Raw genomic sequence first — 288,358 nt, forward strand, 5'->3', positions numbered from 1 at the left:
TTTGTCTCCAGTTTTCTAGGGCATTACTGGGATCAAAATTGGGCTGGTACTGTTTTGTGGAATTGAAGAGAAAGGAAACCAGGGAGAACTGTTTTTTGCAGGAGAAGGAGAATCTGTCTCTGTAGGAGCAGGGGTTGTGCTGTTTATAGAATCATAGAATGATACAATGGTTTGAGTTTGAAGGGATCTTAAAGATTATCTATTTCCAACCCACCTCCCATAGACAAGGACATATTCCAATACACCAGGTTGCTCAAAGCCCCATCCAACCTGGCCCTGAACACTTCCAAGGATGGGGCATCCACAGCCGCTCTGGGAAACCTGTTCCAGTGCCTCACCACCCTCAGAGTAAAGAATTTCTTCCTAATATCTAACCTAAACCTACTCACTTTCAGGTTAAAACCACTTCCCCTTGTCCTATCACTATGGGTCCTTGTAAAAAGTCCCTCTCCACCTCTCTTGTAGCTGTCTTCAGGTACTGGAAATCTGCTCTAAGGTCTCCTCGGAGTCTTCTCCAGGCTGAACAACCCCAACTCTCTCAGTTGAACTTCACAGGAGAGGTATTCCAGCCTCTGAGCATCTTCGTGGTCCTCCTTGCTCCAAAAAGTCCATGTCCTTATCATGCTGGGGGCCCCAGGCTGGATTCAGTACTCCAAGTGGGGTGTCACAAGAAGGGAGCAGAGGAGGAGAATCACATTCCTTGCCCTGCTGATTTCTTGGCTTCTCTCCTTCCCGGAGGGACATTTTGGCTAATTAGAAACAGAACTGCCTTGGCTCCCCATCTGCCAACACTGAAGCTTGTCTTAGTGGCACGTGGCCTTCCTTATGATGCATAAAGAAACCCCCAAAACAGATTTTTCTTTTATCACTAGAAATTCAAGTGTTGTTTGGCTTGGAAATCTTCCTGTCAAGGCGAAACAATGACATTACAAGAGGTAAGATAGTGAAAAGACAAGCAACTGAGAACCATTAGCAAATTTGCCAGTTCTAATGGTTTTCTACATAGGCTGGAGGATTTCAGACCCTCTTAAGGGTCTTGGAAGGAAAATATACTGGTCTGTAGGAGCAGTTCCATGATTGATCATTTTTTTTTTCCTACCTGCCACCCAAAAGTGCTCCAGCTTCATCTCTTTAATGGAGCAGGTACACAGGGTTTTGTTTCTGGCTGCCCTATGCTTCTGCTCACCACTTCACATGAGGGCACAAAACGATAGGAGGCATAAGTTAAAGAAGAGTTCAAGAAAAGTTAAAGAAATAGCAGCAGCTAAGATAGCTGCTCAGTTAATGAATGCAGTTAGGATAAATTTTGTTTGGAGGAAGAAGAGGTGGATAATTAATTTTGGAGGCTGCAGGGATGGAGAGATTTTGCTCATGAAAATTGACCCATATTTATACAAAAGGGGAGTCTATAATTATGCTTTGGTGTAGGGGATGGAAGAGTTCCTGGGGATGTAATGGGAATAACTGAAATCCATCATAACAGTGTCTGAGTTTTCAGCTCGCTCTGTCACTGCTGTAGGTAAAGTCAGGAGATAGAACTGTGACTGTAGGACACGGTAACTGAGGTAGAAAGGCATTATCCTTCCCCAAGGTTGTGGGACTGTGTACAGCAGCACTGTCCTGGGATTTGGGGCAAGTAAGGGTGGAAGAAAAGCAGCAAGTGGTATCTCTGTGGTAAAGCACAGTTTGGTAATTACTTCTTATAACAGTGCTGTGAAGAACTTTTTTTAAATAAGTAAACACAATTCTGATGTTATTATTCCAGGGTCTTCATTTTAAGTTGTAGATACCAGGCCTGATCACCACCCGGTCCTTCTATTACCTGGAGTTAGTTCTTCCAATTTGCTTCATGTCATGTAACAGCTGTTTCTATGTTTTGCTGATTAAAGAAATATTTGCGTAATGGCAATGAATTAAATATGGAAGCAAAGTCTATGTGCTAACTCTGTGGCACAGACCATATCAATGGAATTGTAAGTTAGTTCTGAAAAATCTCCCCTTGCTTTTTACTAGCTATTTCACAGTTGCTCTGTATGTTAACATGTTCCACACAGGGGTCAGCAGTAGTTAACCATAATGAGGTAATTACAAGGTACATTGAGTACAGATGTATGTTAAGAGACATACATTAAGGATGTCAACTAATGATGCTGTGGTGACAGCACGTTCAAGACTTGTAGTAGTAACGTTCTGTACATTGAACGCCCTTAATATCATTACTTTTTTAAAGTAAGTTTTATCAGCTCTTTTTTCCCCAACTACTGTATGTATTACCATGTGTATATTTATACCTGTGTGTGGAAACTAATGACAGAAATCAAGGATGCCAGTCTAATGATGCAAAACAGGTAACAGGTGTGTTTGTAATTTTTTAGTCCAAGCTTTCTTTACAGGTTTAAAATGACCCCATTTCTATTAAAATGGGAAAATATGGTTTTATTTGTGTGTGTGATTTTGAAAAACATAGCTGCAGAATAGGTGAAGAGGAAGCAATAGGAAAGTTGCTCCAGTGAAATAACTGCATTGACTGCAGAAAAGAGTAATAATGTGTGAAAGGAATCGAGAATGAAGGCAAAATATGTTTACAACAGAAGCACCGCTCTTGTAGATGTCTGAGCTACCTCATGAAGTACTGTGACTCCTGTAAGGAGGAACACAGAAGCAAGCTGCTCAGCATGGTCTGTAAAACTTGCTTCAGCTTTGCTAAGGCTCTACCTGGGTGGTTGTCCTGTGTCGAAAAGGGTGCTACTGTGCTATTACTACAAGCAACACCTGGATTTAACACCAGTCCCCAAGCTACAGTGACATACACCTCACACCTCTGCAACCAAAGGCACCAAGGGCACATTCTCAATCTTCTCTTGAAGAGATTGAGGAACCCCACTGAGGGTGAAGGATCTCAATTTTTGAGCACTGAGGTGAAGTAGTTGCACTCTGGGTCTTGGGATGGTTCAGTATTGATCCAAAATCTCATTCCATGAGGATGGTGCATAATTTTATTAATATGTGTCTAACAATAGGATATTATGATAAAATAATAACAGAAAAATCTCACAAAAATATACTGTATTCAATGTGAGGTTTGAATAGTATGTAAACAATACAGGAAGCCCCAAGCTTGAGAAGGATAGAAAAACTACTGAAGAGTTTAACAAAAAATATCTTATGCATTGAAAGAAGATACAGTAGGAAAAAAAAAGTATGTTAATGTTTAATTAAAAGACCACCACCAAGATGGAAGATGCATTTTGACTAAGCTGGCACCATTGACCTGTGTTTTTTCCAAATTGTACGCTTGTATTTTAGAACTTGATTTAACTGCGGTATTTTTATCTTCAGTAATGTCTGTATATAATATACATTGTATATTATACATACTTATATATTATCATATATATATTATACACTGTATATCTTACAATTAAAACACCATAGAGAGAACATATCTTCACCCAAACCAACACAACAGAATGAATTTTGTGCATGACTTAGTTACCTGTTGTGACATATGCACAGATGTACAAGTGTACTCACATACCATGGAGGTATGTTTATATAAATGCACACATTTAAAGTGGGACTCTTATTTACCTTGCTAATGTAATTATCAACATGAAAGACTGGTTTTAGTAATACTTAAAGACATTATGAAATAAAAGCTGCCTTAACATTTCATATGTTGAAACAGTCAACAACAAAAAAAAAAACAAACCCAAAAAGCGAGCAGGTGATTTCCCACCATGTAAGTAGAGGATTTTTACAATCAGAAGGAACAGAAGTAGATTCTTTTTAAAGAGCAGCTTTTTTTTTTCCTCAGGCCAACACCAAGCGCTCCAAAGGCCTGAGTAGCAGCACCTCGGGCAGCGGGGAGAGAGAAGGGAGAGCCGCTTCCTGCCAGACCGGTGCCCGGCGGGGCGGGTCTCGGTTGCTCGCTTAAGCAGCGGGAAGCGGCAACCGAGGCGTTTGCAGGACGGCAGCGTTCCGAGAAGCAGCGGCACTAACACGGCTTCTTACGGATTTACTTCCCCGTCGCCCCCAACCCGCTTCCATTCACGGAAGACCTCAGGCGCTGCCGCGCTTCTGGTGCCGGCGCCTCCTTCGGTCAGACGCGCCGGGTGGCCCGGCGGGCCCGGGGCGGCAGCGACCCGCACGGCCCGGGCAGCCCCCAGGGCTTCTCCGAGCAGCCGGGCGGCGAGGGACGGGCGGGGCAGCCGCGGGGCGGGGGCGCTGAGTCAGCGCTCTCTGTGTCACCCACGGCCGGGGGAAGGGGCGCGGCGGCCTTAGTCACTGCCCGGGGGCCAGGGGCGCGGGTGACTCCCGAGGCAGCTCCGCGCCCCAGCCAGGGGCCGCGGGCGGAGGAGCGACCTCCCCATGTCCCCTCGGCGCGGGCCCGGTCCTCCCCTAGGGTAGTTCTGTGTGTGACACGGCGGCCTCCCGGCCCCGCCACCTCCGTCCCGTCCCCTGAGCGGGACGGAATTCGCCGACCCGGGGGTGGAGGAGAAGAGGAAGGGTGGGCGAGCCCCCCGTGGCTGTGCGGCGGCGGGAGGCCATCGATCTTCTTTAGGAGCTGGTGCGCAGCTAACACTTCCTGCGGTAATTTGTGACCGTGGCTATTCATTGTCCGCGTCCCGCACGCCCGCCGCCCCGACGCCGCGCAGTCTGGGGAGGAGGAGCCTGGCTGGGCGGAAGGGGGAAGAAATCCCCCGCCCCAACCGCCTTCTTTGGGGGTCCCTGCGCCCAGCCTCCGCTTCCCTTCCCCCCCCCCCCCTTTTTTAATGAATGGACTGGATGCCCGCTTTTTTCTTGTTCTTGGAAAAAGCCAGGCGGTGTGCTGTGGGTTCAAACTGAGTTTAAGCAACAAGTCTCCCCAGTCCGTGCGGGCCGGGGAGGGAAAAGATGTCCTTGCCTCCGGTCCCCGTCGCCCCCCGCGGGCCGGGCCGGGCTGCAGGTCCTGTGTGGCAGGGGCGGTGAGCGATCTCCTGAGGATGGCCGGGGTGGGCGAAGCGGTGGGTCTCGGTGGCCGGGAGGCTCCTGACCCGGCGGGTGGCAGGCAGAGGGGAAAAGCGCCACCAGGGCCTCGGGGCCAGCTGGAGATTTGGGGCTCCTCAAGGCATCCGGGGAGGGGCATCCCCGCAGGCTACGGCAAGGTCTAGGACCTCCGGCCGTGGGCTGGATTTAGCCGTCTCCGCTCGCCGATGGTAAGGCATTTACCATCTTTGCTTTGTCCTTAATAACTCTCCCGGTGCCGCCGCCCTCCTTCCTCTCCCGCTTTATAGACTGTCCCAGCGGTAGTGACACACAAAAACGCGCGCACGCACACGCACGTTTATCAGTCACAAAGCTAAAGGATTTGCCCCGCTCCCCAGCCCTCTCCCCAGCGCAGCCGCCTTCCTCGGGGCGCGCTGTCGGGCTCCATAGCCGGTGGTCGCCTGCCCGCGCCGAGCACCCAACGCCGCAGCAAAGGGAGGAGGTGCTTGCTTTGCCTCTCGCTAAACTTTGCCACTTACCCATCTTTTTGAATTTATCTGAGCCTTAAATGCGCCCCTCCCCCCCAATACTCAGCACCGATTTTATTTTCTTTTGCTGTTTCTTTTCAAAGACCGACACCGTGCCACCGTGTGCCGTAGTTACTTCGTTCTTAACATGATTCAGTTTTGAAACCTCCCCCCCAGCTTTCCTAAGCGAAGCGGGGGGGGCTGCCTTTTTTCAGAATGGTGGCAAGGAGGAGCACAGGGACAGCAGTGATCTCTTGCTGCTGTCAAGCTGGCTGCCCCGATCGTGGGAAAGTGGCTGCACGTAAAGCAGCAGATTCTTTGTCCCTGTTGTTCTTCTGTAATCGATCTCACTTCAAGTCGAGGGGTGGAAAACTTCAAAGGCAGATCAGGCTGTTGGAGGTCGGGGCAAGACCACAATCGGCTCGTAATGCACCCACTTTGCCTCCTCCCCCTCTTACTCCTGCTGGAGCCAGGGGGTTGGATGGGGTGGGTGTGAGGGGAAGAGCCCTCCGATCTGTAAAGTACGTCCAATCAATAAATAAAATGCAGACTTTGTGGAAGAAGTGAGAGGGAGAGAGGGAGGGAAAAGAGTTGGGAGCGTTAATGCTCCCAAGTCAAACACACAGGCTCCTGACTGCGCTTTTTCTGCCTATCCTCTCTTGTCTAAATAGCTGCATTCTAGTTATACATGGAATAGTGGCTCGCCTTTTTGTTTATTTTTTTCCCTCTCTAGGTCAATTTTAGGACTGTACAGTTTGCTGTGTAAGTTACTATAGAAGAAAAAAAACAGCTGCTTGGCACCAGCTGAGGGTTGTAGTACAAAGCAATCTACTATGGCACGAAGTTTTAGCAGTGGAGGGAGGGGGGAGCCCAGCTGGTGCCAAGACAATACATAACCGCTCTACGGGCATCTGCCATTCAGAGCCAGCTGTGGCTGGGACTTTGGTCATATCTGCCAAGATGTGTAAATGACATCTAGGAAGGGATATCTGAAGTCATGGAAACATGCGCTTGCACTGAAGTGTGTTGGATTAGAACACCATTTTGATAGACTAGAGCAGAAAAAATGTGTAACTATTTTTGCCACGTGATTTAAGACATTTCCTAAAAAAAATTTGGCATGTCAGAAAAATGCACACAATCAGATCTACATCTACCCTCCCCACACCTGCCTATCACAATACCTTTAACTTTTTAGTACTGTGAGAAAGTTGAATTTAACCTTTTGTGATGTTGTTACGTTATATGGCTTTCTGACAGGCCTTGATTAAACACTTAAATATGCTTTGTATAATTTTTTTTCTATCCTAGCTAACTGTGCAAAATTGGAAATTACAGAATTTGATGGGTAACTGTTTAGTAGAATTTAGGTTCTTCCTCCTGCTCCAGTTTGTGCCCATATAGCAGTAGAAAAATGCATAAAGAAGCTGCTACCCAGGGCTCTCTCTGACCCTATTTTGGGATTCCCTGATAGCACATAGCAGGCATGTAGCTGAAGCAAGCTATTTTGAACGCTGGGTTGTGCCAGCATCAGTAATTTCAGGTAAGCCTGGGGCTGCTGTAACTTGTGACAGGAACTTGATTAGCCTCAGACAGAGGAGAAGTGAAAACTGCAACTCAGTTTGGCATCTTCAATATGTTAGGTGTCAACTCATGCCAAGGACATGGGTTTAGTAATTCTCTGAGTTTTTGAGGTAAGTAATAGTATTTTTTTTTAATAAGTAATACTATTTTAGCACCTTTCACAGACATAATAACCCTTCAAATATGTTTCCACTCATATAGTCAGCTTCAAGTGTTGCAGTATAAGTGTGGTCACATAGTACAGGTGAAGCTTATGGCAACACCCTGTGCTTGTGCTGGGACATTACAAAGCCCATTTCCACTCAGTTGATCGCAACCTTTCAGTTATTCACCCTTTACATCATAATTTTCTGTCTGGCTTCTTTCCCAGAGTGAATTTTTCAGGAGCTATTTCAGAAAAAAATATTCAGCTCTGTTTAAATACAAAGAAAATTTGAAAATGGTAAAAGAACTAATGTTTTTACAGTGTAACTATTGTTCTCAACAGGGTTGGTTTTTCAGTGTTGTGGGGTAGAGAGTCAAAAGTAGGAAGAAATCTCAATCAATTAGAAACAAGCCTTTTTAGTGAAATAGTTGTAGTTGATGTGATCACTTTTTATCAAATTGATTTATCAAATTAATGGGTTATTTAAAGAAACCAATTCCTTACATCCAATTAACTCAGCTCATGCTGGCTTAGAGAACTATTGTTGCATTGTACATTTGCACATGGAATAGGAATCATATTATAGGAATAAGGCTATCATACATATGATTTTTTTCCCCTTGGATGACAGCTCTCCTTCCCCTCACCCATCCTCTGGGTCCCATCTGGATAACCTTTTCATAATTGCACTCTGTGTTTTAAAATCTCGGCCAGAGTGGCAACTGGGGCTTTTTGTTTTGTTTTCTCTCCCTTTTTTTTGATTCTTTCTGCTTTGTTTTGCTACAGGAAGAATTAGGCAAGGGGTGGGCCTGGCCCTGTGTATTATGTAGTGAGAGAGTGGTAACAGAGGACAGGAGGAGAGGCAAGCATTGCAATAGCGGCAACATGGAGGCACTAAGAGAAACAGCTTGATGCAGTTCCAAACCTCTGAAGGGAGTTTGGAGGTTCATGCTTAGAAGAGAAGATGACCTAGGCTAGCATGATAAGGAGAACAGTGCTAGTGTTTGAAGGGGCTTTAGGCACAGGGGAAGTTTGGAGTAGTGTTCCACTAGTCTGGGAAGTGTCTGGGGAAAGGTACAAGAGGTTGGGGTTTGACAGCCCTCTCAGACTTGCAGTTAGAGGATTTCTGAGTCCAGAACATTTAGGATTATCTCCCTGGCACTTCTAATAAGGACTTCAGGTTCTGGTAAGGAACGCATTCAGGGCTGTTGAACATCATCTCCCACCACAGAAGCAGCAGTGATGGGTATACCATATGGACCTTCTACTAATATGCTGCAGAAACAAGTCACAACACTACCACTACTGTGATACTATTAAACCTTTAGACATGGTCAGTAAGGTTGGGAGGGCTGTAAATGGGAATTATGCTCCATCACTACTTCTCTTTCTCCCTCCTTCCATTCTTTGTTTTTTAGACAGTTGCTTAACAGTTAATCTTGCTGGAAGAGTAGGATTTATCCCTGCGAGTCTCCTATGGCAAAGGCTGCAGGACATGGTATGCTGAAGGTTCTGGGAATTAATCTGTGTACCCCTCCTACCTCCATTCTTATGCCTAGCATTCCTGCTCTAGCACTTTGCACAGTCCAGCACAACTCGTGTATTATGGATATTTTAAGATTCCAATAAGATCATCCACCTTTTTCAGCTAAGAATTTTAAAGTTTTACTGTAACTTTAATGTTCGGATACATTCTGAATTATAATTCTATTAACATCTGTGCTTTGTCCATTTGTCAAGGTACACATAAATCTGAGGCTGAAGTTCCATCAGTGTATGTTTCCCCCCCCCCCTTTTTCATGTTGCTGTTGAGTTTGGACATATTCTACCCCAATGCATCCTTACCACACTATTGGTAGAGAGAAACTAGTATTCCCATTTTGCAGATGAGAAACCAAGGTGAAGAGAGACTCCAGGTAAATACTGATGAATGTGCACATGTTGAAATGAAACTTCAGGGTCCCCCAGCTGTAAAATTCCTTCCTACCTCCCTCTCTTGTCTAGACTGAGTGCAGATGTACTGTGGGATCTGAGCTCTCCATTACAGTGGTGTGATACAGCATGATCTCCTGTCACACAATAGAGGAGAAGCTACATTGCAGAGCATCATTCCTGAGTTCCATTCACGCAGCGTTGCACCAAAGTTATTCCATGCATGTGTCTTGTGGATCTTCTCAAGACAGTAGTGTCCTTCTTTCTAGATACATCCCTGTTGTAGGTAATGAGGGCTAAAAGGCACTTCTGACCTCAGCTTCTATGACTGCTTGCAGGCAAAACTGGTTGGTTCTCAGGGAATAAACTAAACATATTTACTATAGGTGGTTAAAGAAGCTCAATGGTGACCTTGAAAGTGACTTTAATAGACTAGTGTTGGCATTAAAAAGTCTTTGGCACAGCTGGGAAGTGAAGACAGACCTCCCTAGTGCTCCTTCAGTTTGCTACACATGAGCTCTGCTTCACACTTAGCAATGCCACCCATTCTGTTTCTTTTTTTTTTTTAATCTCTCCCTTTAGCACTTTTCTACTCCTTTTACTCTTCATATTCCGTTTTGTTTCACTTTTCAACTTCAACTTAAAATGCTCTGTTTAAAAATGTAGGGGCTAGATCCTCGGAGCCAGCCAAACCACACATGGTGCAGGCCCAGGGTATACAGAGGGGGAAAGTGGCTCTAAGCCATTTTTCATCTCCCTGGATTCTAGGTTGACTAGATGCCAAAGTGGCCCCTGGCATAACTGAGAGTAGGAATGCTCTAAATTACACTAGTTAGAACAGTTCCCAAGGGCCTATCCTATGCCACTTGCTCCTTTCCGCCTTGGCCACCTATGAAGGCCTCCTACACTGCCTTATTTTGTGCAGGGATTTCCTATATCAGGGAATGCCCAGCTGCCTTGTTATGTTACAAACGTGATGGAGAATAATTCCCTAAGAATTTCCAGAAAAAATAAAGCATTTTTGTTGAAGAAAATTACAGAAATAACACAGTATTAGAATTTGTCATCTTAATGACTTTGCATGAACATTACATTTTTCCTTCCTAACTTCCATGTGTGTTTGACAGGGAAAGGACTTGTTTTGAATTAGGCTGTAAATTCTTCAAGAAGGGGGCTTTGTAGGTTGAGTAAAGAATGGTCTGGAGAACAATACAGAAAATGTTTTATACCATTAGAAAAATCAACAGCTTTTTTTTTCCTTTGATGAAAATATTGCATGTGGTTCTAGTCATGCAATTCCCAAAAGGAAATGGAATGACTGTTATGGAGATGTGTCAATGGGAAGTCTGAAGTGAGACTGGAAGGATTGGAATATACCCACTCAGAAAACAAGTAACAGAGGTTATCATTAAAAAAACCCAAACAATCCTAAATATAATCTTATATTTGACTGGGAACCTCTTTTACAAGGGGTGTTTTCAGTGAAAGATGGCAAACGGAGAATCAGCCAAGAAACTATTTTCTTATACAAGGAGGTATTGCGCAAAATATTCCAAGTGAGATAAATATGATAACCAAAATATGTCCTGGCTTAAAAGATGACTAATTTGAGTAGGGTATAAAACCTGATACTTCATAGTTTCTTATCGCTTAGAGTTTAAGACAACTTTTTAGGTGTTAGAATGCAATTTCATGAGGACAGACTATCCCACAGCTACACAGAAAGGATTTCTAGCATCTAAGTCTGAGGTGTGACAGAAGGAGTTGACACAACTTCTTGGACTAGGAAGGTCTCACATTTGAATCTGTATCACTTTGTATAAGCAGAAAGAGGGAAACTTGGCTTTGTACTTGGAATCCAAATCCTTCTTTGAGACCACTGAGTGCCCTCACATTATAAACAACTATAATTCTGATCACAACAAACAGAGTCAGAAGTCAACACTGGCACACGGTGGAATGCCAGTTGAAAAAAAGAAGACAGTGTTAGAGCTGAGCAGGTTATCTTCAAAATGTGTGGGAGAGTTCAGTTTCTGAAGTGATCGAAGGCCTGAAGCAACCTTTGAATTTTAATTACCACCCAGCAATATCTTACCTTCCTCTTGAAAGCATTGTTCATCATACTCACATCTTCAACTTTTATGATAGTAAGTTTCCAAAAGTATTGTGGTTTGGTCTAAATTTGGCAATTTTAACAGAAAGCTTTAGTACATGCTATTGTCCAAAGCAACTAGAATTAGAACTAAAAAGTTTGAATTGACTGTGGAAGGACTAATGTATATTTCTGAGCTGCCTCAGCTGTAGCCAGTAGGTCCTTGTCCTGCTACCTATGCTGTTACATATATCTTCCACTTGTATTTTGAGCACTGAGTACCAAAGCTGGGTGAATCAGGAAGCATATAGCCTCTTCACATGGAAAGATCACTCAAAAAGATGAGGAGAAAAGATAGTGAAATTCTCCTCCATGTTTTCAAGGGACTATTTGTTTTGGAGAGATGGATTTATGGGTGGAGATGTGAATTTTGAATTCCCTTTGCTTTCTAACCTTGTCTAACAATTGTGAAGATTTACTGGGTAGGATGCTCCTCTTGGATGTAAGAGCTGTTTGTAGGAATGACTGTCAATTCTGCCTTTCTGTGCGTTACTGCTTTAGTTAAACAGTGTTTGCTGGAAGTCCTAGGAACAGATGGAGCAATAGCACATGTGAAGGAACATCTGTGCAGTGAAATTGCCACAGCAGACATCTCCTTTTGAGCAAGGAGAGAAAGATTTGTCCGTCTGAAGGGATCCACTCCTATACTTCTTCGCTCAGAACAAATTACTCAAATCAATTGAGAAATAAAAGATTTTTTTTCCCTTGTCAAATACAAGAGATCTTGCTCTTTGATTTTGAGTTCTTGAGCTTCCAGAACTGTTGTGTATTAACAAATGCAGAATGGCAACTGTATGACCAGACTCCTAAAGGGGTGTCGTTTGACAGACAGATCAGAAGTCCTTTGAAGAAATATGAGGTAGTTCACATCCATAGGACAATTTTTTCTTTGGTTTCAATTTGCAGGAGTGGTTTTGGGACCTGAGGCTATGTTGCATTGCATTTTGCTTTACATTGTCAACTTTGAGAAACTGGATTTTCTAGCTATTAAGCTATAGACAGCACCAGATAGGTAGTGTGCCAACTTCTTGTAGGTCAGTTTGTGTTCAGTTTTAATTCAGTGAGATTTTACTGGCCTGACAAGCTACCCTAGAACATGCACATGCTGAAAGTTTAGCAAAATCACACCTACTAAAATTGCCTTCTTTTACAGGGCAATTTGCAAAGCACTGGAAGCACTCAGGTGGCATGTTACAGTTTCAAGAGAGGCTTTCTGAACTTGCCACTGACCAATAAGAGCACTAAGAAAGACTTGAATAGCTTCTATTTTTCACAGATAAATAATCAGGTGATAGCACTTTCAAGTAGTGAAGTCATTCTGTCAAGCTTTAGTGAAACTTTAAGAAAATTAATGTTTTATGACATCTGTGCCAAGCTATCTGTGCGCAGTATGTCAAATCTGCAGTAAGACACTGTCTTACTGGAAATCTCAGCCCCCATATCTGAAAAACAGATATGATTCTGATTTTATAGGGGCAGAAACTGAGTTTGTACAATTTGAGCAAAGTCTCCCGGGCTGTCAACCCAGAAAGAATCTAGATATATTTTTAACTAAAGGTTCATAAAAATGGATGAGGTCTAACTTTCTTGAGAAAAACTGATTTAGATGAAAATAATCAAAGGATCTGAACTAGAGTTCACTAAAGTCAGGCTGATGCCTTTTTGGATGTCTGCTTCAGCTGTGGATATGCAGATGAGGACTAAGAAGAAGAGTACAACCTAACAACCAGTACACCACCCAGGTTTATTGCATGTCTCAGAGGAGATGGAAAAGTGTTGAATGAATAGTCTTTAATGTACCCATTCAAATTCACAAAATGGAATAAAATCCTTTGCATTCCGAAATGGAAAGGAGTCATAGATTGGAGAAGGAAAAATTAATTAAAACAACTCCAATATTTTGATGTGTGTTTACAACTAGAGCGATGATGTTAAAACCTTTACTGAATAGAATTTTCCCTGAAAACTGTTATTTACAGTATCAGAATACTCTATTGCAACATTTTTTTATCAACTCCAGACACAGTCACATGATTTGTAAGTGTAAAAATAATGAGGGACATAACTAGGTTTTATAGGTGCCAGCATTTACAGGATGTTGAATTTGTTTTTCAGTGCCAGTTCAGAATGTTGGTATTTGCATCACTTCTGATTAACTGCAGAACGTGAGTCTGGGAGCAGTTCTTCTGAGAACCATTTATTTACATGTGACAGCTGTGTAATGTTGTCTGTTAGGTTTGTGATTTAGACTCTAGGTTTCATTAACTGAGATGTCTTAATGATGCCCGAGAAGCCCTAAGAAGACTACGGAGCTGGCTACAGAGGGATCTTCCCATTAGTGATAGTATCCGCTTGTGGCAGGGTCAGAATGCTGCAAACCGTTATGTTTTTCCTGGAGGATCAGAGCTACTGCCTGGTCTCAAAAACTCAAATCTTAACAGCACAGTAGTACAATCTATAGTCTAGCTAAGTGCATATTGTGACATGTAAGAAGGATAATGCAAAATACTAGGAAGAACTGGGCACATTGATAATAGTTCATGCCAACTGCTAACTTTGCCGTCCTAAGTATAAATTTTAATTGCATTAAAATTTATTCTGTGTCCTAGTGATTGTTCACCTGCTGGTAGCTACATCACTGTGATGTGGGCATAGCTACCTAGACAGAGGGGTAGGTGTTTACCACAACTGACTGGGTGAAACAACTGAGATGAGGAATAGTTGGCAAAAATCTTCTAGAATTGTAATAAAAATTAAGTAAATGACATTGCTTAGTTCAGAGTACCCATGCTTTTCACAGCTCTAGTAGCTGACATTTTCGGATTATGTCTCAGAGGAAGAAATGACTTTATTCTTTTGACTCTTATGACTGTGAACAGCCCAGATGGACTGACTGATACCAGCAACAATACTCATGGGAGGAGAAAGAGTTGGGATCAGAACCATGCAGAGTTGTTCCCATTTTCAAGGACTTTGCCCAAGCCTCACATTGAAGTTTTGCAGATAAAAACTTGGATGCACTGATAACTGTATGTGAAAGTTTGAACTGCTTGCAGTTCTTGACTCATGCCGGAGTAGTTTGTCCTTTGCCTTTATATGCACCAAATTCACCCACAACATTTTTTAGATATGAAAATATTACCTGTGTTTAGTAGTCAATTTACAAATATTAAAGTTCTCAATTATTATTACAAAAATGGTTTTAGAAGAGGCTAATCACCATTATGGACTGGTTTTATAAAATACAAACCAGCTAGCTTTCAGCTACAAAACAGCTCCCACACTACAACTGGCTTCCAACTTTTCAAATGGCCAAACAAATGTTCTTGAAATGTGTTGAGATCAATTTGTACTTACTTGGAAGTCTGTTGTAGAATCATATGCAGTCTGACAGGCATTTAAACCTCTGTGGGATGGGAAAAAATCCTATATTTTAATGGAATTGCTTGAAAGTATCCTATAGCACTGCTCTATTCAGTTTTCATACAGCTTTGCAATGCCTGTTCCTGTGCCTCACCACCATCTACAGTAATGAATTTCTTCCTAATATCTAATCTAAACCTTCTCACTTTCAGTTTAAAGCCATTCCCCTGTCACTACATGCCCTTGTAAAAAGATCTGGTGACAGTGCTTTAAACTTCCATCTAAGAGTGAAAAATGCCACTAGCCTTACTCAATTTTAGTAACTGTATCAAAAAGACAAGCTTACATGAGTGCTATTGCAAAAAGAAAACTCATCATTTAAACCCTTCACTGTTGCTCTCTGTTTATTGTGTTTGGGATTCATCTCACCTAATTTGGTATGTCTGTAGTGGAGCCCTCTACAACTGAGAGAGTTACCCCAGGCTGCTTTTTAGGAGAGAAAGAAATACTTTTAGAGCAAAATTCATCAGCATTATTTGTGCTGTTTACTTTAGAAGCAGAATATTTACACTTTCTTCCTTTCTGTTGACTAATAAAATTAGTTAGGCTTCCACACTGTAGGTGTCTGCAGTTGGTTAGGTGAGTCATAATGTTATGGAGTAATTCCTTAATGTTCATCCTTGTGGCTGATGCAGAAAACTACAGCATCAGAAGGAAAATGTTGGTTCCCATGTTCTGAAGACTTAGCAGTCTTTAGCAAAATGTATGCAGAGAATCCCGAGAGGTCCAACTCATGGAGGAATGGACTGTCACTGAGAACAAGTAGAAAATATTTAAGCTCAAGATCTGTAGAACACAAACCTTAACCAAATCAAGCCCTTCTTCACTGGACACCATGGATTTAATGTATGCTTATTTGAATTTCTCCTTCAACTCAGGTGCAATCATGAAGTAGAGATAATACTTGTCTCCTTGGCATCCTCGGGAAAGTCCATGGGCTACTCCATGGCCTACTGGTCTTAGCTGGGCTTCTTCCTTTTCTTCAAAGCCAGTGGACCTCAAAATCCATAGTAAGTTTATGTGGAGTCTTCAGAGAGAGTTCTTGACAGTTACTACACATCATTTTTTTCTATCTTGGAAAAAATTATTGGTCTCTTATTAAAAAGGTTCCAGGAGTTTGGCATCTGTGGCACACCAAACTCACTTTTAAAGGATGTGCCAAGGGATTGAGGCTTTATCTGTTTGTATCCTCCCAGTTGTTTACAGTTGGTATTTTTTGCAAAAATATTTGTGTGTGTCATGCATTCAGTAGTGCCTGCCTGAGTCAGCAAGTAGACATTAATAATAGCAATCAGAGAAGTAAACTACTATGCTCATCTTCTCCATAGAGTTCTGCAGAACATGTTGTTTGCTCAGAACACCATGACATTCAATCTTTGGCTGCATCCAGGTATCTAGAATTGAGTTTTCAGTCCTACTATACTGGAATTTCGTGCCAGCCTTTTACTTTCTCGCAATGATGACTGATTTTATTGTGTGCTTCAGGTATTGTACTGTGGAACAAGGGAGTTGGGATTCATGGACCCATCTTGCAGGAGTCATAAAATCATGCTAGAGAGCTAGACAGTGTGGAGAGCACTGTGAGATGGAGGTGGTAGCAGTTGTGAAGTTTATGTTCTACTGGTACTGCTATCAAGACTCACCAGTACAAAATTTTGTTCTGTATACTAGAAAGTATGGAAGGCAGTGTCTGAGTTTGTTTTGCCCTGCCCTCCTCTTGTGCCTTCTGGTATAGAACAGCATCTGGACCACCATTTTTAAAGGGAAGTCACTCTTTCATGTTTCTGTATCTGTTAGCACAATCCTCAGGCATTTGACTCTTTCAAACCTTCTAACCATGTAGTAAAACGTTTTAAAAGAATATATCTAGACAAATAGGCGACTGACTCTCAAAAGTGTTTGTTCTTTTCTAGCAATGGCTTCTGGTTCAAAAATCCCAGCCATCTGCTTTCCATCTTATGTATATTGATGTTATTTTTTATTTAGTCAGCATTTTATGGGGCCATTATAATAAAGGGAAGCCTGGGTAATTAAAAATGTGTCATGGTTGCATGATCATTAGTGGTAAAACACATCTGTTGACACAAATTTATCTCCATTTTTTTCTCTTTTTTTTTTTACTACTTCAGCTGCTTCAGAGATGCTGACACTTTTCTTCTACAACATCACTGTAGTAGTCTACTGTAGTCTGTTAATGCTAACAAGTGTTGGCTGCAAAAGTGTCAGGTACTTACAATAAAAACGGACAGGGCCATCTGAAACCACAAACTGCTGCCTGCCTTTCCTGCTGCTTGGCCCTTTTTTGGGAATATAGAAATTCTCAACTATTTCATGTTCCAAAATATTTCAGTTACAGCACAGGAGCAACTGTAATTTGCTGTGCTGAAATTAGAAGTTATTATTTCAATATTAATACAGAATAATGCAGCATGAAAATCTAAAAAGTAATCTTCATATTAAGCTGGCTAGTGATAATCACCTTGGACCGCTAAGTTTGGAAAGAGTACTCTCTTCTCCACTGGCTGGTAACCTGTGATCACTACCTTTTTCTCTGTAGCGGCTGCTATGTGAAAAGAGAGTGTTTTCAACCATTCAAAAATGGGAATGTCTTATTATATGGGCATACCTACTACACTATCTTCTGACCAAATGTTCTGGATAATTTATATTTCTATTGGGGAAACATTTCTGGACTAACCCTTTTCTTTAAAACTCTGTGAACTACACTAGTACAAGATTACAAAGCTCATATTGGTTAAATGATGGGCTTGTTGATGTTTCTGCGGTTTGCTGGCAGGGCTATTCCTTAAAAGCAGATCACAACAGAAAGTTGTTTTTTTCTGTGTTATTGCACCTATTACAGGCTTTGGAGTCTTGATTTTTATGTTTCACATTCTCTAATCAACATTATATTCCTGGCAGCAAATTAGCCTGACTAGATTCTTGGGACACATATGTGATGCTGTTGAAAGAACAGGATGAGCTGGCTGTCAAACTCTGACCCACCAACTATGATCATTCTGGCCCCTCATGTCTGCCTGTAAAGGTCACTTCATCAGAAGTACCTATGCCCTCTGGAGTCTGTAAGCACTTATATTGTCTAATTTCAGTTCATATAGTCTAGTTTCTGTGCATGGGGCTGAGCATGCTATAGCCCAGATAGGCAATAGATCCCCACTCTTTGAATTCTTTGAGCTGCAGGATAATACCTGAGAGGATAACATCTGGCAGTGTAGGCTGATGCCGTGTGGATAACAGAATTTTTAATACTTGGTTTGGGGCCTCCTTTTTACCCTATATCATAAGCATAAGGTGGGTATTTTCACCTTAGTCAGCAGGTAATAGAGCAACCTCATTGTACCATACACCCAGACAGGAAGGGTAACAATTTGACAGTGCTGAAAAGAGAAAGGGACTGAATGAAGGGAATGAATTTTGGCTGTGACCATCCCTTTCACACAAAGCTGGTAAATGTTAAAAAAATGATCCAGACTCAGGGAAGAAACTCAAAACATGCTGTAACACAGGTCTTCTGACAGCTCACCATATGCCGCAACCAGTGACTTCACATGACAAATAGAAAATAGACAAATACGAATAGACCTGTTTCTAGAAACTATTTGGGATTGAATTAGAATTGATTAGTGCAGTAGTGGATGTTATCCTGCATAAACAGAATGTCCCTTTTTAGCCCTTGCATGTTAATGCTCAAGCTGGTCACTAAGTAGGATGCAAGTGCCCCACTGACTTCAGAGAAAGGGAGATGGAAAAAAATAATGCAGCAGGAGGAAACCCCATTTTATGAACTTAAAATTAGGGTTTTAAGTTCAAGGCTAGTCTGTGGGGATTTTTTTCCACTGGGCATAACCTAATGGCAGGTGTCTTTCTCTAGGCTCTTGAAAGCACATAAATTTTCTGTTCTCTCATCCCTCAGAGAGTGTTTTCTGTGGCTTTAGTGGATTTAATTATTTAAGCCTTATTTATGTCCTGTTACTTTATAGACAACTGTACCTAAATCTCTGACAGTAATATAATGTGTATTGGGATTCTCAACAGAAGAAATATGCAGACAATATGGTCACTGCTGTAACACCCCTTATTTAAGCTGTGATTGCAATTCATGAAATCATTGCAAAATAATAAAAAAATGGTTGGAAGATAAATACCGTAAATACAGTCCCTAGAAACCACCTCTCACTTTAATTGAGAGCAGCTGCAATGTTGCAGGAACCCAGGGAACATTGCAGCTCATATTCTCCCTCCCTGGCTCCTTCTAGGGGAGCACAATACATTTCGACTAACATACATACTGGCAAGTTTGTATGCAAATTTTTTACTTAAATATAAACCAAAATTAACTTAAAAGGTCCTTGCACTCAGGAACGTTGATCCATAGATGCTATTTTCCCATTTTCTTTGTTCATGAAACGTTTCCCATACATTGGGTTGTGTCTTTAAGATTTCCAATTGAATAGGGCATCTGGGAACTCAAGGGAGCACTTCTTTGCCAAAAACTGCAACACAAATATCAATGAATTGGAAAATGTATATCTGTTATCTGGTTCATCTTCTAGTTCAAAGAGTTTGTTTGGGCTAGTCTTTCATGTTTTCTTTATCATTACTACTGGAAAAAAAAAACATTAAGTCATACAGTGCTCCCAGAACTCATATCTCCATTGAAACAGGCATTAGAGCAAAGAAACAGTGAGAACCTGGTATTTTTCAGTCCCACTTGTATAACTGATGTGAGACTGTAACATATGCTTAGTCTGAAAATACTCCTGTGTGCATTTTTGGAGACAAAAACCAGGTATTAAGAAACACAGAGACAAACAGCTTAATAGTCTCGATGCATAACTTGCACTAAGTCATTCTCTCCCCCACACCTATATAAACCATTTTATTTTCCTGAAAGCCGAGTCAGATGCACAAGCCAATATAACCATTTTCACAGCATCAAATATGTCTTTTGTGTAGATCTCCTCTTGATAGCTTTAAGGACTGACTAGAGTGAACACAACTCTCTGGGGGAACTACCAAGGTATAGAAACCTTCAAAACAATTGCCAATCTAACACATTCGATTCCTGCCAATGAGTAGCTCAGTCAGCTGATCTGAGATAGATTTTATGTCTGACATAGATTTTATAGTGTAACTATTTTGAAGAAAAGATGCAGACAAGAAGATAGCATCTCAGAGTGGAACACTCCCCATTATACCAAATAATGTTAAAGATTACGCTTACAGGTTAATCCTTGTCCTGTGTATTACACTAGCCATTTGGAGTGTGTGCCACACTTACTTTATTTGTTTAAAAAATACATTGCTCTTCCTTACAAGACTTTTATAAACACTAGTAAATAATCTCTCAATGGTTCTGGGAGGCATATCAGTAGCATTAATTAATTTTTATTTTCTTCGGAGAAAATGAGGCACAGCAGCTGTGTCTCTCACCCAAGATCTGCTAGACAGTCTGAAAAAGAGAAAGCAAATGAAGTCAGATCCCACTTACTTGAAGTCTCTCTGCTTTCCCCACTAATATTCTGTCTTCCTCTTTAATATTTCAGATGAGCCATACAGTGTGTAAAGAAAGAGTTCATAATGAGATATTCTTCTGTGGAATTTTTCCAGGGTTCCACCTAGACATGGCATTTTTATTTTTATTTTCACAGAAGGACTCTCCCTTCCCGAGGCCTCACAAAAGTTTTTCTGATGGAGAGATGGGACAACTTGGGAGGTCCGTGTGAAGAACTACATTTTGCTGGATACTCTCCTGCTGTTAGCAAATTGCTCCAATGGGACGACCAGCCAACTAACTCGCTCAACCTGCTAAAATGAATTTCCTATCTTATAGAGTTAGATCTCCTCAGTTAACTCATCTGTTAGATTGCAAAAAATGAGAGAAGACAGAGCACACACTACATGGGAAGAGTAAACAAAGGCTAATAGGTAAGGTTTTGTTTAGTACCAGCAAAGGTTGGTACTTCCCTCTTTGCTCTTTGCTCTTCGTAACTTTTCATGCTTTCCCTGTCTCTCCTCACTGATTCTGATTTTGATTCTGTAAATATAAACCAGTCAAAAATTTCCACAGGGAGCGAAGAACTCCTTGCAGATTATTGCCAGTATTGTCAAAAGAAAAAAAAGGTATATGCAAACCCTACAAAGCATTCTCAGGAGACTCTCATCAATATTTGGATTTAACCTGAGCTCTGTGAAATATGAATCCACTGCTCTTTACTGCTACGTGTACAAGTCAGAAACTGCCCAAGCAATTGGAAAACTGGTCCTAAGTTATGGGCTTTGACTGGATGTTTCCTTCAGTCAGCTTTGGCAGTCTATGAAAGAATACTGGCTTTTGGAACAGCTAGTTCATCACATGAAAACCATACTACAGAATTGTATTATTTCTGAGGCTGTCTTTGAAGATGGGTTTCTGGTTCTCTCTCTTAAAGTTCATTAATATTTTCAGTTGGCAGATTTTGCTCCTGGTAGTTTTCTGGTAGCCATACTGTTACATCAGTGAGTTTCTGACAGTGTTGGATAGCTTTTGAAAGCTGGTCACATTTTTTGAAAGAGCAATATGTAGTTATAGCTGCGTGGCTTTTTTTTCCCCCTTTATTGTAGCTAGTCAAAGCAACTGATATGACAATCAAATCTGAACTCTGGGCTGTAAAGGCAAGAAAGCAGGGCATAGATGGGTAGGTAATATGTTAGAGTGTCTGTCAGATGGGAGATCCAGCTAAGGCAAATGACAAGATAGGAACTGTTTATTGTGTGTCTTTTTACAGGCTGCATGCAATAGTGAACAATGCAGGGAGGACAAATAAGTTGCTTATGCTTACTCAGTGTAACTGAAGGTCACTCAACTGTGAAGAGATTTTGCAGTATGATTTAAAGTGGTAAACAGCTAGCTAAAGGAACTGATTGCTGCAAGTTTCAGACCATGAACTTAGCAAGCACAAACAAAGCAACTAGATTGTTATAACCATATATATTCAGTTTAAAACAGTGAACAAAGAATGAGAGCTGTAGAGAGACAAACCCTCAGCTTGTGAACTTATTGTGAACTTATTCTAATGCAAGTTATTAGTGGCTGATCTAAAGAGTTGAGCACAAGAAGCATTATATGTCAGTAAAATGACCTCTAGTTTCCTTCTGTTTGGGTTTGTGATCCTTCATCAGCTGCTGACCTTGGAGATGGGATTGTACTCCGCATCAATATGCATGCTCCTTAGTTACATCCTGCTATTTTCAAAGCCATGATATGGCAGTTTTTGTCAGTGTTTCTGGCAATATCATTACACAATGGCAGCCAAGATGCTAGCATATTATGGCTAGCTCTGTAATAAGTTCAGCTACCCCGGGCTGGAATGGGTATAGGAGAAACTAGTCAATGTTTCATCTCAAAAGCAAAATAAGAAAAAAGGAGAAAACCCCCATAATTCACAGACTCTTTGTCACAACTCTGTGGGAAATGCATATCCTTGCATCTCTAAGTCATGGGGGCATTTTTATTGAGTTGTTTTTTGTTGTCATGCTATATTAACTGATCATTGTTTTAATTGTATAAACTCTGCCAGATTGCAAATAAGCTGTAAAATCATACCATCTATGACAAACAGATATTACACAACATTATTTCAATTAGTCTTGATTGTGTTTTGAGTCACTCTCTGAAGCCACTGAGTCCCAGTCTTGTAAATCTATCAGAAAAGACATCTGTTCTTACACAATTTTTGTGTGCCTAGCAGTCTCCTCTCTTGATTTGGTTTCTCAAGTTAAAGACTCACTCTGTTGTGTAGGAAAACACTGTCATCTCCTTGTTTACCATGCGTTGATGCTTATTACGAGATGAAAACATTCTGCTGTTCTAGAGGTGGGTGGGTATATTATATTTTATTGAAGAGAAAGGTTGATGCAGACTGAGCATTGCATAATGGAGTATTATTTTAAAACATACAGTAGGACCTTTGGATCAAAAGATTGATACTAACTTGCAGTATAGCAGCTAAGCATTTTTAGCTCCTATTTGGACCAAAAAATAGTATTTATATAAAGGCATGTCATTGGCTTGTAACTCAGAAGAAAAATCCCCATTACAGACCTGTGTAATTTCAGACCTTGCATGGAAAAAAGCAAACCAAATAAAATTTAAAATCTGCCTATTTGTATCACAGGTTCCTTGGGTGGACAAAGGACGATGACTAGACCTTCAACTTGCAGCCAAGTGCAGCTAAGCCAGCACACCTTTGTAAATGCAAGCTAAATGACCTAGATCCTTTCAGTTATGCAGGCACCACTCTGCCCAGCAAGACCTAAAGAATTTAGACTAGTGGTTCGGTGTTCAAAATGGTTCACAGACATATAAGGTCAGATCCAGTGAGGACTTAGGTGCCTAAAAGTTAATTCTTGCAACACCAACCTGCTCCTCAGGCTCTTTTCTAGATGCATAGACTCCCTCTGCAGTAGGGGAAGCTGGCTTCCAAAAGAGCTGACAAGTTGAGCTGCTCTAAAAGCCTGGAATTTCTCCAGTTAAGAAATTTTAAGGACATAGGTAAATCTGTACACCTTGTTCCCAGTGGACCTCATAAAGGCTGCAGGAGCTGTTTCTATTCACTCTGCATCTGCAGCCTGCAGCTTCTTGAATGAGGTTAGCAGCATCCTTTCTTTTAGGAATTCAACACAGCTCATTTTTCTTCTGAAATGAGTCTCCATTTCTGGTAGCCTTGCCATTTTGCCTTTGATATAACAGTTTGAGCACACTCCTCTGACACAAGAGACCTGGGACAATCCCCGGCTCTGCTGCCAGGGATTTACACCCAAGAGAATTGCCATCCAGCAGGGTGATCCAGCTGCCAGATTAAAGGCTACTGGAATGAGGGAGAAAATGGGCTGTCTCTATTTCTTCTGTTAGGGTTGTGCCATTGCAAAATGTAAATAAGAGTCTAAGGCCAAGCAGGACTTCGTTCTAGTGGCTGAGAAAGTTCTACTTGCTGTTTTCAATGTAGTTGCTGTAGTTTAGCTGAGGACTATTTGACGTTAAGTTAGAAATATGAATGGTACTGACAGACAGGATGAGAACTCAGGATTTCTCTCTTTGTGCTTGTTTTGAAAGATTTACTTCATTTGTAGCCCTGACAAAGGACAACCCTGCTCATGTGGAAAATGAGAAGTTTCAGGATTTTTCATGGCACAGAAAAAGGTGATTATTTTTTTCAGTTAGATGCAGCTGAGCTTTCCAGGGCTACATGTCTGTATAGACAGTCTCTATCTGGATTTGGTCCGTGTTCTTTTCCAAACATAGGCTAGTATCATGGAACACTGGAATGAGCGAGGCTCCTCAGCATAGCAAGTTCATGCCTCTTTGGCAGGCTGCAGGCTACCTATGGTACTGAAAAATGGCTAGATCTGAAAGCAGATCACATGTCAACCTGATCCATATGTGCAAACTTGAACTGTTGTGTGTATATCGATGTGTACCAAATATTAATCAGCAAAATTAGACAAAGTTCAAATCTAGATAATTGAACAATAGGATTGCCATCCAGCTTACCATCTGCTATAATATTCATGCATGTTAGTGAATTGTCTTTTCTATTCATACATCTGGATCTAACTGTCCTAGTATAAATCCAAATGGTCTAGAAAGAACTACAGTTAAAGGAGCCTGTGGTTGTCACAGCACACTCACTTTATGTCCCATCAAGGTGCATGTCTAGTGTTCTCTTGGAAACAAAATTTGAATAACCATGTCCTTTGAGACCAGGCTCAAGTATCTTCATAAGAGACTTCTACAGGACTGTTCTATTTGGTATTTCATGCAAATATGCAGAAACAGTTATCTCAGAGTTTGGATTTCTTAGACTTACACACTCTGCTGGTTTGACATTGCTCATCAGATACTAAATGATGACAGACAATCATTACAATCAGAAGGACAGCACTGCTCCTCCATTGCATATAAATCTGAAGCAAACCCATTGGTGTCAGAAGTTTTAGCCTAGGTTCGGTTTTGTGTACATGAGAACAGAATTTGGACCATACCTCTTATTTTTCTTTTGATATAATCCAGTGTGTCTGGAAACAAGAAAGCCATATCAAGCCCCAAATCACAGAACGCAAGTTTTTAAAGATATCAACTTTCTTTTACGATCTGGGTGGCCTTCACCATGTCTGGGAAAACATGAACCCAGCGGCCCTGGTAATGCATCACCTGCTTTTTCCAGACTGCTGTAATCAATTTGTCTTTATTCACCACATTACCAAAAGACACTATTAAAATTCATATTTGTGTGTTCTCCCCAGAGGGTAAACCATCAGAGATCTCCAGGGTTTTAGAGGGTTTTTTGTGGAGATGCAGAAGGCTTTAATTAGGTTTAAAATAAGATCAAATTTCTTCCCTACAGTAATATCAGATACTTCCACCAGATTCCTGTAGGACTATTTTGCTCTCTGAAAACTTGATCAATTCTCAACCTCACAAATTACATCTTTTGTTTACATTTTTCTAGAACATCAAAGCAGAGAAGTGTTTCCCTTAACCAGTGTTTCCAGGCTTAAATAATGATGTTTCCATTTTTTGCTTGAAGGCTTATGATGATCTCTCCTTTAGACCCTGGAATGCTGTGGGCCTGAAGGATCTTAGTTGCACTTAGGATTGTCTTTAAGATACTTGGTATTTTCTAAGAGGTGAATCCTGAGGTTATTCCTCAGGTAAAGCTGTTGAAAAAAATGGAGTTCTGCCCAAAGGATGAAAGAATAAGAACCAAGTAAAACTTTAAATGTTGGCCTCAAAATATTAATATCTTCTAAACTGTCAGGAGAGATGCAGTATTGTTTTATTTAAGGAATTTGTGCCACTATTTTGCTAAAACCATTGGCATTATAAATGAAGGAAGGAGTCTCAGTTCTTCTTCTAGATGCCTCTCTCTGCAAAACATGACCCCAGAGAAGTCGAATATCCAAAAGAACATGTCTTTGGGCTACCATTCCCCTGCTTGTATTTGACGCATCATCTTTCAAAAGAGCATCTCATGAACATTAGCAGAATTCCAGAAATAAATAAAAATGGAAAACTGATTGGAAAAGGGGAATATGTGGTAATAATAATCCCACAACAAGACCTGTCATGAAGAACCTACTGGACCTTCATGGCAGAGCCACCAGTAACTGCACCTGTGTCTGTCTACTCACTTACTATGTTCTACTTGTCCATCATGTCCCAGAGTGTTGTTCTCTGGAAATCCACTAGAACACTTGATTGCTGTTTCTAAAAGACAAATCTTAGTTTTCAAACACTGTAAAATTTCTTAGAGGAAATTAGCACATAAATGTGGGTTGGCTTCTCTAATATTCCATTTTAATAACTCCCTATATCTCCTTTTTATACAAGAAATACATTGTACTTTTTGTATCCAATAAATGTTTCTTTGGTGTGTACTGTTCTATTGTTTCCAGTGTGGAAAAAAAAAGTACTTTCTATAACTGGAGTTCCTACCCATAAACACTGATCACTTGAATCCCATTTTGCTTCATTTATACTGTTTTCCACACACTGCTGCTCTGTTTACTGCTGGATTCTATATCTATCCACTTACACTCCAGAGTCTTAAATGACAGCTAAATCTGGAGCAACCATGCACACTGTTCTGTGGTTATCTAATGAAGTCTGAACACACTCCCTGTGGGTGTTGGTTGTCCTCTGGTTTCTCTCCTCCCTTTTGCTATGAACAATCCCACATTTGACTTTCCCTACCAGTCAAAAAGAGGAGTTTTGCAGCAAGTTTGGAACAGTAAATGTTCTGAATGACCAGTCAATCATCTCTACTGAATGGATGAAGAGCTACTGTCAAATTTAACATATTACACCTGAATTTTGCCTAACTTTCCCTCTGTCAGAGCAGTCATTCAGATCCCCCTTATTTATTTGTAGGAGCTTAATTATTTTTGAGACTTTGACTGGTCTTTCAAGTATGGTTGAAATTAATGGATTTTTTCTTTAGAAGGACAGGCTTAACATGATTGCTGGTGGAGTGCCATCCATTTTGCTGACTGTACAGGAGTTCTTTAGAAAGCATACAATTCTGAGAAGCTTGTTATTCCCACGGAACAAAATAAATTATCAAATCATGACATCAAAAGCAAGTTGTGTTTCCAAAATATTCCACTACTCTGCAGTCTTCCCCACACCATCTCTGTATTGAGACTCTCAAGTCCCTGCAAACTTAGTAGTGCCTTGCAGTTTGCAGTAAATGTTAATGTAATGCAATATAAATAGCACTTCAAAACTAAAATGGTTGCAGTTGATTTCTCTGATGACTGCAGCAGTGGCAGAATCTTGCAAAAGCAGTTTTGTGGTCACTTTTGGATCAAAATTGAGACCAATTTCAATTCTTTGTTCCTAGTCTTATGAGTTTCCCTCTTGATTCTACCTTTTCTATGCAGCCCTATACAACAAAACAAAATTCTTACTGTCAATATATGCAGCCTTCAGATGAGACTCTGGAAAGAACTGGAGTACTCTGCATTCTGTCCAGTAAAGCATATAATCTCTTAATTTTAGGCATGAGAGTAACTCCACTGAAAAGAACAGAATTACGTAGTCAACTGGTTCCTGGCCAAAGTACTGAGCCTATAAAGTATCGAATTCTCAGGGAAAATAAGCTGTCTTGGTATGAGTGAGAGAAACTTCTGGAAATAGGAGAGTACTATATATCACTCAGGTCTATTATTCCATTATTTAGTTATGCCAGTTATTGTATGAATGTTCCATCAATTTTTAATTTATTTTTTTTCTTTACACAAAGTTCTCACATTTAGAAATGTGTTCAATCTGTCAAACAGTATAATTCCAGATAATTATATTCTATTTTAAAGGACATACACACTTGCAATATACCAACATTTGAACATCTGGCATCTAGATTTTTGGGATTTCCTTAGAATTTACATTCCAAGTATCCTGCTCAACTCAGTGGAAGCATCTGTACTGATGTTACCACACAAATGTTACCTAATACCTTCTCAGATCTTACTGCACAAATATTACCTAATACATTGTCAGAAATCAAAATACAGTTACTACTTTTCCAGTTCTAATATGGATGTAGCACCTACTCTAGCCTTTAGTAAATATAAGATACTCTGTTGTAAAAAAATTCTGTATGAAACTGTGACTTATATGCTTCTATTTAAAACATTTGTTACTAGACTCACAGAAGTTTAAACATTTGGTTTTGAGGACAAAGAAGAAAAACTGTAACTTTCTGTTTCTTAAACTCAGAGTTCATATTTTCATTGAGATATGTATTTCTATAGACTATACCTGTAGACACTAGGGGCACATTGTGTATGTTGCATATAGTTTACCCGCACTTATTTGGAGTGGCTTGCTTTTCGCTATTCTGTACTGAAAGTGGTCCGAACTCAGGTATATACAATCTCTTCTCACACTAAAACATTTCTCTTTTTCCATAAATATGGAATATCATCCTTTAATGGGTAGGATAAATAATACTCTGCCACAATCTATGTTAAATTTCTGGTGTCCATTTTAGCCTATCAGGTAATGTAGAATTTTATTCTACAGGTGAGCTGAGAATCTCTAAGGCATTAGTTATACATAGCCAAAGAGAAGTATAACCTAGAACTGCAACTGGACTGCTGTGTATTAAACTGCTGTATGGAAAAACTATTTTTGGATAATATTAAGAGGGTTCTACTATGTTAATATGTGTTTTTTTCCTTCCATCAGTTAAGTAAAGTAGTTAGGTACTTAGACCTCTCGTACAAAAACACAAGAAAAAAGTACATGAAAAATACTGTCATTAAATCCCAAGTAGTCTCGTAAGTGGGATAAATGGCACAATTTTCTCCATTATGCTTGATATGCCCTTTTCAGCATCCGTGACTGCAGATGTAGTCCCTTCCCTCTTCTGTTCCCTCTCCCTCAATATCGTCTGTCCCTTACATGAGTGTGGTTGGCCCTGACAATCAAATGGACAAGAGAGTATATATGTATGCTGTGATTCTATGCTATATGTATGTTTACTGCCTGACCAGCCTGAGAATACTCTAAGGGGTGGTGACAGACCTTCCTCTATTTTAAGAAGAGGACTGCTGAGATCCCACTGCAGCTTTTCTGCCAGTGGAGGCATCTTCATCTTTTCCTGTTAAGCTCAGATAGCGTTTTAATTTTTTTTTCTTCTGAGGAATGTGGGTGATTCTGCTGCTTATATTTGATGAGAAGAAGTATAGAGACAGACAGGCTTCATGAACTGCTAGCATTTTTGTCTTTCGCTCTTGCTAGGTCTTGCACATTGACTGGTCAGGCAGAGACTAAACTCTGAAAGACTTCTCAGGTAAGCACTGAAGGTGCTGAAGGTGCTACTGGACTTCATAGTTCCCTGAATTTAGTCTGAAGGTATGGTCCTGACTCATTTTGGAGCATTCATATTTGCTACTGCAGCTTTTTAGAAATCAGTCGGGGCTCCCAGGTGATCCATACTATGAAACACTACAGAAAAGTCTGACAGGGCTGGTATTAAAGGTTAAGTTTCTTTGCCAAAACATACGAATATCAATTGTTCATGATGCAGATATATATCTTAGATATGTAAGGTGTAAATTTGTCCTACCCTAACACACAGTTAATAGAACGTGATAACTAAAAAATTGTGATAGAGATTGACTTTGAATAAACAGCTTACAAAGAAAAGCTCACTAGTAGGTGGCATTTTTCTTCATCAAAGTTCTTGCATGGAAGAAACTACATTTGTTTTTCCTCACTGGCCAAGTGAATTGCTCAGGATCTTCTGGAAATAACCCATATGCTTAGAGTGGGACTTCATTCCATGCAGATCCTGGTCAAGATGATTTTTTTGTGAAAGCTTTTCTGTGAAAGATTTCTTCAAAGCCAGCCCTGGAGCTAGTCTAGGAGGGTAGTCTGTCCAGGAAAGCAAACCTAAAGATGACAGAATTAAGAAGCATATAACTGGTGCACCATCTCTTGCCATTTCTGCCCATCTGTTTGAGTCAATACTGAATCAAAGAAAAAAAATCACAAGGACAGTAAATAACTGCTTTTGCTTTGTGAAGCTCTGGAGATTTTAGTGCCATTTGCTGTTGAAAGCAGAGGAGGGAATGATGCTCTAAGGACAGACTACAAAGTTTGGTCTAATAAATATGAATGAATATACAGGCTTGATTGTTCTTTCACACCAATGAAACTCTATGGACTGAAATTAGGCACACTAATTACACATATACTTCTGTAAATGATTCTAACTCTGGAGTGAATGAACTGTAATATAACCTAAAGCGCAAAGTGAATGTGCAGCCCTGGCCCCTCAGGCATGTTTAAATAGTAACACAGATTGTCATCATGTGTTTTTAAATTTTTAAAACTAAATAAAATATAACACTGCATGTAATACATACTTTAAATGACCGATGTGTAATAAATATCTCCATTTATGACAGACTTAGGCAGAAAAACACAATGAGGTGTGGTTATGGAATAAATTTTGCTTCAGGTTCACTTTGTACTTTTAACCACCTCTGTTAATTACACAGCTAAGATTATGCCCTGGAGAGTTTTAATTTTCTTGTGATTATATAATGGACTCTTGCTAATGTCATTATTCAAAAAAAAAAAAAAAAGTCCAGGAATGTTTTCAGACAGACTTTTAAGTATTAAGATTTGTTAAACCTCTTTTTACCAATTCTGAGCCACAACTTAAAACATCTAAGAATGTTTCTTTGCCATGCAGCTTTTCTTCAGTGTTTGCACTACCCTCTCATATATATGATTTTTGAATGTCTGCCATCACCCTAGGTTTTTTTTAGACCAGAAATATCTTCATAATGGCCCTGGAAGATAGGGATTACTCACATCTGCATTTTCCTGGTAGGGCACAGACTTGCTCGGCTCAGTGTGAGGGAGACATCCAAACACCTCCAAGGAGCTGTGTGTATGCGGTTTGCCCAAGGTCAGTCAGGAATGAACAGGAGTTGTCTCTGTTTCCTGAACTCCCAACTGATGCTATAAGACCTGGACCCTCCTTTGCACTCCATATATGCACACAGGGAAAATGGTCAAAAAGCAACCTAATTATCAAAGAAACGCAACAGTTTGAGACATGATGACTGTACACTGTAGGAAACACATGCTCACCGTATGGAATGCCAGCTTTCATGGCAGGTGGGACAATTTATCAGGCTCACAGCCTGTTCCCATAGCCTTCTTCCCTGGGTACAGCGCTGGAGCATGTAAGGAGCGGGCTGTGTGTCAGATGAATTGTTTTGGCAGCAGCCACAGCTCCCACCCAGCCTTTCCTGACGGCTGCTTGGCTGCTCTCCCATCACATGGGGGCTAAATGTCTGGGATGTGACAAGCAAATGACCCCTGGGCAAAATGGTGGCTGGGAGCAGCTGCCATTGCTGGGAACGCTCGTCCAGTGTGCAGCCAGCTCTCCTGGTTCCCAAGACGTCCAGGGAAAGTGAGGTAGCGAGGCACAGGCTGAAGGGCTCTGCTGCTGTGGCCACAGCTTGCTCCCGGCAGCCCTGTTTGCTAAGGCAGCTCAACCTGCTGAAGCAGGGACTGACTGAATTGTGCAGGGGTGTGGGGAAGCCAGTGCAGCTGGGGAGCCTGGGCATGGAGTTCCTGCACTGTTCTGCTCCCACTGCCACTGCAATCAGTGATGCACCATGCCTGGTTGGAAAACATAGGCACCTCTGGGTTTGTGCAAAGTTTTGATTAGAAAGACTATGCACAATGACTAGCATACACTGTGCCTCTGGAAGGGGATGGGTGTCAAAACAGATAGCAGACCCAAATCTTCAGCTGCTTAAACTGTTGTCACTCCATTGACCAGTCTGTGTCTTTCTGCTCCATACTAGTTTCTTTTCCTTCCGAGTTCATTTTTTCAACAAATTTGTTTTGTTCTATCCATATTACAGTGGTTTTAAGGCTTCAGCAGGCAACACAAGATCTTAAGGGTCTTAGCTTTAATGCTCATTCACAAAATATCCATTAATTTGAGCGAGAATGCCAATTTTACCACCTTTTGGAATATGTACTAAGAATTTACTGTAATGTAAATAATTTACTCCATACTTTGTGAAAGTAAGTATAGTGGAAAATTATAATTAGCCACTAACTTCTAAACTGAAACAGCAATATACTTCTCTGGTGTAATATATTTTCCAGTCGTGATGAAGAGAAGCATTTTTTTCAGCTGAGCTCACTTAAAGTTCAAAAGATAAATATATCACAATGACAAATTGCAAAATGCTGTTCATACATTTAGGTAAAAATCGTTCCCTCATTTGTTTGTATTTCACATAAACTGTATTACTGTTATTTCCAAAGAAAATATAGTACAAAATAATTCTGATTAAAAATACAAGTATTGTTAATGGACCAAAGCAGAAATTTATCTTAGCTTGTGGGGCAAAAAAAAAATATAGAAACTAAGTATACTCTTTTTGGGTGAAATTCATTCCACAAAATGATATCCACTCAGCCCTCTAACTGCCTAATCTCCAACTCAGGGCCCTACAGAGTGGGACATGAGTGGAGTAGCTAGTGCAGGGGGTTTTGCATCTTTCCTGTTCTGGGTAGTTGAGAACTTCTCCACATGGGAAAGAGGTCTGAATTTATAGCACCGGCAGACTGTCTTAGCACTTGTCCACAATGAGAAATTGAAAGAAATTTGGGAGCAAATTTGCCATGCTCTTGTGACTCCATACATGCAACTGTGAGGACGCCCAACCTGCTGTGAGTGTGAACTGGTTTATCTGGAAGGCTAAGGCACACATGCTGGGCACAAAGTCAGTCCATGTAGGGAATAAACATGCAGTAGATTGATGCTGTCCGTTTGCCACTTAAATGCATCCTCTATGTGTGGAGTCACAGGCAAGAGTCAAAGGTGCCCACGGCAACAGGGCTACTAATTTCATTTTGTCCTGGGAGTAGAGAGGCACTTCTCAGTTACATTTTCATGAGCTCTGTCCATACATTATGATACTGTGAGTTGAGTTTTTTTTTGTTTTGGTTAAAGCTTATGATTTGTCAAATGAAGCATCAAATTCTGCTTTCCCCCTGTATCGCTAATTTACCCTACATGTGTATGTTCTCTGTCTTCAGCACGTAATGAGCTTTTGGTATAATGAGTAAGGACTTTCCACTGCTCCCTTAGTTTCATCTTCATGTAGCTTAGCATTGACTAACGTGTACAACTCAGGTCAAAGGATCTACATTTAGAATACAAGTAAAAATAAGGACATGTGGCAACAATAAATCTGATCGTTAAAATTATATAGCATCAAAAGGTGAATGAGTAATTTTATTGTTAGAATATATATAGTAGAGTAACATGTTGGGATCAGAAGTATTATTTATCACATATACAAGGCAATGAAGTGGAGGTCTATCATTTCAGTGCTCACTATTTTTATCACTTTCATGTTATCAGTTCAGAAATCCCTTATGGAATTGATATACCCTGATTTCTCTCTCCAAACAATTATATGCACTCTGCCTTGCTTCCAACACATATGCATGTTCTCTCGTTCTCACACACACACACAGGATTCTATAACAACAGGACTATTATAGAGAATGATCTAAAACATGTGGACTGCAGCCAATACTTAGATATGGTATAGTAAATTCTGGAAGGTATAAAAAGGAAATAACTGAATTCATTGCAGAGAAAAATGAGCCAGTCTTAAGTACTTTTAATCACTGAATTTCATATAAAACCATGTGCAAGATACTGAGCCTAATATTGAAGGGAAAAGGAAAGGGGCTATAGGAGAGGAGAAATCTAGTTCCACTGGGATTTTGGATGGGAGTTGCTTAGCATTTTTATAAGAACCTTTCAGGAATTAATGAAAACCATTTAAGCAAACATATAAATATGTTTACCAAGTTGTATGACAACTGTGACCTGTGAATCTTATCATGCATCCCCACAGCTCAATATGAGCTAAAGGGGTAGTCAATATGTTGCTGTTCTTTCCCTCCACAGACAGCTGTCACACCTGCTTTGCAGGCTACTCAGTTACTGTGCCCAGTCCCTTTGCCCAAAGGGATCTCTGGGAGAGAAAAACAAGTCACCACAGCAGTATCAGGGATGAAGGAAGAGTGAGCCACTTCCGTTCCCCTTTCTCAAAATATCCAGCTGTATCCAAGTTTCTGCCAAATCCGTTTTTGCTCAACATCCCCATGCCCTGAGCTGAGCTGTATTGCTTACTTTCACAGCTGGGAGCCTGTGGATTACATCTCCTCTGTGTCTGCCCCTTTGCCATTTCCCTGGGCAGATATGTTGAGCCTCTGTAGATATTCACAGGCATAGGCAGTTGCCCAGAATTCTGCAAATAGCTGTGTTCTATATTTGCATAAAATGCTGTGCATGAACTGAAACCTGCTTGTCATTTATCAACGGTTTTAGTGAGCTAGAGTTTTTCACTGAGATTTTTGCTGAGCCTGGACTTCAAAATTTTCACACTTGCAGATTGCACTTAAAAAACCTGACTGCCAGCATCTGTCTGATAAATAGTTGTTCAAAAGTGTAACAAATGCCAAACAACACTTTCTTGTTTAATTAGTGTTAGACATGGATGTGGAAGAAGGATAGTGAAGGCCTTTTTAGAAGTATTAGTCTTACTCAGCAGAAGGTGAAATACCCACTTCAGCAGCCTGTTTCACAACTGCTTCCTAAAGCACATGAAAACACTTGGGACTGATTCTGCCAACTCTGCTCATTCAAAATAGAACTTTATCAGAAATCAGCTAGAGTGCTATTCTGCATAAATCAGGTTTTACTTGTTAACAATAAAAAAAGCAAAATTGCTAGTGAACAAGAAGCTACAGCCATAAATTAAAGAACTGAATCTGCATTAAGAAATTAAAACCAAAAACAAATTCAAATATTCCGTGAGTGAAAGGGCAAATTTTGAATTAATGAATGTATGAATCAATGAAAAGACACTACCAGAAAATTGGCTCTTCCAACACACATCTTCAAGCCCAGAGCTAGTGAGAACTAATGAGCAGGGACAGTTCTATGGAGGGGACAGGAACACTGATTTGCTGAGATGAAATACTGAGTATTTCATATAGAAATGCAAAAAGTAACTCCTGGACTGAAAGAAATCCCATTATGAATGGTGACTGCCTACATGTATAGCTGTTGAGGTGCAGTGGAAGCATGTTTTGGCCCATAAGGTGGCTGTGTTGCATTTTGAAGTAGCTTTTAAGTTGGAGAATTGTTAACAAATAATCCCATGTGGGCCTATTCCACTGCAGCTGCACCAGAGTTAGCAACAATGGGAACCTTAGTATAAACAGCTTTCAGCTCCAGCAGCCGTTTTCAGCACTGTATCAGTTAACCCTGCTCTGAGGAGGGTTAATTGACACAGTGCTGCAAATGTCTGACTAGATGAAAACTCATATATTATGCCTCCCAACATCTCTAACAATTGTGCAGCTGCATTCATATTGGCAATGGTGGGAATTTGGAGGAGGGAAGAAAATTCCCCAGTGCAGGCAAGGCCTGAGAGTGAGCCTTAATGTTCTTCTCTGGGTCTTGTTCGTCAGTCACAGTCATGCTTCCCTAAAGCATTCTCCCAGCCATCTCCAGGTTGCTGATTATGAAGCAGACTGCTGTTGGTCCTACCAGCTAGATGAAAAGAGTGGAAGAGTGGTGATTCACCTTGGCCCATCTGATAGGTGCACTCAAGTTTCCTCTCTCTTCTGTCTTGCATCCCCAAAGACCAGAGGGAGCCAATTCAAAAAGAACAAGGGAAAACAAAAGTTAACTTTTCCCAGAAATATAGACAATGTTTGCAAAATGTACTTCTCCTGCGAGGACTGTTTCTCTAGAAGCAGAGTATTAGGATTCCCAGTTCATTGAGTACCCAGTGTAGCCTTTGAGTACACAAATATCTTTGGCAACAAAAGTGAAATACCCAACCGACATACAACCCTTCTAGACGTGGCAATCTCTAGCAGTGGTAGACCAAGGCTGTTCCTCTAAGGAGCTTTCTGAGGCAGTGTAGAGCTGTAAGCTCCTTGAAGAACTGAGGAAATGAGCAGAAAAATCCTTGTAAATTTTACCATCTGCTCTCCCACCCTGGCCAGAGACCTTTCAAAGTTAAAATATTGCTGCTCTCCCTGAGCTAAAGTCTTAAACTTACTATCGCTACCACTTTTGAGTAGCTTACACTCCATGAGAACTAGGGTGGAGAAAACATGACCTCCTTGAGCATGACAGAGAGGTGCCGTGGCTCTTTGCACTCTTACACACATGGTGAGCAAGCACTGTAAAGCTGGTGACAAACTTTCTGTCACACAGTCTGCATCACAGACCTTCAGAGAAATGTTATAACTTGGAAGAAAAATGTTCTTTCCTTGTGTAAAGAACTGCCAGTTGAGACCATCTGAGCCCACAGACTTCCACTGGTGGAAGTTAGTTATACTTATGTATGGGTTATGTTAGGTTGCTATCTATAGGTGACATCTCCCCATGACCATGCACACCATGAGCCTATTGATTTATAGGCTGTGGTTCTTCGGCATCCGTGGACTTTTGAGAAAGGAGGTGATGAAGAAGTGAGCAAGGAAAGCCATTTATTGGTGCTATTTATAAGCTCCAAGGCCTATTTAACCTGTAATTTTCTGTCTTCCTAAAAGATACTTTCCTGCAATGTTGGGTTCTTTGTTCTGATGCAAAATATTAATGTTGCTGTTAGAATGCACAATTGAAAAAAAGTCTCAGAACAGAGACAATTAACCCTCTACAAGCCACCACACTGACTACAGAATAACAAATGGCCTCCAAGTGTTCTGGGCTAGGTAACAAAATCTGCACCTTATTTTTCACTGTCTTCTTCTTAATCTTCTAGGAAGTTCCTCTAATTTCTTTGGAAATTTCCTGAGTTTTTAAACTTATGGAGAGTGAAACCAGGCCTTATTTTATGCCTATAAATTTCCTACCTTATTATGAATGCTTTTGGGGTGGAAAAGAAAAAAAAAGCACTGACAATTAATACTTTTGTTGATAGACCAAAACTTAAATCGCAGACCAAAGCTGGTGGAAAGTAGGTCATCTCTACTCCAGTGACTTTGCAGGATTCCCTCAAATTAATTATACAGTTGTATTCACTCGTGTTTGCACTGAATATTGTGCAAATATAGTTATACTGTCAGAAAATAGATTGGAACAGTGGAAGGAACAGCTACCACATCTCTTTTAGAAAGGAACCTGGGATAAAACCAAGAGCTGGTTTTGGCTCCTCAGCTTCTACCAGCCACTTGAGGAAGCCAGGCTTTCTGGGTTCTGGATATCATGTTGTTTACCTCTGTTAAGATACTCAGAATATACATGACATAAAACCAAGTTTTTTTATTAGTCTAGAAAGCTTTGTATCTCCAAAGCTGCCATCAGGAATATCACATTGGTCTATAATCTAAGGACTTTTGGTTAAGGAGATAATCAGGACAATTTCAAATAAATGAAAGACCCATAGTGGTTTAGATCTTGGATACTAATTCTTATGATGGTGCATCTGCTGGCAGATTGTAGAAAGATCCAAACTCTTGTGCTGGGCACAGTGCAAGCATCAAGACCTTTTTTGTCTGGAGCAGCTTTCAAACAGTGAGTTTAGGAACACTGCTTCCATATGAAGATTATTTGCTTATAACTGTATGTAAAAAATCTTTGGACTACAGTATAGTTACTAAAACTACTGAAAGGAAGACTAGTAGAACTATTAATAGCCCATATAGGATGACTGTGTGGAGATGGCCATTTTGGAGCTACAGACTTTTACCAATTTAATGTACCACTTTTTTCCAGAGAAATGAATACATGAATATGCTTTTAAAGAGATTAATGGATGTTATAGAAGTTATGTGCTGCTACACTTTAAACTATAGATTTCACAGCCTCTGCTTGGAATCCTGATCTCATACAGCAGTTTATCATTTGATATCCAGAATAGATGTAGGGCCCTGTGGATTGCTTCATGGTGTGATGGTAACTGAGTATTGTACGAAGTGTAGTTGAGACTACAAGACTTTTCTTATAGCTATTACATTTAACAGATGGACTGTGTCTATCTTCCATAGCTGGTTGCTTTTGGGGATGGGAGGGAAGCAGGCTTTGGGAGCCTTATGATTGGATTAAGAACACTTTGGAAATATTTTCAGCTTTAAGAAGTATTCTAGGATTACTTTTTCTTTAACCCATCTGTCTGTAGCGTACTTTTTCTATTCCTCAGAAATAGCTGTTTCCTCAGCGCAGCCCTTGATGGTCAATGACTGTGTATGTTTTACTGTAATAACATTTTGCCTGAGTATGTTATTTATCTATAGACTTAAGAATTTATAAGGTATCAAGACAACTGGTTGTATTTCGATAGCCAGTACAAGGAGCATTGCAGCAGTATCTCTGCCCTCTTCAGTATTATATACGATAATGCAACTTTTTATTTCCTTCTGAGGACTCTCCTGTGCTCGTCCACCTCTGAGTAGGGGAGGAAGGATGCGATCTGACCTTGAGGGAGGTGTGGGACTGGAGGAAATGCCCAAGGTGCCCATGAAGCCCAGGTCCGACCGTTTTCTTTGGGGGACGCACAGACAGCGTGGTCCTCCCTGGCCTTTGTGGCCGTCTCCTTATGCCACAGAGAAGGGGCGCCTACGCATGGCTTGCACGGGAGAGGACCTAACACCGGCGGAGAGAGAGGGCTGCTGGACACCCTGCTTGCCGCGTCTGTGAAGAGGTACCGCCTGCAGCCCCGCCGTGCTTATGGAAAAAACTACTTATGGAGCAGGGCTCTCCGCAAGAGGTCATTCCCCGTGCCGTTACCCTCCCGACAGGACAGGTCCGACCCGCTGTCGGGGTACACCGCCCACATATTACCCCGGCGCGGCCGTCTCGGGAGGCGCCGAGCCCGTGCCGCAATAGCAGCGCCTTCCCGGCAGCCGCACCGGCGGGAGGGGGGCCCGTCCCCGGGCCGGCCCCGGCGCGGCCGCCTTTGTTCCGCGGGGCCCCACGTGGAGCGGCGGCGGCGGTGTGTGCGGTGTGTGCGGTGTGTGCGGGGCGGCAGAACCCCCCCGCGCCGGGACCCTGGGCTGGCCCTTTAAACCTGCCGTGGCGGCGCGGCCAGGCCGGTGCGGGACACGTGAGGCGGCGGCGCGTTCTGCCGCCGCTGCCCCGGCTGCCGTGCTGCTCGTGTTTTATCTGGCCGGCCGCCAGGCCCCCATCGCCGGGTTTTCACCCTGCCTCCTCCTTTTTTTTTTTTTTTTTTTTCCCCCCGCACAGCCCCCTCCTGGTTTTTCCACCCACGGGTAAAAGTGGCTTTTCTTTTCCTCCTTTTTTTTTTTCTTAACCCCCATCCTAGTTCAGTCCGTGGGCAGGACTCGCATAATAATATTTCCAGTCTCAGCAACTCGCATCACAGACACGAACGCAGGACCGCCCCCCCCCCTTTTTTTTTTTCCCAATCTCCCAAATCGTTTTATTATTATTTTTTAAGTGATCGCTCCTTTTGCGCGCTGCTCCTGCTGCTGCCGAAATCCCCATCTTCCCAGGGTGCATGCTTTTGGCAAGATTGTGCAGTGTTCTCAGTCCATTTTCAGTGTGTCTTATCTTAATTTGTCCTGATCCGATCTAAGCGCGATAGCCACCACTTGCTTTCAATTTGTAGGATTTTCCCCCCCTTCTTGGTTTGCTCCCGACTACCCTCGGAGTATTTTCCTCTCTCCTTCTATTTCCAGGGTTGTAACTTACTCTGCCTTTTCTTCTTCTTCTTTTTTTTTTGCCTCCCCTCTTTTGAATTGCTTCATGTTACTAATCATTCCTAAATTGTAAGAGAGATTAATTCCCCCTCCTCTTCCACCACCACCAGCACCACTACCACCATCACCTCCTCCTCCTCCTCCTTCTCCCCTTCTCTTCTCCTTTTTGGCAGCACCAGGACGTCCGGTGTGGTGGTGGCAGCGAGCAGCAAAAGCAGCAAGAGCTCGTTTTGATTCCTCCCCTTCCAAGGTGCTTTGGAGAGACTGGTTTCAGGCTGAGCAGCAGAAATCACGATGAGTGCACAAGGTGAGGGACCCGGTCAGCCTTCCACTGCTGCCCAGGATCAACCTGCAACCGCAGAGCTTCAGAAGAGAGGACGAGGCAGACCCAGGAAACAAACAGAAGTCAGTATCGCATAAATACGTAGAGACGTAGATCTGTAGTGTTGTAGGCATGTACGTGTACGTATTGTGCTGCAAATGAAGCAGTCCTAGCGACGGGGTGGGGGGCTTTGTTGTGTGCTGCTTCCCGGCGAGGTGGTGCAGAGGCGTAGCGAGGGGCTCCGCCGGGCGCTCTGGCGGGGAGACCCTGGGGCCCGAAGCGGCGAGGCGCTGCCTGCTCGTGGCTGAGCCTCGGAGCCTCCTCGGGACTTTCACTATTGTGCAGGGAGCGAGCTGGGGCTTTTCAATGTAAATGGGGAACATGGAGCAGCGCGGCTCCGACCAACCAGCGTTCGCTGGGTCATTTCGAGCTGATTTTGAAATTGCGAAAGCGAGGAGCAAGGAACGGGGCTCTCCTGTCCCTTCTCTCTCAGCCCTCGCAATAGCTCAGTCTGTGCGTGTGTGTGTGTGCGTGCATGTGCATGTGCCGGGTCCCACCGGGCGCTGCTGCCGCCTCCGATCTTGACCAGCCCAGCCCCTGACTGCCCCTAGATCCTGGGGCTGGGGGGAGAGGAGGGTGTCTAGAAAGTCGCATAGGTTTTTTCGCCTCCCCCCCCCCCCGCCCCCCGGCTTTCCCCCCTTCCTCACCTCCCTCCCTCGCCCCGTCATCGTATGCAGAGAGGTGCCCCCGTTGTCGATGGAGGTGGGGGAGGTAGCCGGAGGAGGCTTGCCCTGCCTTTGCAACACCTTTTGCCTTTGCTTCGGCGCTTTTGCAGGCAGGTCAAGGCGACGGGAACGCTTGTCGGGTGTCTGAGTGCGGGGAGCTCCTTCCCACCCGCACCCACAGCCTCCTCCCGGGCCCCGAAAGGGACGCGCTGGGCTTCTCTTTTTGACTTGCAAGACCTGAATCCACGCTAAGGATGCTAGATCCGTGCATTATTCCCACACCCCTCTCCCCCCCACCACCTTCCCTTCCTTTCCCGAAGTGCCATTGTCGCATCGTTTGGAGCTGCCGGGCCGCGCTCAGCCCCCGCCGCGGGGTGAGGGGCCTGGCAGGACCCTCCGCGCTCTGCAGCCCCTCCGGCGGCGCCGCCGAAGGGGGATTTTGCCTGCGGATGCAACCAATTAGTTCCCGCAGCTCGGCGGGAGCAGCGCGAAGCCGCCTGCAGCCTTTTCCCTGCCTCTCTCGGAAGTCACGATTGAGGAGTAGGGCGCATTTTAAAGCGAGCTTCCGCGGGCTTTAAACATGTTTACTCCCATTCATTTGGCATCAGCCCCACTGCCACGAGAACCTTCGAGGAGCTCGAAACACGGAGGGAGCTGAGGAGCAGAGCCGGTAGCCGGGGGAAACCGTCTGCTTTACTTCCCCCCCCATCCCCCATCCCCCGCTCCTATATGGTCCTGTAAATTGCACAGAAAGTACTATTTGGAAAGCCATAAAAGCGGAGACCCCAGTTTTCTCGCTCTGCCGTCGGTGACACTCCACCGGACCGGCTGCGGGCTCTGTCCCCGTTCCCGCTTCACCCTCTGGCTGCCCTCGCCCAGCCCCGGCAGCCGGCACCCTCTGGCCCTGCGGACTTGCGTCAGGGGTCCCTTTTATTTTTTTTTTTTTATTTTGTATTCTTCATTTTATTTTTTTTCCTCCCATAGCATTTGAATGCATGGAAGTGAAAGAAAAGCGCGTCTCCTTCAATGTGCTCAGCCCAGATGTGCAGTGCTTGCAAGGCTCACCACTGAGCTGGAGCACTTGGGGAGTCCTCTCGCCAGCCTCCCCTTAACCTACCTGGGAATTGTAAAAGCTGAAGGGATTTAAACTGGTTTAAGTTAGCAAACTGCATTTAATTACTTTTACCACATCCTGTAACCTGAATGAAATGTATAATATTTAAGACTGGAAGAGTTTTATAGTGTTTATGATTCGCTGAATAAATATTTGGAATCTGAACTCTTAGTAATTCATACCCAGTTTTAAGAACTGGATATTTAATGTCGGGCAAAGGAACTAGTTAAGAAAATAGCTAAAATAATGAGTGTTCCTGTCAACTCATCTTAGAGTTGGGATTTTGTTTCAGATTTTTCTTTGGTCAAGTTTTTTTGGCTTACTATTTTCATATTTGAAGAAACTTTTACATTTGCATTTTAATACAAATGAATTATTTTTAGAATAGGTGTGAATATAATGCCGACTGCAGAACAACAGAAAAAAAATTCCCCCTCCCCAATATTTGTGGCCTTGAGAGAGAAATAGTCTCAGCTTACTTTACAGTAATCCGGTATTTAACTTTTTTCCCAAAGAAAGTTTGTGCTACAAGCTACATGTTATAATTTTATCTTGCTATAATGAAATACAATTGCAATTAAATGGGTAACTATTATTTGGTGAATAATCATTCTTATATGAGGGAAATCATAGCTATCTTTAAAAAATGTGTTTCCTCCTATAACTTCCGTTAGAATATACAAACTTTTCAAAGTTTTTTTATGCAATTATAAGGGAAGTTAAACTCTTTTATTGTGCAAAAGTGGGGTTTTTTTAACCTGGAGTTGTTTAATTTTTCATGTTGCATTTTTAATATTATGTTATTTATACTATTAATTCATATGTTTTAAGCAACTTCTGTTATAGTTTATCCTTCAGATCTTCTGGGTTAGTTGTTGCCTTTTGCCACAATAGCATGTTTTCCTGTGTTTAGGAACCAACTGGTGAACCATCTCCTAAAAGACCAAGAGGAAGACCCAAAGGAAGCAAAAATAAGAGTCCCTCTAAAGCAGCTCAGAAGGTGAGACTATTAAAGGGAAAGAGTTACTAATGCTGTTTTTTCATCAGCTGGTAGGAAAAAATCCAGTCATTTAGGCTGTGAACTGTGAGGTTGGAACCCTTTTAATAATGGAAGCTACATAAAGCATGAATTTTGCATTTTAAAACTAGAATTAACAAGAAGACCATAAGTACAGAACCTATAAGGGCATCTTGCTTTTTGAGTAGTGTACAGGTTAGTGAAATAACATAATGTATATGATGAGAAACCATTGAGATATCCTGTATCTAGTAAGGAAATCAATATTAAAGATATTATTTTCTTCATTAAAATTTTTATAAGAGGAAGATTAATTTCTTGCCCACTTACAGTTGTTACTACTACAGACCAAATCTGTATATTAAAGCTGAGTGCTTTGTCAAACATAGGTTAATTAGAGGTAAATCCAATTATGTGTTGATGGAAATAAGTGCATATATTGAAATTTACAGCTTTAAAATGTGATGCTAAAGTAAACTGTGAGTTACAGTAAAAGCCTGCTATATCTTGTTTAGTAATCAGTTTCAAAGAGACTTTTACTGGAAGTACTATTAGTCCTCTGAACCACAACTTCTGCTTGATGATGGGAGTAAACTTTTATTCTGGTGCTTCTGAATGCATTTAGCTATAGGAGAAGGTCTCTGAAGTCACTGTATTTAGTGCATGGACTTTACATCACAAATACAGTGACTTAATATTATTTGAATTGGGGAAAGCACAGCGTTAAAAAACTATACTGTCAAGGCAAGTAGTACCATTCTCTAGGAAATATTTTAGGGAAGGCAAATAGTTGTGTATAGGCTTGAAAACAAATATGGAAAATTTGTTTATGTTGATGGTTATACAGCAGTTAGCACTAATTTACAGGTACTAAATTGGAAACAAAAGCTTACAAAATCTGGTAGTGAACTGTAGAGCTTAAGTGTATCAGTATCTTTTAAGGAAGTCTGTGACAAAACCTATGTCAAAGGTATTTGTGTCCTCATCTAATTATGGTTCATTTGCCGTTGGTACTGACCAGAATTAAGTTCATAGTTTTCAGTGTTATAAATTACTATAGCAACTACTGATAAATATCTAATCATTAGGAGGTGACTATGGTTTCACGTCTGTTTTGTTTAAAATGTTTTCAGCATTTGTGTGAATTTTCCAACTCTTTAAATTCAGATTTTAAAATTTTTTTTTAGTTTCTGGGCTGGAAAAAACCCCAGTATATTCTATCAAGAAATTAACGAATTACTAAAAAATACTTTACAGGTTAAGTATTTAAAGTATGTCAAAGTCATTCTTCAAGGTAACGTGCTTAAAATGTTGAGGTTTTTTTTCTTTATACTGTAAAAGTGTTCCTCAGATGTACTTTGAAATAGTTTAAATGTCACTCTTGAGAAGAGAGAGAGCATTTTTTATTAGTCTAGCAAATCCAAATGTGAGCTTTAATATTTTAAATATTACTCCTAGGAGTGTTGACTTTCCTAGGAGAAATATTTGTAATAAGATTAGATTTTAAGTAATTCATAGAAATGTGTTTTTAAAAGATTCTTCTAAAAGAAATATTAACATTGTTTCATTTACATGAGTGATTTGGAAATCAGTATAAATGGAAAATAACTTTAAACATTCATATATGTGTAGGTTTATCAAGTCAAAAGTTTTCCAGATGATTCTGGTACATAGTTGTGTTTTCTTAATCTAATTTACAAACTGAGCAATTTCCTTATAACATTTTGATTTTCAGAATGCATCAAGTTACTGCTGTAATTAAAGCAAACCCTTTTGGGTGTTGCTAATGTAAAAAATGGACCAAAGACCACGTCTTTTTTTATAATTAAAAAAACCTTTGAGGAGTATGTAATTACAAGTCTTACTGGTTTCTGGGTTTGTAGATAAAGTATATAAATGTTTGTTAAATCCTCTAAAACATAAAACGCTTATAAAGCCTAACTAGAAGAAAGCGACTGGGATCCCATTTCAAATAAATATTTTAACTCTTTTTCCAAATTGATAATTGACCCTCTCTAAAATGGTTTGGCTTCTCACCAGGCATCTCAAAGTATCTTTTAATGTAATATTAATTCCAATAGTTTTTCTAACAGTAATATGCATGGGAATGTTTTGGCGCTGTAAAAAAGCTTCATTTGGTGGTGAGGGTCTCACCTCTAAAAAGAGTGAGCTGTATGTTTGATTTTGTGGTAAACATATTTACACATACGTATGCATACATAGATTTATTAAGATTTTCTCCAGCCTGTCTCAACTCTGAGAAGGAGGACTGTCTATCTTAGCTTAAGCCCCTCTACATTTGAACCTTGGTGTACTATACACCCAACTGGAATTTGCTGGAATTTCTAAAGAATACTGTGTGTTTCAAAGGGAGCTCATTGAAATGCTTTAGAGTGTTCACAACATGTTAGATAAACGTTGACCAGGAGAACCCACCGAGCAGCCATAAGAAGGCACTCATGATTAATTGATTGGGTGTTCTCTTGCAAAGCATTACACATCACAATTAAAAATGTATTGCACATTGGCAGTGAGTTAAAAATACTCCAGAACTGGAACTGGGGCTTTGTTTTGCTATACTTCAGAAAGGAAATACCCTTAAATCAGGTGATGGACAATTTACCCTGAAATCATGGTAGTGTTGTGTATTTAAAATTTCTTGGTTGACAGGATTTTTCTTGTGGTTTTTTTGTGTGTTTTTTTTTTGTTTTGTTTTGTTTTGTTTTGTTTTGTTTTTTTAAGCTTTCAGAGCTTATGTTTGGTCTTAGTACTGGCCTTAGGGCATCTGAAAACCAAGTGCTTGGTAGGAAATTAGCAATGTGAAACTTGACAATGCATACAGAATGTTGCAAAACTAACTGAACAGCTAATAATGTGGCAATTACTCTAATTTTAGGTAATATGTCTTTTTTTTTTTAAGCATTGCATATCACAGATGCCTAAGTTGTTATAAATTGGACACAGGAGGTGAACTGCATTTTATAGAAGACCAAACCATTTCTCAGTTGTTTAATTTTTCACAAACAGAAGGAACAGAATGTGTTAGCAGATGAGAAGAGAGAGATACAAAAAGATTCCTGATCACCTTGCACTTGAGTCCCCACAATTGGGTTGTTATTGCAGTCTGCGTCTTTAAAGAAGTTGTTCTGTTGTTAATTTAAAATATTTGTAAAAAAATAGCAAAATGTGAAGTGAGTTTTTTTTTCCCCTAAAGCACAACTAGTTTTCCAGGAAGATGCTAGTGGGGATCTTCCTTTTTAATTTCCAGGGCGTTCTGTATTTGAGTTTTATGTATTATACTAAGCTGGGTTCCCAGCCCATCACATTTCCCTTTCAAGGGCTTTTCTTTCTTTAGCTAGTGTAGTTTGGCTTGGCAAAAATACTGTATAGGCATAAATACTCTCCTACTTGGAAGCAGGAAATACATTTGTGAGGTTAAAAAAGAAGAAGTGATAGATACCATGTTTTTGTCTTTCAAGAAATTGTCAAGGGATATCCCAGGAATATCTAATGGTAAGAGCTCTTTGGTAAAATTTACTTTCAGTTAAAATAGGTTGAGTTTTGTTGTAGTTATTAATGTATTGAGATTCACTGAAAATATCTACAGATATAGATATAGATGATAGATCATCTTCTGAAAATCAGAACTTATAATCCTGTGTGTGACTACACTTGCTACTGTCTCTACATTAGTCTCTACATAACATGGCCAGAGTTTGGTATGTAGAAGTGCATGTCCCTGGGTTAAGCAGTCCAAAGGTAAAAAAACAAAACAAAACAACAAACAGAAAACCACCAAATCAGAGAAGTGCATGTGACCAGGACTCTGCCCTAAATCCATTCACAAAAATCTAGTTGGCTTCTTTGTGCTTCATTCATTTTCACCAAACTAATCATTACAAGTTTAGAGGGAAAACACGATCAGATTTATCAAGTGATTGTAGCATGGTTATTGCACTGAAAGAGATCTCAAAATCAGGTATTCTGAGCAAGATGGTGAAAGCAAAAGACTCTTGCTTAAAGTGGATAGAACAGCACATGGAAAGTGTGATATTTTTGCATTTAGCCAATACCTAAGGTTTTTTTAAGAGTTTTTTTTTTTACTAAATGACTGGGGTTTTTTGAGAGGGACATGTTTCTGTGCAAGTCTTTTGACACAGTTTAACGGTGATCTTCCTCCCAAACTCTTGTTTATTTCACCTGACTTACAGCTCTGACACATTTTGTTTGAGATCCCAGCAGATCAGTTTGCAAAGTGGATAGAGTTCTTCCGATTTGGATTCTGTTGCACTTAAGGTCTTCCTTGAGAATGTATAGATGCCCAAAAAGCACTTTATAGCCATTCAGTTATTTATACTTGTCTTGTCTTGTTGATTGCTTTCAGTAGTATAGCCTCAGTTTCTACCTGGGCACAGCACATTTTTGCAACAAGGAGGCAGAGATGATGGGCAGTCAAGTCCAAGGGTTGACTGGAGCTATTTGTAATCAGGGTTTGATAGACCTGTGGTACGGGGCTTAGGTGGATTGCAAATCTGCCTGGGAACTGTTAGCTCACTTCCGGACAGCAGTAACTGGAATGGCAATCTTTCTCACCTGGGACAAATAAAAAACATTTCCCATATAGATTATGCTCTTAAAAGTGGATATAAAAAATAAATTTAATTCTGTTCCTAAAATGGGACATACCAAAATTGTTGTATTCATATTATTGTTTATAAGAAATTTCATATTTTTTCATGGAATATGTTTTGTGTTTGATAACATACCCAACCCTTCTTTAAGTTTGGTGATTTCACGTCTTAGCTGTATGAAGCAAGGTCATGCCTCATAGCGTGGCACCAAATGTTAAAAAAAACCCTGACTAAACACCACCTTTGAGTGGCCTGGCACTCTCTCTGGATTTGCCCCTAGCTTCAGAGGCAACACTTAATTAAAGCAAAGAGCCAACAGACTGGTATGTTTCTAATGATGCAAATACCTGTGCAGAGGAATAGCAATGTTTTGGCACTTGTGTTCCTTCTCTTAATTGAAAATTATATAGAGAAACACTGTATTATTGATCTGATTTGCAGTAAAACGTTTCTTCAAGTGCTTAAATTAAAAGACAGTCTTGTGCTGTTGGAGAAAATAGAGGCTGTGTTTGCAAAATGCAAACTAAAAAACAATCCAGAGGGAAAGAGTTGGAATATTTTCCTAAACTTCATGACTTTATCATTACCACTGTACTGGCACTACTCCTTTTGGTTGTTCCAGAAGTGTTTTGTCTTTCTCTTCTCTTGGAAAGGAGATACAAACATCCACTTTGGAGGTTCTTGTCATTCATTTTCTGCAGTTTAGTCTGTGAAAACCTTGCTTTTTGCTTACAGAATTGCTCTGTACCAAAACATCATCTCTGGCATGCCTGACGACTGTTTGCTCAGCTCACCTCTGGGAAAGATTTAATTTTGATAAAAACTATGGAAATGTTTTTCTTCTAGCATGAGGTAGAAGTGATATACAGCAGGAATTTAGTGCCTTTCAATTGAAAGGTCCCCAAGCATTTGACAAACTGATACCCAAACTAGCCAGCAGGAACACTAGCCACTTCTGACATGGACCTTCCTCAGTGGTAAAGCGCAGCACTGCTCATGGCAAGTGGCCACACTGTGTGACAGTTTATGGCAGGAAGCAAAGTTTAGTTATTCAGAGAAATCTCTCATCTTCTCTTTCTAGAGACTAGATAACTAGATTGTGTGCTGTAGTTGAAGTTACAATTTGTGTCAGGTTTGTAGGAATTTTAATTGTGAGACAAAGTAGTTTTTGTTTCCAAAAAGTTAATTATTTTTTAATAATTTGGTTTTAATAGAGTTTTGGAAAAGGATCTTTCCTTCAGATGTGGTACTACACAGAAGAAAATAAATGCATTAGTGCTTTGATCACATGTCAGGTGTTGATTTGTTAAGAACAATTTTAACAAATATTTTCTTTTAAGATTTATGTCCAGTGTTTCATGAAGTAAACATAGAAGCAGGGGGCTAAAGCTTATCAAAACTAAATCACATCTTTTTTTTTGCATCCATCGTGTTACAAGGTATAAAGAAACGAACACTTAAAGGAAACAAAACTCTGAAATAGACAGCTACAGGATATAGTAAATGCACTTTAACAAGTATTCTCATAAGAGGGTTTCACCTTACATGTAACACTGGTATAAACGATTAAAGCTCAAGTTTACTCTTTTAACAAGTCTGAGTGATAATTTTGCCCTTTAGGAGTGTGAATTTTATTTTTCACAGTTTTCTTATTGGCAAGGTATTTATTTCAAAGTAATTGTGTTTAACTCACAGGGCAATTTTTTTGTAGAGATTCCTCCACTGGTTCCTCAGCTCAGGTTCTCTTTTAGAGAGATCCAATTTACACAGCATTAGGTTACAGTATATGTTACAGAGATTGACCAGCAAGTGATTTATTTAATGGCACAGTTGATTTCTAAGGGCAAATCAAATACACATACAGTTAACTGGAGAAAAAGAAAAGCAATTCACGTGTACTAGAAGTCTTCATTCTTGAGGACTTCGTACGTGGCAAATTCTGCCCTGACTAAAGGTAGTGGCAAAATCCTCATCACTCTCAGTGGAACAGGATTATTTACCTGGTGGAGTGCATGGATGGGCATTGCTTATCCAGAGAAAATAACCTGAATTTTTCATTTTAAACTCTGTATGCATTTTAGTGTAGTGCATAAGTACTAGTATTAGTAGTACTATTCTCAATGCCAGACAGTAAATTAATGGAAGAGACTGTAAGAGGACTTTTTTCTTTACGCTGAGCTCTAGGAACAAGCGCTGGGCTTCCATAAATACAGCTGTCACTTTTAGGGCCCCTTGCATGCCGTTTCCTTAAACCTGGAAAGGAAAGATGTGTTTTGGACGGTAAAAGTTTTACTTACAGCTTAAGGATGTGCTTTTACCTGGAAAACTTCAAGTGAAAAGTAGAGAAGTTATTCCCCACTAATAACACAGACATGTTCATGGTGATATTCTGTCCTAATCCATTTCATGCGTGAACATAATGAGACTAAAAAAGGAATTATAGCTGCTATAAACTGCTTTGACCAGGCTTGAAACAGGCAGTATTTTTAATTTAGTAACTTCAAGTACTTTTGGATAGCCTGTGAAAGATTAGATTTGATGTTTCTGGAGTTTCTCAGGTTTCCAGACTGCCCTGCGTCCCCATCCTCAGCCTGCACATTCCATGGCTGGCCTAGGCCCAGGCACCCCAGGCTCTACTGTGGGCACTGAGCAGCTGTGTGTGTGTGGCCACACTCCTCCATGCCCTTCCACACGGTGTGGATTAGGGCTGGGGGAAGGAACCCTTGGGCGCTGGTGAGGCATCACCTGGTCACACTGGCTAAGAAATGTCAGAAAAACCAACATAATCACATTCTACCAGAAAACACATAGATTAGGCAGGAGACCTGGTGCCACCCAAGAGATATAATTGTAGCTAATGTTACAGGAAAGGAATTCCTAGTTACCAAGGCTGTTAAGTAATGCTGAGGTATAAAATATGCTGTGTTTCTTTTCCCTTTACAGGGAGCAGAAGCCGCTGGTGAAAAGCGACCCAGAGGCCGACCCAGAAAATGGGTAAGTATTTCACTTCCAGATTTATTTGCTGTATTATAAACCATGTTATTAAGTCCATTCTTTTAGAGAACAATAATTTCTGTTTCATTTGTAAAAAAAGAGCATCCATCTTCTGTGTCTGTTCTGGTGGATTGACTAAAGGGTTAAGATAGCAGAGAAGTTAACCACAACTTCCTACCTTTAGACTCTAGTAGTTTGCTCAAGACACTTTACAATTAAATGTTTGCTGGGAGTGAATGTTTATGTGTCTCTTATCAGCATGAAAAGAGGCACAACTCTTCCTTCAAAAGAGAGTAACAATGAGATAACTTGTTCAGTAATTGAGTAACAAAGGTTAAAGGAGCACTATCAGACATCAGAAGGTGATAAGATTCAGATGTAGTGTGCACAAGATAATGTTTAAACCCAAAATATCTTTGTCCTACCTTGCCTGGAAACATGCATATTTTCCTTAAATCCAGCAAGAACGAGTACAGATGAACAACAGGATACTTGCACTTAGAATTTATTTTTTCCATTCAGAGCTGTTTTCATGCCTCATATATTTGTAGTGACTGGTAATACATTTCATTAAAAGTTTCCACTTTCCCTGGCCCCATTTAGTCTGTAGATGTGTCTATCAGAGACATGTGTTTTTATTCTTTGACCGTGGAAATATTTCTGTCTTGGAAACTTGAAATTCTGTGTTTTCACTGATGTTTACAGCTAATGAGAGTCTGCTTAGCGCAGCTCTCATCTCCACGTCTTTTACTTATGCATGGGCTTTCATAAGAAAAGTGATTGGGATGTCACTTGGAAAACATGATTGGGTATTAGAAGATACAAAGGTATGGCTGTGTGCTCCATCACAAGTTAACATTTCTGATTTCCTTTTTCCAGTCCCCTTTCCCTTTAGCTGGTCAACATTCTTTTTTAAACTTCTTTTTCAAATCCACTCCCACCCTCTCAATTTTAATCCCTTATTTCACTCTGCATTCTCTTTCCTCTCTGCAGTCCTGTCATTTCCCCCTCATTTTGTTCAGTCCTTTTGCATAGCTTTTACAGAGCTGTAAAAGTATATGCTTGGAAAAGCTCAAACGACACCAGAAGGTACTGAAAACTACAGCTGAGGTTCTCAATAGTATCAGCAGCTGAACACAGGAAAGTTGGCTTTAACAGTCACTTTAAGACCTAGTGTTGTCCAATGATAACGTACCCCAGGATATTTCTTTGGAGAAAACAGACCACTGCATACTAAATGAGTTGCTTATACCTGTAGTTTTCAAGTCAGGCAGTTTTCAGGTATATGAAGAAGCTCACTGGCATTAGAAAAAATGATGGTGTATCGAAACATACCTGTGCTGGTGATCCTCTCGTAAGCAGCTTGCAGAAGGCAAATGCCAAGTGCAGTAAAACAGGGATCAGTTCCTGTCCGCTTCCTCCTGTCTGGCTCAAACCTTGCACATGTGGATGCTGAGTGTTGCTTGCTTGATCTTCACCTTGGGTGCAATCCCAGGGAAAACAGACTCTGGTCTATAAGAGTAAATAATTTATAACAGGCAGGCCATCCCCACTGAATTAGGAATGTGTGACAGGTGAATAGGAATGGTTAAATGGTTTGGGGAAGAGGGAAAAGGCAGCAGTCTAAAGTGTTAAAAAGATTTTTCTCTTCCAAGCACTCATAGTCAGAAACTAAGGTGAGTTTTCAGTGAAAAGGGCTAAATATAGCGCTTGTAGCATCTTGTAGGCTAGAATGTTTCCCTTTTATGTTTGTATCTTCATGGGGAAGAAAGAATGGGCAGTGTCAGTGGAGCATTCAGTATGGAATGGGCTGTTTGTCAGGTTAGGAATCTGATTTGCAGAAATGGGAATTACTAGTTATCTAGTAGATGTGTGCATTACTTTACTGTGAGACCAATACCTACAACAATTTTGTTCATTTTTTTGAAACTAATGTGTATTTTAAAACTCGGTATTACTTTGCTGTTGTGCCTGTTGAAAGTGTAGTCTTTTTATTTTCTTATTCCAACTATATGATTGCTTCTTGTGATTTTCGGAGACAATGCTCCTATCTGCAGCTTGCATTGAGATAATTCTACAGACCATGATAATCAAATATGCTTTCTCCCTCTTCTCTTTATTCTCTCTTTCCAGTATAAGTTCAGTTCATGGGTTCCTTCTCTGTGCATGACAAAATGAAGAGTGATGTTATATTTTCCTCCAAAAAGAAATGTGGTTAAATTATTATAAGCCACCATGGTGCCAGCTATAAGCAAAGTTTATATTTGAAATCAGAGGACGATTCTGCCCAAAAGCAGATGGTACAGAATCATCCTTTCTGTTTAGACACCCAACATGTACTCTGAAAATGTCACTTTTTATCACCCATACTTCAGTTGAATTAATGATTATATTCTTCTTAATCCAATTTATTTGTGTATCAAGCCTCAATGATGACAGTTCAGTATTAGCGAAAGTAAGGAGTATGTAGGTGGTTTGTTTTTTTTTTTATTGGAGAGGGCAGAATTTTACGTGGCAGGTATTTTCCTAAGTTTGTAACCCTTTTTTTGAGAGTCTAGAGGTTCTGTGTCACATGTTGTTCATCAAATTGTAAAGTATTATTTCTGCTGTTTCCTTCAATATGCACATGCAGAGACATATGAGCTAACAGACCACTGTAGAATTTCAGTAGCTGGTCTTTCTGCTGGTTCAAATTAAGTATTTAATGTTTGTGACTCACAGTATATTTATTTATGTATTATTTTTTAGAAGAGAAGTGAATCTTTTTTGACTAGTATAAAACTGAGAAGGGGGAGGGAGAGCCCAAGTGAAGAGGGCAAGGATCCCAATTTATCGCAAGCATATGAGACATCAGATGATCTTTTTAATGCAATAATGTGTACTTTGCAAAGTTGTCAAAGGAAAGAAGACAATAGAAAAGATAGTAAAGATCAACAAAATCTTCTGAAAATAAAATATTCAGCTACATAGAAAAGCCTTCTAAATGTGGAGAGCTAATTGAATAAAAGTCCTGAAGATAACAAGGTCACGTACGTGGGAAATGAACCTATTTGGAAGAAACACAGTGCCTGCTGCTTTAAAACTGATCTTCACTGTAGGTTGCTGCACACGTGAAATGCACTGAAGGCTGAGTCCTATTATCTATTAACCCTCTTCATGGGGACCTTGGTACTCCTTAATTTTAGACGTTTTGTTGCACTAATATGTTCTGGGCTCTTTGGATGTATCTGCATTATTGCGTTAGGTCAAGTCATGAGTGTGCTTTGGAAATTCATCTCCTAATTTTCCCCACTTACTGTATGCATTGTGTAGCAGTCCCAGAGCTTGTTGGCCGGACTACTTTCAAATGAAACAAAATTGGAAGATGTGCTGCAGAAATGCAGTCTGGTAGACATTCAACCCGTAGAACTAGGGTAGAGTGAAATAAAAACCTCTTGAAAGGTGCACAGTGTGGAACTTTAGGTCCTCAGCACCAGCCTTTTTATCTCCTGTGGTCCATATTGTAGACTATAGCCTTTGATGGTTGAAAAAGGCTATGAAGCAATCTGGTTTTTATTAGCAGAATTATTTTATGTAGCACAGGCATAAAGTCAAATTCATAGCCATGGAGATTCACATTCCCAAAAGTCAGTGAAGGGTTTGTCATTGACTTCATCACTGCCAGGTGTTTGCTACTGAGGTCTGATGCTGCTGCTCGTGAAATCAGCAACAGTTTTGCTCATGGGTTCACATAACCCTTTGTAAAGAGCCATCAAAGTTTTTTTATTTTATTTATTTAATTTGTGTATGCCTATAATTTCACTGAAAGCAAGGGGCTGAAAGTTTATGAGTAGATCGGGAGACTAAGTAATCGATTACTTTGCTGTTTGTTCCAAAGAACTGCATCTAAAAGCTCTGGAAATCTCATAGGCTTCTAGTGTTCTCAGGCATCAGTTTAATGGAGAAACCTGAAACCTAGTTCTGAAGTTGATGCTTAAAAGAGTATTTGTTTTTAATTTACAGTGTTGGAGTTATGTCTTTAGGTAGAATTTTTGGGCATTTCCACATTGTTTAAACTGAGCCACAGGCTCTCTGCATGGCATAGCACAATTGCTCCAAACCTCCAAGGAACAGTCCAGAGTTTTTATAGCCTTGAGCAGGACTTTGGTGAGAAGGAGAGATGGCTGATGCCATGCCATGTAGCTGTTTTAAAGGATGGATAGATGAAGATATAGGATCTGCATAATTTTGACAGCAGAAGATAGTGACTTTCTTGACCAGTGATATGCAGTATGTGTGTGTAGTATCCACTTGTGCATCGCTTCACTGATGCCTAAGTAACAACTGTGACTTGATCAGACAACTTCTCTCTCTTTCAATAATTTTGTTTTCTGGTAGATAGTATATATAGCACATTTCAGGTTGGTAGAAGATAAAAGATAATCAGAAATTAACTTAATTTTCTTAAGCAGAGGCTTAATCTGATCCAGTCACAATCATCTAGACAAGCTGAGAGCCTACAGAAGAGAAGCCTTTGAGCAGAGCTTAGAGCAGCCTTCAGTACCTAAAGGGGGCTACAAAAGAGCCAGAGACAGACTTTTTGCAAGGGCCTGTAGCAATAGGACAAGGGGGAATGCCTTTCAACTGGAAGAGGGTGTTAGGTATTGGGAAGAAATCCTTTACTGTGGGGGTTGTGAGACACTGGAACAGGTTGCTCAGAGAAGCTGTGGATGCCCCATCCCTGGGAGTGTTCAAGGCCGAGTTGGATAGGGCTCTGAGCAACCTAGTCTGGTCAAGGGTGTCCATGACCATGGCAGGGGTGTTGGAACTAGATGATCTTCCATGTCTCTTCCAACCCAAATCATTCTATGATTATAGTAATTTTTGAAGCTTTCTTTTTCAATGAGGGCAGAATTTCACTTTATACAGAAAGTCAGTTTAAGCAGTGCCAAACCACATTTAAAAAATCATTACAAAAATGCTTTTTTTATAATAAATTTTTCTTCAGGTTATTTCCCAGTGCAATTTTGACATAGATGAGATATCAAACCTTAAACATGGAATTGGCAAGATGTTTCTATGCCAGCAGTTCCAAAAGGCCTGTGTCAGGGCAAGGACTCCTAATACTCATTAACTTGTAAGATTTTGAAAATTTCTGAATTTTGAAGAAATACATATCAAGAGAATCCTGTTGCCTCAGAGAACTGATCAATGTTTTGACGATATTTCTTGGCCATATTGAGCCTTTGCATACCAAAGTCAACTTTCTAAGTCAAGTTTATGTCTGTAGTGACATACTCTGTGATGTAAAGCCATTTAACTAATTTTTCTTATTTCTCATGCAGTGCAGTCATTTTTGTCTTATATGAAGTCATGGTCTAGGAGGTGCTTCTTCACTGGGTGGTAGAGAGGGAGAAGGATGTTCTGAGATGATAGTTCATGCTGCCCTAAAGAAGGCTTTGTTATAGTTGTAGTGAATTCTCATCTGGAGATAGCAATCTTTTGACATTATGGAAGACAACCTAGAAAATAAAATGTTTAAATTAGTTACTACCTGGTCAATTTGGAACAAACCATGACTGAGGTAAAACTGAAGTCACGTGTATTGGATGCTGAATGAAAAAGTTACTATTTATGTAATTGTAGAAATTACAATTGTAATTATAGAAGATAGTACAAATAGAAGTTAAGTTAGTTGTACGAGGAAGAATAACGTCACTTTGAGTTACTTTGAGTCTTTACAAATTTTGACCACAATATGAGAGGTGTTACTGCTTCGTGTGAAGCATGTCTTAAAAATTTGCATATGTTGCTGTTAATTTAATCTTCTAAACTGTCTTAGCTCCTTTGTGAAGGTCATAGATACTATTTTGTAACTTGGTAATATAAAATACCTTCTTTCTTGAACATGTTTTACATCTGTGTGGGCAAGAAAATCACCTGAGAGGGTTTGTTGTTTCAGTTGTCTAAAGAGCCTGAAGGGGCTTTTATAATTATGAAAAACAGACTATTGACCTCTCTCCTTTAAAATTCCTAAACTTAAGAAGTGGATGAAGGACATGAATTGAAAGCCTTAAAAGCTTTATACCTATAAATTTACTTTCCAGTTGAGATGATCTGTAAAAAAAATCATCTCTCAAAACCTGAAAATTTTGACAAAAGCATTGGTTGTTGAACTTTTCTCCTATGACTAACAGATGCTCTTTTTTTTTGCCATTTTTTTGTTTGCTTTTGTGGTTTTTTTTCTATTCACCATTCTAGGAAAGGAAAAAAAAACATCTTACATGCTTGCACCAAATGCATTAAAAAAGTCACTAAAAATATGTTCTGTCTCACCAGTGTTCAGAGAGGTATGTGTCTTCATTTCTTTAGAAGCTTGTCTAAAGAAATAGTGTCCTTCCTTGGAATTTCAGAGTCCTGTTCCTTGTTGGTATAAATAGATGTGGCACCATTTATTTGAAGGAGACTACAACAGAAAATTTAGCCATGATATTTATTTTATAAAACGCATGTATACTACCAAAAGGATATTTCACTCATTCTCTAGTTCACTTCCACTTCGGTTAACGTATATTAAAAGATACCAGTTTAAGTAAAAAATATTTTTACTTCAGCTGACATTTCAGACTCCTTAAAGGAAAATATTTTATTCTGTTTGAGGTCCAGAGAGGAAATTTTAACAGGCAAAAAATGCAGAAAGTAACATTAGAGCATCTCTAGTGAAAGGCAAACTGAAATTCTGAGCTATTTCCTTTTTATGATCTCAGATAACAGATGTTCAAGGACTCTAGAAATTAGTTTTCTGTTTGGCTATATACTTTGACTTCATAAGCATCATTGCCCATTTTACATAGGAGGAAACTGAGCACTGAGGCTGTTCACAGCAACATCAGGAGGCTTTTTTGCACCTGCGATTTTTGAATTCTTAGGGCTTTTTTCAGTAGCAGTTATTGGCAATTGTGCATCTGAATACCTGACAGAGAAAACATACCAGGTTGTGAAAAGTACAGGCACTCATTCTTGCTCCTACAATTCCATTTGCACCATTGAAAACGCTATGAATGCAAAAAGAGAAGCTGAGCCCCACCTCCATTGAAAGTGTACTCCACAAGGTTAATTGCCTTGCCCAAGGAAATCTCTGGGAGAGCCAGGAATAGAACTCAGATTTCCTGGCAGCCTGCCCTGTGCCTTCAGCTCGAGGCCATCCTCCTCCAGTAAAGCTTGCTTGAGAACAGGTTGGATGAGGGAGGGAGGGAAACACACTTTTCAATCCTGTATCTTAAACCCATATATGATTTTTTTACCTGTTTCTGTAAACTCAGGTGTGAGTATTTTGGTATCTCTAGCATAAGTCCAGCTGGTGGGCAATGAGGGGTAGGAGTAAGCTATTTAAAATCCTCCCTGGAGATATTTGAAAGATGTGTAGCTGTGATGCTTTAAGGACATGGTTTAGTGGTTGACTTGGCAGTGCTGGATTAATGGTTGGACTTGATGATCTTAGAGGTCTTTTCCAACCTAAACAATTCTGTGATTGTATGATTCTGTATACAGGATAGAATGAAGAGATTTAGGACCATGAGGGTTTTGAACCAATCCCAAATATAAGCCTGAAAGGTATTTGATGCATATCGATGGTATTCTCTCTTCTTAGTACCTTGATTACACAGAAGTCCAATACCAATTGATTAAATGACAAACGCAGTCACAAAACCAAGGTGCTTGGTTCCTTGAATATTTTAAATATGGTTACTTTTCTATTCAGCATTAGCTGACCTGAGCTAAAGTTACGGGACAGGGCCATTCCAAGTCACCTCATCCAGAGATGGTATTTCTGTTCCCTGTCCTCTTAAAAGGTAGTGCTGCAGAGGGAATGAAAACCTGTGATTTAACATGTAATCCAGGACAGAAGATTCAGAGTCAAGACTACTAGGTTTCCTTATAATTTCTGACAAATTGTGCATCTTATTTAATACCATTTAATTTAATTCTGTGTTATACTGCAGGCCCCTGTAGTGCAGTAGCTTACAGGAAAATATCACATTTTTGTCCCTGTGTGGGTGAATTTACTCCCATCGATTAAGACTTACCATAATAATTAGAGGGGTAATACTTTTGGCTTCATTCTGCATTCTTTACAGACCCAAACAGGTGATGTGGATACCAGAGGAATGCACAGTTGATCCTCTCTTAGAAGGGTTGGGGGGAGGCTAGTACTGTGATAATTAATATTTGGAGAGTACTTTCAGGTGTTTGAATGGAAGTAATTATATGCTTTAAGTGCAAGTATTGTTATTTCTTCTTCCTTAAATCCTAGGACTAAGCCTCACTTCAAATTACAGTTCAGTATTACATTTTAGGTATGAGGCTAGATTCTCAACAAGAAAGTGGGCTTCTTTCAGTAAATAGCTGCAAAATATCCTCATAAGGAGTTGTCTTCTAATTCTATAGCACGCAACATTGAGTGAGGAAAAAAAACTTTTTTTTTGGCTGTGCTGATTTGAATTTCTTTTCTGCTAGTTCCAGTTTAAAATACAAATGAAGCATAGTTTACAATAGCATTTGCAAGTATACCTGTTCTTCTGTCTCAAGGCCTATGTGAGATATTCATCAGACTGCAAAAGAAAACCAAAATAAAATAGAGGGACAAGACCCTAATATTTGAAAATTGTGACTTCATAAGCTGCATTGCTTAAATAGTCAGATTGGGATATGCAGTTTAATGGTTTAAAGCTGCAGTAGTGACAAGATCTTTTCAGATCCAAGAGAATCCAGATATTTTCGGTCTTGGGGGAAGCCCGCAACTAAAACCAGGGCGGCCTGGGAAGATGACAGGCTGAATGACAAAGCCTATGTTGAGAAGCAAGTAATTGTGGAGTAGAGGCTGATAATGCTGATGTCACTGTTTGTTTTGCATTCTTTTATTGCTTATTGTTCAGAATGGTTCTGGTTGCACAGAAGATGCTAATCAGCCTTGCTGTTACTGGAGGCTGTTGGTGGGATATGATTTCCTTCTTCGTAATACAGTAAGGCAGGAAGACTTCTTCTCGGTTGTTTTGATGCTGTGGTGATTTCATTTTAAAAAGGAAATCTTGCTGCCCCACAAGGGCAGCCACTGACCAACCTGTGCTGACAGGAGGAGAAGGTGGGTTTTTTTCCCAAACACACACATCTCTGGATTTCATCCCTTTTCTTTCATAGCCTGACATTGTGGGAAATCCATTACACCCAAGTTACAGCCTGCCTCACCGGGATTTTAGGAGCCTGTCATGGAAGGGAATGCATGATATAATCTATGGGACAAACCCCATTCTTACTTAGTTTTTATACAATCAGTGCTTGACATAGGTGCCTTAGAAGGACTGCAGAGAAGGATCCATTCCCTTAGATTATGTGCTTCCTCCTCTCTACCAGGTGGTCCACTGAGTTTACGTGGAATTAATGCATCCACCCCTCCACTCAGTGTATGGGGAAACAGAAGTGTGTCACTTCCCTTCGTACTACTCAGGACCAATTTGCTTAGCCCTATCATAAGGATGGACAATTTGTGAGGAGGACTGTAAGTCCATCTTTAGTATAATAGCATAATAACTGAAGCACTGAGAGACCATAGATACTACTCAACTGGGGCTGAACCTGTGTGCCGAGAGAAGTGATGTGCCATGAGCTGGTCTGGGTGACAACTCTTTAGACCCAGGGCTTCTAGTCAACAATGGAGTTAAAAGTAGTGGAACCACGTGGGAGACAAAGAAAACAAGAGGAAACCTGTCCATGTAAAAATCTGAGATGACATCTCCAGGGCAGCTTTTTGTGTGATTTAAAATGCAGACATTGGAGAAGATGGCCTGGAACTCACTTCTGTCTCAATTTGAAAACTGACCTTAACTAGTGCTCAAAAGATACCACTTTTTTTCTTGTTTTTGTTTTGGAGCTGCTTCTCTGCATTGCATTTCAGCTTCAAGAGAAGGGCTGGAGAATGCTTCTCATCCAGGAAGACTCAGGAGTTTATGATTAGGACACTTGTATAGGAGGTGTGGATTTAAATCTTCGTCATGTTTACTAATAGACATACCCCCTGCGAGCAGTCTTGCTCAGAGATGCTTATGGCCAGGTTGCACATGAGCGCTATGAACGGTGCTGTGCTCTGTCCTGTCCTTATGTAGCTCTGAAGGTTTCTCCAGGGATGGAGCTAGATTTTGGGTGGCTGTCAATTGAAACTTGAAATGCAATTACATTTTAGTGAGAAGGTAAAGCTTTCTACCTGAGACTAATACTTTTGAGCATGTTCAGCTAATTAAACTTCAGTCTGCAGAGGGCTTAAAGGTTAAGTAAGAAAATACTAGGCAACTGAGAAACTTCCAGGGATAGACAGTTACGGGGAATAGATGGATCAAAGCTCGTGCTAGTGAAATCTCCACAAACATAAGATGTTATTTGTGGGGGGAAGCCCCACAATTAGAGTTTGAGGTAGTGCAAAAGTTAGGCCGTGTTCCGTGGGAGCAGTGGAGCTGGTTAGATGGTTTCCATGGACACGGCCTTGGGTTGCAGGGAGTACAAGGTTAAGACGGTTTGATAATGTGCAGGTGCTGGATTCCTGGATGTTGTAGGAATATGTTTGTGTTGTGTGTGAAGTTAGTTAGCTCAATAAAAGGCTGCCTGCCACGCTGAGCAGGCAGACATCTCTTGTCTCACCATCCTCGTGTGTCTTGTGTGTCCTTCTTTTCCCCTCGGACCAAGACCTCACGACAGGTACCCCACGACAGTTATTTGTGTGTTTTATAGCATGGATGCTAGAATTTTGCTGGCAACAGCTTGCTGCAGTCTATTTGCATGTGATTTTAATTCCTTCTTTTACCGTTTCAAATTGTACTCTCTGTTATTATTGCAAGTATTGTAGAGTTTTGGGGGGTTTTATTGTCAGTTCAGTTATATATCTGTATATGTGCTGTTTCCATAGCGGTTTTAGGAGATTAGTAATGAATATGTATGTCTTTATTCTGCTTTTTCTTTTTACTTCTTTAAACTCTCTATTTTCAGTTTGTTTTATTCTAGTCTGTCAATCCTGACAGCTGTTGAACCGTGGAACTGCAGGGTTACACTTTGGTGTTACTTATGATCATTTAAATAATAGTGCTGATAAATTAAATTTTATGTAATGTACTACTTGTGTATCTGTATTAGTATCGGGGAATGGTGTCTGGTCTGCAGAGATTCGTTTGTTTTGATTGAAAATGATTGGCCAATAGTGGCAGTCTCTGTTTTGGAGCCTCTAAGATTATCAGTGAATTGGCACAATGTAGGATTTTTACATCCTGTCTGTTCAGAGTAACTGCTGAGAGCTTAAAAACAGACTGGTAGTTCCTGTATACCACAGAAATCATATCTTTACCTAATTTATTACCCTAATCCTTTTTGACTGTTATATCAATTATCTTAATAGACAGCAATTGAAGCCTTTTACAAGATGTAATACAAACACGTATGTGAGCTTCACTATTACAATCTTATCAAAGTTGCATTGTGTTAATGTGTTCTTGGGGTTTCCTTAGTGTTCACACAGAACTCATTCAGGCTCTGGCTGCTCCTGCTGCATTGTTTCCTGTTAATGATACTAAACGCCTTGAGAAATCTGCTTGGGAGCTCTCCTTTCACATACAATTGTCTGTTCAGGTCTTGGAAAAAGCAACTCACACAATTGACAAAGTATATACAGTACTTGGATCACAGTATTAAAAATGTAGAGGAAACAAGGCTTTCTCTGATGTGGCATGCGCTCTTTCATTCGTTAACATCCATTAACATTCATAAGCTATTCAGAGAAGTGTATGCAGTTTTCAAGGTACTTCTGCAAATTTCCCATTCAGGTCAGGAATAACCATTCAAGCAATTGTTTTGTCAAGCTTTACAAGTAAGTGTGATCAAGATGGGTAGACAGACAAATGGTCTGCCAGTGACACATGACATTAGTGTGTCTGCTGCTTCATTACATGCTCTATAAATTGTGCAAGTAGCCATGTTTGCACAAAATCGAGGTAGTTCGAGGAAGAAGATCTATACATGTTCAACAGAAACTTAATGGTGACTCTCACATAACAAGAATAATATTTGAATCGATCTGTGATTATGATAAATTTGTTATTAATGTCAGTAAGTTTTGAGCAGTCACTGCAGGAGTAACAGGTGGAGTAGACTTGTACAGAGATACAGAGAGAAGATTTTTTTTGAAACTTTTTATTCATAAAGCAAACTTGTATGCCATATAAACAGTAATTCTTCTTAAAAGTAGATTTTTTTTTTAATCATTTCTGTGGACTGTTTGAAAAGTGGGATATGGACACCTCTGTACTGTAACCTTCAGCAAATTTTTCAAAGATACACAAAGATGGGGTTTTGGAAATTCCTGAATTATCTTGTTTTTTCCATGTGTATAACTTTCATTAAGGATATACTCAGTTGTGTTCGTAGGTAGGCATATACAGATGGTGTATTACTACTGAAACAAATTCTTTTAAAGGTGAATCTGTGTAAAGGAGTGACTCCATCGAAGTGAATCCAATAGCGAGGCTCCAGCTTACTTGATTGAAGTCAGGTTTTTTGTCTCCAAGGACTTGTAAATGGTGATATATAAATTGGAAACCTTTTCTTAGTTATGCTAACAAAAAGCCACTGATTATGATTTTGAGTAAGGGAAAGAATTTGCCCTTTAATCTACAGTATATCTTGAGGGAGAAGGTTTGGTACATTGTACTTTTTGTTTCAACTAGAATAAATTCCTTAGGTAAAGACAATATCCACTGCACAGAGAACAACAAAGAGAAATTACATTATAACTGAAGGTCACACATGAGCACAGAAACGTTTCAAAGTTATATCCTTAATAATAATTTTGCTCCAAGCAGAAAGCTACTTTATATCTTTCATTGCTCATTTCAGGAAGTAGAAGGTCTCAGAACCTCTGTAGGCAAACCAGAAACCACTGGTTTCCAAGAAAGAGGTTGATAATTCCGTTGTGCCAAATCACTAAGAAAGGTATATAAGGGAGAAGTTAGAGTCATCATGATCTTTTTGCATAATTATAAATCATTGTGGTTTTCTTTGCATGATTAAAATTTCGAATAGTAATTAAGTAACGTCCCAGAACAAGCTTTGTGCATTTCAAAGCTCTGCACACCTTCCTTCACATCCCCAAAAGCCATTATCTTGAGCGTAATCATAACTGGGAGGCAGAACTCTGGTGATTTATTTATCTTCCTGATTTTTGTTGGCTTGTTAGTTATCAGAAAAGTTTTTAGTGACCTTAAAACAAAAAAAAAAAGGGGGGGGGAGGAATTCCTTCCTTTCTTTGCACTTTTGTGGTCTGAGCATTCCAGACACTTTTCACAAGTATAGAAGCAGGGGTGAACATAGCTGCTTCCGTTCTCTGTTTGTCTTCTCTGGGTCAATGTTGGAATACTTATCTTACCTGCTCTCCTTATTCAGGGCTACATAAATGTCATGGATAGAAACTTTGAAAAAGTTCTCGTTTTGAATAATTTGAACATGATAAGGCAGTTGAAAAAATGAAAAGGGCATTTATTTAATTAAAAAAGGAGTCTGACTGGATTTATTTGGGAGCTATCTAGCAAAATAAACATCTAGTCCAAGACAAAAATGAGAATATGAGAAATTTCAGGTAACATTTGAGAAAGTCTTACAGTAAAGAGTAGAAGACAGGCAAAAAGAATGAATAAAGAGCCTAAGACTCTGTAAGACTTGGAGCAGTGGGAAATATTCACTCCTAGGTTCTTGGACTGAATCTGATCTCACCAGCTGTCAGCTCAGTTGTGTCCCATATGGTGGTATTAGGAGTTTTCAGTGTAGGGTGAGTGCCTAAATTATCCACCTCTTATTTTGCTTGCCCGTGTGGGGTCAGTCATAGCCCCTCTGCCTCTTGCAGTTTAGGAAACTGAAAGAATAAATAATTTTTCTTCTTTCAGAAAAAAAGTGATGAGTAAAGCTCTTTTGTTTACAGCAGTTATTCTGTGTATCTCAAGGCTCAGGGTAGTTGTCTTATGTACCTGGGTTAGATGTGGAAAGATACAGCTCAAGAGGTTATGCTCCTTTTTTTCAATCCTGTTGCTTAGCCAGATACCTGGCAATCTCCTTGTAACTAGTTCATTATAGTTATCTTACCTTATCGGAAGGGAATAGACAGACCCCAGACACAAAAGCCATGTTACCTTGAGAATGAGGGTAATTTGGGAAATTTGAAGGCAGTTCAAAGGCACTTCATTCCCTTCATATCCTGTCTTAAGCTGTATGTCTGATTTTGCACTTCCAGAGAGTGCAGCAAAGAGTTGGAACCACAGTGTATGATTTAAACTGCTGCTGACATCAAGCTTGAGTTTGGGTGGCAGCACATCAGCACCATGAATGACTTATGAATGAAACAGAAATTTTTAAGGGACATTTTCATACTTGACTTGAGTGAAAAGTAGAGAATATTATTTATGTAGATGGAAATGTCTGCGCCCAGTGAGATGCAGTGTTGTCTTCGCTAATCTCAGATATATTTGCATTTGAGTGTGAATTTTCTCCTTCTCACAGAGGTTCTCCTTCTAGTTGGTCTGTCAATGAAGTCATAACCCCACAGCTGACATCATAGTCTGTAATCATGGAAAGTATTGCAATCTCACAAATACAGTTTTATAGCAGTCTCCGAACAATGCAAAAATGAGCTGTAAATGGGAAGTTACTGTTTAAACACAAATCAATGGCAATTATCAGAAGTAGAGAAAGTATGGTTCTGTAGGGCCAAACTGATTCTTGGTGTATACTGCTGAAGGCACTTGAGTTACCCCGCAGAGGAACTTAGCCCCTGCATCTGGAATGACTTGATGGCAAGCATAGAGAAGAAATGAATTTGTGCTCTGGTTTAATACATTGCAAAGTGTTCCATTGTCCAAAAGTCTTTCTTTATCTCTGAATTTTCTGGCTTTTGTGGATTTATTTTAGATCTTTAATGTTATTTTGATGTATTTTTTTCTGTTGTTTGATGTCTTTTGGGTTGTTTTTACTGGGGTTATAATATGTATGTATTTAATGAAAGCAAAAACTGTCTTCCGTTAAGGAGGTTGCAAAGCTTTCATGAGCACTGCATAGCTTGCAAGCACAAGGTGTCTCCTTGTTTCAGATTGGTGGTTATTACTTGTGTGACTAAAGCATTCATTTCCATAAGAAGATGCAAATATCTCTTAAAGAACATTTTAGCACCTATTTTCCAAGGTTAAGTATTACTGTAACTTTTATGTTTTTACAAAAGAATTACCTCACCAACTGTATATGCAGAGTGCTTGTTACCTCTTAAAATTAATGATTTGCAGTATAAATAGAATATCAATACATTATGCTTGTCAAAACTTTGACAAAGAATTATTTGTAAGACACATGGAAAGATGGGATGACAGTTACATGTTGTACCTTATGTGCAAGTTACTCACCCTTATTCAGAAAATATCAGAATTCCCTATTCTAAGCCTGGTAGGAGGCAGAGATTATGTACAGGCCATGGGGAGGGGAGGCTTTTGGGGATGCAAGTGAATGGAGAGTGTCATTTGTGCACAAGCCAAATTCCTACCAGAAACAGAACTTGGTTCTCCCTCACTTGCACAGTCTCCTGAGTCCATGTCATTTCCCCAGTTATGTCATGGTTTAAGAGAACAAGGGGCAATGGTCACAATTTCAGCAAGGGAAATTCCTGTGGAGCAAGCTAAAAAATCCACCATAGAAGGAGGTGAGCAGGGGCCATGGTCTGCAGAGAGGCTGAGGAATCTTCCTTCTTGGAGATTTCCAGACATCAACTGGAGAAAGCCCAGGCCAACCTGATCTAACTTTTGATTTAGAAGTCTGCTCAGCTTTGATTAGAATGTTTGACAAGATAAGCTCTAGGCACCTTCCAAAACAAAATTTCAATATTTTTATGCTATAGCTGTCAATGTACTTGAGCCTGTTTGTATCTCAAATATTTTAATGACTGAAAGGTGAGTAAGTTGATAATAAGGCACAGTTTTTGCACAAATTCTTAGTTAATCTGTTGGAGATACATCAGGCATAAGGCTTTTCCATTAGGTTTTTATGGAAGCATTTAGGCTTATATTAGATTTGGTCAATGTAAAGCCCTTCTGGTGCATAAAAGGAGAACATCTGTGTGCTGGGTTCCTCCCTGTCAAGCACAGGCCTGTCATAAGCCTGTCAGCTTTGCTCTGTTTTATCTGAGAGGGAAAGGAGAAAATGGCTTTGAGAATGGCCAGAGCATGCTAGGGCAGCTCTTTTCACCAAGCAGCAGGATAGAGCAATTTGTTGTTGAGCAGACCAGCTTTCCTCCTGTTCTTCCTGATTGACAGCACAAAAATGACAGGTATTTGGGCCTTGTCTACTTACAGGCTTTCTTTTGCGGAATATCAAGCCCGGAATGAAAGTTGAGTTGCCCCACTTTTGTTTTAACTGCCCGTTTCACTCAGTGCTAAGTGAAGGGAGGAGGACTGAGAACCTTGGTTCTGCAAAGTCTTGGTGAGAGCCAGATGGCATTCCAGACTGTGTACTCTTTGCTTCTAAGAGAAGATTTCCCCCCATTATTTGGTGGATTTTTACCTCTTGTGCTGAGAATCTGCTTCTCTTTGTCTTAAACAAAGATGAAAGGCAATTTCATTTGTGTTTCTGCTATGTTACCAAGAAGAGCAGAACCAGGGGACCAAAGTCTCTCCAAGCACTCTGTACTTGTTCTGTGAACAATAAGGCAGGGCACATGCCAGTGCCATGTATGTGCAATGACAGGCTACACTTATGTCTGATGTGCAAGAGAGGGGCAGCTTGTCATTGCTTCAGGGGAGTGTGAACTTATATGGCTAGACACCAAGCTATGGTGATCCAAGAGCTGTCTGGGATGCAATCAAGGCCCAGTTAGCTCTCAGGTGGCCACAGCATTTTAGGCCTGTAGAGAGGGGAAGTGTTCCCACATGTGTGAGCTGCACACCCTATACTGACCAGGCAGAGTCACAACCTCTCTTCTCCACTCTAACCTCACCTGCTACAGCTGATTGACAGATCTGCCATTCCACTGCTTCAGGTGGCTGCTGCCAGACTGGGAGAGAGAGGTTGCAGTGGTCAGTGAGCTCATGGGAAAGGTCCTTGCTCAGACGCCATCAGGCAAAGGCTTCAGCTGCAAGCTTATGCTGACCCTACAGCTGGCCAGCCTCATTCATGTCCTGTCACCTGCCAAAGGAAGAGAGTTCACCAGTCTGAGCATTAGGATGTCTTGTGGCAATGATGCATGAGAGCAGTTGCTCTGATGGATGTTGCAGCAGGTAGGCGCCATGACGAGCAGGTTTTAGTTCGTTTGATCTGAAGTCCACCAAGGAGCTATTTTTACCACTATGCCGAGTGCATTATTTTCCAGGGAAAAAAAAATTGTCCATCCACAAATTAGCCACAGAACAGTTATTTTGTTCTTTTTTTTTGGAATGAGAGAGAAGCATAAGGTTCACAGTAGTTTGAAAGTAAGGTCCTGTGTTCTAGAAGTATCTTAGCAAGATGCAGCAAATATATTCACAGCCAGTAGATTTTCTTGAACATTGCTGCTGGTCCAAAAGTCTTGAGGGAAAATTCTTCTGTCCTGGTCCATGTCAGCACTGTATAAACATATGTCATAGATCAGGTTTGGAGGAAAGTTTTTGTTTTCCTTTTTGTTTTTTTTTATTTCAGTGAATAGTTGCAATAAAACTTTTTTAACAGTTCAGCTGTTCAACCTGTTTATTTCCTACTTGCAATTTTACTAATCCTTATTTTTTGTGACATCATAATGATTTCCACAGCAACCAATTGTGAGGTTGAAAACAAAGGGTTATGATTGCAGGTGCAGAGTGAACAGACAAACTTTCAAGAAACAGGTTTCAGGCAAATGACTCTATTAATAAAGAATGAGAGGGTTGGGTAAAAATCTCCAAACAGATGATGTGCAATACCAAGAGGTGATTCAAGCTGAACAGTTGTTAGGATTTCCTGTGAGGCTGTAGTATTGTTTGAAGGCCATAAGAATACATGAATCTGCAAGAAATTATTCTCTGCTGGAAATGCTGAAGTTGCTATTTAAAGCTGCAGTGTTTGTCAGACTGAAGTTACCTCTTGACTTTTGTGTTGTTTCAAAACAACACAAACCCCCAAGGTGTAACTATTATTGAAAAAGATACTATTGAATCCTCAGGAACTTCACTGTGAGCGTGATCCATGTGTGGGCGACAACCATGATGAGTCTCTTGCAAAAGCTTCCTCAGATTATCAGCAGCAGGCATTTCTGATGAACTTCATCACATTCACTGTTGGAATGAAGGGACACGGCAGAGAAATTCTACCAGCAGTAATCTTAGCTTTATTGCCAGAAGTTCCCAGATCTTTTTGATGATGTTTCCTACCTCCAACTTCACTTTTGGGTTTACAGCTCACTTCTGCTGCTTAGTGGGGCTCATAACCCCACTTGAAGGAGTCATGACAGTCCTCAGCATTCAGGAATGTCTGCCTTATGTCCCCACCAAGCAGATAGATTTTTAATTCCTCCCCCGTACATTGGAGTTGTTAGTTTAAACAAGAAACAAGATGCTGGACTGAGTCCATAACAACTAAGTAGTTCCTGTGGCCGTCCTTTTGTGTTCGTATCCCTGTAGTCCTTGTTCATCCTTGGGCAGCTTTCTGGGAAAGCTTATATATCACAGCAGCTTTGGAAGCTTGTTTCTTACACTTCTTCCTGGCTGCTGATAGAGATGGAAGCCTGTCCATGTCCATGCTTTGGCCTTGGTTCAAGACTCTCTGCAGAGTTCATAACCCCAGCTCACTTCAGATGGATACCTGTCACCCTTCAACCACTTCATCTCCCTGTGGTGATCTTCCCCTACCCCATGCCTGGGCGTGTTTATCAAAAAGTACCTGGAAAGGTTTGTGAATATTTCATTAAATGGGCAGCAAATGCTTTCCTCTCTCCATGCTTTTCTTCAGCTTCTTCCCATATCAGACCTCAAGACAGGACTCATGTTTATTGGCATGGCATTTAATAAAGTTACATTAGGTCTTGCTTTATTTAATTCTGTTTGTGTTCCTCAGGCATCGTTGTCTTACTCATTTCCCTCTTCTGATAACAACAGGAGGGCTTTCTGTGTGGGCCACTTGTTCTAAAACTCTAAATACTTTCCAAATTTCCTTTCCCTTATAATTTCCCAGAGGTGCTATTTCATAGTTTCTCTGGCATACTTCCCTTAGGATTTGTCTTTTTTTCCCCTAGCATTTCAAAGTTTGGACAGGGACTCTCTGCTTCCTGGAGTTTTAATAATTACATCCTCTGTGCCCAGCCATGGCCTGTTAATGGAGTCATGTGCACTGGGTTTCTTACAGGAATTTTCTGTTTGCTGCTCCCAAGACAGAGTCTTGTCATAACTAGCATTAGAGTAAGAACTACAAATGCATTGGGCTTTTCCTGAGCAGCAGGACAGTTTGGGAGGGGATGCTGACTCTTGATTTATCCACCCTGAGGAAATGACCTGTATAAATTTGCTCTCTTTGATGAGAAGAGATAGAACAGTCCTTCTGGGGAGTGGGGTGTATTATGCACATCATTTTAATCATATATCTATGTAGCCTTTACAACTGTTGGTCAAGATGCTACCTTTTCCCTTTTGAAAATTAAGACATTTTTGGTAACTTTGTCTGCAGTACAGTTTCTTCAGGTGCTTGAAAATTAAGTTTGTATAAAAGTAAACACATGAGACAGAAGTAGCTTTTAGGGATGTTGCAGTGATGCTGACATCTTTTCAGGAACATGGACTATTTTAGGTTTGTGTGAGTGATATTCAGGTAACTAGGATGGATTGAGGTGATTAATCACTTTTCCTTAATGACTAATGAGTCAAGATGAGAGGTGATCAGCCATCCCTTGAGCTGCCTCTGTGGTCCGAATATAAAGCCATGCCATGAAGAAATGAGAAGACTAGTTGTAAGGTTCTTGTTTTGTTCTTCTTTCCCCTGTTGCCTATCGTGTTTTCCCTTTTGTCTCCTGGGCCCTGTCTTCCAGCCTGCTGCAGGTTGCTGTAAACCTCTCTTTCCAATTCTCTTTCAGCTAACTAAACCTGATACATGGGAATAGTACTCCTAGAAATATTTATCCTAGTAGACACTGCATTCCCTTGGCCATGTAGATAAAATAGAAAATTCTTTAGCTTTGTGAGGAAATGTGCGTATACCAACAGGTGGTATCCGCTGAGGCTTTTGCATGCCAGAAAGGACAAAGAGGATAAAAAGAAAACCTGTTGCATTTATCAGGTACCTAGAAAATCTGTGATTGTCAATGGATAAATGCAAACACACTCACATTCCTGGTCCTGAAGCACTCTGAAATCCTGCTGCAGTTGTTGTGAAGTCACTCACCTTTATACGCAGTAAGCCATATTTTAGCCATGATGTTGGTAGTTATTTTAGTCTCAGTTTCACAGTAACTGTACCTGGAATGATTACACCAGCAACAATGTGAAACATCTTAATGCAAATGGCAGAGGTGGGTGGCAGTAGGCTGGAATCTTTCAAACTCCCACCTCCACTGCGGCCGTGCTGCACATCGGGGCTTCCCACAGCTGGGAGTACTTAACTCACAGCCTCCAAGTAAGTAGCTTCTATTTAATTTTGAGCACCAGAACATCTCTGCTAAGAAAGAAACTGAATTTCCTGAAGCTTGTGGAGCTAGGATTGGAGACAAACAAGTTTGTAGGAGGTTTAAACATTAAAAAAACCTGAGATTGGTCTCATGTTCTGGGCTTGATTTTTTTTAGCCTCTCCTTAGCTGCTTCTCTTTCTTAAATGAGTATTTTATTCCGTTAGCCTCGGTGAAGAGAACTCCCAGAGACTAATGGAATTCTTATGGCATTTTAGTCTTCATTCAGCTAAATACTCTTCAGATGTTACATATGTAAAACAACCATGGCTGATGAACGCATTATAGTGTATTTATATAACGTACAAAAATACTTAAGGGCCTGCAGTCTTTTTGTAACAGCTGAATAATGCCTTTGTTTCTTTGAAGAAGTCAGGAGGCTGTGAGTGGCTGTGGTGAGGAGTCATGTAAGGATCAGTCAGATCTGATTTGGTCAGAATGAAATATTGAATGAGAAGTCAAAAAGAGATACCCTTTGTGTGAATTGGATGCCATATGAGAAAGAACAGATCAACCTGTATGAGGCTTGTGAGGTCCTTTGAAGTGCCTGTATTGGAGCAATTTTTCTACATACGTATGCACTCAGACAGACATGCGTATTTTCAAATCAAAGAAGTTCCAAGGCAAATACCTTTTAATATAGAGAATAGAAAACATTAATATAACAGAAATAGAAAATATTAAGTTGTGCATAAAATTAAATTTTATTAAATCGTATACAAATATAAAATACTAAATAATATAGAAAATAATATTGCAGTTAAAAATTTCCAATCCTAATGTTTTTAAGCCTGAGAGACTGAAAATTCAGGTTACATTTGGAAAAAAGTCCCCAACAAACTCAAAACCCCACCATATGCTATTTCTCAAAACTGGAAAAATATGCAAACACTTTGTTAAGGTCAGTCAACTTTGTCTCCTCCTCATGTCCCTTTCCTCACAACCAGAATTTTAGTGACCTTTCCTGTAGAGACACTGCAGTAGTGACCCCAATAGTAAAACCATTTTTTTAAAATAAGTTACTTTTCATTATAGCTGTGGCAGACATTAGTGGGGACAAAATGTTAACCTCCCCAGTGAAATCATTTGGTTCTTTTTCTGTGTTTAGTTGTCATTTTTTCTTTTTCTCTTTTTTAACTGAGATTTTTACTTTATCCTTAGATAGCTTGTCTTTGAATCCAGAATGTGTACCAGGATATCATTTAAAGAGAGATGACCAACCTTCTGACTTCATTTCATCTGATGGATTATGTTTTGTCTGGAGTCACTGTGGTAGCTCTTGTTGATGCCTGACTGTGTGGGGAGCATGCTCAGGCCTGGAGACTGAGTTGTGCTCAGGCCTGGAGACTGAGTTGTCCATGGGTCAGGTTCAACTTGCAGGCTGTGAGGAAGGCATCATTGTTTTGTACCCAGTGATAGCAAAGTTATTTCATTTCATGTTTCTTGGCAAAAACGGAGTCCATCTTGCTCCTGAAGTCCTACATAATACCCAGCAGCATTGATCAATAATTACTTCTGCATTCTTCGACACCAAAATGTTTTCTTTCTAAATACAAAATAATGTGATGCAAATCCTGAAATTATGGAATAAATAATATGGAGTGCTATGTGCAAAATATAAAAAATGTATCGAATGCACCAAGAGCCGTGTTTAATGATCTGGCAAACAATCTCACTCTCTGTGCATGCAGCTTGGGCTGCATTTAATATGGCATGCCCTACATGTGGCATTCAGCTCCCTGTGACTTTTCCATTTAGTTCACTGACATATCCACTGGTTTTCTTGAAGTGCTTGGGAAAAGGAAGTTGAGCAGCAACTAATCTCCTTCAGGAAAATAATGATAATGTAGCACTTTACAAAATAAATATGAAAAGTAAATGTTTGGCAGGGTTAGTGAGAAGAGTTAAGGTTAGGTATATAATCAGAATTGAACAATCCTATCTTTCACTTATTTGCATGCTTATAGTGCTAATTGCTGCCTCAGTTTTTATTTTAAAAGTTGCAAGTTGATATGCTGTTTTAAAAGGTATGAACTTATCTTACCGAGTGAATGAGCAATGATACAGGAATATTTGTTAAAGAGTCATTTCCTAGTACCACAAACTGAGGAAGTAATTTGAAATGAGTAACTAGTCGATTTAATAAGTCAGCTAATGTACTCTTGAAAGGAATGGAAATAATTTAATATCAAACTAAAATATTTGATAAAGAACCCTTGTACCTTCATCTCTCAGGCTTGAATCAAGTATTTAAAATCTGTGGAAGAGTTTTCTGTGACTTTAGTGTGGGTTAATCAGATTTTTGCAAATACATTAAACAATTAGGCTAGTTGATCCTTTACAGCACAGTTCTTACAGAAGATTATGTAGATAGATGGTAATTTTGACCTTTATTAACATTGACTTCTGTGGTGGTCAGTGGAGATTTGTGAATAGTCATGAGGTGCTGATGTAAAGTAGTCAGTTTGCTATTACTACCGAAATGTCTCCTTAAGTACTAGAATGCAGTTAGCAGAGCTAAGCAATAAAAGCTGTTTGTTCAGCTAAAGTCCAAAACCTTGATTTTAATATGTTTGACAAGGTCTTTCACTAGAAAACCATTTCTCTCCAGGCAGACTTCCAACTGTTTTTTTCATCTATTTTTAAGTGGCGTTTGTAGGTCAGACAGGAGAAGCTGAGTTGTCTTAGCTTGTTGCAATTAAGATCACCTTCTTCACATAGCAGTAACTGAATTTTATGGCTTTAAAATTTTTTCCTTCTATGTAATAAAAATGAGTATAACAACAGGAATAGATGAACTAGTAGTAATGAGTCATAAAATCAATGCAGAAAATCCCCAAGGATATGTAGTTGCTTTTCAGTAGTTCTTTTTCAGTTATTTTTGCAGCTTTCTTCCCCAGGAAGGAATTTTGCACATGTTAAAAAGCGGGCCTGAAAATTCACTTTCATAGGAAAATCATTAATGATGGATTGTAGTAGAAATTGATGTGGCTATAGAGTTTAATTTGTTTCTTTAGGATTTTTTTTCTAAAACAAGTAGCAAATAGTAGAAAAATATGTTCTTGTAAAGTATCCTGTATAATGCCGTATCCTGTATAATGCAATGATTTATTCAGTACACTGGCTTTGGGTTTTTTTTTGCTTTTGCTACTATTGATATTTTTATTGATATTAGTAATGGAGTTCATGATGCAAAGATTTTTGTAATTAAAGTTGGGAGGTTTTTTTCCCATCAAGAACTTGAGAGTCAATATGCAGAAAAGTATCTGAAATGCTTATTGCTTTATACTATAAAAGCTGTTAGGAGAGGTTCAGCACTTTAGGCACATTTAATATAAAAATGAACAAGGACCAATGAAAACTAACAGATAAAGTTGTTGTAATAGGAAAAACTGAACAAAAGAAAATTTAATTTGGATATCAAAAGTATTTCTAAAAATGTATTTCTAAAATGTATTAGGCCTCCCAGGGGTTGTACTGGAAAGCAAATTGCTTTAGTTCCTTAAAGAAGAGCTACCAAACTGCAAGGAAATTGGAGTTAAGCTCAGCTATGCCTGTTAATACACCGCTCCTGCCATCAGGAGTCACCACAGCAAGTTCAGCCGCTTCATTTCCCCACCGCCTTTTGTTGCTCTGGTGGAATCCAACCCACTCATCTCAGTTGCTGCCCTAGAACATGCCAGGTTGCTGTGTTGATGCCCCAGCAGACGTAGTCCCACACTTTCGCGGTCTAGGAGGGCATCTACAGCACTGTCTCAAGGTCTGCCTCAGTCTCTCCTGATGTTACAGCTGCAGTTTTTCACAGGTGTGAAGTCAGGTGGCCCATACAACCACTGATCACCCTTACTCTTTCTCGGGTTCTTAATGTCCCAGAGGGCCAATCCTGACAGAAGTGTGACATTCTTATACGCTTTTGAAAGAAAATGGACGTTTCAGAGTTTCTAAACATAAAGTGTTGCAAGATGCCCTAGCTTATGGAGACCTAAGCAAAATAATGGGTGTCCACACATATTTCCTGTGGAAAATATTGTAGAAACCTGGTTATTAGAAAGAGGACATGAGAAAGATTCTATAGCTCTGGTCTCACGCTAAAGCAGAGAAACTATCAGAAGGTCACTGTGTTTGTGAAGCCGCATTGTCTAAGAAACTGCATACGTGATAGAAAGAATAAAACAACAGGATGGGAAAAGCAATGAAAGTAGCTAAGTAGCAAATATGTAACTATAGGCATGAGAAAGAAGCTACATTTGCATAAATATGCCTTAGGTAATTAGAAGCCAATGATGAGCTTATGTTTGTAATATGTATGAGGCTAATTATTAACCTTTATAAGCACGAAGCTTACAGCAATAAAGTAGGATTAGTCATGATCAATACTGTGATCGTGTGATACTTTTCCCGTCGTCTACAACAATTTCCCTGCTTTAGCTTGTTCTTAGGTTTATGGGGAAAGAGAATGTGAGAAGTCTATGATGATCTTTCTGATACTTCTGTTCTTTTCTGATCCATGGAGTCACTTTCTTTTTGGCAATGAATTTCTATCTGTCTCAGCTAGTTCAGCAATGAGACACATTTACCCCCTAGGAAAGCATGCTGCTCTTTCCTGCTAAAGCCTCCTGTTCCTGTGAGGCCTGTCCCTGTCTTCCTTACCTTTGTATTTTTAAAAGCTTTTCCCAACACCTAGTCTCTTTTTATGCCTTTTCTTTAGACCCGTGTTTCTTCTCAGAAATTGGAAAAAATTGAGGTAGAGCATCTGACAGTGACTGTGGACAGTTCCAAAAAGTCCATGGACAGTGGGACTGAGCATGCACAAAAAGAAAAGGGGCAAACGGCAACATGCTTTCAGAGCAAGAGGCTGAAAGGACAGATAAAGAGGGAGTTGTACTCTCTGGACAGTTAAAAACCTGATGAAAAGGAAGGAGGAAACAGACATTAAAGACAAATGGAAAGAAAGATAGGCTGTAATCTACTGTACAACATAAAATAAAGGAAAAGTGGAACAAAGCCAGAAGGGGTAAAAAAAAAGCAAGATATTACATTGCATTATATGAAAATGTAGTAGAAAGTCAGTGGGCTTTCCTGCAATCAGGGGACTAGATGAGGTGAGGAGTATTTCACAGTCCAGACTCTTGTGGTTCTGTGACACTAAGGAAGCAGAAGTAGGGAGGGAAGCTCAAAGGAGGGACATAGATTAAATAACAGTTTGAGTGGCGTAAAAAAGGCAAAACTTTAGAGGAAACCTCATAGTTTGTGAGTATCAACTCAAAGAATTCTTGAGTTTATACTTGTGTATTTAGATGGAGATTCAGTGAAGCTATCTACTGTTAAAGATATTATTCATGTGGGAAGCTGTACTGAGCAGTCCTGAAGACAATGCTCACAGCCTAATCAGGAGCTCAGTGTGGTCAGAACTGTCCCACTGCACATGGGCTTGTTTCCAGAGTCTCTGACCACTCAGCCCAAAAGGCAAATGCAGAACTTTTGCCATTACAATTTGGCAAGTGTCTCTGAAGCAGAGGAAGTAGTCAGAGCATGTTTTGCCCACTGACCTGTCTTCTGACTAAGTTGTTGGTGTAGGAGGAGAACTCTATATAAGAGCAATGAGACAGAATATTTCTGCTATTAGTGTCCATGGTTAAGGGGTAAAGGAAATAACTCAGAACTTGTTCTAGCATCGTCACCCAGCAAACCACACACTAGTATCACTCAAGGAGTATTTATATGGCATTCCTGTCTTAGGTACTCAACAGTGCAACATACTTCCCTCTTAATAATATCAGCTGGAAAGGCTGACTAGGAGTCCAGATACTGTTTTCCAATTTTTCTTTGTTTCCTTCCCTTTCTGTAGAGATGGGTTGATTGTTTATAATGTGTTTAACCCTAATGGGTACCAGATAAGCAACAATTTTAAGCACGTTTAGGTCTCTGTAACTAATCAGCAGTTGCTAAAACTCTGACATTCCTTGTCCATATCTGGTGTGCTGTGAATTTCCACCATGAATTGATTAGTAAGTTACTCTTTGTGATCTTTTCTGAAGAGAACTGTTATCTGTATTTTCACTTCCAAGCTCTCCACCCCCTTGTGCCATATGTTCCATTTAAAGTTCCAGGACAGGAAGTATAGTAGAGATACCCTTCACTTGCACACCTAATGACAATTAAGTGCTTTACATTGATTCAGACTTTCAGTTTCCCAGTTCCAGCATTCCACAGATGGGACTTTGTGTTAAAGAAATAGAAGTTAAAGAAATAGAAGTTAAAGAAAGTTTTGCCTCTGTATTCAAGTGTTGATTTTGTAATTTCCTTTCATTACTATCCAAGACAAAACCAGGCAAAATGCCTTTTGTCTATTGTGGATTTTTATTCCCATGGAAAGATTTTATAGACACAGTTTAGTGTTTAAGAGAATCTAAAGGTCCATGTTACTCTGACCTTCTCTTATGCAAAGGTGCTAAGTTCTACTGGCAGAAGCCAGGCTGTAAGTGAGTGGAGAAGGATTTTCATAAGATTTCTTAGTTGCAGCAAGCTGCATAACTCCGACAAGGTATTACGTTTTATACTAATTGAGGATTCCAGCAGGGTGCACTCACTATTTAAAAATAGTGTTGGTTTTGTTGTTCTGGGATTTTTGTATAGGTTGGGATAAGTCACCAGAAAATTGAAGAGCAGCAACGTTGTGGTCTACCAGAATTGTAGTAGGTGCTGCCAGCAGGGTTACTAGTCAATTTCAATAATAAAATGTAATCTTTTTAGGAGTCTTGATGTCAGTGCTGTGTGCAGCCCAAATATCCTGTAGAAGAAAGACTCTATCGGACTATATATGTCTATATATCTGAGATTTTTGACTATATATGTCTAGCTTGCATGCTCTTTGCCTTTAGTTCTTTTAATATACGGAGATAATGACCTGAGGATGATAGACCAGAGCCTGTGATGCTATTGAAATTACCAGAAGTTGAAAGGGAGTATCTCAGAGTAGCATTTGTCTCAGACTCACTGTCTTCTAACCTTGTGTAGTTAGAAGAAGCAGAGCCTGCACTTTTATTACGTGGGTATACACGCAAGAGACACGACGCAGTGATGTACAAATAGGCAAACAGATCCTAGGTGCGTTTGCCCAGCTGTTTTTTTCAGTCCATAGTAATTTAGGTTTGAAAAGGCCAAGCCTAAAGTAGTACCTGTCACCACATAACATTTACGGCTTCACTAAACATAGCCAATATCTTACAATTGTGAGCCTAGCCTTTGCCATTTTGGGTATGACACCTCTAGGTGTATTTTAGAACTGCTGAGGATGCTTTTAACTACAATTAAACACACATTTCTAGTATGGTTTTGAAAAATGGCCTTCCTTTTTTTGCCTGCAAATTCACCTCAGGAAATATTTGTGGTTGCCATTTATAGTACTTAGAACACTAACTACCCGATCACATCTACAAATTAGACAATTAAATATCTAAGAACTAGGAAATAAACCTCTGAAATAATCCTCACAGGTATTTCTGGAAGCAAAATTCCAACCAAAGAATTAATGAAGTCAGGCTCTTTCAGTAACAGCAAAAAGCCCAGAGCCACTAAATTAGTTTTCTTGTAAAGTGGTTATTGACACAGGTTTTTTTAGGTGAATGATGATACAAATATTTGATTAATACAGAAAAGCAGTGAATAACAGTATTGACAAAAACAATACTTGTTTAGAATATAGATATCTTAATGAAATTAAAGGTATTAATTAAAGGTGGTGATGAATAAATGGCCTCTGAAATAGTATTCTGCATGCAAATAAAAATTTGATCATGACTAGAAGAATTTCAGGTTGGCCCACACTACTCTACCTGTTTGCCTAAAGCTGTTGAAGGATATATTTAAATATAGGCTCTGGAGTCTTTTCTCTGAAATCCTCAAAAATGTGTACTTGAACTGAGTAATAGTATTCATGAAAAGCTAATCTGATGCCACAGACTCATTTAACAGAAGCTAGTCAAACAGTGTTTAAAGCCCAGCAATACACGGTCATGCGTCATCAAGTCTGTACATGAATACATGATTCTAGAGCAAAGAGCATTTCATTTGTTCTTGGGAAAAGGAACCTCAAATTCTCTTATATAAAAAGAGCATATATAAAATTCATACAGTCATATAGTCATACAGGGCAAAGACGTCCTACCGAATTCTTCTTGTTCTTCTACTTCACTGTAATTTCTTCCCAGTCATATTTGAGTTTGTGAGTAGGTACAACATACCAATGAGGTTAAAAGGAAGAGTCAATAGGGTGAAGTGACTTTTATTCAACAAGAAGACTGCTTACAGACATTTTAAGTGTTCAAAGTATGTATATACCAACTATCAAAATTACTTTAAAAGGATTTTGAAGAGGTTGCCATTTCTAAGGAGGTGAGTGGAGAGAAGAATTTTAAATAAATAGTTCACGAAAAGTAGAAGTCATGTCCAAATGAAGGAGACAAGATAATATGTTTATGTTAAATGTGAAGCATATTAAATGGAAAGCATTGATGAAGGAGGACTATAAAGGTGCTGAGGAATAACCTGGCTTGGAAGTATTAATAAAAATACTTTCATACATGCTGGAAACAGGAGGTCATTGAAGAGCATGTAGAGACAATGAATCTTGAACAAGTAAAAGGAGAGCTCAAGTAAGGCAAGCCACAGGAGTAGAGAGACACAAATTTTAGGCATCTTAGAAGAATTTAAGAAGATTTCCACATCAGAACCTTTCTTTACAGGGAAGGATTTGGGGGACCTGTCTAGTGTTGGAATACGGGTGAAGGAGTTTTCAAACAGATCAATAAATCAGTAGTGACAAATTGTCAGGAACTAACACTGTTCTCCAAAGAAGTCAGATCAAACTGAAATATGAAATTTCTAAACTTTCTACAGTAAAGTCGTAGCTGTAGGGCATAGGGCGGGTGGCTTAGCCTCAGAGAAGGTGGTGGCGGCCATTATGACATCAAGAAAGCTCCTGGAACAATGGGCCAGTAGGTCTGATCACCACTCCAGGCAAATAGGTATAAGCTATGGAAAAAAACCCAAAACTATAGAAACTTGCATAAGTATAATATTAATAGATAAAATAAGTAAAAAAAAAAAAATAAAAGCAGTAAGCTTTTTTTTAGAAAGGAATGTGTATCACAAACCTGTTGCAGTTCTCTGAAAGAAAACTAGTAAGTGTGTGGCCAGGGATGGTTCAATCAGTGTGATGTGTCTTGTTTTCCAAAATATTTAATTTCAGTGTTATTCATTGAGTACTTTAAAGGAATTAAGTGGTCAGGAAATGAGAGAGAAGGTTCTCTCCTGGGCTGCTTTGACAATATACCTGTATATTTCCAATAGGAATTGTGCTGAGACCTATGCTGCTCAAAATTAATAATTTGGAACTAATTGTGTGAAGTTATGAATTGGTGATGATAAAAAAATTAGTTAATACTAAAATAGATGGTGAACAGTTAAAAAAGGAACTCATGCTACTTAAAGGCTTGGCAATGCAATGGCAGGCAATGCTTTGTGTTGCTGTGTTCAAGGTGATGAGAAGCAGCTCTACCTTTGCAAAGGTGACCTCTGAGGTATTTATTGGCGAATGGAAAAGACAACTTGGAGTCATGATGAATAGTTCTTGCAAAATACCAGTTTTGTTATGGCAGTGGTCAAAAGAAGGAATAAAATATTAATAATTGTTAGGAAAGAAAAAGAGAATAAAATGTAAAACATAATTCTGGCATAAATAACTCATTGACCCTCTTGAATTTTTAATGGATTTGAATACTACAAATAATAATCAATTTGAAGAAGTGCAGATGAATGTTAGATTGTTCAAAGATACAGAATTATTTCCCCACAAGGGGAGATAAACAGAGTAGGTCTTCTCAATTAAAAATAAGAGACAAACTTAAGAAGAAATAGGACTGAGACTTGTACATCTAATTAATTCTGTATAGAACATGAATGGAAAATAATTATTTATTATTTCCCAAAATCTAACAACTAGAAGACAAACAGAAATTGTTTAGGTAAAAACAAGCAAAAGGGAATATTTTTTTCACACAACGCAGTTAAATTGTTGAGTTTGTTAGCATGGAAGTTCTTTATGTCAGATGTGTAAATTGATTTACAAAAATGTTAGGCAAATTAAAAGAAAAAAAGTAAGATACAGAAGAAGGATTTTTACAGACCATACAGAAAGTGTTTTTAAACTCAGTGGACTTAATGCTGTATCCCACTTTAAAAATGAAGGAAATGTCATTCCAATATTGCCACGTGTATCTTTCCTCAACATCCATTATTAGCCACTGAGCTGGCACCACTCTAGAAATAGATTTTTATTCTGACTCACTGCAAATGCTCTTAAGGTCTTAATTTCTAATTCAGTATGCTTCTATATTATAGTTAGTATTTAAATAATAAGAAATTTCAGCTGAAATAGTAATTCCAACATATCCTACAATGAAGAATATGTGTTTTGATTGGTATAAAGTATCTGGGACCCCTATACTGGAATTATGTCTCCCAACTTTTAATCTTTTTACGTAACACAAGTAAAGATTATAATTTCTGTTATATGGAGAGAGACTGCAGTAATTTCTGTGTGTTTTCTCTCAGTTCTTTACCTGCTTTAGATATGGTAGTATGTGGTAGTATGCTGCAGGAGAATTTTTCTGAACACTGAATAGAAATATTAGTATTTTTAATGAACATGAGTATGGGACAATTTGTCCTGTTACAGCACATCTTCAATTCCCTAACAGTGTATCTACATCTCTTTTTCCATTATCATACATATATATATACACCCATCTATATGTGTCTGTGAGAGAGAAAAACCCTTAATACATTGCAAATAAGTTCTGTAGGTGAAAAACTTTCCACATTAATTCTCAAACATTTTCAAATGTTCAGTGTTAGTTAAGCATAATGAAGTGTACTTATTAGATAGAAAGAATTGTGAATATGCTGAATTTCAGGTAATATTGTGGTAGAAATTACATTGGGATTTACTGAATTTCATTCCAATAGCATGAGGTGAAATGTAATAAATACAGACAGAGCAAGAAAATAACACCTACTGCACTGCTGTTCTTTATGGTTGAGCTCAATGATTTCAAAGGTCTTTTCCAACCTAAATGATTCTATGATTCTATTCTTCCTCTTTAAAAACAAACAAATAAACTAAAAACCCAAACAAACAAAAACAAACAAACAAAAAAAACCCCCCAACCCACAAATAAACAAAAAAAACCAACCCAACAAAAAAAATCAAATAAATTAATTAAAAGCACCCTTTCAAAATGACAAGTCAGATATACCTGTGGTAGAAGTCTGTGACATCAGTTGACTTACTCCATGGATGATTTTGCACAAACAAAATTTCAGTTACATGATTGAGAAATGAATGCCCTCAGTGGGCGCTGGGAGGTGAACTACACCCAGGTGCTGCCACGCAAGGAGGCAGGTCCCCAGGCAGATGGGGTAGCAGAGGTACCTCCATGGTAGCTCTCCTCCAGGGCTTACAGGGAGAGCAGCAGCAACTTTGCTTTGCAGAGGCTAAATTCTGCTGGCAGCAGGGATGGCAGGGAAGTGTTGGGTTAGAGCATGTTCTGCAGTATGGCACAGTTACTGTCCCCACCTGATAGGAAGGGTTTTTTTCCCCCTTTTTCTCTGGTTTATGTCAGTGGAAGGTTGCATGAATTAGAGATGTTTTCTAATATGTTCTACCAGACTTTTTATCTCCTATAACATTTGGAAACATAGTCTTTACCTATCGCAGTAAAGTCTGAGCACTTATATAAAGGTTTGTGACCTAAACTGGAATAGATACAAGGCAGTAATATCTCCTTTATAGTGAGCAAAAATAGTGTTCACTGTTTTGCTCAGAGGAATATAGAAAGGGATATAGAAAGGAATATATAGCACAACCAGGAACAGCACTGAAATCTAACGCTCTTGCTATCTTTAGGGTTGTTCCTCCTGCATCAACTTCTGCACTGTAGACACGAAACCTTTGAAAAGTGATTTGTGAAACTAAAACATGTCAAGGTAGATTCATGTAATATTTTATGAAGGTTCCAGATAAAGTGGGGGGGCTAGTTACACATTTTTTAAAATATGTTTATAATTAAGTTAATTCAAGCATTAAAAACATTGCCAAATACGTCAGTATCTGCCTTGGTCATATTGATGTAGCTCGATGGTTGCTTAGTTTCCCTGTTTTCTTAACTTTTCTGGAGAATAGCAGATGTTGAAGTGGACGTAAAAATCTATCAAGTGTCCAAATCTACCTGGAGTTCTATGCAGAGACAATGTGATGACACTGATTCCGTTTTCACCACAAAATTCTACTCTAATTCCAGTTTAGGTCCAATTGCTGTCAGAAGAGAAATGAGATCCTTCAAGCTACTGTCTCCTTGGCTGAAGGGGACAGTTTAACAGCAGGAAGACTGTGTTACCATTTGACAGATCCTGGATTTCCAAAAGAACTGGAATGTTGTGAGGAGCAATTTAGAGCAGCTCAGGGCAAAGGTGGGTTGCTGCAAAACTAATTTAGCTGAACCTGCACATGCAGTGCCTGATTTCTTAATGGGAATTTAAGAAGGTTAGTTTAAAAAGCAAAGAAACCATAAACAAAAATAAATAGTGAGAATATGTACTCTTCATGCTTAACAAGAGTCTTGGAAATGCTGGTAATTTGGTGAAACAGCTACAGGCTGTATATTTTTTTTCTCCTTGTTAATCTTGGTAGACTATAAAGAGAACAAGGTAAAACCTGCATACCTCTCCCCAGTTTTACCTTACCTCCTCTGCCTTCTGCAGACTGAACTTTTGGGGAAGCCAGAGGTCCCAAGGAAAGGTTGCAGCTAAGCTGATGTTTTGCAGCAGAGGACAGAGACTTGGCGTGTGGCAGTTCCAGTGCAGCTATTTCCAAAATGTGCTGTGTTCTGTACAGCCAAAGGAAAGGCTTGTGGTCAACAAGCCAGAGAAGAGACAAAAGGAATGAGCTGGCCCCAGGTTTCAAGCCATTGTCATATAGTTTATTCCGTCTTTGAGGCAAAGTTATGTGACTGGGAAGTTAAGACAAGAACAGGCTTCTTCCTAGAGCAGTGTACTGAAAGAGCTTGCAGGATTTTTAGGATGCCTGAGTTCATGCTATAATCAGAAAAGCATCATGGCTCCATTGAGTTGTAAAGGACCAAGTCAGAGTGACTTTGCATGTACTGCATGACCCCAGAGCAACAGGAATTGTTAACTACCCAAACAGCTAGAGGTGTAGAATGAATTCAGCTGAAGAATCTAACAGAGCAGAGCTCTTTGGCCAGGAGGAAGGTGACAGTGGGTTGGATGCATTTAGGGGGTCTCAAAGATCAGTCGTGGCACACAGAAGGGGAAATGTTCTCTGTCATTCTTCTGGTAGCAGAATGGAGGTCATTTAATGGAAGTAGTAGCTGGTAGATCTGAAAGAAACAAGAGAAGATGCTTTATCTTTTATACAAGGCATATTGAAACACCTTATTACAGGATGTTGCAGAAACTGAAAGTGTTTATGGGGATTTAAAGATTAATTGGATAGGTTCAAAGAATGTGATTTTTATCTTGGGCTATTTAATATCAGAGCTTATGTTCAGGAAGTCCCAGAGCCATAAATCAAGTGAAAACTGAGGTACCACTATAGCAAATATGTCTATGTGCTTGTCTTACTCATACACTCTTCCTTAAATGTCCCTCACTGACAACCATTTCAGAAGGGATACTGGCCTTGATAGTGTAACAGAAATGCCCATTCTCATTTTTTTAGGAAGAGATATGGAGAAAAGATAGCATTTGAGATCTGAATAATGATACAGACATTTTACTAATAGCGTGATACTAGCAACCAACTAAACAAGGCATTACTGTAACTGAAAGGAGAGGATGAAGCATACCATATTGCCAATCACTTGTTTTCATTATTGAAGACCTTTGAAGCCCTGCTCCAGCTGTTTGGAAATTCAGTGAGGTCCCTGAGCTCCAGGTGCTGAGTAGTGTCAGTTGTCAGTGAAGGAAGTCCTTCTGAAAGCAAAGTGATTTCAAATTGGCAACAAGCAGGATTAGGTTGTTTATTGCTCTTCCCCTCAGATGAAAGTGCTTATTTAGGTCACATGGAAAATTAGATTCTCCTTTAACAGACATCACAAAATTAGTACATGATAAACTGTGTATAGGATTTTGTTAAATGTTACTTTGCAGCTGTAATTTTGTTAGGTGGTCAGTTGACTTTTTTTGAAACCGTTTCAGAAGGGGAAATTGTTAATTAATCATACTGCATCATTTGTTTATATTAAAAAGGTGCATTCATTTGGTATGCAAATATTTATTTATTTTAATAAGATGCTGCAGCAGGGTATGCCTGTGTTAGGTGCAGGAGATAGTGCTGACGAGGTTATTTACTACAGTTCAACCCCAGCCTGTGACATCGGCTTTTGTGTCATTTGGGGCCTTTCTTGAGCTGTTTGAGATTTGTGCCAAACTGTGCCAAATTCATTTGTTTGTTTTATGAGGTGAGAATAGAGGCTGCCAAACAGCATCTCTGCTTGTAATGTGTGTTAACGTCTTGTGCAGTTGAGGTAAAATGGATTAACATACTGTCTCTGTTAGGTAAAATACCCTTGCTGTTCTTCAAGTTTGATATAAAAAGTGTTTTAATAGAAAACTGGAGCTAATTCCAGGGAGGTTTAGGCTTTTTTATCTTTATGTAGTGTAGTTGAACAATTTAATAAGGTCTGAATTACAATTAAAAGACCAAAGTGAACTGAGTACAATAAAATTGTATATTTTACTTGAAAGGGCTCTGTGTTTTGGTAATTTCCATTTAGCTGAGCCAGCAGACTGCAGAGCAGATAGAGACACTCAACACTATAAGTCATGTGAAATTTAAATATAAATGTATAGTGATAATGTACAGTTTCTGTACATTATCTATACTCTCTTGTATAAAAACTATATATGTAATTTTGAAAAGCACCTCAGTGCCTTCTTTATGTAATTTCTATAGCTGTACAGAAATTCTTCTAAAAAAGAGTGTATACACCAGTCTTCATGAGAATGGCTGAAAATCATAAGAGACTTTTAAAAGTAGCTGATTTTATATTTGCCTTCAGAATTTTGAGCTTTTCCTTTAAAAATAATTTAATTTTTATGCATTTTAGTATTTTTATATATGCATTTGACTCCAACATCTGAGATATTGAGAAACTCACTGAGTACCACAGGACACATCATGAAGCTTAGTGAACCAGTCTTTCAAAGTGGTAGCTCCCAACTGTTCTTCTACCAGCCTTCATTGCCATCCTCTCTCCTCTTCAGCATCCTGTCCGCTCCCAGTGAGAACTGTTGCTTCCATAACCTACCTTGCTGGCCCCAGTAGCCCAGCTTTCCCCTCTTTCTCCTGTTCCCTGCGTTTTACCAAGTCCCACCAAGGCAGCACAGAGGTCAGCCTGGTCATGATGTGTCCTGGAATGAGCTTGGGCTCTGTGCCATGTCTCATCTCTGTTGTCAATACACCTCACCCATCAGAAATGCTACATTTCTGGAACGATGGTTTTGACTGGCGTAATCCAGGGGTACTCTTATGCATGAGTATTTCCTGGCTTAGATCCATGCCCACAAGTACTACTCCAGTCAGTACAAGTGGTAAGGTGAATGTCAGAAGGAAGCGTTTCCCTTTCTGCTAGACTAAGTTTTATGTGGGAATCTCTGAGGAGGACATTTTCTTGACCATACTCAGCAGACTGCAGTAGTTCCAAATAAGCCTTTTCAACCCGACATATAAATTACTTTCTTGAATGCTTTGGTGTATTGTATAAAATATGAATTTAGAGCAGGGATTTTGGGCTGGGGTTTTTTTGGAGACTCACACGCACACACGTGTGTTTAGTTAAAGAAAACTGCTTCTTGAAAGATGTGCAAGTTTATCTGTTAAAGATGGAAGACCAAGTCCTACTTCAACTGAAGCTATTTTATGAGATGAGCAGTATGCTGAAGCCTCACGCAATGCCAACTTTCTCTCCCCATTTGTTAGGGAAAATGAAGTCATCCAGAGCCATACTAAGATTTCTCATTACAGAGATGTCGCAGCTTTTTCAGTACACTGCAGCCCATTTGCTGGTGCATTATTAGTTATTATTGCAAGCAGTAAAAGTTCACCTGAAAAGCACCATGCTCCATTAGGCAGGTATGTTATTTCTTCTTCCTTACCCTGTTTCTCACTCACTAGATGGCAAACACAGCCAACTCAGACCCAGGAAATCCAGCAAAGTCTGGTTGCCACAGTCTAATAGCAGGAGATACAGTGGTGCTTTCTTTTCTGAGGATACATAGGCAAGACAGGAATGCTTAGATTTAGTGTACCAGTTGCAATTGGCATCCCAATGGTATGTATACTTGTGGGACAGGATGTAGATGAGGTTGGTGATGGAGCAGGACCAGTACTGCAGTGTCTGCCAAGTAGTAGTAGCATTTCCTGAGCTGAGGTGATGTAAAATAGGAAGAATCCATCTGTGGTGAAGATGTTCCCTGCACCAATGAGGCACCTATCAGGGTTATGTTGAGGAGCTGCAAGCAGACAGCTGGATGCCACAGGTGTAGCACCAACAAAGTTTTTCTTACTTCCATAGGTTAGTGCTAAGGTACAGGGTTGAGGAGGTATGACAAATCCACACTGGCAAGCTATAAGCTGCTTTTTCCTACAGACTCCTGCCTTTGGCAAGAACAGTGCTGCAGGATGGTTGCCGATGGGGAGCCTCAGCTGGTGGATTCACCCTCTACAGCCATTCTGTGCCATTGATGTGGCAACCTTATTGATACATCAGAAAATTTTATGGTAAAGCATAGGTGGTTCTTCCAGAAAGTATTCTCCCTAGGGCCAAAGCTGTGCTCTTCATACCAGCAATAACATCCATGCTCTTCCAGAGAGCTAACCAGTTGCTTTCTACACAGCTGAGCATCTCCTGCACATGCACTGTGCCTGCACAGGGGTGGGAGCTGCATCTGCACAGGCATAACTCACAGCAAGGGTAGGCACGTTTTGTTTCAGTCATTGGCTCCTGAAGAGCATCTTAGACACCTGCTTGCCATTCTGTCTGGGCTGTGAATTTTCACCATCATGTGTGTAATTTAATATGAAACAGTTATAATTTCTTCAGTGTCGAGCATTATGTGAATTCTATTTAGAAGGCATATTCAAGTAAGGAGTGAGACATCTGAATCCCTGCACATCCAAAATATGCATCTCCTAAGCTGCATTTTTATGACTGAATATGTTGGTCATTATTCTTTTATTTTCCCAATCAGACTAGTTGACAAGGATATCAGTGTTTCTTTGTATAATTGGAAGATACATGGTAAAAAGCATCCAGATGTGGTATCTTCAGTTTTTTTACAAAACATTAGTATGATTTTAAGAAAGCCAAACAATTATTTCTGAAATGTGGTAAAAATAATTTGCTCCCTATCTGACAGCTGTACAACACCAAGTTGTACCCAGTGAGCCAGTTTTACAGTCAGTTGTAAACTCTCTCATTTAGGGGTTTATAATGGAACCTGCAACTCTACCTTTACTAATGATGTGTAGACTATACTGCTGTAATATCAGTTTGATTAGGTGCTTTGTTAAATCAGTTATTCCTGGTAACAAAGGCAAAGGGCATGTGGTGTTTTAGCATCACACATACTGTTTTTATCTGGGATACTTGGCAGGTGAATATTTGAAGGGAAGAACTAGAAATAGAGGCTCTAAGCTGTTTCAATTGCCTCCTTGCAGCATGGGTTTGTAAAGCAGTTTATTCAAGCTGCAGCCTATAGACCATACATCACCTTCCTGGTTGGCTTTGTTGGCACCTTGTCACATTCTTGTGGGCTTGAGGAATTCATTGTTCTTGTTTGAGCTGATAAGAACAAAAAAGGATTTTCTGCCGAGACCTTGGGAAAGGCAGAGGGGGAGGAATGTTGACATGAAACAGCAGGGCTGCACTTTCCCAAGCCTTGAAGCAGCCTGCATTCTTCCCTAGCTGGGGAGCCCGGGTTGAGGTGTGATAAGCACCGATTTCCTTGCTGCTGCTGCCCAAAAGCATGGCCCCAGTGTTGGATCACTTCAAAAGGAGTCTCTCATAGGGCAGGAGATCACAAGTGCCAGGATTAACGTGAAGCATAGTTTTACTTAATTTGAGGCAGTCCTCCAAAATTCACCTTACTCTGTGTGTGCCTTTTGGGAAAGGTGCCACTCTGATCCTTCTTCCCCCACTGTATCCTTGAATGCTTAACTTAGGACAGTGGCCTAAAGTTCTTGGTTCCAGAACCACTCCTTGAAGGTGGAACCTGTTATGGATATTGAGAGCATCACTTTGCTTCTTATGGGCTTGGTAACAAGAGCTGTCACAGACGTAGCATCTCATCACTATCCTGGGACTCACTATCCTGAATGAAAACTCTAGCTGAATTTTTGCGTTTTTTTGGGGGGGGGGTTGGGGGTTTTTTTTGTTCTTTTTTTAATAAATTTCCTCAAGATTATGAAAGAAATTTGTTTTCTTGCTTCTCCTGAAAGCACAAGAGGTCACCACAAGGACTTGAGGCTTGTGCCAGTATGAATCATATTGGTACTGATGAGCAGTGAGCTACAAACAATATCAATTAAAACCAGAATTTTTGCTGGAACAGACAACAATCTGTCCAAAGTTTTTTCCTGCTATGTGTACAGAGGAGTGTTTTGATTGTATTATGCCTTCCAGGTACCTGTAAAAAAGGTTGAGAGGATATCAGAAAGCCCTAACAGAGGCTGTCCTTGAAATAATATCAGCTCTATTTGAAATAATAATAACAATTAAAAAAAAAACAACCTCTTTACCTTTCCAGGGGGGCCAAACTTAAATTTCAGGACACTGATGACAAATAGAAAGGGTTTTTTCCATTTTTAAATTCAAACAGAAACAAGATGTTGGCTCCAAGGGGAGTATGTAAGATCAGTGTGTGGCGAAGGGTCTTTCCAATAAAGTCCTTAGTTTTTCCTTTCATGGTTATTTTTCTTACCATTTATGCTACTGATATGCTGATCTACAGGACCATCTGGAGTGATCCACAGATAAAACATGCCACTTGGCAGTACAGCATAGGATGATGGAGAAAGCTGCTAAAGGAGCATCTCTTATAAGGAAAGGCTGAGCAAACTAGGCCTGTTCAGCCTCAAGAAGAGATGACTGAGAGGAGACCTTATCAGTGTCTGTATGTCTGAGGCAGGGGTACCAGGAGGATGGAGCCAGGCTCGTCTTGGTGGTGCCAGGCAATGCGAAAAGAGGCAACAGACCCTGATGCACAGGAAGTTCCATCTGAATATGAGGAAGAACTTCTTTAATCATAGAATCATAGAATAGGTAGGGTTGGAAGAGACCTCCAAGATCATCAAGTCCAACCCCTGATCCAACTCCAATTACTATATCATGGCACTAAGGGCCACGTCTAATCTCTTTTTAAAAACCTCCAGGGATGGTGAATCCACCACCTCTCTGGGTAGGCCATTCCAATGCCTGATAACCCTCTCTGTAAAGAATTTTTTCCTAACATCTAACCTAAACCTCCCCTGGCAGAGCTTGAGCCCATGTCCCCTTGTCCTATTGTTGGTTGCCCGGGAGAAGAGACCAACCCCCGCCTGGCTATAACCTCCCTTCAGGTAGTTGAAGAGAGTGATGAGGTCGCCTCTAAGCCTTCTCTTCTCCAGACTAAACAACCCCAGCTCCCTCAGCCTCTCCTCATAGGACTTGTGCTCAAGTCCCTTCACCAGCCTCGTTGCTCTTTTCTGGACCCGCTCCAGCACCTCAATGTCCTTCCTGAACTGAGGGGCCCAGAGCTGAACACAATACTCAAGGTGTGGCCTCACCAATGCAGAGTACAGGGGAAGGATCACTTCCCTGCTCCTGCTGGCCACACTGTTCCTGATGCAGGCCAGGATGCCATTGGCCTTCTTGGCTACCTGAGCACACTGCTGGCTCATGTTCAGCCTCCTGTCAATCAGCACCCCCAAGTCCCTTTCTGCCTGGCTGCTCTCCAGCCACTCTGTCCCCAGCCTGTAGCGCTGCAGGGGGTTGTTGTGGCCAAAGTGCAGGACCCGGCACTTGGCCTTGTTGAACTTCATTTCATTGGAGTTAGCCCATCTCTCCAGTCTATCCAGATCCCTCTGCAGAGCCCTCCTGCCTTCCGGCAGGTCGACACTCCCTCCCAACTTGGTGTCATCTGCAAATTTGCTGATGATGGACTCAATCCCCTCATCTAAATCATCGATAAAGATGTTAAAAAGGACTGGGCCCAGCACTGACCCCTGGGGGACACCACTGGTGACCGGCTGCCAACTGGATGCAGCTCCGTTCACCAGCACTCTCTGGGCCCGGCCCTCGAGCCAGTTCCTGACCCAGCAGAGAGTGCCCCTGTCTAAGCCGTGGGCTGCCAGCTTTTCCAGGAGTTACTGGGCGGGTGACCATGCACTGGAACAGATTGCCCAGAATGGTTGTGGAGTCTCCCTCACTGGGATATTCAAGAACTGTATGGGTGCAATCTTGTGCAAGGTGCTCTAGGATAACCCTGCTTGAGCAGAGAGACTGGATCAGATGACCCACTGTGGGCCCTTCCAACCTGACCCATTCTGTAAATTCCGTTATAGTGCAATTATTAAGGCTGAGCTAGCAATGCTTTTCAAAGAACACAATTTGTGTGATATACTGGATGTTCTGTGGGTTTTTTTCATGTTAAGAGCAGACTTGTATCTATATGTAGGACATAAAGCCAAAAGAGATAAATTATGGTTTAAATCAGCTTCACACAAAGAGGGGACTCTCACTAAACTAGCCAGGGTACTGTGGGGAGCACTGGCTTGAAAGCTATGCAGGAGTACAAGCATCCCCACCAATGCTGCTGTCATAGGAGGATGGCGGGGAAATAAGGCAGCAGCCAGGGAGGAGAGAGCAGGTTGATGTTGACAGGAGAGAGGGGAAATGGTGAAATAGTGAGGGATGTTGAGGTGGCAGTGGCAGAGAGCTGAGGAAATGTAGGCAAAAAAGCAGTGGCAAGGTGTCCTGACTACAAGCAGGTTGGGAAGCATCAGTGTACAACATAAAACTTGCCTGACCGGCTTCAAGTCCAGTCAGTATACTTCGTGTGCTTCAGTTTTCATCATGTGTAAAATAGGAATGGTAATTCCAGTCTTTTGCTTTATGAAAGATTTTGACATCTTTAGACAAAAAGCCAAACATTTATTTTACTGGTACATGGGACAGAGGAAAACCTTTCTACTTGGGAAAGCCTGCTTCTAGGGGTCCAGATCAGTTCCTTTAGAGTTGGAACAGTTAAAGCCATCATCTGCCTATTGCTCAGACCACAGGACTGAAATCTGTAATTTAACATTCAGTACCTTTCATTGCCTAAGAGGAGTTGACATTTTGACATTTTTATTACTGGTAGTGGCTATACAGAGAATATACACAAGGATAAAATACACGCAAGGTGTAAATGGAGAAGTGCCAATATGCGTGGATGTGCCTGTGTATATGTGAAAGCCTATTTTTGTAATACGTGGAGCATCTTATATACAGGACAAAGACTAGGACAAGCTTGTTGGGTTTTTTAAGTCAGTATTGACAGATCTAAAAAAGAGTAGTTTTCTGCCTGCAAATCTTGCCTTGCTCATAACCTGAGCTGGTCGTATTACAGTGCCTATTCTCTTGGCAGCATGGTGTCTTCTTGCTATCACTCCAACAGGTTTGTGCATCTTTAGCAATGGTTACCAGAGAGTATTCGATACTAATTTGAAGTGGGGTGGAGTTTATGGTACAAATGCCCTCTGCACAGGGCTTATAGTACAAAATGCTGCAAGGATCACATCTCTCATCTCATGTGAGTATTTCGACTGAAGTGAGGGCTGCTGGCTCAGGTTCTGCCTTTGCAGGTGTTCTTAATGATTTTCTTTTCACATGATTCTACATTTTCATCTGTTTCTCCAAGTTCAGCTCCTCTGACATTCCCATTGGCAAGCTTGCCAGCTCTGAGCTTTGCCTTTTCTCTGGAAGCTGCCCTGCTTTCCAGGACTGAGCTCACTGACAGTGTATCACTGCTCTCTGCTGGAGAAGCACTGAGCTGGGCCAGGCCTCTCTGGGTCTCCAACTGTTTGTCAGGAATGCAGGTGTGATGGCCAAACTGATAACCTCTGAGCCTTCAAGAGCAAACTTAATGTAGGGCTTATTCCTGTTCCCCCTACAGCACAATTTAGGGTCTCTGTTGTGCAGGCTGGAGACAAGGGTTTTCAGAAAAAATGTGACAGAGCTAAATAGGCTGATGCTGGGTGATTATAAACATCTGTGGTCACATGCACTCACATCTTGGTAGTGCATGATAACAGACACTGGTGTCATTTTCACAGGTTTCTGCACTAGCCTGGAGTATAATTGCCAATTGTATTTGCAGTCATATAATTATCCCTCTGTAAAATGTTTCTTCAGGTCAGATGGAATGTCCAGTTAGGAGAATGTTTTTCTACTCAAGGGGCATAGCGAACAAGAGTTCATGTTGAAAGAGACTTGTTCCAGTCATCTTGATGAGATTTTGGTAGTTGCGGAAGTTACTCTGGCTGTTGCATTGAGTCATTTTTCAAAGACACAGGCAAATGATCAGATCTTCCCCACAAAATGAGAATTATTTAAAATAATGTCTCCCACTTGAGCCACCCCCACACATCCATATCATGCACATGCACACGATACATCTTCTGATTTCATATACGCTTGTAGCTCTGGCATCTTTTTTGCTTGAAAACAACTCAAATCATAAAAAGGCAGCTTTACAACAGCTTTAAAATGCTGTTATATTCTGCAGCATTCCAAGTGAATTATTGCTCTGCTGTCAAAGAAAACAAAAACATTTGGGAAGGACTGTTTATTTTACAGTGGTTGACCAAAAGTATGCAAGTGGTTATAAAAAATGTAGACAGCTAACAATGGGACGTACCATTGCTGATTCTGTAACCCATTCACAAACCTTTGACACTGATTTTAGATCAATAGAGATAGAGCAAGGCACTTTGCACAGGAAAACACACACACTTCCAAATCACTCAAGTTATAAACAAAACACACCATTCTCCCCTCCCTCAGTCCACCCTGGTCCTTCTTCCCCACCCACCTACATAGCCAAGCAAAAAGCATGAGATTTCTAATGTAGTGTGGGCTTTTCAGCCAACTGTTCTTTGAACTGGTTTCCACTACGGCAAGGTAGTAGTAGAGATGTGTATTTAGATTTGACTTGTCTTTCAGAGAACCTTTTTATTTAGGTGGTACCACTTTTGGTGCTATAGGGTACCAGTTGCTATGATTAGACTTGCTGTGTATTGAGGTCCCCACCAAAAATTGTTGCCTGCAAGTTGAAGGTAAGCTGGAATCTGTAAGCTAATGTGCTTGTCGTTAGAAATAAGGCATGTGGTTCTGATCTGCTCATCCTAGAGAGTTGTAGAACAGAGGGCAGCCCAAAGGGTGACCAAGGAGGCTGCCATATGGGTGGCTGCTCAATGATAAATGGCTGAGTAAGCTGGGACTCTTCAGTCTGGAAGAGAGATGACTTTAGAAGAGTCTACAAAGTCACGAGAGGCGTAGAGAGAGTTGGTAAGGATTGGCTCTTGACTAGTTTTTCTAACACTGGAGTGAGTGGTATCAAATCAAATCAGTAGTAGCCTATTTCAGAACAGGCAGAGATGGTTCTTCACACTGCAGGTTGTAGATCAGTGGAACTGCTTGCCAAAGGGCATTGGATACTAACATTTCATGAGAGTTCGAGCGAAGGCTGGAGAAATTCAGGGGAGGAGAAACTCATGAGATCCTTTGAGGGTTACTAAGCACAGACAGACCACATGTTGCTAAGGAGCTCCCACAACCTAAAATAATTAAAGGTTGAAAGAGTATCAGGGCATTATCCTTTCTCTGTGTGGCCTTTTTCTAGGCATATGCAGAAAAAGAACACAGAACGCAGTAATACTCATGGTCATAATGATAATAACAATCATAATCATAAGAATAATTTATGAAAAAAAAACCCTGTGAGTACTTATTGCAAAGTGCTAGAAAGTTCATCCTTGATCTGCATCAGTTTTTAGCTGCCAATATCCTGCAGGACCCTTAAAAAAGAATAGAAGAAAGAAAACTGTTAAAATATTATTGTCCACCCACTGCCCTGCTCTGTACATGCTGAAACACGTGCAAGTTCCATGCAGTTATTAATGAAGGTCTGTTAATGAAGAAAGGATGTGAATCCCAGTGAACATGCCTTTCATAAATGTGCCAGGATTACTGTGTCACTGCTGTTGACACATTTCCTTTCCCTGTAGGTGCACACCCTTTCCCATGTGTTCCTGCAGTGCATGCGATTTGGTCTGAGTAGTCCTCCAATTATGTGGAATTTCATTTGAAAATCGAGATGGGGAGTGTCCGTGAGCTGACTAGTAGCTGATCAGTCCTTTTGCCCTCTATTTACTACCCTAGTACATCAACAATGCCAGAGACTGTACAATACGTAATTAAAGCTATCTTTCCTGACCAACGGGAAATCAGCATGCAAAAGCCTGCTGCTGTTTGCCAAAAGGAACCTTAGTCAATGGGAGAGAGAGAGATGTTTGGTCTTTTTGCTGCTTATATTAGAATCACGCACTGCTATTTCTATCTGTTTTGCCAGTTGGCATCTGTCCACCTTTTCTGTTCATGCTCAAACAGCCAGGAACAGTATGGCAGGAGAGGAAGCCCCTTCTCATATGTTGCTGACTGAACTGCCAATGGCTTGTGTTTGTAGCGGATCCAGCAACAAAACAAAGCAACCCCATCACGTCAACTGTGCGTGCTAAGGATGGGTCAATTGAATAGTATTGGAGCAGTGTCCCAGACCTTCCCTTCCTCTTCAGTTGCAATAAAGGCATTAGATTTATTTAATGTCCAAAGAAAAAGTGGCATATATTTCTCTAAACTTGAATAGGGATTTTGTTAGAAAAACAAAAACAAAACAAAAAACCCAACCCAAACAAAACGAAACCAAAAAAAAACACCACTAGAAGGAAAACCCTGAGGCACTTACTAGTCAAGTTTAGGTGGAGATAAATGAACTTGATATGAACTGATCAAGTTGATTAGATGGTTTAATTGAGTTCTGGTACAGCCAAAAATTAACTAGAAATCTCTTCTGACTGGGAAGAGGTAAAAGCAGCTTACAAACAGCTTGTAATGAGATAATCTGAGTCATTAACTTGCATGTGCAGATGGGGTATACACTGGTGTGTCTCATGCCCAAGTTACAGCCTCAACAGAAATACTTTTATGGGGACTGAATAATAGTTGGGAGAAGCAGAGGGGGTAGGGAAGCAAGAAAAACAGCCAAGTAATTGAAAACATCCTCTAGAGAAGTAGCCTGCAAATGACATTTGGGATGCTGAATGTGAGCTGGCAATATGAATGCAATTCTTACTGAAAAGCTGTTCATTGAGGTAGTCATCATTTTGGGACTGCTTGATTTGAAAGAATACACTTGTTGATAGAAACAGGTTTATCCTAGCCTTCCCCCATGGAAACAGTACCTACTGATGCTGAAGCTGAAAAGTAATCTTTCAGTTTTTCTTCCACACACTCATTCTGAACTACCAACTTACATGATCACCATGGCGGTCAAGGTACACCCAAGGTGCTGTGCCCTGTGCTAACCTTTGTGAAGCCACTGACTAGCTTTAGTTCAAAGACTCAGATCAATCTGTTATGTTTTCTAAAGCAACTTGCTATTGAGAATAATAGAAGGGAATATTTCTGACATGAATAGTTTGATCTTGTTGTAGTCAGACATTTTTATTTCCAGAATTTATTGGTGCCTGCAAATACTGCTTTCTTCCATTAAGACAGAGGTAACAATGATTTATTCAGTTTTCTGAAAATTCTACAATAGGATAGATTAATGTAGCTAGGGACAGTTAATAATAATTTATTTTAAATGGATTGACTCACATTTTAAATGATTTGTTTTTCTTCTAAATTAACTGGTATTTTTGCTCTCAGTCCTCTGGACCTTTCATTGGGGAAGTGCTTTTTACAAGAGTGAAAAATTTAATATCTTCTACATGTACCACATTTCTGATATGTATATCTTTTGGGTATTTAATAAATGACAATGCCATTGTTCTGTGTAGAACAGCAGAAAGTGAATTGGTGGTATATTCTAACACTTCATTCCGTGCCTTATAGACTTTGCTGTTTCTGTTTCCTATAAGTGTGTTTCAGAAGTTTAAATTTTGTTATAAAACTATACTTTCCTATTCCATGCAAGAAAAGTTATGTATTTTGAAAAGTTTTATTCCTCAGCTGGAAGAAAAGATTATTGTGAAGGTATTTCAGAAACTGACGGCACATATTCTCAAAGATTGTCCTTTCTGTTATGTGAAGAACCAGCAGTTTCTGCCTTGGCACCATAATAAGGAATACTTTGAAAGTGGAAAATCTAGTTAATGGGTTGCTCATGTTACAGAAAAAGAGCAAGAGTTGACCCTGGGCATTTCATGTATTCTTATTCAGCATCTTTTTTCCGCAAAGCCAGTTGGAGCTGTGATTATTTCTGTGTGTTACTTCATAGAGAAAACTCACAAAAGGAGTGGAATCTAGGGTCGGTTTTGCTTGTTGGCTGATCTGCAGTAGCCAGCCATATGTGCATGGTTAGTTTGCTGCAGATGGAGGGTAAATGGCATCACTTAAACTTGACTATGCCTGCAGTTCCTGTTTTGAACTGACCCAGAGGCAGACGGTTGGTAGTAAAAACCTACCCTAGAAATGTTTGGCAGGGAAAGTTTAAGACATGGGTATGGGATTTAGATATTAAATTTGATTTAAAAGATTAAGGTATGGGAACAGGCTTAGAAAAAAGGGGATTGTTAGCATACCTGCAATGTCTGTGGAAGGTGAACATTCTCTTCTGGGATGTCCTTGAGTCTAGGGTGTCTGGATGTGGGAATGCTGCGTATGCAGAACAAAACAGTAGAGCTCAGAGATTCCAGAGTTTAATATCCGTTGGGGTGCTTTTCCTTCCTTGCTTTTATGGACAATGAACGAACCTTGGAGAATAATATAAGTCTAGATTTACTGTACATGTTTTAAGTTTCATATTCTTTGTAGCACAAGGTAAGCTGTAAAAGTCCAGGTTGCAGTTCTGTGTAAATCAGTGCATTGCCATCAGAGAGATGGAGACAGTGCTTGAGTATAAGTATCAGAGCATAATTTGGAAAAAAAAATAAAGCTAGGTCAGTGTCATTGAACTAGAACCTTTTCACTAACTTAAAGCAAGTAAAAACATCCAAGATTAGTAAAGCTTTTCTTGTGGCCAAGCATTACTCCTGATAATTTTTCAGTCATTTAGAAGCAAGCTAGTAATCTGTAAGGCTGGGTAGAGATGCTTTCAGTTGTGCCTTAAAGAATGAACCTTTTATGATCCTGAATGTCCAATCTTGCTTGTATGTCTAGTGTTCTGGACTGTCATTGCCATTCTTTGCCTGAATAGGAAATATTTTCTCTAAGATGGGCATTGATTTTTGCAAAGGTAAATAATACCAGCATGTTATTTGAAAAGCATCTGAAAGGCAGGATTATTTTGTCTGAAAGCTCTGCATTAAACAGTACTTGGATTTTCCATAATTTTGTTTTACCAGGAGTACTCACTGTATTCTTTGTGCTCTAGGCACGCAATAACAGCTAGTGGGTACATTCAGCTGATGATGACTTGCAAGTGCTATGCACTATCTTTTTTTGTTTCCTTAAAACCCTCTTTCAGGATTGTATTGTCAAGCCTTAGTGGAGTTCCTGGATGCCTTCTGCATAAAATCAATGCCAATAGCAAAGACCCTAGAGAAGGGCACAGAACCTCTCATTCATCTCTGTAGCTGAGGTGAAAACCTTTGTCAGAGGTACAGGTTTGTGAGCTTGGCTGGCAGGAGAGCTGGTGGCTGGGCAGCTTGGATGAAGCTGTGAGAGCTGCTCTTGCACCCTGCTGAGGGTGCTTGCTGATCTTGCAAGATACCCTCAGCCCTCACCTCATGTGCTTTAATTGCAGCACACCTCCCTTCCTTCACATGTGAAGTGTGTTTATTCTTGCCTCAGCTGAAATCATGACCTTGGCACACAGAATTATGCATGAACCTCCTGTTGCAGTGAAAGGATGTGACCTATGTGCTCATATTCCTCAAACTCCTCTCAGTTAATACCTTTCTTCCCACCCTCCAATTCACCGTAGATTGGGCCCTGACGTTACAGTCTCAGAAGACAGCCCATGATGGAGTTAGGCAGCCTCAGAGCTCTGCTGTAAAGGGGCTTCCATTGCCTGGTTGAAAGCAGTGTTGTACTGTTGGCTGAGGGATGGACAGATGAAGAGTGTGTCTATGGGTGGATAGGAGGGAGGATGTGGTGCTCAGCCTCCTCACAGCGCTGTGCAGACTGCAGCATCCAGCCAGCCTCACACATCCCTCTTTCCTTCTCTCCTATTTCAGCCTCCCTCTTGCTCCTTTTCTCCTTCGCCTTACTCCACCACCTATTTAACTAACTAGTCCCATGATTACAGGTCTCTAACGCAGCACTTCCTTGTGTCCTCAGAGGAAAAGGAAGGAAGGAGGGAGGGAGGAAGGGAGGGAGGCCGGCAAGCAGAGCCCCCCCCCCCCCCCCCCCCCCCCCCCCCCACCCCCCCGCTGACACTCGCCCCCAGGGTCTTGGCTAGGGGACAGCCACTACTGGCAGCAGTCTGGGAGGAACTTGCAGTGGTAGCAGAAGAAAAGAATTTGGCAGGGAGGTAAACCACATGATTGTGATTCATCCTGCACTCTTGAAATGTGGCAGGAGGGGTAGGAAAGGCTTTTTGTGCCAGCACTGAGAGCAGAGACGTTCATGTTCAAACATCACATTCTTTTTATAGTAAGGCATGTCTCATAGGAAAAATATTGAACTTGGCCTTCCAGGATGAAGAAAATAGGCCTGTGATTTTACTGCTTGAGTCACTCCCTTAATCAGTTACTGGTTGCGTGTAGGAAGCCTTCTATTAGGCTGACTTGGAAAAATTGTTTTTCATTAATTATTAGTGACACTGAGCTGTTTTTCAGTTTGCTCAAAACTGCTTTCATTTGTAGTTCCCCTTATGCAAAAACACTCCTAAGATACCATGATTCAGAAGAGTAATCACCTTATTCCAATCACTTGATGTAACTGCCTTCCAGATAGGGCTCTAGTTTTTGTCAGGAGTTAGAAGTTTGCCGAAAGGTTGCTGAACACAGTTGTACTGGAATTGTGGTGACTTTTGGTCCCAGTTCTTCCGCCTTTCCTCATACACGATAGCCTCTTAGCCCTGGATTGCATGTGTGTCCCGTTCACATACCACATAGGAATGAAAGTAACAGAAGATGTCATTCAATATGCATGGAAGTGCAGGGTGGCAGTTTGAAGACTGTGTAACAAATCAGTTCCAGTACAGCTTAAACATTCTGGCTTTCCTTTTGTAGGCCACATTTTTGTGAAAATCCATCATAACAAGACCATCTCCTTAGTCTTATTTCAGCCCAGCTCCTCTGTCCAGCAGGAGGTGGTTACAAACACAGCTGTGGAAGTGCAATTCAGCTGAGGAACACCAGTCTGCACAGCCCTGCACACTCACAAGGTCCGCATTGGCCCAAAGGCTGATTGCTTCCCATGTGCCATAAATCTGCATCTGCATCCAAAAATGTAGAGGCCACAGTGTATGGAAGTTCCTCTTCCTCCCCGAGTGTGTTTATGACAGATTTATATTGATGGCAGCAGTGCACTACAGCCACAGGCTTCTATTATATTCAGGCTCTCCTAACTCAGTCCCTGTTTCCTGCTGAAGGTGAGACAAGGTCCTGTATGAATGAAGGGTGAAATTACAGCTGAACTTTCTAATTGCTGTTAGTACAGGAGAACCTTTAAGAAATAGAGCAAGACCTTTTGTGTTTGGAGCTACCCCTGCCCTCCCTTTACCAGTTCACTTTATGTTAAGTTCACATTTTTCCCCCCTACAGAAAACCAGTAAATGTGTGCCTATATATATAACTGTTTACAGAGGGCATTTGAAAGGAAGGTCAGAAGTGCTTTAATTCTTGAAAAAAGCCAGCCAGTTTCAGCTACCCAGAACTTTCAAAGTGTACACAAAACCACAAATGCTGGTAACTGTTATTTCAGGCCTCAGGCTTAGGCATGATAAATTAACACTGTCCAGATTTCATTTGGGAAGCAGTGCCTACTCCTGCACAGACATTCATATCCTGATGAACTCCCGGGCGGCTCAGAGGGGCAATCACCACATCCTCTGTCTGACCTTGACGGTGACTGCTTCCTCCTGCCTCCCATGGTGGGGCTGAGCTGCCAAGTCTGGGTGTGAACACCGACCACAGCTCTGAAAGCCAAGTAAATGTCAAGTTCAGCTCTTCCAGAGTATGCTAGCACCAGATACTTCTTCATTTTATCCTCCTTTCACTCTGCCCTCTCCCTGTTTCCCTGTGACAGAAGAGGAAGAAAAATCTGATGTTTACAGTGAGGGTTTCAGGGGTTCCCAGTGTGTTTTAGGAGTGGTGCCAGTGTCTTTGGGTCTTTGAAGAACCTCATCATGAAGCTGCTCTGATAAACCACAGTCCTCTTTCTGGTCTCATACCAATTTGGCACTACCGTTTTATTGGAATAATTCCTTCTCAATTCTAAGTCTAAACTGGGAACCAGGAGGCAATGCTGAGCAGTAACCAGAAAGAGGCAGTGACACCTTGCCCTTTCCTCTCTCCTCTGTAAATATTTTTGCTTCTTACCTTTGTTGGACAAACATCCTTTTTATTTAGCTTGTTATTGTAGGCTCTGGTTGCTTTACCAAGAGACTGGAGGAGAAGAATGGACATAAGCAGTACCTAACTCCTTGAAAGAGACTATCAAAGAAACTGAACCAATCCCAGAAATCATGGGGTGCCTCCAGGATGCCTATCCACTTCTCTTTTCATCTGTACCAGCCTCTGAATCTAGGCTGGTCAGTTATTTCTTGCTTCAATCCTTGTTTCACTACAGGATTTAGTGGCTTAAGACTTAACAGTTGTTTGCAGTGGTAAATAACTCCACCTTTGATTTAAAGGAGAGTTCAAAATCCGCATCCCCTCTTTAAACAGCCAGTCTTTATTTTTTCCTTTAGAGCAGAAATCACTGCTGTGTTACTATGTGTGATTCACCCATCAGCCACCTCAGGCAGGGTGATTTCACACTGTTGCTGTCCAAGCCTCTGTGTCACCCATTGTGCCAGAGGTTGTGCTTCTGGCTGAGCTGGGACATCTGAACAGCCAAGGTGTCTGCACAGGTTTAACACAGGTTTTTTGGGCTGATATACTATTGCAAACACCTGTCTGTGTCTTTAGTTTCCTAAGATATCTTTAAATGCCTGGATGTATGCCTCTTCCCAAAGACACAGAGGAAGTTTGTGGTAGAGAAGGAACTTCTTCTCCCTGGGGGAGGGGTCCTGATGGTGCACAACAGTGGGTAAACCACTATGTCATTCAAGTAAATCACTGTGTCATTCATGGATGTTTTTGAAGGGAACTCAAAACAAAATGGAGCATGTGTGAGGTGATGTCACCCTGGCTTCGGAGGAAGAGCCCAGGACTTCACTCTGCTCTATGGCAGTGTGACAAGTCAGGCTTCCAGTGACAGTAATTTACCCTGCTAGCCTGGATTTCATGGATTATGGCTGAAATTGTTATGGTCCATTTGGTAGAAAACAAACAATCAAATAAACAGACAAACAGATTTGTAGTTTTAGGAGGCTACTTTAAAATGTCAGCCATCTGCTAGGCACAGGCTCAATAAATCAAGATTGCATGAGGAGGTTAGTGTGCACACGTGTGTGCTTGTGTTCTGCAGGCTTCACATACTTCTCCAATGACCAGTTTTCTCAGTTGATACTTATTTTGCAGAAGATGCTCCTAGGATTTATGCAACTTATGACAATTAAAGAACTATGCTGGGGAGACTATGTCTCAATCTGTATCTTTTTTCACTGTAGCCAACTGCCTAACCTTGGAAGGTGCTGAATATCTGCACTTCCCATTGCATTTAATGGACACTGTAGGTGTTGTATACCTTTGCTGGAGGAATGATGTATCTTCAGATCTGTTGTTTCACTCAGTGTCTACATTAAGTGTGGGCCCAGGGGGGGATGTGTGGCACATATCTTCCAGCCTGTCCGCCTTAATGTCATTTTTGCTCTCAAGGACCCATTCTTAGGGCAATTCACCCAGGAGAGCAGTTTGGTATCTTATTCTCAGGGGAATCCCATTGAAGAAAACAGGTCAACCTGAATGAGGGTGAGAGACTCCAGCTCTCCCTTTCCTACCAGAGAAGGAGATACTATCCCAAGTTTTGCAGTCAGTTACAGTGGCAGTGCTTCCACTGATGCTGAGGTAAGCTAGAGCTCCCTAACCAGCTCCCTCAGGGGAATAGTCAGGAGAAAGCAAAACCTAGCTGTTAGCAGAAAGCTTCAGTTGCTTTCATTCATTAAAAAACAAAGGGGAAGAGCTCTTGTAACGACTGCTTTTTTTTTTCACGCAACTGCAGAACGAGGTGGTGCTCTGCACAACCCAGCTTTGTTTGTACACCCGGCTCATTATGCCTTCGATGCCACTGTGCTGCTGTATGGATGTAAACCTACTTGGACCAGTAAAAGATCCATTAAAACAAAGAGGAAAATGAACAACATTTGCAGAGCCATAGAGGAAACACCTTTGCAAACAATTCATGCCCATTTTGTAAAACATTAGAGTATCACCCTCTAAAGTTGCAAATAATATTTTTATTAGGTTTCAGATGGATGCACACAAACTGATGGAGCATATGCCCACATACACAGCCCACTTCCAACTGAATGAATATTCCTTCACTCCATCATCACAACAAATTCTTTAATGTGGGACAAAAAATAAAAGTAATTAACAATGTTTGTGAGGAAGCATATTGTGTTTAAGTGCACATTGTGAACAAAAAAAGGCATTAAGATTGTTCAGACCATAGGAAGTGAGGAGGGAGGAAATCGTGTTTGTTGAATGTGTTTATGTGAAGATTACATGCAGTTTATGCAATTCAAGATTTCAGAAGCAGATAAGGTTTTCTAAATCAGCCATAAAATTTGTATCTGATTTTTCACACCAAAGAAATAACAAAAAATGGTTTATTTTATCTGGAGCAAAATAGACTGAAGGAGGCATAGGGCCAAATTCTGATCTCACTTTCACTGGTGTTCAGATATGCTGGATTTACACTGATGTAAGTGAGATTAGAACCTTGCCTGTGGCAGACAGAATGTCATCTCTGTACATCTAGTATGGTTTGGGGCTGTTTTAGTACAAAAACCGTGTTGCTGTAATGTAGGTGAAAAGGTCACAGTGAGCAAATACAGACCAACGTTATATAACAACTTGCAGGTTTAATATAATTTTCTGATATTTGGCTGAGATTTTTGGATCTCTGTATAATTTTTCTGGTATAAATGTGTTTGTCATGAACAAGTTATTAACTTAAGAGAAGTAAAAAGCATCCACCGTGTGAATCTGAAATGAATCAACACCCATATGTCATGTCCTTTTCAGCTGCTAAGTGAATGCTTGTCTTGTCCGATCTTGTGGGTTTAATTTCTGCCAGGATGTGTTTATACTCTTAAAATTAATCTATCCAGGCAAATTTTTCATTCTGCAGAACAGTCTTAGCTGCCCCTGCATAGCTCATAGGTGATGCATATTCATTTGGTATTAACAAATGAATCAGAGATTAGGTGTCCAGGTACCTTCTCCACTGACTGTAGGCCCATTCTGGTGTTTGGGTATATTTCTTCTATTTTATGGGCTAAATCTGAGGTCAAATTCTGTACTGCTGTAAGGTGGCAGAGATAGTTTTATTTCAGTGGATCTGTAGCAATTTGCACTGGCTGAGAACTGGGCCCCTAAAAGCTTGTGTCAACGAAAGATTTAACTGGGGGAAAAGCAGTAGAAAAAACTAAGTGAAGCTGTTGCTGTCGGGAGACATTTCTATTATGAAAACCTGAAGCAGTAGTGTTTTGATTATAGCCTATTTGGTCATCCTAAACAGAACGAGTACAGTTGGGAAAGGGGGGGACATGTGAATGTTTCAAGGAGGTCTTTGAACAGTTTCTTCAAATGTTCATTGCATCTAAGATCCCATTTTTTGTATGCCTTTATTTGCTCCAGAATACCGCTGGACTGCCAACAAAGGAGGGCTTGTCCTCCCAGGAATTTTCTGCATTCCTCTCTGGAGTAGGCATTTTTCTCAGCTACAAAGGGCCTTTGGCAAATTCCCTCTAATCATTGGATTTACCCTGGGCTCTGATAGGTGCCATTCATGAACTTGGTGTGCTGTTTGATGGGGCTGAAGCATTAATGGGATCTTTTCATGATAAACAAAACAGAGTAGCATTACCAGAGGAATCACAAAGCTGCTCTTGTAGGGCAGTGCAGTTCTTTCTGCCTCCCGCTCTCTCTCTCTGTTCCCCTCCGTTCTCCATTTTCCTTTCACTTTTTTCTGATCATTTACTTGTTTTTATGAACATGCATTCTTTTTTGTCTCTGAGACCATCTTCCCTGCTCTGCTCACCTCAGGAGACAGTGGGTTAGCTCACTGCATGTGCTTGGCCCCAGGAGGTGCAGTAAACCCATACAAACAGCTCAGCTTTAGCAGTTTTCTCTAAGAGTCATATAGACCATCACAGCAGAAACATCAATGGATCCTGAATCCCATCTTCACTCCCATGGGTTTCATTCCCATCAATGGGTTTCGATTCCATCAACAACCAGTGTTCAAACAAGGAGGGGAGGGAAAAGAAGTTATGAAAGGACTCACTTTGGTATTGAAGTAAAAGCCAAAGTTGCCTCTGCTTTTGAAGTCCATTGGTAATCTTGACTTTGTAGTCTTTTAGACAACGTATGTGGATGTTTTTCTCTTTAGTCACTGTTTAAAAGTGCTATACCGTCCTAGTAATGGGTATGTTGTGAAAAGCAATATTCTGAACTCACAAAGGTGACACAAAAGTTGTTGTATTTGTAAAAAATAAGCTCAGGCAGAACTGCATCTCTGCTTTGAAGTTGTTTCTGCTCGTCTTTGTGGTGTGATGGAACCCAATGAAATGTAAACAATGCATTGCTTTTTCTACTACTTCTCCTTTCTTTGAAACATCTCACATGCCTTCTGATGAAATATCACAATAATGGCCTGAGTGAGCAGTACAGCTCCTTTTGAGAAAAAAATTGCATTTTTTTTTAAAAAACCTTTTTTTTTAAAATTCTGAGTTCAAAAAACACCGTTTCCAATTGACAGTTTCAAACTAATTAATTTTCACATTCACTACTTACTTTGTTAAATTATCTATATTTTAAACCAATAATGAAATGTTTAAGTGAACATAAACGACTGGGTTTGTTTCAGAATTTACTAAAGTCACCTAATCTTCTTCCAGAAAAAGAATTTTTTGCTGGAATTTTCATCTCCAAAATTAAAAGAGGGAAGAATCAGATAGAAGGGAAATGAGCACGTTGTCTTCCATGTGCTGTACATAACTTCTCAAATTTTCATCCTGCGGAACAACACTGTGTTTGGAAAATGTTGGGGGAAAAACTGGGTGTACTGCAAGTATGTTGGAGACCTCTTATTAAACTTAGAGCAACAGGCTACAAGTGAAGTCATTGTGGCATGTAACTCCTTTTCATGATACTGTAGAGACCCTCCTCATTTTTTCAGATAAGAGCCTTAACCTTAAGCACCTGATGGGCTTGTTTAGTTTGGAGGAAACGTAAGAGATTTGCTGTAATTTGGCCTAGTGGTAGCTCTTTTGGAGAAATCTCCCTAAATCTTCCCTTGTTCTTTCATCTGTTCATCTGGTTATCCATCTTGGTCTCATGGTAAAACTATCAGAGAAGGCAAGGCTTTTCTGATGTACCTGGGAGACAGGAAAGGCTGCCTGAGCTGACAGTCACAGGAATGGAAAGCCCCCATAGACCCAGCTGACAGCTCTGAAGTGAGAATGAATGTGAATGAAAGTAAGAGGTTGCATCTGACAGATTAAGGGGAAAATGGAGTGAGAATGACTATGGTGCTGTGTAAGCTAACCAGGCTGTCCAGCCTGGACATGGTGGATACCTGGTGGAATGCCTGCCTTGGTCATGCCCCAGCCAGGACCTGTTGGGTGTGTTTCACTAGCTTCCAAGTGCTGTGTTTGCAATGCTCACCTGACAGTGTGCACTTGTGGAAATTTGGCATCTACAGAGAAGTGAGAGAGTATAGAAAGGACTCAAGGCACTGACTTGACAAAAATTTGGTTTCTTTAACCTTAAAGGAGACGGAAGATATGAATGACCTCAAGGCCCCAGAGCCCCTCAGCTCTTCCATATCAGCTTCCAAAACTGAAGTGCACGATGTTTTATTAACAGTTGCTATAACTATAAACACTTACTTGGCACCAGTCACTGTGGTGTCCAAGGACCTTCATGCATTTTGGTGAATTAATTAAACATATTACAGCGTTTAATGCCCGTGGTGGGAGATTCAGCCCTGGGCCATGTAGACTCAGAGTTGCATGGTTTGAGTGGGACACATGATTAAAGGATGCTAGCTGTAATTCCAATTGTGCACTGACAACATTATTTTGTATTTGTTCTTTTTTTAAATTCACCTACCGAAACACTCATTGCCAAAAATACTGTAGGGATAATGAAATAATGTGAAAGCAACTTTATGTTCAAAATTACATATTTCATACCTCCTGAGAATATCTTGAGTGGTATAGATATTAGAGGCCTGCAGCTAAACTGATGCAGGTAAATGTAGTCACGAAGTCAAAGTTAACAGTGATTGAAGGTGAAGTCCTTCTAACGTTCACTTGGAGACTAGAGTAGAGTCATGAAGGGGTCACTCCAGAGGTCAGTCTCCAGCCACAAGCTCACATTTTCTGCAGATCTATTTCCCATGTATTTGACTGAAAAAGAGTAAGAATAACTGTTTGAAAACTGTGGTGACTCAAGTAAAATGCTATCCTTCCTATGAAGTATAGGAAATATTAGCATGAGGAGGGGGAAGGCTGTGCTTCCTTGTGCCACTTGGCCTCTTTGAATGCACTGAAAAAAGGTGTTGACCTCTGCCTCTGCTGGATGGAGTGGACTAGCAGATGAGGGTCTGCTGATCTTCATAAATGTACCCTTGAGTGGCCTGATTTCTCCAGGTGAAAAGAAACTTGAAGGAGAATACATGCTCTGTGTGGAAGATAAGATTTACATTAGAGAAAACCTGGCATTACAGAAAGAGTACAATGACAATTGTCTCCTTAGATCCCAGTGATGCTAATGGGTTGAGGTCTTCTTCAAGAGAGGAACAGATGACAGCATGTTTGTTTTGGACTTCATTCCAAGTTCATTGCTTCCCTCCTGCCCACAGCTATTGTGCAGCTGGGCTGTGAGCAACCATGTCCCACCATTGCTGTGAGTTCCCAGCACCACCTCTCCTTTTCCTCTCAGTTGTAGAGGTGTTGTTCATGAGCAATACCAACTATATGTGAGGAGATGTGTCGTCTCTGTGTTACGCACAGGGCTGTGATTACAACTGCAGCAAAATTTGAGATGCAGTAGTGTGGATTTCAGCCTGGGTAAGAGTTGAGTGGAACTGGCTTGGAATTTTTTTAGGATTTTTTTTTTTGTCCAGAAACAGTAAATTGTTTAATCAGAGATTCCTAAGAGGAAGGGTCCATTTCAACAAATTTCCCATTTCAGTTGAAACCAATTCATTGTGTTGGTGTTTTGGTTTTGTGAGCCTTTTTTTGATTGTTTAAAGGACTTTTTAACTTTTCTTCCTCAATACTTGAAATACCAGTTGCTGCATCAAACAACTGCCAGTTCTCTGACCTTTAGCATGACATTGGTCAGATTGTAAGGCAAAGTCACTTTGGTTTCATGTTAGTGACACACCCTCTGTCTGGGCTTGTATGGAGGAACTAGAGCTATAGCTGGAAAGCAGAATGTGCTCTTTGATTGATAGCACCATGGTCTCTTTTAACTTCAGGAGCTGTCTTTTCAGCCCCAGCTGCTTGGCAGGCAAACCAGTCTTGTGGCCAGAGAAGAGCCATGATATTGTTACCATCATGATGGCTATTGTAGATCGTGTACCTTGTGCAAAAATCATATAATTTGTGTCATGGTTTGAACAGCCTCAAAATCCACTTCTTGATTCCTAGCCCCCCTCCCACATCTCAACCCCATGTGAGATGGGTTTTCCAGACAAAAACACAAGACTCAATATGGGGGGAAAGGAATATATTACAATGACTGTACACATAAATAAATAGTATAATACATTACATACAATCTTAACTCTATCTCTACCATGACATATAATATTTACAATGGGCCAAATCTCTTCTCCCTCCAAATAAAAGTCCAGGAGAGAAGAAGAAGAAAAGACCCCTTCCAGTCCCTGAGCAGCAGTTCTCTCTAGAGTAGCAGTTCTCTTCTTCTCTTCCATGCAGCAGTTGCTGGCTCTCTGCCAGCACACACGAGGGAGGCCTCCAAGCCCCTCTCGGCCCCTCGTCTCCAAACGAAGGGTCTTTCCGTGGGCTGCGTTACCCCAGACAAAGGTTGCTCCACCACGGTCATATCAACGAAGTACAGAAGCCTTCGTGACAGTCTGGTATCTTCGGGGGATCCAAGCCCCTATGCAGAGCTCCCATGCTCTGACTCAAGATGGCTGCTAGCTTCTCTGAAGCTTAGCAGCAAGGGGAGCCCAAGGTCACCCCCTCCACACACATTTTGTCCTGACTGAGCTCTCAGGACCACTACATTTAGGACTTCCAATTAATAGGAGTCCATCCCCTCCATTTTTTGGAGGGATCTCGAAGTTTGGGAGGAGTTTTGCAGTTCTTACCCCAACAAACTCTGTAGTACTTCAGTTCTCTCTGCTGCTTTTCTCTCTCTCTCTCTCTCTCTCTCTCGGCTCGCAGAAGTTTTTCTGTCAACTTTGCTGCATGTTTTGTTTTGCTGCTTCTTTTATCTCTTGGCTCTGTGCCGCCGCTTTTTCTCCGTCCACTGCTGCTCTGCTGCCGCTCCCAGCATCTCCCACTGCTGCTTACCGGGGAGAAACTCCCCCAGCTCCTAGCCACAGGCACTCAGCCCAGCTTAACACTGTTCCGAGTCCCCGTAACCCCCCAACCGGGGGCTGGGGGGGGGGGGGGCAGAGCCCCAAGGGGCTCCGAGCCCCTTCCTCGTGGCCTCTACAACAACATGGCCACTACCTCTTCAACAACAAGTACCACACCTTCTTTTCCGGTCTAGAGATATGTTTATATTTTGCAGGAGCACTGATTGGGTCAAACCCCAAGGGTCACCACCCCCTGGGGGTTACCACTTTCTTAGTTTCAGGGGGAAAACCTGGTTCAAACCACTACATTTGTCAAGTCCATTTTAGTGTTGAGAGGGAAACACAGTCTGAAAAGTTGTCACAAAGAGAGAAAAATGCTCTTCTTGTGCTAAATTCTGCCCAAGATCTTCCAGAAAGATAGTATAACCTCTTGTAGGCAGTTACAATAACCTCATAAAACTGATAGGAGGTTGATTCTTTGCTCCTGCCAGAACACCAGAACTTGGCTCACTCATCCTTTGCATTTTCAGTTCCCACATGCACGTGAAGTATACATTTTGAAGAAAGAAGGCAATTGATCATGGGAACAGCTTGCTTAGGGGATGTGGTGAATTCTTCAAGACTTGCAGTCTTTAAATCACAATTGGATGTTTTTCTAAAAGATATGCATTACTTCACCCTGAAATTATGATGTTGATGGAAGAATTGCTGGGCAAAGCTCTAAGACTTGTGGAGGAGGTCAGACTAGGTGATGGCAATGGCACCTTCTGGTGTCTGTTGGGTGTATTTGGGGCTTTGTTAATTACTACAACCTAAACACTGTGCCTCAGTTCAGTGTTTTATTCAGTTTGGTGTTACCATAAAGACAATTCACATTGTTGTAGCAGTAGAAATTATCTGAAAGCAAAGCTTCATCCTTTCCAGAGCTGTGTGCTGGCAAGAACTAATTGCCTGGATGGTACAGAGTGGGTGAGGTCAGTGGAGGAAAGAGGATAAGTTGTCCTAGCTGCCCCTTGCCAGTGGAGGACCCCACATAGCCGGGTGCTGTCTGTGAGAACTTCCTAATATGCTCCAAGCAAAATCACCAGGATTAATTCAGTCAGTTTAAATGGTTGGTCTGAGCAAGCCTGGCCACTTTTGTCTGAAGGGATGGGAAGGCATGCCGCAATGCATGCTGATGGCAGAGCTGTGCGAGTGGCAGCTCAAGTTCTCAGCCGGCAGCGGTATTGTCCTCATGTGGGAAAAGCATGCCTGTCTTAAGATTCAGAGCTGGCTCTCAGTTTCCCTCTCCACTGGTCAGTTCCCACCTTGGAGACTGTCTCATCAGGAAAAGATGATTGGGCTTCTCATATTGCGTATCTAGTTATCCTGTGTCATGAGGCCTTTTGTTGCCGTGTTTACACGCACTCAGCCCCTACCTGAATTCCACTGTAGTTGTCTTGACTGTGCCTCCACCACATTGAGCCTGGGTTACAGGCACATCCTTTGGAGAAGGATTTGTTTTATTTACTCATCTAGGAAGCAGAAGTTCACATCTTGCGAGTTGTACTGGCCTTGTTTTTCCTGCTCATTTCTGGCATTACTCTGCCACTACTACAAAAATCTGTTTAACTTTATCAGCTCCCAGCAAGCAATAATTGCATTATCAGCTCTATCAAGTTATCAGTGAACCTGTAAAGCAGGTCTTTTCATGAACCCCTATGCCTTGCAGCCTTAGTGCTTGCAAAGCAGCACAGATGAAAGAGATTACTGGGCCTGGCATCAGTACAGACTTGTGCTGAGACCAGCCTCATTTAGTGCAAGTTCATTACCTGTGGAATTTAAAAAGGATGTTCAGTCTAGCATGTCCAACTTGCAGGAAGCAAACCAAGGCTTGATTTTTAATTCTGTGTAATATCCAAATATTTTGTTTTACAGGAACGGCTAATTTTTGTTTAATCTTTTCAATAGCTACTGAGTCGAAGTCAACTTTAGTACTAAGGAGGCTGAGGTCTTACGTAGTCAGCAGTGATATTCTAGGTTTAAAGGAATGTAATCTGGTCAAATGAAGAGGGAATCTGGTCTCGCATTGGTAGTTTCTGTTGATATGAAGAGGCCGCGTGAGTTTATAGACAGTTATTAACAAAGGAGGCCTGCAAGGAAGATTCAGTGTGGCTTATGGGCCTTCAGTACTTGTCAGATACCTTGAAAAATAAGGATGTAGATGTCAAATGCCACTAATTCCCTTTCTAATTGCTCTTCATTCTCCTTGAGTTTCTTTTGCTACTTTTGATAATTCACTGTAAATAAATGACCTACAAGCAGGATGATGCCCCCACAGACACCTCATACAGCCCCCACAGACCACTCTCTAGCTACAGGCCATTTGGGGGCTGCAGAGTTGACATGGTCTAAACCCTGGGAGCGCAGCAATGTACTGGTGCCCAGACTATTTGTGAGCAGACAAATTCGATGGTTTAATATGTGCTAACCTCCTCTTTGCTTAGGTGATGAGAAAATAAAAGCAGAGCACTCGAGTCAAAGTCAGTGAATGGAATCCATGGACCTGCAGGCCATATTGAAAGCCAAAATTTGTAGGGATTGAGAATGATATGGGTTTCAGGAGTAGAAGCACACAGAGGTGCTCTGTTACAGCAGAGTATAAAACTTTGTTAGCTACTGACAAGGCTGTTTCTGTTGAAATATTGTCAGAAAATTGTGTTTCAGATGAAAAGTTTTGAACTGAAAATACTTGCTCATTTCAGAAGATATTTTCTTCATAGAAAACCCCAAAATGTAACGTTTTAGAGTCCATGCCAAACTAGCGTATCAGTAATGAGTTTTCCTACGAAAAGGTGATTTGTCTCTCCTTCAGTCTGGGGAAGTATCTGTGGAGGTACTTATGGAGCAAGGGGAGGTAGAAGTGCATGTGGATTTTCCAGCTTAACTGAACTGTCCAAGACCTGAATGGAATCCAAATAGTTCAGAGGTGTACCGAGATACATGACATTAACCCACTCACAAGTTTGAGGCAGAGGGGAGGAAGAAGGTACTCACAGAGATGCCACACTCATGTGAACCTTGCAGGCTAACTGTTGAACTGGTGTAAATTGGTCTGAGTCCAGTGACCCGGAGCTATGCAAAGTATGCATTAGGGGGTCGGATGCATTCAAGCGGATCTTGCTTTGTTTGCATTCATTCAGAAATTGTGCCAGTGTACAAAGCCTGACATGAACATATATTTTAGAATTTAAAAATATAAATCTGGCTGATTTTGAATCAGTATTTTTCTTGCTTTGTGTTAGTTATTTATGACACTGGAAAGTACAAATTAGCATGGATCCCAAGGAACTGTTTGATCTAAAATAAAGAAAAATCCTTTAAAGCGGAAATGTTTAAGGGGCTGATTATTATTTATTTTATTTAGCATATAAGGCTTATTTGGATTTGTGTCCTGCCTGTAATTCCTGTGTTTGGAGCAGTGCTGATGGAAAAATGGTATCCAGCATTTTATGAAAGGTGATACTATGTCAACAGATAGGCAATGGGTTAGGACATGTGACAGTAATCTTCCATGGCATTCAGAGCATTCAGACCATATGCTTTAAACCATCAGTAAAATACTTCATGTTCCCCTCCCAGGGACCAAGGGGAAACCAAGGAGGGGAGCTGGGGGCTGCTTTGCAGCCCTCAGCATGGGGGTGCTCTCTAGAATGGAAATGGGCTTGAGGGGGCCAGAGGGGAACTGCAGAATCTTCTCTCGAATGAATGAATGAATGAAGTTCAAATGTGTAAGGAGCTGAATTTGAGATTAGCTCAGTTGGTTAAAACTTGACCCTAATAACGCCAAGGTCATGGGTTCATTCCCCTGTATGGGCCACTCACTTAAGAGTTGGACTTGATGATCCTTGTGGGTCCCTTCCAACTCAGAATACTCTGTGATTCTGTGAATGGACAGGGTGGCAGCTGTGTGGTGTTAGCAGGACCTGGTGGACTCATGTGAGGTTTGCTTGTGAATATTCACTGACTGTTTTTTGGATGGTCTTGTTCCAGCAAAGTCACAGAAATAAATGGTGGAAGCATGGCCATAGGCTATTGTTTCTCATCTTGCTTTCCTGCCCTGTCCTGGTTTTCATCTGCAGGTTGTAAGAACCTTTTAACATGTGTAGTTTAACATGTGTAGTTTGCAGAGGGAATAAAGGCTAAAGAACGTTAAAAAAATATTTTTGTCTTTGGAGGCTAGCATTGGAGAAAGATTATTTTTCAACTCAGTTAAAGCTCATTGTCAAGACATCCCATCTTTACCCACAGCTTCTGCTCAGTGAATGCAGCAGTCGCAGGTACAAACGCAAGTCCCAAAAGTCAAGAGAATAATTTGGGTTCACTTTGGAGTGCACATACAACCTGGGGGATAGTGGGAAGCCCCCTTTGTACCTCTTTGGCTCAGTCTGGAAAACTGAAAGTTCAGACAGGAGGAAGTACCTCAAACCACAAATAAACTGTTCTATCCATTTGAAGGTAATGGGCCAAAACCTGGTATTTTTACTCAGGCAGAACTCTCACTGAACTCGTTGAGCAGTTCATCTGAGAAAGGGCATCAGATCTCTCTCTGGAGTTATATGTTAGGACCAGCATTTCTGAACCTTCCACTGGTAGTGCTCATCTGCCCAAAAAACAGACTACTTGGGAAGGGAGCAACAGCAGAGTCCTGTGTGGAGGCTATAAAATTGTTTATATTCTGTATTAATATTGATTTAGCAATCATAAAATGTTTTAAAATTAAACATTTTTCTGTTTAAATGTTAAACACTGGCATTTCTCCTCATCTTGACTTTTAAATAAGCCTTGAAGGTGACTGTTAGCTGGTTTGCAGTCATTTCTTGCCATCTCTCCTAGATAACTTTTTAGTAGCACAAAAGCTTCCAGGCAGAAGAGGGTACCAAACAGCTAATTATAATTGCAAGGGTTATTTCCAAATCTTCATCATTGATTCTTCCTGTTGAGAGGTGTTCCTCACCATTCAAATTTTCTGACTGGCTGCCCTGGTCATCCAAAGTGTCACCCAGATAGATATTTCTGAGTTCAGCACAGTGTGGAGGGGAGTAACCTACTCAGGCCTCCTTGGAAGCTCAGTGACATCTTCCTTAATTGAGTAAGAAATGACTCAGCATTTTATGAGCATCTCTCAACACAGTCATAATTTTATTAGTATGATGTTTTAAAAGACAGCCCTTGTGCAAGCAACCTCTGAGTCAGTGCCAGCTCTCAGCTCTCTTCTGACAGAAAGACCTTGCCATCAACACTGGCTGCTGAATCTATGTACCTGGGCAGGACTCCCTGAAGGGGGGAAAATTCTTAGCTGGTTTGTGAGAGTCCTTTTATCTGGAAAAGGGAATGGTGACTTTATGCCTCTTTGCATTTCTTCTTGGGCAGGAGAAGCAAACTAAGCTCATACAAGTTTGGATAGCTTTGGATCTGCTTGTGCCAGTGCTACATCTGCAGCTTAGACTTGCTGGCATAGCAGCAGCTTTCAGTCTTGTCCCTACACCATGACAGAAGAATCTGCATTACCCTTGGCACTGTGTAACACGGAGCTCCCCGGCGGCAGGATGGCTTTGTGCTGGCCATGGCAGCGCAGCTCCCTGGCATGCATGGGGCTGGACAGTTAATTCAGGGAAGCTGGTGATGAGTGTACTCCTATGCTGCACCTCATTCGTGCAGCCAGCCAAAAAGAAAGTTCCCTTTAAACCAGCCAGTAATACTCAGTGCCCTGCCTTAGCAGTCTCCAGTGCTGCAGCTTGAAGGAAAGATATGTCTTGAAACACCGTCATACAACAAATTGCTTCAAGGCATTCCTCCCAGCAGTGAATTCTCTGGAATGTGTTCTCTCAGCTGAGAAGAGGCAAACTGTGCAAGAAAGTTCCCACAGTCACACTTCCTCCTGAGCCATGGAGCGAGATTTTGACAGACCTCCACAAATAAAGCCATTTTTAGAGATATTTCTGCCTTCAGTCCAGTTGCCTCATGCTCACCATTTGGTATGTTTCTGGGTGGCAGGGTGGTCTCCTTGGGAGAAACAATGGGCTGTTGTGGACAACCCTCTCCCCCCATTATTTCAAGCAGCACACATTTCCTGACACGAGCTTGAGGGGGTGTAACATGCAGCCTCACCGCTCACTGCCCCAGCTGCAGCTCCTCAAAGCAGGTACTCTGCTATGCATTGCAGGGCATGACTCTTCCCCACCAGTGTAAGCTTGGAAGGAGAAAACAAAACAGACAAAGATAAGTTTGAAGTGGTGGGAAGAAGGGTACTAAAGCTGAATGGACTCCATGTGGTATAGAAAATGGATCAGAAATGTGCAGGATTGCAGCTTCCTTCTAACAGGTCTCCTCCTTCCTGCGCAACCTCATGGCTGTGCTGAGAACGCTAAGGCAATAAAATTGCTAGAGTTTGTATTGGTGGTCACCTCAAAATGCCCCTCCGGGGGAAAAAATGCTGAAAGGCTGAAGTTTATTTTGGGGCTATTTGCTACAGCTATTGTGAACGTGCCAAGGCTTGCAAGCATCTAAGTGGGGGCAGCTTTCCTTCCACTGCCCATGGTCCGAAAATACTGCATTCTCACACTCAATGAATAAAAGGGTAAATGGAAGACATCCAAGTGCCTGCAGAAAGCATGCTCAAGCATCCTGTATTCCTTCAGGGAAATAAATCCTCTGGCCGCATCCGCCACCTCATTCTTCAGTGCTGTTTGCCAAGCAAGAAAGGATGCACTCAGACATCAGCCCTGCTGCAAAGGAGGGCTGGCCAAGCAGGAGTAGACTGATGAAACAGCTGAGTCACTCCCATACTCCTGTGGGGGTAACAGGGAGAGCTGCCTGTGAGGCACACATCTTTCAGCAGTGACTTGTTTTGTCTTCTCACTCTTGATCACTAATGACCATGAAAAGCTAGTGAGAGACCAACCAGGACACCCGTTTCTCTCTCATGCTTTCAGGGATCCAAATATTTTGGAATAATGAAATAAATGTTGTCAGTCCAAAATAATAACACTTTACAAAGTGGAAATGTAAATTTCTGCAATATTCCTGAATAGCAGGTGCTATTTCCTTAGGTATTGTTTCTGACCTATAGGAGAATTGATATTATGAACTGACTAAGGAAAATTATTATGATATCAAGCTCCATCGATTAAAGTAAAACAATGAGAGCATAGTAAACTGAGTAAAGTAACAAGCAAGAGAAGGCTTGGATTTTGTGTGTTTGTTGCTGGGTTTTTTTCTAATGCTGTAGGCAATGAATCTGGCTAAGAGCAGAAACACTCCTTTTACAGAAAAAGCAGCAGGAGAAAGGAAATAGGAGAAAATGTTAAACATTAAGTTCAATTGCTTTTGAGGGTGTAAGCACATAATACGTAATAATTCATAGCATTAGTATTATTAAATTAAAAAATAGCTGGGTAACAAGTTAAATAATACTTGTATGTGTCCAGCAAAGCAGACAAATGCTCACTCAAGCTTCTAATGTGGTCAGGAACAAACACGCCTGTGTTTCTGCTAACTAGATTTTTCTTTGAAAATAGGACAATCTGTTACTGTCAGTCAAAACTCACAATTGTGTTTTTGATTTCCTATAAAGGAGACAAACTATTAGGTTTACTGGTCTACGCTTCATGTATCTCATTTGAGTGAAATCCTCTGACATTTTCTTATGTACGTAATACTGTTTCCTCAAGTGCATTCAAAACCAACACCTACCTAAAGCAAAGACTGATAACTGATTTTAAATTGCAGCATATTCCTACATATATATATCTTTATAGCTGGAAAACACATAATATATTGGCTCACCCTGTAGAACGTCTAAGATTTGTTTTCTTCAAGTGCCCGTGGCTATCAGATTATATAGGCTAACTGAGAAACAAAGTAAACACCTAGCTGCTATGCTGAGATTCCCTTTTATTTCTGATTCACTTAGGAAAAATACCTTTTCATGGTACTCAAGAAAGGTGTTGCTTTTCAGATGAGATGTAAAATCAAGGCCTTGACCACTTGTGATCATCAGAGTTCCCATGGCACTTTTCAAAAGAGTTGGGGTTTTGAGCCTGGTGTACTAGCTAAATTCAAGTCTGGATAGTTACATCCTTCCTCCCCTGCCACATACACTGGATACGCTATTCTTCACCTCATGCCCCAACTGTATGTAACACTGTCTTGTGCTGTTAAAGCTGCTGTCAGCCCTCATCCCAGAAAGGGCTGAATTGCAGGGCAGTGTGGAACAGATCCCTTTAAAAGGTTCCCATGTCACTTCAAGTGATCTACAGAGATGGAAAGGATATTCCGATATAAGATTACATATTTAAATATTGTGATTGCTTTTAGTTATATGATATTTATTTCTAAACTTTTCATACAAAAAGTATGGCCACAATACAGCCATCTTGTGTGCTTTGGTGGACAAAAAGAAATATGAACAATGTATTTCTGTTTTTCCTCTCAGTTCCTTCCACATAATGGGCAGTGCAGAGACCTTGTTCCCATTTGTGCATAAGCAGAGAAGGTGGTGTAAATTTGGTCCCCTTCTTGCCTGCCATCTCTCCTTGCCACTTTCATTCCTCCATCTTCTCCCTTTGGATCTTTCCCACTGTGCAACCCAACCAAAACTTCCTGGCATTGTTCCCTACTAGCCTAAGATTTCCAGAAGCACCTAGGTGTACACACACTGACGCAAGTTGTTTCCCCACCCCTCCTCCAAATGCTGTCCTTCCTTCGCTGCTGGCGTCCTTGTTGGCCACAGGGTTTGCCTGGGAGGGCAGTGGGCTCACAGCAACCTGTGGTGTCCGTGGGGCTTGCCTAAAGGCACACCCTTAAGGCTCCCGTCTCAAGAGAAAGCCTTGCTTGAGATTAGGCAGTCATGGCCATAGAATGTGGGGCGTTTAGGTGCCTGGGAGCCACTACCAGCAGGAAGACCTTGCTCTGCACCATCACCCTTACCTGTTAATATCTAAAGTAGCAGAGTATCCTTGGCCACATTGCTGCCAATGCTAAAATGATCATGCAGCTGCTTTTGAGCAGTCTGGTGCTGATCTCACCAAGGCACATTGTGTTCAGCTGTGACTCAAGTTTCTGTCTACCCAGGGTACCTAATTCCCAGAAAAGGTATACCTCTCTGTGCCAACTACAGCACCATTTGGAGACCAGCTCTCCTCCTCCTTCTTTCATCCAGCAAGCCGCTTTCACCTCTTCTGCCATGACCACCTAGCCACAGAAACTACCAACTCGTATATTTTTGACATGTCCCAAGCCACAGAGGTTCCAAGCACAATAAAATGTAACTAATTGGGAGATGGAAGCATTTACCTCTACCAGAGTAGACTCTGGAACTGGTTTGAACCAAGGGCAGAATTTAGCCAAGGACAGGATTTAGCTGGGTTTTTTTGCAGCATGAAAAATCAGGTTTTGTCACTTCAGCAACAGAAGCAACAGAATATGGAAGAGTTTTCAGGAAGTGAGATGAAATATCCATCAGTCCTATTCTCTGAAATAACCTGCATTTGGTAAAATCTTTACAAGCCCTGCCTAGCAACCCTAACATTTGAAAGCAGGCTACTTTCCAAGAGGCCGATGGAGCTCTGTGAGCAAGGAAACCACTTTAAGCTGTACCAGGGAGTGGGGCTGTAGTAGGGTGCTCCAGGCACTGCATTCTTGATCTGGTATCCTGTTTCAATACTATTATGAAAAATCTGCAGGAGATTTGCATGCATACCTTACACACATAACCTTTGATGTTCACATTGTTAGATCTAAGCAACAAGTAGGATCTTTAGCTTCCAAAAAGGGTATGTAACTTCCAAAAGGGTATTAAGTAACTATAACTAGACAGTCAGGTAGTTGTCCTGTAAAATTATGGTCACATTCTTCTCTCCTAGACTGGGCTAAATTCAGAGTCTGTCCAGGGACATAAATAGAACAACTTCAAAATTACACCAGGATTATCAAGAACAGAATGAGTATGAACTGAGCTCAGTATTTAACATGCCAGACACCAGAATGATCCCAAAATATATCAAGCTAGGAAGTGGATTAATTACAACAACTCACCACCAAGCCCCTGGTATATTTCAAGTACGTAGAAAATGTATTTCTGTTTTGGACACTGACTTCTTTGTGAAACTATGCCAGAATATCAGCAGTCTCTGGCTGGACTCTGACAGACAATCTTAGCAGCATCAGTGTCCTGGAGGCAGTAATAATTATCAAATCTATTCAATAGAGAGACAGAAATCAGACATCTGTATATCCCAGACATAGAAAAACATCCCCAGCCAGCCATGTGGCTACCAGTGGATCTGCTCAGACAAAGAAGTTCAAGAGAAGTGCCTCAGGCCAGATCCTCAGCTGCAGAAAATCGGCCAGGCACAGTCGATTGGCCTTCCTTCACTGTGTGCCTTTTCTTTGGAGAAAAACCCTGCCCAGCCGTCACAGGGCAATGAGAGGTCACGGAGGCAATGGATTGGGTTGGATGGGAAGAGGAAGCTCCTGCAGGAGCTTAGGACCGCCCTTGGGGCTGACCACATAAGCTCTGTACAACGTGCTTTATTTATATCCCTGAAGGGGTAGAAACGACTGTGCCAAAAGGCTGCCTATATCCCTTGTATCCTTGCCCCAGTTTGTGCAGATGAGGGGACAGATAGCTCTTCCTAACAATGTCTAGAGCTGTGTCTCTGCTCAGTGAGCTGAATAGTGCCTGAACACAGACAGTGTCAAGCACTGCCCTACAGTTTTCTGTGCCACGCAGCTGGGAGCATTCTTTCCTTCACCATCTTGTCCTCTGCCACGTAACAGGTGTTGTTAAGGAAGTAGCACAACCCAGGGCTCTTTCTTCTAGGCAATCTGGAAGACATGGCCCCATGCAGTGGGAGGAAAGGTGGTATGGATGCAAGCCGGACTGAGGTCCTGGACTGGATTGTTTTCTCCTATTGGTGAAGTCTGAAGGTTTTCTATGCAGATCACAGTCTCCTGCACCTGCCTTACTTAGTGCCCACTCTGATGCTGTCCTCCTCTGGTTGAGATGTGCCTCATTAAAACATGAAGTGCAAATCTCTGGAGGCAGCATCTCTTATAGCATGCAGCTAAACTGAAGAAACATGCCACAGGCTGACTCTGGGAATTACCCAAGGGAGGACACAGCTTGAACCTCACTACCTTCAAGGTAGCTCGAATGGCTGCCTTTCCAGGGTGATGAAGGTGCCTAAGGGCCAAGGGAAAGTGCATACTGTATTTGCACCAGTATCCTCCTTCAGGGGCTCTTATGAAGAAGTGCAGGTCTGGGCTGTGGCATGGCCATTGCAGCAGCACTGTGGTGGAGATGGAGAAGGTTAGGGTTAGAGTTGCCACCTGATACTGCTGCGACACTGCTGTAATCCCAGTGTTGCCCAGAGGAGCAGTTTACCCCTTGTTTTCCATCACTGCCACTTCAGTTCTTTGTCCATTCCTGCCTCTAAGCTTGGGCCAGTTGTTGGCAGAAGCTTTCATAGGCCTGGAAATGAAGCTGATTACTTGTATATAAGGCTTCATTGTGGAAAATGGGATGTGCATGTTTTCAAATTTCTAAGTTACTGAAGGACACTGTTACCAAATGAGTGAAGGTTTTTGTGACCTTAAAATGAGGCGAAGAATGAACATAGGAGATCAGAAAGATAAATGTTACCTGACAATAGTTACATTTCGAGCAAAATCACTGAAGTTCAGAGTTCACTTTCCAAACAGCAGCAAATTTGCAGCAGATTGCCTTGTTTGGGACTTCAGTGTGCCATTTACTCTGTTGCCTTACTGGAGACCAGTGCAAAGGTCAGGGGGATTCCAAAGCTCCTGGCAGTCAGGTCCAGAGATGATTCCACTGATCAGCTCTGACCAGCTCCATGCAGCCACCATCAGTGCTTCTGTTGAGAATGGCCTCTGCAGCAGGAACTGCCCTGGGTTTTCAGTCCATATGGCAGGAGGTGCCTGATCAAGGAGAGAAGACTCTAAAACGAAAGTTGGAACCAGATGGTAATGTGATACAGTGCTTTCCACCTCTAGGTCATCAATTCGAATCTAGCGTGTTTAGTTGTGACCAGAAATCATTTCCACATGGGCCAAGAGAAATGCATGATGAACACAGGAGTTGCTGTATCCAAACAGAGAAGATAGTCTGGAGATAAATAGCACAATAGTCATTTGTCTGGAGAGGTCTGCAAGGTATAAAGATAAGTAGTTTCTGATCACTGTATTCCTGAATAATGAGGGCTTAGTTTCTTTGCGAATAACTTGTAATTTATTTCTGTCTACTAAAATGTAGGGCTTTTTCTTTACACTATAGCTAAGAATAACTGAAAACTCCCCTTAGGCTTTCTCAGTAGTCGACAGACTATATGTAAGGAGTTATAAATAGACAGACACATATGACGTTTGCCAGACAAAAGAGCCAGCTCATGTTTCCTTACATGTATATCTAAAAAACCCTCAATGCTGAACTATGTACTAGAATTATTCTGAAAGGCAGAAAATGTTTCTTAATATTTTAGCAGAAAATGCACAGGATGCCAAACTAAACTTAAGCCAAATGCATCAGGAAACCTTATCAAATACATGATGGATGATAATGAAGAAACAGAGGAACCCAATAGTGCAGAGGTGACTCTGAACACAAGCAGTCAGCAACAGCAGATCCTCCTGCTGACAAAATGTATTGATTTTAGCTCAGTACACCAATTTAAACTTTGCTTGTAGTATTGAACCACAGATACAAGGCTCATTAAATGGCTATTTCATAAGCTGCATTACCCTAAATATTTTATAGAAATGTAACCAATACTGGCTGAAACATTATAAGAATTAATAAAAATCTATCAAGAGCACTGAACTGATAGCTACTGTGCTCTGAGTTTTGATTATATCCTTGATAAGCTCAGCAGAATATTGTTGTGCTTGAACTAACAGTTCAGCTAGCAGATGAATAAAAATGATGGGTTTTCCCTTCCCATTCTAATCATTAAATTTGTACTTATGAAGATCTGTAATGGTGGGAGGAAGGTTGGGTCAAAGCAACTGAAAAGTAATGGATTATATGAGCATAAAAGAAAACAGAATTTGATTCTTTAATAAATTCCTTTCACTGTTTTATTCCTCTCAGAACATAAAACCATTGCAAATGTAGCAATTCACAAATGATTTGTAGTGAAGGTAGGTTTCTGCAAACGAAATGTATGAAATCCTAACCCTGATGAAATCAGCTGCTTGACTTCCATCGAATATATACATACCTAACTGGATATATGTGCCTTTGCCTGAATTTTCAGACTACCAAAAGAGTTATTTGAAGTAGTGTGTTTTGAATTTGCCAATTAAAATATAAAATTTTGTTACGAGTCAAATGACTATTAAAACTCACTTTGCATACTTGGAAGACTCTCATGCTTTCTGCTCTCCTCAACAAATGGAATAGAAATACTCTTTACTATCAACTAATTGGTGCAGCTCCTGACATGCTGCAGGGTTTTCCAACATCTGTCAAGGAAGGTCAGTTTAAAAGCTAATAAATATTTTTTTAATGACCTGACATTGTATTTGGTATTCCAAACTCAGAGGATTGCCAAGTGGGATAGGAAATAAAGAATAGTTCCATAGATTTTGCCAGAATTCTCCACAGATTACTATTAGCCTCATTTATGGGACTGCACGGAGAACTGTGAAATATCCTTTGAACTCTAAGGGCCAGATGGTTTTGCTGTTAGATTCTAATGACCCACAGCAGTGTGCATACACAGACATCACAGTTACCAGTTGACTGCAAACATGTGACGGAGGCAGGAGAATTCATGACCCGTGCTTCCAAAACACAAGCTAGTCCTGCTTTGCCAGAATGGACTTCCCCCATCACTATTGATGCGATAAAGAAGCATTTCTGCTACTGCCTCAAAAGGGAAATAATTTCTAAAGCAAGCCATGAGCATACCTTGACCTGAGGAGCAAATGGCAGGCTCATCATCCCATGCAATCTGGGGTGGATTCCTGCTGATGATCAAGAAGCTGCAAGTGGATTTGCTTGAAGGCGAGGGTTCTCTGGTGGGCTGTGTGGGCCCTTGGTCCCAGGGCTGTATCACTCTGATGGAAGAGGGAGAAAAAGGCTGGACTCAAACCAATTAAAGCTGTAGGGCAAAATGGTAGTTACTCTGCTCTCATATGGAACTGCTTGTAAGACATGATTTATTTTGGATTGCATTGGTTTCAACGGATATAATATGAACTTGCTGATTTTTCGAAGATGTGTAGACAAAAAGACTAAATATGGTTTTACTCATCTTTTAATTTAGAACTACAAGTGTTTGAGTGACCTATGAAATTATTTTAATGATCTCTGAGCTGTCAACACTATAAATGTCATCTTAACTGAATAGTAGTTTACACCATGGTCATTTAGTCTCACCAGCAGAGCTACCTCCATGGAAATGTCATGTCTGTGTCAGGCTGCTGGAAAAAAACAGAGAGTCACTGTTGCCAAGAAGCATCAGTCAGACATTTTCATAATACTTAGTTTGAAGAGGAAGACAGAAATACAAAATCTAGGATCACTGCGAGTGTGCATCTTGCCCTTGGAGCTTCAGGCACAGCAGTCAGAGGATGATTTGCATTCAAACCAGTGCTTTTATCTCTGATCATTGAAAATATGTTCCAGCATTGCTCATAGTAGTTGAAATAGACTTACCCATATCCTACCCTTTTCCTTCCTTAGCTTTCTAATATTATGAAAAGTCACAGGATAAGAGGACTCCAGTGAATGAGAAGTGTGACAAATTGAATTTGATACAACTTTTGGCCACTGGTACAAGATGAATATTAATATATCACATGATATACATTTTCTCGTATAGAAGGCAAAGAAATTGTTTGACCAGTGACAGTATAGGCTGTAAGGATGCATCTAAGATAGTGACAAAGAGTAAAGTAACAGAATTTGAAAATAAAAAAAAAATGAGGGATGTGGTGACAAAGGAGGAGTGGAAGAAGTGTCTTCTAGAAGATAGACAGTTGGACTTTGAAAATCCAAAACTTACAGCAAAGATAAAACAATCAAAAACTTCGTATACATTCCTTTTCAGGAGTTTTGTGGGTTTTTTCTGTTCAAAGTTAGGAATATTAGCCTGAAGTTCTAAATTGATACCTTTTGCCTTAGCTCACATACTTAATATTTAAAACCTGGCAAAAGAAATATTTCTGTATTTTGGATTTGTTCTTGCATGATGGATATTTGAAGACCTGGTCATAGGATTTTTCCAACACTGTCACTTTTCTTTATGTCTCATGTAGATTTAAGAAAGATACTTAATGTTGACTTCGTAAAATACCCTGAAGTTTGCTTTCAAGTGTATGGAACTTCAGCTGATATACATGCAATGTACAACGGCTGTTTTTCAAACCTAGGATAAAAATGAAATGTGAAAGTGCTGTGTTGCATGAACCTATCCTTACTTAAGATCACTGACATTAGTGAGAGAGCCTCTGACAGAGTAGAAATTCTGCCATGTTACTCTGCAGGCTCCTGGCAGGGAGAATACAGAATAGTTCAGAGCTCTCGTGTCTTGTGTACAACTTTATTTTGCTCCAGAGCACCTCTTTAAAGTCTCTTGTCCGTGGGTATTTTATGGTTCCAGTCTTCTCAATAACCAAGGCAGATTCTCTTTCTTTCCAGTTACTTGAATATGCAGTTGCAACACGCTTGTAAATCAGAGGTGTTTCTTTTGAAGCTCCAAAAAGATAACTCAGTGAACACAAAGTTTAGTGAGTTGAGGCATTAGTATCCATAGTGTGTCAAAAAGGTTCCAAAGGCATCACATCCACAACAGTTAAAGAAATGAGAGAGGTGCTTTTGAAATTTCTTGTTACTCCTCTACACCTCAGTTCTTCTGGGCATGGTGACCTAAGTAAGCATGCAGTCCTCACAGGACTGGACCTTTCTGGATTTATTTGTCCAGCTAGCTCTCCCACACAGCCAGGCTGAAGCAGGAAAAGCAATGCCCCTGAAAACTGGCCCTTGCAGTGATTCAGCTGCCACAAGCCATAGCCCTCAGTATGACATGAGTGGGCGTGGCTCCTATCGTGTCAGTGGTGTGTGCCACTAATACCAGCAGAGACTAAGCCCTGCTTCTGAGTTTGCATAGCTGAGCTTCTTCCATTTAAGGGAGAAAGTATATCACATACTGAACTCCAGATCCCAAATCCAGTGGAAACCTAGTTGGCAGTAAGCAAGCACTGCCAAGGAGCAGTATGATAGCAAAGTCTTGAATGACTAAGATTCTTGCAAGCCTTGATCAGTATGAGACAGTTTCCAACTGGGCAAAGTACAATATTTTCCCTCTGCTTTTTATGAATGGCTGGATAGGACTGTGCTGGAGTCAGAGTCCCCTGTTTAAGCCATTCACAAAAATAACAAAACAAAACAAACACACACAAAAACCTTTCTAGGTCCAGTCCAGAGCCACTGGGTGCCAGAGGCTGGAAAAACATGCTGGCAGCTCAAGCCCCAGCTATCACTGAAAGTATTCAAGGGGCTTTTTGGTGGTCTGAAAAGTATGAACTGCTATATAGAAGGGCAGCTGGTAGAATTACTGTGACACATACTAGGCAGAAAGCCAGAGCTGGCCTTGTTTCAGACATTGTCTTTCCTCTCATTGAAGTGTCAGGACAGGACCTAATTCATGGAAAATTTGGTGAGTTGGCAGCTCTTTCAGAAGATTTCATTGAGCCACAGTGTGTGAGAGTCACATGAATGTAGAGTGCATGGCCAAAAATATATGGGGATTTCTGAGTAGGAGAAAACAGTCAGCCTCTAAAAATGTCTGCGGATTTCATGTGATTTGGGAGTAAACACATGTACAGGTGTAATCAGCAGGCAAAAAAAAGAAAATAAGGTGGAAAAGCACTAGTGGCAGATTACAGAAGAGCTCAGTAAGTTCCTTAATTATGAGAGATCCTTTGAAACAAATAATTCCTTAGCCCAAGGGCAGCAAATACCCATCAAGTTCAGGGCTTGCAGTCCACCTGGAGAAGCCATCAATAAAGCGTGTCCCTTGATAATACTTGCTCCATTACAAGGGAGTTTAATGTAAAAAAAAAGGGTCCACCCTGAAGTTTAAAGACAGACCCAGCCGTCACGTAATTTTTTTTCTCATATTTATTTGAGAGCAGAATTTGGAGTCTGAGGCACAGATACAAAAATATAACAGCACTAGGATTCTGCTGAGTTAGAAAATAAACAAAGCATCTCTTGTTAAAATGGGACACTTGTGATGGGCAGTCTGAATTGAATCAGTTACATTTAATTTACATTTTCATTGATCCTTCCCACTGAAATATTGCTCTGAAAGGCCAGTTACATTAAACTGCTTATTCGGAAATATTCCAGTTATTTCCTACTACACTGTCATGAAAATTAGGTTTTTGGCCATGCAGAGGGACAGCATATTGGCTTCTGCCCAAGCAAGGCACTGAAATCATGGCTGGGATTGGGATAAAGCAGGAAGGAAGGGAAGGAAGAAAATCGTTGAGTGCGATTCATAGACTTTGAAAACAGTGCAGGAAAGGGGGGTAGGCAGGAGATTTGCCCCTCTGAAGTAAGAAAAGCTCTTTTGTTCTTTCTGTGTCAGGATTTCATCCTTCGTCTGTGGTTTTATTGTTCCATGCTGCTCCTAGCACCCACAAGCATCATCACATCATGTGGGTAGTGGTGGTGGATTTTAAGCATGTCTGTATTTGTTCCTTAATTGGTACTCCTCCTCCCCCAGATGGGGATGAAGCTCACTGGTACCTTGGTGGGTCTTCTGACTCATGTGAGGACCATGTTTCCCTGTCCTGGGTGGGAGCAGCCAGGAGGAAGACTTGCTGAGGAACCACTGGGGCACCAGGTCCTACATAGGCAGGTGGATACACCCAACCTGCCTGAGGATGGGCATCCCCAAAATCACATCAGTAGGCTCATGAGGGTCAGCACATGAGCATCACCTTCATGCAGCTGAAGGTCTGAAACCAGAGCTTCCAAGGGCTGGAACCACTGCCCACCCCAGCCTCCTGGTTTTGGCAGGGATGGCTTTGGTCATGTGGAAAGCCATGGCTCAGGAATGGAGCTATGTGTCCTTCAGCTCTCTGTCCAAGCTGCGCCCCAGCTGTGCTCATGATCAAGAGGGAGGGCTTCCCCACAGCAGGACACTCCACTCATGGCTGAGAGAGTGTCATAAGAGAGAACAACATCAGTGTAGACAACAAAATACAGTTATAAAATCAGGCCACTCCCATGGTCTGGTAAGTTAATGCAGCAAAGGAAATCTAGCAGTACCATAGAAGAACTGAAAGATGTAACACGCTAAATTAGACTTCATTTTGGTTTTAATGATACAAACTTAACATACTCCTCTTTTTCCACCATAATCTGATCCACCATAATCTGAACTACTTCAGAGCAAGATAGGTGTAGGAGAGGCTGTGTGTGAGAGCTGGGTATGTACATCTCCCCACTTCTGAATGTGGGCTTTGCTTGTGTTTTATTTCTATTTTTCCTAGCATTTGTGAAATCACAGTTAAGTGCTCTCAGGGAATTTTGTTTCTCACTGTGCTTTTGTTTTACTTTTCAGCCTCAACAAGTGGTTCAAAAGAAGCCTGGTCAGGTAAGAAAAGCTAATTTAAATTCTTTAGACTAAGTGAAATAGCTTCTTAGTATTTCAGCTGGTCTCCTTTACTGTAAAGAAAGAAGGGAAATACATCAATCGTATGAGCTAGGGGAAAGCTGTTGGCTTGCTAGGCACAACCATCAGAGCAATTCACGTGATGGCCCTTGGGAAAAAGAAGGGGAAACAGTGGATGGTGCTTGTTTAGAATTGTCCTCTTTCTGCATGTCTCACCTTGCAATGGTAATGCAGACACAAGTGCACACCTCCATGGTGCGAGTCCAGCATGTGATAGATATCTCTGTGTATCCTGAACATAGGTAACTGGGGACTGCATTACTGCAAGGAGGGGCATATGCATAAAACCAGTCTCCCCATGGGTCTAAAGATTCCCTAAATCCACAAAATAAAATAGACTGAACTTTGTATCTAGAGTGGATCTGTCATAAAGACTAACACATTTGAATTTTTTTAATTGGATGGTATTATTCTTCTTTAACACTCTGGACAGATGCAAGTGACAAGGTGAAACCAGTCAAACACTGCAGTTACAATCATCTTCATTTTCTTGTCCCAGTCTGCCCTGTGTTAAAAACCCCAAGAACCGAACTCTAGCACTCTGTTATATGTGCACCAGCAGAAAAGCCTATGGGCATGAGAGCAAGTCCATCCCTGGGTCTCCAGAGTCCATGGGCTGTGCTGCTGTATCTCCATGTAGATGGATGATTGCTGAGTCAGGAGCATAAAGGGTCCATAGCTTTTCTGGAAAGAGGTCTGCTTTCAGAAGGGAATAATACTTTCACTTTTCCACCTTATGGTTTTAATACATTATTGTACAGTGTATATTGTTGTAATATCCACTGTAATCTGAATTAGGATCTGTTACATAAGAAACAGAAAACATCCTAACCATAAGTTGAAGGGGTAAAATGATGTAATTCTCCAAAGCATGTGTGGGAATCAGGTTTCTACAAAAGAAATCAAGACAGTCTCAGCAGTGCGAATCCATGCACAGGTTAGTGTCTCTGAACGGTGGACATAACAGAGAGAGTGAATGTAGTAGTACTTTCAAGTAAGGTCAGTTTTACAAGGACAGGTAATGTCTTTTATTGGGCCAGCTTATGCAAGAAACACAGTGTAAGTTCTGAGGGACTTACTGTGTATAACCTTCTGACTACACCACACAACTCAAAACACAAGTTGTTCTAATAAAAGATATTTCCCCTCCCTGGTCTCGCTTATATCCTTCAAATGTTATGGCTGCAATCAGGCTGTTCCTCTTACAACATGATAGTAAATCTGCCAGTGCACAAAGCCAGCTATCTCCTCTGTGGCACCTGAGAGACTCAGAGGCTTAAACCCTGCTGCGCAGAGGAGGCCAAATCCAGGAGGCAAAGACTCCTGGGAGGCTGTTTGTGTTGCCTTTTCTTCTAGTACATATCACTGGTGTCAGCAGGAAGAAGGGATCTAGAGTTGGTGGCTCTGCCTGAAGCCTAGCCTGGCAGAAACCATTGCTGCCGATGGCCTGTGTGGTGCCACCAGGTCTACAAGATCCCTGGGCACTTACTCCTGCAAGTTTTGTTTGAACAATAATCGTGCAAGCCTGAGTGCAAGACAGTAAGAAATGCCAGAGACTGAGGCTGGGCTGGGGTGTAGGAGGACAAAGAGGGGACCTGGACTCTGTCATCTGGTAGGAGAACAAAGTAATGACAGATTTAATTGGTGGCAAAGTGATGTAGGCACTTGAACCAAAGCACCAGTGTTCCCTGTATGAATTTTCTTGTCCTTCTGCTGAAGCAGTGATTCTGGTGGGGATGCTGTAGTGTGTTTCAACGAGGATGCCACCGCTCCTGCAGCAGTGCCTTGGCAGCATCTCTGTGGGCAGAGACAGAAAGAGAGAGAGAGAAAAGAAAGTCCTTTGACATTCCCATTAATAATGGAAGTGTTTGTGCAGAAAGCAAGGAGGCACAGAAGAATACATGAAAAGAGAGAGAAGGCTGTTTGCAACTCTCCAGTTGTCACAACTGAGTAGTGAAATAACACTTTTTAAATTATTTGTAAGCCATGTCTTTACACAAAGAACATTTCTTTTTTTTTTAATCCTTGGCCTGAAGGATGTTCAGTGAAATCATTGACATGTCTTTAACCCTTCCTGGTTTCAATAGACCCTGCTCCCATGCTTATGGTAGCAAAGTATTGCAGCTTTGCTGGTATAGGTGCATGACAGAGAACAAAAATTATTATTGTGACCAAATGCCCATGACAGTGTCATCCTGAGGCTGAAAGAAGGAGAGGTAAAACAGTGTAATTCCTGAGATGATCAGGAACTTCATGCTGCTGGGTTTCACTCAAGTCTTGTTGCCTTTCTCTGATTTCTTTTTATACTACTGAATTTCCCTTTAAAGTAGGGAGGTTCAAACTGAGAATTAACAACAAGAACATGAGCTAATGCAGGCTTCCTAATCTGACCTGTCTGAGGAAATAGTGATAAATTGTGTAAACATGGGGACTACATGGAAGTTCATGGAGGATAATGTAAATCTTATACTACATTCAGAGGAATCTCTTCCTTTTCCATCTGTTTCCTTCAAAATATCCTCCCAGATGCCTTTACCATGTGGCAGTCTGGATTAAGTTAGGAATGTATCCTGTCTTCATCGCTGGGGACTGTAAGAGGTTACAGTCAAAAACTGCTGTGTGATGGTAAGCCTCCCTTGGTAAAAGTGGCAGAAACTCTTGGTCAGGATTCATCCCAAGTGCTCTCATGTGCTTTGAGTTGTAGGTGTATTCTCAAAGATTTCTATGAGCGTTAGTGTACATCACCATTACTCTTGTTATTGCTGCTAGCATCTATGTCTCTTGGGCTTGTGTAATTTTTTTTAAAATACAGAAGCAGAAGGACCAGATAAAACTCTCATTTTATGAAAAACAGCTCTGTTCCTATAACCATTTCCCAGATTTTAAGCACCATGCAGGGCTCCACCATGCTCTAAATCTCTTTATGGATATCTGCTGTCCAGTTTGGGGCCATACAGATACCTGTATAAAGGTTTGCAATATCTTTAAAACATTCCCGGAGCTCTCAGAATTAACCACCACACAGACAGTAAATAGCACCAGTAAAATCCACTAGAAATCTACACACCCATATAATTAATACAAACCTTTGAATACTGTGGTCTACACACATCTTTGTGGTGATCACTGATGCATACTCTCACACTTACTTGGGTAAATGAAGAAAAAATAGCCAGACAGACTGCATGACATTGGTAGATTTAGCACTTTCACATAAATATTTGCCTAAATCTCAAAACAAGACTCTTTGAAATCTTCCCTGTCCCCAAAGAACATAGAGCCAGATTTTACAATCATGATGTAGTAATATTCTTATCAAGGTGTGAAAATAAACAGTCCAAGTAGAAATTTCTCCATTTCCTCATTTTTAGGCAATTTGTAGCAGCTGTAGACTCAGCCATATGGGGGAGTTGCACTCTTAAGTAATATAAAGGAAATAGATATTTTTATGAAAACATAATTGAAGCTATCAAAGTTTTCTGGAGACAAGATATGTTTTATTTTTATAATTTCTGGAGAGAAGAAATACTGTGCATGTAGAACAGCCCTTTAAAAATCTTATAATCTCTTTCAGAGATCTATTAAAATCTCAGATCCTCACAGATCCTTCATATCTGATTCCGAAAGACAGCGTACCAGGTCAGCAGGACAGTGTATAGATCAGAAAAAAGATTGTATCAGTTAGAAAAGTACACATAAAGTGTACATAGAAAAGCGTGCACAAAAAAGCGTACGCCAAAACAACACATAAAGTATACTTTTCTACCTAATGCAAAATATAGTAGATGCTTTTAAAACAACATCAGAAAAAAATCAAATCCCAAAAAGAATAAACATTTAGAAGTGTTATTTTGTATAGGAAAGAAGATGCAGATTTGCTATATTTTTTCCTGTTACTCATTTCTCAATCTTGGTATCAATAAAGTTATGCATGTTAATTAGTCATAATATGTATACACCTCAAATTGCACCCATCACATATGTCTACTCAATGTAGGACACAGTAAATGCTGAAAGCATCAGACAGACTCTGCAGCCTAGGAGCTACATCTGTGATTCACACATTCATATGCAGCCCAAAAGTCATAGACTTTGTGAGCAGAGCTGAGCCTGGTACCCATGATGGTTGTGTGGCAGATCCAGCGTGCTGGGATACCCTGGCGAGTAGGCCTAGGGTTCAAATACTTCATCACCTCTCTTCGCCATGCAATAATTCTGCACTTGGACAAGCTTCAGGTGTTCTGTTACATGCTAGCCACCACACGTGAATTTAGCCTTTTCCCTTCTCGGAAATCTCAGACAGATATGTGGTAGAAATACTCCAGAGACGCACTTCCATAGGTTGAAAAGAAGCTTCCAGTGTCACTGACAGGATGGTAAAGAAAGGTGCACCCAAGAAAGGTGCACATACACATCCAAGAGAGTGAGTGCCACTGTCCAAGGCCACCCTGTGTCCTGCCAAGCCAGGAGTACTGCAGCTTTACTCTGCTGAGTCTAGACTGTAGAAATATTGCGAAACCTCTGCCCTGGAAATTGACCTAGTGCCCTGGGGTTTCATTGCCCTTCCCACTGCATCCATCAAGCTGTATTGTGTGTTGTGGACTTTTTTTGTATCTACTGATACAGAGAGTCAGAAAGTTCCCAGGGGAACTCCTGAAATTCAGATCCCAGAGGGGTAAAACTTTTTTTTCCAATAGTACATGGAATTTTGTACTTTAGCATAAGATAAGTGCATATGTGTTATATAGGCCATTCCAGAACATCATCTGAAAGTTACCATTTTTTTATTAATGCTTTTTTTTTTTTTTTAAAGTAAATATTGAATGTTTTCCCCAAGGCAGCACTAGGGGCCATCTTATATGTACTGGAGGTTCTTGGTACCATGTGAACAGAGGCTGAGCAAGTGTATGTTGTGGAGCATGGGAAATCAGAAAAACCTCTTGCTTTCTTCATGGATGCAGTAAATGGAATCTCATGGAGGGTACTGGGCTTTACATCCTTGCCTTCTTTCTCTTTTCAAGGCAAAATGGTGGCAACTGCATGATGTGACTTCAAAAGGAAGACATATTCAATCTTCTTTTTTTATAATCAGTTTATTATGACAGGGAGAGACTGAATAATTTCTCTGATGTCTTTTAAAAAAAGGAGCAGGTTTTTGGAATAAAACAAAAAAGAATCTGGGGGAAAATATAGAAGATGCAATTACGAGTTCTATGAACAGATGGAGCACTAACCTGGGCTAAAGAATGAGGCCTAGAAAGGGAGGTCACATATTTCTGACAGCAAATATTTTCTTATTTATATGACATAACTTCTGAATAGAGTCTGAATAATGTAATTCAATGAGGCTACGCATAAATACACAAATCATTGTAAGACTCATGTACCCAAGGCTGTAAGTATTTATGATTGTCATTTATTACATAGCTATGATAGAGTAACATTTTAGAGATGGCTGCATCCAGAAATTTGGCTGTAAATAAATTTTAAAAATTGAGATATTATAAAACCAGAAGAAAAGGAAGAAAAGGGAAATAATACCCTTCAGAACAGGAATATATTCAAATATTCAGTCACTTTTAAAGAGTCAAAAATTGGAAATAATGCAGTGATCTGAAGAGGTAGGTTACTGCTCTATAAGGCAAATTTTTTTGGATTTTAATAGTTTATTGATAGTGGGTAGGTACACGGTGACCTCTCTGTTCTGGGACGACAAAGACTTTGCCACCAAATATAGTGTCACGCAATGAACACTGTAGCCATAGGATCATTACCAAAAAGTCAATTTTATAAAAGTCACCTTTATAAAAATTTGGTGGTAGAAGGCTAGAGGAGGAAAGGGTAAGCTAAAACACTTCCCTAAGCCAGCAAGGCTCCTCTTTACCCTCTCCCCACCTCTTCCTTCCCCCCTCCTTGCTTGTGGAAGGAGCCCAAGATGGGCAGGTGATGTGTATGGACAGGGTGGCTTTGTGTTTGATCCCATGGCTGTGGCCATGCAAGGTGTTTATGCAAGTACTCTGTTCAGTTCAGAACTTGGCTGTGATTTGACATGAACTGAAGTCTCACTAATAACAGCCAGAAGAGAAGGGGTTGTGGTGTGTACTTGGGAAACACCATTAAGGAACATGGCTGAGCAGTGTTTAAAAAAATGTCAGTCAAGTGTAAATTAAACAGTGCTACTTTTGCGTACACATACTACATATTTTGGCAGAGATTTCAAGAGTAGCAAGAGTCAGTGCTGCTAACACTTGGGTATCTTGCTTCACGGAAATACAAGATTCTCAGCAGCACTTGGCTATCCTCTGAAAATCTGGATTCTTTTAAGGTATTTACAGAGTGATATACAGAAAGTTGAAAATACAAGAATGATCAGTCTGCAGACTTATAGGAACAAAAATAATCAAAATGCTAATTAGTAAAGATGAGGTGTATGAGAAGGCTGCACAGGAAGAAAGTGCTCTTTGCTGAGAGCTTGGTTCCTGAGCTTCTCATAAAGGCTCTGCATTTTTAACAGTCAGCATCGTTTTTTCTCCTCCACATCCAGCTGAAGTCACTGAAAGATGCCATATTTCCTGACTTAAATATTATTAACAGATACTCAAGGGCTGTATCCTTGCTCATTTGCAGCACTGAAAAACAAGGGAAACAAACCTCCTGTGTAACCACTCTTGAAAATTGCTCCATCTTTACCACTCCATTTCAGGGCCATATAAATTCTGTTGCAAGTTGTATGTTAAAAATGAGGTATGCTGCGGTGCATATGTAATAAGATAAACACAAAGAAAATCAAAGTTAAGACCAATGAAAATACGTTTTTGTTTGTTAAATAATTTGCTAAGACAGTTACAGTATTTGCATACCAGCACTGTGAAAGTTTGACTAGGGAAAAGAATAGTATACTCAGCCCTTATTAACTGATATACATATTTAAACATGTTTGGGAAGGAAGTAATAACAAGCCAATATCTTATTTTATTTTGGGGTTTCCCTGGCATCTGGGGAATTTTATAAGGTCTGCTTGTTGTCCAGAATAACAGTCCTGGAATAGAAAAATAAGAAGCATTTCACAGCTACTCTGTCAGTTCTCTGTAGGGCATTTGTGGAATTTGATTAATTTAGTTCCTTGAAGTCAGTGTTGCCATGTTACCCCAGGGTGACATCTGGCCTCCTCGGTCAGCCTGTCAGCTTGTGACACATGTGCCAAACATTAAGGCTAGGGTGGATAGGCTGAAGCTATGAGCATGCCTCCTCCATTGCAGTCTAGAGAGGACCATTCAGGTGAAGGATTTATAGTCAGTGTTAAACAAAATCATGACAGACACTTTAAAATCTTTTTCCTGGTGGAGCTTCTATCCCATGTCACTTCTGTTGGTGCTCTCACTGTACTGTTCCTTAGTGCTGTGATGGAGTGAAGCAACACAGATGGCAAGCACAGGCTGTGATAGGCTGGCTGCTCTTTGGGGGGCCGTTCAGGTCATAGATTGCTCATTGGATATTGTAGTCATGGGGCTACTGTCTTTGTAGACAGAATAAGAAGTATAGGAGTGTCATAGCCTCATAGGAGACCATGCAGTGAGAATTATTCTCCTAGGTACTTCACATTGAAGGCTACAGGAATACATAGGTGGTTTTCAGTCATGAGCAGTGCATGAAGGATCTAGAACTTTAGGCAGTTTCTAAGCATTTTGAGTCCATCATTACAGGACCTAAATAACTAAATGTGCTTTTCCCTGACTGAGGAAGGAGAAAAGCTATTCAAAACCACTGCCTGACTGTTGGGCATTGTAGCACTCGCATCGTCATAGCATTGATCCATATCTCATGGATCCTTTTTCATTGGGATCCCAATGCAAGAAATGTTAAATTCTTTATGAAGTCTGCTCCAGCAGATGGTGAGCATCACCATGATGAAGTTCTGCTACTGATCTCACTGTAAGGCATTTCTGGAAGTGCTAGAATGTTTTCAGAAAATGTTGGCTGAAATCTCACTTTAGAAATGACTGCTGCATATATTAGAAAAGGATATAATATTGCCAGTGTACATCTTACTTTGCCTCTGTTTTGTCAGTGTAGTCACATTGTTCAGGGCTGATCTCTGATCTCAGGTTTGAAGAGTTATTTGACACACAACAACCATGGGAAAAGAGAAAGAGAAAAATAGAAAAAAGAATCACCCACATTCTGCCTGAATTCAGATCTCAGATTTCCCACATCCTGGTATTTAATTTCTCACAGAGTTACCAATGGTTGATCTCACGGCAGGATTAGTGGGAAGAAAAATGAGAGCTCCATTGAAACCAGACTTGAATCTGGAAGGAAGGAAGGAGGAACATGTGAGCTCTAGGACTGGGGAGATATCAGATTCAGGGCAGTGAATGGCTTCTACCCCTTCCCCTTCCCTGATTCTCATGCTTATTTTGAGGCAAATTCTGGAAACTGAAATCAGAACAGCAAAGACACGGTTAAAGTAAGTTAGGGGACTCACACATTGCTTTAATAGTCTCCTGAGAGCTCTGTCATATAGTGAGGCATTAACTGTAATTTATATTAGTATTTTTTATGTTTAGAAAGAGGAGAATAGATTAGCATTGAGGTATAAATTGCAGTAAATCTGTCTTGATCCTAAAAGAAAACACGTTTTGAATGCACATTTTCACCAGGATACCTTCTCTGATTTGATTATAGAATATAGACGTGATCAATTGGAAAAAAAATTCCCATAAAAGGTTCTATAATCAAAATGAAATAATCACTATCAAGTTGGACAGCCTCACTCACTTTGAATCAGGCTGTCTTGCCTAGAGAAAGAAAAAGCTTTGTCTTGTGGTAGCAGGAGACTGTGTAGATCAAGCTCGAAAAGTTGGGTTGTTGTTCTATGCTGAGGAGGGACCAAACTTTCTCACCCTTTCCACCAGATTGTGTGGAGGTATTCAAGAAGTTGAAAAAAACCTTTAAATGCATCACTCTAAATGCTTTTGCAGTTGAAGATATTAAGATGACAAGAAGAGTATGTCATTAAACCATAGCTACCCTTTTTTGATTACCTGGTATTTGTAGATTTATTGGCAAGGTGGCTTAAATTAGGGATATATTTTTAGCCTGCAGCATTACATAATAAAATAACAGCTGAATTCTTTGCAGTAAAAAAAGAGAAGGGGTGGGGGGAGTTTATTAAAACCAACACAAACCTCTCTGATTTTGCGCTTTCGTCTGCACAAAGAGGTTCTCCATGGTTACACAATCAGTAAAGTTTGCAAGAGAAGCATTTCCATTGCCCATTGTGCTCAGGAGCTGTCGCCTGCCTTTTGCTGCAGACCTGCTGTTTAGTCTGAAACTGAAAATTAAACCCAGAACTTCAGCTCTCAAAGTTAAATACTCTGCGTTGCTGGAAGCACACAGCCTTGGCAGTGTCTGTGTGGCAAGATCCATGATTAAACTCTTCAGATATTTTTAAAAGCATTTAACAAGTCTGTTAAGCTTTATTGTTTTTGTTTTGGTTTGTACTTTTTTTAAGAAAAAAAATTGTTTTCTGAATTACACCAGAAAGTCTCATGTGAACTGTACTGAATCGGCTCAGTAGAGCTTGGCTTGCTGTCTTTCAGAAATATGTTTCTCATTTTGGAGGGCTTTTCTGAGAATGGCCCTGGCAAGGTAGAGCCCTGTACATTCAAATCTCTCTTTCAGAAACAAAAAAAGAAAGGAAAAGCCAGGGGAGAGGAAGAGCAATGATGGTAGTGGCAGCAGAGCCCCGTGCCCTGCCCTGCTGAGGGCTGCCCTGGTGGGCGGCAGCATGGCATGGGCCGCTCAGCCTCAGGGCTGACATTCATAAAAATGTCACCGTTGCGTTTCCAGTGTGAAAGGCGCTTTTATCTCCCCTTCCCACAGCCCCTTTCCAGTGGGTACTTGGGACTGGACCCGGCGGCTGCTGCTCGGCCTTCCCGCATGTCTGGACCCTAATGAGGTGTGTGCGGCTCTTGGCTGCAAGTTTTCAATCTCTTTCTTATTACTTCAAAGCTGCTGCTCCAAGGTTCAGACAAGTTTGATCACTTGACAAAATCTCTCAGCTGGGATTCAAAAGGGAAGACGCTTTATTTTATTATTTATAATTGCATATAGATAGCTGCTCCCAAACTGCTGTTGCCAGTGGCTCCATGGGCAGAGCCGCAATGATTTTTTTAAGTGATAAAGGATTGAAGTTGAATAACTTTTGGCAGTTGCTTCCCATCTGTAACAAGTGGTCGATTTTAGGGGGAGAAGAAAAGCAGAATCGAAATTGAACAGGCCTTATTTTATTTTTCTTTTCATGTTCTAAATTGGGGGGGGGGGGGGGGCAGAACCTAAACGGTGTGGGTTTGACCTCAATTTCAAAGCCTCTACTAGTGTTTCCCTACTCCATTCTGGGAGACCTTTGCTGTAGTCTTTCCTCTGTCATTCAGCGTAAAGTATGCACAGAAACTGGTGCTGTTTTGAGTACCTCAAGGGCTCAGGGGGAAGGCAGACTCCCTCAGGTTTACCTGTATGGGCTCCAGTATCCTTTTGGGCTTTTCCGTCTTCAGTGCCACAAGAAAGCAGAGCTAACGCAGTCACCCTCAGCATTTCAGTGAACTAGACAAGTCTAAGAATTTTTAAAGGTTGGCATTTGTCATCTTTTGCTCTTTCGTCTAATTATGGACTATACATATTAGTGGTTAGAGACTATTATTAGAGCCTCTGCTTGCCTTATGCTTCAGTCTGGATTTTGGCTGTGAGTGCAGAGCAGTTTACCACTCCAGTTTACAGCCTCCACAAGAGGTTTTAAGAGCAGCTTCTCAAAGTTGGGGTTAGTCCAGCTCAGTTGTATATGTTTCTAATAGCACCACTGCTTTCTTTTTCTTAATATTTTATTTCCTTCCCGTCAGAACTGTTTATATCTTGTAGGTTTGAAGCTCTCGAAGACAAAATGCATCTCTGTCAGTGTTAGCATAGCACCTGCAATTGCTTCAAGCACCATTTTCTCTTTAGGCCTGTGCTTTGCAGACTTTAAATGGTGTTTCCTGCAAAATTCTTCTGACCAGTACTGAGATTTTGCTGGAGATTTTCAGTCTCCTTTTAATCACATGGGGAACAGATTTTTTTCAAAGTGTTTTGACCTGCTTAGGTCAAAAAGGCACTTGCTCTACTCAGATGCCAAAACGCGTTTAAGAAATCTGGCCTGACGTAATTTAGCTGAGTCTCAATTTCAAGGCTTCAGCCGCACAAGCTTTGGTGCTGAGCGACCTGCTGCCTTGCAGAAACCTCTTTGCTGAGTTAACTTCAGGGTTGCTCTAAAATCCATGGCAAATATGGACACCTGAAGCTGAGGTTTATTCAAGTCCATCTGTAAGAGAAGCTGAGAGGCAGAACCCAAGGCAGGTAATTTTTAGGATATCTAAATGTCAGTCAGCCTAATTCCTGTTTCTGGAAGTTCTCAGTGTAAGCTCTCCTGCATTTAAAAATCCTGTGTTAGATAAGCCCTTTCTACCAAAGTAACCAGAGAGACTCATTATCACTCCATTATATCAAACAGTTCTCCTAGTGGGAGATAAGCTAGGAGATAGAGAAATGGTTTTGATTCCCCTTTAATCTAACAGGAAGAAGATACTTGAATCTATATTTAAAATAAGCTGTTCTAACTTAAAGAGGAGTGTTCTGTCCTGTCCTGTCCTGTCCTGTGGGAATCCTCCTGCACAGTGTCCTGGTCCCCTCCAGTTACCTGAACCTGTTGCTTAAGGACCAAAACTTGGTCAAGCCTGGTGAGACACTTCCTCCAGAAGAGGAAGGGGATCTGTAGGAGTGGTTTCTAAACATGCAAGGATGGTAACTCTCTCTGACCTGAACCAGCTGAATCCCAGCACAGCCCCAGCAACTTCAGTCTGTCTGCCTCAGCTACTTCACTTCCTCCAACAGCTGGGGATGTGGATTATCCAGTAATCCCCATGAGCAGCCTTTTTGCTAGTCAAGCAGTGCTATTCCAGCAGTAAAAGGAGAGGACACACTTAATTTGCTTACTAACTATGCAGCTCAAAAACCACATGCTGGTCACCTGCAGGACAGCATCAGTTTTTTGCTTTATTCCCTCTACTCCCTTTCTGTCTTTGACAGAATATTTGATTTTTTTGTATAAAAGTGGAGTGTCTTCAACAGAAGAAAATGCATCCTCTATACACAACAGTTTAGTGAGGAGGCTTCCTCCTAGAAGAGAGAAAATCCAGCTTGAAGTATCTACTTCAAATCAGAGAGCATGGGGATTTCAAAATAAGTCTACATGTGAATCCAAACCAGTGCTATTGCATTCATGCACTTATTTTTACTGTCTGTTATGTATTGCCTTCCTGAGTGTGAAAACTTTGAGGAAATTGCTAAGTCAAAATGACCTTAAAGACAGTTGCTATCCCTTAGACTGCTCCTAAGAGCATTAGGCAGCTCTAAACATGCCCACCAAAAAGCATTTGGGCATCAGTAAAGTTAAGCAGCAGCTGCTTGCTGGTATCTAAATATTGAACTCATGCTATGGTCAAATCCGTGACAAAGTGGGTCCATAGGAACTTGAACATTTAAAGCAAGAATATTGGTTTGCAGTCCCTAAATCTCAAGCCAAAACTGCCCCGCCATCTGCCATCTCTCTGTTTGTCTCTCTGTTTATATTCAGTGTCATTTAAGTACTAAAAGTTTTACTTCCTTGGGGGGACCTGCCTGCTCACTGTCCCATGGGCTGTCCCATGCCTTAGTCTATGACTGCAGAAACAGTGCTGAGAGAGGGGAGGGAATCTCAGAACTGCTCTGTAGGCAGTGTTTTTAACTGTTTTGTTACCCACCAAGCTAAAGAATTTGCACTCCTTCTACCATGCTAGCACTTGCAGTGCACAGAAATTGCTTGCTTGTGCGCTGGTTTACTTATATGTGTTTGAATACAGAGTTTCTGTATTGACATAATTTCCTTAAAATTGTGTTTTAATCCAGCAGTAAGAAGAGTTGTGTGGCCTTTTCTGTATATGGTCATGGTGATCTCTTCTGCCTTAATAAATCCATAAGTTGTGATATGTGAAGTATATCTGCAACAATTTGAGCTCTGAATTCCAGCTTCTGGAATTCAACTTTGCCTTACTGCTGAGTGATACTCTCACTGAGCTCTCTATTGTGCTTTGCAGAAAGTACAGTAGCTCAAAGAAGCAGATCCCACCCTAAGCTTCATGCAAAGGAAACAGCACTCTGAGTGTCTGTTAGTGCTGTAAGAATTTCTGCAGCAGTCTGGTGCATTGGCTGTGGAGCCATCGGGATGGCACTGTGTCTCAGCTGGGCAGAGTCCAGGCCCCTACGTTTGCTATAGAAGCCATCTGTTCCTATCTCTATATTTCAGGGTCTTCTCTGAAAATACTAGCTTGCATGCCAGCGGATTTCAGAGCAGTTAACAGCAGACAATGGTCCACAGTTTGCAAGTTGCTCTTGTCAGCAGTTCTTTTTGACGTATCTATTCAAGCTTACCCTCTTGGGCTTAGAAAGCAGTGAGCAAAATCTGTGCCAAAAGCTAATACTTCATTATAAAATAAAGGCTCTGACAAATTCAGAGGCTCCATATGCAGCATTACTATGATCCTGAAGTTCATTTCACAAAATGAGTTCTAATTTTTAAATCTGCAGTTCAGAAATTCATGAGCAAAAGGTGAAAAAACTGAATTGGCAGCTGAATTGCCAATGAGTTTCATGGGGTAAAGACAATTATTCTTAAAGCTTTGCCCCAGGGTATTAGAACAGAGCAAACATTTTTACAAAAATACCAGTTACCCTTCTGCAGTTTGGGGAATGCTTCTCTCAAACACCAGTAATTGTCTCTTCATCAGGTTTTGTTGTAACCACTTTGTGGGAGTCCAGCAAAAAAAGGAATGCAGAGGACATACAAAGACCAAACTAAGTACATCTGTTCTTGAGGTCACTAGGATGCTACTGGCTGCTTGTACTTCCAGAAAAATAGCCTGCACCAGCCAAATGTGGATCATCAAATGGAGATCTTGGTGTCAGGCGGTGACTTTGACCTGAAAAGATGCTGAAGTTTAAATACAATCATTTGTGGCACAGCTTTGTTCTAGATGGTGCCACTTCCGAGCTTTAGGAATGAATCACAGGATCACAGAATTGTTAGGGTTGGAAGGGACCTCTGGAGATCATCTAGTCCAACCCCCTGCCAAGGCAGGGTGACCTAGAGCAGGTTACATAGGAATGCAACCGGGTGGGTTTTGAATGTCTCCAGAGAGGGAGACTCCATGACCTCCCTGGGCAGCCTGTTCCAGTGCCCTGCCACTCTCACAGTAAAGAAGTTCTTCTTATGTTGAGGTGAAACTTCTTGTGTTTTAGTTTATGGCAAGTGCTCCTCGTCCTGTTGCTGGGCTCTACCAGAAAGAGCCTGACACCATCTTCTCGACACCTGCCTTTGAGATATTTATATGCATTAATGAGATGCCCTCTCAGTCTTCTGTTCTGTAGAATAAACAGGACCCATTCCCTCAGTCTCTCCACATAAGAGAGACGCTCCAGTTCCTTAATTATCTTTCTTACCCTCTGCTGGACCCTCTCCAGTAGCTCCTTTTCTTTCTTGTACTGAGGAGCCCAGAACTGGACACAGCACTCCAGATGTGGTTTCACTAGGGCCAAGTAGAGGGAGAGGATCACCTCCCTCGACCTGCCGGCCACACTCTTCCCAATGCACCCCAGGAACCTGTGAAGTGCATGTGCTAGTGGTTATCACTTTGCATATTTCTGCAGTATACACCAGTTTGTTTTTCCACAGTAGAGAAACTTAAAAAGCAGAGATGGAACTTCATAGCTTTGGAGAGGGTTCATGGATCCACAAATCTTAACACAGTTGTTCTGTGCCCATCGAGTGTCTGCAGGGATCACAGGCAGCCACACAGAGCAGGTGGGCAGGGCACAGGAGACCAGCACCTTTCTGGCTTATGTAATGGTTACCAGATGAGATATCCAGGGCATCTAAAACAGCCTCAGGCTCCTATAATCAGGCAACCAGATGCCACCAAGGTTGTCATATTTTAAAATTGTGTGTTGGGCAAGCCCAAATAGGCACTTGTAACTGAAGCCTGCTGTCCTGCCTCCTGGTTCTTTTTGTTACCTTCACCACTGTTAAATCAGGGCTAACAACAGTGGTATCAGTCCCCCACAGAGTAGCCCTTCTGAGGGCAGATACCTTCTTAGAGTCATTGCAAAACATATATCCTTTCCCTCCTGCTGGAGTCCAACATATGTGAGAGTTGAGGGTCCAGGCTAGTGTCCACATCTGCCAGCCCCTTGCCGGTGATACTGCTCAAGAAAAGACCTGTTAAACATCTGTGCACATAGGAGCTTTGGAGAAAGCTGCCTTGCAGCTCTGTTTTGGGAGAAACACCAGCTCCCTATCATCCCTGCTTGACAGGGCAGTTATAGCAGTTAAGGGTGGAAACAGGTCAGGGTGCTGGCTTGCAGTTTGTCATACAACATCATGCTATGACCTGTTGCAACTCAGGATAAACATACCCATGCATGGCACCCTTGGATGACCAAGGACAGTATGTGCCAAGTAAAACTGCTTCTGTGGCAGGTCCCTGTGTCAATCAGTCCCTGAGGATAGATGTATGGGGATGTATACACAGATGCACAGGAAGTCACCTGGGATATTGTCTTAGAAGCAAGAATAAAGCCTGAGCTATGCATGTGAGTATTTACCCTGCCCTTCAGGTGTTTGTCCTATTCACCCTGAGCTCTTCATAGCTATGGCCATGGCCATCCAGCCCTGTTAGCTGGATTCAACATGGTTTGTAGCTTTCTCAGGTTTCTCTTTGCAGTCTGCTAGCCCAGCCTCTTGCTAGTTTGCTGCAGCAGAAAACAAAAAACCAGGGGAGTAGCCCTTCAAGGCAAAACTGGGTCGATGAACATTTTTGCTCAATTAACATGTCACCGTTCTGCCTCCACAGCTACAGTGAATGCAACTAAAAAGTGAGAACAACCTGAGTTAAGGCTGCCATGTAACCTGAAACCTTTGCTTCGTGGCTGAAGCTTCTTGTGGTGTTGCTGAATTTATGCTCTGCATGGCTATCGTGCTCTGACTGAGTGACTTGGATTTCTAATGTGTGGTCTAATGGCCATGCTTTCCTTCTTAATTTTTTCCCTTCTCTCCAACTTTGTCAGAAGCTTCTGGACTTACAAAGTGTTTAGCTCCCGCCCCAGTTCCTCCTTCAACTTTTGACTCAGGGACCCCCTATGATACATGGTTATGCCATCGACCTTGACGGGGATCTGTGATGACTCGTAAGTTCCTGAAGGGTTCCTACTGATGCTAAAGCATCCTTCCCCTGAGGTGCCCAGTGCCTGACTGCCAAGCAATGCACTTTACTGAAATGACTCAGCACAGAGCTGGTTTTCAATTTCCACAGGTTGCACAGTTCTCAAAATGCCTAGCCTCCTCCATCTTTTGGGAAGTGTGTGTGTGTATGGGTGCTGTAGAGCTAGAGGGTGGGTTGAGGATCACAGCTGCACAACCTTCTGGTATTCGCAAACAGTTTTTCACAAGTGCAAAAAATCCCTCTCTTTTCCTGCCTTATAAATTTGTATTTTCTCTTTCAGTTCCTCTACTGACCTCTTCCTTTGGCTCCCTCCATGCATATATGTCTGATTGGTACTATCCCTTTGTTTGAATTGTAAGCACTTCAGAGCAGCAATCATGTCTCCATCTGTTGTCTTGACAAGAAACTTACATGATAGTTTGGTTTAAAATCACTCATCTGTAACTGAGCTATCTTAGGCTTTTGCGAGGAATGAACAACAATCTGAACCCTTTGGCATCTTTTCTTCATGAAAAAAGTCTTTCCCAAGACTGGTGTGAATTTGAAATCTGTCAGTCTCAAATATATTTTAATAATTAGTTTATTATTTAAATATTTGGGTGGGTTATCTTAATTTGTTGTTTCTCATCCTTCGAGGTACTACAGGTATACACATTTGCATGCACATGTGCAAATGAGAGCAACTCTTCCTTCATTGCATGAACATTGCATGAAGGAAGAGCTTCTCATTAATTTCCTTCGTCACTACAGCGGGGGCCACAAGAAAAAAAGTACTGTGAGATTCACAGTAAAAAGCACTAGAGTGGATGGCTTTTTAACTAAAAAGAGCTCTCTTGTGGCCACCCTGGCTTGGCTTTGAAGTATGTCCTTCCACATACTTTGCCTCTCCCCCATCCTTCTTACACTGTGATCGGAAGTCTACCTTCATGGAAAATGAGTTCATCAGGTTTCAGTAGCCTCCTGACAAGCCAAGCATAAAACAAAGAGAGCTGCCGCTCTACACCCAGATGTGTGTTGCTGCCTTCCAGGAAACAATAATCAGAGGCTCAGGGCTGACCACAGTGCTGTAAGAAATTAAGCATGTGATCATCATCAAATATCAAAACATGTCTACCTGTATTATGTTAAGAGCACAGAACCCACAGTTGTAATTTTTAACTGAAATACTTGGCTTGGAGGCAAAGCTGGGGTTTTCCACGATCATTCCGAGTTCTGAATTACCAAGGCTCAAACCAACATATTTTGCACTCTCTCTCCACATGCAGCCCAAATCAGCCCTCTGTTAGGTGCCTGAAGATATGATTTTTATTCTTGACTGAAATGTTGTAATGGTTACTGGATTCAATGGGGTGTGAGCTCACGTCCCCCCCAGCCCCATGCCACCAGGGACAGAGTAAAATTCACTTGATCATTTTGTGAGTTGGGGATCATTTTTTTTGCAGCACTGTGAATATAACCTGCTATAACCGGACACAATTTATTGTGAGGAAGAAATTGTTCATCTTGTGATAGATCAGTGTCCTCTGGAATTTAACTATTAATTGAAAATTCAGTGTCAGAGGGCAGCTGGCACTTGATTTTGCTCTCTTTCCTCTGTCCATGGCTTTGATCATGCTACATCTTTCTTTGTGTCTGGTGCTCAAGATAGTACCCCAGGGTCACAGCCTGGTTCCTAGTCAAGAGGTATAAACCTACTGGCTTAAATATCTGAGGCCCAAGCTTTAGCAGGAGTGGGGGCATGAAGGAAGAGGAGGGAGCATTTCCTTCATGCTTTTCACTTTTCCCACATAACCCAAAGCAGACTAAACAAAACCAGTGTGAAATCTCATGGCTTGATGCTGCTATGGTTATATTTTTTAAGCTGTCATCCATTCATTTATAGTTATGTTTTTCCCTGGATTTACAGCTTTTTTTTCAGCCTTTTCTTGCAGTGAGGTGGGGGGAGGTCAAAACCTTATGAAAGAAGATTGCAGTGAGCGGTGGCCTGTGATTAAAGCACAGTGTTTTTCCTTGATGCCGCTCCTCCACAGCAGTGTCACACATGGTAGCATTTAGGAGCCCTTCACAGCTGAGGTGTTTCAAACACTAATGAATGGAAGTTTGGTCGCATAAGGCAGGCAAGCTTTAAGGCAAGCTTTGCTGAATGGTGTACTGTAGTGGCCTGGGAAAGGAAGAGAGTTATAAATTGTGTCAGTTAGCCACCCAGACAAAATGAAGCCATGTGGAAAATCAAATCTATTAAAGTATGAAGACTGTTATAAGCTGTTTTAAGCGGTCATTCTTCAAAGGTCTCAGTTGGCTGAGGAGGCAAATTCCTCTTCTTCATAGATCTTTTTCATGTGCTGTCTTAGGCAATGATGTGCAGTGTTTGATAAAAAACAACTTTTCACTGACAGCCCCTTTTATTATAAATGTTTATTGCCCCCAGTTCACCACCCATGTCCTGAAGGGTATTGCACATTCATTAAAAAAGTCAGGATAAGAGCATCACATTTGGTCAGGCTTGCTGAAGGTAAACATGAAGCAGTACAAGGGCCAATGAGGAGGAGAAGGAGAGCAACAGCTTAACATTGGATACCTGCTCAAAACACTTTCTCTTTTCTAGCTGCCCATGTTTGCTGGCCATAGGAGACCTATGACACAGCATGGCACAGATTACTTTTTCTTGACGTCTCCTGGGGTAGAAGAAAAGCCTGGCAAGGCAAAGTGGTGGGATCAGAGAGCAGGGTACCTTCCCCTCCTCCTCAAGGTGGCTTCTTGAGATGTCACAGCAGCTGTAAAGAGCATTTTATTAGCTCAGGAGGTAATTGTCAGCTGCGTGAGAGAACAGTGAAGCAGCAGCTTAAGATGCATGGTCATATTATTATCATATTCCTATTTATGTATTCTAGGAAGAGACTGAAGAAACGTCCTCACAAGAGTCTGCAGAGGAAGACTAGGACACCGCACCATGCAATTTCTACCTCATTAGCAGTCTTTTGAAGGGAGAAGACACTGCCTTGACCACTTACTTTCTATTGCCATGATCTTTCCACTTTTGCCTGAAAGGGGGGGGGGAAGCGAGGGGAATCACATAACCTTAAAAAGGATTTGACTAATCATCTTTGTAATCCCTTCACCGTCCCAGGTTTAGTGAAAAACTGCTGTAACACAAAGGGGACACAGATTAACGATGCAACTTTTAATTACTGGGGTTTTTTTCCTATTAATAGTTTGTTTGAGTTGCTAAGTAAGGGTGAATGGGTCCAGAAGAGCTCCAAATCAGGTTTATGTCATTCACTGCACTGCATATAAACAAGAAACTTGTAACATAGTCATTATAATGGGCATTGAAATAGGAAAGGCTGAGTGTTGTAACATTTATGCCTTGTGACACTTCCAGCAACCCACTCCCTACTTAGTGAACTCCCTGTTTTAGATCACCAAAGATAAGGATAGATACTACTCTTTTTCTTTTGTAACCTTCTTGTAGACTTGTACTTGATTTTTTATTTTTTTGATAAGACTTACTGTTATTTCAGGAAAAAAATGAAAGCTGATCTTTCACTTCATTCAGCTGGTTATCAGAAGAAAGAAATCAACACGAAAATGGTACTTTCATCTTGCAAAAGGGAAGAAAGACAAAGATACATTGTATGGTTATAGATACAAACATATCAGCAGAAGTAGTAGTAAACAAAATGAACAGTCCTTATCACCTGGATAATAGGAAGCCAGGGAGTTGGCTCTCTGTAGAGCGAGGCATTTTCTGTGGAAACAAAAATGACTGACACCAAACTCTCTTATGCCATTAATGACTAAGTCTTTATCGATAAAAGTGTTTTAAAACATACAGAATGGTACCTAAAAAATAATCATACATTTATCTGAACAAAAGTAATCCAGATTTTTGCTTTGTTTTAACTAATTCCCCTCACCCTGTACCAGTATTTTGAAAGAATTGAATATCTCCTCATTACACATCAGTCACAATGTTAGAACCAACACCACGTACCTCAGCTAAGCTCATGCATTACCTTAAGCAATGTATTTTGACACAGGATGGTTCACTGAGCACCTCTGTGCCAGTGGCATTTCTCCATCTTTTCATTCAAAGCAGCACTTTTAGCACCAGATGCAATATTACCCCACTATTCAATACTACCTCTGATTTTTTACAAATAACTCAACAGACTGATAAATACATGCTGCTATACACACTCAATGCAGGAAATTTTTATTGGGTAGATAATAATGAGTATCTGCATTCTCCCTTTCTTTCTATTTCAACATTATTTGCAGTTAAAGAAGCAATGTCTTTTTTTGTGTTTCAGCATGACTATGTGTTTTTCTTTTCGCTTGATTTGTTTGGGGTTTTCTTCTCTTTGTGTGGGTTTTGGGGTTTTTTTTGTTTTGTTTTGTTTTATGTACTTACCCTATTCTCTGCTAGACTTCTGTGTAATGTACTGTTAACTTGAATATATTTTTGTACTGAATTGCTGAGAAGTTTGTGAGATAATTTTCTTCAGTGACACTACATAACATAGAAAAAATTTAGCTGTAATGTTTAAATATTACTGTCCAAGTTTGTACCTCAAATGAATTGTTTAAAGGAATGGACTAATTGATTGACAAAGACCTACCTCCAGACTTTAAATGGAATGAACTTGTTACTTTCAGCATTAGTTTTGAGATGTTTGAAACAGTTAGGACTGCAACTAATCCCTAGTTCAAAACTATTTTTGTAAAATAACTTGTGGAAAATGAACACATTTTAAATTACTTTCATATTAAAAAAAAAACTAACAAAAAAAACCTTCAAAGAAACTTGAAGCTTTGTAGGTGGAAAGCAGCAAGCTCAGCTTTTGCATAATGCAATCACAAATATATGTTTAAAAAAAATAATTAGTAGATTGTAAGAAAATACTTGACAAGTATTTTCATGTATTTTAGACATATGTGATTTTGTAATGTTTCAGCCAGATTTATTTTAAATGCTTCTTATGTAGAGGTTTTTTATTCTCCCCTCTCTGACTTTTGTTGTTCCTCCTCTCTCTCTCTCCTCCCTCCAATTTCTCTATTTCTGTTTTATTTCCCTTCTTCCTCTCTTTCCTAGTCAGTACTTTGTACCATTGTATTAATAACTGGGCCGGGGTAGTTTCTCAGGAAGGCATCCTTTGGTATGGCTTTAGTACTGAGCCAAATGCAGTTAAAGATAACTACTTACTGGCTTCTTCCAAGAGGCAGAGTCAAGAAATACAGACCTCCTCGAAAGACCGAGAGGGTTCAGTAGTGGAAATTGCTGAGAAAGAGCTGATCAGAGTATCACAACTAGACATGTTAATATTAAGTGAAAGAGAAATCCTAGCTATACAGTAGCTCTAACAGGCCAATTCTAGTGTCACTTTAGGCAGTAAAAGGAATTCTGCTGACATCAAAGGGCATTGAATCAAGCCTTAGCAAGTCCCTTTTAGGATTTAAGGGGTTTTTTGCATTTTCTAAAACCACAGTATTCAGTGGATGACACAGAAATAATTGCTGGGTGTATGTCACTCTTCAACCTCCGAGAGACTTACCACTCTGATGAACTGAATCATACATTTTCTATATATTGTAGTACAATCAAAACACATTACTACCTCTTAGGGCCTACTATACCTCATTTTTCAGACTGAAAAATTGCATGTGGCCATTGACTCAGTGAGAACATCATAAAATTTTTTTATATGTATAGTTTATTTTTGTGGGAGATAAATTTTATACGACTGTTCTTTGCTGTTATTGGTCACTGCTAACTATGACTGGACATGTAACTCTTCTACCATTTCTGCAAGAGAGGTGTGTTTGCAGGAAAAAAAAATCACTTCAAGATGTTTAACTACAGTGTACTTTTCCTTTTAAGCGTCTTCTAACCTTTTGCTTTGTTCTTCATGTAGAGTTGCTGTCTATGATTGTACTTCAAATCGCTTGCTTGTTGAAAATGTTCCTTTAATGGATTATCACAGTCTGTTCAGCACAATAAACATAATAGCCTCTGTGATCCCCATGTTGTTTGATTCCTAAACTTTTGTCGCAGTTCCATAAAATGAGTAATAAAGTTTGGTCACAATGACCAAATTTGTAAAATCTTTACATGCAAGTAGCCTTTGTTTTGTCCCATGACTGTAGGCATATGCCTGAGAAGAAGTGCATTTGCTGTTAGGGGCACCAGGAGTGGGGGCTTAGCAGAGGGACACATCTTATGCGACTCCCCAAAAGGTTCCCGTTCCTGGCCTGGAACTCACTGTGCTGAGCTAAGGACTAAACCATGTACTTGGGGACCAGCAATCCTACTTTCCAGACAGGGAACATCATAGCATGGGCCAGGCTGATATGGGTTTTGTTGCCTGATCTCAGACCCACCTCTCAGGAGTCCACCAAGGTGACAAGCCTTCTCTTTTTAGGCAAGATTGCAGTTTGCATCCAAGTTCATGGAGTTTCCATTATGCAGCCATTAAGTTAGAAAAAGCAGGTACTCAGAGCAGCAGACACAGGGATGTGGCTGGGTACAGTCTGCAGCACAAATTGAAGAGCTCAGGAAACTGCATCAAAACTCAGACAACCCCAAGATTGTCACAGGCAAGTTAGGCAGGATTTTTCTGACTTTTCTTCATTTGCTCTTACATGCTCTCTTAGCCTGTTACAGTGAGATTTAAAGTCACAGAATCATAGATTTGAATCACAGAATATCCTGAGTTGGAAGGGACCCACAAGGATCATCAAAGTCCAGCTCCTGGCCCTGCACAGGACAGCCCCAAGAATCCCACCATGTGCCTGAGAGTGTTGTCCAAACCCTTCTTGAACTCTGTCAGGCTTGGTCCTGCAACCACTTCCCTGAGGAGCCTGTTCCAGTGTCAAACCATTCTCAGGGTAAAAAAACTTTTCCTAATATCTAACCTAAACCACCCCGACACAATTTTAGGCCATTCCCTTGAGTCCTGTCACTGGTCACCAGTTAGAACAGATCAGTGCCTGCCCCTCTGCCTCCCTTTGTAAAGGAAGTTGTAGACTGTGATGAGGTCTCACCTCACTCTTCTCTTCTCCAGACTGAACAACCTAAGTCACCTCTGCTGTTCCTCATATGGCTTCCCCTCTAGGCTCTTTACCATCTTCATAGCCCTTCTTTGGATGCTCTCTAATAGCTTTATATCTGTTTTATATTATGGTGCCCAAAACTGCAGTCAGGGCTTGTGATGAGGCCATTCGAGTGCAGAGTAGAGCAGGACAATCACCTCCCTCATCTGGCTAAGTCTGTGGTGCATGTCCATTGATTCATGTTGGCAACCATTCATCTCTCACCTTAGGGGATTGTCCAGTTATTATTTCCTGGGATGTGTAGGTTCACACATTCTTTATGTTCACTCATTTGCAGTCTCTCCACCTAATCTCTGTTGGCCAAATAACCACTGCTTTGCCAAGGGCTTCATGGCATGTTTCCTTTGGGCTCAGTTACTTGGAAAATAACCAAAATACAATCACAAAAAAAGCAGTAAGTAACAATACCCATTCAGTCCCGAGGCAGATGTAAGTAATTACATTCATCACATTATATTTCCTCTTCTGCTTTGTCACTCTGTGTGATGGTATTAAAATATCATTCGAATTTTCAGTCTTCCTGGTGGTCGTCTTCCATGTGGTTGCCATCACTTGGCTCATCTTGTTATTTTATCTGGTATGATGCTCCAGCTGTAATCCACTGACCTGATGGATCAGCCAAGTGGCTGAACTTCTGCTGCTCTGTGCTTAACTCCTCTCTACTTTGTAGTCATTCCTCCAGCTTGCTTCACTCCCACTTCCCTTCTCAGGGCATCTCCCAGTAAATTTCTGCACACTTTATTCCATAGACTGTTTGCATGTATAAAACTAGTTGGCTTCTGCAGGATCGAGGCCTGTGTCTGTCTAGTGGCTGAGTGTGCTTTATCCAAGATGTCTGTGGCAAGAATCATATTAAGTTTCTGCTTTTGTTTTCCACTCCTGTAACATTTCATCCACACAAAGATGGGGGGAATTATTGAAAGCTGGCACTGCCAGTGCCTTGCACACCTTTTTAATTGTCCATAGCTCTTTTCAAAACCAAACCACCTGGTCTAGTCATCATTAGAAACAGGATCCAGTGCAATGACAACAACATATTCCCCTGATCACACAAGAGGAGTCAGATTTGTCATGCCTCTAGCTTCACTTGAAGCCTGAATGAAGCAGTTTTCTACCCAAGCACCTCTGCATACACGGATATAGAATTTTGTCTCTCAATTTTTCCTTTTTTGATGTCCCACCATCTTCCTGATCACATTAGTTTTTAAATATACAAAAGTACTTAAGCATTGCTTTGGTTTAGGAATGGCACTCCTGCTCCCCTCCTCCACCACCTACAGTGAGAGAGACAAAAGGCAGAGATTACGGGCTGACATAAGAACAATTTACTGGAAACAGCAATGAGATATGAAAACAAACAGTAGCAGTAACAATACTAATAACAGCAGTGTACAAAAGAGAGGGTGTTTTACATACAATTGCTCCTCGACTGACTCACTATGCTGCAACCCAGAGACAATGAACAAAATGGCAGCCGTACCCTCTGCACACCTGCTTTTACCCCAACCGCAAGCCATGCCCCTTCTTCTCAGAAGTGGGAATCCCTTACTTCCACCCTCCAGCAATGATGTGAGTGGTATGGAATAATAACCTAGACATGACCACACAGCTCCAGGCTCCGCCCCCTCACATATACTGCGAAAAATTAACCCTGTCCTTAGCCAAAACCAGGGCAAGAATGTATAGCCTTTAGTAAAAATAAAGGTCGTATTGCTACATGCATTCTTGATTCAGAAACACTACCATTTGAAGCTTTATTGAACAGGTTGTGCAGAGAAGCTGTGGATACCCCATCCGTGGAAGTATTCGAGGCTGGGTTGAATGGGGCTTTGAGCAACCGTCCCTGCCCATGGCAGGGGACTTGGAATTAGACGATCTGTAAGATTCTTTCCAACCCAAACCATTCTATGATTCTGTGGTTTATTATATCTACTTGCTCAGTCAAATGAATGTTTGCCACTGTGTGTTACATACATTGTCTGAACAATTCAGACATGGAAGCACTAAAGGTCAGATTGAACAGGGCTCTGAACAATCTGATCTAGTTGAAGATATCCCTGGTCATTGCTGGGTGTTGGACTAGGTGACTTTTAAAGGTCCCTTTCAACTCAAACTATTCTATGACTCAATGATCCTATTATCCTTGCTGTTTAGACGTTCATAGCCAGCAGAGTCAGTGTAGGTTAATGCTCTTCCTGCCCGGCTCCAGGACCTGGAGGCTCCTGCCCAGGCTGGGAGACATTAGCGATGGCGAAACCCCGATCCTCTTGCTGCCCCACCTCACAGGCACACAAGGAGTGAAACCACCCAATGCATTCACTCCACCTTGCTTCAGGACACCCCTGTCACGCAAGTCCTGCTCTAGCAGAGTTGCTGTTCCAACCATCCTCATGTCCTCCAGTTGGAATGATGAGCTCTGCTGCTGCTCTTACCCTCTGGGCTGATTCACCTCCATGTGACCATAAGGTTTAACATGTCTTTTTTCTTCACACCTTTTACTTCCCTGTGCCACCCAAACAACCTTTTGGCCTATTGGAAATGTTTTTCATTTCTTTCCTTCCCACCTGTGATTTAATGCTTCTCCTTTATTGCTCCAGACTTGCAGTGCACATGTTCCAGTATTCAAGAAAAGGAAAGCATCTTCTTGTAATTAACATTCTCTGAAGATACATGAATGTAATTAGAATTACCCTGAAAATAACAGTCCACTGTGGCAGAAGTTTAAGTGGGAAGCAATCTGCCTGTTCGCACACTAAAATGAGATTGCAGATGGTTGTGCTCCAAACCTGCAGCCCAGGGTTACATTTAGCTTTTATCTGCTAGAAAAAGTGGAAATTGAAACATTAGGAGATAAGACACAAGTCTTAAAAGTGCTTCCCTACTAAGATGGGGCTAATTAAACACAGCTAAAAACATTAGCACTGTCACATAAAGGAGGAGCTTTATGTTGTTAATAATGGTTAGGGTAAAACTGGAGCCAAACATACGCTACATTAAGGCATGCTATTAAAATAATCAGTGAAAGAAAATAACAAATGAAAGCTGGGTGGATCTGAAAAATCAATGGCAGGCAGAAACAATTAGCCAGAGAGGAAACTTAACAAAGACAGAAGTCCCATCAAAAAACAAGATTATATTATGTTATTTATGAATGTCAGCTATAAAATATTATGTGGGACCACCCAAGATTATGATTTTAATTGAAGGGGGTTTTAATTCAGAAAATCTATTAAATATATATAGCCCCTTAAGGCATTTTATTCTTAGTTCAGGGAGTAGGAAGAAAAATAAGCACATTTTTATTGCATAGCAACACATTTGCCATAAAACCATAGTTTTAGCAATATCACATAATAAGAAGTAAAATATAAATCAACATTTGAAAACAAATCAGCTCAACAGATGCACAGAGGAAGTCACTTTGGCCCTGTATAGCTGCAGAATATTGTCTTTAAAGCTACATCATAGTCTAAGATAGGGATTTTATGAGGTCTGACATGCTCGGAAGGTGTTTGCAATTAATTACTGCTCCTAGACTCTAGCTGTGCTTGGGGCCAAGACAAATTAATACCCGTCTAAGGCACTAAGACTATTTTTGTCAAAGGTTCATAATGTGCTCGGTTTGGGATGGTTTAGGTTTGGCATTTATATCCTAACAAACAAACAGTAACTTCAATGAGATCCAAGTCCTGGGGCGTGTCACCCGCTGGAGTTCACCCCACGATGCAGACTTTTGATTTCCCCACACATGGCTGTTGTGTTATGAACAATGCCCTTGAGGTTCGCCTCACTTTCCAATTGTAGTCCCCACAGGTCTCAGAGGTACCACCATGCCTGGTCAATAAGTGACCCTACATCTTTGCAGGGAGAAAGGGATCATACCCTAAACAAAACTGTGTGTGGCAAAGCTCATGATATATAAGCATGGAGGTGGAGGTGGCCGCTACAAAAGCCCCACTCTCACTTTTGCAAGCAGTTTACAATCACAAGGTGCATCTCTATTTGGTTTTGGGTATGTGTAACTATACACAGGACCATAACTGCATCTAAATATTTTTAACACTTTTTTAAAAAATTGAATTTTATAAAGGCTACTGGTGATTCTCTATTACCTGTGCCCCTGTGTTGTATTGTATTTAAAACAACAACACAGCAATGACACAGCTCAGGTAGGAGACCAGAATGAATGTCAGAAACCTTGTATTATTCAGACCAGTAAGTACATCTTTTTAATAAATAAGTTTCAGTGCATCATTATTCACAGTTTTGGAGAAGGAAAGGTTACATTTTCTGATTAAAATCTTTAGAATGAAATTGCTTCATCAGCACTTAATTATTTGTGCCAGAAATGGAAGTTGGCTTTCTTCTATCAGAATCTGACACAAACCACTTCGGTTTGGTTATGTGTGTGTGTGTTTTACATGAAAACGGTCCCCATCTCTCTTAACCAATACACAAAATTAAATGGTATAGCTCCTGATTTCAATGGGAAATAAGAAAGGAAAATAGGAAGATTTCATTTCCTATGGAACTCAGGAAGCCTTCTTAATCTTTTGTCTATCCCCTTTCCCTTAACAACTTCAAGGCTATTTCCATTCTTTTCAGTAATTATGCTTGACCTGGAAAGGATGACCTCTACTATTGCCTTTGTCTCATGAAGCCTTGACTTAGATCAGCTTGTAGTGCATAGCTTTACCTTTGCACTTCTCTGAACTCTACATTATAGGGAATTTCAAGGTCTTAAATACACTTTTAGGACATGCCGCCCTGAAAGTAACTGGTCATGGATCAGTAATGGCTTTTCTGGTAACACCAAAACCTGCAAATCATGAGGCTAAATAGACACGGTTGAGGGTGCACACAAATGACAGAGGCAAGGAAGAAAACAGTAATGGGGAGTTAGGTGAAATTTCACTGGAGCTGCTTCAGGCAATGAGTGTTAAGAATAATTAATCTACTTCATGGAAGTGAAGTCCAGCTAAAGTTGCAACCTCTGCTCTGTAGACAAAACCTTGTGAAAGACATTTTATTGTTATTATAGTAAATTATATGGAAAAAAAAAAGACAAGAGAAAAACAGAAGCAGAGAAAGGAGAGACAGAGCAGGGCAAATGGCACTGGGAAGTGTGGCCAGAGGAAAGCTTAGCAAGAGTGTTTTACCCAAGTGCTGACTACAAAGACTAACTAAACCTGTGAGCAAAGAAGCTGCGTATGACTCTCTTCCTGCTCTGCTCAGGAGACCAGACTCAGCATGTTCCTCACAAAGAGGCAAGCTTAAGACAGGCAACGCCTGACTCGATTTGTCTTTCTAAAGGAAACTACATCCAGGATGCTGAATTTTGGCTAATTGCATGGCTTGGATATAAAAAAGTGTTCAAAAACAGTCACGTGCACACATGCAGAGCTGAGCAGAGGACATCCCAAAGAGTATTAGAAGGCTGGAACTGCTTCCCCTACTCACACCAGCTGTTTGAGATGGAAGGCTGCAGATATTGTGCTATTTACAAAAACTTGCTTTCTTTCTTCATGGAAATTTAGAGGCTGACACAGTTCCTAATAATATTAACATTCTGTTGTTTGCTTAAGCATAACTTAAGTTACTCTAGAAAATTAAAAATAAGTTAACAGATGAATAAACTATTCAGAATTAACTACTCCCTTCCTGCCCCACACTATCACAGCTAGTGCCCCAGCTCCACTGCACTCTACAACAGAGTTTCTTTGAAATACCCTTACTGGTAAGATCAGAATTTCTTCTGAAGTGCCTTTGAAAGCTCACAAGCATGGTACAGTCTAGGAACCTCAGTCTAGATGATAATGATCATCCTGTTCCAAGGACCTGAGGGACTTAGCGCTTCACAGGGTCTGGTCTTGAAGTTGTCCTCACTTTAGTTCCTTCCCTAAGGCTACTGTACTGCACATAGAGTGTTAAATTGGTTAACATGAGGTTTCCCTTTCAGCCGTTGTTGTGGGTTTCAGTAAAACTATCCAGTGGAGACTAAGCAGAGAAAAGCCAACCTTCATCTGAGAACTTCTTATTTTTGTAATTCAACACATCTACACCAGTCCCACTGTTTTGCAATGGGTGTTTGAGATGTACAGACTTGATTTTACACTTTTGGAAAGGTGACGCACAGGAATGTAAGGCTACAGTCACCTTAGCTGAGTATCTGTCTCTGTTTCCCAGTGACAGAAGTTCAAAGGCTTCCCTGCTCCAAGGGCACTGAGTCCCCCAGTGACTGGATCCTGCAATTATGTCACCAGTACAAACCTTTGGGATAAGCTGTTCTCCTCTATCACATGCACCAAGACAGTTCAAGTTCCTTTGAGAGCATCAGTAAAATGAGTGGGTGCCCTCATAGTCTATGGAGGTGAAGGGGACTGCACTAGAGCAGCCACAACATGTTTTCCATTGAGACAAACACCCACTAGCTAAGAGAGACCTGACCCCAGGAAGCAGTGGGATAGTAGTAAATAAAAAAGTTAAGTGTTTGGTGTTGATGAAAAGTTAGTGTGTTTTTCTTCAGTTAAAGGTCAAAGAGTAGCCAGATTAAACAGGTTTCCTGCATTTAGGAGGGGATATGTGTCACCAAGATTTAGTCATTTAAATGTTAGATGTCTCTTCTAAGGTTTTCATCAGCCAGAGGGCAATTTATTCCTTCCTAAAATATGGGTCTAAGCTGGGTGGGACGAATCACTCATCCCTCCCCACTGACTGTTCAGGAAGCTGAAACAGTGATGTTAACTTAGCTCAAAAACAAGGGAATAGGGGTTGTTTCCAATTACATTGCTGAGCTGAGCTGAGCACTCCTATTCATGAGCAATTGCTCTAACCCTTGCACTCCTCTTCCAGATGTGACTCCAAAGGGAGATAAGTCAGTTGTCTTCATCACATGCACAGTGTAGGTGCATAAAATCCAGAATGGGATTCAGGCTCTGTGTCCCAGTTTCACAGAAATAACTGAGTGGGGACTGGGAGAGGGACAGGGTCAGTATAGATAGTCATCTGCCCTCTGAGCCAGCTCAACCCATTGCCTGGAGCGATTTCCATACCTCTGTATGTCACTCATCAAAGGCTAGGTTAATGTTGTGATTTAACCCCAGCTGGCAACTAACCCTCACATGACTCACTCTTCCCCAGTGGAGTGAGAGAGACAATCAGAAGAGTAAAAGTGAGAAAATCTTGGATTGAGATAAGGACAGTTTAATAGGTAAAGCAAAAGCTGCATAGGCAAGCAAAGCAAAACAAGGAATTGATTCACCACTTCCCACGGGCAGGCAGATGTTCAACCATATGCCCATGTGCCGACTGGACCGATCTCACAGAGAACTCTGCTGCCTGTCTTGAACTCAGGTAAGAGATATTACTAGAAGACTCCCTGGATCAATTCAGCCCTCTGATTATTAACCACTTCTACATGTTGTCTTCAACTACCTGAAAAGAGATTGCAGCAAGGTGGGGGTTGGCCTTTTCCCCCGGGCAATTAGCGACAGGACAAGAGGAAACAGCCTCAAGCTGCACCAGGGGAGGTTCAGATTGGACATCAAGAACAATTTCTTCACTGAAAGGGTGGTTGAGCATTGGGACAGGCTGCCCAGGGAGATGGTGGAGTCGCCGTTCCTGGAAGTGTTCAAGAAACAACTGGATGTAGTACTTTGTGCTATGGTTTAGTTGACGTGGTGATGGTCAGTCAAAGATTGGACTCGATCTTGGGGGTCTTTTCCAACCTTAATGAGTCTATGATTTTATGAAGCATTTTGTATAGCATAAAATAGTTGTCTTCTGATTTTTCTTCATTGGATTTCTCTAATTTTTGAAATAGTTCTTCAAATCACTTCCTACAATTCATTAAATAAGAAAGGGTAATTAGCACTGTAGACTAAAGAATTTATGGGTCCTCAATCACAAGTCATTTTGCCAAAGTATGCTTATACACAAGACATACTTCATTATCTTCCCTAAAAAAAAAAGTTTCCCTGTACTGAATGTAGCACCTACATGAGTAAACTTCAGGCTCTTCCTGTCAAGTCATGTTCTTTGTGGGCTGATGATGAGCTCAATATGCCCAAAGTTTTAAATTTTACAGTGGAAAACAACCGTCTCAGCTGACACTTGCTGCTCAGTGACTGCAGCAATGTCACAGACAGCAAGGACAAATATTTCAAATAAGTACCAGCACCTTCTTGGAAAGTTCGTCAGCACTGCTCTTTCTGATGACAGCATTGGGGTATGGGAGACTGAAACCTAATCAGATTCCCTCAGCTACAGATAGTATTACAATTAAACATATTAAACCAAGACAGACACTTTCTGCAATTCAGAGGGGTTCATTAATGCCAATGTTCATCTCAACCTACATTGCCATCAGGCTCAGTCCTGCTGTGCTGGCTGTCCACACTGGGTTGAGTTTGAGTGAAAACTGCATAGTCGAGCCTTTGAATGGAGTCTAAACCTTCAACTATGCAGTTCAGTAAAATAGACTGTAAAAGAAGGCTTTTGAATTATCATTGTCCAGAACCTGATGTCATAACGATAAAACAACATCAGGAAATAATAAAGATACGATGTACCTTTTTACTGTAAATCCTTTGTGCCAACTTGCCAGATGGTGTGAATCTGTGTAGCTCTAGGAAATCAATGAAACCACTCTGCCTGATGCCACTGAAGAAGTCAGGCTATAAAACTCAGGCCAAAACAGTTTCAGAACCTTCTCATTTGAAAGGAAGAGAGGAAAGATCCACAGGAGCTGCAGAGGTAATAGTTAACGGCACTTCCCTGGAGCTTGGGGCCGGTGCTCTAAAGGTCCATCTGAACACCTAGATTAGACTTCAGTGAGATTCAGCTAGAAGGCAAAGGTATATTCTCATTACAGGAGGATAAAAGAGGAATGACCATGCAAAAAACACAGTTTGAGCATGATACGTATGTGAAAAGTTTCGGGCCTTCAGAGATTTTTTTTTCATTCGTGGGTTATACAAAACACATTCATGCAACCTCAGATATCTCATGGGTTGTGGTGTCTCCAAATCCCCATGAAACATATGTTCTACCTTCAAGCAATTTTGGAGTCAGAGCCAGAATTTGGCAGCATATTCCACACTCAGTGTTACTATCTGGAGACAGTGGAATATTAATTCCCAACATGGAATTAATTTCAATAGATGCTATCAATTCTGTAAGAATCAAAAGGCTCATTTTCTCTCCAGCCTTGGAGTGGTCTGGGTCAAGGGGCTGGATGCCCCCAAAAGCAATAAACCACAGACACTGGGTACACCCCTTGAAAACCCTTTGGAAACCTCCCTCATCCATATGCTACATCCCAAAACCATGTCTGGGGCAAAACACAGGGATGGCACCGACCCTCCAGCTACAGCCCACCCCTGTGTCACTCCAAAAACTGTGCACACCAGCTCCTTCTCCACATCCTGAAGGTGAGAGTGACCCCAGAGCTGGGGTGTTGTCATGGAGGTGACCAAGCTAAGCACCCCACCCAAAGGCACACCAGGGAGCCACAGAATCAGCAGAGCTCTGCTCTCACCTTCAGCGCTTTGCTGGATCATAACTTTACAGTCCTGCAAGATCACAAGAACAAGCGCACACAGGAAAGAATAGAAAAATACGAACAAGAACACTAAAAGTAATATCTAACAACCAGCTATCACTTTCCAAATATTTTTTGTCTATTAATTTTAAGGGCGAAATCATATGGTGGTAAATGGGGAATAAACTAAAACCACCTACACCATGCTAGGCAGCTGTCAAAAAGCCAGGCAAGCTCTTTGGGTATATAGGCCTGATGTTCAAATCCACTGAAGCTATGCCAGCAGTGTCAAGCACACTGATGAGAACCCTTTCTGAGAGCTGCGTGCAACAGGCCTACTGTATTGTTATGGGAATATTGCTAAGATTAGAAAGATGTGTTAGAAACCCCACTAAGATGATACAGGTTTGCAAGAAATTAATTTTGTTGAGAGATTACTCATATGGCGACCATCTATTTTAGAAAGATGCCCCAGGAGGGCAGAGAAGAGACCTCATGTATTGGTGGGATAAGATGCCTAACCCAGTAGGTGATTTAAACACCAGAGGTCTGAACTTGTGCAGAAAGGGAGGGGAGTAGCTTATAAACATAATTGAGAAGAATGTCTTAATCCAAGAAGTAGTTAGCAGACAGCCTGGTGGCTAACTTTGGCAATTTGATCTAAGCAGTGAACGTCAGCAGTCCCAGAGGAGGGAAAGGCTTTTTGAAAAAAGGAGTAAACTTCAGAGCATGTCCCATTGACTATATTTCTGAGATAAGATTAATGAGTAATAGATTTATTTGTACTTCCTGAGTTTAAAAGTGCAGATCTCCACGGATCATAATGACCTGCCTGGTTGCTAATATTCATCTGTTAAATAAACATAACTTCTCTTTGGAACATTACCATAGTGCCACAGTATTTTTCCAGGACAAATCTAAAATGTATTTTATTAATTTTGTAGGATCAGAGTTATCTAGGGAAGAAGCAGAAGGATCACCATTTTTGCTGCAAGGTGCTGAAAACAATTCATCTGAAGGTTTTGTAACTCTACTGAGACAACCGGCAATTCAATTGGTATAAATATACATTTATATATACTATTTGTGATTATATTATATATTTAATAAATATGGATTTATTATCCATGAATTTAAGATTTTTATCCTACCAAGCAATCTTTACAGAGGATAAAAAAGGATGTATTTCTTTTAATCCACTTTAGATTTCCAGGCATTTCCTTTCTCCTTGCTCACACTGTGTAGCAAATGACACAATGAAGTTCTGAGCAGCCCTCCCTGTATCCTTCAGTATTGCTGACAGTCTGGTCCCTGCACCCTTTCTTCACAGAGGAAATAGCCTGAGGGCAAAGTGGGAGCCCTCCCGTTGAGTTTGACAGGCCTAAGTCTCACCAGCAGTTCTCAGGACAAAGCTTGGAGTACATAACGAGATTTGCACTGAACTCTGGGCATTTTTGATTACACCCTGCATGAATTACAATGTTTTGCCAATTATTGTTGCCTCACTCCTTCAGCTCTTTTCTCTATGCAGCCTAAAGGGGCAGAATGGAAATGTCAGTGTGATGCTGGCCACCATGTTTTGTGCTGTCACACCCATTTTCATCCAGAGCCACAGACCCATATACCAAGCTGGGCTTTGTGAGATATATGCCTGCAAACAGGTTACTCTGTGTACACCCAGCAAATGGAGCCAGATCAAGGAGATGGAGGTGACGGGCTATGGGAAATAAAATGGTGGGAGGTGAGTAACAAAAGCCAGAAGAAAGGAAGTGTGTGAGACAGAGGAAGAAGGCAGTAAGTTGCATCTGAACTTTTAGGAATCAGAAAGGAAAAATAAAAAGCAAAAGAAGGTGTGTGAAGGAAGGTGAGATTGGAGCTGCGCAGCCTCTTCAGCTAGGCACAAATCTGTGCCGGTGCTAGGGGCAGCCTCTTCTCTCCCCTCTCCCTTGGTCGTTTCCACCCTTTCCCTGTTCAGTCTAAGCTGGCAGGAAATGGCTAAACCAACCGAAGTTGAGATGGTCTCCTGTGATAAAGTTCAGGGACAGTCACAGAAGGGCTTGTGTAGTCAGGCAGGAGTCCAGGGGACCAACAGCAAGAGGTGTGAGCCAGGAGGGCAGCATTGGGTCTCTGCCAGGTTTGAGTGTCCAGGAGTAGTCAGGGCTGTTAGGGTAACTCCTGTGTGGCTAAATGTGACATCCTGAACCCTGCAAGTACCTACCTTGCTATGGCTTACTACGCTGTTTAGAGAAGCCCATCCTAGCTGGCACCTACCTTAATGAGAAAAACAAAGTTTGCATTTGAATGCAGTGACTCCTGGGTGAAGGCACTTGTCTAGATTTTCCCAGTGAGGATCTTGGGCTCCAGAATTGCTCTGCTCTCCTTTGGATAGTCAGGTAGCTTCTACTGGACAACCTCCTTGGGCACACAAAACTGTGCATATACCCCAAGTCATCAGCATTGGCACCCTGCAAAATTTCACAGCAACATTTTCAGACCACTCCGAGCCTGGTGTCATGCAAATCTGCTGAGTGTCACAGAGAGAGATGTATTCTCCAGCGCCTGTGAATAAGACTGCAGCCCTCAGCCAGAAACACAAATGTTTCTATTACTTTCCAGAGGAAGATTACTGAACTGCAGGGAACTCCAAAAACACAGCTTTTCTCTATTTCACTCTGTAGAGCCATTACATGGGAAAGAGACTATTTTCTATTTCACCCTGTAGAGCTGTTGCATGGGAAACAGAAACATTTATTTTAAGGGTTGTTTCCTTTCTTTCTTGAGCACCCTTTTGACAGTGCATTTCCCAGTATAGGTGCTTGTCCCTGAGCCAAGAGCACCTGTTTAGCACCTATATCCCCTAACCTACATTAGGCATTGCAATTAAATGAAATTCTCACTAGTTTCTCTAGTCAATGCGAGCAGCCAAAGCCGTGAGTGGGGAAGGCTGAGAGCAGAGCACGAATCGGCACTGAATAAAACCATTAGTTCCACATCCATCTGCAATTTGCAGAGACATGTAATAAAATTGTAGTACTCTTGGATTACAGCTATTTGTTAACTCTCACCCTCCTGTTCCACAGTTGGTTCCTACCCTAGAGTTATAGCAGCTGGGGACCTTTTTGTAGCCACAGGGTTTGTGATTCTCTGAACTAGAGATGCATTCATAAAGGCTTGAGTAGACTTGCTGCAGCATTCCTGAAAGCTTATAAGAGTTGAAGTACGTGAAACCCCGTTCATACTTTAAAAGGCCAAGCTTTATTAACTGTGGTACAATCTGTAACCAAAATCAGAATAGACTTTGCTATATTGGAAATCGTCTTTCTAAACCTTTGGGGAAGTGAATCTTTTTGTTCTGGTACTCAAAAAGTAGACTTCTCCTCCTAAGTGCTCCTAAAATGGTTTTGCTACAGATCCACCATATTTATTGAATAAAGTTTTAAGCCAAGAGAGCCTTTCTGTGAAGGTTTATGATCATTTTTTTCTGTGAAGCACAGGTCAAAAAAAAAAAGATCAGAGCCACACACTTAAAAGAAAAAGAAGTTTGGGGGAAAGGAAGAACAGCATGTTTTAGGTGGGAAAACTATTTGGGGCAATTTAGATAAGTGCTTTAATAAAAGATTAATTACTCCATCCCAATAGACAGAGTGTATAAATATTAACATTTCAGTTTCATAATAAACGCTGGTCTTGTAATACTTTAGCAGTCATATCACAGAGCAGTTGGAAAGGAGGTGTAGGTCTTCATAACAACAGTGAAACCCATCTACCCTGTGCTATTAGACTAAAGCAAAACCCTCTGATTTTTTTCCTGTGAGTTCACTGGAGCCATGATTTCCTCTTTTCCCGCAGAGAATAAGGATATGTATTACACCAGCTGTTTCTGAGCACTGGCCCAGCTCCAAATACAGGGTGATTGGGGGAGCCTTTTTTCATGGAGGGGAGCAGTAAAGGTTAGGAAGTGCTATAAGAAAGGGTGCTGGTATGCAGTTTTTTCCTGCGCTTCTCCCTGCTTCTGTAATAACAAGCCCAGGAGAGGACCACCTGCTGCCCATTCCCAAAACACAGCCCCACACACACACACCTTTGCTCTGTAAGGATTGAGTGGATGTGTTTGTCGCAACCATCCAGGTGATGGGAGCAGAAATATGTTAGTGGAGTCACCTGATTCTTCATGTGCATGAAGGGAACAACTGGTGGGGTATCCACACTGCTGGACCAAAGCATGAAGGCAGCAAGAGTGCTTGTGACAGCAGCAATGTCCAAAGGAGGCAGTGGTAGAAGCACAGGATCAATGTTTTCTGATTTGTATTTCCCATATTAGTTCAGGAAACACATACAGTATCTCACATGAGGTGGGTTAGAGTAAAGCTGTCGGATGCCTCCCCCAGATGATTAGGAGTCCACGCTGCAGGCGAAGGCATTGATCTTTGCAATTTCCAGTCACTGCCAGTCTCTCACACTATTAGCATGCCCTGTCCAAAGCAGGCACTCTCCTGAGTGGGAATCATAGGCACTCTGCTGAGGACGAGTGGTGAGTTCAGTGACACTCCATCTTTCAGGGCAGGAGAAAAATCTTCACTTTTCCTCTTACTGGCTGCCCTCAACCCTGTGGCTGCCCTGGTACATCCCTGTGGATCTGCAGCAGTGGATCATGCTGGGGGGGCTTGAATCCACGCCAACAGGGATATCAGCAAGTTTGCAGCATGTGGGATCTGTCACTTCAGCAGAGCTCAGGTGACATGTGTGGGTCTAAATAGATATGTCTAAACATGGCTCTGGTACCAAAGTTATGACCTTCACCTAGATGGGATAGGTCTGGATTCAGGTCCCTAGATAATTTCTGGTTTTCCTCCTATGACTTGGCACCTGCTCTGGATGCTTTGCAAATCCTAATCTTGATACGCCTAAGGACTCACACACCTTCCCAACATCTTCTGCTGGGAGGGACCTGGGATGGACACTAAAACAACAGTGGTCTGACTCTCTCATTCCATTGGAAAGGCACCACTAAAGCTATTCATAAAATGATTGCTCCTCACATATAATAACTGTTTGATTGCTGAGTATATGTAGACCGAACACATTTTGAAAAAACTAAACACACACCAAGTATGACCAAGAAATGCTTGATCATAAATATATCAGTTGTGGAATAGTTTCATAACATTGTGGGATCTTAAAGTTTTGGGAAGAGGAAGGTTATACATGGGATAGTTACTCTGTTGTAAAGGAATTTCATTTAAACTTTTAATGGGAAAAATAAATCATATTTCTGGTACTATAAAATTAAGATTCTAAAACAAAAAAGGAGAGGAGCATATTATGAGACGGGAAGAGGATGAGAACACTGAGCCACATCAGAGTTAGTTTTAAAACTTTTCCAGCTGAAGTAGTCATATACCATTGTCTTAACTTGGTAATAAGTGCAGAAAATGGCTCCCACCAAAGACTAAAGGCTGGTTACAGTCTGCCACCAAGCATGCCCGAAAGGATGTCAGGGTCTGGATTATCACAGTTAATAACAGTTTATCCCAAAAAGGTGCAGGCATACACACAACCATGCCTGCTATGTCCCAGTCTACATGAATCACTGAACTCCTGTATCAGCCCTTTGGACCGGACAGCCCAAGGGCAGATGCTCTGTGCCATGAGCCCTCAGCCCAAATACTGTCATCTCGCCACTTAGCCCCAATTCACAGGGTCTTTGTGGCACTAGCTGATTAGTTGGTAGGACTGCCCCATGCAGCCAATGCCTTTACTGGAGACCACTATTTTTTAATATGTTGTAACACTTGTAAAGCACTTTGGAACAATAAATCTTTTCCTTATTTGTGACATTTCCCACCTCCTCTCTCAGTGTGATAACATACTATTTAAATAAATATTATCAGTTTATACCTTCATTAAAACTCTATATGCTCTTCTATGGCCCCAAGGCATTTGCTGAAGTCATAATTGCTACCAGTGTGTGACATAAGAATTCAAGCCCATAAAACCTGTTCATGGATACTTTGCAGCATATGCCATTTGATTGGGATTCCATCAAAGGCATTATGTTGCCTTACTCTGCAACCATAAAAGAGTAAATAATTTCAAAGAATTACTTGCAAGGTGGCTTGTATTTTAAATGGACTGGGTTATATATGGGAAATTCCTGGCAAAAATGTACCTAATTGACCCATTGCTCTGTATGTCTTTTTGACGCTTGTTTCAGCTCTGCAGGTACATCACCCTCCTGCAGGGTGTTTGACTAGGCTGGAGAAGGGACTACCTGGGGTTCCTTGTGTCTTTTCAGTGCTTCACACAGTAAGTCAAGCATTCCACATGGCATGTTGTTTCTCTGCTCCAGGTCCACTGGAAAATCCTGGGGTGTAGGCAACGTTCTGCAGGTGACTGTATTGCCAACTGTCATCTCCGAGAGCCCTCTGCAGACTTGCCCTCCTCTTGAAATCCAAAAGGTCTGTAGGCCTTGCAAGTTCCTGGCCATATCACAAGATCAACATTTTTTTTTTAAAGCCTTGCCTTTGACACCCTTTTGATTCCTCCATCATAGTTTTCCCCCTAGTTTTACTACCCGAGATAGCTTGCCCCACTTTTTGACTGTGAGTGCTGCTGCTTTTGCAATGAATGGTCTGCACAAGATGAGCAGAGATGAACAAATGAAAAATTAATCTTTCAACATTTTTTAAGAACACATTTTCATAAACAGCATTGTGAATATATTTCCACCATTGTACCACCAAAACAACTAAGCCCTGCAAAATCCTATTTTGTTTCTCAGTGAGTTGTGCAAAAATCTTGACAAAAGATGCTATTTGTATTTGTTTACTTTTAGAGATTGTCCTGTTAACATTATTTCGGAATTCAGGCAGTTTTAGTTTTATTCATTGTTATATTGCTACCAGAGATAAGCAGAAAACAGATAGACTCACACGTAAGCACCAAATTATACCCCTGGTCAGAAGCACAGGACGATTGCTATGACTTCGATGCATTTGCTGCTCTTAGTCTGAGTACTTCTGAGTATTATAAAATAGCAGTGTTATATCACCTTTCTACTTCCTACCGAAAAAAGTCCCAATACTGCAGACACACAACTGAATAACTAAATGTACATGGATAATTCCACTGAATTAAATGTAATATGCACTTCTGGAGACTAATGTGTATAATAAAAGCTTGCAAATGATGACTTACACTAACAGACTTATCTTTCAACAAGATTTAATACCTAGCATTGCTAATACTATCATATAAAATCACATCATTTTTTCCCCTTTCCTCTTTTGGAGTGAAAGTATGCATAATAGAAACCAAACAGAAATATGGTGCATTTGGCCCTTATTTTGCCAGATTGCAGAACTATTCATTGTAAGTCAACAATTTCCTCATTTGCCATTGTTGCAAAGTGTAACAGATTAATTTTGTGGCACTAAATCATAAGAGAAAACAAACAGCATTGAAATAGAAACCCAACACTTACTGCTGGCACCACACCCAGCATTTCAGCAGACAATTAGCACATTTGATGTTTGCAGCTCCAGATACATTCTCATTAGAAACTGGTTCCAAACCAGCATGCTGCTGCAACAAAGGCAAGTTAGATACAAGGAGGATACGATTCTAGTCCTGCTGTAACCGCAGGCAAACTCCCACAGATTTCAATAATCAACTAGATTGGGTCCAAAATGCAAACGTTAGATATACCATGAAAGAATGACTGTCTGGAATTTATTATGCAGCAGATATGTCACCAAACTGGAAATTTCACATAGAGAGAAAAAAAATCACATTGTGTATTTAGCTCGGATAGTTTGGAAATGATGTAATAGAAGCATCATGATTTATAGCAAATTTACGAGCTATGCAGGCAAGCTGTTCTCCAGGGATATATGTGGTAAATGAAGAATACCAGTGGCAAATAGAATTTACATCAAAGCAATCCTGCAAACCTCAAACACTTATTACTGCATTGGTGACCTTTGTTAGTACACAGAAGTAGAATACGGCTTAACATAGTGTTAACGTTTACCTAAAATGAAACATTTCTGTTTAAACGATTACTGAAAATGAGAAAACTTTACACAAGCTACACAGCATATATTTTTGACATTATGCACCATCATTTGAAAGCAAGTTGCCTTTAAAGGGCTGTGTAATTTATTGAATTGATACACTTCCATGCTAGGGGCTGCTTTTCTTGTAAAATATCTGTTGTGCAGCTCAGAGGGTACCAAGTGAAGCACGTGTAATGTGATTGCAGGCTCAGGCAGGTTTTCAGCCCTTGTTTTGTGGACACTAGCCCACATAGCAGAGAGTACCACAACATTTACAGCTCATGGCAAACTCTTGCAGAGATGTGGATTTCTGTACGCTGTCCCTGAAACAAAGTTACTTTGTGGCCCTGAAAAGGAGAGAGCAGCAGTCTCAGGGTAGTTTCCAGGGAACTTTTTCCTACTATTTTGCACGTTTTGTATTACCAGACCTGGTCTATGAAGAAACACTACGTAGTAGTAAATACAGACAATCTCAGGGGTAGCTCTCTGCATTTTGTACAGGCACTTGACAATGGAGGTGTGTGAAGGGAGAAAGAGGTCTAGAGGGGTAAAGAGGCCTTGGCAGGGTCATGCAGCAGGTCAGTCTCTCCTTTGGCTTACACTGCCTTTCTATTAGATAACCAGTAAAAATATTTATAGCCTCACCTCTTTTCAGCAGGTCTAATTCATAAAAGTTTTCTGGGCCTTGCACCAAGCCACAGTGCCCAGGAGACCATGGCAGCTGCCAGGCTGGAGTGGTCCCAGCTGTGCTCCACCAATAGATATCCTGACCTGGTGCTGAGCAATCAAGGTCTTTTTTTTTGTGGATGACGGATATTGCCCATCTTGTTTGCATGGGCTGGTCTTACCTCAGAAAATTCTAGCAATTTGGCTTCCTTTTCACCTTCTTGATTAAGTTTTCTAGATTAAGAGCTATGTATTTTGCCAGTGATGGAACACTTGTTCAAGTATCAGTGGATCCAAGACATGCTCTTTTTCTAGGTGTGATCAGGAGATCAAAGTGGAAAACTGGATGCCTTTGAGAACACTAAAACACTGCAAACCCTCTAGATGATAAGCCATATCAAAAGGAACGTGGTTATAATTAATGCCTCCTTGTAATAAATGCTCTCCTTTGCCAGTGGGTAAAGGCATGTGATCCTTTCCCTCAGCACCAGTGAGGCCACACCTGGAGCACCGTGTCTGGGCTTCCAGTAAAAGAGAGACATGGACATACTGGAGAAAGTTCAAAAAAGGGCCACAAAGATGATGAAAGGAAAGGAACATCTCTTCTGTAAGGAAAGACTGAGAGCTGGGACTGTTCAACCCGGAGAAGAGAGGACTCGGAGGGCATCTTATCAGTGTGTATAAACACCTGAAGGGAGAGTGCAAGGAAGATGGAGTCAAGCTCTTTTCAGTGGTGCCCCATGGTAGAACCAGAGGCAATAGGCACAAACTGAAACACAGAAGGTTCCTCCTGAACATTAGGAAATGCTTTTTCACTTTGAGGGTGACTGAGCACTGACACAGGTTGTCCAGAGAGGTTGTGGAGTCTCAACTGTTCTAGGTGGCCTTGTTTGGGCAGGGGTGTTAGACAAGATGTCATTTGGAGGTCCTTTCCAACCTCAGTCAATCTGTGATTCTGTGACAGCCCTGACAGTGTACCTCATTCAGTGATCCTGCCAGCATCTTGAGAGTCCCAGCCTCTTCAAAAGCCCTTGGGGACTCACCAAACTTTTAAAACACTGAGTCCTTTACATACCTACATATCTTAATGTCTGTATCTTTGTATTTGTGCATTGTATCTCTTTAAGCATAAGAAAAGCACCTTTTTTTTCACTTTGACAAGAGTGAAGTGCGATTGTGTCAGGTGGTCTCAGACCTCTTAACTTTTGATAGAGGTGAATATATTTAAAAATATGGTTAGGTATGATATATCATAGAATCACAGAAAGGTTTGGGTTGGAAGACATCTTAACAATCACCTAGTTCCAACAGCCCTGCCATAGGCAGAAACAGTTTTCACTAGACCACGTTGCTTAGAGCCCTATTCAACCTGGCCTTGAACACTTACAGGGATGGGGCTTTGATATCCATCAACATCAGTAGAACACAACTGTTTCTTGGCAGCTGGGACATAATGAAGGATGTCTGGTAGCTTACTGCAGCTGCTTTCCATAGAATGAAACTGGTCTGCTATGCCTTTCACATGGAAGTGGCAATACATGGTCAGAAAACTAGATTTTCCAAGAAAAAAATAGGAAACATGAATCAAAATTCCTTATTCGAAACTTCAAGTGTTCACCTGAAAACCATAAAAAATGGAATGTTCAAAACTACCTCCTCTCCTAAGTTGTGTTTTCCTAAGACTTGAAATACATTCTGCAAGAGACTCACACATTTTTCAGTGGAACCTCCTTGATCACCTTTCACAGAAGACCCACAATAACTCATTTTGACCACACAAGTCAAATGAAACTAACTGCAGGAAGTTTTACTCATCCGCAAATCTGCTGCAGGCTGCAAATTCCTCCTTGAAGGTGCTGGGTAGCAGTGAGAGTCATACAGCCTGCCAGACTCTGCAGGAGGCGGGTGCGCCATCCTAGGGCAAAGGAAGGAAACTAGAGCAGAGCATTGAATCTGGATCCCTTAGTCCAAAGAGCAACTGTCTGAGTGTGTTATTCCACTAAGATCACTCCTGCCATTCTTTTAATATTCAGTCACCCAACAGGAGACTGAGTAGTTTTTATATACCATGGAAACAATGGTATATTTATCTCAAACTTAATCAACAAAGGCAAAGAAGGATGCTACAAGGGCAAGCTATTCAAACATGAGTGTAATGTTGGATGTCAAACAATAGCATATTGTAAGTAATACCAAAAAGGGTTTAGTCCTATAACAACATTTAGGGAAAACATATGATAACAATAAAAACTATTTCCACAACCTTTTCACCACTTGTTCCATGTGGGAATGATAAGTGATACTCCTGCTCTCCATTTTTAAAGAAATATTCCTCATTACAAGCTTTGTGCACTGAGCCTCTGTTATGCGTGTGTTTGCAGTTATTGTTTTTCTGAAACAAGAATTGTATTATGAACATCAGTGCGTAAACTCCACTTGGGCTCATTTAAAGCCATTTCAAGGGGCTGCTTCTAGCCTTGAGACCTACTAGAACTAAGGGAACAGTTAATTTTGAGTCATCTTCCCCTAGTTGCCATTTCAGCACAAATATTCCAATTTGTTCTTTTCTAAATCAACACTGGATGGATCATTAAATAACATACATTCATTAAACAGATCGTGGTCATGATCTGCATCAAGACACTGCCAAGAACATATATATGAGTATTATTGCTCTGTTCTGTGCTCTGGCTAATATTGTTAAGCCTGCGTCAATTCACAACAATAGTTTTGCAGCCAGAAGAAAGTGGATGAGCAATGGATTTTGTTTTATTTAAAGATTCCTCCAGCGGCAAGACACATGCCTCTATTGGTAGGTTCAATGAGCAGAAATATTACAGCATCTTGCATTACCATGCTTTTCATCAGTAGACCACAAAAGCTTTTGCAAACTTGGATTACATGAGGCGTTTCCACAGACCTTAAAAGAGGTAAAAATGTATTATGGCTCTGGTACAGATGGCTAAACTGATGCAAAGAGTGCTCGAGGGCATGATTATATGAGCTGTAATCACACCTTTGATGGCAGCATGGTCATAAAGACTTGCTCCAGCTCACACAGTCAAACTGTGGCAAAGCTTGACACAAAATCAACAGCAATCCCTTTGTTCTAGTCTGGCCTCCTTGGGCTGGGTTTCATTATGCCACTTTCCTCATATCCCTTTCTCTTAAATACTGGACTAAATCAGACAATGAGATTTTTATGAAATGTAAAGTATTCTTCTCAACTCCCTAAACAATTTTTAAAAGATGGATGGTTCAGGGACGGTATGCCGTGTTACTAGCCTGCCTTCACATTTCAGTTCACAAGGCTGCTGTTTCTTTCTGCTTGTCCCTGTATTTCATGTTCCTGAAAATAGCTTTTAAATATGATATTTTTGCCTGCACAAAAAGCAGCAATTTCATCAGGGCAGAAAAACACAGAGTGAAGCAGTATTTTCCTCCTCCACTTTTCTTTCCTCTTCACCATTCTCAGGGTTATACCCAATTTTATCTGGAGCTGAGAAGTGTAAGCAAGACTGGGCTTTGTTGTTGTAACATTGCTTTCTATATTCTCTGCTTTATTTAAGATTTTGAGCTTCAAATCAAAGCCACACATTTGCAAGTGGCCAGACTATGTGCCCCTTAGCCTTTCCTAGCCTGGACAATCTGGCGAAAGGTTCTTCTTCACACTGGATTATTTTTTTACTGGTTTATATTTAAATTCAGAGTTGATAAAGTGTCAAATTTTTTTCTACTGTAAATCAAGATACCGTGGTTTTTGGAATTAACTCCAAATTGCTGGTCTGGATGTGGACTTCACAGTGACTCCCTCCTCTATCCTGGCTGACATTTTCCCATTAATTTCTTTTTCCATTTCATCCATTCATTGGCTGATGAGCCTATAAATACATTTCATCTGCTTTTACTTTGCTTTTTAAGCATACACCAATACTGAACATGTTGACTTGATTATGTTCAGAGGCAAAATCCTCACATGTTTTTTGAGTCACATCAATAGCTTGAAACTTGACTTTCTGCTCCTTCGGTCCATCAGGATAATCAGTGGGTCACCTCCTCCTACACCCAGAGTAAATAGTGTCATGCAGAAGAAATGCCATCTTTGAAAAGCAATTAACACCATCACTGCTCACAGCCAAACTTAGCAGAGGGCAGAACAGCGCAGGAAAGTGGTAAATAGTGACCAAGTGATCCCCTGCTCCCTCCCCTTGTGTATTTCACAGACTGCAGGATTTTCCTTCCCTGCCCCTCCCAGAAGACCTCTGCCCTCCCCAATTTCTACTGCTGTAAAGCAACTTATTCTTTCTGTGAGGTGCTGTCAGTTTTACCCATAGCCTGTCCATGCACTGTCATCTCCTACCTAAATTAACACTTCCTTCCTCTAACTTTAGTTTCCAGGCACCCTTCTTGAATAGAGTCACTTGGCTCAACTCATGCAGTTTTAAAACCCCTGCAAGGATCCCAAGGTATTTTTTCAAATCTAACTCTTCTCTGGTGGCAGTGGTTAGATATCTCAGTGATTTTTAAAAGGAGCACTTTGTCAGCATCTTCGACCTTTGCCTGGTGAGACCCCCACAGGCTCAAGCTCCAGGATGGATAATGCTCTGTGAAGACAACCCATGGCCAAGCAGCTCATGGGGGTGGAAAGGCATGATGACATAGCACCAAGGTCCTCATCACTTGCAGGAGGCAGCTCCTACTTGGATCGTGTTCCCAAAGCTGCTCCAGACAAAAATCCTAACTAGCCAGGACCTGGAACTCAAAATTGCTCAAATGAGATATGCTGAGTTGGGAAAAAGCTGGGTACACCCATCTGTTGAAGTTTCTCTCTGCAGGAGGGCAGCAATGAGCTGCGGGGGTCAGACTGGAGAGGTAACTTCTTATCCAGCACAGCTACAGCTGCACTGGAATGATGCACAGAGCTGAATGTGGGAGGCATCAAGATGTAACGCGTATCCTGCAGTGTATTATCACAAGCTCTTATTATTCTTACCTCCCTCTTGAAGACTTTTAAAAAGAGAATAATTTCAAAGTAGCTGTCCTAAAAGAAGAAATGTAAAAGCTGTAGTACGTTATTCGTAAGAATTGCAGATAAGAATCAGATTGTAAAGAGTGGTTAACTTCTGACCTAGATTAAAATTACATTTTGTGTTACATTTACGTATATTAAAATTACATTTTGCATTATCTTCACTTTCCCAGATAGTTTAGCAGATTTGAATCCCTCAAAGAAGTGAAGTCTCTTGTAGGCAACAAGCTTGTTATTGCAACAAGCTTGGTCAAATGACAACTCTGATTTTCATGCAAGTACCACAGCAAAAATAACATTCTTCCTATATCAGCAAATCCCAGAAACAGCACAGAAGGTTTACCATTGGTGACAGAGGGCTTTATATTAGGTACTCATTTTGTATCAAGTCCCAGCCCCATGCAATATATGTACCAGAAAAGATTATTGTAAATCTTCTCCAAATGATGTTTCCTATGAAAAGCATCAATTCAGCCTCCATGATACCAGCAGTGCCGCATGCTGCTCGAATAACAGGATGCAAAACATCCCCTTGAAAGTGTATGAGTGCTCGTTCTCAGTTGTGAATTTGACAGTGCATTTTTAAGCTGCTGCTGAGAGCTTTCCTGCAACTTTCATCAAAGGAGACATTGGGTCCTAGTTCAAGGAAAAAACCTAAATCAGATCCCTTTGCAGACTAGAAAACCATAGTTGGTTTTACTTTGTTTACATTTAATTACATGATCTGTTGCATTCTGGTCATGAATGGCATTAAAATAATCTATCAATAATAATAAGCAAACAAATCAAAAGAGTGTAAGAAAATGAAAAATGGGCCTAAACTGCTATAATTCCCAGATGAAATGATAAATAAATCCCTTGTCATTCCTTACAAGTTTTTGCAGACTTCAGCAGCAAAGGCATATAGAGCTGGGGCTCTGACAGGGAGTTTGGCCCACCTTCCCACTGGCCTCCATGGTACTGGAAGTTGTTTTTTCCAGCTGCTTGTCAGTATCTGTAGTACAGTGGCTTCCTTAAAAGAAACTTTCCAAGGGAAGAAGTACTAGACTTGTGCTATATGTCTACATTTTGTTGTGTGTGAAGATAACTTTGAAAGCTCCATAACTTCTATTGTTCCCTCCCATTCATGTGATCAGTAAAAGTTGTATTTAACTCTATCCCAGTAAAGCACTGATGCCTTTCCCAGATAACAACAGGCCAGATGCTTCGTGGTACCAAATTTCTATTCCCAGATTTCCCCCCTGGCACCCTCTTCTCGCAGCACAGAACATGTGCTTTCACCATCACATTTAAGAATATCTGCACCTTCATCCCCATCATCACTTAAGCAGTTCCCTGGAAAGAGGTCCCAGAAGGGACCTTCAGCTGTTTCTAGTACATTTCTTTCATACAGCTGTTGTTTGCTACCTTCTTCCTCCTCTTCTTCCTCTTTCCTTGTCCCTTCTACACCTGCCTTTTGTTTCCTGCCCTATTCCCCAAAGCACTCTTTTTTTTCCATTTAGCTACTCCCTTCCTAAGTAGGCTTCCCAGGACCATGATAAGGGGAGACACCAGCGTGGCTTTTGACACCATCCTTACCTGAGCAGACACTGCCTGCAGATTCCATTGCATCTTGCAAGCCTGGGTGACATGTCAGTGCAAGTGCAGTGCCTTGACATGGTGGCACAGTGCTCTCTGCAGTGTGGGCTCTCAGATCTCGCCAGCAGGCATGGACCTGGCTCCCAAGACAACCCACCAGCAAAGGGTGCAACGTTGGCTGCTGGTAAGTAGCATGACCATGTCATGATGACGGGTCCCTAGATTTCCCAAAATGCATGATCTGAACAGGACTCTGCACATGAAAGCAGCTCAACTTTAATTCCAGCACTCAAACAGCAACACAGTTACAGGCACAGGGGCCAGGATGTAACAGAGCATCCCTCTGGAAGAGCTCAGCTCATGCGATTTGAGAGCAAGCATGTCTCTCCACCCAACTCTGTGCTTACCTCTGTGTCCTCAAGGGGGACAGTTTGGCTTTAATATATCTACAGAGCACTGGCATACCAATAGTGTGGCTTACCACAGTGCTGTTCTCCTGCTCTGCAATCCCAGTTTGTGAAATAGCATTAAAATCCTGTGCAGAAAGAACAAGCGAGTGCATTCTCACACCGACCAGAATCCGGCTGGCCTGGGAGGGTGGGTAGATGCCAAGTCTGCAGGAAGATTAAAAACGCACTGTACCCAGTATTGATACGTTCTTGCAATATATGTAGTGCAGCAGTATGTCACCTGGACCGGCTGCTTCACATTATTTATATCTGCTTACGTGGCTGATTCATGGCTCCTGAAAACTTATTGCCACAAACTTGTTTTGAAAGGAATGCAGTGTCCCACTCCCCCAGCAGCTCCTGCCGAACCTCTCCTTGTCTCATTTATTAATTCATTCCCTGCCAAGAACAGCACGGTGATGTAATAAGAAAATGTGCTTTGAAATCAACATGATATAAAGGACTTCTGCAAGGCTTCAGGCCGGCAAAGCACTTAAACACATGCGTGACTTTAGGCATGTGAGCAGTAGTTCTGTTGGTTTCAACAACGCTACACATGTGCTTAAGTGCTTTGCTGGATCAGGACCCACGTTTGACAGGCAACTCATGTTGTGCCTTAAACAAAGAATCTCTTTGACACAAGATTTTTCGCATCAACCCTTGGAACCATGTGTAGCACCAACGCTGAGTCCACAGGAGCTGATAGAAGGACTCCCATCAGTTTTGGCAAGGTAATGCTTTTGCTCTGTGATCTGGAGCTGGGTGCATGTTGGCTGTTCTGCCCTTTTGACTAGGTAAAAAAAAATGACACCATTAGTTTTTGTCAAAAAATCACAAATAAAAATAGCTGACTTTTATTGTTTACAGGTTGTGTATGTGGTAGCTGTGCAGATTTTAGCTGTGTTATTCTTGCAGGAAAATCTAAAGAAGCGATTATCTTGTCTAAAAATATAGACTTGTCAAGGTCGAGCAGTTATGTTTGATGTCATTGTAAGCAAAACTGACATTTTGTTTACTCATTTGTACCACCAGAGTGTCAGCTCACCAATGATTAAAGCTGCCAGTAAAATCAACAAATAGTGTAAAAAGAGAGAGCTGTCAGTCCAAGTTTCTGTTTCACTGAACATTTTGGTTTGAGTGAAGCTTTGCCTGAATGTTTTGATGGTTCTGTAGCTTATTTTCACTAATTAATTTCCTTGGCCATTATCCTCTGGAGGCAAACAACATAACTGACAAATAAAATGGCCCTCATTCTGTCAGTCAGTCGGTCCTCCAGAGGAAATCCTGTGTGACTGGTCGTGAACTTCCAACAGATCTGTAATTTTGACCAGAACAATTTTTTTTATGCTGTTCAGATTTCGTCAAGGAGTGGAAAGTCACTTGTCTAAAGAAGAGATTAATCTGGTTTAATCTCAGGAAGATGACATGCTTGAGCTTGAAAGAAATAACCTGCAGTTTTTACCTGTAGAGAGAGACGGACACTGCAGAGGCTGTTGGAAGATTTGCCTCAGTCTGTTTATTAAAGAGGAAGGGAAAACAGGAAAAACAAAAGGAAAAAACTACCCTGGCTTTTCAAACTTCTTCTAAAACCTCAAAGCTTTGTTGTTTTTTTCACACACAAAATTTAGCGCTGGAAGCCCTTAAAGCCAGGTTCTGAAGAATAGTTAGTTCTTGTTACCAATGAGAGAGAAGATTTTTCTTCTATTACATGGACACAGATTGAAATATCACTAAATCCAAGATGCATGAGAAGATAGATATGGGACTACTGCTGAAAATGGGTTGCCAGCATGGTGTTCCTAGACAGAGAAATATCATTGCATTCTGTGTACTATAACATGTGTGACTAGTTTTAAACCACTTCCATGACAGATACTGACTTTCCCGATGGAGATCTCCATCAATAGAACTAAAGCTACATGTGCTTTTTAATAGAAGAAACAGAATGCACTTGCTGCAATATATTTATTGAGAAATTATGCAGGCAAGCATCAAAGCAATCAATGAAGCAAAAAATCTATTTGCATGCAGGCAAGCCTGATCTGGCAGGGGAGCACCTGTGCCTCAAGGTATGGCTCTATTGAATTGCCCCTGGAACAAAAACTGTGCAGGACTGCTATGTGACACCAACAGCATTCAGCATTTGCACTTCACTTCATGTGCCGACCTGTTGGCAGGATCTGCCCTTTTATCACAATGCTTACATTATATCTGGTCAAAAATAGATCATGTAAGTATGTCACTGAATGTCTGATGTTCACAGGCTGGTTTCCACCATAGTAACAGATAAGATTTTTGTGGCTTCAAGTAGTCATACCATAGGTACCTTATGGCATTTGGAGTCAAAAGTTTACCTCATTCTTCTCAAAAATCCAGAAGCCAGAGAGAACTTAATTTCTTTTAAAAAGTCATCTTAATGCTTTTTACTGTATAAAATGCACTTGTAGTCATTACTTGCCATGCTTATAAAATCTCCTGGAACAAATGAAAGCCATACGCACATCTAAACCAGAAATCTCTCCTTTTACTTACAGAATATTACATAAAATTACTGAAGAAGATTAAGACTAAAAATTATTCCATGTTTTCCAATTATGGAACACTGTTTTAATTTGAATTTAATTTTAATGTCCACAATTCTGCCTCATTTGTATTGTTGGACCACAAAAGTTACAATAACAGTCACAATATGTAAGCAATGTTTTTGTGTTTGCAGCTAAGTATGTAAAAAATGGCAAGGCAAGGTCACTTAAGTGTTTCCAAAGTAAATTTCGGTAAAGTTTGAATACAATTTTTTTGTTCAAGTTTCTCTTTTCCATGCAAAGTTTCAACTTTTTTCTCTGAGAAAAAATTTGTACAGATAACAACCTGGCAAAATCTGATAACAGTCTGATGGTAATACACGTTTGTGTCAGCTATCTACACGCTAATAAAATGCCAGGGATCATCAGCCACCAATACATTTTATTCTCTCATTTAGGGGACACTTCTGTTTGGTTACAGGAACATCTCTAATTTTAACAAATATCTTCCCAAGTGTCCTTTCAAAGCATTCTGTTGCAATATCTTGTCCTCTTCATTTTGTTTGTCTCGTGATTTTGTGCTACTGCAGCACCTATTGTGCAGCATAGTCTGTAGTGACATCATTCAGCAGAATTAAGTCTTCAACAGATTCCTTTAAGCCTCTAAGCCTTCCCTCTACAAGAGATCACGAGCATGGGCCTGCATTCCTCTCAGAAAACACCAGGATCCTATTCATATTAAACAGCCATTTTCTGCCATGGCCTTTTAATACTTTTTGCTGTTATTTTTCTTTTAAAAAAAAAACCTCAAGAAATTATTTAGTCTGACAAATGCTCAAACTGCACTAACAGGGCACACGGCTTTACCCTAGGTGACCACCTACTCAGTAGGTATGTAAGTATGGGGGGGACAACATCTGGCAAAGGCTTGTGAATTACAATTTTCTTTTGCAAGTGGAAAACCATATCCTGCACTAGGTCTCAGTGGGGTTTAATGCTGTCAGAGCATACAAGGTTTGTTTTGATCTGTTATGGAGTAACACACATAGCTTTCAGTTCACACTAATAACATCCCCGTGCCTGGGGTATACACCAATCCAGAGGCTACTAATTAAAGGTTAGAATTAACCAAACACAGTTCCTCTACAAAACATACGAAACTTATTAAAACTTAAAAGTGACAGCTGGTTCTCAGTATAAGAGAAGTAAAGAATGCAAGACTATTGGGGAGGGTTATATAAGCACATTTTATTTCAGCATATTAAAAATTTCCTTTGTCAGTTCAGTACATAACATTTTAATGTTTCATGTGAAAACACAGCAAACTTTTAAAGAATCAATTATCAATCCTGCATAACATAAAATAAATCCTCTTTTCAGTATTACCCATAAAGTTTTTTATGTTATTGTGATCTGAAAGAGGTTTTTTCAGAAGTTCATCATTTTAAGAGCAGAGCAGCACAACAGTGCTTTCAATTATTAAGGCACTCTTGCACTAATAGAACTTCATCTACAAGCAGAACACCCCTTGAAATAGGGAGAGTGATGTACATAACCTGCTAACTTTTATTCTCTTTGCTTCCATAAACCAGAGTAGAGGGTGTGCCATGAGTGTTATGCAATTTATGTGCCCACTAGATCCTCCTATTTACATTTTAAAACCATATGCTCATTAAGTCCTCCAATGTTATCTATGATCTTTGAAGTAAATGCTTTTGTTGCAGATAGGCTATCTCTGTTGGCAGAGCCTCCTTTCCTCAGCAATGAGTGTCTTTAACATGTTACAGCCTGTACCCGCAGCCTGATAACGTCTTCACGTGGAGCTTAATGAACTCATTACACTTAATGCTTCTGTAATAAGATAGCTTGTAAATTTCTTTAATTTTATTTATTTTTAATTAGGTCTATTCAGCTGTGTGAATTGATTTATATAAAACTAATTAATGTAATTGAAAACCCTATAAGGATATGGCTTCACAAACTTTTGTCAAGTCCTTCAGTTACCACAATTAATTAAAAGAGACCTGGAAACAGCAGCTTCGAAGCTGGTAGAAAAATTTAAAACCTGTTGAGGAATGATAGCTTCTGTAAGGGTTTTTTCCATAACAGTGATTTTTCTCACTACTTCACCTCAATACAAAGAAAATAAAAGGTAAGACTATAAAATCTGCACTTGTAAGCTGTTTAAAATTGGGTTACGGTCTAATAGCTTCTGATTAAAAGATAAGAGCTGAAATCACTGAACAAAGATATATGTTATTAAACTGTGCACATGTTGGTTTACAGCCAACACAAACCTTACTCCCACAGGCTCCTTCTTTTTTTGTTTTTGATCAAGCTGAAACATTACAAAGACACCACCACACAATCATGCAGTTTTGAGCACATGGGGGCTCTGCGCCAGGGCTCCTGGGTGCTATGAGAAAAATACTAATTCCTCAGTAACAAATGTTCTTAAAGACAGCAGCAAGTGTTACACCTCTGTTACCAGAGCTGCCCCCTGAAATACACAGCTATGGAGCCCTGAGACCACTGCATGAGGTTAAACAGAGCTTTCTTCTAGCATTTTGGCACAACTTAGGTGGTAATTTAATTGAATATGTACAGTAATGTAGGCTGTGAGTTATCCCTGTTATTATCCTTAAGGACAGTTGAAGATTTTTTTTTAAAGGTAATTATTTTGTTTGAAAACAAACCCAATATGAATAGTTAGTGCGTTAGAATATGAATAGTTAGTAGGAGAGGAAAGGTGAGAGGTCTATAGCCATGTCCTTCCCCCCCCTCGCTACCAATTCAGCATAGAGACACCTGAACTTATGTCATCTCATCCTTCAGATCAAGCCCCTGGTCTCTCCCTGGATAACAAAGTCTATCAGACAATGGCTCACAAGGGACGTTTTCCAGAGGTACACAAGGCAGGCATTGCCAGCTGGTTCCTTGAAGACTGTTGATAGCTACCTGCCAGCTGGACCACAGGCAAATTGTTGTGCTATTTAGAGCAAGTTTAACTGACTAAAAGCAAGTGACAACACGAGAAGCCATTTCAGAGTGTGTGTCCTTTAGGAATGAGTAGAGTGCTGAGGCTTTCTGCTTCTGGCTTTTTCAAAGACACAGATAGCATATGTATCATAGACCTACCAAAAATTAATACTTATAGGCTATTATAGCTATTACCTATCACACGTTAATATTGTTTATAAGTAGTGGGATAGAAATTAATGCAGAGCTTTGATGGAAGAATGAACGTTCAGTTTCCTGAGTCCATTCCACTTCTGAGATCCATGACTTCTTCAACCAGAAGACAGACACTGCTTTAGGTTAGGAATTATCAGGAGCTACCCACAGCTACTGTAGCCTTGGGTGAGGAAAGCCTGGTTCCTGGATGAGCTACTGCAGAGTGCTCACATTTGGCATGCTCTAGACCAATCACAAAGTATCTGGCACAGGAATTCCCTGGGCACCTGGTAGCTTTTGGGGGCTTTTCTGATCAAAATGTCTAAAATAACAAGAACTCTGTATTGCAGCCTGTCAGACTGGGTTTTGTAGCATGGCATAAGGATGTAGCCCACCACATCCTGTGGAGCTTGGCGGGAGTGTGTATGGACATGTTTGAGGGTTCAGGGTTTCCTTTGATACCATCCTTGTGGAGGAAGCTTTTAGGCTAAATAAATTCACCAAGGCTTGGATAGTTGAGAGTCTGACACAGTGACAAAGTATGTACTAGTATTCAGATCTGTATTAAGTTCTGCCACTTTCCCAGTTAACGATTTATTATTCCTTTTCATATTAAAAACTGTCTTAGTGGGGCTTAGTATAGGTTTGTTTTCTTTTCTGTCCTCAGCAAGGAAAAGAGATGTTTATATCTGACATATTGGTTATTATATTGCCACATTTTTTCAATTCAAGAAATTGATCTCCTAGAGGATAAACATTGTAATAGGTAATAAAACCCAAGAGCTCAGTCAAGGTCCTTCTGTTAAAGGATCAGTCATCCTAGTGTGCAGTGACTTTCGGGAGGTTCTCTCTGTTTGAGATATCAGTTACACACTGGCAAATGAGCAGTGGTGTGTGATGACAAAGACGTTCTTTATACATACACACACACACAAAAAAAAAAGCTAAAGCAACTGGCCTCCTATCCTAAAAGAAATAAAATTAAAAATTGTTATGCAACAGCATTCTAAGCCACCATAACACAAAGCAAACTACAAGGAAAGGAAAGGTAACACTGCCTTTCAATCAACACGCTCTCTCTGCCAAGTATTTCTAAATGTCGCAGGAATGTAGTTCATGTGTTTCATGTGTTTCACAGACTGTGAGCTACTTTTCCCATTGTTTTGACCACTAGACACAGCAGCATCCAAACGCAACACAACAGTAATTCAAACAAGACTGCAGTTCCTGTTACATTATAGGTATAACCTACTGTGGGAGAAAAAATAGATCTGTGACTCCTGTACAAGTCCAAAAAATGCCATAATTATTTCTACCATGCAGAAGAAAAGCTAGAGGAAAAAATGTGGTAAGATAAAGGGCTACACAATTAGCATAGGTGAGACTCAAATCCCTTTGATAGATAATTGCTTATCTTCAGGATGAGCTCTGGATGTCCAGGGGATTACACAGTATGGTGGTTGTCTATAATTTTGATTACTTTGCAGATGACTGTGTCAAAACCTTGTACAAATTGCGTCTATAAAAAGGATGCTTCCAGCTGAAGCTGGCTTTACACCACAAACCCTGTGATATGTCCTCTAAAAAAGTAAAGATGGAAGGAAGTAGGCTACAGATACAGTTTTCCTGAAGACCTGAAGTACTCTGCTCCTCCAGCCTCTAGCCCCAATCCTGGCAAAACACATGCACAAAGTCTTACCTTATTATCACAGACAGTTCCAAAGATGCTCTCTGATCACTCCAGTAATGCAGAAAATAATCTCATCCAGGATTATGGACGCAAACTTTAAATAGTCAAATTGTACCACACAGGCACACAGCTAACTAGTTATAGGAGAGAACATTCTTTACACGATAATGCTTAAGACCATTAACATTATTTTTCCTTCCACATTCTTAATCTGACTGTGAACCTTTCACTCCTAAATGTGAATTTCTTGCCTTTCTGTTTTCTATGAGCAGCACTTCCAACCAGACCTGGAACTGCAAATACACAAAACTGTTTTTGTCAGAAAACACCCAAATGCCTCTGGATTTATCATAAGCTTGCCTGCTTAACCTCTCAGAGGTCAAGATGTTTTGTAATAACTAGATTTCACCACAAAGAGGAGGTCAGGTGGTATGGTGAGGACCTTGGGATAAGATTTGGAGGAAGCTTGTGTAATGCCCAAGGGACTGGGAGAAAGAGTAGAAAAAAGAGCCTGAGCATTTCCAGGATGAATTCTAAATGTGGCAGCACAGTGACTCATGCAAGTCTATGTTCATAACAAAATGGCAGCTACCAGGAAGCACTGGACAATATCCAAACACCTAAAGAAAGCTAAATTAAAATCATGGAATGGAAAGCTCTTGTGGTCATTATTCATAGGAAATAGCTCCCATTTCAGTCTGTCTGAACTGCTGAGGTAACTTATACGGTGCAGAAGGTGTACCTGCTGATACCTCAGGTGTTGCCCTTTGCTTACCCTGCATTGCACCATGCACTCCCGCCCCTGGTCACCAGCAGTTTCATGCCAGAGCAATACCACTAAAGCCTTCAAGGGCTCCTCTTCTTCTCAATTTTTCTTTTTGTTCATGTATTCTTTTGTCTGCACTTAACAGACGTTGGAAAGGTCTTTTCCTTCTGACTGTGCTGATTGTGTTTTTGTTGCTGGGTACAACACTTACCCTATGAAGCAGAGCTGATGACACTTTCCACCTGTGATTACAAACCATGGATGAAGGTGTGAAATTAATCTCCATTTGAAGTCAATACCTACCCTTCCAGTGTGGCCCAGAGTTAATATTTGGCCATGATCTTAGCACACCTTACTGCTCTACCACAGAGGTAAGGATCTATTCTCAATTCCTAGGGAGACTGTAGCTGGGAAAATTTTTCCTGAAGTGTCCAAGGTAGTGCTGAGCCTACTGTGAAGGTATCTTTATCGTCACTGAGGCTGTCTCAGCCTCCTTTACCAATGGATCTTTTTTGCTCAGTGTCCTGGGGCTAATGCCAGGCTCAGGTGAGTGGATGGGGTGCAGTGGGAGAGGTGGGAGAAAGATGGTACATCCCAGGCACTGCTTCTGGTGTGATTTTCATCTTTATCTACAGATTAAAATAAATTTATAAAGAGGCTTGGACGCAGAGGTTTTCCTGCTTCCAGTCAAGGCCCTTCGCTATACAATTAGAGAAATAGGCTCTCTTTAGCAGGATCTGTTCCAGATCCACAAGGTTTGTGTATCTCTGTGCAGTTTCAGTGGGGTGCTTTGTTCTAGAATAGCCTAAGCCTGGTGGCCAAAACACTCAGCTGGCTGCAGAAGCTGAAGTTTCAGTGTCTTGAGCCATGGAGCACCTGGAGCACACATCTCCCTCCTTCCTGGGCGAGTCACCAAGCCACTCTGTCACTGGGGACAAACAGCACCAGTGTTTTCAGAGAAAACCATAGTTATTATGGTGCTTATGTCTAAAAATTACTTTTATCTGCTGAATCTCACTTTTGCAGATGTGGTATTTCCCACATCTGTGGTCAGCAGGTTCCTTGATGAAGATCTGGCCTGGACAACCACAACCTCCCTCTGTCCCCTGCTGTCATGGTTTGAGCCGCCTCAAAATCCAATTCCTGATTCCTAGCCCCCCTCCCACATCTCATCCCAGTGTGAGATGGGTTTTCCAGACAAAAACACAAGACTCAATATGAGGGGAAGGAATATATATTACAGTGACTGTACAACAAATAAATAGTATAGTACATTACTTACAATCTTAACTCTATATCTATCTCTACCATGACAATAATATTTACAATGGGCCACATCTCTTCTCCCTCCAAATAAAAGTCCAGGAGAGAAGAAGAAGAAAAGACCCCTTCCAGTCTCTAAGCAGCAGGTCTCTCTAGAGTAGCAGTTTTCTTCTTCTCTTCCAACAGCAGAAGCAGCTGCTGGCTCTCTGCCAGCACACACGAGGGAGGCCTCCAAGCCTCTCTCGGCCCCTCGTCTCCAAACAAAGGGGTCTTTCCGTGGGCTGCGGTACCCCGGACAAGGTTGCTTCACCACGGTCATATCAACGAAGTGCGAAAACCTTCGTGACGGTCTGGTATCCTCAGGGGAATTCAAGCCCCTTGTCAGAGCTTCTGTGCTCTGTCTCAAGATGGCTGCCAGCTTCTCCAAAGCTGCAGCAAGGGGGGGCCCAAGGTCACCCCACACACACACATTCCTTTGGCCGCCCTGGCTCAGCTCTCAGGACAGTCTGAGCTTTATAGCTCCTCTCTGCAGTGCTTACTGCACTCCAGGACTCCTCTCAGGTGGGAGTCCACCACCCCCTCCTCTCTCTCAGAGGGGTCTCCAGGGAGTTTGGGGGGTTTGGTTATTCAGTTCTTACCCCCGAAACTTGCTCTCTGCAGTGGCCTCGGTTCTCTTTCTGCTGCTGCTTTTCGTTTTCTTCAGACAGCTCTCTGTCTGCCTCGGCTGCATGCCGGCTTCTGCTGCTCCTTCGGTCCTTATCAGTTGGCTCTTTGCCACTGCTCTCCGTACGCTACTGTCTCTGCTACTGCTCCGTCTGCCCACTCACGGTGGAGAAAACTCCTCCAACTTCTCAGCCACAGGCACTTAGCCCAGTTCAACACCATTCCAAGTCCCCATAGCCCCCCAGCCGGGGCTGGGGGGGGGGCAGAGCCCCCAGGGCTCTTGCCCCGGCTCCTCGTGGCCTCACCACAACATGGCCACCTCTTCTTCAACAACAAGTACAACCTCTTCTTTTCCAGTCCAGAGAGATATGTTTATATTTTGCAGGAGCACTGATTGGGTCAAACCCCAAGGGTCACCACCCCCTGGGGGTTACCACTTTCTTAGTTTCAGGGGGAAAACCTGGCTCAAACCACTACACCTGCCTTTGTGAGTACTGTGGTGTTCACATCGGCAGCCCCAGGGCTTCACCTACACTTCACATATACCACTTTTCAGCGTGATGCTAAACTGGCAGCATCTCCACCCATGTGCTGGAAATCCCAAACTGGCACCTTGCCAGAAAAAATTGGGGTCTTCAGCGTTCAGTGGAGCTAAAGAGGAAGGAAAGGAACTTAAGTTGCTCTCACAGCTGTAATCTGCATTTCAGGTTCCAGATATCTCTTCTAACTTCAGGTGATTAACTAAGGTGCCTAAATTAAAAGACTGGTCACTTCAGAGTCGCTTGACAGGCCCTGGAAAGAAACCAGGAGAAAGAGAATAGGGGCTTGAAAGTGTTACTTTCCTCCTGTGAGCTGATAAGGGAGCCACTCTGCTTCCAATTCTAGGAACTGCCACAACCCCATTTAGGGAGGAGCATGACTGGTGCTGGGAAACTCTCTGAGCCTGGCATCATTGCTCCCAAACTCCTGCAGCGCTTCAGGCCTGCAGACCCTTACCACAAAAATAACTTTTCTTTCTTCATAACAGATGTCTCAATATAAATAAAGTTGATCAAATTCTATTTCAGTGAGTAAGGGTCTACCCTTGCTGGAGGAGCATGGGGTCAGTGCTCTTCCTGCCAACCCATAGGTGCACAAACAGGATTTCTTGCTACACCTTGTACTCTGCATAACCCCCACCGACAAGGACCGAAACTTCCATCACCCACAACATTCAGATAATTATTGAGGGTTTTCACCAAAGGCCCTACAGGGTGGCAGCCCACCACAATTTCATTTTTTACCCCTGCACATTTCCTTTCCGGGAAGCCTCCACCCACCATTAACTTCACCTTAGATAATTCCAAAAGAAACAAAGTTGTCTTTTTATATATATATATAGGACATTCAAGCTTCCACCACAGAAACCACCTGATGGCTCAATTTTCACTCTTTAAAGATCCTGCAATTACTTTATGGTAAACACAAAGGCAAAAAATACTGATTGCTATATGCAGGGGTTGCAGAACCTGCAACTTTGCCTTGAATCAACTGGTTTCTGTCACTATTATTTTTCAAAGAAAACATCATGGCACAGAGTAAATAGTTTTAAACAAGGGAGGTTTTGGGGGTGATAGAAATGCCTAGCGGAGGAAGATCCAGCTCCTCATTTCCTACCAGCTACTGGAAATAAATGAAGCTTTCTCAGCTCTGGCATTGTGTGGTGAGCGGATGTAAGTGTCAAACTGAGGGGGAAAGAGTGTAATTACAGGGAATGTATTAGTAATATGTACTTAGAAACCATAGTACGGCTGAATCACAAGTTACTCAGCACTTTCTCATTTATAATCTTGAAAGCTTGTTATGACTCATTCAATAGGCACTGATCTGGCTCAAGCACATAGCTCTTTAAAAAAACACAGACACTGCAGAACCAAGTCACCACCTGCCAGGACTTGCACCACCTAATTTGACATGCCTGTTATGGATATAGGAGTCTAGACCTTTTCTCTGGATGCTGAGCTCCAGCAAGTGGGGGGAGTTAGTGGTCTTTGGAGATGCTTCAGAAAAACCCACACCGAGGAGAAAGATGGTTTAAGAGGTGCATGCCATGGCTCCCCTTCCTCTGAGCTCGGTGGCTAAACTCTCCTTTCAAAAGCAGAGCCTTTTTTTGCCCTTAATAGCCAGCTGGCAGGGGCAACTATGTTTCTTTACGCAGTAACGCAGCGACAGGAGTGTTCATCCAGCACGTGGGAGATCCAAATTCAATTTCCCTGTTTGCCTGCAGCAGCCTAGGGTCCTGCCCTCCTTGTAGATGGAGATGAGATGTATAAGATGATGCTGGAGCAAATGCTTATATTCCTCCCTCCTGAGGAGCACAAAGATGTACCAGCTTATTCTTCCTGATCAAGTATTTTCTACTTTTTTTAAGCAAAAGGGGTTGCCCCAGCAAGGGCACAGTACACAGAAAACTGGTCAGTGGATTAGTTCCACCTTGCATGCATGGGATAACCAGGAGAGCCAGCATAGACCAGCACATTGCTCACCCCCTCCTGCTTATGCTGGGCATTAAAAGAGCTGTTGCTGGGTTAGGAAGCAACCTGGTTTTCTGGCACAATATGGTAAGGAGAAATACCTCCTACACAGGTCCCAGCAGACCTTCAGCCCAAGGCAGATGCCTGTATGCCCAGGCCTCTCAGAGGCCACCTTTCCCGTGCTCAGGAGCTGAGCTATCCCTGCCCAGGGTTTGTAAAGGGAGAACTAGAGAACTTCCAGAGTTTCATCCCCTGCAGCACCAGGCAGTGAAAGACTGGAAGATTTGAGACTCTCAGCCTTAGAATAGCTTCCTAAATTCTTCCCGATTCCTGCTGGAAGTGCTTGGATCCCTCATGAACTTGAGCTTTAGCAACGTACTGTTGTTTACCCTTCTGCTCAGAAAGAGCAACGTGTTTGTGCCACTAAGGCTCTAACCTGCATCTCTTTTGAACTGCAAAGTTATTCCTACAAAAGTTATTACACAATTTTTTTTCAAATTCAAGGGTAGGCTTGAATAATACAATTAAAAATAAAAAAAGTATACTTGTTTGCTTTCAGTTGATGCACTTTCTGGAAAAAGCTAGTAGTGCTATATTCTAAACATACTCTTCTCATGGAAAAATAAGTAGGAATTCTTGTGTTTTGCCACACATGCACTTAGCAGTTCAGCAGAAGAAACCTGAATCTCTTTCCACTTCATTAATTGCTGATACTTCAAACACAGTTTGTATTAGCAGAGTGACTGGCTCCAAAGGTATTCTCATGAGTAACCATTTGTAGTACACAACTTTAAAGAAGAAGGAAAGATGCTAAAATTAATCTAGTTGTCTAGGAATTTGCATTTTTTCCATCCCTGTAACACTTGAGCAGCTCACTACCAGAAATGCTTTTATTCCCATACGTAGTAGGGTGACCCTGGATGGATGCCAGGTACCCACTAAAGCCACTCACTCTCCTCTGCAACTGCACAGAGGAGAGAGAGAAAAAGAACAGCTAAGGATTCATGAGTTGAGATAAGAGCTGGGAGAGGTCAGTGACTGATTACCTTCATGGGCAAAACAGACTCAAAGTGGGGATATTAATTGAATTTATTACTAACAGGATCAGAGCCAAAGAGGGAGAAATAAAACAGTCTTAAAAACACCTTCCCCCCACCCTCTTTCCATATTCTCCCTCCTCCTCCCCCCAGCGGTGCAGGGGGACAGGGAATGGGGGTTACAGTCAGTTGTTGTTTCTGCCGCTGCTCAGAGAGAGGCGCCCTTCCCCTGGACCCCACGGGAGACAGTCCCTGATGGACCTCTCCAGCGTGAGTCCATCCCCCGGGAAACAGTTCTTCCCAAACTGCTGTCCCGTGGGTCACTCCTCCATGGGGTGCAGTCCTTCATGAGTGAGCTGTACCAATGTGGGTCCCCGCACAGGGGCCACAAGTCCTACCCGGGAAAAACCTGCTCCAGTGTGGGCTTCCCTCTCCATGGGCTGCAGGTCTCCAGCAGGACCCTGCTCCATCCTGGGCCACCCATGGGGTCACAGCCTCCTTCATGCATCCGCCTGCTCCAGCATGGGCTTCTCCATGGGCTGCAGAGGGACAGCTGCTCCACCATGGTCTGCACTACGGGCTGCAGGGGCCACAGCTGTGGCGCCTGGAGCACCTCCTCCCCCTCCTTCTGCACTGGCCTTGGCGTCTACATTGTTATTCCCATGTTCTCACTCCGCTCTTCCCTGACTGGAATTCCTTCTGTGCAACAATCTTCTTTTCTTAAATATGTTATCACAGGGGCATTACTATTACTCCTACTCCTAATTGGCTTGGCCTTAGCCAGCAGCAGGAAGTCCATCCTGGAGCCGGTTGGCATTGGCTCCACGGGAGAGGGGAAGCTTCTAGCAGCTTCTAACAGAGGCCGCCCCTGTAGCCCCACTGCTACCAAAACCCAGCCACAGAAACCCACTACACCATAGCATCCTCATATGGTAGGGAAGCACCATTATCCATGTTTCTTAATCCAGTTTCCTTAGGAAACTAGGTTTATGCAACCACACTGTCCATCTGTCTGCCAGTTTCCCCACAAACAATTTTTGGCCAGTTTCAACCAAATTTAACAGCTGGTTAGGATCCCAAAACCTGATGAGCCAGGTGAGGACCGCAGCCCCCTCAGCCTGGGGTGCAGCCCATCCATGCCTTCCAGAAACATACACTTAAAGCCGTAGAGACAGTTTGGGCAGCAACCTATAAATCCCGTTTGCTTCTGTGAAAAGTACCTGGGACACATTTGGAAAGGGTCTCACAGCTGAGCCCCCGGTAAAGGCTGGCTACCCGCTGTCACCATGAAGGCAGCTGGGATAACAGGGTATCTCACCACCACCTACACGGTGGGTCAGTGCATGCTTACAACAGAAACCATAGCAGCAAGAGCCTCACCTTTACCCCCAGTTTGACTAAAGTATCTATGCATGGCATTGCATGCCTGTAATGTCAGTGCAAAAGGAGTTTGGTGTCAAACCCAAACGTACTGCTGGGTGTACCCTGGCAGGGAAGATACTTGTAGCAGAATCAGGAATTGAGCTCACCCTTCTGCATTTCAGTGCCTTAACTGCAAGACTGTTCTATTTCTACCTTTATATACTGGATATTAAATAAAAAGTCAGCAATAGAATGATTTTCCATGGGGACACCTTTCTGTGCTTTGCTAGTTTTGGATGACACTTAGGTACTGTAGCATACTTGCTATGCCTGAAAGGAACAGACTACCTGCATAATGCTATTAAAAAAAATATTGTCAGATCTTCAAAATGTTTAATGTAAAATATTTTGCTTAACAGCCCTCATAATTTGCATGCTCATGAGGGTAGCCTCTCCACTACCTCTCCCTAACCCTCATAAGTAAAATGGCAGACAGCCTATGTGCCTACAACTAGGTAATGGATATTTCTTATGTCTGTTACATGTTACAACTCTTCCGGGGAAAATGAACAGTATACCACTGTATACATATACTGAACAAACCAGTGAAAGTATTTTGCTTTTTGCGTTTGCAAATGGAGTAAACAAAGTTCAGCAATTGGTGAAAAATTATTATTGAAAATTGGCAAAATTATAATTCTATAATATAATATCCCCAGGTTTCTTAACAAGGCAGAAGTTTTCCATTATCTGATCTAAAAAAAAATAAATAAGAAAAGCGTGGCATTCTCAATGAGTTAGAAAGGGTCTTTAGTATTTATCTGTCTGATTGATGAAGGCTAAGTATTTTTTAAAAGTGCAGTATTCTGACATTAGTCCGACAACACTACACCTCTGAACTGTACTTAAAATAAATCCTTTCTTCTTTCATTATTCCATCATGATAATGTGACTAATATGAACTACAAAAGCATTCTTCATGTTGCAGGCCAGCTACGAATGATGAAAATGAAGAGACTACATTTCAGTCTCTATTAATTGGCCTGTCATTTTTTTTTACCTTACCTAAAATGCAACCAAAATAAACCAGACATGACGACTGAGCTGCATAGCACTGAAAAATTTGCCTTGTTGTAGTGAGCAGATCTTGCTTAAAGCACATTAGCTACTCTGCTGCTGTGGTCAGCATAAAATATACCCTAGCACATGAGTATAAAAATATGATCATTTTGGATTCTCACAAAGCTCCGTCCTCATGGTGTTGTTCTGCATTTTCTGCTAAAGATCAGCTGAAGATAAGGTGCCCTCTTTGGTTACTTGAATGCAAATTTACCCTCATAGAACTGAGAGAAGAATCGGAGCCTTTGAAGAAGGATATTATAGGCCATAAACTGGGAAAATACTTCAGTGTCAATCTAATTTGTAAGTATGTGGGAAGATACATAAGCTCTAAAATTGCTAAGCATTTGCTTAAAGTAATTAAGGTTTAATTTATGGGAAAAAAGGAACTTCTTACAATTTTTTATATCACAATACTATAAAATAGTGTAATTTTCATCTGGTTTAAAGCAATTCATTCATATTTACTCAGAAACTAATTCTCTTTTAGTTGGGGGTCTCAGAGAAAACATAAATTTTAAAATTTTACTTTGTATTTACTTAAGAGCTAAAATGCATTTAAATAGTCAAGAAAGGAAGTAGAGTCTGATCTTGTTAGAACACATTTCTATTTAGTGCAAAGAAACAATATTTTAAAATATTCCATTTGTTTTCCAGTTGTAACTGCCCTATTTTGTGCAATGATTCAGTTATAGCTCAACAAAACATACTGGCAAATTCAAATTTTACTTTTAAATGGAATAGTCTCTGCTTCACTGTACTTTTAATGGCTTGCTTTTAAGGTTTTCCCCTTCCCTTTCTTTTGCAATTCACTTGGAGTTTCTTAAAATAACTATCTAAAATCTTCCCTGCACAAAAAGGAAGAACCCAAAAGAGGTGGTTATATCTTTAAGATCAGGAAATATGTGCAGTAAGAACGTAGGAAGTAATAAAATCAGTGTTGATAGTAAAATAAATATAGCACTTTTGCTTGGGTTAAATGTCAGATGTAAGGCAGTGCTGAGCATCCTTACTTCCTATAGAATCACTCATCCTTCCTCTACTAAGGCTGTATCCAAAAAGGCTGTTATTAAGTCTGGGAAAGAATGTGGCAACAAAAGATGGCAAACCATTTGAACACGTGCATTGTAGACCTTTCTACTATGAGCAACATTTAATTCAAAAGAGAGCAAACACAGTGTCTGATGAATAAAATGAACACACTGATTTCCATAACTGTAGCAGGTAGCTTAGGTAATGTACTATGCAGTATTTGATTTAAAATGTTAAAATATTAAAAGAAGTCTTCTATAGCAGAGTGTTCCTATCAAAGTGGAATGACTCATAAGAATGCTAAATTCAAACCAGATGGGCATAAACATTCACTGAAAAAATCAGATATTTAGAGGTCAGTATGGGTCTTCATAAAAATGAAGACATTGTCTGAGTTACTAAAAAATGAACTTCAGTGATAATTAAAAAAACAAGAGAAAATATTAGTGATTTTATTTTAATTATACAAGCCACTATCAATTAGAAGAACTAACATTTACAAAACTTTACATTGCCATTTTAATTTGAAAAAGATGGCTGTAGCAGCCTTTAGACTTCAGGCAAACAGCAGCGTAGTATCTCCCATGAAGGGAGGAAGTAAGGGATGGGGGAGTTCAGAAATGCCACGCTAATATTCTGAACAATCCCTGTGCTTCCCATTGAGGAGTAACCCTGATTACAGATTTGTATGGGACAGAAATCTTCTGACCCAGCTCAGAGGCATGATGCTAGTCTTCACTTTCCTGTGAATCAGACCATAGAAAGGGGGAGAAGAACCTCTTATTCCTGCTATCATATCAAAAAAGTTCATAGCCCCCAAAATTGCTGCTGCTCTGTTGTTAAATGTGCTTGTTGTTTTGTTTTTCTTTCCTTGTCTCATCCATTGCACTCTATCATTTACAGATTGTCTGGAGGGTGTACTTATTTTAAACTTTTATACCCTACCAGAAGAAAAATATGTGGGCTCAAAATTAATATTGTTTTTGACTTATGGTGAAATTCCAGTAATGTTTAACTTGGATCACTAGACCTGCATATTTTACAGAGAGCAGAAAAGAATATTTTTTGAGCCAAAATGTGTAATGGGAGTTCCCTACTGTTTTGTTGCTGAGATCTTGGACAACAAGAGAAATGATGAGCATATAACATTCCTTTTAAAACACACAGACTAAGTGGAGAAAATAGGGGTTCTACCCGTGCCGTAAGCTATGAAGGCATATGTTTTTATCCCTGTTCCCTGATTAATTTGTAAACTGCTACCATTCAACCTCCTAATAAAAAATGATTGTTCAATATATGTTACTGTCAATGATTTTACATTGCAAACCATAATCTCTTGGGGCACAAGTCAGCAAAAGATATTGTGGCTTCCATCATGCAGAAGCCCACACAATGCGACAGAAAATTATTTTTCTGAGTCCTCCTGTGAGAGGACCATAATTTTATTTTGCAGGAGAAATTGCCTGTACTTTTGGCCTATGTGTTACTGCCATTAGCAGCATTCTAAGGTTAAAGTTAAGGGGTAAAACTTGGCCCCCAGCAGTGTCCTTCAAAGGTTTGCTGGTGGGGTTACAGAAGTAAGTGTTGTGTGCAGTCTGATGCAAGCTCCAGATCTCTCATTACAATATCCTGAAGGCTGCATAATGCAAATATTAACTGTCTTCCCTTTGGTGGCTCTTTATGATTGATCCTTTGACTTGCTGTAACTAAAAACATTTCTTGGCAATCAGACGCCTTTACCAGACATTGCTGCACACATCTAATTAGGGAACTCAGCTTTGAAATGCTTTGGGTCCCAGAAGATCTCTCCAGATTGTACACATGACTGTCACAAGTGGGATAATTGCAGCATTCACTCTTAAAAATGTTTTAAATTATTTCACTTTCTAAGACATTGAGTATTGTTTGCATTCTCTCACTGCAAAATTAAGGGAGACAATCCTTCTTCATCAACTTACACCACTACTATTACCCATTTATTTCCTAAGGCTTGCTTTATCTTCATGCTGCTTAGAGTTGAACACTATTATCCATTGAGTATTAATATTATTTCTATCATTTAGAACAATTACTGGCAAACGGTTTGCTAGCCTCCAGTCCAAAATTTCCTCTTCATGTCCTCAGGTCCAAACCACCAAAACCTCTCCCTGCTAAAGGGTATTATAAACTGTCAAAAAGACAACAAAAAAATGCCCCCACTCTGAGCAACTGTAGTGCTAAATGAAACCATAGGACACTTAGTACTTCCAAAAAATCAAGCAGTGCACGTGCATTCACTGTACCCCATTGCTGGCACCCAGTCTAGCACAAGGAGTCCACATGCACACATAAACACATGTATACGTATACACATATGCACACATACATACGCACTCTTCTGCAATGAACACTTCTCCTTTGGCATCCTCATGGATGCCTCCTTGAAAGACCCCAGAGATTTTTTAAAAAAACATAGGATAATCCAGGGCAGGCATCAACAAAAGTCTCTATATTGCAAAGCTCAGATGCCTAAAGTCACATGTGATGGTTTACAAAATTTGGACTTGCCTCTCTCTAAAGGGTAAGGAGGTAAGAGTTCAAGTGCAAAGAAATAGCTGGGTGGGCAAAGGAGGGACTGAGATGATGGGGCGAGGACCCAGTATGACACTCAGGAAGAAAAGGCAACAACTGTGTTGGTTGGGGAAGAAGTGCTGAAAACTTCAGAACAAAGGGAAAATCATGCCTGGGATGAACCTCAGAGTGAGTCTGCTCACCAGGTGTGGCAGGGAGTACACACATCACAGTGGAAGTTTTCAGTGCATACAGTGACCAATAGCTATGGGAAAGTTCGCTCTATCATGAAATCCCAAACCAGCCATGGGAAGAGGCTGGAAGAGTGTCCCTGGTCACCAGGGACAATTTCCTCCATTTTTCTGCGGAAGGAGGACAGGGGAGTTTCCTGGAGAGCATTCAGACAAGCACTGTGAGATGGAAGTTCAGGAACATTTTGTAGGATTTGGCATACCTGAGCATTGCCAAGGATATAAAGTAATTGTTGCCCCTAATGAGAAACTGAGCACAGAAGGCATCTTCTCTGAGGTACCCTATCAGACCCAGCCAGCACGGGTTTAGGAAGGGCAGGTCCTGTCTGACCAACCTGATCTCCTTTTATGATCAGGTGACCTACCTGGTGGATGAGGGGAAGGCTGTGGATGTGGTCTACCTGGACTTCAGCAAGGCCTTTGACACCATCTCCCACAGCATACTCCTGAAAAAGCTGGCAGCCCATGGCTTGGACAGGGGCACTCTGTGCTGGGTTAGGAACTGGCTGGAGGGCTGGGCCCAGAGAGTAGTGGGGAATGGTGCTGCATCCAGTTGGCAGCCGGTCACCAGTGGTGTCCCCCAGGAATCAGTGTTGGGCCCAGTCCTGTTTAATATCTTTATTGATGATTTAGATGAGAGGATTGAGTCCACCATCAGCAAATTTGCAGATGACACTAAGCTGAGGGGGACTGTCGATCAGCTGGAAGGCAGGAGGGCTCTGCAGAGGGACCTGGATAGGTTGGAGAGTTGGGTTGATTCCAACGGGATGAGGTTCAACAAGGCCAAGTGCTGGGTCCTGCACTTTGGCCACAACAACCCCATGCAGCGCTACAGGTTGGGGACAGAGTGGCTGGAGAGCAGCCAGACAGAAAGGGACCTGGGAGTTTGGATTGACAAGAAGCTGAACACGAGCCAGCAGTGTGCCCAGGTGGCCAAGAAGGCCAATGGCATTCTGGCCTGGATCAGGAACAGCATGGCCAGCAGGTCCAAGGAAGTGATTCTTCCCCTGTACTCAGCATTGGTGAGGCCACACCTGGAGTACTGTGTCCAGTTCTGGGCCCCTCAGTTCAGGAAGGATATTGAGGTCCTGGAGCAGGTCCAGAGGAGGGCAACAAGGCTGGTGAAGGGACTCAAGCACAAGTCCTATGAGGAGAGGCTGAGGGAGCTGGGGCTGTTCAGCCTGGAGGAGAGGAGGCTCAGGGGAGACCTCATCACTCTCTACAACTACCTCACAGGAGGTTGTAGCCAGGTGGGGGTTGGTCTCTTTTCCCAGGCAACTATCAGCAAGACAAGAGGGCATGGTCTCAAGTTGAGCCAGGGGAGGTTTAGGTTAGATATTAGAAAGAATTTCTTTACAGAGAGGGTGATCAGACATTGGAATGGGTTGCCCAGGGAAGTGGTGGATTCTCTGTCCCTGGAGGTTTTTAAGATAAGACTGGATGTGGCACTTAGTGCCATGGTCTACCAACCACAGCGGTAGTGAATCAAGGGTTGGACTTGATGATCTTGGAGGTCCCTTCCAACCCAGCTGATTCTATGATTCTATGATTCTATGAGCAAAGTTGATCACAACAGCATTCAAAAGACTGCTGGTGAGGGCAGAGCATGATAAGGAAGAGCCGTTGAAGCCAGTCCACCACAGCCCACCCTAGCAGGACTGTCAGGAGAGGCCAAGCACAGGCTCTGACAGACTAAAAAACCAAAACACAATCTTCAAGGAGGTAGACTTTTGTGTCCTCAAAATTATGGGCAGGTCATGCAAGCAGTTGGAAAAATGCAAAACTCAGCAGTCAGATACAGCAAAGGAGTAATGAGATCACTGCACATCAAGGACCTGCCAGGGGGCTGTCAGGGTGAGGTGGGAGCGGGGGACACACTCATCCTTTCTGCTCCCTGAAATGACACAACAAAACAAGGGCTGATGAAAGATGCAACAACCTGGCAGAAAAAAGAAGGTTGTGGGAGGGAGGAGACATCAGGAAATCAGTCTTGCAGGTCAGCTGTGCTGGCAGCATCTTCACAAATATTTTTCTTAATGCTGAAACAGTTTAGTTTTATAAGCATGGGAACCCCTCATGTGGTTACAGACTACGAATCACAGATGCTGTAGCTCAGCACTGCCCTGTTTTATACTGTGCTTTCTTGAACATCCTGGGGTTACACAGCCCCAGTAAGCACAGCAGAGGTGGAGGACCACTGCTATCCTCCTGCCCATCAGTGAAGGGGACCAAGGATGAGCAGCCTTGGATCACAGAAATCCCACAGAAAGGGGGATTTGAGGAGGAGTGTGAGGCCAAGCAACCAAGTGGGGGACACTGGTGGGGGAAATGGGTGGGAAAAGGTACTGGGCTGCAGTAAGCTGTGGTAACTTGGGTGCAGGACAGGGAACTGCTGCTGTTCCATCCCCCTGCTCATGCAGCAGGTCCTCCAGAGAGGTATAGCTCTCCTGTCTCTCTCATTTCCCTTTACCGTCATACTCATGTTCCCAAATCTCAGGAGTATCACTGCAAAAGGGAAGATAGGCAGAGGTGAAAGGCCAGCAAGGACAGAGCATTCTCAAACGACAGTGGGGACAAAGCCTGAGCAAAGAGTGTCAGCTCTAGGACAAGCTAAGAAGAGAGAACAACTCCTCCATCTGAAACTGAAAGAAAAATAATGAGAGCAGGCCATTCATCCTTCTTAAGTATCTGTCTGGTTTTGCTTTCTAGTTTTTCTGCCACCATTTTTGAGCTAAAACTAATAGGAATTTTCTAATCCAAACAAAACAAGCAAACCAAACTCAACAGCCCTGTGGGATTACTGGGATGGGTGAGGGGGAGAGGCAGGTTTGCGAGAAGGGAAGAGTGAGACTGAAAGTGCAGTGCTCTTATCTATGTTTGGTTTTATTAGATGGTTTTTCTTTCTTCTTCTTCTTCCTTTTTTTTTTTTTTTTTTTTTTTTGGTGAGGGTAGCAAGTAAGATAAACTGTTTTGAGCAGGGGCTATGCCTAAGCTTATTTCTCAGTTCTGGCTGATCAAATGCGTCCAACAACTCTGGTTCCCCAATTACTCCAACCAGTGTGCCACAGCTGTAACTGCCTCACAACATGGCTGTGGAGACTTCAGGATGCCCACGGTAGGAAGGGCTCCCCCTTGTCCCAGGACAGCTATCCTCTAAACTGCATAGCTGTATGCTGTGCTCATGCATGACAAGGTGGAATAGCTGGGCCAGGCAGAGCTGGATCCTCAGGAAGATGCTGTCCTACCCCCTGTGAGGAAGTGAAGAAACACCTCCTCTGGGTCCAGCCTTGTGCTGGTGAAGACAGTCACCCCTTACTGCCTCCTGCTGCTTGTCCTCTCCCGCTCCGTGCCCTGGGCCTGCAGCAGGGCCTCTCATGCAAGAGCCAGTTCCATTAGCAGACACCCGTGGTTCTGCTGTGGCGCCATGGTCTTCCCCGAAGCCAAGGTGAAGAGGGATGTCCTCTCTGGAGAGGTCCAGGTGATACAGCCTCCTTCATGGTGAAACCCTGGCCCTGCTGAAGCCAGTGGTAGGACGACACTGGATGTCATTCAGCCCAAGGCTTCAGCCTGGCAGCTGAATATCAACACATTTTGTAAAAAATGACTTGGATAAGGTTCAATAAATGTCTTTGGGTAATTTCAGATTGCTTTTCCTCTGTTTTAGGAAAGTGATTTGCTTTCTGAAAAATGCCTGCACAAGTTTCACACCTTTTTTTTTTTCCGCATCGTCTGCTGTTATTCATAGACTCTACAGATGGAAAAGACCCATTAAGTCACCCAGCACTCCCTACCAGTGCAGACTGTTCTCCAGCAAACATTTGTTATGGTCTTGTTTATACTAGTTTCACATGCTCCAAACAATGACGTTGCTGCCACTTCCCCAGGGAGAGCAGTCAGCAAGTTCATATTGCTGACATGCAGGAAGGCTTCTCATTTTCTTCAGCCACTGTCTTCTGTCTTCATATGTGTGTTTCAGTTTTACACTCTAATATCAATTTATCATGGGGTTTTTCCCTTGATTTTGCCTATCATTTTAGTCCCCCTTGCTCTATGGTGCACAGAGCTTTTAAAGTGGTATACGCTCCCAGCATGGCCCCTAAACCACCCACTATGATGTACCCTCCCACTACATGAATAAGCATCCATTTCTCCCAAACTGTTCCTGCTCTGGTGCTCTCTCCAGTTTGTACTATACTATCTCAGTTTGAGACAATTTTGAGGGGCAGAGACCTCAGACAGAAGTCTCATCCCTCGGATTCAATACCCCTGGTTTCTCCAATAGAGAGACCAAATACACTCAGGTGTAAGTTGAAAAATAACTCTTTACCAAGAAGAATGCCAATAACAATACCGATACACCTGAGTTAAACCAACTGATGAGGAGAAACTTCCCAAGGCCCACCTACCAGACCAAATCGAGATGGCAGCCAGCCTCCCACATCCAGAAAAAACACAGGACAGAGACAATATAGCCACCCTTCCCTGTGGTTCGCCTCCCCCATGTCTGGAAAACATGTCAGGAATGGGGTGGAGAGTCAGCACTGGCGGGAAATGACCAATAGCTGGAATTCGATACCGGCAGATGCTGGAGTGAGGCTGTGATGCTGGTACAGGCAGCCAGAGCAGGGCTGCGGACCCCCCAGGTGACTGGAAGGACCTGCAAGACACCCACTGGATCCAGTAACGAGACTTGGGTGTTGTAATTTCGATGTTCGTTGGTCGAAGGGGTGATTGCAGTCCTGTCGAAATGGTGGTCATAGTCCAAATCCATCGAGGTGGTCATGGAAGCCCTGGGTGGTGGGAGAAGCCCCAAAACTCAGTTATATATGCTCATGTTTAGGTTGGAACACCTCCAGTACCTCCTCTTGAGCGGGGAGTTTTACACTGAATGATGTAAGACTGTGAGTCATGGGATACTTCAGGAGTCTTTGACACCTTCTAAGATATTGCAGCTGTCTCTTATGTCTGTGCAGCTGAGTCCATTATGGCCCATTATGGCTCAACAACAAGAGATGAAAACCTTCAGGCAAAGTGCAAATGTTCCAGAGGAGTTATCATAGCTGAGTCATCTGTGTAAGGAAAAAGAAATACTACCTCACCTGGCAAGGTTTGTCTCTCTCCTTATCCTGTTTAACACCCAGCTTGTAGTCTGAGGTGTGGGATGTGCACACCTTCAGTCCCTGGCCTGGGTGGCCACTCAGCACATTGTTAGCAAAGCACACTGCTGATTGAGCCATGAGCACAAATAGTCCAGTCTCTTACAGCACCTGGGCAGTCACTTCAGGTTGTCAAATGTTTGAGCCATTAATCACTAGCAGTTTAGTCTCTTTAAAGAAGGCAAAACACCAAAAAGCCAAAAAGGCATATTTGGAGAAAAGAGAAAAGGTGGGTATCAGAATTTTTGCGTAACCCAGGACAGATACTTTCTGTTAACCCCTAGCCTGCAGGACAAAAGTGACATAGCAATTCAATCGTAAAAGGAAGAATTACTTTCTGCACTCATCTGTGTGCTGTCTCTTGAAACGCAAGCCCAAATTGCAAAGGGAGCTTTGTCAGCAGCAGGTACAAGAGATTCATATCTTATTTACTGCCAGCTACCTCCACAAAATGTCCCATAGACTTTATAAGGGTTTTCCAACTCACTGAAGCTTATAACTTTTGCATTTTAAAAATAAAAAGCAGGTTGCCTTGTAATTGTTTTCTCTATTCTTTGTAACAAACAGTGAACTGGGAAGCAAATGTGCCTTATACAGATAAAACGTGGTATAATATACGTTTATATATAACCACAGGCATAACAGAGTAACTTCTTCTTTGGAAGAGTATTTGGGATTTGCCAACAGTAAACAAATCAAATTGTGTTAATAAAGTCATTCCAAGTCTCAAATTATAGAAGTTAACCTTCTTCATTGATGTTACAGAAAGCACCATCAGCTGTTGCATGAGAAAATGAAGTAGAGATAAGTGTCAAGTGTTAAGCATTCCTCCATGGAACTAAAATAGAAGTACAGAGTCAGTGCTACATAATACATTAGTTTGCATGAAACATATTGCATATGTTCATACCAAAAAACAAACAGAAGAAAAAATAAAGAGAGTGTTTTCTTTCTGTCTCAAAGTAAAGTCTGTGGAGCTCCCCAGTTTGCTAGTACAACTTACAAAAGAAAATAACACAAAGCCATAGCCAGCAAATTGAAAATACAGGGAAATCAAGACAAAAGCTAGCCCAATAACCACAAATTGAAGGGATCATCTTGTCAACTGAGAAGAAACATGAGGAATATGAATACCAGTTTTTTCCCTAAACCCTGAATGCTGATGGCTCCATCATGCTTTAATTTTCTACCCCTACAAGTCCTGCTTTGCAAACTTCCCACATACTTTCACTCAGTTTCAAAGTGGAGTCCCTCTCTGAAATAGCACTGTAAACATTTCATTGTGGGGTCCCATGTTTGATGTCTGTCAGTGATTTTCAAATCAAAACTGCTCAGCTAACAAGTAAAAACCAGATTTCTTTCTGTTTATTTCTCAGCATTGTAGTCTATGGTATGAAAAGCAAATTCAGTGTTTTCCAATTCACGTATTAACCACAAGAAAAAATAGCATTTGGGGGAGAACACACCAATGGAGGAAGAGCTGGATTAGGATTGAGCTGGTTTGCCCTCCTGCTGCAGAATTGCTATGGCTGAGAAGGCTAAAATACTGCCAGGGCAACCTCAGACAGTTGTTTGCAGTCCTTTTAATTGAGGTTATCATCTATGGCATTTTGCTGGCAAAGCTGTGGTTTCAGCCCTCGCTAATCCACTTTCCTGCAAAATCTACCACGTTAGTGTAGATGGTTTAAATTGAATTACCCCTGCTGCTGTTGTCTAAAGTAGATCAGGAACTGAGCGACCCAGAAATCATCACCCTGCAGTTTTAGCCTCTGGCATGTCAAAATGCAATACTCAGCCAGATGGCCCATCTCTACTTGTCTCCTTTTCTGTATAACATCACTGTTCTCCAACTGGACATTTTCAGAGCTTTAGTGAATATTCCAGGCTTCAGTGACCAGAAGAGATTTGGTGAAGAATCAGGATACCAATTCTTGGAGAAAGAAGTGGCTATCTAGTTAAGAGCTACGAAGCTGCAGAAGACCTATATGCAAATTAGTGACATTTTCCATCATAATACCATTCTCCAGTCTGGCTAGGTCACATACAGCTAATTTGCATTTTTGACTTCTCTTCAAGGCAAACAATTATTCTGAATGGAGAGAGGAAAGGGAGAAGAGAATTCACAATGTGGAGAAAATGGGAGGTACTAGTACAGAAAGAAGGGGCTCAGAGAGCCCTTCTGCAAGGGTTTCATAGTGGATTTTTGCTAAAGTTGTTTGCAAGGCAGAAAGACTCATGTTAGTCCCAGCTCACCCACTAAAGCATTTGCTCCTGTGAGCTCAGTTTAAAAACATACTTGTATCAGCAAATGAAGACCCAAACCTGCAAGCACTAGTTACTATAGAAAATAAAGTGCATTTCCAAACATTACAGGGTCAGGACGTAGGATGGACTTGGGCTTGTGCTGAGGTACTTTGCTGAACTAGGCAATAATAGCACTACAATTAATAGCATCTAATGAGATATTTTGTAATGTGATGCAGAAACTAAAGATGAGATAGGAACAGAAAAACTTACCCAATAAGGAGTTTTGCTACTGGTATTCAGGTAAATGCTTCCACCTAGTGACTTATAGCAGTAGCTTATAGATTTTTACTTCAGAAGGCTGGATGGCAGCTGCAGCAGAAAATGAAATTATAGAAAAACATCCTTCATCATCTGTAGTCAAGAAGAGACACAGAAACTTACCTTACAAAGGGGGTCTATACATTCAGGAATCAGCAATACTCAGAGTACCCCTTCCACAGACAATGCTGGCCCAGTGCATGCACTCTGATTCACCTCTGGATAAACAGCCACCCCACTGTATCTGGCTCTGCTATTGATAATCCTGCCCCTTCCAAGGCAACATATGGCAGAGCAGGAAGGATAACTCCTGGTGAGAGGAGGTGTTTCTGACATCCTAGCAGTAGGGAGGTCACCAGAATGGTGACATCATCAAAAAAAATTGCCAAACTTTTCCTTCAGTTTAAAAATGCAAGGGCTGTAGTTTTTTGTGTTCCTTAGTAGTGCAAATGCACATGTGCTTGGTCTGGCCTGCCAGTACATTTTAGCAGCAGCCTCAGAGCCCAATACTGTCATCCTTCTCCTCTACGCTATCTTCCTCCTCTCAAACTCCTGATACTTTATACATACCTGCATGTGCAAAAGTTACTCACTTAAGCCCTTACAGCACCACTCAACAAAAGACAAAAACTCCAAAAAAAAGAGAAGGGCTCAATGTTAAGCTTCAAGATCACAGATTGAGCCAAGGACCATAGGTTTGGATGCCTAGTGATTCTTTACAATAAAAATGGGGAGCAATAAGTGGCTCTGCAAAAGACCCATGAGTGTCCAAAATCAATCTCATCCACTTCAAAGATGTATTTTGAATCTTGTCCCTCTCTGGAAGTGCCACACCCAGGCATAACAAGAAGATTTCTGCTCACAACAAATCCACAGAAAAGCTCTCTAGTGGGCTTATATCCTTCCTTCCAAAATCTCAACAATTTTGTCTTCTCAGATACTGGCAGAGGAGAAGCCCTGCTAATGCAACAGTTTCAAGGTTGATGCAAGGAACAAATTCTGCTTGCAAGGAGTCAAGCCCTTCCATCCTGTCATCCTCTGGCTTTGGCTATCAGGTTGTGGGTTCTATTCGTTGGGAAGGGAGTGTTGAAGGGAAAGAGGAAACTTTGGGAGAAAGCCACTGGGCATCCCTATGCTAAAGGTCTAATCTAAGTAATTTATCCAAAGCTTTCACTGTAGTGACTGGACAGAAGCAGGCAGAGGAGAACAGGAGTAGTCAACAAAAAATCAACAAAAAATAAGACTGAATATCCCCTTGAGCTGTCCCTTATTTCCTCCACTGACGGAAAATATAGCTGAGGATAATCAGCTATGATTAAATTCTCTAACATAAAGAACCTACAGCTGGAGTAAATGAATGCTGCTCTGATTTTCCAGCTGTGCTTAGGGATGTGCTACCAATCTGCAACAGTCTTGGAGATGAGCAGAGACACAATTATAGGCACCAAGTGAACACAAGTACCCAACAGAGAACAGCAGAGAAAGCTTTGGAGTCAGCTAAAGAGCCTTTTTGCTTCACAGTTTTAAAGTTAGGACTCCCGTTTCTATACATTTCCTCCTCTGTGTTCCTGGTTTCCATCAAACCTCACTTTTCTTTGTCTCTGGCTTTACTCCCTGTGGTCATTAAGGACTGCCCTGTAAGGCAGTAAGCTATCTACCATGAGCAGTTAAGTACCAACCTTTTCTTGAATGCATTGTTTACCCTTTTGAAGCAAATATCTGTGTATTTAGCTGACTTGGGGACTTCAGCCAGCAAATACATAGCATTGACAGTAGAACTCAATGACCTCAGCTTCCCTGGGCAAGAAATGAAGAGATAGTGGAAAGAAAAAACATTTGAACATTGTTAAAAAAATAATTAAAGGTCAAAACTAGTGGTGTGCCCAAAAGTATGACAGTTTTTAAGAAACAGATTTACTCAACTTGGTAGATGCCGCATAATTTGTACATAGCTTCACTTCTTATGAAATCATGTAACAAAGCTAATTCCCTTGTTAAAAGGCTTGGTGCACTCACATAATTTTAATGTGTTCCTATTTTCTTATTGTATAGCTTTGGTCATTGCAATATTAATGATTTTGCTAGCATGTACTCTCTCATTTATTCTTTACTGAACTGACATATATACTTTAACCTTTCTCTAGTAAATGAACTTCAGCTAAGACATGGCTCTAGATCTAGCTGAGGTCAGAAAGGAGGAAAAGCACATTATCATCTGGCAACTTCTAACTATTTCATGTAAAGGAATTGTTAATTGTACTCCAATAATAGTGTCAAGGCATCCCAAAATCTAAAAAAACCCAAACACATCACCATCAAGCACAGAGAACTTGTCAAAACGGTATATCATTAAAACTCTGGCTGATAATTTTAATTACAGCAGGGAAACATATGAAACAACCTTTTTCTATCAACCCTGTAGGTGAACAAGGGTTTTGGTCATCAAGTCCTCACCACCTTTAAAGATCATCACCTTTAATAATCACAACCTTCTGAGCTACTTGCCAGTTGCAAAATGAAGCAGGACTATATTGTTCACCCCATTAAAAGTACTTCAAATCATTGAGTCAATGATTTCCTGAGGAAAACATAAGGCACTTCTTCAAAGCTCTTGTTCTAGATTCATACTGTATTCTAATTTTATCTACAGTCACTGAAATCTCTGTATTTTATTAAAGTAAAATATTTGGATTTAAAACATTTGAATGTTTAAGTTAATACTATCATTGGGTATACACACATACATGTACGCAAACATATATAGGCATACATATGTTAAGTTTTAATTTTTATGCTATAATCTATAAAAACAGCTTATAATTTATTGAAGTGCAGAAGATCTATTTTCCCTTCCCTTTTTCTGACAGTTTCTCTCTTGCCCACATGGTTTATAAGAATGATATTTATAACAGAGCTGTTTTGATCTGATAGAGCCTCAGTGAATTTACTGCTGTTTCTGTCCCACAGTAACTGAACCTGACAAGAACCAGAAGAATCCACAGTTTTATTTTGGGCTTTATAGGTTTTTCCTCACTCCTTTTTCTCATGCCTGGATCGAGTTGGGAGCTAAAGGTGACACACACATTCTGCAACAGATAGCTGTTAGGCTGCGGGAACTGCAGGATGAGATTAATTGCTCCTTTGATTGAAAACAGGGTCGATTTCCCCTGACTAATAATTGGTTTTTCAAGGGGGGGGAGGGGGAGGAAGGAAAAAAAAAGCACTGAACAACAGATTTTTTTTCTTTACAAAAGAAATGCAATCTTTCACCGCATGCAATTAATAGTTGTAGTGTTCACAAGTAACATAAGCTGCATACAACCATCTGTCTTACTATTTTAAATGTACTGCTGTCTTTTGTAAGAATTTATAGGATTTTGAAAAGGGATGAGCATTTCCTCTTCGTTTGGACAAACATTTGTTTCTTTTCCTCTTCAGATTTTCTCCTTAACACTGCATGTAAAAATGAAACAGTTTGCTTATTGCTCTGGATGGTGCATAAGAGGGATAAATATGACTTAGATTTCATCCTGCTATGGAAAGAAGCTGTTCAGGCACTCATTTGATAATTAAAGTTGTTATTTTAGGGAAAGCACTTGGTAGCTACAATCAAATAAAAATTGCTTTTAATGAATGGGTTTGCTTTGGATTTTCTCATAAGTGTTTTTTCATAATAATACATTTTCACTAATCTAAAACACAATTCTATTGCAAAAACAATTGCTGTAGAACAACAACATAAAAAAATTAACTGGAGGCTTATGTCATGTTCTTTTTTGTCAAGTTTAAAGTACTCCAAACTCAGCTTCCCTGAAGTGCATGAATGGAACTTCAAGAAACTGAACTCCCAGTAATTTATACTAGAATCCAATACAAGCTCTTTTTTTCAGAATGTATCCACATTTATTAGCAATCACCAGATGGGATCCCAGTATAACCTCAGGGAAGAAAACTAATGGCTTTCCCATCAAGTCGTATTTGGATATGATCCAGTCATTGTTAACATACCCAAATTCATTAGGAACCACTGAAGGAATCCTGAATCCAAACACTGTTTAATGCAAAAAGATATTTGGGAAAGATTATTTTGGAAATTATTTAATTTTCTTCCACAGCAAATCAATCCCTAAAAATATCAAGGCAGACCAGAAGCTGCATTCACTGGTTCACACTTTTGTATTAGTGAAGTTTCTGACAGAAATAAGATCCTAAAATGTAGAGAATGTGAATCAAAGATAATGTAATAATAATAACAAGTTTTAAAAAATTGTTTCAGATGTATTTAGAACTTTAATTTACACTTGAAAAGCTTTTGCAAAAACCTATTTTTCACATTTTATTTTCATTTGTTATTCTTCAATGAAAGCTGGAATTTCAGCTTCTCTGGTTTTTTGCGTTTTTTTTTAAGCTTTAACCTTTGTTTCCAGACAAACGAGTAGCAAAATTCTCATTCACTGGAACTGACAGGTTTGGTTACAACATAAATTTAGTTTATTTATATAGATTTATGCAAACTAAACTTATTTCTTACTATTTTTTTGAAGTATGACTTTATTTCCACAAATTAAGCAACATTTATTTTCTTGTAACTTAAAAAATATTTTTCAGTTTTAAATATTATTCCATAAATTTGCTCAGCTGTAGCACCATATGTCTGATTCTTAAATTCCTGTTTAAATAAAGAAACCTTGTTTTCTGTGTTTTTATTGCAGAGGGAATCTTGTATTTAAAAAATAATTTTTCTAATTTTATATTATTTTACATTAACTTACTCTTGAAATGCTTAAGATTATTTTTCTTAGCTTCAATGACAGTTGCAGGAATGGATGCATTTGTTTTAACAGTGTTTGTTGGTATAAGAACAAATTCTTTTTCTATGCATTCCTAAAAATAAAAACACTTTTTGTTTTGTGAATACATAGAAAACAGTTTTTGTAGTTTCAAAACTAATTCTACCCTAACACAAACAGTTATCCTTTTTGATGTCGCTGAGGTTACTTTTAGAATTTTATAAATCCAATTCATTTTTACCTACGCGAAACTGCTGGTTTAAATCACTGCACATCATTACATTTGGACAATGAAAACAACACAGGCATTTTTACTTGTCTCTGGTCAACTTCACTTCTGGATTTCCCTGACACAGAACCTTAGTTGAAATCACCATGTGGAGATTTTAAAATTCAAATAAAACAAGCAAATATAAAACAACTGTCTTTGCACTAAGTTTCTGAAATTTTCATTAAAACAGTTCAGTTGATTGAGAGGAGGCTTTTTAAGAATCTTCTTTTTAAAGACAGGAAAAGTAATGGATCCCTTTGTGCCTTTTTCTGGAAAAATAACATGTTTAAGGATAAAAAAATAGATTGGGGAAGCATTTGTACGAAGTAGGATTTTTAGTATATTTTTAGAGAATAATTGCAATCTGTTATAAACATATCAGTAAAAACGTGAAATGGTTTTACACATTTAAATGTCACTTCTTACTAGAACAGGATATCTGACAGTAATTCCAGCAATTCTTCAGGCAGTTAGAAAAGCGATGAATCCAAGAGCGTTGGGAATAGCTACAGCAAACCAGCCTTGCCAGACTACAGCACTGTTCTACAATGCACAGGGAACTGAGCGTTTTCCTGCACTTAACACATGCCCGAGCGGAAACTAAGGATATTTCTTAAACGAAAAAATATTTTACAGGGTGTCGGGGATGCGATTTCCCGATTTCCCACATGGTCTGTGAGCTGGGGACACGTTCCAGGGCTGGTCCGGCTCGCTCCCTACCTCTGCCTGCCGCGCGGAGCGGGGCCGGCCCGGGCCAGGGGCTGCCGCGCCCCCGCCTGCCGGGAACCGGCTGCGCCAGCAAAGCCCAGCTCCCGCCCGCCGGGCAGGCTCCCGCTGGGATCGCTCCTTGGAGAGGTGCCTTCTTCTTTCTCAAAATATCCAGAGATGGTTCGGTTAGTCATGCCAGTGATAAACTTAAGGGAAAACGGACCGAAGGCACCAACTTATGTCATCTGTGTCCCTGTTGAATTTGAGTGGAAAAATGACATGTTAGGAGCTAATGCCATTGAGCACGACAACAGTCTCGCTTACTGGTGAGTTTGAATAACGCTGTTATGGACAGTGAAATGCTGAGGCAATACGATGCCTGACACATTTTGTCCTTTGTCCTCCTCCCATCACTATTACAGGGCAATCACCGGATGTGGAAGTACAGATTCAGTTCCCACTGCCAAGGGTTTCTGTCAGGAGCTTATTAAGGAGTTCAACAAAAAGCTTTTCTTCCATAGGTAAAAAAAAAAAAAAAAAAAGGAAGGAAAACAAAAAGAAAAAAAGACAACTTCCTCAAATTCCAATCTCTCTACAACTAGCAGGGGATGATATTCTGGAGATGAGTTTTGATAGCATGGGTTAAAAACATGTATTGGTCGTTAGCATGTTGCTGGTTGCCTAAGGAAACAGAACTGCAATTTTGTTTCTAATTTTATAACAATCTTTCTAAAATACTGGACACATAGAATGGTTAGCAGGCTAGTATTTATTTTAAACAGTGAGAAAAATAACAAGAAATCCATATGCAATCTTCTCCTGCATGAGCAAACGAGGCGGCCTAGTGCTTGACATGCACTTTGTTATCTCTTTAAAAGGGATGGATAAAAACATACGTGTCTGTATATAAAGACACTGTACCCTACACTGAAGCAATAGTTTCTAAATTTATTACATCAACAGACAAACCTGTAACCTTTCCCCTGGATGATCTTATACCCTGGTCTCACACTCAAGGAATTAAACATTTTTTCTCTTCAACACAGTAGCAGCCAAGGCTGTAACAAGCAGTCCCATCAACCACAAGTATATGGATCACACTATGGCTGCATTTGCTCTAGAGTAAGCGTGGCTAACTTTGTGTTGTTTTCACAAGAACTCAGGCAGCCTTAAGAACATTTAGGAGAGAAAAAAAACAATCCAACTCTCTGAAGAAACACAGCTGGGGTTCGGATGGGTAGTTTGCAGCTCCGCCATGGGCTTTGCATAGAACCTGGTGCACTTCAATCTCTGGCTTCTTGCTTTTATGTCCTCTAACAGTACCACATTCCAAGGAAGTGCAAGGACTTCGGAAAAAGCAGTGTATCTTATCTTTCTTAGTTCTCACAAACAATTTAGTTTTAAATATCTTTTTGTGCTTTTTTTTTTATATTAAGGGAACTAACGTGAATTTTGGATTTGGGGTGAGGCTATTCAGTAGCAGTAGTGACCATGAGCTAAACCTGAGACTCCATGAGCAAGAAGCTGTTGTCACAAAGCTCATCCTCTAATCCTTCATAGAAATGTTTTGTACTCATCTGCAAGACAAACTGCAGCTCTGATCCGGTCTGCACCAAGTTTTCACATTTTGCACAAGCAAGATGGACAGAAGTAGTCAACAGATCTAAAAAGTTCTTGTTTCATAAACAGACATCACAATCCACCAAAGTTTATTTTACAGAACATCTATTGCCAAAGTAATTTAAAGACTCAAGGTAGCAAGCTGCACCATGGAATAGCTGTTGCACCTATATGTTATGAATTTGTCAGCTTTCAAAAACGAGACATTATGCATGTTTCAAATAACATGAATGTATGAATAGATCAGCTTGGCTGAGTCGGATAAGCTGTCCTGAGACAACAAATGCACCTTTGTTTCCTGAAATACTATCCACAAACCCAATTTCTGGATAAAGGCAAAAGTTGAAAAATGTTATAAAATCTACCTTCAGACTTCAGAAGCCTTGCAAGAAAATGAACTGCAAATAGAGAGAAAAAATACTAAATAATAGTTTACCAAACAAGAATATAACTTGTAACTTTCATAGTCTCCTGAATAGTTGACTAGATTGAAAACAGGGGAAAAGTCACTGATTGTTTGCTCTGAATATACAAGCCCTTCACAAAGCAGTTGTCATGTTACCTTGCGTAGGGCTCTTGATACACAACCCCCTCTCGTCATACCATGTACTGTTCTTAACATTTCAGACCTTTTATATTGATACATGTGCATCAGAAAAATTAAGAAACCTAAGAGAGCAATGCTTAAGTGACTGGAACGAGGGAGAGGGGGCAGTGCAAATATCATCCTCTTCCCATTTTGGCTCCTCTTTTCCTTTAAATGCTGTCACTATTGATAAGGTAAAGTTGAGATCAGAACACTGGAGTAGTATAGGAAGAATAAAAGGACAGGGAATGGTGGCCTTGTCACAATTGTGGAGTCTTCATTAACAGAAGAAAGTTGTTAGTTCTTTCTCACTTTTAGCTCAGAAAAAAAAATAAATACCAATGTCTGTTTCTACTGAAGTAGGAAATTGTGAACTGGACAATGCAACTGGAGAAGGGAAGGGAGGAAGCTGAAAAGAGCCTCTTCCTACAGAAGCAAGTTGTCATATGGCTCAGTCAGTCCTCCCCTGAAACCTCGCCCTTAGTTAAGTTAAAATGGATGGCAAAACACTGTCTGCATAGCTCTGGCTTCAGACTGTCATCCTCCTGACAACTGCCATAGATGACTATGCCACCCTAAGGGGCAGATTGCTTTGCACTGCTTGGATTTCTGCATGCTAAGGCTGTAGTCCCATAATCTCTGATACCAGAATAGTTCACACTACAAATCAGAGACAGATCAGATATCTGGTTTCCATCAAATTCAGAACCTATGTGATTGTTTAAGCAGCAGGTGGAAAAGGTAGCATAATAGAAACAGATGTATACTATAAAGCCTTTGTAAAGGATTCCTTTTGTTGTTTAAAAAAACCAGTTGTGACCACATATCAGGAGAGCACTTTGCAGCATGCAGCCATGACATTCTTCCTTCAGTACTAGGCAGCCCCAAACTATATTTAGCCTCCTCTATAACCAGTGTCATGTAGATAAAGCAGACTGAAAGAATCTGTAAAAGCTCACAGCTGACTTTATGCAACAGTGGAACCCACGTTATCTCAGCATTACAGCAAACCTTAACAGGGACTGTAAGAAAAAACACAGATCTCAATTATTCTAATACTCTATCCTTTACTGAGAAACACTTTCCAAACCACCAGTCAATACATTTGCTTGACCTAGTCTCCAAAATTTACTCCTCCTTAAAAACGCTGTATCTGCATGGTGGCTGCACTGAGAATTACCAATGACACAGGAGGAGAGGTGGCTGATGAGATCACTTCAGCAACAGGACCATCTGATGCAGCCTCGCCTTCATCAGCCACTTGTTCCTGGTCTTGTATTGCCTCCTACTGACACTGCTTTTTGTAGAGTACAGCTGTAAAGCAATCCAGTTGAAAAAAATTGTGGAAATAGGAACATTTTCAGTGTATCTTAGCTAATTGGTCCCCCAACCCACTTGACTACACAGTGCAGAGAAGGTGTCCCAGAGCACCGAATAACCAAAAAAGCCCAGGAACTGCACCACCACCACTGCCACTAGTTATTTTAGGCATCTGAAATAACTCACTTTGAAAACCAAGTCCTGCATCCTGGGTCAAAAAAGGGCAGACCTTGTCATCTTCTCAGGAAACTGCTGACAATCTGCAGGACGTTTAGCAATTTGCTAATGCAATTTTTATACTGTATACACACACACACACATCTTATAAACATTTCAGTAAAATGACAGTGTTTAATTCTTTCAGTGCTGGCTTTTACGCTTGTAGTTCTAAAGTGTCTGCATTATTTCCCCTACATTTTGTACACAGCTCCTTGAAATACAGCTACTACAGCACTTTGCAGGTAGGTGGCAGAGTTACAGTGGTTGGAAGTTTCAACTAAGCAGTTTCATAACAGCACAACTACAGAATTTAAAAAAAAACGAACCAAACCACAACTCTGACAGTGCCATTTAAGTTATAGTTAGATTTCCATCAGTTTCTTTAATCTACTGCAACCTTTTCTCACTCAATCACAACCTAAAGAAATTTTTTTTGACAAAGACCAATGAAATATGATATTATTAGAATGCTGTTTAGAAGATCAATTACTACTTTGAAAATCCCTCTAAGGACTTTTAAAATATGTTTTTCAGCCAAAATCAAGTATGTTTAAAGTAATTTTCTATTGTAAAGAAACATGAATTATTTTTTCCATCAACTCAAACAGAAATGTGGTTTAGATTCAGCAGTATGAATCAATTATTCAATGGCAACTACAAGTTTTGTATTTTCATTTAAAAAACAGAGTTGCTCAAAGCAGATCTAAAGCAAATTACAAATACAAACTTACAGCACCCATGTATATGTTCAAATCCCCAGAACGTAGAACTTCCCTGCTGTAACCATGAGGTTACATTTGTGCCGCATATTTAGCGAGGTTCCTGCTCTCTGTCTACAAGAGCTTTTAACCTGGATTACAGATCCGACCCAACCAGGCTCTCAAAAATCTTTGGTGACGCATAGAGAGCTCTGCCCCACCCAAGTGAGTTGTGACATTGTACACAATACACTGGTAATTGACTAAGAGCTACCTTCCACTAAAGACTGGGGTTTACTCCTTCCTTATCCTCCATTTCACCTCAAAATCAAACAGGATGTCTTAAAATAACTGTAGTTTAAGTGAACGTTTGACTTTTTCCTGGACACCATTGAAGGAAATACCTCACACAGCCAGTACTATTTCAGGAAGGAAGGAACTGCTAAATAAAAGATCAGTGCAGCATCTGCCGTGTCTCACTTGTGATTCAAATTTTTATCTGGTGACAAAAGCAAGAGATTAATAAATCTGTAAAACAAAGATCAGGGCTAGGTCATAAAAGCACAAATAGACTATTTAGTTGTGAAAATCATATTCTCTTAAGGAGGAAGGAGCAGAGGCAGAACTCAAGAGTGAGGAGAGGTTATGGCAAGTGCAGCGATGAATGAGGCAGAGTATGGCTGTGCACCTAAAGACTGAAAATAAACTGACTCTGAAGCTAGACCTTTAAACAGGAGTATTTTGCCAGTTTGATTATCTCCCCTCAGGAAAATCAGCCTACTTTCCCACTGGCAGCTGCTTGAAAGTTATCTGATTTACAAACAAGCATGTTAAAAATAGCACTGTGCTTACTGTACAGAAAAAAAACAAACATTTTTTTTTCACATTTAAACCCAAGAAGCTCCCCTCCACGTTTCCCCACAACATGTACTAAGCAAAATAAAGCCTACATCATTAAAATAGTAAAGAAATAAAACCTGACTTTTCGTTCCATTCCATTCTTGGTTAAACGCATCCATGAACACTTTCCTCTGCATGAATCAATTTTAAAGTAGTCCTAATCTAAATGCTAACATTTAGATAAGTTTGATATCAAAATCTAGACCCATTTATCTAATAAAAAATTGAGAGCAGTAGCTGTTTTTTAGCAGGGCTATTACCAACTTAATGGAAATATTTTTAAAGTATAAGGATATTATTGGCATGTAATTTGGTAATATGTGATCTATACATCTTATCAAGTCTCATTAACTGTCAATGTATGTGAAAACAGAAGATGCACTGGTATTTCCTCCAACACCCGTGTAGCTCTTTACCTGAGCAACAGAGTACTTTTCCCATAACAGTAAGAATAACAATAAACACACTGTATTTTTCCAGAAAAACTAAATGTTCTCTCACATTGAGTTCTTCTTATTTGATTTTAGCACACTACGACCTAGTGTAATTACTTTGAAAAGAACAGATTTCCTTTCTTATGCCCCAGTTATCACAACAGACACATATCACAATTTGTGGGCAATTACACAATGTGGATCCCATCTTGGAGAAAGCTGGACAAAGGTTATGCCCTGTATTGATGACTGGTACTTGAAAAGGCAACACACTGCAGGACCAGTACTATAATTATTTCCATCCTTGAAATGAGAGATATTTTAAAAACACAAGCTCTCAGGGCAACAAACTCTTCCATCTGTCATCACATGTTATTGCCAAGTAATATACATCTAACTGTAGCTAATCATTGATGTGCAATCATGCAAGATTTTAACCTATGCACACATCATAACGCATGATAGATGAGTACCATTTTAAGAGGCATAAAAGGCTACTGAAAGTACATATGAAAATGAAAATTCTTGTTTACTTTACTAAAACTTGGAAAAGATGTTAAACAAAACTGTTTTATTTCCATTCTGTGCATATGTGTTCTCTAATTTTAATAATAAAAGAATCAGTCTTACTTTCAATTATTTAGGTCCTATAATATTTCTGTTGCAGACAGCAACAGTTCTCTTTGTGAATTAAAGTCAGATTGACACTCTTTTCACTTGCAGAAGTGTCATGAAGGCTTGGTGTTGATTTCAGCACATAAAATTTTTGAGGTTATGTGCAAAGTCCATTTTCACTAATTACCAGATGTTAAAAGCAAAATGAATCAGTGCAACAGAATTAATTTTACAGAAGGATTTAAGGATACAGCAAGCTTACAGAATCCTTTGGTTATATTTACTAAAAGGGAAGTTACACTGACAAAGACCACAGTACACAAAACATATGGTTTAATTATTTTTAGGGTTTCCTTTAGTGTTTTCGGTGTTCACAGTATAAAAGATGAAGACCCTCCCCCCCTCAAGAAAACAGATAACCAGAGACAATTAGTCTACTCAAAGGCACTCAGCTTGCTTTTTAAGTTAAGGAGACACCAAGTTGATCCTTGTTTCATCATCTGCTGGCACAATAGTCTCTTCAAATTCCATTCAACACAATAAATTATACTCAGTGACCAAGCACAAAATATGTGGGAAATTTATTTTGTTGAGTAAAATATTCACAATCTTACAAAACTGGTTTTACCAGACAAGGCCTTTGGTCAACTTTGATTTTTTTTTCCCTTTAACACGCTGTGCCTTAAGCTTCTTTCTTTGCCTGGAATTCATCCATATCGGGTACTGTCCATGCTGGTCTAGAAGAGTTTTTTTGTTCCGTTTATTATCCAGGTCCATTTTGCAGTCATCTGAAAATGAAGGGTATATACAGTGAGAAAAATACCTGAATCAGCTTCATAGATGTTCTTTTGTTATTAGATTCCCCAAAATATCCCCAGTATTTGTACATAGAAAGCTGAAGGGTTTATATACAGAAAGCACTTTCCCAATCAATGCAACCACAGCCCAGGAACTTCAACAGTTGATAGTAAATGTGCAGAATTTTCCCTAAAGGCCCTTGTCTGGGCAAAGCATCTTATTCTTTAGTCTGCCATCTGTTCCAATACTGTATCTAAAAATATTGTGTGTGGTCTCCACCACAGAGACACACAACCATACAGGAAGCCATGGGATTACTGAAACATATGCACAATCACACACTTTTTATGATGTAATGTTTAAGATCTGTTCTAAAAAATTAAATTAATCTGAGTGGAAGATGAAGACAGGTAAAGAGAACAATAAAGAGAGACAACAACGGTATACAAACAATGAGCCAGGAATGCCACACTTGCCTCAAGGAGCAAGTATGACATCAAGTCTAACACATTTACAGGCAGAAAGAGAGGCTTAATCTCTAGGATCAGGAAGACCGCCCATAACCTGCTCACTCTCAAAAACAGCATCCCTAGCCAGCTAACACCCCATGAACATCGTGCCTTGGTGAAACAACAAGGCTGCAAGAGGAACACCTTGCTAAGTACTGGTTGGAACTGTGCTCTGTAATTTCATTTCAACCTTGTTTCCAAACCATCTGTACGCAACTCAAAGCTTTATCACATTGTGCCTGTTGTTAGGAGATAAAGCTCATGAGGAAAATGCTAACGTGCTGCTTCTATGGTTGAAGCATTGCTGATAGTCTACAGGAATGCACTACAGATGTGCTTAGGGAGCCCTGAGTTGGGATACAAATACTTGTAGTCTGCAGAGAATCACCCCAGGGCCCTACTGCCTAGTTGCAGAACCAAAGGCTGATCCAGCATGGGACAGGCAGCAAAAACGTTCCAGCTCCAGAAACCTTTCAGGGTATCAGAGAAACACGAGGCCTTCTTAACAGCGTGGTCTTCCAAATGACAGAGGAGATACAGCCTCCAATAATACAACAACAAAAACCCAGCAGCAGATACATAAGCTTCTTCTCAAATTCCTGTCCTATCACATGACAGGTTAATCTGTTACACAGATTAAAAGCACATTCACGATAAATGTCTGCTGCAACATAAACTAAATGAATACTCTTGGACAAAAAATATCAGTTGTTCACACAGTATAATGTTTTCATTGTATTCTGCAACCTTAAGGATGCTGTAGGAATCAGTAACAGGAAGAAACTCACTAAGCAGAAGCTGTCCAGGGACACAAAGAAAATCTATCAAAGGGGTTAAAGACAGAGAGAAGGACCAAGAAAAAAAACTATAAAGGTCAGTTATTGAAGCGACTCAATAGATACGACTATCTTGAAAAATATGTACCTCCCCACAAAGTTTTAAAAACAGCTACAAAACCACTACTGACCAAAGGCTAACCAGACCCTCCATTATTTTTTTCCTAGCAACAAAAACTGAGAAAAAAATTAAAAAAGAAATTCACAGGGTGCTGTGAAAAATACTTTAGAGTAACACAGTAAAATGTCCCTAATATATACTTACATACTTTCTTGGGCTGGAAAATTATTTACCTGTCTATGGAAAGTACATATTCTAGATAAAGTTTTTATATACTTCAATCCTTGTAACACTTGGTGATGCAAACTCCCTTGTGTCCACACTTACTGCTGAAAAGTCCTTTCACAGAAGACACTGTTATTTTCACAAAACTCGTAGTTGTTTGTGAAAGACATATATTCTTGGGTATTCCTGAGGCTGTTATCTCTTGCAAAAGCCAAGTGACAATGGCCACTTGTAGAGAAGTTGCCAGCAGAGCTGGAAGGAGGTGTAGGAATGACAGACAGTCATGCATTTGCTTCAGAAAGCAGGTTTAAGGCAATGATTTTTCCTCCAGATTCAGCATCAGAAGACTGACAACATTTAAAAAACAACTTTTACCTGGTTTATAGGACAAATCGGAACCATGGATAAAAATTCATATTATAATTTAAGCTATCCTTAACTGGGAAGGTGTTTTTATATAGCATTCTCTTTCCATTTTCAACATCAGAACATCTTAATTGCCATAAACTAGAGAAGTAAAAAGGACTACGATTTAGTTTGGACTTCAGCTTTTGCAAGAGAAAGCGTCTTTCTGACTCCTGTCCAGTATGCAGCTATTTAAAATCCTTGTTTCCACTTCCTGGGTAACTGCCCACTTTCTTTACTGATTACTTCCTATTTAAGGCAGAAAGAGGAAGATGGCGTTATACCACCCATCCCTGCACCACGTGCAATGCATCATTAATTAGTAAACCGAAACTGGCTCCGTACTTCCCCTACCTTGAGACAGTACATTTAAATAGCTAAACACCACTATATTCTTGATAAAAAATTCTATGAAATTACTTTAGATTTAGTTTATATGTTTAGTGCCCTTCTTAAATTAGGGTGGAAATTATATCCTACCTCTTGTTTAGCAGTAAACATAATGCTGTGATTGGAACAATTGCTAAGCGATGAATCTTCATTCACCTGATGTTTTCAGAGATGTCTTTCTATAAGGTACTACACAGTACATCTCCATAAAATACATTACATAATTTACATACTAAAAATCAAATGTTAATAACCTTGTTCCACAAGTGACCGGATGCAATATGGATGCCAACGTTGCGAAATGACCAGATTCAGTGCTTTAACAGCATCTTTTAGCTTTAAAAGATAAAAGTTTTCCAACTCACTATTCTCAGCGTAAGTCACAGGAACAGTAAACAACACTGCAGGACGTTCCTGCACCTGGGTGACTTCAGGAAAAACCACCCAGAGCCCAACTCACCCCTCTGTTCCAGTACTTTCTTGGGAGGCAGCACGGTTGCCACCTCCTTGATCTCCTCCATAACAACATCCGCGTTGGCTCCCAGGATCTTCTTTAGCCTCTCCAGCTCCTTGGGCGCGTTCTTCTTCCTCTTCTCCGCCCGCATCTTCCTCCTCCATTTGCTCCTGAGGCTCTTGGCCATGTCCTGCGCGGAGGGGAGCGGGCGCGGTGAGCGCGCGGAGCCGCACGCACACACGGTCACCGCCCCTTCCCCGCTCACCTGGCCGCGCACGAGGCCGCCGCCAGCACTCGCCTCAGGCCGCGCCGCCCGCGCGCATGCGCAGGATGACGTGCCAGGCCCGCCCCTGGGCGCGGCCCCGACCTCCGGCCGGCCGGGGCAGGGGGCCCTACCGTAACTCTCCGAGCGAGCGCGCAGTGCCCCCATCGCGCCCCGCGACGGCTGCGCTGCGGGATCTTATCCAATCACCGGGGCGTGTCGAGGGCGTGGGGATGGATGAACAAATAAACACGTGCTTCATCACAGGGAAAAAAGCGAGCTTTTATTCTTCGCTACTAAAACGCATTTCTAAAAGAGGCAGTAGAGAGAAAGCATCACAGTTGCTCAAACCAATCCGCAGTTTCACTTCAATAGCATCAGTCCAGTTCCAGCATGGAAAACACACCTTGTCACAGCTTGTGGCAGGACATGGATGATTTCCCAATTACTGCGTTGCCTTGTCACTAAGTCTCACTGACAGGCCAGGACAGCAGTAACAACACTGCATAGGAAGTAGAAAGCCTTTCAAAATTGTTTTTACCCTGCCTGCCCTTCCAGGATCTCCACAGTTTGGGAAGTAGAGACAGTCACGGCACTTCTCCCCGGCCAGCAAGGCTCTGCAAAGTTCATTCTCGGCACCCTGAAGTTCTCCAGTCTTGGCAGCAAGAACAGACAAAAGGCTTTCCAATTTTTATTGACACAATTAACCTTAACACACGGAAGTTGATAAAATCCCAGAATCTATCTCCAAATGATTTTTCAGGACACTGAAAGATAGGCCATAAATAATACTAAAATGAAGAACATTCCCTTTACTGGTTTTAACACCCTCACAGCTCCATAGTGACAGCCCTTAACAATAACAGATTATCTGTCAGGGACAGATAACAAAAACTAAACAACACAAATAACAAAAACAAAAACTAGAAAAAAATTTAGCTTAGTAAAATTTAGCTTAGCACAATGGTAAGCTCAGCCTACCCTTATGTGATACATACACTTATGATCAATCCCAAAGGAAACATTTCCAGCAGCTACAGAACAGCAGGGAAGCTTACTCTGGAGCAATAAGAAGTTGGCAAACTTTTTCATCATTAATTATGTCAAGTGCAAATTAAGAGATTAAAAAAGTGACCGTAATGATGACAGCATGTTAACTGCATAAAATATATGGTCTAGAGAAGAACTGTAGCTACATAAAAAGACGTTTTTCCCCCCTAAGGACGGATTAGTATTCATGGAATGAAAAAATAATATAGATTCAGTCTCTAGAAGACAGAACTGAGTTTGCAGATCATCCAAATTGTGCTATAGTCAAACCACACCACTTTTGGCTATTTTTTATTAAATGTTTCCAGTAAACGCAGCAGGTGTAAGAACAGATTGATGATGTCCAAGTAGAGATTGATTGCAGCCAGTATGTACTCTTCAGGGGACAATTTGTGCATCAGCAAATGAGTGTCATAAATAATAAATCCACAGAACAGAAGAGCTCCAGCAGCAGCAAACACCAACTCTATTGTCTCACTATAGAAAAACAGCTGGAGGTAGACAAAATATGAAAAAAAAATTGTAAATTTAATTTTCTTTTCAATATTCAAACTATGCATAATGATATGCCACACTTAAAACACGGTCTTCCTACTGTTATGTACACACAAACACGGTATTATGATGGCATTTCAATGTCCTTATTCCATGTATTCCCCAGTCACTGTCTCTTTAACTGAGTAAAAGTGCCTCCACATCTAAGAGGGAGGAAACTCTGGTCTGCAGAGTATTAACAACAATTAGAAAAACAAAATACAGTTAAAACCCAAATGATCTCCTTCCCATTCTCTCAATCAAGTAGTGGATCTCGACTGACAAATTTTGTCAATCAACACGAATACCCCTTTAATATTGGGCAAGAACAGCACCCAACAAAAATCCAAATTGGAAATGACTTGTTAAAAAATCACCAGTGCGATCTGGAATAGTCATGAATCTGGTTAGGCATTTTCTTTAAGTTACATTGAGCTGTCCAAAACCTTTTTGTTCTACCAGAAGTTAGTAAAAGCTCAGGCTCTGAGCAACCTGGTCTAGTGGAAGGTGTCCCTGCCCATGGCAAGTGGAGTTGGAACAAGATGATCTTTAAGGTCCCTTCCAATCCAAATCATTCTGTGATTCTATGAATATCTTGTAACCATGAACACAAGGTATCTTACCCTCAATAAACCTGAGAGGATTAAAATCCACAAACAAGCAAAGAGTCTGAAAAAAAATTATAAATTGTGAGCAACAATATACTTTCTTTTAAACTTAAAATATCCTCCCTTCTTACAAAACCTCTTCTTAGATGCTAACTGTTCATTGGTGTCAGAAGTAAGTTTTATAAAGTTGTCAGAAGTTACTTTCTAACTTTAATTTTTTTAAAAATATTTGAAACAGCTGCCTTCTGTCTCAGTGAAAACTCCAGATAAACTAGTTTTCTAGTGGTTTTAAGAATTATAATCACAGAAAAAAATTTACCAGAAAAGCAGAACTGTGTAAAATTAATAATTTAAGATAAATAAAACCCTCACCATTCCCTTGAAGCAAGTTCTTTTGACCTGTATTCCTTATTACAGCTGCAAAGCTTGCTTTAAGAAAGAAAAAACAACCTTAACAGAAAATAATTTTCTGAAAATCATCAATATGACAACATACCCTGCTCCAAACTTGCTGAAGTCTCTCTTTGACTGCAAAGTATATGCAGTCAACCCAAGAAATACAGCGGTAGTAAGAATAAAGGCTTGCAAGACGATGGAGACATCGTAGAAACTAACTATAAACAGAAAAAGTAATCTGTCAATTAAAGAACACTACACCATGTATTTGCTACGTTACCTTTTGAGGAAACAGAAGTTTAAACTTTCACAGACAGGAAAAAAAATCTTAACTGTGAACAAAAAAAAGTAAACTATAGCTGAACTTGTCTTTGCACTACGAATTCATGATCATAGGATTCAGGGGCCTTGCACTGAGTTTGACAGTTTCTTGATAACTGTAGCTTCTTATATGGAAATAACAGGTCTTCCCTACTCACAATTAAAAAACACTGCCAAAACAAAAATATTTTAAGCATAGGTAAGTGAGATCTTAAGTGAAAAGCTATCTGAATTTTTCATGATATTGAAGCAAGGGTAAAAAACAAAATTCTCTCCAAAGGCTCAAAACTCTCCAAAGTTTTGATCAGGGGATAGAAGGGGAAAGGTTACAGAAATGAGTGGAACCTTTTTTTTCCCTCCTTCCTCCTTAATCTTTCTTTTCCCCAAATGACTTTTTTTTGCAGGTCATAAGCCACGATGAAGACGTTTCAGCTTATGCTGGAAACTATAATGCAAAGTGATGCCACGATTTGTCCACACACCACTCCATTTCACAACCCTAACCATGAAGTACAGAACTCTCCAAACTCAAATTCCCTTTGAGGAAACTGAGGGGAAAGATAGGGATATTTCAACTTCAGATCAGCTCTGCTAACAGCTGCCTTATAGGAAAGAACATTGATAGCTATACTGAAAGAATTCATGGCACAATTCATTTCTCACTTCAGGCTTGTACAGTTTCAGTTCTTGATCAGAATCCAGTTTTCTCCCTTGATTCCCTGATTTTTTGCTAAACTCATATCACTGTCACTAAAATTTTCAAACAGGATTCATGATCATTTTAGTCACATCTAAAAAACTCTAATGGCAATTCATACAACAGACTGTATTCCTTTTCCAAATTCTTTACGGAATCAGACAATAGGATGGCTACCATTTACCTGTAATGGCAACTGTCAGTGCTTCCAGCAGCGTCTACAAAAAGCAAAATCAAAAAATTACATGGATTAAAAAAAACAGACCACAAAACACTTGTAGACTTCACATGCAGTGAGTCCCATTCTGCTACATAATCCCAGCACAGTACATTAGGTCTCCTGTTAAATCTCTGTATATGAAAATATATTTAGTTTTCAACAAGAAAATGGCAATCACACTGTCTTACTGTGTGGAACTTGTGTTTCATAAAAAGTAACTTGTGTTACTTGTTTACGTACAGACTGAAAATGAGTGAGAGACCGCCCCTATAGAAAAATGCCATTTACATTTTCTACTTAAAACACACAGCATTCTTATTACATTTCTTACAAACTATTCAAGAAGCTATACAATTAATACACTCTTAATATCCTGTTAGACAGCTGTCTAACAGTAACATAAAGTGTCTGCATCAGCTTCCTTTTCCCACTAATCCTTGTTTTGAAACAGCTAATTTTAAAACACATTTTGAATGTCTGGGATGAAGGCTAGTATGGACTCTGAGTTTTTCTAAATGATAATTTCAAATTGAGTTTCAACATAATAGAACATGAGAAAACTCTCTATGTCATGAACCAAGGGCTCAGAAATAACAGAACATTTAATCCATATTTTGTTTAAACCAATTTATCACACAGACATTTGAATTCTTCCATTCCTATATAATGTAATACTTAAACTGTTATTTTACAAACTCCCACACCACATTTGGCCAAACTGTTACATCACTCCTTGTTACAGCTTCACTTGTTAAAAGTTTTTAAACATTTTATTCACCTGCAAGAGTTCAAAAGTCAGGAAGCATATAACTGTGTCACCATTTAAGCAATCTATTACTTATACAGCAAAGCTGTCTTTCCGTTTTACACAAATACAATTTAGGCAACTTCTAAAGCATCAAATTCTAATTGAGCTACTGTGACTCTTCAGAAGATTGACTTCTACATTATCCAAAATATCCAAGAGCAATCATTAGCCCATATCTAAAAGCTCACAACATCAGGCAGGAGACTGAAATTTAAGGACAGCTCTGACTCACCTGCCTGTGCTGGAAACATGCTCAGAATTTAGCATCAAAAAGACAACAACTGAAGAAATAAAAACATAAGGCTGCTTTAGGCCTCTGCTGGAGGCTATCCATTAAGCAAATAAGGTAACAGGAATGCCTCCTCCTTTCCTACTGAGCAGTTTCATAGACAAATGCCTGACATCAACAGAACAACAAGAGCAGATACACAGATTTCTACACACATCAAGAAACCTGACCTAGAGCCTATCCAGGAACAACCTGTGGACAAAATCAGATCTTCATAAGCACATAGGATATCTTTCAAGGAATACAAGAAAAACAAATTACCTACCACTAGTTTCAAGGAGTTCATCACAATGCAAAATATTCTAGGGACTATTAAAATTGAATTTATAAATACTTACAAATACAAACAGCAGGTATAAATTAAGAGGGTGCTGGTGTCTGTAGAGGGTTAGTGCCACAATTATAGCCAAAGATCCAAACCCAGATATCAAAAGCAAGGCAGGCCTGTAAAGTTCCAAACAACAAAAAAAAAAGTAGTCAAAATTAAACTCAAATATTTGGAAGACTAAAAAACAGTTTATATAAACCCAAGGTTTTAAGCGATCACCTAGACACAGATATCCAAAATAAATGTAATGAAAGTCTATAATAAAGCTGTTCTAAAACATATCATTACAGATAATCAGTTAAAAATAGTCACAAAAAATGACATCTTTTTCATACTGAAGCTAAGGACTACGCAGGAATCAATCACCTGGAAATGAACCCATATAAAGAAGAAAATCCATCTGTATGAAACTAAAAGTATTAAAGTATATGCTATATTTTGCCTATTATGAGCTCCACATTCAGAGAAGTGTTTTTCATAAGCACCTGACTGCAACAAACACAGGCACTAACTGCACCAAGGAAAATCAGTACTGACCGGAAAGTATCATTAGATCATTCAGGCAGACCTCCAAGAAAAAAATGGACCAACATCAAAGAAAAAAATCACAACAGTTCTAAGTGAGAAGGTCAATTTTAAATTATCAGATTTAAGTAGAAAACTGTAGTTTTACAACATCTGTTGCATGTACTATAGCTTATACAGAAACTGAAATTTTCATATAGTGTTTGAGCCTCCTTTTTTATTTGGGCTTTGAAGTGAAAGTAAAAGCCAAGTCTGCAAAAGCACTTGGAGGAAAACAGAAACTGGACTCCTTTCCCAGCTGTTCCTTTCCCTGGCCTGTTCACCACAGTTTGGATATTGAGACTTGTTTTTTTATCATGAAAATTTGAGATGCAAAATGAAGCAAGTCCTCGGGAATTTTAGCAGACTAGTTTTCAGGGAAACAACCAACCAACACCACTCCTGAAAAAAACCAAAAGATGGGGGGAGGGAGGAAGAGGAACAAGATATGATTCTGCTTTTTGGGACAGGTATCTATAAGCAACAGCATTCCAAAGAGATTCTGAAAGTACTTAGACCATAAAACAAGAAATGTCAGTAACTGGGATGTTCTGCAACTCATGCATAAGTTTGCATAGCTTAAATACTAAAATAAGCACTATTAATAAAGCATTGATTAAAATAAACTTTCACTATAATGAAATTTCCATAATAAACCAAAGACAAAAATGTCAGAGAAGAAAGATTATTTCCTAATCAAGTTACAGCATTTCTATTACAGAATTAAAACACGGGGTATAAAAATTATTAGGAAGACTGAAGTGTTCCAGAGCAACATAAACTACATAAACTATACTTAACACATGCTAAACATCTCCATTTCATTTTAGTATTTACCTTTCATGGACAAATGCCTGCACTCCAGCAGAATACAGAAAAATTGCAGATGTGACTGTGGTCAATAGAACTTGAATGGAAAGAATGCTGTAGACTTTCCGTAGAAAAGCTAGAATAAGGAAAATAAAAATGAAATCACTTTTGAGTTACACTTAGAAAGTTCAACAGTAAATCAGATACAAGTTTTCATTTTCATAAGGAACCATTAGAAAGTCATAGTGAAAAAGCACAGAACAGTGTTGTAAAAAGCCATTTTTCCTTAAAAAAATTGACACAATTTTTACATTACATTTATTACATTTTTATTATCACATTAATTAACCAATAACAAAATAATAAAAAGGAATATAAAAAAACATTTGCAAGGAATTTACTTTGGATATATTTAAAAACCTATGTACACCTATGTCTCACTACACTAACAGCATACCTTCTCCATCATGTTACTGGTATATAATGGATCTAAATGCTGGAAGATTAACTTGGAAGTTCTGTGGAGGGCAGAAACTGCCATAAAGTTTAAAAAGGAAAACTTTTTACAGTAATATCTATTTGTTTGCCCTTCTGCCGTGTTAAATATTGTTTATCATCATTTGTGACTTGCACTGTACTGAATGGGTATCTACAGACACAGATTGCAGGAAAAAATAAAAGAATCCCAGAACTAAGCTAACAGGTTCTTAATTCTAGAATTATGGAAAGCGGAGAGTAGTTCAGGACATACAGATATATCATACAGAGATTCTCGTTGGGAATGCAAGGAGATCAAATCCATTGGGCAAAATGCTGTGAAAAGAAGAATAAGCTTACAGGGAGAAACAATTCAGTCATTGATAGCACAGCCTAAACAAGTTTAAGAGCGCATACTACGAGGAGCTGAATTACCTGCTTGCAGCAGGAAGTTAAATACACTTGTAAGCCATGACAGACTGGGACCTACTTGATTGTGATAAACTGAACAAACCTAGAAGTAGCCTCCTAGCTAGCACAGCTTTCTCCCCCCATTACTAGATGCATCAGCAATTTTACTAATGGCATTATCTCTTTCATATCTCCTATTGCCCCCTTAATTTTTCAAACAAGGAAAAATTGTATTTTTATAGGAAAAGGTTTCCTGATGATTAGAAATATCTGATAAAAAATTTCACAACATGCAGCTGTTTTTATTCCAAAATGCTTTCGCTAACACTGTAACTATTTCAGTAAAGATTAATGATTAGACACATTCTGAGATTATTCAATGCATTTGAGACCTGCACATGAAGAGTAGAGCAGTATTTCATGGGCGTTAATATGACCTCAAGGTATGCCAGGTGCTTCAGCAGAAGAGACAATATTTTATCACCTCACAGAAGAAATCCAAGTCCTTCAGTCTCATGGCTAAACTTCCATAACTACAGACACTGATTCTAGCATGTATGAGTCACAGAATCAATCAGGTTGGAAAAAACCTCTGAGATCATCGAGTCCAACCTATGACCGAACACCACCGTGTCCAACAGACCGTGGCACCAAGTGCAACGTCCAGTCTTTCCCTAAACACCTCCAGGGACGTGCATCTTTCCAGGTTCAATGCACCTCACGTATTATGTCTGGGCTTCAAAATCCGTCACTCTGGGCAAAGTCATGTCTGAATCTACAGCGGGTTAACCCCTTCTCATGAGAAGATCTACCCCCTTCACGCTTAGATGACAAAACCTTTCGCCAGCCGCAGTCCCTCACCCGTGATGCTTAACCTGGACTAAGTAACGCCCTAGCTCCGCACTCACAACCTGTACCCAGGTTAAAACACCGCGCAGAACCTCCCTTCAGCCCAAGGCCAGAGGCGATGGGGTAACCAGAGGCACTTGCTGGGAGGGCGGGCGCGGCACTCCTCGACTGCTCAGCCGGGGGGGCAGCGGTGGCTGTGGCGGGGGTCATGCGCAGCCCGTACCCATGCGGATGTGGAGGCTGGCTGCGGCCACGCTGTTCCCGTAGTTGAAGTCATCCTCGATGGAGCCCCGCGGGTACCGCTGCTCCGCCGCCATCGCCGCCATCGCCGCTTCCGGTAGGCGCGGCCGCGCGTCGCACCGCCGAGCAGGGCACCCCGCCGAGGGCCGAGCGCGTCGATCGGGGCAGTCCGCCTTCATCTCGGACACCGCGTCCTGCAGCTGCTTTAGGTCTGGAAAGGAAGTTCCAGGGACTGAAACAAACCCGCCCTTTGGCTGGTTTTCACCTTTGATTCGCATCTCTCTGCCATGCGGAAAGAGTGCTCCAGCGAGCTGGGATAGCTGGAGTTGCCCACAGCTACAAACAGGTACCCGCGTTCAGCAGTGCCTGATAAAAAGGTGTTTCGGACGATGATACTCCCTGTCAGTGTGTACCCCACTAGAGAGGAGAGTCACTTCCATAAAATTTTAATGCGAAGCAGGCTTTTATCGCGGCTCTCTCCGAGTTCTGTGTCCCATCCTTCAGACTCGATGTAATTCAACAGAACTCAAAGGTGCACGTTTCTCAGGCGTCACACAGCACTTTGTACAAGCGGACCTTGTATTTGTGGAATTGCCCCCCGAGAGCTGGCAAAGGTGGTAGCTCACGCTGAGGAATCCACAAAAGCTGGGGTTTTGGGATGTGGGATGGGGAGCGCAGTATGTTATGTTTTTAACTTGTGAATATTATCTGAAGTGTGCCAAGACACTGAAGCGATAGACACTTCAGAAATGTATTTATGAGATTAGATGGGAAGTGCTTTTAAAAATTGGAAAATAGAGGCCTCAACTGTACTCAGCTTCTCAAGGGAGAAGGAAATAAATTATATGACTGTATGATGAAATAATATTGAGCAGTTTTTCTACTGAGTTGACTTAAGATACTACATCTCATTTGCAGAGGCAAAAGATATGAACATGACTTTATATTCTGGGAAGTATTTGTGGTTTTCCTAACATAATTTTTAGTCTGCATTTTTAGTTGCTGCAGAGAAGGATCTTTCAACTTTAATCCTGAATTTAGAGATTGATGCATTCTTTGCATTGCTGAATAGTAACTGTTTTGAAATAATTTTGCTGTCTGCTTTGTTTTGCATGCCTCTGCAGAAGAACGACACTGATGTTCTCCCAGAAGAAGCATTCAGAGTTCTGGTCAAGCGTGTGGTATTGCCTTCTCCTAATACGTGCAGCGCAGTTTTCTTTAAAACGCCTCTTAGAGATGGCCTCGCTTCTATGTGAGAAACCAAAAATTTCAGAGAATTGCTGCAGAGTTGACTCCTGCAAATAGTTTAAGACTAGAGATGACTGAAGAACAAACATAATTGTAGTCTTCGAATACTTTATAAAAGGCTATTGCAGTTCTCCAGCTGTGGAGAAAGTATAGCTTAAACTGCAGTAGGGAAGAAACTTGAGAACTTTTAAGAGTTATCAGGGTAAAGCTGTGGAATAGTTAGCCTGGGGTTTAGGCACAGGCTGGGAGATAGGAGATGGCAGGAAACAGGCATGTGAGCCTTTGCATTTTCACACAACAATCTCCTGTGCAGAAGATGTTAGTCTGATATAAGTCACCAAGATTCAGTAATGAGCTTATTCACAAAGGCAGGAGAGAAAGCAGCAAAATATCTCAGCGACACCACTGAGAAGCACAGTCTGCCAAAGTTGCTGCAGGTGGGAACGGAAGATTATTTACATCTGCGATACTGATAAAGCCTGTGGTTTTCGTGCCCAAAGAGAGCATCATTCTTGTCTTGAGATCTTTTTTTGTTACTTGCAGACGCATACAGAATGCACTGTGCTGTGAGCAGTTCTTTGCAGTGACTGTAGTGAATGAAGGTTTAATAACACTGAGCCTGACTGAGTGCTTTCGATGTCTGCAATTTTCCATTCCTCACTTGAGAAGGTATAGTTTGTGAATTGCTAAATATGCCTTATAAAAAGCAAAGTATGTTTTACATTGCCTTTCTTTTCTGTATTTGATGTTTTTGTAAACATACCTCCATCACACTATTTTTATTTGAAACCGCTGCAGTCCCGCAGTGACTGGCTTAGGACTGGCTAGACACTTCCCCTCTGAGTGCATGCGTTCAGGGGTGAAAGAGCCTTCTGTTTTCCCAGGTTCTGGTTTGGGCTCCAGTATGGGGAGCTCGCTCTCACTAGAGACCTGGTTAGGGACCATGAACTCCTCTGTGCCTTTTGTCTGCATTACACATAATCAGTGGCTTGGATGGAAAAAGTCCATGCTCAGAGGTACTTGGGAAAGGTACTTGGAGCATTGCCATGATTCTGCTTCTTTCCAGAGGTTTGTTTTTAAATCATTGTGTCAGAGCCCCTTCGTTTGCTGCAGCTTTGAGCAGTGTTCCCAAAGTGACCCTTCTCAGCATCTCTTCGATATAAACCTGTGTATCTTCACATCGTAATGGCTGTGTTGAGGCAGGACTAAGTGGTCTCCTCTTCCCAAACTGCAAAGTCCATGACCTCTGTATGGCTCCATACAGATGCACAAGGCACAACCGCTGTAGCGTTGCTGGAGTGCGAGGTGTGCAGGAGTAGACTGTCACATGGGGCCCCGTGGCTGCCTGCCAGCCTTTCCACAAAGAGGTAACATCCAGGCAATTTGCGTTCAGGACAGCACAGCACATGTGGTTCAGATGCAAAGCAACATGGGAAAACAGAGGAGAGAAGTTTGATTATATGGGTACATCCGCATGGCCATTAACAGTTAATTTATCCCCAGGTATACTTTGTTCTTTCAATTTTAAAATAGTTGGCTAGTTAAGTTAGAGGGATCATTTTATTGTGTGACCCTGAGGAATTTTAATTTGAAGAAATGTGAGTTATAGCAGCTTTCCAGTATCTAAGGGGGACCTACAAGAGAGCCAGAGAGAGACTTTTTACAGGGGCATGTAGTGATAGGACAAGGGGTGATGGCTTTGAACTGAGAGTAGGTTTAGATTAGATATTGGAGAGAAATTCTTTACTATGAGGATGTGAGGCACTGGAACAAGTTGCCCAGAGAAGCTGTGGCTGCCCTATCCATGGAAGTGTGCATGCCAGGTTGGATAAGGCTCTGAGCAACCTGGTCTAGTGGAAGGTATTGCTGCCCATGGCAGGGGAGTTGGAACTAGATGATCTTTGAGGTCCTTCCAACCCAAACCATTCCATGATTCCATGAGTTACTGTGAAATTATCCTCACACTCAAAAATATGAAGTTTTCAATGGGAAGTGGAGACAATCTCGTAATTGTAAAGTTATTCCAAATTATCTTTCAAAGTGTACAGTATGTAGCTGCAAAACCATCATAAGGGCAGGAAAATAACAAAGAAACTCAGAGACAGATGCGCCATCTGTTGCTGTAAAATCCCTGTTGGTGAATTTTCAAATCCACTGATCCAGGGAAGAGATTTTATCTTCTTTAGTACTTACAGTTTCATGAGAACGACTCTGCCCTTTAGAAAGCAGGTCACGAAGCCAAGCTATGATTATTCCAGAAAGAAAAAATTCTTTCAATGTTTCTTTGGTTTCCTCAAGCCCACATCTTTCACCTGCATTATATATTTTTTTCATTACACCTCACCATATTGTAGCTCAATTAGGCTCTTTTTTTTCCCCCTGTGCATTGTTGATGAGACACACCAGGTTAGTTTTGGTTCTTGTACTCACTGGAGGTCTCATGCAATAAGAAATGGGTTGTGCCAAGAAACAGAGCTATCTGATGGTGATAGGTACTAATCCATTGATGTGGATAGTACAAGCTTATCTGGCAGGGAGCACAATGTGGAAGTTAACTGCCCAGACCTTTATTTTAAGGATTATGAACAGCTCTTGAACAGACATGGTGGTTTGATTCATGCAGTTTGGTGAGATGTTTTGAATAGGGTCAGAGTGAGTATGTTTCTTTTTGGAAAAAGGAATTCAGGATAAATATATCTCTGCAGTTAATTGAGTATTGCTCATAGTTAATAAATTAATCCTAGCGTTGAAAGTCTTCTTTCGAGATGTTTGTCCATTTATACAAGTCTCATATCTTTCAAAGGTGCAATCTTAGTTTGACAAGCTGAGGTATTTTATATTTTAAGGTCAGGATCAGTCTGAAATCTGTCTTTGCTTATAATGACACCTTTGTTATTTCAGTAGAGTTTTAAAAAAGAGCATTACCATTTTATTCCATGTGTAAGACTGAATCCTAGGAAAATATGGAGTGCTACACTGACAGCCCAGATATAGGTAATTTTTCCTTTCTTTATATATGAAGGGGTTTTTCTTCTTTTTTCGTGCAGGTAACGTTACAAACTGAACCAATTTAATAGCTGCACTGCCTTGTGAAATAGCAGATGGATCATTCTTGAATTTGTTTCTCTGAACAAAACATCAAAGTACACTCTGGTTTGAGTTTGCTATTATTTTGTTCTGACTCAATTTAGCAGTAAGAGCTGCTTAAATTTTGGGATTGCCATATGGAGTCTTCTTATAAAACCCCTAACTACTCTCTCTGTACAAATTCCAATGTGGTTTAATTGTCTTCAGTTGTCTTCTCTGGACAGCCTATATCACCTATACTGGCTAGCCATTCTGTCATCTAAAACCTGAATGTACTCTTGTAAATTAGTTTATGTCAACATTTGAACTCATTTTGTTGTGACCAATTTTAATTCTGAACCTTTTATTTCCTGGCATTTTGAAAAGTTGAGGTCAGATTTGCTTATTTTTGTTCAAGTGTCTAGTTCAATCTGATCCTGGTAAGAACTCTGATGTATAACAACATTAATAGTCTGTATGCTGGAAAAAACCCTTTGTTGTATCTGCAAAGCCAAGCAGATGCCCTGGTTACCTTGGAGCATCCTAAAAGGTACTGGATGCCAATGCTTAAGTGCATATGTGGAACATGTATCACGACTGGGATGGGGACACGGCAAAGGCAGAAAAGGAGGAGAAGGAGCTGGCAAAAACCCTCAAGGCGTTGGTTATTCCTGTGAAAGAACAGATATGTAGATATAGGTTCACCCTGAAAACCAAGTCAGCAAACCTCCTTTGATGGAGATGCAGTCCCTTGTCTCTGCTGAGACAGCTTTGTCAGCACAGAAGTACCCACACAGATTATGGCTCTCTTTATTCTGGGTGCATATTGGTGTTAGCAAAGCCAGGAGGAGAGGAGGACACAGTTCACCCTCAGGCACTGCTTGCACCCAGGTTTTGTCTAGAGGGGCTTCATAAGGCACAAGGCATGCCTGAAATCACCTTATCTCCTCATCACACACAGGTTGACCCCAGTGTTCAGAGGCTACATGCAGCTCCTGCAGTGCCCTGTACAGAGGCTGGGAAAAGAAACAAAATGTTCAGTGTCTTTCACCATCTTCAGACAAAAATACTAAGAGCACCAAGGGGCCTTGGGCCATGAGGTGCTTTTAACTATTAAACAGCCCTTAGTTTTCCCACTTTTTTTTTTTTCATAGCTGAGTGGCTTTCAAGACACTTGCTGGAGCTTCACAGCATTGAAAAATATAAAAGTTGTGTGAGATGTTTGTTCTGGTGCTGATGGAACAAGACTGTTGGCAGCCTCATGCAGGCTCTTTGGGAAGTGTGTCAGAGGCAAATTCTTTGCTTATTCGCAAGGTTAGTTATTTAGCTGTCTGAAGCAGACCAGTGGTAAGTCTCAGGATACAGGTGCCAGATACATAGTTAGTGCTCCCTTTGCATAAGGCAGAAACAAAGTTCATGGCTCCAGACATAGCAAAGTTCTTCCATTTCACTTCAAGGTGCCTCTCTGGCACAGCAGTCAGAAAAGACTAATACAACTTCATAAATACTACACTTGGTCCAGCAACCAAGAAAAGAGTTGAAGACAGATCTCTCGAGTGTTTCCTAGTGTTAATATTTAAATACCATTTTTAAAACATCAGTGAATCTCGTGTAATCTTCTCAGAAACTAGCAGGAAGAAGAGTGGCTTATTCATCAGACAGAGATTTGGATAATCACAATTGAATTTTTAGCTAGATGTTCCTTTTAAATTTTGATTTTGGCTGATATGCCTGAGAAGTATTATTCATTGGTGTGTGGTACCTTTGTGGAGCTGGACAATCGTCTTTGTTGTATTCAGCATTTTTTCAGTACTTTTGTCTGCATCATCCATGCTGAAAGTGTTTGGGAAACCCCTACCTCCTGTGAAAACTTTTTTTTTTTTCTCTGAAGTGGAATTAGGGTTAGATGTTTCCAATGCTTTTGGAACTGAGATATATGAATGTCAGAAGTTAATGTTGTGACTTAGAAAGCAGAAGCATCACTTCTGCAACAACAAAGCAGCTCAGCAGCCCCTGTTCCTTTGAAAAGAATGAATTAAGTGTTTTGCTGTATATCGAACTCTGAAGGTTTTGACTACCAGGACTGCTATTAGTGGCATTACCTCTACAAAATGCAGAATCATTATACAATAGTTTAGGTTGGAAGGGACCTTTAAAGGCCATCTATTCCAATGCCCTGCAATGAGGAGGGGCAGCTTCAAATAGATCAGGTTGCTCAGAGCCCATCCAACCTAACCTTGAATGTTTCCAGGGATGGGACATTCACCACCTCTTTGGGCAGCCTGTGCCAGTGTTTCACCATCTTCATTGTAATCTCTGTGGTGGCTGCCTGCCCACTACCATTATGGGACTGCATACGCACGATTTGGTTTTCGGCATTTCTCCGCAGCTCTCTCTGCGTTTCCCTTTTATTAGCGTTATTTGGTAAACAGCAGCTGGTGTTGTCATTCAGTTAACCAGAATTCCCAGGATTTTTGCTGACCTAGTGTTTTGACTTCACACAACCACACTATCATTCTGTGACTGTTTTCAGCCATAGTAAACCATGCACACTATTAAGTGGTTTTCCACTTTGAGAACACAGCACTCTCTTTGTCAAAACGTCGGTCAAGGCCAAAACACTCCTGTTTGATCCTAATTAACTGAATGCAGGTGCAGCTGGCTCAGCTCGTTCCCACAGTTAGTAACAGCCAACTTTAGGATATGGGCTGGTTGAATTGGCTGTAGCATATGGGTCTTGTCTTGGTCTTGTGAAAAGGTCCTCTGCTAAGACACCAGCTGTGCTTGAGCTCTTGCCCTCCTAACAGTCCAAATTACATGAAGGGGAAGGGGTAAGTCTGTGTTGAGACATAACCTTTATATCTTTTTCTTTTTAGGAAAGCTCAACCATATCAAATTGATAGGTCAAATGCACTGATTAAATTTAAAGGAAGCTGGTTTTGACAGGACTGTTTGGTTTTAAGCCTGTTTCAGAGAGAGCTGATACTGAGCACACAGAAAAGCTGCCAGAATTATGTAGGAGTGGTAGTTACACTAAGAAATTGAGTGATCCAGGTAAATTTCTACTGTAAATCCCTAAACTTGGCCTACTGTCATCTGTGTGAGATCTTATTGATCATTCTGCAGCATTCATCATTTGGAGCATATCTGCATTGCATCCTACTCCAGTTATTCAATACTGCTTTTGGTTTTTAGAGATCTTTACCTGAGAGAAATCGATTTTAAAATTATTTTTGTAGGTGGTTGTCTCTGTATCTTAATGAGTTAGCCATTACAGTGATTGATTCATTAAATCTAATACATGGTGTTACACATCTAATTAGAAATCTAAAATCTCTGCTAAACACGTTCTGCCAATCTGTACCTGTACTAAACACGTACCTGCCAACAAAATAGTTGTAATTGCAATTGAACCCTTTTAATGGTGGTTTCTCGATTCCTGGCCAAAAACCATAATTGTTCACGACTGTTGTGCAGTTGCTTTAAAACACTATGTTCAAAATTAGCAGCTGTGTTTTAGATGCTATCATTTTTCCTTTGGCTGAAGCTCACAGCTGGGTCAAGATTCTGCTTGATCATCTATGTGAAGCCTCTGAAGGGATCAACAGATGTGACAGTTAAAAAAATTAACATAATTATAGTTATTAATGAGAATTCCAACTTTATGAGTTTTGGGGAACCTATCCCTTTATATTCAAACATTAATTTCACCTTTTTCAAAAATAACTATAAAAAGGAGAGAATAATCTATCAACTGGTTTCTGAAGCAGAACTTCCAAGGTATTTTCTAAGTACTGGATCTCAGTCTGAGGACTCCTTTGCTCTAGTATAAAGCAGGACTGAGATATCTGATTCTACATGGCTGGGATGCAAGACATTTCAGGTAAAAAGTCCAAAAAGGTCCCGAACTCAGTGTAAGCTCCTCTTGCAAATTAAAAAAAAAAAAAAATTAGATTGAAATGCCCTCCACTATGCCTCAGGGTTTGTTCCTTCAATATGAGCAAACACGCACTTTATGGACTTTAACTCCTAGGGCTGCCAAGGCAGACTCTGAATTTCCCAGGTTAATAGAGAGTTCCTCTGTGGAAGTCTTCCTTGCCTAGCATGAGTCCTGCCTGTGTTAAAGCAGGGGGATTGTAGCTCCCTTGTTAGGTCTGGGACCGCCTAATAGTCAAACTGCTGATTTTCTGAAGTGCTTTACAGTACACGTGGCTACACCAATTATATTGAAGATCTGTGTACTTTTTTGAGGGTGTGGAATAGGGACGTATTTGAGATTGCTTGAGCCAGAAGTTCTTCCTGGAAAGGTGGGGTTTAGAGTCACTCTTTAATCACCAACTTTAAGTAGTAATTTTAGCAGAGTTTGCATGGACTTGGGACTGACTTGAGATTTTACTGTCTCCTAAACTGGTTCACTTGAGTTTTATACAAAGATTTATTTACTACTGCATATTAGCCTTCATTAGAAGGAATGTGGATGGAAGTGCAGCAGCTCATCATGAAGAACTTCAGGAGTGAACATTTCCAAAGATAAACTTCCACAGGAAACCATATTTTCTTATAACTTCATACTGAATAAAAGATCATAATCAGTACAAGCTGAACTGTGTGGTGACTGCTGTTTGTGTGCACAAGAGGAAGGCAATGGGCACACGGGGACTGGTGGCAGGGAGAGGGTATTGCCTTTTTGGGTGGCAGCCTACGTTCCAGCAGCTTAAGCTAATTATGAAGTCACAATTTTAGTTAACATTTGACCCAACTATTTCCTTTGTGGATATCACGTTAAAATGTTACTCAGAGAACAAACTACTCCTTCGGTAGTGTTCAGGCTTGGGACAATATCAGTTAAAGTAACTTTTCCTGTGCAGCAGGTTGGAGCTCTGGTACACACCAGATACCAGTGTAAAAGTGTATGGCTCCAGGTATGTGGCAGGACCTGCTAGTACTCAGCCATATTGTGGTGCCAACAGTTTGAATATTTCTTTGCCGGTCTCAGAAATACATGTTGTGGATGATATTTCATAGGACTTCTTAGGACTTTTACCCAGAGATGGAAATGCACACACAATCTCAAAATACTTGGAAAATTGTGGTATCTGCATCTATGTCCTGAATGGAATAGATGACAGAAGTAAGGTGTTATCTGGATAGCGAATTCTCCCTTAAACTTTCTCCAAAATCATGTTGCTTTCTCTTCACGTTTCTATGAAATTAACTTGTTGCTGAGAGGTTGCACTGTGGAAGCACTTAGGAGCCAGCTGAAGCTGTCAGTCCTGTCAGATATTATTTTGGGTGAAGAAATCCCAAGCAGAGCTCCTCCATTTAAAATGCACATCCGGAACATTTTTAAATGGATAGGATTTTATTGAAGAGCTAAGGGGAACATAAGTTTCTGACATCAAGGTGATTTTTTCTTTCTAATACAAAAAATGCTGTAAATTTTGCAATGCTAGAAAATGTTACCTAAACATTCTTTGTATCCTATGTTCCCAGGAAGTAGAGGGTATCATTCATCTAATTTAAGTTTGTGTTAATGGCATTTTAGGGCAGTATTAGGGAACGCTGTTCTGTCTACTAGGCACTCTAGAAATACAATAACTGCATAAAGGACCCCAAATATTCTGTACCTTTTTTTCAGAGAAATGTGTAGAAGCAGAACTTTGGGCACATATGCATGCTGTTTCAAAGACTAGTTGTAGCAGTGACTATGATGACCTAGCTGCTTGTAGACAAGAGTTTTCCAGAGGCCAATTTGCAACATAAGCATTTATGAACTCATGTTTTTAATTGTCTATGCTGAATTTTGTAGAGAAATTAATACACTAAAGTAAGCAATAAAATTCTAACAATGTACTGATAAAAATATATAAAACTCAGCAGTTTTTTTGTTGTTGTTGTTTTTTTTTACTTCTAGGAAACGATTAGTGTAGTATTCCTGAATCTCATCATTAAGGTAGAAAATACTGAAATATGCTTTGACTGACAGTTTGTAGAAGCGCTAATGTGGGAAAAGATGCTTTTCATCAGCCCCACATATAATTGTAAGTCTCATTGAAATTCTTTCTGTAAATAGGTTGATGCTAGGAATATAGTTTGAGAAACTCACAGGCTTTCCTGAAAGTTATGATTCCCATGATGGCAATAAATTACAAAACTCATGTTAAGTGTCTTTGAGTTCTCAGAATACAAATGCAGATTTTTCCTTCAGATGTTTACTGACATTCTGCATCTGTAAAGTTTGTTACTTCTACACAGAACAGAAAGCACATGTAAAACTGCTTCATTTTTGTGATTTTATACTTGTTTTAATTCGTCAGCAATCTACCAATATGTAGAGACTATTTATGGTATCATTGCTGATATTTCTAAATAGAGATTAACTTTAGCACAGTTCTGTTTTGGTGTTAGACTGTAGTTCTGTCTCTTAGGTTACATCAACCTAAGCACTCAGTGTGTACCCGACTGATGGGACACAGTTTCCACTATCCTGAAGTAACAAAGGATAAATCTGCTACTTTAATTAGTAAAAATTAACACAGAGACTGTGTTTTTCTGCGGCAGTAATGTCTTTTTGTGTGAAAAGCTCTTGATTGAGAAAACCCCAATCAGGTTTCTGACAATAGAGAGTGGATTTATGTATCAAAATATGTATTGCTTTCAAATGTAAAATGTTTTAAAATTAATATTTAAAAATCACATCAATTTTAAGTATCAAAAAAAGAAAATATTTGTCTTTCCTGATAAGTCTATTACCAACTCGGCAACATCACTCTTGTGACACAGATGAAAAAGTAGGCTAATATAAAGCTTTAAGAAATATTATGGTTCCACACTTGAAGGACAGAAAATCATTCACTGTCCCTCTGGTAACATAAAAAAAATGAACAGCAATAATACTGTGTTTTTACATTGCTTTATTACTTGGCACTTGGTTCTTTCTAAAAAATGCATTGCCACTTTATTCTTATTATTATTTATTTTTATTGCAAGCCTTGTTTGGAGAGATTGAAGAGCTCCAAAATGTGGAGAATACAAAAGAGACTTAAAGTTTCCCATGTGTCTCCAGCTGTGTTCCTGCCTTCAGCAGGTGTAGATGGTGAGTGCCTAGCATGTGCCAGCAGTGATGGCATCACTGCTCTGAATTGTAGTATCTGGAAAGAGGAAAAATCCCATATGAGAGAGTGTCACTTTTCTCTCTGCTTCATAGTTCCAGAGCCCAGCTTCAGCATCCTCATACCACTCTCTTTTCATTTACTAATTTTAATTCTGTGGACACAGCAGTGAAAAAAGTGTGTAATAATGGTGACAAACAGGGAGAAAGAACCAGGAAGCTGTTATAGCTCTATAAGTGAATGATAAATAATGCTCAGCTTTCTGAGCATTTGCATGCTCATATCTAATTAAAGCCATCAGACAAACAGAAAACATAATTAAATACTTACTGGTTGGAGAGAAGTTCTTTGAAGTCCAAAAATCAGGTACTAAGAATCAAAAATATACTATAATGTTTTTGGAACAGGTGTAGGGTAGAAACAATGCTGCTTTATGAAAACAGGATTGCTGCTTTCCTAAGATCTTGCCCAATATTTCCTTTTCAGCTGAAACAGCATTAAATTTCTTGGGCAATGAATGTTGCACATGGGTAAGTGAGGGCTTCCAAAGAATGGGTTGGTGAAGATATTGAGATATTCTGTTATTTCTGGCAGTGGTTTTGATCTACACTACCTTTAAGATTATTGCCTGTGCAACTTCAAAGATTTCATATGAAATGTTGGACTGGATCTAACAGTGGGTTATGGCAAAGTAGTCCAAAAATGTGTGAAGGAATGCAAATAGAAATATCAGAAATTACTTTAAAATAAGGTTGAATTTTTGTTTAATATTGACAGTTGCATGTTTTAATAATGTGTACTCCTTTATGTCCAAAGCATTCATTTTTGGCGCAATTCCATTCAGGAATTATATGTTTTGTATGGAGTTTTTTGTATGTAGTGTATGTTTTTTCTAGTTTTTCTTTAATTGTCAGTGCTTAAGAAACCCAGAGACTGACTTTGCTTATGATGCAAAGTATGTTCAGGAGCAGCTCGAACATCTTAGAAACAGTGCATATTTCAGTTCTACTGTTTCAAAATTCCTGGTCATGTTGATTTCCATATGCTTCAAGTAATAACAGTTTTCCTGCAAGTCTGACTGAAAAGAAACATCATAAACAGTACAACATAAAGGTTTTCTTGAAATTTGGGAAGTTTATATTAGTGATAAATACAAATTAGTAAGTGGACTTTGAACTTACTGTGTACTAATGAAGGCAGAGATAATTAAGCAGGAATCAGTTGAGATACGCCCTCGTATTCTACTGTGTGTATGTCGAGCCTTTCGGGAGGGTAGTGGCCATCCCTTTGAGCTGGCAGGCCAGGCAGGCGGTGCAGTATGTAATCTGAGTCTTTTAAGTGTTAACTTTATTTATGTGTATTTTGGTGGGGTTTTTTGAAGAATGTGGGCTGGTTTTAATAGGAGGAAAATCTGAATTGAATGACTTGAAATTCCAATCCCTTGGATAAATGTTCAGAATAGAACAAAAGAAGGGAAAATTAACTTGCCTTTTGCTGTCAAGAATGTTACAAATAACTTATTGACTAATGTTATTGAGACATAAGAGGTGATAGGAAGTATCTGCACATGATTTTATTTAATTTATGTACATATGGAAGCACTGTAATAATTTTCTTGGGTTTTGTGATGTGGTGTTGTCTTGCAATTTTACAGCTATGACAAAATCCAAGCTCCCTGCCATTTCAGCTGAAGAGGCAGAGGCTTTTTTGTGTGCTTGTTTTGGGGGGACTTTCTATCAGTCTTTTTTCTATTAAAGATTGTTTAATTAAAATACAATTGCAGAAGAAATGGTGCTAGTTAGCATACATGTACTCCCACAAAGTGTAGTTTATTCCCATTCATTGTGGACAAGAGTGTGAACTGGATCTCTTACAGCCGTCCTGGAAATGCTCCGAATGCGAGAGCGCTCCTGGGACCTTGTGCCCGTCTGCAAGCAGAGGGAAAGTCTTTGGTATTTTCCCTGGTATATGTTTGTTCTTACCTTTTATTCTGGCAAACACACACACTTCTCGCGTGTTCCCCCATGGCCTGAACGTGTGATGTAAGCGAGGTAAATGACTTTGCATTTTCCTTTTATGGTAGAGGAGTTGCATCCCACATTAACAAGTCTTGTATCTGTGCACTGTAACTCACATACTATATATGTGGCTTATATATAGCCAAAACATATGAAGAAACAGTTGAAACTCTTTCATTCAGAAGTCCAAGCTTTGCAGTTTTAAGTTGATTTTTTGTTTTAGTTTTTCCTTTTCACATTAACTTCTCGCCAAGCTGCATGTAAACCTCCTTTGTCTAGAAAATCCAACCTTTTCAAGAGTAAAATATTCCAGAGGTTAGCTGAAACAGCTCTTAACAGTGCTATTCTTCTGGCTTCATGCCTATGGAAGTGATTAATGGTTGGAATTTATGTCACAGAACACATAATAATTTGTTAGAAGAAACTGGATTCTGTCACAGCACAGGCATTTTTCTCTTCCTGTCATTATATTTTGTGAGGACTTACTTATTTCCTGCAATCTCAGCCCATGTGAAGAAGAGAATGATAAAATTTCTGCATAATTTTTCTGAGAATACATTTATACTCCAGATGACCTTTGGAATAAATTTGAACTATTAGATTTTCCCACATATTTATAGCTCTGACTGTGCATCTTTGCCAGCAAATCTTACAGACTTTATCCACCAAATATTTGTTTGTGGTTAAAAAACAATTTGCCCTTGGAACACTATAGAAAAAGTTCAAAGCCATTACATTCAAAGTTAAGCTTTCATTTATGGTCTTATTTTTTTCTGTATTATCATCAGCCAATGCTACATTCAAACTCATAATACATTTACCTAAGATGACTCTTTACTTCATCTAATGCCATTGAGTGCTGATAACTATTATCTGTGAAAAGGGTTTTCCTGAGACCACACTGGCATATATACTGGTCCTTTTCTTCCTACTGAGTGATCAAGGATTCTAAAGCTACCCTATGCCTAGGTTTCTTCACCTAAGCTTACTTGAACTAGATATTCTCATAGAATGGGCTGTTCCACTTTGTATTAAGAAAAATAATGGTCAAGTCTTAATTTACAAATAAATACTAGCACTTCCATTTTGTGTCAGACTTTACAAAATTATTTGCTTATGCTTTACAAAGTATCCTGATGTTGACTACATTAAAATATATTCCCAAGGGAAAAAATGTTTGCTGGAGAGCACTTTTGGTTTGAGAATTTTGTCTGGGTTTGTGTTTAGGATTTTCTGCTTTCATGTGTGGCTATATTGTGCTCTGGGCATCTCTCCACACCATGGTATATCGAGGCTGTTATGTTACTTCCACCCTGGAAAATATCTGTGTAAGCTGATTTCTACCTTTGAAACCTCAAAGGTAGAGAAGTGTGTGATTGAGCAAAGGCCCCCATGGAGTAATACCTGGATGTAGAGAGTCCAGGAGCAGAGCATGCTGGGCAATACAGCTGTGTTACTGGCATGAGGCAAGGAAGAAGCACTGCTTTCCAAAGGTTTACATTAACTCATGGTTTCCTTGTGCAATGACCATGAAAGTCTGTTAAGGCCTCAGTTTACCAGTGCCATTAAGAACTGATTCTTTTTAAACATACCTTTAAATCTAGTCTCAAAATATACATTTAAGTGCTCTGCTGAACTCGGGATTAAGTGTAACACTTGTTTTATCTTACAGGTTGGGTTTATGCACCACAGGCATTGAAGAGGGTCAAATTGGAGTTAATTTATCCTAATTACGCTGATGTCAGAGGAGCAGCAGGGGGCAGACAAGCAAAAATATATTTAAACCTGCCATGTACGGAAGAAAAGCATTTTCAGCACACTTTCAAGACATGTGATGGCACATAAGCTCCCATTTCTCTGCCAATACTTTTATAATCACACTGAAAATGGATTTTCTCTGTCAACATTAGTTGAGAAACCCTTGTTGCCAATAATTGAAACCTGCAATAGCAATAAATTTTCCCTAAGATTAAATGGACTTTGAAAGCCTCAAGTACAACTTGATGTAAAACACTGTTACTGATGGTGTTTATACCAATCCAATCTCTTCAATGTGTATTTTAAGCATTTCTTTTATGTAAAGGTAAGAAAAGAAGCCGTTGAGGGTCTTGATATTGCAAATTCTTTTGTACTTCTTTAACAGTAGCCTCATTATTTTGTACTGAAAAAGAGTAGTATGAACTTCAGCCCCTATGAAAATGTTGAAAGGTTATTTCTTAATTTTGATGACAAAAAATGTGGCATTTAATGAAGAAATTAGACCATTCAGATGGAGGGAATGCAGAGTAGACTGTGTATCAAAGCCCTTCAGTGAATATCCAATCTACATTCAAAACCAGAAAGGTAGCAATTATCATATGGTGCTTTTTTTAAGATTGACATCTATTTTGCTTTTTGAAGTGGAATTTTGGTATTATACAGAGTACCTACTTACTTAGTGCCTCTGTTTTTATAGTGACAGTTTATCTATATATTAGCAAACATGTTTGAATATGTTAATAGGAACAGCCAGAGCTTTTCAGTATTTGCATACTATCCAGATTTGCACTGTGATTTGTGACAGAATTGCAAGGTATGTCATAGAAATGACATTTTCATACATGCTGTGTAGTATTCATACACAGACAGAGCAGTAGGAACCAGCGTGGCATGACATGTGTTTAGAAAGCAATGACTCCAAAGAATATAACTGTTCAATTCTCTTAAAAATTTTTAGTTTGTAAATGTTTGGATAATAAATCACTTACTTAGTGTTGTCCCATTGCCTAATTTTGTGAAGAGCTCTTAGCAGAATGAAAGGCATTAAAGTGGACCCCATTTCAGCTCAGCCAGGGGCCATCAGTCCGTCCCCAGCCAAGTTGAAGGTGACCTGTGTCCAGCCTTGTCCCATCCCTGCCTGGCTGTGGACCATGTTCACCCAGACCCTGACTTGCAGACTGACTTTCCAGCTTGTCCACAGACCTGGTGTGTCACCACAAACATGTCTGGCAGTGGGGCTGGGGGGTGCCCCTGGCTGCCCCCCCGCCTGCCTTCTCCCTTGCTGGGTTGGTGGGATGGGCCCTGGACTGTTCACCTTCATGGAGATCACCCATGGGTCCTCCCCACAGCTCCTTCCCCCTGGCAGAGACTATAGGTGTCCAGTTCTTCCCTAAACATCATACAGGTGAAACCTTGATCCTCCTCAAATTTTTGTTGAGTTCAGTGAACTTGGGAGTGTGAGACATGGTGCATCTGCAGAAGTAAAATGAGAGGCTGAATTTTGCAATTTTAAATATGTTTGAAACTTCATGGCTATTCTCAGTTATAGAAATGAAAAAATTGAGCTAGAGTTCATGGTAATCACTTCTGTCTTATCCACATAATGTGAATTTAGATAGATGGATTTTACAGGAATCAGTATACAAAGATTAGCTTTTTGCATGAGGCCAAGTATTTACAATTTAAGGTCTAAAAGGAATTTGGTTAGGGAAGTTATGAACAGCTGAAGAGAGAATTTAGAATGGAAGTAACTATTACATTAGCCATGCACTACTGCTTATAAATACCAAGCAGTGCAGTTGGGCGCTGACCCAGTGTATGCTTATTTCAAGCATTTGCTCAACTTGAAAATATTTAAGGAATCTTATTGAAAGTGATAAACTTTTTTGTCTTCTTCCACCACATACATAAACGGGATTGCTTCAATGGAGCTAAAATGCACAATAAAATATTAATGTAAGAAACAGGAAGAATTTGATGGATTAGGAAAATATAAGCATTGAATTTCCTTTGCCTGATTTTTCACCCTCCATCCCTTCTCTCCCTCCCCACCTCTTCTTATATATAAGCTATATATTTATATATATATACACATCTGTATACAATTCCATTACAAACATACTTTTGGATGACCATAGTCAATGAAAATTATTGGATTTTGCTATGTCATGCCTAAAATCCCAAGTGGTGGTTCACATTTGCACTGCAAGTATTGATACAAATAAGTTCTGGAGATAAATGCCAGAAAAGTTATTAAAAAAAGAGAAAACCCTCTGTAAAATTATGTCTAAAGCTATGGAATTACAAGTATCAGCTTCTGTAAACTAATGAAATCTTTTTTTTCCTAAATTATCTGACCAGGAGAGGGAATGATCTTAATTTTTTTAGCTTTATTTGATTTAATGTTAAATACTGTGCAATGATTTTATCATTATAAGGAATCTAAGCAATAAATAATAAAATAATTTAAATATAATATTAAAATGTGTTTATTTGCTATAGTTGGTTAATTATAGTTTATTAATATTTTATTATATAAAAAATAATGTAGCTTTATTTTATAATATTTTGGGATATAATGGAAGTTTTGACAGGCCTTGAAGCAGAGGTAAAGAGTCAAAAAGACTCTCTTAGCGATAGTCCCAATTCAAAAAGGCATACTATGTTCCAAATTTTATTATTTTAAAATGTAACTAGGTTACTCTTTTTCCAACCAGAAAGATGTGATGGTGAACATGATGGAGAAAACTAGCTTTGCAAATGCTTGGCGTAGTACACTGATTTACATCTTGTGCAAAGACAAGGTCCACTGTGGAAGAAGTTTGTATAAGATGATAGCTTTTATGATCAAAATGGTATTTTACAAGAAATAGAAGAAAGTCAGAAACAGGATCAAAAGCTGGTCACAAGTGGTCTTTCCCAAAAAATCAGATATCAACGATAGATGATGGGAAGATGATGAAATATATAGCATTAAATACAGATTTTTTATTTTTACTGGTCTTTTCAAAAACCCCATTCATTTTCCCTGTCGCACTCTATATCAGGATGTAGTGGGTTGACCCTGGCTGGATGCCAGGTACCCACTACAGCTGCTCTCTCACTCCCCTCTGCAACTGGACAGAGGAGAGGAAAAAAAGCAGCAAAGGATGCATGAGTTAAGAGCTGGAAGAGGTCACTTTCTGATCACCATCACAGGCAAAACAGACTCAAAGTGGGGATATTAATTGAATTTATTACTAACAGGATCAGAGCAAAAGAGGGAGAAATAAAATAATCTTTAAAACACCTTCCCCCCACCCCTCCTTCCTTCCATGTTCTCCCTCCTCCTCCCAGCGGTGCAGGGAGACGAGGAATGGGGGTTACAGTCAGTTGTTGTTTCTGCCGCTGCTCAGGGGAGTACTTCCCCTGCTCCCGTGGCATCCCTCCCACGGGAGACAGTCCTTGATGGACCTCTCCAGTGTGAGTTCATCCCATAATGATGTCAGCACCATAATGCTAGAATGCCTTCACTCCTTCTGGTTACTTTGAAATCCTTAATTTAAGTTAGGTCAATGTAGAAGCAGATAAAAATATTTTGGCATATGAAGTTGAAACATCACACAGCTACAAAGTTCTATGAAGACACAACTGGCTTAAGGACCGTAGGATCACAGGATAAATCAGCTGGCGGAGACCTCTGGAGGTCTCTAGTCCTACTGCCTGCTCAGCTGGAAGATTAGACCAGGTTGCTCAGGGCTTTGTCTAGACTGGCTTTGAAAACCTCCAAGGATGGCAACTGTGCAACTTTTTTGGACAATCTTACCCCTGCCTGACGTCCCTCATTGTGAAAAATGTTTTCCATACAGCCAGTCTGAACCTGTTCTTTCAACTTACACCACTTCTCTCTTGTCCTTTCACTGTAAGCTGCAGGGGAAAGCCTACCTCTGTCTTCTTGATAACCTCTGCATAGGTACTGGACAGCTGCTATAAGCCATCTCTTTCTCAGGATGAAGCAGCCCTGGTCTCTCAGACTCTTCTCACAGGGCAAGGCTTAACCATTGTGATGGCCCTTTGCTAAGCTTGCTCCAGTTCATTGGTACATTCTTCTCGTGTTGAGGAGCCGAAATCTGGGTGCAGTATTCTAGATGCAGTCCAAAAAATATTTTATTTTAGTTGCGTTGCATTGCATCCCTGATTTGTCTTAGTGCAAAAGCACTGCTGCCAGCACACAGCAAGGAGGGGACTCAGGCTGGCAAGAGCAGTGAGGAGTGCAGGCTGCCTGTGGTGGCAGCTGTGTGCACTCAGAACTGCTTTTACAGCTCTTGGGCAGTGTTGGGAGAGGTGTCAGGTTGAGGCTGCCTATGAGGACAATCTCTTCTTCTTACGTTGGTGAGGCCCTCCTGGCACCAATGAGCTTCAGATTCTCTCTTCCACCTATCCCCCAATTTTTGTGCAACGCATTCCACACAAGGATTGTATTTCCAAAAGAAAACCTCAGATGGCAGCAGCACCATAGCTTTTGGAACCAGTACTGGTCTTCGTGCAGTTCTTCCTTCTGCTATCAGTCATTAGGACTCGTTCACGCTTCTGTTTAACATCATCAGCAAATCATCAGCCGATGGAAGAGTTGAAGTGTTTTTTCCTGACTGATTTAGTGATGTGCAGATCTCATTTGGAAGTTCTGCATCCATGTTTTATATATTCAAGCAAACAATACATATTTTCATATAATCGTGGAAGATGAATTTGGGTTACCTGGGGTTAATAATGTGTTTGATTTATTTGATTTAAACCTCTTAAAGCACTCTGAAAGATTTTCTGTCTCCTTTAAGCTAGATAGTCATCCACTTTCTGGTATCTCGTATGTGACCATATATGACAAAAAAGGAGGGAGGAAGGTATTCAAAGATCACTAAAAGGATAGTAGGGAATACAGATGCGAGAAATTTGGAAGTAGAACAAGCAACAAAAAGTTAAAAGGAAATATGGTGAGAAATGGAGGAAACCAGATGGGAAATGCATGAGGGAGGAAAAGGCTTGACCCTGGTTGGAGTAAGAGTTGTTTCTTAGAGCTCTGTGTTTGGAGGTCTTGAACACCTGTAGTTCCCTTACAGCGTTTCAAGACACGGTGTCACAGAGATTAACTGTGGGATTTCAGTCTGTTCTCTCTTGCAATGACTCTGTCTCTCCATCTAGTTGGGTTTTTTAGGCGCTGGACACTAGTAAATTCTCTCTATATGCTTAGTTTCACTGCCAGTCAGCCATGATCTTTGAAGGCTTCCATATTGTTTCATCTTTCAGGCTCCTGCTATTGAAGTATACCTGTAGAAAACAGTAAGCACCAAAACCTTCTGTTCTCTCCTCCCAGAACAGACAAGTGATCAAAGAACATTCCTCTTGAGCAGAGTGGTTCTGATGTCACATTCCTGCAACTGGACAAAATAAGAAAACAGTTAAAGAATCAGCAGAGAAATTGCCACTAAAAGGAGTGGTGGGCCATTTCTCCATCCTAGCCCTGAAATGACTATGTTTCCTGATACCCTCAGGAGCTTGCAACTTTCTTTCACCTGGCTGCAGCATTAGAACAAGAGTTTCATGGTATTATGGGAGTGAAAAATGAACACTGAATGACATTATCTCCTTCCGCAAGTTTTATTCAGTTTTAATGGACTCTGGTGTATTTTTGATGCATCCACTACATTTGATAATGATTACAGCATGGAGACTGTTTATGTCTCCTTGGCCTGGTTTCAGCACAGTTTAAGTCATTATTTGGAGAACTGCATGGGTATAACCTGACTGGAGGTCTGAGAAGGGGCAGCCCCATTCTCTGCTGCTGCTTTAACTATGCCTCAATGCAGCACTAGAGGGTGAACTAGAGAACTACAGCCCTGGCTGTATTTTCTCTGCCCAGGACTAGGATGAGAAACAGGGGAGTAGTTTGCATCCACATGTACCATCTCATGGTATATGGAATTCATGACAGGAAGAACTTGTGGAAGGCTGCATGCATGGCATTGCTATTTTAGGAACTGCTGCCAAGTGGAGGTAATGCCACTACCCACAACAGTTTGCAGAATGCCTCCAGGAAGCAGATAAATTAGAATGCTATGTAGTGTTATTATCTGGTGGCATCTCAAAGCTGGTACTTTATTTCAGAGTGATGGGTGATCTCAGTAGGCTAGTATTCCAGGTCAGCATCCTACAAATCTCGCATCTCATCATGCAGCAGGTGGGTAGGTGAGGAAGGCCACATGTCTAAGATGGTGCCTTGAAATGCAAAGGATGCCTATAGAGCAAGCTAGACTGAACACTGTGTTGTGCACTTTTGCTCACTTGGCAGAAGTACAGGAACATTCTCACACTTTGTCTAGATTGATGTCATACCTGATCAGATCCTCCTTGAGTCCCTGTTCCTCAGATCAGCCACACTGACCTGCGAGAGGTTCCACAGCTATCAGCAGGGCTACTCAACTTGTGGCACAGCTGAGGACAGCCACAAAAATGGTCTCCTGGACCAGTGCTGCTGAATCTTGGTACCGAGCGGAGCAGGGATCTGACTCCAGTGCCAGATGCTGAGCCCATCTTCCTCCAGCACCCCAGCGCTCACTTCAGAGCCCTCTTGCCTGAACCCCCAGTGGTAGTGTAGAATAGACAGTTTCTTTGGGCAAGGTGGTAGGCAATTTTGTATCACAGGTGAAGTATATAAGGCTCCAGTTGCTTCAATACTGGAAGGATTTGGAATGAAAAGTAGAAGAAATTCACAGTAGCACTTCCTCCTATGGTAAGTTTTCTAAAATCTTCAGTTATTTCTAAGTAATATACATATAAATACACCTTTTAAAATTAATTATTCAGTGGAGATCATTTAATGTCATTTTATAAATGCACGGCCAAATTAAAATACAATTGCCAGTCTATTAAATACCTGATTTGACCATTTTTCTTTATGATTATTATGATGAAGGACCATATTTTAAATCATAAGTTGACTCCAGCACGGGGTTTATATTAATGTATAATTGCTAGTTTTTACTTATATTTGTGTGGAAAATGGTGAGATTTCCCCAGACAACCTAATGAATATTTTGCATAAACTGATTGTATGCCATTTTAAACTTGCATAACTTCTTCCAGTTTTGGAAGAAATAATTGTAAAGTTTCTAGAACTGCATGCATTCATTACATGCCAATGGGTACTTTTATTGAATTTGGGTCTTTTACAGGTGGCCTGTCCTCCCACACATTGTATCTTATTCTTGTATATTTTTGTATATTTTGAGGGAAGTTTCTATAAAGCATCGATGAAGTCACTGTAAAATGAGGCCATCTACACAGGTTTGAGGATAAGAAAGCTAAATTGATTAGAAAATTGAAAGGAGAAATATTTGGATTAATCTGGAGTGTACAAAGTAACTAAAATTGGGTTCTGGTATGTTTGGGGTTTTTTTCAGTTGCAGTGGGGGACTACAGAGTCACAAACAGATGCAGAAATAGGAGCCCCAGGCAAAGTTTGTTTCCCTGCAATGTGTGATAGGGAAGATGGATGAGGAAGCCCAATGTCACCTGTATCCTCTGCAGTGGGAAGTTTTAGAGCTGTTTCATCAATGTGAAAATAGTGTTAGTGCTTAAAATGGAGCAAACACTGCTGCAGACAGGCTTTGGGTACTTTTACAACTTGTTTAAAACAACAGCCACGGTGCAAATGCACCTTCAGGCTAGTATGCCCCAAGGAACCACGTAGACAATTTCAGGTACATAATTACTCTCCCCAACTTCAGCAAGATTTCTCAAATGCTTGATATTTTGAACATGTTTTAGGTGTGAGCCAGCGTCACAAAGCTGTGACAGCTTGACATCTCATGCATGGTTTGTGACAGAGGTGAAAGAATGGCCAAGTGCTTTAAAAGGCTCTTTTTCTACCCCCTCTTTCCTGGAGGAAGGGAAAGCATCTTTCTCCAGGAAAACATGGGTTTATAGCGCATATTTTACAAATTACTCAGATGCAGTAATAATCAGTCCACACACATATATGTGCACTTTTCTTTTTATACATATACAGAGGAACAGGAAAATCACAGAAATGCAGCACAGAGAAATAAATGAGTCACAAAAGTCAAGAAAGACTGTGGTTCAAAGCCTGCAATTAGAAGATGCAGCCAGTGCTTCACTGATTTCATTCAGATGGCACATACATTCTTTGCAAATCATGATTTAAAATAGGGTGGGAGAGGATACAGTGAAAAAAAGACACAAGGAAAACACAAAACAGCACAAAATCAGTATAACACAGAGAGGAGGGAGCTAAGGGAGAGGAGAGCCACCATACGGAGAAGGCCCTACCCAAAGGATCTGGATTTCTACCAAAATCATATGTGTTGATGTGTTGTTGACATATTAGCTAATGACTCAGTCTAGTCATGTTCTGGTCACAGGTTGTGAGCACAGCACCCAACTGTCACAAGGTACTGGCCCTCATTTTTGTTGTAAGTTTCTAGATTATGTTGGAAGCAGGTTAAAAACACCCTTAATTGTTATTTCCTTTGTCAGGTGTGTAGCATGGGAGGGGGTTTAGGTCCAGGTAGCTGGCTATGCTGGGATCTTAGATCTGGAAGCAAGCAGAGGCTTTTCAGGTAAAAAGCCTTTGGTGATGCATGTGAGGAAGTTATAGTGCTCATTACAGTGCTTCCCAGTGCAGATCCAGGAACACAAGAACATTGTAAAAGGCAAAGGATTTGAAGGAAAATGGTGAAGTGGCAGGATCCCTGAAGGTGACAGGGTCTTGGTCAATGGTTTTGAGTACAACTTATATGATACAGAGGATAGAGAAAGGCAAACAAGGATATGTGTGGTAAAAGGGTTTTTTCCTTGAGTTTTTGTTTTGTTTGGGTTTTTTTTAGCAAAGGTTACTTGTCACACTGAAACAAGGGTTGACCTAAAATTTCTATCAAGGCAATGGCCAAGGGTAGGTTCACAATATGTGAACCATTAGCAATACAGAAGTTAGACTAAGGATTTGGTAACACTTCCAAGACCAAAAATCAGACCTCTGTGGATGTACGTTCCTTCTAAGAGTAATCCTATAGGTAGGATCCTGAGCTGGGATGTCAACACTGAACTGAATATTACTGTGGGCAGCAGTGAGGGCCATAGAAGTACGGCAGATACCATGATCTATGTTGCTGTAAGGTGCAGAACTTATCCGTACAACAAAATCTTCCCTCCAACAAAAATTCTCCATGAACATGGCAGTTGGGATACATCTGTCCTGACAGCCCCAAGGAAGGAGCTGGAACCATTTTCTTTCTTGAGAAAGAACAAGAGAAACAAGCATACATGTATTATTAAGAGACTGGAAGGCAGACAGTGTTTACCCCATTCCAGGGAGCTGATGTCTTGAGAGGGATTTCTGTGGCTTTGCTCCTTGCTCAGAATGGTGATTGTGCTGGGAGGGATGGAGAAGTATTGTTTCTAGCACTATTCCTCTGTGTATATAAATATTCCCTGGCTGCGGCTGGCTCATCGCACAAGATATCAATCCATGCTTCCCTTCCCCTTGCCTTCTCCCCTCCCTCCTCACATCTCTACCAGCACAGCAGATTCCAATAATAAACCCATCACTGTGAAAGCCAGGTGTCATCCAAATTAATTTGCTGCAGCATTTGATCTATCCTCTGCTTCAAGATACAGGTTTCAGAGCATTTTATGAGATGCACTTCACAGCTTCGTACCATACAAGCCATTCTGCAGCATTTCATGAGCTGCACTTCATAGAATTTTATCAAATATTAGGTAGAATATTTTAGCAATAAACCATTTTTTAGGAAACCAATTCCAGTACAAGCTTGCATACACATGAGAAAATGTGAACATCCTCAAAAGACTGTTAACACTTAACTTTCCAGAAGATCTTGCTGGGCTATTTATTTTGTAATGGAGCTTTTACAGTTCACAAGGAAATTAAAATGGGATATAAGGCACAGCCACTGCTTTACTAGGGCTATTTATCTTTACAAAGCAGAGATGCCTCAGTTTATCCAGTGTCCTCCACACTGTGGAGTAGCCCAGGAGGGATGATGGGCTGAATAGCATCACCTTATTCTTCACTGAGCTCCCCTCAGCTTTCTTGAACAAGCAACATCCTTGTTTCCAGGTCTCATCAACAATTGGCACAGCCTCCATTTGGTGGACTGACTGTACAGGTGCATCTGCAGCTCCAACCCTCCTCACTGCAATTGTTTGTCTTCCCTAATGATAGGCAGAGCACATCCTATGCTGCCAGCCTCCACATACCTGCATTCCACAGCCACCCCTCCACCTTCTAGATACCCCCAAATTACCACAAGACCTCATTACATCAGAGATATGGGTATCAAACAGTCAATGTCACCCAATGCTGGGAAGGAATTAAGAACTGGCACCTGAAAACTCTGGGAATCTTTTTTTGTCATGGAAATGGAACAAAAAACCTCAATCAGTTGTTAATTTTCTCAGCTCGTATCTAAACCCATGCACAGGTAAGATCCATCTCAGCTTCTCCAAGGTCTAGAGAGGAAAGGGGAAGATATCTGAAGATCTCCTTGCATGAAAAAGAAGCCAGGTGCTGAGGAGCAGCAGCACTTCTCCAGTCTTCTTATGATGGCAACCTTTTCTGAGGTCTGTGTTTCAGATCTTCGGGGCCACACTCCCCCGGCTTGGCCAGCTAAGAAAAGCTTTGCCTGAGAAGTCCTATGGTACAGGAGTCCCTGCACACCTGCAGATGGACACCTTGGACACAGCACGTCTCTGCCTGCCCCAAGAAGTCACTTTTCTGTAGAGTTCTCTGGAAGAGAAAGACCAGTCCCATTTAGCAAAGTTGCTATGAAATATTCAACTTTGTGTTTAATTTTTTAAGTCTTTTCCCATTTGTTTAATGGAAGCTGAAACACTGCCATCACTGTCAGGTCCAGAAGTGGTGTTGCCTGGCCAGGTCTTTTTGGGTTTACAGGAAATGGCAATATTCATACTTGCATTACAGCAGCAGAAAGCAAAATTGAACATGGCATTTACATTTGCTGCATGAAAATTCAGATCACTGAACACATGAGCGTTATTTAAGGTTCTAATAATCTATACATGCACACTGGTGGTGTTGTGTCATGCCAGTTGTTTTGAAGGATGTGCACTCTTTAGAGTTTCTGCAAAGGAAAGGAAAAAAAATGCTGACAAATAAAATCAATATACTCCAAAAGAAATTCAAACAAAAAGAAAGTTGAATAAGAAGAAATATACAATTTCCCTCCATTAATCAAGGGAATAAAAACAAACCCAAAAAAATCAGGGCTAGTTTTTGATAATTTATTCTTAAATTGCTTTCTGTCTGTTATTTTTAAAATCTCTGCAGTAGTAACTTTCCTATTCATTACTTGGTTATGTCAATGAAAACAAGAAAAACCTCAGGTAATAACTTCTTCTGTTGGAAGACAACAATGAATTAGACTATTTTTATTAACACTGTAGCAGAGGATCATAAAATACATAAGAAGCACATTATAATAAACATTGCACCACATTAAATGTATAGTTTAGGTGGTGATCATGTTTCAGGCAGCTATCTGCTATGCTTACAGAGAATTGAGCCATTGTAAGCTTTGTTCATCTTCACAAGCCCTGTAAATTTTGGTAGAAATTGTCTCTAAGCTGGCAGAAGTCTGAGAAAAGCATTTTGAAGAAAATGGTCTCTCATTTATTAATATAACAAAGTGAGTCTGATGGCTTAAATAAAAGAATAACCCTGGCAGCTGCTGAGCTCTTACAACTACTGTTTTAAATCAAAGAGGAAGGAAAAACCCTATATATAAGCTCAGTGACAAGCAGGAGTCAGTAAAGTCGAGAATGGAGTAAAAGAGAGACACACAGCTATTGCAAAGGCAGGCAAGCAAAGGTAGGCAAGCAGAACATGCCAGTTTGGCTTCTGCTGTTGACACTGTTCTGTATTTTATATGAATATTTAATCCCAATTAGGCTTTTTGATTCTACTCCAGCAGTCACTGATGTAAAATGCAAGTACAGTATATTCAGGAGCATACACTCGTAGATCTGCTGATTAGCTAAGGGGTTAAGAAGGAACATGAGGGATGGTCATCAAAAAACTCAAACCCTTCAAAATTAACAAGGTAACAAATTCTGTTCTGGAGCTGGGAAATATTTGAAAGCTATGGGAAGTAAAAATGTAACTCTTGTTCAGCAATTCAAAGATAAAAAGTACATTCTAATCTTTCAAAAATATGACATAAAATTGCTTTAGACAGCTCTTGGCACACTCGTACAGTTTCTGGCTTTCCAGACTCTGGTTTCAGCTCAGGAGAAACTCAGTCACAGATGCAAGGCTTTGTGAGCCCCAGACTCCTCTCCCACTCCAAGGACTAGACTGCTGACAGCTTGAGCTGGAGCTAAGCTCTGACACTCTGTATTTTGGGCACTGAAACTGACCTTGGAGCCCTGTCCTTCTTTTAAGGCAGATGCTGCTGCCAGAAATTGCAGCAGGGCCATGTTTGAGGCTGAGAGCTCAAAGAGGTGGCCAGCAAGGAGCACCCAGCAGGGCGCTTTGAGGTTAAAGTGCAATTCAAAATCCTGCCCATCTTGGGAGATGGGCACATGCATCTGCTTGGAACCTGCAGCTCAAGAGAGAGGCTTGAGGAGCTGCTCTGGCATGAAACAGCCATTGGAGATGTCCCCTGATACCCCAGGATCTCACTGCTCTGGACCAGCACCAATATCAGGCTTTGATCTTGCTCCTTTTCTGTTATTTTCCACCTATGAATCTTTGACTTTCCTAAGGCATTAGGTATCTAGGAGAGCTGCTGAAGCAGACCCCATGAGGAAGCTGGAGGAAAAACATCCCAGCTTTGGATCCTCGTTGGGCGTTGTGCTATTCAGATCAGGACCATGTGCAGAGACATGGAAAGCCTTGAAGTAGATAAGCTGGGTATCCAGGGTGCTTCAATAATTCCAGAGTGAGGGAATTACAGAAGAGGTTTGAGTTGTAATTTTGCTTTTACGTGCCTAATCTTTGCTTAAATTCAGATGCCTTCGAAGACTTTAAATCTGACTCTAATTTTAAATGCACTGCTACAGGCTCTTTTCCTGCTGTCAGCTGAAAAGCAAGGGCTCTAGGAAGTTGTCTGGGGAAAGGTAAATCTTCTCTATCACACTGAGCTACTGTGGATGCCAAATAGAATGAGGCAGTTTTAAAGGATTTTCCCAACTCAGTTCAGAAAAAGTGATTATATAGGATTTATGAACCAGCTTCTCATAAATTTAATAATGACTCACCATTTCCTCCACTTGCTAGATTGCTTAGCACTGACTTGGATGCTCTGATAGAGCAGTGTTAATAAGAAACTGCATGATTTACCTTGAGGTATTCTCTGAAGATAGTTCACATCACTGATATCAGAAAGAAGAAAAATAATGCTTGCAGAACAGAAGGTGTATATATACATGGTATGTTCAAGAAATATTTTTAACTGCTGTTCTCAAAGCTGTTTCAAACAAATCTACATTTCTCCCCTTGCCCCTGGGACAACTCAAGAAGAGAGCCAAAATGCCCTGAGGTAACTAATCAGAGAGTCTCCTAAAGATGAAAGAATTTAGGAAGATAACACTTCTAAACTCTTCTGTCTGCTCACCTCATCATGTTTAGCATGAATGCCCTTCACCTTTGTCATTGTGAAAAACGGCCATTTAGCTTAAACTGGTGATGCAAGCTGCTAAACTAAACTAAGTAATACTGCACAAGAGCAGATGAATGCTGGGAGAGCTAGGTGTCTGCTTTCACTTGGGTGGAGGCTGACAGAGGAGGAGAAACAAATGGGCTGTGATAACATCTGGTCCATCTGACCACACCCTACAGCTCCAACATTTACTTCCATGGCAACTGGCCAAAAGAGTGTTTCATCAAGAGGTGGAATAGCCAGATAAGCAATAAATCAATATATCAAGATAATGATGGGGATAATTAAAAAACAGAATCATGATTACTAGGAGAGAAGAAAAAACTTGTTCTGTTCCTGACCAGTACTATGTTGGAAGGTAAATGTCCTGAATCTCATTGGGCTGGTCTTAAAACCACTAAAAAATCCTTTTCCATAAAGGAAATGAGCTTAAGTGAGACAGCGCTGCTTATTAAGACTGTTGGGTTTTTTCCTTGAAAAACAGCTGTGGAAATTCTGCCTTTCTTTTCTTTGTTTTACATTAGTTTTCTATTTTTTCCTTCTGCATCCTTAGAAAGAAAGGACCTCTTTTTCTTTTCAATGTTCACATCTTCCCCCATTCCTCCATAATTTAGCATCTTCTAAAATTTTTTCAGCCTACAGTTCAAGGTAGCCCCCAGATTTGCCCCTGTGGCCCCTCAACCCTCCAGCTCTGTGTGCTCTGTCAGGGTTACACCAGAGCATAGCATGACTGGAGATGCTGGGAGGAGACTCCTACACATGTGGCTACCACTGCAAACTCTTCCATCACTTATGAGAGAATTCTTGGCTAAGTTGCAAATGTTAAAGCTCCACATTAAACTCGCCCTTCTACTTTATCTCAGTCTATTTGCCACGCATCATGTCAAATTTTATGCTTTAGAAAAAATAAAAAGTTCATTGCAAAAATGACACTAACCAAAAACTAGGAAACAGCCCTACAAAAACCAGAACACACAACTCACTACCTGCTAAATTTGTTGTGTATCAAAAAAAGCAGAGCAAACATGTCAGTGAAGAAAACAGGTTCTGGTTTCAGGGTCACAAAGGAATTGGTACACACAATCAAGACTGAAAAATCTTTTTAAGTTTTTTAAAATCATCCTGTAATTTTATTTCTCAAATATGACAAAGTCCTGGCCTGCAGTGATCACTAAAGATCTAACACATTTCCAAAGGAAAAGGACATCAGCTGCAGCACTATATCAATCCCTAAATACAATGCATTTTTACAGTCTCTGGCATTTTGTTCTGGAAAACTTAATTTTCACTCTCCGTGAGGACCCCAAAGGGAGCTTTATTCTTTGTTTTGCTCTCCCTGCTATGCTAAAAAAGCCACATGGTTTGGGCAATTTGGCTGTCATCGTGCATTCATTTTCCCTGAGTATCTTCTGATCCATACTAGATGCATGGCCCAGCACAGTGTTATGTGAGCATTTGAACTTTTTATTAAGTTCAAGGCTGCCATATCCCTCCTGTCATAACTACTTCCATTCTCCAGGTGGTTTATTTAGCATGAAAGCCATCTTAGAGAAAAGTGCATAGTGTCATTAAATCCTATTTAATTTAAATACCTCTATACCCATTGCCACTTGACAGCATCAATAAACAAGACGTCACTAGTCTTCTCAGTTTTTCTATTATACATAAGCCCTTTGTATCAGAGTGCCTTACACAAAAAACCAATCTATCCCAACCTGGAAGTAGTGGGGATGAATGAGAGGATTGTAAATTCTTTCCTGTAATGCTCAACTCTGTTAGTGTCTCTCATCTGCTCCTTCTCCATCTCTTCTCTGTAAATCCTCCTTGGAACCCTGCTTTTTTTTCCAGCAGAACACCTATTGGGAATGGCTGTTTGAGGAAAAAGAGAAGAATTAAAATTAGTCAGAAATTAATCTTTGTATTCATTGATTTTGTTACAAAAGAAGATGAACAGTTGCACTTAAGCTGGTTTTAACTGTAATCTGAGCACTTCCATCTGCTCATTATGCTTGTAAGACCACATGAATAAAATTGCATTAAATTCATTACAGGAAAAGTATAAAAAAATCGAGAGAACAGTAACAAAGAAGGGTTAGTGCACAACTGTGATTTATTTATGAAGAAAGATTAATAGCTAAACTCAGGAGCCCAGCTGAAGGCAAATAATTGGAAGGGCTCTCAAAGGACCCTCTGGAAACAGGCTCAAACCTCAGACTGTGAAAGTGCTTACTCATTTTTATTTAGCTTTAGTTCAAGAAAAGCTCCAGTTAAAAATTAAACAGGGGGGAAGTGGCTACAAATATTTTCCAGATCTGAGTATCAAGTAAGGCTTTATATAGCTAATGTGAGCAGTGTCCTTCAGTGGCAAACAGCTAGAAAGTAGAACTGTGTGCAGGTATATGACTTCTCTTGGGTAGATTTAGTGGCTGCCTCTGAACCAGAAAAGAACACAGGATCTGTTCTTTGGTCCTGATGCTGAACTGCAAGAAGGGGGAGAAAAGCTTTCGGGGCCTGGGCATCTTCTGAGATGGTATTTGTTGACACAGGGCAAAATGTGCCAGGGCGCCCACAGCTGCATACAGTGTGGACGGTGGCCCACCTCCACTTCAGCTTCTCTTCTGGCTTGGGTTAGTTTGCGAATATAGATGCAAATTGGGCCCAGAATCACATCCTGACAGTCATACAGTATCATACTGCTGGCAGTAGGGTGACTTTCTGCTCAGGAAAATTAAAAAAGCATACCATTAAGCACAGTACATACTAAAGTCTTCAGTCAAATCCTGAGGGAAATGTACACATACACACACATACCCACCCCAATTTGTTTCTCCCTGTTATCAGACAAATATTCTCAAAAGCAAAGATGAGCAAGTACAGAACAGTATTTAAAACATATTTACTAATATCCTTTTGTTTGACAGTCTCAAAAGACAGGCAAATTACTTTTTCTGAGATCCCTATTTAATTTTGAGTTTAGTAACTAGATCTTTGCTGTGGGGCTCACCAGGAATGTAGAGATTACACCATTACAGAACAATATAGCTCTGTAAGTTATAAACATAAATAACCAGTCTTGGATTCTCTTGGAAAAATGCAGACTTACGGAGTTCCTTTCTCCTCCAAACCATTAATTATGACAGGATCCTGGGGGGGGGCAGAATAAAAGCAAACCAAAATATTATTGCATGGTCATTAAAGTTACCCAAACTTTCATTTACAAATAGCACTGGGGAATTGCACGAATTTCTTAGGCAGGCTGGTCTTTGATTTTCTAGGGTTTGTGGGTTTTTTTTCTGTTTTCCTCAGCTTTTTCATTAATGGAACACATTGGGATAACATAGTCTTTTTTTCTCCCTATAAGCCACCAAGACATAGACTGTTTCAGAAAAAGCACTTCCAAGCATTATCCGTTACGAAACGCTGTTAAGGAAGATTTTATGTGTTCCTGGAGAATTATATAACAGTACTGGATTTCTCTCCTGAGATATACAAACCTGTAAGTGTGACATGGAGCCTGGTGAATGAATGTAATACATTAAAGCAGAAATCTTTGTACACATACATTTAATTATCAAATTAGTTATTTGGTTTTTTTAAGTCTGTAGCAGCAGCCATTCTATCCAGAAAGTTTTTTGTGTTGGATTTGCTCTTTCCTCCCTCAGACATAGAAGGTTATTACTTGTAAAACCATTTTTTAAATGCTCTGCAACGGTGTGATTAAGTTAAAGTGACCCTGATCCGACATCTAGATGAGGTCAACATTCTGTAAGGAGAAATATATGCCAGATGCTGCAAACATTTTGTGGGCTGGGAAGAAAGGAGAAGGAGACCTCTCCTCCTGCTACCATTTTTGGGAGGGGAAGTTAGCTTTGCAACAGCAAAGAAAGCATTTTTGAATTTGCTTTTAAAAATGAAACTATCATGCCTTTGAATAGCAAATAAATGGCCATAAACAACACTGCCTGTAAGAAAGACAGGTGTAGGCTTGTCAGAGCATTTTCAGTATCCATTTTCTTGACAACCTTGAAGCTGGAAATTTACTGATTTTTAAAAGTAAGCCTAACATTCCTACAATACCAAGTTTTCAAGATCTTATAAAAAAGAAGAAAATTCTCAGCAATGTACCTAATCTCAGCACACTTGCCACAAAAATAACACCCTGATTAACAGCTTATAGGAGTAGCAGGCCTAATTAATATTCATAGGCTCTTGAATCAGGTTCATCTCTCTTGTGTCTGATCAATAGAGAATGCTATTGTCTGTCAAACACACTGTATTTAGCATTTTGATGCAGCACAAACTGATGTTACTGTGACATACTGGCAAAGCCCTTTTAGATATTTTTAAGAAATTTAGGACAGCTGCATTAATAAAAAAGAAGATACACTTCTATACACTACTCACTGCATTAGATTCCTAAAGTGCTACTAGCCTAGGCGCATGAAGAGCAAAAATGTATACAATAAGGTTTGATTATACCCAGTAATAGTTGAGCATTTGCTATTTGACACGGCAATTCTGGCTTCTACATTAAATACCACGTGCCCTGAGGGAACACTGAAACAACTTCCGTCTTATGTTTCTTACAGACAAAAGAATGACAGGATGATGAGACACTACACAATATGAAATAAGAATTAGCAGCCAAGGCACCAAGAAAGTAATTGCTGAAGTTTTTTACAAAGGAATTCAATTGTAGAGTGCTACACAGAAGACTATATGGTCTACATAGAAGGTATATATGAAAGCCTCCATATGTTGACACCTGTTTATGGAATCCCTAGATCTCCAAAATCCCCATACTGTTAATATTAGCTCATGCTGGTAGTAGCTGACAACTTCTGGTCCTCATGTTGTGTTTCAGAAAGATTGTTACTAGCAATAAGGATAGCTCACTGCTTTTTAGGTCCAGCATTTCAGTATAACATCTCTGTCTTGGTTTAAAGACAAAAATGGGGGGGAGAACTCCAATAAATTAAACATTTCCCCTTTTATTCCCTACCAGTATAGAGAGGCAAAATGTGAGGAGATATAAGTGAAAAAGAACAGTTTACTGACAGGGAAAAAAAAAATCAGCAATCACAAAGATACAAAGGAAATGGCTTAAATTTTTTTGTAGCTCCACCCCCCCAAACCCTAGGACAAAGACAAGAAACAAAAGAGTGGCAGCAATGTCTTGCCACATCTCAGCAGTCTAGATGGGTTTTCCTCTGTGCTGCCCGCTGGCCCTTCTCTATCTCTAGCGACCCCCACAGTGCATTTGCTACCATTCACAAGACAGTGTAGACCTAGAGTGTTGGCCACTTTTCTAGTTCTGCGATATCCAAAGCCAGCCGGATGACTCTCAGCTCTGCAACCTGACTTGATCCATCTTTTCCATTGGTAGCTTCTGTGACTCGCCTCATAAGTCTCCATACAGCTGCTTTCCATTTTCAGTTTGTCTCTACAATATGACAGGAACCCTTCACGTCAGTGAAGAGTGTGTGTCGCTTTTCATCACCATGTAGAGTGGAGCCTCCTCAGCACATGTCACCTGCTCCTCTTCTTCTTCAGATGACAGTCTCACCTTTAGGCCAGTTTGTGATGATTTCCAAAATTCCAGAGCAATTAAGATTCCCTATCCAAGCTTGCTGTGTGATCAGAGCAACCCACTTATTCCACATAGCATCAGTGGTGTGACGTGTGCAAGGGACTTTTCCTTTGAATATCCATCCCAGCACTGGTAGTCAGGGAGCCAGAAGGAGATGTGCTTCAGTGCCAATCACTTCTGAGGCAGCTCGAACCCTGCATAGGCTGCTAATACCTCCTTTTTAGTTGGGGTGTAGCTGGCCTCAGATCCTTTGTATCCCCAACTTGAGAACCCCAGCAGTCGTCCTTGGGTCTCCCAAGGTACGTTTTGCCAGAGACTCCATGAAGGACCATTCTCCCTGGCTGCAGTGTTGAATACATTCTTCACATCCTGTCCTGTCCTGACTGGCCCAAGGGCTACTGTGTGGGCAATCTTGTTTGATCTGCTTAAAGGCTTGCTGTCATTCAGGGCCCCACTCGGGGTCATTTTTCTTCCATGTCACAAGATAGAGAGGAGTCACAGTTTGACTGTACTCAGGGATGTGCATCCTCCAAAAACCTATGGCACCTAGGAAAGCCGGTGTTTCCTTCTTACTGGTTGGTGGAAACATAGCTGCTATTTTGTTAATCAACTCTGTTTGTAATCATCTCTGTTGGAACCTGGCAACGTCTGTCTTGCTACTTCACTCCTAGGAACTGTTCCTGGGCAGGTCCCTTGACCTTGCTGCATTTAATGGCAAAACCAGCTTTCAGGAGAATCTGGATTATCTTTTCCCCTTTCTTAAAGACTTCTTCTGCTGTGTTCCCCCATGTGATGATGTCATCAATGTATTGCAGGTGTTCTGGAGCCTCATCCTTTTCCAGTGCAGTCTGGATCAGTCCATGGAAAATGGTGGGGCTGTGTTTCCACCCCTGGGGCAGTCAGTTCCAAGTGTACTGCACACCTCTCCTGGTAAAAGCTCTACAGCATAAGGAAAAAATCTAAACCTTTCTATCTCAAGAGCAATGAATGTTTATATCTTTCTCTGCTACCCCTGCCTCGTGCTGTGCTAGATACATCCCCTAATTTCTTCCTCCGAGGGCTTCCAGTTGATGCTCCTGGATGGCAAACTCAGACTTACTATTGGAGTTCAAAAGATAAGAACGTCTTAAATCACAGCAGAGATCAGGGAACAATGAATATCCAAGCAAATTTGAGACTAGGGAATGCCCCTGGTGCTAGTCAGATTCAGAGATGAACTGCTAGTCATCCCTTGAAAGGGGATGTCTGGTATGGGAAAAAACTAAAAAATATAGGAAGTCTTACTTAAATCTGGAGGCTGGCTTTATTATAACCCTGCAGTGTATAAATGCTCCCTGTCAGAATGTTCTGAAATTGTTTTCAGACTAGGATTTCACGCATCTATTTAAAGGTGTGAGATTTTTATGTGCATACTTTCTCTGAAGTGAAAACCTGCCACTGTGTGTCAAGACACAAAGCAGTGAGAAAGAGCAAATCATCTTTCCTTGTTCATTGTGACTTTGCTTTTTAGGGCCTTGCATTTTTTTTCACTGAATGCAACAATATGGAGTTCAAATTTATAAACAGATTTTTTTCCCTGTGGACAGGAAGATAATAACTTCTTCAGTGTCATGTGAGATTATACTTTAAGACTCTTATACTTAAGAATTATCATGGTAGTGCATTATCATGGTGCATTAGAAGGTAAAATCATAGGGTTGTCAAAGCATGTTGCCTTTTACCATACATTCTTGGGTTTTGGGGTGGAATTTGAAGTGAGGCACGATGGAGAAAAAGCTAGTTCAAAAAGCTGATCTAAAATTTCCAAGTATTTTTCAAAGTATGATTTAAAACATTCATGACAGAGTAATTTTTGACTGAATCTCCTGGCCTTGTGTTCACGTCATTTTTAATGCTTAACAATCTTCTCTTGCACATGTGTTGTGAATTTCTAAATCTATAAACTGCTTATATATTTATATATATTTTACTCTTACAGCTTTCATGGATGCAATCCTTATATTAGAATTAACAGTTTTACCATTGACTTAAAACCCTCTTACTTTAGCTTCTATTCTCCAATTGTACTGGTAGCAGTATTGAGGGAGGAAAGAGAAATCGAGGAGACAGGAACCTTAAACTTGGCTACACTGCGAAGAAGAGCAAAACATTTAGTCCCAGATTTTCAAAAGGATCATCTAATCCCAGTGCTTGACCACCTAGCTCTAGAAAACCAACTTCACTCCACTTGAGCAGCAAATACCCATGTTTTTGAAAATCAAGTCTGACCTATTTAAAGCTGGGCACACATAAAGACACAGAATTATGACTCGAGTTATTAAAAATGCTCTCGATACTCCTAACTGACTATCCCAACTGCCTCCTGGCATTCCTGACTCTTTTGACTACTGGACTCGCACGCCGTCCCGCTCCACGTGTCCTTCCGGGGAGGGGCGGAGGGATCCCGGGGCGGGAAGGTGCGGGAACAATGGCGGGGTCCCGTAGGGAGCGGGGAGAGGTGGTGGATCTGTGGGGGGTGCTGCTTCCGCCGCGGTGGGCGGCAGACTCGGAGGAGGAGAGCGAGGAGGAATTGGAGAAGGAGCTGCACTTGGCGGAGGATGCGCTCGTGGACGCTGCTGGGCGGGAGCTGGAGGCCGCGCTGCCCCCGCGCCGCGCCGGTGAGGGGCTGCGGAAGCGGAGCGGGGCCGGGCGGAGGGCGGGCGGGCTTCGGTGCCACTCTGCGCCCTTCTGTGCCCTCCCCGGCCCGCAGGTCTAGGCTCGGCGCGGGGCGCGGCGTTGGAAAGGAGCGGAGTGGAGCCGGCTGTGCGGGGATGGCGGCGGGGCTGAGGGGAGGTGCGTTCGGCCCAGCGGCCGCCTCTCCGCCCCTGGGCTCACACACCGTCCCTCCAGGGTAGGGCAGGTCGCAGCTCGCTCCTTCCCTCGATCACTGAATCGATTACAAATAAAGGGACAGCGAACCGAAGTAGGTGATAAACCTTACATGTGTAGTAGAAGGGGAGTGTAATTTCTGCTTTTCTACGGGCACAGTACTGCAACAGTAAGACAATATGAAGTTTTTCTATTTAAGGTAACTTCATACAAAAAACCTGCAATTTTTTTAATGGTATATGAGTGTTGATACTTGACGTTAATGATTCCTGACAGAAAAGCAGGTGAAGTTGGAGCAACTTCTTCCTAACAAGAATACTTTTTCGTCAAAATTGTTTTTAAAATGGCTGAATTGAACTAGGTAAGAAGGAAGAAATAAATAAGTTGTTACAAACCTAAGAGCCACTCTGGTGTGGTGAGGAAGAGGTCCTGCTAAATGTAAGTGCCCATTTTGTTCTAATCATAGCAGTTAGTCCCCAATCGTGGATTGAGGAGTGGTGTGTTAATTTTTTTGAGGAAAAGAGGAGACAAACCATGTCATACCAAAATCTTAAGAGTTTATTATATTAATTGCTTATAATTTTGGTGGTTTCAGTTCCAGAAAATATTTGTTATGCAATTGTATCCGAAGAACATGCAGGCATTGTGATGGAATATTTTGTGACAAAACTGTTTAAAATTGAATTGTAAACTTGTCTTGGCATAAATAGTAAACCGTAATATTAAACCATATGTGTTTAATTGGCTTAATAAATTCATACACAAGATTTATTTCTGATGCTTAGAGAAGCAATTTAGTGCTTGTTTCTGAGATTGGTTTCACTTTTGTTTTTAAATGCTACTGGAGAGACTGACATCGGGAGTTTATGAAAACCCCTGCTTTACTTTTATTACCGCAACATATAGAAAAGACAAAAGTGAACTTAGAACAAACAAAACTCTTTTAATCAACCCAAACTTTTAATCTTTATGACTGTCAATTGACAATGGGCATATTTTCTTTTTAATGTTTCAGTTATTATACAGGAAGATGGCACCAAAAAGGAGTATGAAGTAGTTGGACGTTTTCCATTAGTTGGCCCTTGGTGGAAGGTTAATGTTAAAGCTAAAAAAATTGGGTCTAAGTACTTTGTGCAAGGATATTCGTCATATTTTCTGCGGACTGATATAGAAGAAAACAACCGGCAAGTATTTTCACTCTTTCTTGAGGAATGTGACGTTCCTGAGAGTTTTAAAGAAAAATTTTTTACTTGGCTTCCTACGGAGTCTATGCTGAATTTTAGAAATCTTGAAGAAAAGCTAAAACAGTTCCAAGTTTCACAGGTGCATCCAGGGAGGAGCCAAAGAGATACCAAGGATTATGACATCTTCTACTATGTTTCAAAATCAAGTAGGTATATCCTGTGCTAGTTTGATTGTTTTATAAGCTAAGGAGTTGTTTCAGATACTGTGTTCAAGCTAACATGTCTTCATATCAAATGTATATTCAACTGAATTTTGAACATGCAGTGATTCTTTTTTTCAAAAAATATTTCCTCACAATGGGACAACTGACCAATTAAAGATAGGTATACAGAAGGACTTTCCTAAATTCTGTAGGCTTACTAAGTAGAATTGTCTTGCTAGGGATGCTCCACCCCGGGAAGTGTTGAAAAATAGGTTTAGCACTACCTACACATCATGGTGTGGCTTTTTAGGACAAATACATGTTCAGAAGTAGTATGCCCGCTTCTTTGTAGTACAGGGGAACAGTGAAGGAGTTCAGTGTAGTCCAAATCAATACTAAATAGTCTGACTAAGTGTATTTGAATCCTGCCTGTCAGCAGATTGGTATGGCCATGAACAGAATGTGGAAACAGGAGTGTCCCCACGTGGAGATAGTTCAGAACTGTTGAGGATCGTGCTGTGGGCTGCACTGGTGTGCCTACGTGAGTTTTAGAGATTCGATCAGGAGTGTGCTTTTGAAGCAGACATTCCTCTTGTCTCCATTGTGATGCAGTCTCTGAGAGTATTGACTATATTCCTGCTGGATGAAACCCAAACAATGTGTTCCAGTTGCATGCCTAAGGTACTTCAATCCCTAACATGCATTCAGTCTGCGAGACCAGACTACAGCTGGTCTGAAGCAAAACTTTAAAATAGAGGGAAAGACAAGATGTCTGAGGTGTGCCTTCAGCATTAGCTCTCTTGTTTTGCTCCAATGATGTGTTTCCCTAACCTGCTCAGGCAGATTGGGTTATCTGCCGTTGCGTGTAAGCGAACGAAGTCTTCCAGCACCTGACTCACTGGACAGTGTCAGATCAAATGATGGAGGTAACTCTTTTGGATGTCAAATCATGTATAACAGGAGAGTTGAGAGCCTCTGCTAGACTTGAGCTGACTTTACTCCAAATCCCATGTGTAAGGAGAGCAAAATTTTCAGAGTTCTACAGACTTTTAGGCTTTTTGTTCTGTTTTTGTAATGGTGGCAAAGCTCTTAACCCTCGTTTATGGACTTCAAATCTTTTCATGACCACAAAGAGGTGGGAATCAATAGTGGTAGAAACACAGATCTGGTTTGCTGTGAGAGTTTTAATGGGATATATGGATTGCTTTTGATTGAGGTTTGTCCAATGTGTTCATGAATCATCAGAGGTAGAGATTGCACTCTGTTCACTGTTCTTGTAGCTGGGGATTTTTCCTAGTATCTAAGTTAATTTGCTAGATTTTAAATTTTCTTCTTTCTCTATCATTGGGCAATGTATGCCCCCCTCTCTCCCTCCTTTCTACTTCTGCTATTGTGAATTTTTTTGGTTGCCATTAATTGTTATGGGCTTGAGCAGTTTGTTCTTCAAGCCTTCATGGTGTTTTTTTAATGTGGAAATAGTGTATATTGATTCTCTATGTGTAAATTAAGTACTTGCTTAAAAGGGAAAAGGTTTTGTCTTTGCCTTTCTGCATAATACATATTTTCCAAGGAGTACATTTAGATGCATGTCATCTGTTTACATTATTTTTTTCCCAAGGCAGTTCAGGGAAAACAAACTTTAAAATAATTTAAAAAGAATTACAATGAGTAAGAAACTGAAAGAAATTTGAGATGTTTTGGATCTAGGGGAGGCAGAACGATGAAAGCCATAGTAGGTTTAAATTGCCTTTAAAAATATGTGTGTATATTGCATGATACTTTGTTTATGATGAATGTAGTTGCAGGGAAGGCAGTACTGGTAGCTCTGACTTTTCCGAGGATACTGGAGTTCTTGCCAGTTCTTCTGCCATGCCATTTTTGCTGTCTGTTGGATATGGTGGATTGGCAAAGAAAGACTGAAGCAAGCAATGATACAGATGGTGAGGAGGTAGATTTTCAAGACAAGATGCTAACAAAATTGGAGGAGATATTAAAGAATGAGCCATGGAAACTTGGATTCAGCAGGGTAAGTAATTTTAGGTAGGGTAAAAATAGGGTTTTGTTACATTTGAGCTTTGTTAGACTACAGTGCTATTTTAGTTATGTTCAGTTTATTAAATGGGCATTTTTAGGGCCTAAGCATAGTTCATTTGGAAATGGATGATGTACTGGACTCAGTTTTAGCAAAGGGTTTTGTTTTTCCAGTTGGTCTACAATAATTAATCTCAGAAGATTTTTTAAAAGTGAGTTTATTACAACCATTTGTTTACTGTTTTTTGCAAGGAACAGAAAATTAAATACTTGAGGTAATTGGGCTAAAAGTAAGAAAGCTAATTAAAAATCCTCATTTATCCCTTTCAGTTTTATACCAGTAAATGAGATTTTCTGTTCCTAATATGTAGAGCAGTATCTATGCTTTCATAGTAAGGTAGATAAATTTCTTGTTAAGAGGTTATCTGATCCAGTGATTTGTTTTTTATAATGGAAGTGGTTGCTTACCTTCATTCTCCTTTACTGGGCTTGCTGTGCAGCTTTGCTGTTGCACCTCACCTTAGCACTCCTGTACTTTGGTTGGGAACTGCAGCTTAATAGTTCACAAATATGGTTGGTTATCCCTCTGCTTCAGCTCCCCAGTGTTTTACAGTTGGATGTTCTGAATTGTCTTTAAGACTTCCAATTTCAGAGATTCAGCAGTGTAGCCAATATATTCCAGTATTTCAAATCCTTTCCTTTAAGAGGATTTTCCTCATGTTCAGTTTGACTATTTCTTGATGCAGTATGGACTTGTTGCTCTCTTGCTCCTTGTACCAAGGACCTGCGTTCTCACTGCAATTTTTTTGTTGCTTGAAGACACTCTTTAGCTTTTTCTCTTAAGACTGAGCAAAAGCAATTAATTTTTCTTGCCCTCAATAGTTAACCTGTTTTGCACATCTCAATTTTGCACTATTTTGTGCTAGTGTCTGTAAGATTGTGTATTTCCTGAAGAAGCACGTTCAGAATTGGGTATGGTATCCTGGCTAATGCCTTTCCTGTGCTGTGTGTCTACAGTTTGTGTACCTTTACTTGAAATTGTGCAATGAGGTGTGCACGAGTTCTCCCTAATACCCAATTTCTGTGTCAGGTCTTTATTTTTAAAGTTCCTGTTTCATACAGAAAGGTGACTGAGAGGAATTCCATTCCAGCTTACTTTTAAATATCTTGCTTTCATGTTGTTTGAAAAGCATAGCCTCACACATTAGGACAAATACATACATTTTTGCAGACTCCACCCTCTGAATTGCAATTGGCATTTACTAGGAGGAATGTTATTTAGCAAGAAGCTAATATATTCTGAAATAAGTATGTGTTTGCTTTTATTCTTTTTGGGAGAAGATTATCTATAAGGAACTGAACCTTTCTTACTGTGAGGCAACGTGGGCCGCCTTCTGTCAATGTGAACATCTCCTCTGGAAGATTCCTGACTTACAGAAGAATGCATTAATTCTGTATGATCAACTCAAGAAACAGTGTAGAGAAATGGGACACACATATGAAGATCAAGATGAATTGGCTCGTTTTGTATCCAAAAATATGTCCACTGAGCATGTTTGGCAATCTCTTGAGTTTTTGAAAGCTCAGAAGGTAGTGATTAGGGAAAAAAAGCTAGTGTTTCTGCCTCATCTTTACAAATCTGAAAAAGACATTGCAATGTATATAGGTGACCTTCTGTCAAATGACACATGGAAACTGGATGCTGATGTGAGAAAGATACTTAACATTTCTGAGACATCAAGGGAGACGATCGATAACAAAATGAATATTACCCGGGCACATGAAATGGAACATCTGAAGGAAAATGATCCAGACAATCATAATGGTGAAAATCACTTTCCTGAAAAGGAAGTGGAGTCTACATCTGGTAACCAAAGTAAAGCAGAGGCAGACTTAGATCAGGTTATTGCTGTGGAAAAGATTTGTTCTAATCCTGTCACAATCATAAGTGGAAAAGGAGGCTGTGGGAAGACTACAATAGTTAGCTGCCTTTTTCGTCATTTGAAGCAGATGGAAAAAGAAGTGGAAGCTGCTTCTAAGGACTTTGAAGAAGACTTAGATGCATCTGAGGAATGGAATACATTTGATCATCATTGGCAGTCAGAGAATATGCATGCAAAAAAATGTTTGAATGTACTGTTGACTGCACCTACAGGGAGGGCGACAAGTCTTTTGAGTGAAAAAACTCAGCTTCCTGCATATACACTGCATCAGGTAAGGTTTGGTTTTTTGTTTGTTTGTTTGGGGTTTTTTAGTTAGGTTCTGAAAGACCTTTTGGCACTGTCCATTCTTGTTTTGAGAAAAAAAAAAAGCGAAAAGCTTGTTATTGAAGTTTCCTTATGAAATGTGTCACTTATTGTTTTTAATGATAGTGCTTAGGTACAGCTTGTCAGCATTTGAAAGTAAGTGTTGCATTTTGGGGAATCATAAATCAGTCATTTGAAAACATTTTTTGCTGTAATTTTGGGTTTTTTTGTAGTTATACACATCTCACACTTGTGCCTCTCTAGGGCATCTGGTCTTTTTAGCTTCTCAGTATTGTTTTTTATTTTCATTTTAATGAAGACAAAAATGCTTTCTAGGTGGTAGAGCTGTTTTCTAATATCCTGTTGCCTGGCAGTCATACTGATACCAGCACATACATGGAAAGATCAGTAGCAAGGGGTTGAACAATGAGATAAATTTCATTTGCACAGTGTTTTCTTAATTACTGTCATGTATTGTGGAAATTTTTTTAGAAAAAAATAGAAAGCAAACTAAACTCTTTGTAAATAAAATTAAGTCTCTTTTGTCCTAGGTAGTGAAAGGTGCCAAAAAGACATTGGAGGTGGGGAATAATGCATATAAATAAAAATTATAACGTAAAATGTACTATTGGCTTATTTTATCTTTGGGGCCTGGGTAGTTTCCTGTACCCCTTCCCCATGCAATGCTGGGCATTTATTAATGTCAGCAAGTTGTAGTAGGTGTTCTGTTACTGAGCAACCTAATGGCTCACCTTTTATCTTAAACGGTTCCTGCAGAAAAAAAAAGACTGCATTTCTGTGCTTTTGTGTAAGTCAGTGTCAATAATCTCAGCTAGAAATGTATTCACTGGGGAGGAAAATAAGACTGAATGGTTGAGTCTTCTGGGTCTTTACAGGTTTAAGTTGAGAATTTCAGATAACAGCTCCACATACAACATTAGAAGATACTGCACTGTCTACTTTTATAAGACAATTGTTTATAGTTGATTAATGTCAGAACTTGCTTTATTCTTATTTGTTTCTAGATTATCTATAGTTTTAAATTGTGGAGGCAGAGTGAACGGGCACAGCCGTGGAAGTTTTCTGCTGTTACGGTTCTGATTGTGGATGAAGGAAGTTTGGTGCCTGTACGCATTTTTAGTTTAGTTTTAAAACTCTTGTGTGAGCATGCTCAGCTTGCTAAACTTATTATTCTAGGTAAGTGAAACTGCAAATTTAGCATTATACAGTATTTAATAACACACAATACACAGTGTAAGTATCAGAACTCCCACTGGTCTCATTGAGTCTCTTAAAAACTCCATAATGTTACATTGTTCTGTTCTTGGATATTTCTGGTAATTGTAAAGGTCAGATGAGATAAGAAAGTTTTCCAGCTGTCAGTATGAAATTATCAGTATCTCCATTCTCTGTTCAGCAGTTAGCATATTAATCATATGTTAGAAGGGAGATTTCATGCAATTCTTAATGTTTTAATTCAAAAAGAAAAGCAAAGAAATATAAAGTCAAATTTTTATGCTTTCTCAGAGGTTTGCTTTTTGACATGCCATTTAGGGCATTTTTTAAATAAGTCACTTTCAAAATGTGTTTGAATAAGATGTAATCACTGTCAGGGTTCATCAAGCAGAGGGATTTGCACTTGCTAGTGAAGCATTACCGAGTGAGGAATATGAAAAACTTGAACTACGCTACAGCCTGATTCCCTAAGCGTCTCAGGTTCTTGAAAGTGTTATTTCATGTGAATTGTATTAAGGATGTATGTTATTATTAGAAAGTTGAGTATTTATTAATTCCAGGGATTTTTTTTTTCAAGACCATTTGCAACACATGATCTGTTATTCCTTCTCACAAACACTAATTTGCATTCTGTTTAGGTGATACTAGACAGCTACCAAGCATAGACCCAGGAAACATGTTGGCTGATCTCTTTGAGGGTCTAAAATCAAGAGGCTTTTCTGTACAACTGCGAACAAACCACAGAGCTGAATCACAGCTAATTGTAGATAATGCATCAAGGTAGGATATCCTTACGTATGTATGTAGCATTCGTGTAGTAGGCCTGGCCTTTTACCTGCAAAGTAGCAGTGATCCAGATTTGCCTCTGTAGTACTGCTTCTGTTAACTTTTTTTGGTTCAAATCAGTAACATTGGTTTAAAAAAAAACAACCCCCCAAAACAACAGCAACAAAACCCTACAGATTTTTCCAGAAGTGTGTATACTGGACAAAAAAAATGTGTGTGCTGGAATACTCTTGAATTTCATAGGAGGTACTTCACTATCAGATACTCTGTTGTTTTCAAATGAGTTGTAACCGCACAAGTGACTTTTTACCTTTTGAAATGGCTTAAAATTGCTTCTCTCTAAAGGAAGTTTTAAAGACATTGCTAGTAAGTGTGACAACAGCTAAAACAGACTGTATTGCTTTGAGAGGTTAGATGTCAAGGGCCATTACAGCATAGTTTCTTTTTATATCTTTCTGTATTAATACCTAGAGACTCTAAATGTTTCCAACATTTGCATTACTTTTGTTCTGGAAATAGTTCTATTTCCTGTCAGTACATGATTTCTTTTTTAAAGCTCAGACAACAAAATTTAGGTTCAAGTGCCCAAGAGCTTTTGATGGTTTGAGAATATTCTGAACATTTGCAAGATGTTCAGAACTACTGAGTGTTTTACAAACATTCTCACTTATTTTTTTGGTAACACTTCTGTTTTACTCCATTCAGCTCCCATGGGAACTCTATGGGTAATACTAAGTATCTGCTGCAGTGCTGGGGGGGTTAGAGAATAAATCACCAACTTTTTTAATGTGAAATTAAGTTATGTTCAGAGGAATAAATTTTTGGTGCATGTAGTGTAGATGACAAAAAATTGATTAGTGGCAAACTTCAGGCAGATGCAGATGATGATACACTGAAATCCTTTAGCCGGAAATAACTTTTCTGTTTTCCCTCCACTGCTCTGGTCAAGAATCTCTCACCGGCAGCTGCCTGAATTTGATGAGGTGCTGCAAGTTTCTGCTTGGAATGAGGAAATGACAATTCTAAGCCCGGAGAAGAAATTTATTCTTATTGCTTTGCCTGCTGGTGGGAATTGTGACAGTATGTGTGAACAGTCAGTTTGTGATCTTGATTTTCCCTTTGGTAAAGCAGAGACTGTTTTCTGGAACTAAAATTTTCGGAAGATTTTAGTCTGAGTTTTTTTATGGGATAAATTTAAATGCTACATTCGTAGTTTTATCTTCTGCCTTCTGTAAGTGCACCCAGCAAAACCCACAAATGCAGAGAATAGGCTGTAGAGCTCCAGCTCACCTGTTACATTTTGAAGTGTAACTTCCAGCAGTGTAATCAAATGGGATTGTCTTTTAGTTGTAGCTGGAGCTGTCAAACCTTAACATATCAAATGGTTCAGTGGTGAATCATTTGAGTAAACAGCAACTGTAACAGGATGATATCCTAGACAGGAATGTTCTCCCAGCTCTACGACTGAGTTAGGAAAATGGAAGCAGAAGGGATACCAGTATTTCTTTTAAAATGTTTTGGGGTCAGGGCTAGGACCATTGTTTATTGGGGGTTTTTGACATCTATTTGGTACAGATGGATTGAGTGGCTTCTATTTTATATGCATCAAAAAGCTTCAAGGGGGATGAGGAAAAAAATAGTGCAAACATTATCACCTTATCCTACTGTTGTAACATACTTAGCAAACGGAATACCTAAAGTAGATTTCTTTTGTGAATCTAAGTGTATAGGTCTGTGGCTTGAAAATATTTGATCTTTACCTCTTTAATGTGCTATATCAAAACCTTATTTTGCATGAAATGTGTTCTATGCAGCCATTGTTTAACATAGAAATAATTTGTCTCCTTCCATATTACTCTTGTTTCTCAGATTTTAAAAGTGGGTTAACTGCATGATGCTTTTTTGGGGGAATATATATGTGGGTGTTTTGTGGTGTGGTTTTGGTTTTTTGTGGAGTGTGTGGTTCTGTGTGGCTTTTTGTTTGCTTGTTTTTTGGTTTTTGTTTTAAAGAACTTGAAATGTCACTGAAGCAAAGGCAATTTAATATTAAATTATATTTTTCTTTCTTAAATTGTTCTGCACATTTTTATGCCTTATCTTTTATGTCTTTTAAAACAGATTTGCAAACTGCCATTAAGACTTTACTTAAAAAAGGGCCAGGATTGGAGGATGCCAAACAATCACAATTTATTGCTTTCAGAAGGTAATGGAGTATGCAAGCAGACATTGAACAAATCCTTGCTAGCAGCCACAATCTAAAAAATAGCTGAGTGTGTTGAGTTGGAGAGACTAGTGGCAATATCATAAAATTACTGGAGAGAACAAACAGGCTCGATGTCTCTCCCTGTATCTTGTGGTTGCTCGCTGTCTATCCACGAAGAATTGCTTCATTTTTTTCTGTTCTTAATGTTATTTTTCACCATAAATTCTGCCTTTGTGCTCATGTTCATCTGTATGGTTTATGTTAAAGTAGCAAAGGATGGACGTAAGTGGTCATTTTTTGTAGTAGATTGTGAGAGCCTGTGCTCTGGTGTTAGCGGAGAGTGCTGTGTTCCTCAGAAACAGAAGGCGAGAGCTTGACTGTAGGAGGAACCCACAAGATACAAAGAAATACGTGTATTCAAATGTATCCGACTGTGGCAGATGTGAATTCCAGGCTGTGTGGTGGAGTGAATAACCCACTATCTCTACGGCCTTCTGTCACAAGTGGGAATTGACCAAGTAACAGAAGATACTGGCGTTTTGACTGTGTGTCAAGGGTCAGATTTAGTCATGTAATCTGATGGGCATCAGTGCTTCTGCTCTGCAGTGACAAAGGCCTACAGTTTAGGTATTTGGAAGCACAATACTCATCAATTAAAAAGGTGTGGGATGTAGGGCTCTAACACGCATTGAGGAAAGATTGGAAAGTTTAGTAATCACAGGAACATGAATAGTATGGATGGCTTCACAGAAACACTGAAGGGATAAATATCATGTGCAGTAGTACCAATAGTCCATAAACTTGCAGTTCTGCACAGAAGAGTACTTAAGAAAAAACTCTTCCACTTTTATTTGTGAAGAACCTTTTCTCAGTAATTAAAAAACACCCACTATTTCCAGATTACCAGTGTGCAAATAAGCGATTTATAAATTTTAGCTAGTTCACCTGTTTGTTGTGGATGCTGAGTAACTCCAACATCAATTGTATTTCTCCAATCTGCATTCAGGTACAATATTGTTATTAGTGATTTTCATATAAGATTAATCTGGAATATATTTATAGGTACTTAATCTGTATTTAAAAGTTAAAATCCCAGGTCTTTAAAATGCTAATAAATCTTCTGGCTATTTTTAATATATTTATAGACAGAAAATAATCTGTCCAGGCCTTATTTTTTCTTTAGTTTTCTTCTTTATCTTAAAAACAAATCTAGCTAATCTAGGTATGCAGTGCAAACATCCTTGCCTCACTTTCTGTGGTATTTAGACAAAACTGTTTCTTTACTGCTCTATCTTCTAAATTCCGAATCAGCAATTTTTTTAATTGTTAGTGGAAGATCATCAAAGCTAAAAAGGGCTTTTTCCATTATTTATAAACCAATGCTAATGTGACATTGCCTGTAATTGTATGTTTTGTACATCATGACTTTGTTCATGTTCTTGTTTTGTATGATCTAGGCAAGATTGCAATCTAATAAATGAACTTTGTTGCCAACACTATTCAAATCATTTAACCAGGTAAGCCAGTATTTTGCATTTTCCCTGTGAACAATCTCACGTTGTTTTTCAAAGTGTTATAGCCAGGCCAAAACCCTAAAATAAGATTGTACAACTTTCAATGTTTCATCTAGATCTGGTTATTATATAAACAATTTATAACATAAACTTTCTTCAGTCTCAGTCTGGACTGTCAACAGTGATAAATTGCCTTTCATTTAAATTGTCATTATGCGAATTCCAAGATTTTAAGTTACTGTTGAATATTCAAAACTGACATAAAAGCAATGTGAAAAAACCTCTCAAGGTTAATTATTTTTTGCCCCTGTATGATTGCTAGATAGATTCTGAAATATTTTTGGAAGCAAGATTTTTGAGCTACTCTATATTACTGTTTTTTACCAAAAGGTTTTACAAAAGTGCAAGAAATAAATGTGTGTTATCTTAACTGTTTTGAATATTATTAAGGTTTTTAATCTGGGCCAAGTGAAGAGGAAAAATACTGAGAGATGGGAAATGCATACTTTGTGAATACATTTCTCGCTTTTTCTTTCTCTGACCTAGAAACCATAAAAACCGACTTTTATTTCAAACTGGGGACAAGATTTCCTGCACACGGAATACGTATCTCAGGGACCTCTTGCCAGACTGTGGTTTCAGAGATGGTTCTAATGGCCATGAATATAGAAGTGGAGAAACCACCCTCACTACAGAGGCTGCTGAGGAGGGCAAACGACTGTGCAATGGAGATATATTTTTCATAACAGGGGTAAGTCTTTGCTGCAAGAACTTGCACAAAAGTAACTGATGATGGTAACTGATTCGGTCCTTGTTGAATCCCCAGAACCAAAAAATTCACACTTTATAAGTTTAGTCTGTAGTACATACTTAGTTCTGCTAAACTATCACGTGAAAGGCAAGAAAGAGGCAAGCTACAATAGAGAATTTAAAAAACCCCAACTCTGGGCTTTCTTGTAAAATGTGTTTCAGTTGGTCTGCTTGTGTTCAGTGTAAATACAGTCTGTAAATACTCAAACGTATTGTAACTGAAATGGATAATGTTTTGCATATAGGCAGAAACATAGTCTTAAGTAAAGAATAAGGCTAATGTTACAGCTGGAGCTCTCCCTGGCAGAAAACTAAGCTAACCTAAAAATACAGCAATAAAAAACTGTATTTTTTGGTGGCTTCAGGGAGTAGAGCAGAGGGGCCAGTGAAATTATCAGTAGTTAGGGTAGGCCCTGTACAATGAAACTATTTTCCTTGAAGATGGTCAATAAAAGAATAGGGATGCACTCAGTACAAACTCCCTGCTAAGTATTCTGTTATTTCTCTAGGATGTAGAAATTGATAAACAGCGCTTACTGACCATCAGCAGCACGTACGGCTCCACATTCACTGTGAAGTATAAGGCACTGAAGAAGCTATGTCACATAAAACATGCATGGGCCAGAACTATTCACACATTTCAGGTAAGAACAGAGCAGCCCTGAGCTGTATTTTCATGTGAAAGAGTCAGAAACTTTTCTGAAACCACAATTCCCTTGAATGCAGGATAGAAAATATTCTTGAAAGAGTGTCCCCAGTTGTCTCCAACTTCCTCATTCTTCTGTCTTCTTTTTTTTAAAAAGTATTTACTGGAGATCTTTCTTTGAAATGGCATTCTTAAACATGTTTCAGGGTTCCGAGGAAAAAACTGTTGTGTACGTGGTTGGCAATCCTGGCCGTCAGCACTGGCAGCACGTGTACACTGCCGTGACCAGGGGACGCTGCCGTGTCTATGTTGTGGCTGAAGAGCTGCACCTCCGGAGAGCAGTCACTAACAAGAACGTGCCCAGAAAAACTCGCTTACAGAGATTTTTGAGAGAGGCAATTTCAGAAACAAGCAACTGTCCCAAACAAATGTCCTCTCCCCTCATGAAGGGCTGGCAACATCAGGAGCTCGCAACTTGCTCTGTTTCTGCAACTCAAGGTGTTCCTGACCCACCTGAACCTCAGAGTGACCTCATGAAACAGGAAAGGTCATCAGTTCTCAATAAAGACCAGACAGGCAGTTTGCAGCAAAGTCCTTATAAAAGACACCAAACTCTTGCAGCTGAGGATGCTACAAAAATACCCCCTGTAAGTATCTCCTTACTGAAGAAGTTTAGAACAAACTTTTGCACTCTTACCACCACAAGTCATCTGGTACTGGTATGACTGTTTTACTCTTATTTATTTAATAATTTTCAAGATGATCAGTAATGGGTGAAGCAGTCGAATTTGGCATATCTTTTCCCAGAGTAATATGACTAATATGGAAAAATTAGTTACAATGTAAATAGTAGTAAATTTATACATCTTTTTACTCACTTGAGTGATCCATTGGCCAGCTTAGTCTATATTAGCTTATTCTTTGTGCACAGATGTCAGTAGTTACATGACCTGCTGTGAAAGATTTATATAAAATATAATCATTGAAGTTGATCTTCATACAATCAAACCTACTTAACAGATGCTTTTTTTTCATTATATCTAATTTCTGAGCTGTGTCATAGAGCTTTTTTTGCAGATGCTAATATATTTTAGGTCAGGTTCAAACTTGGATAACACTTTTGTTTTGTTCTAACAGATAACAGTAGCAGAATCCCCACTTGGATCTTCTAGACTTAGGAATCTAACTTTGGGACAACCAGCTCCTAGGAAGCTTTTCAAAAGCTAACAAACAATTATTAACTGTCCTTGTTATGAATCTTTATTGAACATGTTCTGTTCAAGATTTTTGGAATTGAGAAGCTGAATATGCTGCTAATTTTCAAAGGCTTTCCTGGTTTTGCATATAATGTGAAGAACAGCTCATTGTACACTGCATCTTTTACATTTTCGGAGATCCATTTTTAGTATATTCACTGGTGTACTGGTCATCAAAAAAATCACATAATTCTTCTGTTTTGGTGAAGAATGAACTTACAGGTCTTACAGGATTCAGATGTTCCCGTGAAAAATACATGAGGATGTATTTTGATTTAAAGACCCCTAGCTTTCCATGCCAAGATCTATCCATCTCCGAATGCTACAGCATTGATAAGATGCTCTTACTCATGTGCCAAAACTTGTAGTTTGCTCTTGAGTAAAAAAAACAGTTTACAAAGGGGACTTTAGGTTTTTCTAATGTGGTAGATTTATGGGCATGAAGCTTTGATGAATTATGGCTTTTAATCTTGTTATAAATAGAACAAGAAAGTTGCAATCAGTGACAGAAAATTTTCCCCACTTTGTACTTGAAAGAGATGTAGAACTTGCTATTGCTGCTTTAGCTAATAGTTATATGCTGATGATGATCTTGTAAGAGAAGAAAAATTCCAAGTCAGAGTCCAAATAACATTCCGCTTTCAACTTTTTCTTGTGTACTGTGTGACCTGCTGCATTGTAATTTTGAGATTAGTAAATTGAATGTTAAACCAAAACATCAGACACATTGTACTAAAATGTGTCTTACCTTTAACGTTTTTTTTCTTTTCGCATGGAGTAGGGAAAAGTATACTACAGATATAAACATGGTATTTTTTGCTAAAACTGTGGAAAAAATAATGTGGAAAAAATATAAAGTAGAAAAATAATACCTCATTTTTAATGTCTTTAAATCACTGTTTATTTCAATTTTTACAGGTTTTCCATACAAATATTTGCAACAGTTTGAATTTCAAAAAACATAACATAGACGATAAATATCATGCTATTAAAGTATTAAATTTGTACAAAAATACTTTACAGTTTAATACTTATTTGTTACAGATAAAAATACATATTTAAGTGACTCATGAACTTTGTTTTGTTTGTGGTTTTTTTACATGATTCAGCCTTAAATGTCATTCTGACCTTTTCTGGCAGTGCTGAAATAGAAATTGGAGATACTTGTGTGTGCAGGACAGGTGAGCTTGTTCATGTGTTGGAAATAGTAACAGGGATACAGTTAAACAGTTTAAATTGACCAGAAACAACTCTGTAAGGTGATTGCTTAGATATGGAGACTCTACAAATGTACAAATCCAGTATCTTTATATTCACCAATAACAATAATTACTAATAACAACTTGAATACCAGAATAAACCAAAGCAGCTGCTGGTGAGAATATAGAGCAACTGGCAGTATCTTATTGCTTGGGGGGAGAGGGGAGAGGAGAGAATTTGTGTGATGTGTTTGTAAAATATATTTACAATTTTAAATTCTAAAAATGCGTTGCAGGGGGGTAATGTTTATCATAAAGAAGGCTGAAAACAAAGCATATTAAATAGGATCTTTGTCCCTTCAAGAAATTCTTTGACCTAAAAAGCTCACGCGTGACAGTACAAGTTTACAGGTTTATGGATCATTAAAGAGCTTTCATATCAATCTCCATGGACATCGTTTAAAAAAACACCATTTTCTTTTAAAAACCTTTCTAATTTGTCTGAACTCATTTCAGTTTTACTCTTTTCAGTAATCCTCCTTCAGAGGTTTTATCTGACTAAAAAAGTCTCTGCTTAAAAATCCCCACAGGTTGCAAGACATACCATTAAATACTTCATTGCATAGGGAATAACATAGGTTCTAACAAAGTTTACCGAAATGGGGGAGTAACGTTCACTGCAAACTGCAGCTTCCTGCAAGCATTTAGTTAAAACATCTAAGCCTTGCTTTGTCTGATAAGTGCATCCTTCTTGCCATTTCACAAGAAAACCCAGTGCAGTAAACCACTCTGTCTTGTCCATCGTACAGCAGCACCTTTCTGATAAAATGTTTTTTAAAAACAATGTAACCTGGACACCACTGTTTGTTAGCAGAGGTTAACTCCATGCTCTTCCCTCAAACGGCTGCTGCTGCTGAAGGAAGAGGTACATTTAGATCATGTTTAAAACATCTCCCCAGTTTCTTATTTCAGGGAAAAAAAAGGCCCTTATGATTTTTCTTACTGTTACTAATGCTAGATTGTTTAGAATGGAATGACTTGACTTAATGAAGAATTAAACTATTTCAAAAGTAACCGTGGATTAATAGAAGCTTTGAGACAGACAGACTGACCTCCTGTGCTTTTCAGTGCTATACAGCATCTAAGCCTCAATCTCAGAGAAATCTTAAATGGATTTAGCACCATAATTGTCTTTTGTTACCAAATGTCCCACTGAAATGGTTTTCTGCTATAATGTATTTGTAGGATCCCGTGTCTCTGTATTAACATGAGTGTGTCCGCTCTGCTGAAGGAAGGCATTATTTGGGTCACTCCATTCCCCACTTGCTGAAGGATGTTGTTCTGAGCTTCCTTTCTGAGATGCCAGTGGGTTTCTGCTAATAACCAGTTCCAGCTTGTTGCCAGATTCTGCGATGAGGGGCACAACTAGACAGCAGTCAAAGTCTCTGGTGCGAACATGGTTTACCTGAATGATGAGAAGATTGATTTTTGTTACCATTCTAGGAAAAAGAAAGAGATTACAAGAGAAACAGATTTATCCTTGAGACTATGAAGACTGATTTAATTATTCCAGGTAGAGAATCGCCCAATACAAGGCTGTTTACCGTGATGTCTCATCTGAAGACATCAGTTAAGTTTTCTACTCACTCTTTAAACAGAATGTAGCTGAAGTAGGGATATTTACACTGGTGCTAGCTGTTGGCAGCTGTCACAATGCTCACTCCATAAATGACATTTAACAGCCCATAGTTTTCTGTCCGTCACGGTGTTCATCAATTTAAATGCAATAGAGCATGTCTAAAATTTCAGTTCAGTTCAGGTCTTCTCTGGTTTTACTTAATACATATAAATTCATATAAAATATTTTATTGGGCTAGTTGAGAAATAATTTAGTTTTTTCATCACAGTCAAATTTGGCACTGTGATAAGAGTGGTGCTGGGTGAGTATTACGTTACTCCAACTATGTCATTCAACACTTGGATTAAACACAGAAATAGTTCTCAGGTCTGTAGCAGGAACAGCAAAAAAGACAAATCTGTATGGAAATGCTTTGAGAAATTCCAGCTTCCTAGTAAGCATCTGTATGTCTCCCTTGGAATTCTGAAATACGTAGTGCTCTGAAAGAATTTGTTTATATAAATATTTATATAAATATTTATATAAATATAAATATGACTACATACATATTTATACTAAATATGACTACTACACAGGAAAATGCAGTGTTAGTGCCACTGCATAAAAGCCCAAGCCTCCATGAGTGCTGTCTTTTTTTACCAAGGCTCTAAGAAATCTACACAGCACAGCCTGTAGCACAGAGCAATTATCATCATTTGCCCTTCTTCCCGTCCCCCATACACATCTTCTCCCTGTAGAAATACAAACTGTAGTGCTCATTATTTAAATTACAATAAGCAATACAGATCACAGGGCTGTTCCAAGTAAGTGATGAAAACATTTCGTGCAGTTTTCTACAATCACATCTGCAAAGACCCTCCAGTATGGTTACAAATCTTTTTACAAAGTAATCTGTATGTCATGTCCCTTGGTTCTAAACCTGTGTGGTGCCAGAAACATTACCTGTAAAAGTCTATCATATGGTTTTAAACCTCCCAGATCGCCAGGGCCAGCTGGTCGAATGTTTTTAACATATACTCCTTTTTCCAGTAAACCATCCGAGACACTGAACCCAAAGTCTTCTCCATCAGAGTCCTTGTACAAAGTTACCTGTGGAGGGGATGTGACATGATGAGAAAGAAAAAAAAAGTTTGTCCCCAGTTCTACAAGCATTAGGCAGGCTTTCTTCCTAGTATGGTTTTGGTGTTTTATTATGGGGTTTTTTTCCACATTAGAGAGATCACTTACCTACTATTTGGTACTTACAGTATTAAAGTTGTCCCCATTTGGACATTATGTTAATATTCTGAAGTTGTGTCGGTAGATTTACGTTGGATATTAGAAAAAGCTTCTTCTCCCAGAGGGTGTTGAGCACTGGAACAGGCTCCCCAGGGAAGTGGTCACAGCACCAAGCCTGACAGAGTTCAAGAAGCATTTGGACAATACTCTCAGGCACATGGTGTGACTCTTGGGGATGGTCCTGCACAGGGCTAAGAGTTGGACTCCATTATCCTTGTGGGTCCCTCCCAACTTGGCAGAATCTGTAATTCTGTGATTCTCAGAAGCCACCTTATTCTTCAGGAATAAACAGCCCTTTTCACTTCTGCTTGTCAGTGGGAAATCTGTGGTATTTAGCCCACCTTTCTCTGGTGTAATTTTTTTGAGTTTTAGTTTTTTGTTTCACTGTTCTCTACCTGCCAGGATCTGAGTACAAGATAAGGTTTAGTTTTGTTTCAGGTATGAAGACCTGGCCTCAATCAAACAATTGGTTTTGTGTCTTCCAAAACTTCCAGAGAGAGTAAAGACCATTGGCACTGTAAGCCCTGGACAGCCTGTTTTTGGCCAGGCAGTGGTCCACCCTGTAAAGCCTAATCTCAAAAGCGCTCAGTATAAGAGTTATAATGCAATCTTTTAGGAAAGTACAAATAAGGCTCCTTCTGAAAGAGCTTGCAGGCAGTTTTCTTACATATAGCCATGAGGTGGTCATTCAAAAGCAGGAAACAGAAGTTAATGAAACTGTTAGGAGGAGGTTTTTCAAGTGCTCAGAAGACAAGTCCTCACAGGTAGTTCTGTGAATTTGTCTATTTGACAGAAAAAGATAGAGATTTCTTTGTAGGTAAGTGGGATGCTTAGGTTTTAATTTTTTCTTGGTTCTCCCTCACATCAGGAGTGCCAACCTATGCAAGTAAATTGTGTGAGTCAGTGGTGTACCATCTGACTGACACTGATGGTGTGTACACAGATACAGTTGCACAGTCAAACTCATGCTTTTACTGCTATAGCTTATGTCACCTTGGATTCAAAATACTGGTTTTACCATACCTTGACTGATAAAACCGACAACATTAAGTGTTCCATAATTTTATAATGGTTTGGTACTAGTAATGCTCCATGTGCTGCATCTTTGTGTGTGACAGTCACCAAATTGCTTCCTGATGTTTCTGAGTTGCAGAATCATTCAAATTGAAGGTGACTTCATAAGTCTCTAGTCCAATCTCCTGCTCAAGGCAGGCTGAGACCAAATTCAGATGAGGCTGCTGAGGTCAGTATTTCATAGAAGGATGCCAAGGCACAGCAGTACAGGAGCACAGCGCTGGTTGGTGCTACCTTAAGAAAGCTGCTGAGCTCCTGCCTTAACTGCCATTGTGAAAAGGTAAGCAACAAACAGACCAGATTGTCTCAAAACAGGACGAAAGGAGGTTGGGTTTTTTCCTGTTGTCTGCAGTTTTCTTGACTTTACTTGGCTTTAGGGGTATATAAGCAGTGTCTTAACTATAGTGAAATCACACTCATTAATAAGTTTGGTAGCTGTCCAGGGCATAAATTTAGAGAAGTTAGATACAAGGGCAGGTGCTGCAGCATTAGCACTGTTTTCTCTGTAGACGTGGATGGTGCATTGCTGGATTGCATTGTATCCATATCTTGTGCCGTGGCAAGCACAAATATCCCTTGTATTTGTCCCTTACTTTACATCAGCTCATCCTCTATCCTTGCTTTTCTCCCTTTGGACAGCACTGCAAAGCAGAAAGCCACACATAAAGTGCCCATAACTAAGCCAAAGGCTTTCTTCCTGCCACTGACTTTTTTGGATATGAACTGTGATTCTAAACTTCCTAGGGGCTGCAGTGTTCAAGGTCTTTGCCTTCTTGTCCACAGTCTTCCCCCAAAGTAACTTCTTGCTGAACCTGTCATACATCCTCCATCTCAGTGTGACTTTTAGGAGTCAATGGGCATTTCAGCTACTGAAAAACATATCTGCAAATTCAAAATAATTTACCATAGAATGATTTTAATTTGTATCAACAGCTACTATACCAGCAGGACTCTGGAGAAATTCTAATAATTTGTTATGAACAGAGCACATCTATTGTGATATCAGAGCACATCTAACATGGCTTTGATGTGACGTATATTTGAAGCTGCTACCAAAGTACTGTAAGGCCACCATTCTGCGAGATTGAAAAAAAAGATAAAGGAGGGAGATATATTTTACTGACGGATTTGTGTGCACTGCCTGGCAGAAATTAAAAATAATTAGCACTGGACCAAGACCCAGATTCTCTTCAAACAAGGCAAGTTTTTTCCTCACCATCACAAAGGATAGGAGTGTTTCAAGTTAACTGCTTCTTAAGGAAGCCTTGAAAAGTACATGAGGAAATGGAAGACAGTGCCTAAGAGCAGAAGACTTAAAATATTCTGTACTGTTCTAGCACAGATGAACAATTTTCAAAAGGGAAAAAACTTCCCCTTTTCACTTACTCCTTTTCTTTTCCCCTTCCCCTTTCTTCAGGCACCGGAGTCAAGTGGAGCTGGATCCAGCCCCAGATGAACTACAAAAGCATATGAGACAGGGGACTCTCTGAAGTCATCTAGACTGTGTTCTTGTCCTAAGGCAGGATTA

General features: G+C 40.6%; 5 protein-coding genes and 1 long non-coding RNA gene across 15 annotated transcripts in view; 3 read left to right on the forward strand and 3 right to left on the reverse strand.

Moving 5' to 3' along the window:
- The first annotated feature begins 38,134 nt into the window (after window positions 1–38,134).
- Window positions 38,135–151,394, forward strand: HMGA2 (high mobility group AT-hook 2). 2 transcript variants are annotated; one of them, XM_027680585.1, is made up of 6 exons: window positions 38,135–38,521; window positions 39,713–39,944; window positions 42,614–42,700; window positions 50,293–50,343; window positions 128,913–128,945; window positions 148,261–151,394. In XM_027680585.1, the coding sequence occupies exons 2-6, from the start codon at window positions 39,834–39,836 to the stop codon at window positions 148,306–148,308; spliced, it is 330 nt and encodes a 109-aa protein (XP_027536386.1). In that variant the 5' UTR covers window positions 38,135–38,521; window positions 39,713–39,833; the 3' UTR covers window positions 148,309–151,394. The 2 variants fall into 2 exon arrangements, with proteins under 2 accessions (XP_027536386.1, XP_027536384.1); XM_027680583.1 differs by lacking the exon at window positions 38,135–38,521 and having other exon boundaries at window positions 39,080–39,944.
- On the forward strand, window positions 53,746–61,060 carry LOC113966205. Its single transcript, XR_003533740.1, has 3 exons — window positions 53,746–53,756; window positions 59,968–59,971; window positions 60,960–61,060. It is a non-coding gene; the product is annotated as an uncharacterized LOC113966205 (long non-coding RNA).
- A 64,133-nt stretch (window positions 151,395–215,527) lies between the features above and the next one.
- Window positions 215,528–221,630, reverse strand: LLPH (LLP homolog, long-term synaptic facilitation factor). The gene is made up of 3 exons (XM_027679780.1): window positions 221,570–221,630; window positions 221,311–221,494; window positions 215,528–218,414 (listed from the first exon to the last, which is right to left on the reverse strand). Exons 2-3 carry the CDS (start codon window positions 221,489–221,491, stop codon window positions 218,251–218,253), a joined length of 345 nt encoding a protein of 114 aa, XP_027535581.1. The 5' UTR covers window positions 221,492–221,494; window positions 221,570–221,630; the 3' UTR covers window positions 215,528–218,250.
- A 611-nt stretch (window positions 221,631–222,241) lies between these two features.
- TMBIM4 (transmembrane BAX inhibitor motif containing 4) lies at window positions 222,242–230,272 on the reverse strand. Its single transcript, XM_027680045.1, has 7 exons — window positions 230,152–230,272; window positions 228,219–228,327; window positions 226,828–226,933; window positions 225,357–225,390; window positions 224,255–224,372; window positions 223,774–223,819; window positions 222,242–223,107 (listed from the first exon to the last, which is right to left on the reverse strand). Exons 1-7 carry the CDS (start codon window positions 230,252–230,254, stop codon window positions 222,901–222,903), a joined length of 723 nt encoding a protein of 240 aa, XP_027535846.1. The 5' UTR covers window positions 230,255–230,272; the 3' UTR covers window positions 222,242–222,900.
- A 36,852-nt stretch (window positions 230,273–267,124) lies between these two features.
- On the forward strand, window positions 267,125–282,655 carry HELB (DNA helicase B). The gene is made up of 13 exons (XM_027679651.1): window positions 267,125–267,314; window positions 268,541–268,915; window positions 270,712–270,938; window positions 272,285–273,157; window positions 274,215–274,386; window positions 275,064–275,205; window positions 276,161–276,291; window positions 277,330–277,414; window positions 278,872–278,931; window positions 279,475–279,679; window positions 280,248–280,382; window positions 280,591–281,031; window positions 281,522–282,655. The coding sequence occupies exons 1-13, from the start codon at window positions 267,125–267,127 to the stop codon at window positions 281,609–281,611; spliced, it is 3,126 nt and encodes a 1,041-aa protein (XP_027535452.1). The 3' UTR covers window positions 281,612–282,655.
- The window catches only part of GRIP1 (glutamate receptor interacting protein 1), a 336,129-nt gene continuing 330,287 nt past the window's right edge, over window positions 282,517–288,358 (reverse strand). For 8 of the 9 annotated variants that reach the window (XM_027679645.1, XM_027679650.1, XM_027679644.1 and 5 more), the window contains 2 exons: window positions 285,421–285,567; window positions 282,517–284,304 (listed from right to left, as the gene is read on the reverse strand). In XM_027679645.1, coding sequence (XP_027535446.1) covers window positions 284,068–284,304; window positions 285,421–285,567 — 384 coding nt within the window. In that variant the 3' untranslated portion in view covers window positions 282,517–284,067. Of the gene's footprint in view, window positions 284,305–285,420; window positions 285,568–288,358 lie in introns of those variants that run through there. The other variant, XM_027679648.1, reaches the window with a different exon arrangement.

This window comes from Neopelma chrysocephalum, unplaced genomic scaffold, assembly GCF_003984885.1.
Source record: "Neopelma chrysocephalum unplaced genomic scaffold, ASM398488v2 Primary Assembly neopelma1_59, whole genome shotgun sequence".
NCBI lineage: Eukaryota > Metazoa > Chordata > Aves > Passeriformes > Pipridae > Neopelma > Neopelma chrysocephalum.

Bases quoted from the DNA above. Each gene is read 5' to 3' on its own strand.
- TMBIM4 (XM_027680045.1), bottom strand. From the start codon at position 230,254: ATGGCGGCGATGGCGGCGGAGCAGCGGTACCCGCGGGGCTCCATCGAG. The intron at 224,373-225,356 runs GTAAATGGTAGC...TTCTGTTTATAG, and splicing joins ACTGACAGTTGCCATTACAG to TTAGTTTCTACGATGTCTCC. The intron at 223,820-224,254 runs GTATGTTGTCAT...ATTTTTTTTCAG, and splicing joins TTCAGCAAGTTTGGAGCAGG to ACTCTTTGCTTGTTTGTGGA.
- HMGA2 (XM_027680585.1), top strand. From the start codon at position 39,834: ATGAGTGCACAAGGTGAGGGACCCGGTCAGCCTTCCACTGCTGCCCAG. The intron at 39,945-42,613 runs GTCAGTATCGCA...TCCTGTGTTTAG, and splicing joins GACCCAGGAAACAAACAGAA to GAACCAACTGGTGAACCATC. The intron at 128,946-148,260 runs GTAAGAAAAGCT...TATGTATTCTAG, and splicing joins TTCAAAAGAAGCCTGGTCAG to GAAGAGACTGAAGAAACGTC.
- HELB (XM_027679651.1), top strand. From the start codon at position 267,125: ATGGCGGGGTCCCGTAGGGAGCGGGGAGAGGTGGTGGATCTGTGGGGG. The intron at 267,315-268,540 runs GTGAGGGGCTGC...TTAATGTTTCAG, and splicing joins GCTGCCCCCGCGCCGCGCCG to TTATTATACAGGAAGATGGC. The intron at 273,158-274,214 runs GTAAGGTTTGGT...ATTTGTTTCTAG, and splicing joins CTGCATATACACTGCATCAG to ATTATCTATAGTTTTAAATT.
- LLPH (XM_027679780.1), bottom strand. From the start codon at position 221,491: ATGGCCAAGAGCCTCAGGAGCAAATGGAGGAGGAAGATGCGGGCGGAG. The intron at 218,415-221,310 runs GTGAGTTGGGCT...CTTCATTTTCAG, and splicing joins GAAAGTACTGGAACAGAGGG to ATGACTGCAAAATGGACCTG.